We start from the raw sequence: 243,104 nt of genomic DNA on the forward strand, positions 1-243,104 counted from the left end.
CCCATGTGTATGCATATATGTGGCCATATGACTAAGTTCTGGCCAGTGACATGGAATTATAAGTGTTGAGTGATAGATGCTTCTGGAAAGTTTCCTTAAATTTTAAGACATAAAGGGAAGTGGGCCAATTCATCTTCTCTTTCTTCCTGCTGGAACATGGATGTGGTGGCTAGAGCTTCAGCAGGCTTTTGGGACTAGAAAGTAACCTTGGAAATAGAAGCCACGAGTGGCAAAGCAACAAGATAGAAGATTGGATCTTGATATGCTGCCCTGGACTGCCAAGAATAAAGAAGGTTAATAATAGAACCCTTTCTTTTTCTCCATGGTAGAATGACTTCAAGTTTAACTTTTGGCACTGTTTTCCCTGGAAATCTACAAGATGAAATAATAGAATGTCAACTGTGATGTCAGGCAATATTGCTTATGATTAAAAATGACCCCTTATTGGGGCGCCTGGGTGGCGCAGTCGGTTAAGCGTCCGACTTCAGCCAGGTCACGATCTCGCGGTCCGTGAGTTCGAGCCCCGCGTCAGGCTCTGGGCTGATGGCTCGGAGCCTGGAGCCTGTTTCCGATTCTGTGTCTCCCTGTCTCTCTGCCCCTCCCCCGTTCATGCTCTGTCTCTCTCTGTCCCAAAAATAAATAAAAAACGTTGAAAAAAAAAAATTAAAAAAAAAAAAATGACCCCTTATTGGTAAATGGTATCTAGACCAGGAAGACTATATGACAACTGTAAATACCCGTCGGAAAATATGGACTGGGCCTCCTGAAGCACTGTTTCTTTTTCTTTTTTTCTTTTCTTTTCTTTCTTTCTTAAATCTTTCTTTCTTTCTTTCTTTTCTTTCTTTTCTTTCTTTCTTTCTTTCAAAAATAGGCTCCATGCCCAATGTGGGGCTTGAATTCACAACCCTGAGATCAAGAGTCATGTCCTTTACTGACTGAGCTAGCCAGGTGCTTCAAGAAGCACTGTGGTTCCTATTACAAAGATCCCTGGAAGCTACATTCATGGCTGTTTCAAGAGATACTGGTTCTTGGGGAGCCTGAAGTTTCTAAGCCAGCATGGCTTTTGCACCCACCCAGATGATCTTGTTCCCTTACACCTGATCTGACACTTGGGTGCCAGAGTAAAGCCTCCTGTTGAAACAAACCTCATGCTGTTGTGCTGTTTCCAATGAAGTGAAGTGAGCCTGGTGCCGGGTTCAGTCCCAGAAGACCTGTTGGGTCCTGAGTGTGAACGTCATTCCTAACCTGTGACTGCTGCTGTTCAGGCAGGGAAGGCACTGCAGCTACCTACCTCCGGCCTTTTGTGTGAGGGAGAAATACCTTTCCTCTTGTTTAAGTCATGCTGTAATAGCCACATGTAATCCTATTTAATACATTATGCGTTTAGAAAACTGGAGAAAAGGGTAAGGAAGTAGAATGGAAAATTCTTGAGACCTGTAAGCTTGCAAAGAAACTCATCTAATGTGTGATGTAGTTCTACCTTAAGTTGAAGAGGATAATAAAGTCTTATATTCTGAAAACATAACGTGTTTTTAGTTCCTTGCCTGTAAATGAGGATATGAGGATAAATGTTGGGAATTTAGTAAAATGAATCTTATTTTTCAATTACGAAATGTTTTGTCAGACTAGAACTTCACAAATTAATTTCTCCACCATTGGTCTGTCTTACTGATTTAACTGCTATCACTTACAAACGAATCTTGGAACTACAGTCTCTTTGTAGCTGTCACAATACTGCTTCTGACACTGAATGCGATAGGTGGCTTTTGCTTAACAAATAATGATATTCTATTTAAAATGGCTTTGTTTGTTTGTTTGTTTTGATTTGTTTTTGAGAGAGACAGTGCTAGTGGGGGCAGGCAGAGAGAGGGAGAGAGAATCCCAAGCAGGCTCCAACTGTCAGGACAGAACCTGATGTGGGGCTCGAACCCATGAAATCATGAGATCATGGCCTGAGCTGAAACCAAGAGTCAGGCGTCTAACTGACTGAGCCACCCAGGTGCCCCAAGGATATTCTATTTAATAGGATTTTATATGGCTAAGGTTCATCATGGGGAATTACTCGTTAAGGCCATTATAGAAATGTTAGGAAATCCACACATTTGTTCATTATGTACTGTATAGTTGATCATAACAAATTTGACAGAGTCAGCTGAAATTATTGATATTATGTGGTTAGCTATTTAGCAGCAGCTAATAATTTTCCAGAATCTACTGTTTTCATTTTTTTGTTGTTCCTATGTGAAACTGAAAAAACTTCCTAATGTGTTAGGCTTGCATCCAGTTCTCTCCAGAAATGTCATTGATTCTAGAAATGGACTTGCTGTCTCTCTTTTATGACTTCCACCATTCTTTCTTTTTTTTTTTTTAAGTTTTTATTTTGAGAGAGAGTGCATGCACAAGCAGGGGAGGGGCAGAGAGAGAGGGAGGGGGAGAGAGAGAGAGAGAGAGAGAGAGAGAGAAAGAATCCCAAGCAGGATCCACACTGTCAGCACGGAGCCCGATGCTGGGGCTCGAACTCATCAACTGCAAGATCATGACCTGAGCTGAAACCAAGAGTTGGAGGCTCAGTTGACTGAGCCACTCAGGTGACCCCACCGTTCTTTCCTTATGGAATAAGAGAATCCTGTTTATAAAATTGTCTAGAGGTACATTTTATTGATTCAATACAGAGTAAATATATGCCTTTGTTAATGACAATATGTAGTTTCTAGATACTGGTATATATTTTTTTTCTTTAAAAATTTTTTTCTTTGGGTGTGTGTGTGGGGGGGACAACTGGTACTTTGTTTTGGGTTTAACGTTGCCATACTTAACGTATGAATAAGGATGTCAAGATAGCAAAGGTCCTACTTTTTTTTCAGATCCCAAGTAAGATTTCCTTCACTATCGTGTCTTCACAAACTCTTGTATTCTCTTCATATCCCATGCTTTCATTTGGTGATTGTATTAGGTTGCTACTGCTGCTGTAACAAAATACCACAATTTTAGTGGCTTAAAACACGATTAAATTTATTATCTTATAGTTCTGGAGGTTAAATTCCAAGAATAAGTCTTACGGGGATAAAATCAAGATGTTGATAGGGCTGCATTCCTTCTGAACATACCACGGGAGAATCCATTTTCTTATCTTTTTCAGCTGCTAGAGGCTGCCTGCATTCCTTGGCCTGAGGCCCCTTCCTCCATATTCAAAATAAGTAATGTAACATCTTTAAATCTCTCTCTCCTGCTTCTGTCATCACATTTTCTCTGATTCTTACACTCCTGTGTCCCTCTTAAAAGGTCCCTTGTAATTAGATTCGTCTCATACAGAAAATCCAGGATAACCTTCCTATCTAAAGATCCTGAGGGGTGGCTGGGTGGCTCAGTCTATTAAGCATCAGACTTCGGCTCAAGTCACAATCTCATGGTTCGTTAGTTCAAGCCTCATGTCGGGCTCTGTGCTGACAGCTCAGAGCCTGGAGCCTACTTTGGATTCTGCGTCTCCCTCTCTCTGCCCCTTCCCTGCTCACTCTCTGTCTCTGTCTCTCTCTAAAATAAACATTAAAAGATACTACAAAAAAAAAAAAAAAAAAAAAAAGATCCTGAACTGAATCATGTCTGCAAAAGCCCCTTTACATAGAACATTCCCAGGTTCTGGGGAGTAGGACCTGAGCATTTTAGAGAGAACTTGTTCTGTCTTCCACACTGTCATTCTACACTTTGGTGCATAACTTGTCAGGAAACAAGTGAGGTAGCCTCATGATTTCCCTAGAATACTGCCTAGAGAGAATTACCAGGTTACAGTGTAAGGAGGAGGAGTCCAGGTGGAATTCAGTCAGCTTTCTGAGTTGAGGAGATGGGACTGGAAGCCCAAGAAGATCAAGAGAGCTGGAATTTGCACAGCAGAATATCAGAAAGGGGAGAGTACAGAGAGAGAAAATTTCAATGATCTATATAGAATCCTCCCGGAGTCTTCAGTGGAATACTGATCACATATGTGCCAGAAAAATAGTGGAGGCAGGGAAAAGAGCTGTCTGAACAATCCCTGCAGCGTGCAGTTCTCAGCCAGAGTAGAAAATCTCATATTTCATGGAGCATGGATAGAGTACTCCGAAGGGTTTTGCCTTAGTGCATAATTAGCCTAAATAAGGCTCTTGCCACACCTAGCAAAACTGAAAAGGAAGACCTGAAAGGATCAGATGGTTTCCAAGTAGCTGCATCTCAGAACAACACTGTAGAATAACATATCCAGCACCCAGCAAAGTAAAATTCACAATGTCTGGCACTCAAAATACTATCAAAGACACTTCTGGTTTCTGGTCTGATGCTGAGAAGGTGGAAATTGCCACTCCATTGTAACAATAAAAAGCTGAACTGAAAAGACATATCAATAACTCTTCACTTTAGACAAGTGAAGTCACAGGACAAACCACAGACAGATGAATACAGAGGATCAGAACTTAATGGAGCAGAAGCCTATGAGCACAAACCTCTATGAGAACCAGTTATGGGATAGGAAAAATTGAACTGTAATCGATAAATTGCTAGCAGTTCAATGTGGATAACTTTGAATGTTAAAAACTCCAGGAAGACCCAGTTATCAGAAGTCCTCATTCACTTTTCAATTTTGCCTCCAAGAGCTCAACTAGGTTCTCACAGTGAGTGTTGGAGAAAAATCTCCTCGTGCTTCCACAAAGGAGAAGACAAAAGGAATGGTTTTGAAATACCTCAGAGCATTCTGTCTTCTTAACAAGGTCTACCCTCAGGAGAAATTATGTAACCAGAGCCTAACCTGCTGGGGTTTTATCAGAGGGTAACTGACCTGAGGAAAAGAGATACCCAACTCCAGTCCACTCTAGTCATTCTGTCCCACCAAACAGAAGAAAAACTGAGAGTCACATAGAAGACTGAGACCAACTCATGGGATTATAGAACATTTTCCCTTCCCCACGCCTTACCACCACATTACTAAAGGCCTATTTACAGCAGTACCTTTTGCCCAGCACATTATGTCCAGCTACCAAAAATACTGCAAGACATACTAAAAGGCAAAAAGCACAGTTTGAAGAGGCAGAGTAAGCATCAGAACCATACTCAGGTATGGCAGGGATGTTGGAATTGTCAGAATGGGAATTTAAAGCTACGATTAAGGTGCTAAGGGCTTTCATGGATAAAGTAGACAGCATGCAAGTCTAGATGGGCAATGTAAGCAGAGTCTAAGAAAGAACCAAGAACAAATGCTAGAAACCAAAAACATAACAGGAATGGAGAATGTCTTTGATAGGTTTATTAGTAGACTGGACATGGCTGAGCAAAGAATCTCTGAACTTCAGGATATTTCAATAGGAACTGCCAAAATGGAAATGGAAAAGGAGAAAAAAGGCTGAAAGAAAAAAAAAATATCAGGAAATATAGCACAACTACAAAAGATGTAACATACATGTAGTGGAAATTCAAGAAGTGAAAAAAGGGAGAAAGAAACAAGTAATATTTGAAACAATAATGACTGAGAATTTCCCCAAATTAATATCAGGCATTAAACCACAGAGAACACCAAGTGGATAAATGCCAAAAAAACCCTAAATCTAGGGATATCATTTTATTTATTTATTTAGAGAGACAGAGAACATCCAAGTTGGGGAGGGGCACAGGGAGAGAGAGAATGCCAAGTAGGCTCAGTGCAGAGCCTGACACGGGGCTCAAACTCAAGAACTGTGAGACCATGACCTGAGCCGAAATCAAGAATCCATTGCTGGATTAACCGGCTGAGCCACCCTGGCACTCCAGGATATCATTTTCATACTACATAAAATCAACAATTAATTTAAAATCCTGAAAGGAACCAGAGCAGGGAAAATCACCATACCTATAGAGGAGCAAAGATAAAAATTACATCTAATTTCTCTTCAATAACTGTGCAGGCAAGAAGACAGATGGAATGAACTATTATAATTTTTAAGTTTATTTTGAGGGAGAGAGAGAGAGCAAGTGCATGAGTGGGGGAGGGGAAGAGAGAGAGAGGGAGAAGAGACAATCCCAAGCAGGCTCCACACTGTCAGCCCAGAGCCCAACGAGGGTCTTGAACTCACAAACTCTGAGATCATTACCTGAGCGGAAATCAAGAGTTGGATGCTTAACTGACTGAGCCAGCCAGGTGCCCCAGAATGTAATATTTAAAATGTGGAAAGAAAAAACACACTAAAGTAGAGTTCAGTATCTTGCAAAATTATCCCTTAAAAGTGAGAAAGAAAGACTTTCAAAAAGATAAAGACAAACACAAATTGAGGGAATTTGTTGCCAGTAGACCTGCCTTGCAAGAAATGTTAGAAGTTCTTTAGAGAGAAGTAAAATGATATGAGTCAGAAACTCAAATCTGCATAAAGAGAGGATGATCATCAGAAAAGGAATATGTGAAGGTAAAATAAAAACTTCTACTTTTACTTTTTTAACTTTATTTTGAGAGAGAGAGAGAGAGAGCATAAAGAGGGGGAGTGAGAGAGAGACAGACAGACAGACAGACAGAGAGAGAAAATCCCAAGCAGGCTCTGCACTGCAGGCACAGAGCCCAACATGGGGCTCAAACTCATGAACTGTTAGATCATGACCCGAGCTGAAATCAAGAGTTGGACACTTAACCAACTGAGACATCCAGGCGCCCTATTTTTATTTTTAATTGATCTACCAGAAAAATTTGTTCAAATAATGACAATAATATATTTGATTATGTATGCCTTTGTATATATGGATTGCTATAGACAGAATGTGTCCTTCTCAAATTCATGTGTGGAAATCCTAACCCCTCAATGTGATGGTATTACAAGGTAGGGCCTTTGGGAGGTGATTAGGTCATGAGGGTAGAGGCCTCCTGAATGGTATTAGTACCCTTATAAAAGAGACCCTAGAGTGTTCCTTTGTTCCTTGTTCCACGTGATGACACAGTGAAAAGATGCTGTCTACGAATCAGGAAATGGGCCTTCATCAGACAGCATATCTGCTGATGCCTTGATCTTAGACTTTAAAGCTTCTGGAACTGTGGGAAATACATTTCTGTTGTTTATAAGCCACCCAGTATATGGTATTCTGGTATATAGCCCCTTGAATGGACTAAGACATATGTGCTTATGTATAAGTGAAATTAATGACAGAAATGATACAAGGGACTGGCAGAAGAAATTAGGAGTTTTTTTTTGTACTTGTACACCCCATGAAGTAGTATATTGTTATTTGAAAATGGATGTGGATTAATTGTAAATGTATATTGCAAACTCTAGGGAAACCACTAAAAAGTGTTTATAAAGAAGTGTGCAGGGGTGCCTGAGTGGCTCAGTTGGTTGTTTCTGACTCTTGGTCTTGGCTCAGGTCATGATCTCATGGTTTGTGGGATCAAGCCCTGCATTATACTCCACGTTGACAGCAAGGAGCCTGCTTGGGATTCTCTCTCTCCCTCTCTCTCTCTCAAAATAAATAAACTTAAAGGAAAAAAGTGCATGGGCTCCTGGCTGGCTCAGTTGGTAGAGCATGTGACTCTTAATCTCAGGGTTGTACGTTTGAGCATAGGTTGGGTGCAGAGGTTACTTTAAAATCTTAAAGATTTTAACCAACTAAACTAAGAAAAGAGAGAAAATGGAATCATAGAAAATGGTTAATTAAAATCACAAAATACAGGGGCACCTGGGTGGCTCAGTCAGTAGAGCGTGTGTGGGGAATAAGGTTAGGAATTCTCTGAATTTGCACCGATGGGTTAACAAGACATAAAGAAATAGAAAGCCACGGGATGAACACATCCAAGACTAGGCAAACAAGATTAGGTAAACAGGGCAAAGGCCCCCAGTATAGGACAAAGGTATAGGAATAGGAAATCTCAGGATGAAAACATCCAAGATTAGGTAAAACAAGATTAGGTAAACAGGGCAAAGGCCCCCAGTATAGGACAAAGGTATAGGAATAGGAAATCTCAGGATGAAAACATCCAAGATTAGTAAACAAGATTAGGTATTCAGGGCAGAAACACCCCCCAATTAAGTACAATAGCAGAAAGCTTCTTTCACTGGAAGGCAGGACAAAAACAGGTAAACAGGGCTATAGACTGCAGCAGGAGGAAGTTGCCTGGAGAGGAGCTAATTAGCAAAAGAAAGGTGTCTTGTTGACCCTGAGGTAGCATACTCTGTCTTTCTTGTCCCCTAGACCAGTTTAGGTAAACAGAGGTGGTGCCTCATGTCTGCTGTAAACAACCTTCTGCCCAGGATTTAGTTTTGTATTGACCCAAACCCCTAACACCGCGTATCTTCAAAACCCCCTTTCCCTCACACCCACAAGTTAATGTTCATGGTTTCATTGTCTCTTTGTGCACGTCCATCATGCTTGTAAGCCTTCTGATCCTAATAAAAATGGAGCAAGGACTCTTACTTGGGACTCTTGTCTCCTCTTGGACATTATCGTCTCTTGCATTTCAATCTTGCATCCGCTCCCTTGCTGGACAAGAGAGAACTCCAGACCCAGAGACTATGACAAGCATGCAACTCTTGATCTTGGGATTGTAAATTCAAGTCCCACCTTGGGTATAGAGATTACTTAGAAATAAAATCTTAAGGCGCGCCTGGGTGGCTCAGTTGGTTAAGCATCCAATTTCAGCTCAGGTCATGATCTCACGTTCATGAGTTTGAGCCCTGCATCAGGTCTTGTGCTGACAGCCCAGAGCCTAGAGGCTGCTTCGGATTCTGTGTCTTCCTCTCTCTCTGCCCCTCCCCTGCTTGTGCTCTGTCTGTCTGTCTCTCAAAAATAAACATTAAAATAAAATCTTTAAAAAACAGACCCACAAAAGGCAGAAAAATAATAGAAGACAAAAATAGGAACAAAGAACAAGGGCAACAAATAGAAAACAGTAATATATATGGTAGATATGAATCCAACTATATAAACAATAATTTTGAATGTCAATGCTCTACATGCACCAATTAAAACAGAGACTGTCAGACTGGATCAAGAAACAAGACCCAACTAAATGTTGTCTACCTGGAACCTACTCTATATATAAGGACACATAAAGATTAAAAGTAAATGGATGGAGAAATACATCATTCTAACATTAATCAAAACAACATAGGAGTAGCTATATTAATTCATACAGAGCCAACTTCAGACCAAGGAAATTTATCAGGGATAAAGAGGAGCATTACATATTGATAAGGTATGTCAATTCTAGAGAATTGACCTAGAAGACATACTAATCATTAACATGTATGTGTCTAACAACAGAGCACCAAAATACATGAGGCAAAAACTGACAGAACCTCAAGGAGAAATAGATGAATCCACTATCATAGTTGGAGACTTCAATATCTCTCTATCAGAAATGGAGCGATCAAGCAGGTAGAAAATCAGTAAGGACGTGGTTGAACTCAACAATCCCATCAGTCAACTGGACATAAGGGACATCTATAAACTACTTCATATAACAACAGAACATACATTCTTCTCAAGCTCACATGGAACATTCATCAAGAGAGACCACATTTGGGGACAAAAAACACTTTATCAAATTTAAAAGAATAGAAATCATACAATGTCTGCTCTCAGACCACAATGAAACTAGAAACCATTAGCCAGACAGTTAGAAAATTCCAAAATACTCAGAGATTAAAGAATACCCTTCTTCTTCTTCTTTTTTTTTTTTTTTTAATTTTTGGTGTTTATTTCTGAGAGAGAGAGAGAGAGGGTGCACAAGTGGGGGAGAGACAGAGAGAGAGGGAACACAGAATCCAAAACAGGCTCCAGGCTCTAAGCTGTCAGCACAGAACCCGACACAGGTCTCAAACCCATGAACCATGAGATCATGACCTGAGCCGAAGTCAGACACTGAACCAAGTGAGCCACCCAGGTGCCCCTAAAAAACACCCTTCTAAATATCACACAGGGCAAGTAAAACTCTCAAAAGAAATTTAAAAATATTTTGAACTAAATGAAAACACAATTTGTCAAAAGTTGTGGGATACAGTGAAAGCAGTGCTTAGAGGGAAATTTATAGCATGGAATGCATATGTTAGAAAATAAGAAAGATTTAAAATCAATCATCTAAGTTTCCATGCTAGGAAACTAGAAAAAAAGAGCTAATTAAATTCAAAGTAGGCAGAAAAAAAGAAATAATACAAATTAGAACAAAAAAGCCAATGAAATTGAGAATAGGAAATCAATTGAGAAAATTAATGAAACCAAAAGCTGGTTCTTTGAAAAGATCAATGAAATTGATAAGCCTCAAGCCTGGCTAACTAATTAAAAAGAGAGGAGACAGATTATTAATATCAGGAATGAAAGAGGGGAGCTTCCTCAACTTGATAAAGACTATCTACAAAAATTCTACTGTTAACATCTTGTTTATGGTGAGAAACTTAAGCTTTCTCCCTAAGATCAGAAAAAAGGCAAGAATGTCCCCCTTCACCACAGCTTTTTAACATTACACTGGAAGTCCTAGCTAATGCAAATAAAGAAGAAAGGGAAATAAAACTGTTTGTTCTCAGATAACATGATCATCTATGTGGAAAATAGCATGTACAAACAAACAAACAAAAACTCCTGGAACTAATTAGCAATTATAGCAGGGATGCAGGGTAAAAGTTAATGCACAAAAAGCAATTGCTTTCCTATATACCAGTAATGAACAAATAGGATTTGAAATTTAAAACACAATACTATTAATATTTTATTTTTTATTTGTTTTTTATACCATTACTATTTTATTTTATTTTATTTTATTTTTTAATTTTTTTTTTCAACGTTTTTTATTTATTTTTGGACAGAGAGAGACAGAGCATGAACGGGGGAGGGGCAGAGAGAGAGGGAGACACAGAATCGGAAACAGGCTCCAGGCTCCGAGCCGTCAGCCCAGAGCCTGACGCGGGGCTCGAACTCACGGACCGCGAGATCGTGACCTGGCTGAAGTCGGACGCTTAACCGACTGCGCCACCCAGGCGCCCCTATACCATTACTATTTTAAATAATTCAAGCTTTATTTTTTCTTTTTAAATTTTTATTCAAATTCTAGTTAGTTAACATACAGTGCAATATTGGTTTCAGGAGTAGAATTCAGTGATTCATCACTTATATACAACACCCAGTGCTCATTATAACAAAGCACAATACTATTTATATTAGCATTCCCAAAATGAAAAGTTTAGGTATTAATGTAACAAAACACATACAAGATCTATGTGAGGAAAACTACAAAAACTCTGATGAAAGAAATCAAAGAAGAACTAAATGGAAAGATGTTCCATATTCATGGAAAGGAAGACTCAACATTGTCTAGATATCAGTTCTTTCCAGCTTGCTCTATAGATTCAATGCAATATCAATCAAAATCCTAGCTATTGTGTGGATATTGGCAAACTGATTCTAAAGTTTATATGGAGGAGCTTTTGGTGGCAGGGTCTGGGGAAGGGGTGTCAGGTGCCATGTCTGACCATGAAGGTGGCAAGAAGGAGCCCCTGAAGCAGCCCATGAAGCAGGCCAAGGACACAGATGAGGAAGATAAGGCACTCAAGCAGAAACAGAAAGAGGAGCAGAAGAAACTCAAGGAGCTAAAAGCAAAGGCTATGGCGATGGGCCTCCTGGCCACAGGTGGAATTAAGAAATCTGACAAAAAGTAAGCTGTTTTTTTATGCCTGAGACAATGTGATCCTTTTTTTTTTTTTTTTTTTTTTTTAACGTTTATTTTTGAGACAGAGACAGAGCATGAACGGGGAGGGTCAGAGAGAGGGAGACACAGAATCTGAAACAGGCTCCAGGCTCTGAGCTGTCAGCACAGAGCCCGACGCGGGGCTCAAACTCACGGACCGCGAGATCATGACCTGAGCCAAAGTTAGCTACTTAACCAACTGAGCCACCCAGGCGCCCTGAGACAATGTGATCCTTAATTCCATTCCTGTTCAAACATTTGGATTCCTTGTCATAGTATCTTTTGCCACCTATAGCTAGAATCAAGTGTTGTCTTAGGTCCGTTTGTACATTTAAGAATAAACTTTTGTAAAAAAGAATCATAACAAAAATAAAGTTTATATGGAGTGGCAGAAGGCCTAGAATGGCTAACACAATATTGAAAAACAAAGTAGGAAGACTGACACTACCCAACTTCAAGACTTGTTATAAAGCTACTATAATGGAGATAGGGAGAATTGGCAAAAGAATAGATAATACCTAATAGAATACAGAGCCCAGAAATAAATCCACGTAAATATAGTCAACTGATTTAAGACCAAGGAGCAAAGGCAATAAAATGGAGCAAAGATAATCTTTAAAAAAAAATTAATTAATTAATTTTGAGAGAGAGAGAGAGAGTTTGCACGTGCACATGCAGGGAAGGGCAGAGATAGAGGGAGAGAGAATCCTAAGCAGGATCCATGCTGATGTGGGGCTCCAACCCACAAACCATGAGACCACCATCTGAGCTGAAGTTGAGTCCCATTGCTTAACCCACTGAGCTACCCAGGCACCCCAAAGATAATCTATTCAACAAATGATGCTGGGACAACTGGATATCCATATACAAAAGAATGAAGTTGGATCTCCTATCTTATACGATATACAAAGATTAATTCAAAATGGGCCAAAGGCCTAAATGTTGGAGCTGAAATTATAAAACTCTTTGAAGAAAAGAAGGTGTAGGGTAATGGTCTGGCGTGGCCAGAGGAAGTCAGCAAATCAGTGTGATGGCAGAGGCCAGGCCACAGACGTTGCTGCCCCTAGGCACCCCAAGCCAGCTCTTGAAGAGCTTGGGATTTCTTACCACCAAGTTTGTGTCAATTCTGTAGGAGGCAAAAGAGGGCATGGCATGCTTGACCTCAAGCTTAGGTAGCTGACAGCCTGTGTGTTACCACACAGGAAAATGGGTTGTGACTACTATTGGGTTGATAGGGTGGGTGTTTCCTTTTGGGGTGATAAAGATGTTCTGATATTAGATGTGGTGATAGTTGCACCTTTGTGAATATACTAAAAACCAGTGAAATGTACACTTTACAGGGGTAAAATTTATGGCATATGAATTATATAGCAATTTAAAAATTGGGGCTATAAATGAAGATCCATAGTGTTAACTTTCAATGCACACCTTTTATGTGTCGGGCACTGCAGTATTTATAAATTCTGCCTCACTGAGCTTACAGTTCGGTCAATAGTGCATATTTCACATTGATTTCACTCACTGTGTGAGTACCTACCATGTGAACCTTTCTGACATTCTGGGAGATTCCCAGAAGAATAACATCTGGTCCCTGAATACCTTATTCCAGGTATACACACAGGCGCGTCCATCAAGCTGCTATAGACGATGTTACCTAAAGTGTTAATTTCCGGCTAAAAGCCAAGGCAAAAATCTGTTACCAAGGGAAAGGGGCGCAATTTCATTAAAGGGAGAAGGGGGGAAAAAAAAAAGCCAGGCATCCATGATGGGGCGGTCCCAGGAAGTGACGCCACGCTCAAGTTCCGGTTCCGCCTGTTCCGGGCCACTGGCGTATCTCGCGTAACCGCGCTGTGCACGTGTGTTCTCCGGGTTCGTGTTGCGGTAGCCATGGACGCTTTGGATCGAGTTGTGTAAGTGCGCTGGGTCCCTTTTCTGGGGGACGTTGGGGAGTGGGACTCGTGTGGTGGGGACGAGTGAAAAAACCTCCTCTCTGCCTGGGCTACTCCTCTCGTTCCTCCCGCTGTTTGGCTTGTGGTGGGTCGATCCATCCGCTAGCCTAGGTCTCTAGTAGTGCAGCTCGCTGGGCGATGAAGTGCCGGGAAGCCCGCTGGTGGGAGCTGCCAGGCGGTAGTACGGAGGTGTTCGCCGCTTTTATTCTAGCCAGTTAGAAAAGTCCTGGTTTCCCGAGAAGCGTGAGGAAGGTGGTCGAATGAATGGTTACGAGCACAAGGCCTCGGAATCTGACAGATGTAGGTGACAGTCCGGGCGCGTTCACAAAACTTTGTGACTTTAGGCCATTTAATCCCCCTGAACCTCTGTTTACTTTGTATAATAGCGTTCGTAATAATCGTACTTCATTGAACTGTGAAGATTACTGGCGAGAATGTATGTACGTAAAGCCTTTGCTACAGCACGTAGAAATGTTCGTTAGTTTTTTTGTTCCCTTGAGTTGATGTTTGTTTTAAATGCGTTCAGAAAATATTTATTGGTCTTCTGAATAGTCCTGCTGTTATTTCTTGGGATTTGCCTGGATTAACATCTAATCAAAACAAATTCGTCTTTTAGTCATTCAGAGAATTTTGTGCATCTGCTATGTATTCCTCTAGGTATGGGGACTGCAAAGATGAGTAAGACTATGATCTGATGGGGGAACAAACAGCTGATCAACATAGAAGATGTTATTTGCATTAGTTGGTTAGTGAGAAGTAATAAACCACATGAAATGTAGAGCACTGTTTTTTGCCATAAGACATACTAAGTATTTTTTTATTTAATAAATAATGTGTATCTTTATCAAACAGTAAGTGATTGGAAGCTTTATTTATATTGCTTAACACTTTGCAGGAGAATTTTTAAACTCTGCTTGATAAATGAAGTGTGTGTATATTCACTTCAAATATACTCAAAAGTGTATACTCAAATATGCTCAAAGTGTCCACAGGACTGAAAGGAGGATGGTGGGTCGTAGTTATTTAAGAGAGGAGGAATTCTTTCAGTAGATGGCCAAGAACTGTTGGAAAAGCAAGGTATAGTGGAAGCAGAACAGAATTTCTCTGAACAGAATTGTATAAAACCATTCTACTCCTGCTGTCACATCATAAAGTCAGAATAATGAATTTGTTTTCCCTTCATATTTTGCACAGTGGTCGAGATGAGTTTTTAAATTTTGCTCATTTTGAAGATTGGCTTACTTGCAAGTTGTGTGACCTTGGCCAAATTACCTCTCTGGCTTCAGTTGCCTCATCCGTAAAATGAAGATAATAATTTTACCTGTGTGGTAGGGTCTTGGTGAAGATAAGCCTTAGTAAGGTAACTCTATAAAAGTGTCAGTCATTATTATTCCCCGTTGGCGGCAATAATGTTTGACTTTTTCAGCTGTGATGTTGGAGTGGGATAGTGTATACTTCCCGGTAGGTCTACGACCTATAGGAAAGATAGACAATGAGTAGCCTCCCTGTGTTTGGTAACTGCCCACAGATTGATCACTAGTTGGTGTGCAGTGCTTTGTGTTAGGGTAAGAGTGCTGTTTGCTCTAAGGCTGAAGGAAAAATGATGGAATAAAAATAGCTACAGTCTTCATTGAGTCTTTTTTTTTTTTTATGAAAGGTTTAGAGAAAAAACAGTAATAAAGGAATGTTGGTGATATTAAAAAAATGAAAGCCTTTAAAAAAAATCAAAAGCTAATAAAGTTAACACTTACTTAATAGTAATAGCTGAATACCTTTTGTTAATATCTCCCTAAAAAGTGAGATTTTTGTTTAGTGGTGGAATCCTAACTGATAAATGTTATGTAATTGTTGATTTTTAAGAATTTGCATGTTAGTAAAGTCATGATTTTGTACTATGAGGAAAATGTTTTAAGTTGTTACAAATTGTGATTTTCCAAACAGAAAGCCAAAAACGAAACGAGCCAAGAGATTCCTTGAGAAGAGAGAACCGAAACTTAGTGAAAATGTTAAAAATGCTATGCTGATTAAAGGGGGAAATGCAAATTTACTGGTGACACAAGTACTTAGAGATGTGGTATGTATATAATAATTTTTTTATTTTTATTTTTGAAAGATTTTATTTTTTAAGTAATCTCTACACCCATTGTGGGGCTCGAACTTACAACCCTGAGATCAGGAGTAGCACACTTTACTGACTGAGCTAGTCAGATGTCCCTATACACTTATTTTTTAAATGGTATTGGAATCATTTTAGGAAATTTTCAGCATACGAGTTTGGGCTGCTGGATACGTGGATAAGTTTGCCTTGCCCTAGAAAAAAGCTCAAGTTGGAGATAATTTGCCATGGCAAGACACTATCCACTGGTTTTCCTTAAAGCAACTACTGTTGTTCCTTTTGTAAATTTGAACTGATTTCAATGACTGGACTTTGGTTTACCCACATTTAAGGAACATCTCTAGTTTGTAAAGTGAAATAACTGCATATCACTATCTGTTTATTCCGTCAGCAATGCCAAGCACTGCGCTAGGTGCTGAGGATTAAGAGTTACATAAGACACGTCTGTCCCTTCAGTGAGCTTAATGAGGGAGACAGGCAAATAAGAAATTATAACACTGAATTAACTGCTGTGCTGGAGGCATGTAGAGGCTAGGATAGGAGGCAGTTAAAATCCCATAGGGGTAGCCATACACAGAATGGGCTTCCCAGAGGAGACACTTCATTTTGAAGGAGGAGTCAGAACAAGGAGGAGGAGAGGAGGAGAAGCAGAAAGTCTTCCAAGGTTGAGGAAAAAACTTGTGCAAAAGGGAACGTGAAGGAGCATATGATGTGTTTGGGGAACTGCAAATAATTGGGGATGGCTAAAGGAAAGTGGGCTTGATGGAGCTAGAAGAACATGCAGGGATCAGGTAGCAACACGGAGTTTGATTGAGCTTTGTTGTAAAAGATCTGAGGAACCGCTGAAAGATTGGAGGTGGCAGGTATGATCAGTCCTTTTAATCAGTTTGACCAGGGAAAACTGAGAGCAAATGTAGCAACTGATTCAGCCATTGTTTTCAGCCGGGTAATGAGTATCTGGAATGTGGTGGTGCCAGTGAAAATGAGAGATCATCAGAGAGACTAGATGATGAGGGTAGAAGAGTTTGGGCATGAGTAAGAAGTATGAACTTCCCAGGTTTCTGGGTTGGGTTCTTGATAAGTGATAATGGCAAGTAGAGAATATATCATGTGGAGCAGGTTTGAAGAGAAAAGTAGTATGTTCAGTTCAGGGCCTATAATATAATTGATGAAGTTAAAAGCTTTATGTTTTTCCTACCTCTGTAGCCTCATGTCTAGCCCTTTGTGTGACACACAGTAGTTGCTCAGTAAATATTTAATCAGTGAATGAAAGGCATAGTCCATGGAGATACCTAGTAGGTGGCTGATTATTTAGGCCTTGGATACAGCAGATAGATTCTTTGAGTTAAATCAACTAAATAATTGATTTTTAAACTTGACTAAACTGTTGACGTTTGTTAAACACAATAGTTCAGATAACTGAATAATCTAATACATGCTCATCCTTCTCAGTGTCATTGTGTTGATAGGATTCTGGCCCTGTATTTAAGTAAGTTCCAAGAATAACACAATGTTACAGGTTATTACAGTAGTTAACATTCATATTGATGATTCTTGAGTTGTCACTGTGCTAGTGTGCATCACACCAAGGCAGGGAAATATTTGGTCAAGAATTACCAAAAAATTTTCCTACTGAAGGGGTGCCTGGCAGGCTCGGTCAGAAGAACATGTGACTCTTGATCTTAGGGTCATGAATTCAAGCCCCAGTGTGGGTGTAGAGATTACTAAAACAAATAAATAAACTTAAAAAAAGAAAAAAAAAGTTTTAGTACTTAAAAGATAGGTTTTACTGCTGGATTTCCTTTATCTATCAGCTCTGATAGTCAGTCATTTTCCTTTTCATTGTTTCCCTCATTTACTCCTTTCCCTAATGTAAGGTAATGCCTTAGATCTTTGTTATTCCTTATAGTAGAGCAGAACTGATCATACTGGTAACAACTGATTATTAGTGGATGAATGGAAAGAAATAAGAAAAAAATGAAAAGAGGGCTGAACGACAGGAACTTAAAAAATTTTTTTCTTAATGTTTATGTTTGAGAGAGAGGTACAGCGTGAGCGAGGGAGGGGCAGCGAGGGAGGCACAGAATCTGACACAGGCTTCAGGCTTCGAGCTGTCAGCACAGAGCCCGACACGGGGCTCGAACTCGCCAACTGTGAGATCATAACCTGAGCTGAAGTTGGACACTCAACCAACTGAGCCACCAAGTGCCTTGACAGGAATTTTTTCAAGGGCTGAATTTAAAAACTCTAGTTCTTATTGCCCTCATTGTAACTGTTTCTCAGCTCTCTCATCTCCAGATAACATTATTTCAATTTTGTCAGCTTTTCTTGATAGGTTTTATTTATTTATTAAAAAAATGTCTTTAATGTTTATTTATTTTTGAGAGAGAGAGAGAGACAGAACTCGAGCAGGGGAGGGGCAGAGAGAGAGGGAGGCACAGAATCCGAAGCAGGCTCCAGGCTCTGAGCTGTCAGCACAAAGCCTGACATGGGGCTGGCTCAAACCCACGAACCATGAGATCATGACCTGAGCCAAAGTCAGACGCTTAACTGACTGAGCCATCTAGGTGCCCCAATAGGATTTGTTTTTATCTGCTTTCTTTTGCTTTTCTTTCTACTCTCAAATTGTTTTCCTGGAAAGAATAGAATAGGTAGAATTTAAAGAAATGAAAGAAATCATTTAAGTTGGATGGATTTTTGAAAGGGCATAGAAACTTTTTTTTTTTTTTTTTGAGAGACAGGGCACAAGTGAATGAAGGGCAGGGGGGTAGAGAGAGAGAGAGAATCTGGGGGGTGGGCAGAGAGACGGAAAGAGAGAGAGAGAAGTGGGGCTCATGTTTTTACCTGAAGTGGGGCTTGTGTTCACATCAAGTGGGGGCTTGAGCTCACCTGATGTGGGACTGGAACTCCTGAACTGTGAGATCATGACCTGAGTCAAAGTCAGATGCTTAATCGACTGAGCCACCCAGGTGCTCAGGGCATAGAAACTTTTAATTGGGAAAGTGTAGTCTAAGTCAGAATATTAAGCTTATGTTACAGGTTTAGATAAGTGATCAAAAGAGAGCCAAGCAGAAGACCTCAGAATAGGATTCAGGGACCAGGTAATCTTGTATAATGACTGATATAATACAATTTAATTTTTATCTCTGCTTTTCAGAATGTAATTTATTTTGAAAACTAAATTATGTTTTACAGTATGCATTGAAAAAACCATATGGCGTTCTGTATAAAAAGTAAGTAATGATTTATTTTAACTCCTATTATTCTGTTATAAAGGTAATAATTACTTTATGGGAGATTTAGAAAAATACTTTGTTTAAGAAATATGACAGGGGCGCCTGGGTGGCTCATTTGTTTAAGCAACCAACTCTTGGTTTCAGCTCAGGCCATGATCTCACGGTTTGAGCTTGCTTGGGATATTCTCTCTCTCTCTCTCTCTCTCTTTCTCTCTCTCTCTCCCCCCCCCTCCCCCCTCTCTCTCCCCCTCACCTCTCCCCCCCTCCTTCCTCCTCTCTCTCTCCCCCCCCTTCTTCTCTCTCTCTATCTCTCTTTGCCCCTCCCTGCTCATGGGCACTGTCTCCCTCTCTGTCTCAAAACGAATAAACATTAAAAAAAAAAAAAAGAAAATGACAGTTCCTTAAATACAGCTATTAACATTATTTATTTATTTTATCTATTTATGTTTTTATTTAAATTTTTGAACATTTATTATTTGAGAGAGAGCGCATGCATGTGCACGCATGCATGTGAGCAGGGGACGGGCAGAGAGAGGAAGAGAGAGAGAGCGTGCATCCCAAGCAGGCTCCTCAGTATCAGCATGGCCTGACTTGGGGCTTGAACTAACGAATTGTGAGATCATGACCTGAGCCAAAATCAAGAATTGGATACCTAATTGAGCCACCCTGGAGCCCCTATTTTTTTATTTTTTATCATTAGTATTTTTAAAACATTTCTTTCTAGTTTGTGTTTTCATTTGTATTGAATATTCTTACATGGTTGTAATCTTATCATATGTATATTATTTTGAGTGATTATAGATTTGAAGAAAAGTTGCAGAAATAGTAGAGTTCTCATATACCCTTCATCCAGCTTCTCTTAGTGTTATGTTTTATGTAACCATAGTACAATTATCAACAGTAAGAAATGAACATTGGTACAATAATGTTTTAACTGCACTATAGACTTGACTTGTTTCACCAGTTTTTCCAATAATATCCTTTTTCTCTTCCAGGATCCTATATTGCATTTAGTTGTCATGTCTCCTTACTCTCCCATTTGTGACAGTTCCTCAGTCCTTCTCTTTTTGATGACTTGGACGTTTTTGATGAGTACTTGTTAATTATTTTGTAAAAATATACCTCAGTTTGTATTTGTTTTACATTTCTCATGAATAGATTGAGCCTTATGTGTTTTTGGCAAGGGTACCACAAAAGTGATGTGCTTTTCTCAATAAATGATACCAGGGAGTACAGGATGTCTTATGTTGGTAGCATTATCCTCGGTTAAAGTGATGTCTGCTTGGTTTCTCCACTATAAATTTATTATTTTTCCCTTTGTAACTAGTGAATGTTTGGAGGAAATATTTGGAGACTGTGCAAACACTGTGCAAATAATCCTCCTTCTCCTCACACTTTTGCTTATTAATTTTAGCATCCATCAGTGACTGTTGTCTACATAGGGGATTACTCTTGGTGTTATAATGGTGGTTTTCTGTCTCATTCCTTCTACATTTATTAATTGGAATTTTATAAGGAAAATCTCTCCCTTCTCTGTTGAATTACTCATTTATATTAGTGTGGACTTACAGATACTTATATTCTTTGAGTTATAATCCAATGCTGTCACTATTTTGTTGCTCAAATTATTATACCTTTTGCCATTAAGATCTCTTTCAGGGTGGCTCCTATGTTCTTTCAACATGCCCCTTGTGTTTAAGTCCTCCTTTTTGGTGCCACACGATGCTCCAAGCTCATCTTGTATTTTTCCTTGCAAAAGCTCTGGAATCAATCCCTTCTCTGTGGAGCCCTGTTTCCATATATTGGGGGCTGGTAATTTAGAAAACAGAGATCTGGGCACAAAGTATGCTTAGTTGCTACGGAAGTGTCATTGTCTCTAGATCCTCTTAGCAGACAGAGCTTGAAAATAAGTATTATGCATGTTAACCCGTGCATACATGCACATCTAATTTAATTTTATGTATTTAAAAAACTCTGAGTTCATACTGATACTTCCTAAAAAAATCATGAGTCTTAATACTACTCCCAATTCCAGTCCAGTGCCACAGACTTCATTCCAGCCTTTCTTCTTTTCTTATTTGTAACTGTGCTTCTTCTGACAGTAAGAAACCTGGCTTTCATGATTGATAATATGTTTATTGATTTGTAGGTTTCTAGTACGTGCATACTTTCAGAATGTCTAACCCTGTAAGAAAATAACTAAAGTATAGAATGTGTGTACAGTTCTTTGTCTTTAGCCTTAGGGTGTCCAGTTCAAATACTGTTTTCAGATGTAACTTAGGTTGGGTTTTTTTCTGCCTATTTAATGTGATTGTGTTATTACTTTATTTATTTATTAAAAAAAATTTTTTTTAATGTTTTATTTATTTTTGAGACAGGGAGAGACAGAGCATGAACAGGGGAGGGTCAGAGAGAGGGAGACACAGAATCTGAAACAGGCTCCAGGCTCTGAGCTGTCAGCACAGAGCCCAATGCGGGGCTCGAACTCACGGACCGCAAGATCATGACCTGAGCCGAAGTCGGCCGCTTAACCAACTGAGCCACCCAGGCGCCCCGATTGTGTTATTACTTTAAACTACAGTTAGGGTCGTTTATTAGATTGTATTCTACTCTGAGTTTTTCTCCACTTTTCTCCCGGTTGTTGTTTGAATTTAAGTATGTAAAATTTACTCTTTGTGGTGTACAGTTTTATGAGTTTTTAAAAATGCATTAGGCTATGTCTGCCACATGTTATGGAAACAGTCATGATACAGAAACCGTATCATCATCCTAAAAATTTCTTTGTGCAGTGCTCTTGAGGGCCACCCTTTCCCCTCCCCCCTGTAACCAGTGAACTGTTTCTTATCCTTATAGTTTTTCCTTTTTTAGAATGTTACATAAATGGAATCATACAACACATAGCCTCAGAGTCTATCTTCTTTCTTTAGCAAAATAATAAAATATTATTTGTGTTTTTGCCATACATTACATTTAAAAAAAAATTTTTTTTTAAACGTTTATTTAGTATTGAGAGACAGACACAGAGCATGAGCAGGGGAGGGGCTGAGAGATGGAGAGACACAGAATCTGAAGCAGGCTCCAGGCTCTGAGCTGTCAGCACAGAGCCCAGCGTGGGGCTTGAACCCACAAACCACGAGATCATGACCTGAGCCAAAGTCAGACGCTTAACCGACTAGCCACCCAGGTGCCCCAACATACATTAAATTTTATATCAAGCCTTTTTCATTTATATTATAAACACTTTTCTTAAAAAAAAAAATTTTTTTTAATGTTTATGTGATTTTGAGAGAGATGGAGAGAGAGTGTGAGCAGGGGAGGGGCAGAGAGAGATGGAGACACAGACTATGACGACAGGCTCCAGGCTCTGAGCTGTCAACACAGAGCCCAACATGGGTCTTGAACTCACAAACCGTGAGATCATGTCCTGAGCAGAAGTCGGATGCTTAACTCACTGAGCCACCCAGGCGCCCCTAAAATTTTTCTGTTAGTAAGTGATCCTTTAGGTATTCTTTTCTTTTTTTTTTTTTAATATTTATATTTGAGAGAGATAGAGAGCGTGCGCAAAAATGGGGGAGGGACAGAGAGAGAGAAAGAAGGAGACAGAGGATTCATAGCAGGTTCTGTGCTGGCAGCTCAGAGCCTGATGTTAGGGCTTGAACTCATGAACCCTAAGATCATAACCTGAGCCAAAGTTGGACACTTAACGGACTGAGCCACTCAGGTGCCCTAGGTATTATTTTCATTGCCAATATAATATCTATTAAATGGTTATACTAAAATTTATAACTTACCTTAATTTTATGGTTTTTATTTTTTGCTATTCTTATAAATTTTAGCAATTTTATTGCTAAAAATGTAGGTTTTTCTTTTTTGCTATTCTTATAAATTATGCTAAAATGGCCATTTTTAGACAAATGAATTATCCTTTTGAATTAATTCCTATGTGAGATTTCTAGACATGAGATTACTTCATGCCCAATAGAGCATATTAATTACCGCTTTTTGGAAAGGTTGTCCTTTTAGCAGAGTGCAATATACAAGTTTCATAGACCATTACCCACTTTTTGTTTATGTTTTTAAGCTAAGAAGTCAAAATCATACTTTGTTTAACTTGCATTTTCCATGTTTTCAACAGGTCATATTTGCTTATTTGTGATTTATAGTTAGCTGATGGTTGTTAATCATAAATGCTGCAGTAGTTTTTCTTAGTTTGTTTGCCTTGCATCTTTAAAAATAATACTCTTTTTGGGGCGCCTGGGTGGCTCAGTCAGTTGAGCGTCCAACTTCGGCTCAGGTCATGATATCGCGGTTTGTGAGTTCGAGCCTGCATCGGGCTCTGTGCTGACAGCTCAGAGCCTGGAGCCTGCTTCCAATTCTGTGTCTCCCTCTCTCTCTGCCCCTCTGCCACTCACACTCTGTCTCTCTCTCCTTCAAAAATAAATAAACATTAAAAAAAAAAATACTCTTTTTACTGATTATAAAAGTAATACATGCTACTCTTAGATAATTGGGATAATAGAATAATCACCCATAGCACTATGTACATTCTGACATGTTTTCCCTGTGTATATACATATTTTAATTGGTTTTATTTGAGTATGGTTGACACACAATGTTACATTAGTTTCAGGTGTAAAACACTGATTTGACAAGTGTCTCCATTATGCTGTGCTCATCATAGGTGTAGCTACCATCTGTCATTATTATGTTATTGGCTATATTCTTTATGCTGTGTCTTTTATTCCCATGACTTATTGATTCCATTACTGGAAGCCTGTATCTCCCACTCCCTTCACCCATTTTCACATGTGTACAGATATTTTCATGTCTGTATGTTTATTTTATTCTTTGAACAAAATTAAGATCATGTACATTGATTTTGCTTCATAAAAATTATGAACTATTTTATGGAAACTTCATTTACATGATGAGAAATCAGAGATTATAAGTGAAAATATATAGTTTCTTATATGTTTTACCAGATTTTATGCATATTTAAGCAAAGAAAAATATACGTATTTCTCTCCCTTTTGCATGAAAGATAGCATGTTCTACTCCAGCTCCCCTACTAGTGTTCCTGGTCCAATACACCATTTATTTCTTTCTCTCCTGGATTACTGTGATAGCTTCTTGCTAATTCTTTTCTCTCTTGCCATAACTACATTCCCTTTCCACATAGTGGACAGAATAGTCCTTTAAAAAGAAAATTTGAGGGCTGCCTGAGTGGCTCAGTCAGTTGAGCATCCAACTCTTGATTTTGGCTCAGGTCATGATCCCAGGGTTGTGGGATTGAGCCCTGCATCAGGCCCTGTGCTGAGCGGGGAGCCTGGTAGAGATTCTCTAAAATAAAAAAAATTTAAAAACGATTATGATTTTTAAAAAGTAGTAAAAAGAAAATTTGAGTTCAGTCATGTCACTCTCCTGCCTGAAACTCTTTAGTGCTTCCTGTTACTGTATTAATATCTACATTCCTTACCTTGACCAACAAGGCCTTACCTTGACCAACATAATCTGGGCCATGCCTACATCTTTGACCTCATGCCGACCATTTTCCCTTTGCATGCTAAGCTTCGGTGATACTTGCCTGCTTTCCATTTCTTGAATAGTCTAAGCTTGTTTCCATCTCAGAATCTTTGCTTATTGTGTTCCTTCTTCCTAGAATACCCTTAGCCTCAAAACTTTTTTTAAAAAAATGTTTATTTATTTTGAGAGAGAGAGTGTGAGTGTGAGTAGGGGAGGGGCAGAAAGAGAAAGAGAGAAAGAGAGAGAATCCCAAGCAGGCTCTATGCTGAGTGGGGCTCAAACCCACAAACCATGAGATTATGACCCGAGCCAAAATCAAGACTCAGACGCTTAACTGACTGAGCCACCCAGGCACCTCAGCCTCAAAACTTTTCAATGGCTTATTCCTTATCTATCACATCTCAGCTCAAATAGTCATTTTCCACTGTTCATAACTAACACAATACCCTATTTTATTTTTGTCACTACAGTTAATTTTTGAAATTTTTATTTTTCCACTAGAATGTAGGCTGTATGATAGCAAAGATCTTGTTTGTTTTCTAGTATCCTTAGCTCATACAACAGTGAGTGACAGACAATAGGCACTAAATACATATTTGAATGAATGAATATCCCTCTAACTTTATTTTTGATCATCTACTACAAAATTATCTTTTTTTAATATATTACTTAATTGTTATGGGTGAATTGCTAATTAAGATTATTAAAATTAAGGTAATCTTTTAAAAATATTTTTAGGAAAAACATTACAAGACCATTTGAGGATCAGACATCATTGGTGAGTACAAGAAACTCTGATTTAAGACAGCGTATACATGATTGGACTAATTACTGTTCCTTTAGTAATTTGTGATTTTTTGAATTCAAAATCATCCTATATGAGGGAATTTTGTTGTAAAGTGAAAGTGAAGTAAGATTTATTAATTTTTAAAGTTTATTTATTTTGGCGGGCAGGGTGGAAGGGCAGAGTGAGCAGGAGAGCGAGAGAGTCCCAAGCAGGCTCCCCACTGTCAGCACAGAGCCCAATGCAGGGCTGGAACTCCTGAATCAGGAGGTCATGACTTGAGCCAAAGTCAGATGCTTAACCAACTGAGTCATCCAGGTACCCCTGTTTGTTTATTTTTGAAGTAAGACTTTCATACTTTTAAAACTATGACTAAAGTTTAAAGTTTATTTTGAGAGAGAGGAGAGAGCATGTGCATGTGTGCACGAGCAGGGGAGGGGCAGAGAGAGAGGGAGAGAGAAAATGCCAAGCAGGCTCCTTCACTGTCAGCGCTGAGCTGGATGTGGGGCTCAGTCCTATGAACTGAGATCATGACCTGAGCCAAAAGCAAGAGTTGGACATTTAACCAACTGAGCCACCCAGGTGCCCCCAGAATACAGTTCGTAAAGTTCTTATATTTATGCATTAATTGGGATTTCTTTGGTTTTATAGGAATTCTTTTCAAAGAAGTCAGATTGCTCTTTATTCATGTTTGGCTCCCATAATAAGAAGAGGCCAAATAATCTAGTAATAGGTAAATATAATTTACTTTCTAATGTTTGTGTTTACAGTAAGTTTTGTGACTCAGATTAATTGATGGTGTTGAGATTTCAGGAGTAACAAGTAAGCTCTAAGCTAGTTTTTAAAAATTTTTCTTGTGCCTTTGAATGAAATTTTTAATCTATCAGACTGCAGGTAGAGAATAGGCATGTAAAAATACTACTTTACCAAAAGTTGCCGATATTTTTCTAAAATATATGTATCTTAAATCAGTGTTAGAGAAAAAAAACAGTAGCATACCTACCCACATAAATTAACCCTTCACCAGTAAGAATTGACGTTTAATTTGGTATTGTCATTGGCTTAGGCAACCCCTTTTACTTCTTTTGGGCCATTATTTACTCTTCTATAAAATAAGGGAGTTTGGTTAAATGATTTCCAAGATCCTCTCAGGGCCAAGATTGCAACACTGTATTCTAGGTAGAGTTGAAAGTTTAAGAAAGAAGGGGACATGTTTGGTGGGGTATAAGGAGAAAAAAAAAAGGGAGATAATAACATTTTGGACATGCAAATTAGTGGGTACATATAAGGTGTCTCTTTGGGAAAAATAAATGTTTAAAAGAAAATGTATTTTCCTTCTAGGTCGTATGTATGACTACCACGTGCTCGATATGATCGAATTAGGTATTGAGAAGTTTGTCTCTCTAAAAGACATCAAGGTACGATACTAATCATAAAAATAAAAGCATTTTGTAATGTTGTTCTTGGGCAATAGTGACATCTTGTGGTGAAGAGTACTATCACAGTTTGTAGCTTAACTTTGTTTTTATTCTAGTGTGCTCTGAGATCAAAGTAAATTTCATTTTATTTATGTTTTTGAGTGTCACTACTTTATTTTGGTGTAAAGACAGGTAGCTGGAAAATACACCATATTTAAAATTTTTTGTTCCTTTTCATGCTGTGGAAACTCCCTCATTTTATTTTTACTTTAAAAAGAGATATAAACATATAACACATATTTGGATCTTCTGGCAGTTAGATTCAGAGTGGTTTTTAACTCTAGTCTAGGCTCATAGTTTAAATGCTATCTTCTCCCTCAATTGTCACAGCACCTATTTTATGGAACCTCAGAAATACTGGAGTTTTCTGGGGCATCTGGGTGGCTTAGTCAGTTAAGTGTCTGACTTTGGCTGAGGTCATGGTCTCGCAGTCCATGGGTTCGAGCCCCACCTCAGGCTCTGTGCTGACAGCTCGGAACCTGGAGCTGGCTTCAGGTTCTGTCTTCCTCTCTCTCTGCTCCTCCCCCACTGGTACTCTGTCTCTTTCTCAAAAATAATAAACATTGCAAAAATTTTTTTAAATAAATACCAGAGTTTGAAAGCGAGCCTTGTTCTAAACCTACGATACTTTGGCTGGTCCTACAGTATTTTGGCTGCTGGCCACCAAAATGCTAGTTCAGTCTTTCCCTTCAGGACTTACATCTTTGTGTCTCCTTTGTTTGCATGGATTATTAAATAGAAAGTAGTAAATAGGCAAGAAAACTATCCTAATTTAGCTCCTGGGTCCAAACTGGGCTTCTGTTCCCTCAGAACTCTACTTTAGCAGAATCTGTTCCATCAAATGTTCCATCAAGTAATTATTTTATTTAGATTTCATTGCTACCCTGTGTAAGGCTAAAATTACTTTTCCTATTGGATAAAGTTGGAGATTGAGGCCCAGGGGAATTCCATTGGTGATCTGGAGTCATACATATAGAACTTAGAAAGAAAGGATATTGAAGTTTGCAGTGGAAAGTTACATAATTGTTCTTGTTTATGGGTCTTTGAAGGTCATGGTATAGTTGAAAGAATTGTAAAATGTGTCATGACTCCTTTTCCTAGTCTCCCCTAAAAAGAGGATATGCTTTCCAAGTTTGTTGTGTGTTTGCAAACAGGCTCTTCCCAGATGTTACTTAGCTACATCAGCTTCTTCAGGTACAGGGTAGAACAGTGGCCCGAGATTGGATTTCAAGACAGAACAATTGGATTGAAGGCCTGTGTTGGCCATTTAGATGACTTTTATGACCTGATACATTACTTGCCTGACCTTCAGATTGCAATCAAGTATTAAATAGGTATAATAATATCAAATGAGATAATATATGTGAAAATGTTTATCAGTGAATATAATGTTTTGGAAGGTGTTTGGTAAAGTATGTAAACTGTGATGCCTTGTTATGGTGGAGGCTATCATTTTATTACAGTTTGTCTTTAGGGCAGTGTATGAATCCTTGGAGAGGAGCAGCATATCTGGCTTGGTCACCAGGTAGTGGGTGTGAGCACTGGTTGATGCACGCATGCTAGTCCTCGGTGCTTTCCATTTTACTTCCAAAGCAAAGAAGTACTTGCGTTATTGTGTAGCTTCTATAACCACCAGGTCACAAGACCATTATCGTTTGTCAGGTCTCACGCTTAACAAGCACCATTTAAATTGAATACTAAATTTTCACTCATGGAGCATATCCATAACTATAATAATCACTAATTGATGACCATATGCTTACATTGGCAGTCCCTACCTACACTGTTAGCCAGAGCTTCACTTTTACCTCGTTATTCCATTACAACTTGTTTTTAGTTTGTTTTGGAATTGCATGTCTGTTATATTTTCTCTTCATATTTATTTCTTTTCTGCGTCTACCTCCTTATTTTTAAGACCTCTTCGCCAGATGTTTCTTTTCTCACTTGCCTACTTTTATTGCCAAGCCAAGCCTCATCCTCCTGTTTACTCTTAAGTGAGAAGTGATTCAGTTCTACCAGGAAATCGAATGATTATTCTGGGAGCTTATTTTCTAAGATGTGGCCAGACTTTTAGGGATGGTTGTTTTACATAAAATAAGCCTTAATGGATGAAATGATTAAAATTTAAGGCCAATGTTGTTGTTTTTTAAATTTTTATTTACTTTTTCCAATGGTTTTATTTTAGATAGGAAAAGATACACTGCAGGTGCCTTGGAGTATTTTATTTGGAAAGTTTGTTTATAATTTATAAGACATTTCTGGGGTGTCTGGGTGGCTCAGTTGGTTAAGCGTCTGCCTTTGGCTCAGGTCATGACCTCACGGTTCATGAGTTTGAGCCCCACATCGGGCTCTCTGTGGTCAGCACAGAGCCTGCTTCACATCCTCTGTCCCTCACTTTCTTTGCCCCTCCCCCCACTCCCTCTTTCTCTCTCTCTCAGAAATAAATACACTTAAAGAAAAGAATTATTTCCTTTCTTTCCCTTTGTTTTAAAAAAAACTTAATTCAGAAATTTAGTTCAAGGACATTACATAATTATAAAGTTTTTAGTATACTGTATGACAGTACTTATGTAATATTTTGAATTTTTAGTGCCTTTTAGATAATTCAAATAAAGCTCATCTGTTGTAGTTTCTTCTAGTTCTGGCTTTACACATTGTGAAAAATATCAGTGACCTACGTGTTAAGTACTGTTTCATGTAACTTGTTCAGTTACATATATATATATTTAAAAAAAAATTTTGTTTAATGTTTATTTATTTTTGACAGAGAGAGAAGAGACAGAGCATGAGCAGGGGAGGGGCAGAGAGAGAGGGAGACACAGAATCGGAAGCAGGCTCCAGACTCTGAGCTGTCAGCACAGAGCCTGATGCGGGGCTCGAACTCACAGACCGCGAGATCATGACCTGAGCCGAAGTCAGATGCTCAACTGACTGAGCCCCATTGTTCATTTATATTTTTATGATGTGTGTACTGGGTCATGACATAACATGCTATTTTTTATTATGCATTGTGGTCAGGATGTTGCTTCACTTTCTCTTACCTTCTGTGTACTTTCTTTTTTTAAAATATTTATTTTTTTTTGAGAGAGGGAGAGACAGTGTTAGCAGGGGAGGGGCAGAGAGAGAGAGAGAAAAGGAAACACAGAATCTGAAGCAGGCTCCAGCTTCTGAGCTGTCCGCACAGAGCCTGATGTGGGGCTTGAATCCACAAACCATTAGATCATGACCTGAACTGAAGTCTGGCGCTTAACCAACTGAGCCACCCAGTGCCCCATTACTTTCTGTATACTTAAATAGCCTCCATAGACCTAGGGGTAGCAGCAGCAGGGTCAGGGAGGCACAGATGGAACATGGAAGAGTCATTGGGTCTGGAAGGTCCATTCAGGCCCTAGAGGACACAGATCTTAGGTACACCTCCTAAGTAGAGACAGTTAAGGTTCAGAGTTAGGAAGCAGAGACTGTCAACAAGAGTGAACAGGAAGAGGCAACAGGTGACCTCTGGTCCTAGGGCAGAGGATATTTGTTTTCTTGTCCTGTTTTCTGTTTGTTTGTTTGTTTCTAGATGTGTACAGTCCTTGATTGATACCAAAATAGAGGTGCTAGAATCAATGGGAAGCTCAGACTAACACTTGTTCACTGTCATAAATTAATCATTCAGTTAAAGAGTTTATTAGATTTTTTCCTTTTATTTTGGTGGCTTTTAAAGGTTATTATTATTCACATCACATTCTTCTTTGTACGGAAAATCCAGAACTGGACAAAATACTTTTTTTAGTGAGAGCCTCAACCATGCTGAGTAAGGATTGCCCATACTTTCTATAGCTTGTATAAAATTCTCTTGTTTCTCGTGTTACTGTGGAGTTGGTAGTTTAATCTAGCTTTCATTTAAATAATGTTTATGTGACACAGTAGGAAAGGCACAGTGGTAGTAAATGATTTAAAGAAATTAAATTTGTTTATACTCTGGGATGTTGGTTGTTAAAAGGCTGTGTATGTTTTGCAGCAATTTTAGCTTTTTATTCTTTGTACAGAATAACTTTAAAAAATAGCTTACATCATTCTTTGACCACTTATTAATTTGGTGATATGAAGGGAGTGGAACAAAAAATAATTTTTTAGTTTAAAAGTTGCAGCTGTAGTTTTAAATCTTTAGATTTTAATCAGTATTCATAAATATAGTTTTAGGACAGTTAAAATATGAAAACTAATCACTGTGTAAGAATTGACTACTTTAAAATCAACTTATAAATAGTTTAGAATTGATAATTTTATAATTATAATTTTTTTTCTGTTTCATAGAATAGTAAATGTCCTGAGGGAACAAAACCCATGTTAATATTTGCTGGTGATGATTTTGATGTAACAGAAGACTACAGAAGGCTAAAAAATCTTCTTATTGGTAAGTATTTTAATACTTCTCCACACGTTTGCTCAAGTAGGCAATCTAAGACTGTCATTGGTGGCACTTTGCCACTTCACTGTATATATACATCTTTTTCTTTTTGATCTCTTTCCTTTCTTCCCCCCTTTTCATTTTCTTTTTAAAAAAAATTTTTTTTTTTAATTTTTTTTTGAGGTGGGGGTGGGGACAGAGAGAGAGGGAGACAGAATCCGAAGTAGGCTCCAGACTCTGAGCTGTCAGCATAGAGCCCAACGTATGTCTTGAACTCACGGACCACGAGATCATGACCTGAGCCGAAGTTGGATGTTTAACCAACTGAGTCACCCAGGCACCCTTTCATTATTTTCTTTATTCCCCACTAGCAGTAAGGGAGAGTTAATGGATGTTATAATGCATTGATCATTTTTATTTTTTGATGCTCTAGTAACTTCATTGTCAACCTATATATGAAACATTTTACACTTTATAAAATGCTTCCACCCATTTTATGTAATTATTGGCATCATTAAATTTAGAAAATTGAGAACTTAAATTTTCAAGATTGTTGTACATCATCCACTTCCAACTCAAAAACCTCTATTTTTCTTAGTCTTGATAGGGAAGGTTTTTTTAGACTCTAACCCCTTATAACTTTTTTTTTTTTTTTTTAATCTCTCCCAATTTCCTTCCTCTTTTTTCCATTTAAAGTGGCTTATTAAAAATACATTGTACACATTCCTATTGTCTTTTTTGATTTTTGTTCTCGTTTACCTAGTTTCTCCCATTCTTGCAAGTTTCAGATCAAGTTTCTTTCCCAGAAAACTTTCAGTGACTTCCCAACTCCTTTTTTTTATTATCCTTAATGATCGATCCTAAATGCCAAGCATATACTACGTGCTTTATATGTATTGTTTTATTCTCACAACCTTGTAAGGTTGTCTTATAGATGAGTTATTCTTGGTGAACTACACTAGTTCCTAAGGACTTATGTAATGACTACATCCTTTCCTATGTGTTCATAAGTCTCCTTCATTTTTTTTCATTTTTTTTTTAATGTTTAATTTTGAGGGGGGCGCAAGGGGCAGGGAGAGAGGGAGACACAGAATTCGGAGGCAGGCTCCAGGCTCTGAGCTGTCATAACAGAGCCTGATGCGGGGCCCAAACTCATGAACCACAATATCATGACTTGAGCCGAAGTCGGATGTTTAAGCAAGCCACCCAGGTGCCCCTATTAATTAATTAATTATCTATCTATCTGTTTATCATCCAAGTTAGTTAGCATATGAATGCAACAATGATTTCAGGAGTAGATTCCTTAATGCCTCTTATCCATTTAGCCCATCCCCCCTCTCCCAGCCCCTCCAGTAACCCTGTTTGTTGTCCATATTTAGGAGTCTCTTATCTTTTGTTCCTCTCCATGTTTTTATATTATTTTTGCTTCCCTTACGTTCATCTGTTTTGTGTCTTAAAGTCCTCATATAAGTGAAGTCATATCGTGTTTGTCTTTCTCTGACTAATTTCGCTTCACATAATACCCTCTAGTTCCATCCACATAGTTGCAAATGGCAAGATTTCATTCTTTTTGATTGCCGAGTAATACTCCATTGTATATATATATAGACCACATCTTTTTTATCCATTCATCAGTCCATGGACATTTGGGCTCTTTCCATACTTTGGCTATTGTCCATAGTGCTGCTATAAACATTGGGGTGCATGTGCCTCTTCGAAGCAGCATACCTGTATCCCTTGCATAAATACCTAGTAGTGCCATTGCTGGGTCGTAGGGTAGTTCTATTTTTAATTTTTTGAGGAACCTTCATACTGTTTTCCAGAGTGGCTGCACCAGCTTGCATACCCACCAGCAGTGCAAAAGGATCCTCTTTCTTTGCCTTCTTTCCAACATCTGTTGTTGCCTGAGTTGTTAATGTTAGCCATTCTGACAGGTGTGAGGTGGTATCTCATTGTGGTTTTGATTTGTATTTCCCTGATGATGAGTGATGTTGAGCATTTTTTTATGTGTCGGTTGGCCATCTGGATGTCTTCCTTGGAGAAGTGTCTGTTCAATTGGCTTATTGGAATCTTTGCTATAGGTTCTTACCTGAATTTTTGATGAGTTAAAAAAAGAAAATCATACATGAAAGACAATGACCAACATTTCCTTTTTTCAAAATTACATACCCCAAAATATCAAGGATGGTTTTTAGCTAAGATTACTTGTACTCCATTGGCCCAGATTTTCTGCCTTTTTCCCTCCAGTTCCGTAATAATTGTTAATTGTCAGTATATATTTGTTATAACAGAAGGCTTTCATTTGCTTTTGTATAATTGGTTTTTATAAAAACTGTATTATTTTGTGCTTCCACTAGAGGGCAAGAATAACCACATAATGCAGTGGTGACGGAGAGGGAGTGAAAACCAAAAAAGGAATCTGGGGAAAGAAGGAAGGTAGAGGAGTGAAGTGAGATTGTCAGGTCCCAAGGGCAGTTGTGTTTTTAATGTAAATATGAAGTAAGCCAGCTGCAGACTCCTTGGTGTATGTTTTGTGTTCATATGAAGTAAAGTAGAGCAGTGGGGAAAGAGAATGTTATCAAGGGCTTCCATCCTTTTAGGAAGTTCTCTTTTTTTGGTAATTGGCCAGAAAGAAAAGTGAAGTTATTAACTTCAGTGTTTTTTTTTTTTTTTTAATGTTTATTTATTTTTGAGACAGAGAGAGACAGAGCATGAACGGGGGAGGGGCAGAGAGAGAGAGGGAGACATAGAATCGGAAACAGGCTCCAGGCTCTGAGCCATCAGCCCAGAGCCTGACGCGGGGCTCGAACTCACGGACCGCGAGATCGTGACCTGAGCCAAAGTCGGACGCTTAACCGACTGAGCCACCCAGGCGCCCTTAACTTCAGTGTTTTTATGCCAGGTGTGCATTTAGTTCACGCTGAACTAAATTTTTTTTGCTTCTGTTTTGCTTTCTTAAATACTATCTAGATTTCTATTTAATCTTAGTGGTATTGCTTTTCCTTATAGAAAATCAGTATATCTGTTTTTAGATTTAGTGCATCTTTTTTTTTTTTTAAATTTTGAGAGAGAGGAGTAGGGAGAGAGGGGGAAAGAGAATCCCAAGCAGGCTCCTTGATGTCAGAGCAGAGCCCGACATGGGGCTCGATCCCAAAACTGTGGGATCATGTAGGTCAGGTAATTTATTATGTTTGACTCTTTCTATAGCTTTACAAAGGCAATCATGTTAGTCTGCTTGGGCTGCTGTAAAAAATACCATGTGCTGGGTGGCTTAAAAAACAAACAGTTCTGGTGGCTGAAAGTGCAAAGTCACAATTTTTGATGAGGATTCTTGCCAGCTCTTGCTTTGTGCTCCTGGCTTTTCCTTCAGGGAGGAAGGAAGGGAAGGGAAGAGAGGTGGAGGTGGGGGGGGGGGCGGTCAGCTTTCTAGGGTCTCTTCTTATAAGGACACTAATTCTATGGGACCAGGGCCCCACCCTTATGGCATGCCTCATTTAATCTTAATTTCTTCCTCAGAGGCCCATCTCCAAATTCAAACACATTAAGGGTTAGGACTTTTAACATATGAATTTAGAGTGGCAAGGGGGTAGGGGCAAACATTCAGTATATTATAATATTAGTCCCATATTGTGGATGAAGAAGTTGAGGCCAATTGAAGAGCTAGTAAGTGGCAGAATCAGGATCTGCTGTGTTCTCTAACTGTGGATCCCCTGGTCTTTCCTGTCAACACATGGTAACCTTCTGTCCCCTTTCTCGATGTGTTTACTCGTGGACATAGCCACACGTGAGATCTTATTTTTACTTGGAATTGATCCGCTGAAAAAAAGATCCAAGTTGGGGCTTTCCTTCTGACAGTAACCAATTTATCTTCCTCTTCTCCACCCCCTTACTTGTATTTAACCAGGTTTTTATGTTTATCATTACTCATTAGTATCTCTCTTGTTACCTTAGCCGTCATTCCTGCCCAGTTTCGGGTCAGCTTTTTTGGCAGTGTTCTGAGTTTCCACACATTTTAATTCATTGCCCCTTTGAGGTGAGGTTTCCATGTTTCAGACTCCTCTTACACATTCATTGCTCCAGTCCTGCAACTAGCTGTTTTCTCTAAGCAGCCCTGAACTTTTATTTTTTAATGTTTATTTATTTATTTAGAGAGACAGTGTACACATGTGCAGAGGAGCAGAAAGAGAGGGAAAAGGGAATCCCAAGCAGGCTCTGGGCTGTCAGTGCAGAGCCCGATGTGGGGCTCAAACTCACAAACTGTGAGATCATGACCTGAGCCAAAGTCAAAGAGTCAGACGCTTAACTGACTGTGCCGCCCAGGTGCCCCAACCCTGAATGAACATTTTTAAAATGAGAAATTATTTTAGAAACCACAGTTTGGGTGCCAGGGATTGTTTTGTGGTTGGTCACTGTAGGCTTTTTTAGAGAATGGAACTGTGAATTAAGATTTGTTTGTTAAGATAAAATGTATCTGAGTTCATACTGAAACTTCTAACTCAAATTTCGGACAAAAGGATCTTAACTTCATTGACTTCACATGCGTACCTTCTTTCGTCCATGAAAAAAATCCAGGTTCTCAATGATCCAACACAAGTATGCATTTCTTTTATACTGTACTACCTACCATACAGTGTTACTACTGATGATGTGAATATTGAGTGCAGTTGAAGGTTTTGTTGTGTTGTTTTTGGGGTTTTTTGCAGTTCTTTTTGTCTATAAAATACATCCTGCTAAGAATATATGGTCAAATCACTGTTTTGAAGTCACTTGAAATAGTTCTTTTCTGTATGATTATGCCTTCAGCTCAGTATGCAGGTTCATTTGTTTTCAGTTTTTAGGGATTACTTTAAATTTTTTAATTTTAAATTATATAACTTTTGAGATCTGCTTTACATAAAAGCAAGTCTGCATATTTAAAGATTTAAAATTTGATGGTTTTTGACATCTGTAATACACCTGTGAAAACACCACTTCTGTCAAGGTATAGAACCTGTTACACCCCAAAATTAGCCTGTGTCCCTGTGCGATCTATCCTATTTCTGTATTGTAAGCAAACATTAATCTGCTTTCTGTGATTATGGATTAGTTTGCATTTTATAGAGCGTTAGGTGAATAGAATCACAGTATGTACACTACAGTATGTACTTTTTTTGGTCTGGCTTCTTTCACTCAGCTTGTTTTGAGATTTGTTGGATCTATCAGTAGTTCATTTCTTTTTATTGCCGAACTGTATTCCATTTATAGCTGTTTCACAATTTGTTTATTTTGTCATCTGTCAATGGACACTTAGGTTGATTCCAGCTTTTGATTAGATCAAAATTTTGGTGAGTAGAGCTGCTATGAACACTTATATTCAGGGGGCACCTGAGTGGCTCAGTCTTAGGTTAACTGTGTGACTTTGGCTCAGGTTATAATTTCATGGTTCGTGAATTCGAGCCCTGAGTCAGGCTCTGTACTGACAGTTCAGAGCCTGGAGCCTGCTTCCCATTCTGTGTCTCCCTCTGTCTCTCTGCCCCTCTCCCTCGCATGCTGTGTCTCTCTGTCTCTCAAAAATAAATAAACATTAAAAAATTAAAACATCTATATACAAATTTTTTGTGAGGGCATATGATTTCATTTCTTGGGGCGCCTGGATGGCTCCATCGATTAAGCATTCAACTCTTGATTTCAGCTCAAGTCATGATCCCAGGGTTGTGAGATTGAGCCCTAACGTTGGGTTCTGGGCTGGGCATGGAGCCTGCTTGAGATTCTCTCTCTCCTCTCCCCCTCCCTTGCTTGTGCTCGCTTTCAAGAAAATTTTTTTTGATCAGTAGAGCTGCTGTGAGCATTTATATACAGATTTTTGTGAAGGCATATGTTTTCATTTCTTTTGGGTAAATACCTAGCTGGGAATGGAATGGAATGGAATGGTAGGGTCATTTAAATAGCGTATGTTTAACGTTTTAAGAAACTGTTCTCCAATACGGCTGTCCCATTTTACATTCCTACCAATGGTGTATGAAAAGCTCCAGTTCCACTGCCTTGCCAATACTTGGTAGACCATTCTTTTTAATTTTAGTTATTCTAACGAATATTGTATGCTGATAGTATGTGTTTCTAAATAATTTCTATAAAATTTCTTAAAAATTTATATAAAATAAAGTAGTGCTATTGTTGAAGTTGTAATTTGCATTTTCTGATTAATGATGTTGAACATCTTTTTGTGTGCTTATTGGCCATTCATATATTTTTGGTGAAGTGTCTATTCAAATCTTTGCCTTATTATTTTTTTTTGGAGGTTATTTGTCTTCTTGAGTAATAAGGTAGGGGTGTTTGTGTAATAAGGTGTGGGGGGGGGGGGAGCAGAGAGGGAGAGGGAAGTCCTTTGTCTCTTTGTCTGATACATAGTCTTTGAATGTTTCCTCCCAATCTGTGGCTTGCCTTTTTTTTTCAGTGACGTCTTTCAAAGAACAGAAGGTTTTTGTTTTGTTTTGTTTTGTTTTAAAAGAAGCTTTCCCTGTTTTATTTTTAACGTTTATTTAATTTTGAGAGAGAGAGAGAATATGTGAGTGGGGGGGGGGGGGGGGGACGACACAGAGGATCCAAAGCAGACTCTGTGCTGACAGCAGACAACCCAACGTGGGGCTCGAACTCACAAACCGTGAGATCATGACCTGAGCTGAAGTCAGACATTTAAGTGATTGTGCCACCCAGGTGTCCTGAGCAGAAGTTTTTGTTTTTTGTGACATCTGTTTTACATTTTTTTTCTGTAATGGTATGTTCTTCCTGTATTTTAAGAAGCCTTTGCTTACCTCAGCAGCATCACAAAGACTTTTTCTAGTATTTTCTTGTTGAAATCTTAAGAGTTTTAGGTTTTGCATTTAGTTATGATCATGAGTTAATTTTTGTGTATGGTGTGAGGAAAGGGCCAGTGATTTTAAAACTTTCCACTTCAGGGCCCCTGGGTGACTCAGTCAGTTAAACATCCAACTTCAGCTCAGGTCATGATCTTGCGCTTCATGGTTTCGAGCCCCACATCAGACTCTGTGCTGACAGCTCTCAGAGACTGGAGCCTGCTTCGGATTCTGTGTCTCCCTCTTTCTTTGCCCCTCCCTTGCTCACACTCTGTTTCTCTCTCTCAAAAATAAGCATTAAAAAAAAAAAAAATTTCTACCATCATTTTTTTCCTTTGCATTCTTAAAAGCTTATGGAAGAAACACATATTCCTGCTGTATGATTTGCATTACAAAAGCTGCTTCAGGGAAACTGAAATGTACATATCTTGTTCCCCAGAAAGATTGACTTCACTAGTGCTTCCAACACAATGAGGGGGACTTTATTAACTTGGCCACTGAAGGAGAGTTAGATTTTGACAAAATAATGGGAGCCCTGTTTATTGATTATGATGCAAATTTAGATCAGTTTACTTTGAAAAAGTATATACCTGGTTTATAAAAATATCCTTGAGGGATTTTTGTTGGGGGAGTAGGGAAGGGTGGTGTATACATGTGCATACACACTTGTTCCTCTTTTATACACGTTAGTGATTTTCTTTTAGTTAGCCATGAGAAAGAAAAAAGCAAACAACAAAGGATGTGTATGTCCATGCACTGGAGATGTTTCTCATCTGAGCTAATCGGAAGTGAGAAGGACAATGCTGGGTGGCTACAAATTGGGACCCAATGAGCTTTTCTGTTTACTACATCACTTGCCTTGGGGCATTTCTTCCTAATTAAGTTGGATAAACTTTTATGTATAACTTTTCCTTATCTAAATATTATTTGTGTATTTGTTTAGCCTTCTTGGGGTTCAGTCTTCTTGGCTGTAAAATCAGGGGACCAAACTTGTTTTTCAGACTTCTTTCATTCTTGTGCTACCTTCATACCTTTAGCCAAGTCCACATAGTATTATGGTGGTGTTCTCCGAAGAGGTTTCTTTACACTGACTCCTCTTTTTACAAGGAAACTTTATGTCTCTACCGTGAATGGCAAATGGTATCTGATAAAAAGATAAATAATACATAGTAAATTATTCTGCCTATGTATCATTCAAGATCACTTCATGTGCCACCCGTGGGGAAACAGCCTATTCATGGATCTCAGTGGTTCTTTTCTGGCTTTAACAATTTAGTTTGTTATCTTTGCTCATTTAATTGAGATTTCCTGTTAGAATTTTCTTGTGTCTTGGCTTCTACCATAAAACAGAGGCCAGTTTGATTTAACAGTCAAAGTTTGAACAGCTGTTTTTATAGGAATTTGCCATCTTAACCTACCTGTCTCATAGATAAAAAAATTTATGCTTTGATTTACATTTGTAAAAAAGTGAACATGCATGATAAATGTGATGGACTCTTATGCTGAGCATTGGCTTAGAAGGAGAACTTCACAACTGAAAAATTACATGGTTTAGTGAGCTAAACACGGAAAAATAGTCATGAGCTTAAATGGTAAAGTGATAAGAGTCTCAGACATTGTTCGGGGACCAGTTTTTGTGCCACCTTTTTATCTTTTTTTGTGAGCAGTGGTACGAAATGGAGCATCGACAGTCCAGCTCTCTGTAACTGAATTTAAAAACATGTCAGTTTTTTGTTTTTTTAACAACCTAAAATTTGTTTTTAGATTTCTTCAGAGGCCCCACAGTATCAAATATCCGCCTGGCTGGTTTAGAGTATGTTCTGCACTTCACTGCACTGAATGGGAAGATTTACTTTCGAAGCTACAAGTGAGTGCATTTGTTAGTATACTCTTGAATCCAGGGCTACAGCACTTTAGTGTGACTTTTATAGAGTTCGAACTTAGAATTGGCATTTGGTCCAAAGTTTGTCTGGAGAGTGGGCAGACAAGCAGTGGCAGGCACAGCAGCTCTGTGCTGATCCTCAGATGTGTCATCCCCCTGCTCACGTCTGCCTCTGAAACCCTGCTTTTCCAGGGCCCCAGAGCATCTGGTGCTGCAGTCCTCCGAGCTTAGAACACTAATTCATTGTGTAATATCTCCTTCTTTTTTTTGACTGGATTTAGAACACCGAGTCACAAGTCTTAGACCAGCCAAAGCAAATCTCAAAACTCTGAGTCTTCTGAGCCTAAAAACTGGAGTCTGAATGGAACGAGCACATTCAGTGGCTATTTTACCTTCTTCAGCCTAGCCCTTCTACCCCTACCACAATATAAATATGAATCCTAATGCTCTGATTTTGTTTTCATTAAAAAGCTTAATGACATGCTACAATTGTGTCTTTTGAGATAAGCATGATTTTTTTTTTCTTATTTATAACAAAGTGTTGGCCCTGGCTGATCAAGCCCACACTTGCCTAGAGAATATATTGACTTCCACAAGCTGCCTTCCTTTGTACATGAAAGTCAGACCGATGCCCGTTTTTGAGCTATGGTGTGGAAATGCAGCCTGAGAGCCACTGACAGTTCAGTGTTGACAGTGACTTGTGTGCATTTGTGCTATACATGCAGCCACTTGGGGACTTCAGCATTTCATCCATGGTTTAATTTTTTTTTTTTTTTTTTTAAGTAAACTGTACCCACAACGTGGGGCTTGAACTCATGACCCTGAAAGCAAGAGTCATATGCTCTACTGATGAGCCAGCCAGGCACCCCTCATTTTGGTTTTTTTCCTTCATCATGAAATACCTGGTTGACTAGCTTCTATCAATGAACGTCCGAATGAAAGTAAATATTCACCTTTTTTGTTAATAATTTACATCTTTGTTTCAATTGTATTGAGTCAGAGATAACTCCATTCTTCTCACTATATGTTTGGTGTCATCATTTCTGTTTTTCTATTTTCCTTTTGTTTAGATAATAATAATAGGGAAAATGCAGTAAAATATCCACATGATTGCAAAATGTAGTTAGGGATTTTATAATGATTTTTAGCTGGTTGAGATTGAAAGCCCCTTAAATGTGTTGGAATTTCCCAACTTACTTTGGGGCTATGAAGAATATAAAGTAGATGGCTCCAATTTATAGAACAAGAAAGATGAAAAATCACTAAATAAAAAGAATCTTTTTGGAAACTTGTGTTAAGCAGGCCCTAGGGACATAAAGGAGCTAAAAATATAAAGATCAAAATCTTTGAGGATGAAAAATGGGTAACAGTAATCTAAAACTCTTTCATTGTAAATAGTTTCAAAGAAAGTATTCACTTATATCAGAACTTATATTTAGTGAAAAGAAAGATTAATTTGTAAAGAAAGAAATGCAGAGATAATAAAATGGTCAGAAAATTAGTAAATCAGACTTCGAAACATGGATAAATTAGCAGTGTAACTACACATATCTACCCATCCACTTACTTTAAGAAGAATTAACTGGAATCACTGTTAGATTAGCATGGCATAACCATTTCCATCCCTTAGTGGAAAAAAAAAAAAGGTTTGAATTTTTCAGATCAGAGACCCTAGAGTAAACTTTTAACCCCAGGTATTTTGTGTAGGCCCTGTAATACCTGTTAGCTGTTGATTTAAAATAGAAAATAGACTGTGGGTGCCTGCCTGGCTGAGTCAGTGGAGCATACAGCTCTTGATCTCGGAGTTGTGAGTTCGAGTCCCATGTTGGGTGTAGAGATTGCTTAAAAATAAGATCTTAAAAAAAAAAAAAAAAGTATTGTGTGATTGAGAGCAAGATGCTAGTGGAGAAAAAAATCACTAGATTAGTTTAGCCTGCAGGGGCTGTGCCCCACTTGGGAGAGGAAGAAAGAAGTGGTCTGAGGAATGAACATCACCTCTGAGCCTACTGACTTGGCTCAGGGCCAGGCATTAGCCACATGACTTAGGCAGAGCACTTCTCCGGGCCTTTCCTTTGCAAAATGTAGCGATGCTATTTCGGTAATTCTGCAGCCCCTCTGTGATCAACATTAATTCCTTTATAAGAGGGAAAGAGTTGCAGGTAGAGGTGGGAATATGCCAGAGAAGTGTGCCTGACTTCGTGTGGTTCCTTAGGCATTCTTGCAAGCTACACTTCTGTGTCCTGCCTTTGCTTTTACCTGGAACAGTTGGTACAAGGTAATAGTTAACATTACCACACATTACTTGTGAAGATTAATAAGGTTAATTTTATAAAATGGCTTAGAGTTTCTTGAATGAAAGGAAGTGTAAACATGAAATTGTGTTAATATAACCTTTGATCTGACCTTTTGGGGGAATAAATCATATTGTTACTGGCCTCTTCCTGTATATTGTATAGTAATTAATTCCTCATATGCGAGTGATCATTTGTATTTCTTGGAGAATTTTATTCACTTAGAAAGTTAAAGTTCTGAATATAAAAATTTTTAGTAACTGCCACATTTGCCTTTACGATGGCATTTGTAAGGTTTTATGGGGAGAAACATGCAAAACGAAGTGTTAGCATACCTTAAAAAGCAAACAACATTATAGGCAAGAAAACAATATCAGCAGAAGAGAGGGATATGGAAGGGAGAAAAGTAAAGAAATTAAACTTGAACAAAAGTGGTAATGGCAGTCTTTCTCAAGAAATAGGCAAACAGTGTTTTAAAATATACAGAAATTACCCATCAACATATCTTATAGCTTGAGCCCATCTGAAAACAAAGGAGCTGGGTTGTCTTTGTGTCTTATAGTATATAACCTTGCGGAATTGAATATCACTTTTGATTACAGGGAGCCAAAACAAAACAAAGCTTGAGGTTAGGATCTGAGATGGAGTTAATAGGCATATTGGTATAACACTTCTTGGCGTAGGTATTTGGCTGGAGACATGATGGCCTAGAATTGAAATGTCTATCTTTAAAAAAATAAAAAAAGTGTGAGATGAATAATAGAACGGGGGTGAAGGAAAAGGGTTTCAATTGTGTTTTTAATGGGTCAGTGTCAGTCTCTTCTTTTTGCTTAGTGTGATTATAAAAATCATTTATAAATTCTCTGTTAATACATTTCCTCAATCATTTTAGATTCTAGATTTCATTGTTAAAAGTTTAATCGAGTTGGGACGCCAGGGTGGCTCAGTCAAATAAGCGTCTGACTTCAGCTCACGTCCTGATCTCGTGGTTTGTGAGTTCAGGCCCCACATTGGGCTCCATGCTGCGTGGAGCCTGCTTGAGATTCTCTCTCTCTCATGCCCTCTCTCTCAAAACAAACTATAAAAAATATTAAAAAATAAAAAGTTTAACAAAGAGAAAGGATTAAAGGTCTATCACCAGCAACCATATGTAGAAAACTGATATCTGGAGAAAGTTTTCTTCTATTTCTGTCCGTTTGATGTGCCAGTAAACCTGCTCAGTGAAGTAATTCAGATAAGATCATCTATACAGACAGTATGGCCCTGTAACTTAATTCTTTGGTAAATGGCAACACATGTAGTTATATATATACATGTAGTTATGTAGAAAATCTTAATTATATACACCACTCAAAAGGTTACTCTGTTAGGAGGACACTTTCATAAATTAAAAGGTACTTGGGTAACGTGAATCCGTCAGGCATGCCAGGAGCTGTTCTAGATCTACAACACTTCCATTTAGCTGAAACTCAGCATTTTAAGTGGTAGAAACATTTTTAGTTTGACATTTTTAGATATACAATGTCCCTGATGTCTTAAATAGTCTGCTGAACACAAGACATTAATCAAGATATTTTAATGGGAGTTCAGCTTTAAATATCCTTTATTGGAGGTACTGAAAGTGTGGATGCAAAAGCAGAAGTATGTGTGTTAGAACTGAGTCAAATGGTCACTGCCACCATATGCTTTGAATTAGCTTTTATGGAAGATGCCCTGATATCACCATTTAGTTTCTAAAAGTATTTTCCCCACAGTGGGCCTGAGGCAGGCATTCTCTCAACTCTCTCCTACTGGAACCAGTATGCAGAGAGTGGCCTGAAGGCTCCTGTTTTGGCTTTTTTCTCTCTGCTTGCTCCCTTCAAGTCCCATAAAATATTCATGTTACCTTGTACTGTTATTGGAGCTTTTTTGTTTGTTTGCTTGTTTGTTTGTTTTTAACACTTCTGCTTTTGACATATCCTAGGCTGGTGTTCGTTTTGTTTTCTTTTTGTCTTGTTCAATTGGGTATAAATAACTATCTGATACAGCATATCTATCGTTATGACTCTTCTTGCAGCTAGTGGATGTACCTCCCATGGGTGGACTGTTTGCATGTGACGCGTTTAGGGCCCAAAGGGCTGTTTATGAGCTTATTATGCACATTCACTTCTGCTTCCTGATGTTTTCTTGCTCTTGGGTATTCCTTACTGTGCTCTACTCTTACGTTCTTTCTCTTCTCTCATGTCATTTGTTGTCTCTCTCTCATTCCACCTTTGGTGTGAAAAGTTTGACCTTTTATAAATGTTGTTTTCATTCAATTCTTTTAGTCCATGTGGAGATCTGGCCACTATAACAAATTGAGTCAGCTCAAACAATCGCCGGGTCTTTGAGCTGTTCTTGACTGTTCTGTGACTCACAAAAAGAATTTGTTAGTCTCCCTTCCTCCGGTTTCCACATTCCTCATCTGTTTCCACATCCATAGCTATTTGGACATATGTTATCTAGAAAGTTGTGGTTTTGTTATATTAAGCTTTTAAAATTCATTCCAGTCTATGGAGATCAGTAAATGTCTGTACTATGGACAAAAGTGGATTCTGAATGGATCTTTAAAGAAATAAGAATTTTTGGGGCACCTGGGTGGCTCATTCGGTTGAGCGTCTGACTTTAGCTCAGATCATGATCTCACAGTTTGTAGGTTCGAGCCCCACATCAGGCTGTGTGCTGTCAGCTCAGAGCCTGGAGCCTGCTTTGGATTCTGTGTCTCCATCTCTCTCAGCCTCTCCCCCGCTTATGCCCTGTCTCTCTCTCTGTCTCAAAAATAAACATTAAAGAAATAAGAATTGTTAATCATGTAAGCATAACATTTCAAAGGGCCAACTGAAAATGTTTTTGTAATTATGTAAATCTGTAAGTAAGATGAAGAAGTCAAATCAAAGGATTCCATTTCTTAAAACAGTTGTCTGTCTCACTTGCTGTTTCTCAACAGTATTGTATACTTTTGTGTTTGATTTTTAAAAACCAGCAAGCCAAAGAATATACTTGGCCTAAATGTGTAAAGCATTTAAGAAGTTTAGGCTCCTAGAGGCACCTGAGTGTCTCAGTTGGTTGGGCATCTGACTTTGGCTCAGGTCATGGTCTCACACTCCGTGGGTTCGAGGCCTGCATCGAGCTCTGTGCTGACAGTTCAGACCCTGGAGCTTGCTTCCGATTCTGTGTCTCCCTCTCTCTCTGCCCCTCCCCTGCTCATGCTCTGCCTCTCTCTGTCTTAAAAATAAATAAAAACATTTTAAAAAAGAAGTTTAGCCTCCTAAAGATGGTGTCATTTTATGGAACTGTAGTTCTCTTGAACAAAAATATTTGAGGGGATAAGGATTCCATCAAAGTCAAAGCAACATTTTTCTTTCTTTCTTTCTTTCTTTCTTTTTTTTTTTCTATTTCACAAAGGTTGCTGTTGAAGAAGTCTGGTTGTAAGACACCAAGGATTGAATTGGAAGAGATGGGGCCCTCATTGGATCTGGTTCTGAGGAGGACACATCTGGCGTCAGATGATCTTTACAAATTATCTATGAAAATGCCAAAAGCCCTCAAGGTTTATAACTTGCAGATTGGTGCCATATTTATTTGTATATTCCACTCTTCTTTCCAAAAGAGATTAGCAGCATAGTACATTAAAGAACATACAGAAAGAGATCGATAAAATAGATAAAATTAGACTCTCAGAACAAAGAAAAGGAGGAAGAAGCACATAAGCCAACCATAAAGGATAATAAAAGAGCTGTAGAAACCATGCATCAACTATAGCTGAGAGCTTTCTGGTAGCCAAGACTGCCAGTTTTCAGCAAGAAAGAATTGTGTGGGGCGTTGTGGAGATGGAGGATTTAGAGCACAGGATGTGTAACTCATATTGTTTAAAATGTGTTTTGACTTTCGAATGGTTTTGAAAAACAAGTAGAAATGGCTTCTCTGGAATGCCAATAAAGATTGACTAGATAGTCACAATTCCTTAAGCTAAACACAGGAAATTCTCTCACTGGATGACAATGGTTAGTGTAGTCTATAGTATTGCTTTTCAAATGTTGTCTGACAGTTTACCTGGGAGTTGTTAGAAATGCTGAGTCTCAGGTCCCTAGGCCTTTTGAATTATAATATGCATTTTAACAAGATCCTTAAGTGATTTATATGTACTTAAGTTTGGGAAGAAAAGTCTGTAGGCTTATAGACTATATTATTGAGTAGGAGCTCACGAATGGAAATTGTTAGTAAGACCTTTGTTGTACACTAGATTTTTACCAGTTTATGGTAGTAGAGACCATTACCTATATATATATATGTATATATGTATATATATATATATATATATATATATATATATATATATATATATGTATATTCTTGTTTCATAGCCAAAGAAGAAGAAAAATGTCTCCCATGACACTTTTGGCACAACTTATGGAAGGATTCATATGCAGAAGCAAGACCTAAGCAAACTACAAACCAGGAAAATGAAGGGGTTGAAGAAGCGACCTGCAGAAAGGATAACAGAAGACCAGGAGAAAAAATCAAAGAGAATTAAAAAAAATTGATGGAACTAGCCAATAACTGCAGTGTTATTGTAGTCTGTTTACCTAATAGAGTTATCAAGCATCAGTCATTTCAGAGTTTCTTACAAGATTTTATTGTATATTTTTATAACATGGTAATTTACCTAAACTATATATAAATTTACCTAAACTTAAAAATATGAATTAGGTTGAAAGTAAGCCTCTCTCTCTCTCTCTCTCTATATATATATACGTATATATATATATACGTATATATATGTATATATATATACGTATATATATATATACGTATATATATATATATATATATAAATACTTTAAATTTTTTAAAATTTATTTTGAAAGAGCACAAGTGGAGAAGGGGCAGAGAGAGAGAGGAAGAGAGAGAGAATTCCAAGCAGGCTGTGCACTGTCAGTGCGGAGCCTGATGCAGGGCTCGAACCCACAAACTGTGAGATCATGACCTGATCCGAAATCAAGAGGTGCTCAACCAACTGAGCCACCCAGCTGCCCCCTTTTAAATATTTTTTTTTTTAATTTTTTTTTCAACGTTTTTTATTTATTTTTGGGACAGAGAGAGACAGAGCATGAACGGGGGAGGGGCAGAGAGAGAGGGAGACACAGAATCGGAAACAGGCTCCAGGCTCTGAGCCATCAGCTCAGAGCCTGATGCGGGGCTCGAACTCACGGACCGCGAGATCGTGACCTGGCTGAAGTCGGACGCTTAACCGACTGCGCCACCCAGGCGCCCCTAAATATTTTTTTTTTTTTTAATATTTTTTTTTTTTTTTTAATTTTTTTATTTTTGGGACAGAGAGAGGCAGAGCATGAACGGGAGAGGGGCAGAGAGAGAGGGAGACACAGAATCGGAAACAGGCTCCAGGCTCCGAGCCATCAGCCCAGAGCCTGACGCGGGGCTCGAACTCACGGACCGCGAGATCGTGACCTGGCTGAAGTCGGACGCTTAACCGACTGCGCCACCCAGGCGCCCCTAAATATTTTTTTTAATGTTCGTTTAGTTTTGAGAGGGAGAGAGAAAGCATGTGCGTGGGGGAGGGGCATAAAGGGCGGGAAGAACAATCCCAAGCAGGCCCTGCACTGCCAACACAGAACCCCATGTGGTGCTCAAACCCATGAACTGCAAGATCACGACCCAAACTGAAATAAGAATCAGATGCGCAACCAACTGAGCCACCCAAGCATCCCAAGCCTCTTCCTTGAGACTTATCCTAGTGGGCCATTTTCTTTGAATGTTATGGTATTCCCTTTGCCCTCTACCCACCCCCCCTCCTGCAAAGTCTCCTATCTCATTGGATTGGTGGGTGAGGAGGGATCTCCAGAACAACGATTGGTATTTTAAAGAATTTCTGGATTAAGCTTTCAATAAAGGGAGGAAGCCATGGAAAGTAGAATTGGCCCAAAGGAACTGTATACACGCTCAGTATGAACTACCTGGAAAGTTAACCCCATCTTCCAGCACAGACCTACAGTCTGTCTTTTGTTTTTTTACCTTTCTGTTATTTTATTTTGTCTGTTTGAGATTCATTTGAGATTTTTAACTTTGTGTCTTAAAACATTTCTCTAAGAGCATGTCCGGTACCTGATCATTGACATATTACCATACTATTGGGTTTTTTTGTTTCAAGTTTTTATTTAAATTCCAGTTCATTTACATACATACAGTATAATACTAATTTTAGGTTGTACTATTGGTTATCTGAAGAGATTCTGCCACTAAGCCCTATCCCCACTCCTGTGAAAGAAAGGCAGTGTTAGTAGGGCTAGAAGTGAGAGAGGAGAGAATGGGTAAGTTTTGAGACAGAGAGCACTTTAGGTACTGAGTAGCCCTGGGTAGCTAAAGGTCACATAAAGGCCCTGGGTGTTTGCCCAGCAAGTGGGAATAAGCCAAAGCCAAACAGCTTGTTTTGAAATTTTCTTCAAGATGGGCCTTGTGCCCAGGAAATGGGAAGAAACTGTCCACTTCCTCCTCCTAGTGTTGCATACTTGTTTTCCTTAAATGTCGAATTTAGGTTCCTGGTAAAGAAGCTCCATGCAAGTGCAAACCTACCATGTTGTAAAAACACAAACCTCTATAAACTATCATTGTTCTAGGAAGTGGAAATGTTTTGTTTTTGATTCCATGTCAGGGGCCTGTGTGTACATTTATGGGAGTTTGCTGATACTAAGCCAAAGCTAGAGCCTCAGTTTTACCTTCCATATATTTTCCCTTGTAAACCTATTCCTTGGCCTTCCCTCTCCCCTTCCCTTTCCAGATGGCTAATACCTCTCATAAGAAAGGAGCTGTTATTATTCATTTACACTTATTGCTTGATTATACATTTAACCAAAGACCATAGAGTTTTAGATCTGAAGCAGATGTTTACATTTTATATTTTATGTCTGAATGGGGAGAAAAAGTTAATTCATATCCAGCCATCTATAAGTAAATGGATAATAGGTGGGGAGAAGGGGAGTCATGAAAGGGGCATCAGAAATAGTGAATGCAGAGTTCTTCCCCAGTGCCTGACCCCCGACTTCCAGCTACTGACACTTTGGGTAATAGTGATGCAGCAAAGCAATGGGTCACATTAGCCACCTACAGGAAGGATCCTGTCATAAGTTGACCTCTATCCCAGCAATTCAACTGATTTTAATGTACAGATGGCCACATTTTTGGTATGTGGGTCATTATCTTGGAGTGTTTGAAAAATTTTCGAGATTTGGTAATGCATCCTTTTGTTTCCTATGTAATTTTTTTTTAATGTTTTATTTTTGAGAGCGTGAGCAGGGGAAGGACAGAGAGAGGGGGAGTCACAGAATATGAAGCAGGCTCCAGGCTCTGAGCTGTCAGCACAGAGCCCAGTGCGGGGCTTGAACCCATGGACTGCAAGATCATGACCTGAGCAAAAGATGGATGCTTAATGACTTAGCCATCCAGGTGCCTCTCTTATGTAATTTTTATCTCAGATTATAGAGTGTCTAGTAAGTATTTGCATCCTGTTCAGTAAGAGAAGTATATAGTATTACTGAAATGTAGTTGGAAGCCTTTTTTTCTCTTTCTCTTTTTTTTTTAGGAATCTTTGTCGTAGTTGTTGAGCCATCTGGAACCCTTGATCCACCATTTATATCACCATTTCTGTGGAAAGTACACTTTAATTTCCACTTGTCCTTGAACGTAGGACACAGCATACATAAATTGGAGAGGTGGTAAACTGCCTGTCTTACTTCGTTTTTACTTAACCAAGTTTTACTTAACACTTTGGATTTTGGTAGATGAAGAATTTTTTTTTTAATACCAAATTCTTTTTTCTAGGTTGTTAATACTGATACCAAGCTATATATAATTTCATGAAATTTGGTTCCTTTTTATAACCTAAATGCTACTATTTGTTTTCTTGGTATTGAACATAATCCAAAGTAGAGATGTTATTACTCAGGAAAGGAAGAAAATAATTCACCCCAAGTCAGTTTTCAGTTATCTGATTACCTAGCTTCTTCTGAACCCCCATGTGGGGCCGGGAGAAAAGCTTTATTTATAATGGAAGAAGTTGAAACTATTGCTAACATTTGACCAAGGAAAGGCTTGTTTTTAAACCGAATTTCAGGGGCACCTGGGTGGCTCATTCGGTTGAATGTCAGACTTAGGCTCAGGTCATGATCATGTGGTTCATGGATCGAGCTCTGCGTCGGGCTCTGTGCTGACGGCTCAGAGCCTGGATGGAGCCTGCTTTGGATTGCGCGTGTGTCTCTCCCTCTGCCCCTCCCCTGCTTGCTCTCTGTCTCTCTGAAAAATAAACATTAAAAATTCCTAAAAATAATAATAAACTGAATTTCAGTTATTGGTGCTTTGTCCATCATAAAATTCAGCGCCTGCAAATAAATATACAGGGTCTTCATTATATCAACAGTATTTTTAAGATCGTCAACATGGTCAAAATATCCCCAAGCCGCATTAAAGGCAAATGTATCCTACCATATATTCTACACAATTGAATAATGTTTTACACAATTTCATTATGTATATAATGAAATATATATGAATAATACTCTACACATTCATTGAAATAAGTTACTATGGACCAGGAGGTAAAATGGGCTCACTGGCTTGAGGTTTATACTAGCTGTGACAAAGTCAACTTGCTTTTAAATGTATATTGTTTTTCTCTTAAACCAACAACTTGAATTCAAGTTTAAAAATAGCAAAACTGTCACTATGTTTCCTGTATCACCCAGAGTGGCCCATGTTAGGATTTAACTGTGCTTAGGTTGAATTGGAGCCATTTGCACTTTTTCCATTTGAAAGCTCTTTGGGAAAGAGTTTTAAAATAAGGGGAAAATATAAGGTAAGCCTTTCTTTTTAGATAACATATGCATTTTAAGTCAATTTTTGTTCTTTTAAACAACTTTCCCTCCTCCCTCCCCAAATCCATTTCCCGCCCACCTCCACCTTCACACCCACTCTAGGGCATCAGAAAATGGGTTCCAAATACGGGAGAAATGGCTGGCACCACAAGCTCCTGCTGAGCAGGGTTGGGGCTTGTTTGAAAGATGGCAGATCATGGGGAAATGACAAAGCTTGTAGAACTCAGCAGTTAGCATTTTTGCCGAGCAAAGATGAAAGCCCCTGAACTTTACTGGGTTTGGATTGGTTCTTCAAACTGAAAGCCAGGGTTCTGAGGGCTGAGCAAGAAGCAGAGTGGCGGGTGTTGGCTCTGGGAGGCACACCCTCCCATTCAGCTGCAGAGGCACCACGTCTGGATGCCTGATCAGGGTAAGGGGCTTGAAGCCAGGCCTTGTTCAGGTAACCCCTCTGTCCATCTCAGAATGCTGGAAGTGAGCGCAGGGGTTCTTGGAAGCAAAGTGCAAACTAGTAGGTGCATTTGAAATAGATTGGAAGATTCACATTCATCAACTTGAGGAATTTACTACCTCAGTCCTTTAGCTAGTTCCCCAGAGTCCTCTGACAGAGCAGATGGCAAGGGGACCTAACAGACCTCACTTTAGATGACAACCTGTGACAGCATGTCTGGTTCAGCCTCTCAGAGGCAGCTTTCAGGTTTATGACCCTGGAGGAAAGAGCATGAGAATTCATTGTCCCCATTAGGCCCCATTTCCATCCATTTAGCTCATCACTTAAAGCTAGCCCAGGTCACAAATGTGTTTTGAGTTTTACCCCCAGCACCTTTCTCCATATAAGGGGACCTTAGGGAAGGATTAGATGGAATCTTGAAAAATCAATAAAGCCCAAATGGCATGGGAGCTCCTTAAAAGAATTCTGACTAGAATACATGGGAGGGAGGCAGTGCAGTGTGGGGTTTGGAGAAAGTTGTGGCATTAAAAGAAACTGACTCCTGATGCTGAGAGCTCAGCTGAGATTTAAAAGGTCAGGAATCTGGGGTGCCTGGGTGCCTCAGTCAAGCGTCTGACTCTTGATTTCTGTTCAGGTCACAACCTCATGGTTTGTGAGTTTGAGCCCTGTGTTGGGCTCTGTGCTGACAATGCAGAGCCTGCTTGGTATTCTCACTCTCCTCTCTCTGCCCTTTCCCTGCTCGTTCTCTCTCTTGCTCCCAAAATAAATAAACTTTAAAAAATGAAAAGGACAAGGATCCAGTTAAAGAGAGCATAAAATGATGGGCAGCACCATTTAGTAGTATGGTTTTCTAAGAGTAATGTTGGAGTGGTTAGTTCCCAGCATTTTCCCCAGAAATACAAAGGAAACAAATGAGGTTTTGTTTTGTTGTGGTGGTAGTATGAAAGAATTTTTAAGTGCCTAATAAGGCAGGTGGTATGATACTAGCTGACAGAGTTCTTACGTTATTTCCATGCTTGAATATGAGAGGAGTAAAGCCATCATGGTTGAGAGGCAGAGTTCCAGAGAGTAATCCTTGTGACATCAAGGGGGTTAAGCATGGGTATGGAAAGCTCTTGGCTGATTGAAATGATTTGGAATCTCAATCCCAGACAGGGACAATCAGTTAATCTCAGAGGAATTGTGGGGAGTTGTGGCATTGGGTAGAGGTAGTTATCTTCTAGAACTGGCCTTGGTAACATTTGGGGAAGAATCATGTAGGTGGCTTATGAGCTCTTATGCAGAAATGGAGATAGTCAATGCTGGAGCCAGCCTGGGTTCCGTGGGGACTAAGAGTGTCAACCGTTCTCCCCAACCTTTTTAAAAAATGTTTATTTATTTTTGAGAGTGCAAGCAGGGGAGGGGCAGAGAGAGGGAGACAGAGGATCTTGAAGCGGGATCTGTACTGACAGCAACGAGCCCAACGTGGGACTCAAAGTCACCAAATGCAAGATTATGACCTGAGCTGAAGTCAGAAACTCAACCGACTGAGCCACCCTGGGGCCCAATCCCCTTTATTTTTGGAAAAGAGTTGACTCTTGAACAACACAGGGGTTAGGGGAATCCCCCTCCTGTGCAGTAAGAAATCCATGTCTAATATTTGAGCTCCCCAAACCTTAGCTACTGATAGCTACTGTTGACCAGAAGGCTTACTGGTAACAGTCAATTAACACATATTTTGTATGTTATATGTATTAAATGCCATGTTCTTATAATAAAGTAAAGGAAAAAGAAAACATTATTAAGAAAATCATAAGAGAAAATACATTTATAACACTGTCCTGTGTTTATAAAAAAAAAAATCCATGTGTGGGGCGCCTGGATGGCTCAGTCGGTTGAGCGTCCGACTTTGGCCCAGGTCGTGATCTCACAGTTTGTGAGTTTGAGCCCCGCGTCAAGCTCTGTGCTGACAGCTGGGAGCCAGGAGCCTGCTTCAGATTCTGTGTCTCCCTCTCTCTACCCCTTCCCTGCTCATGCTCTGTCTCTCTCTGTCTCTCAAAGATGAATAAACGTTAAAAATTTTTTTAAAAAAATCCATGCATAAGTGGACCTGAGCAGTTCAGAACTGTGATGTTCAAGGGTCAACTGACCTTGCATGGTAGATAGGGGAGCAATCATTCACTCCACATGTACCAAGTATGATTATTTTGCAGCTGCCTTCATTATATATAGTTAGAATTTAAAAAGCATTTTTCTTAAAATACAGGTTTGATTTTTTTCCCTAATTATAAAAAAGAAAAACCAAGTCATTTTTCTAATTACCAAAGAGAAAGCTGTCTTCTAATTTGTAGTCTAGTGGATCCTCAACAAAACATTTAAATCTCTCCAAGTATTCTTGTGAATCAAATGGTGAAATGTGATATAACTAACACATTTAGGCTGCTTCATAGCAATTTGAAGGGCTACTGTACACAAAAAATATTGATGAATGATGAATAAATCTGTGGCATCTGCAAAGGAAATCTTTATTGGCAAGCCACAGGGCTCTGTCCTTGGCCTTTGTCTCCTAAACAGTTTTACTTTCCATTTGAATGATGACAAAGTGACACACTTACTAAATTTGTGGATGACATAAAGCAAGGAGAATATTAGATGACATAATTGCAAAGTATCTTGGGCTAGAAAATATATTGGCTAAAAAATATATTTTGACTGAAGCCAAAAGGAGAAATTTAGTAAGATAAGTGAGAAATTCCATACCAAGGGGGGAAAATATAAATATAGTTAGGATAGGGGTGCCTGGCTGGCTTGGTTGGTAGAGCATACAACTTTTTTTTTAACTTTTAAAAATGTTTTCTTTATTTGTTTTTGAGAGAGAGAGGGCCTGTGCCAGCAAGGGAGGGGCAAAGAGAGAAAGAATCCTAAGTGCAGAGCCCAACTGATGTGGGGCTAGAACTCATGAACTGCGAGAGATCATGATCTGAGTGGAAGTTGGACACTTAACTGACTGAGCCATCCAGGGTCCCCATCAACTCCTGATCTTGGGGTCATGAGTTCCAATCCCATGTTGGGCATAGAGATTACTTAAGTTAAAAAAAAAATAAATGAGGGGCGCCTGGGTGGCTCAGTCGGTTAAGCGTCCGACTTCGGCTCAGGTCATGATCTCGCAGCCCGTGAGTTCGAGCCCCGCGTCGGGCTCTGTGCTGACCGCTCAGAGCCTGGAGCCTGTTTCAGATTCTGTGTCTCCCTCTCTCTCTGACCCTCCCCCGTTCATGCTCTGTCTCTCTCTGTCTCAAAAATAAATAAACGTTAAAAAAAAATTTTTTTTTTAAAATGAAAAAACATAAGGGAGATGTGGTTCTATAGTTGAGAAACAACCCAGGAAACAAACCCATTGTCAGTCATCAGTGTTAAGTAGACTTCCAGAAAGTTCCACAAAAATGTAAGTTGCATTGACAGAAGTAGAGCATTCAGGCTGACTGAAATAGTATACATGAGATAGAAAAGCAAGTCTGAAAATAGCACTGGCCGATATGAATATATAGTAAAAAGGTAGAGGCAACAGAGACCCAGTGTCTCTAATTTGCCCAAACCACATCTACAGTATTGGTTCCAGTTCTGGGGACCACCTTTGGAGGAACTTGAGCTACCTGGAGTGTGTTCAGAAGATGATGATGAGGGCAATGAGAATCTCCAAACCTTGCCAGATGAGGCCGAAATAATTTCCCAGGGGAAAAAGGCATTCACTGAACAAAATTTGTTTTTATCAGCTTAGTTGGAATATAATTTATTTATAAAAGGGTACATCCATTTATTTTTTTAAATTTATTTTGAGGGGCAGAGAGGGAGAGAGAGAGAATTCCAAGCAGGTTCCATGCTGTCAGTGCAGGGCCTGATGCAGGACTTGAACCCATGAACCATGAGATCATGACCTGAGCTGAAACCAGGAGTCAGACACTCAACCAACTGAGCCACCCAGGCACCCCTGTATAATAAAGTGCATCCATTTAAAGTATATAATTTGGTGAGTTTTGATGTTTGTATATATCCACGAAAGCACTGGCACGTTAAAGACGGGAACATTTTCATTACCCCAGAAAGATTTTTCACCCTTCTTTGTAGTCCATTATCCCTTTATCCCAAGGCCAGGCAATCACTGATCTACTTCCTGTCACTACAGATTAATGAAGATATTCTAGAATTGCATATAGTAAATGGAATAGAAAAGGACATCTCCTGTGACTGGCTTCTTTAACTCAGCATGAAGATTTTGAGGTTCACACATCTCGCTGCATCTATCAGTAGTTCATTGTTGAGTAGCATTCCCTTGTATGGATGTACCACCTGATTTGCTTCTCATTCATCTGTTTGGGAACATGTAGGTTTCCAGTTTGGGGCTATTATGAAAAAAGCTGCTATGAACACAGATGTTACAAGTTTCTGTTGATAGATGTTTTCATTTCTTTTGGTTAAATACCTAGGAGTGAGATGGTTGGGTTATTTTGCACATACAGTTCCATTAGAAACTGAGTGAATGACAGAGAAGCTCCAAGATGCCATGAAGCTCACATTCTAGTTGAGGGAAGGAGACAGTAAAACACATGAACAAATAGGATAAGTTTAGAAAATGGTAAGTGATAAAAGGACAATAATGCAAAATAGGTGAAGAATGACTAAGAAGGGTCTACTTTAACTAGAATGACAAGGAAAGATCTCTCTGTAAAGGTGACACAGGAGTTGAACTGAGTTCTGAGTTGAGAAGGAAGCAGTGTATGGAGATTTGGGGGTGCGCATTCCAGGAACTGGGAACTTCTGGTGCAAAGTGTTTGTGAAATGAAAGATGGATGAATTAGGGGTGTAATAGTTATCTCCAGGTACCTGAAAAGTAATCAGGAAGAAAAGGGATTACACTTGTTCTGGGAAATGTCAGAGTCATAAATATGACCTTTGAGTTTGGAAGTTAGATGGAGACAAGTTTTGGTTTAGTCCAACCTTTTAATAGTGGGACATGCAGGGATAGGAAAATGACCAAGTTCTAAGTTCTTTTTTTGTTGCTATTGAGGTTTTGCTTTCTCTCTTTTTTCTGTTTTATTTTTAAAAAATTTTTTGAAGTTTATTCATTTTTGAGAGACTGAGAGAGACAGAGCATAAGTGGGGAAGGGGCGGACAGAGAGGGAGACACAGAATCCAAAGCAGGCTCCAGGCTCTGAGCTGTCTGCACAGAGCCCGATGTGGGGCTCAAACTCACTGACCACGAGATCATAACCTGAGCTGAAGTCGGACACTTAACCAACTAAGCCATCCAGGCGCCTCAGTTTTTTTCTTTTTTAAAAACCACATTTCCTACTAATGTGAATAACAACTACGACTAGAAGGACCTGAAACTAAACTTGTGACTTTGGTCCCTCAACGTGAATTATAGAGCAAATAGAAATCTAGCTTATAAACCAACTGCAGTAATTTGCACTACTTCGTAAGGCCACTGATAGAAGAAATACTTCTTTTTCTTACTAAGTCTGGGTTTAACAATAGACCGTTAGAAAACATTCAAGTGTGCCCTGAAAGCCTGGGAAAGGAAGGATGTGTTGTCTTCCTTCAGTCAAATGACATCTTCTGTGGTTGGTGTATAGGAAGTGTGAGCACATGTTAATAATAAACATGAGGGGGATTCTTTAGCATTTAACTACATCTGTCCATTTATTTTTAACTTTTTTAACGTTGATTTATTTTTGAGAGATGGAGAGAGACAGAGCACAAGTTGGGGAGGGGCAGAGAGAGAGGCAACACAGAATCCAAAGCAGGCTCCAGGCTCTGAGCTGTCAACACAGAGCCCAACATGGGGCTCGAACTCGCAAACCGCAAGTTCATGACCTGAGCCAAAGTCAGACACTCAACCAACTGAGCCACCCAGGTGTCCCTATATCTGTCCATTAAAAGTAATAATATATCTGTCCATTAAAAAATGTTGCACCTGGGTGGTTCAGTTTGTTGAGCATCCAACTCTTGATTTTGGCTCAGGTCATGATCTCACAGTTCAAAGTTGAGCCCTGTGTGGGGCTCTGTGTTGACATTGAGAAGCCTGTTTGGGACTCTCTCTCCCTGTCTCTCTGCCCCTCCCTCACTCTCTCTCATTCTCAAAATAAGTAAATAAACTTTCAAAAAAATAAATAAAAGTAAAAATAATGATTTCAAATGATGTCTACCGAGGTTTTAACCCAGACAAAAGATGTAATTATAAAATTGGAAAATGTATTAGAGGACAAAGTTATATAATTATTATTGTGCGAACTTAAGAACAATAAAGGAACAGAAGAAGGGAGCGGAGGAGGAGGAAATGGAAGAGGAGAGAGAGAGAGAGAAGGAAAAGGGGAAAATAGCCCTGTCAAGAAAACGCTGCTTTTGGGGCGCCTGGGTGGCGCAGTTGGTTAAGCGCCCGACTTCAGCCAGGTCACGATCTCGCGGTCTGTGAGTTCGAGCCCCGCGTCAGGCTCTGGGCTGATGGCTCGGAGCCTGGAGCCTGTTTCCGATTCTGTGTCTCCCTCTCTCTGCCCCTCCCCCGTTCATGCTCTGTCTCTCTCTGTCCCAAAAATAAACAAAAAACGTTGAAAAAAAAAAATTTAAAAAAAAGAAAACGCTGCTTTCATTCTTCTGTGATCTCCTTCAGTCCTTGCCTATATGCTTCTGGAATCGTCAGGAAAGAGTGCAGGCATAATTTTAGGACTATATTACTTTGTGGAATTTTAATTCAATAAGGTAGATCATTAATTATCAATTTCTTATATAGAAGAACAGTATATTTAGAGTCTTTTGCCAGAGAAACTTATTGGTAGTTTCTCTGGATGGGAGGGGTGCATAATGGATAGGAGTAAGATACAACTCCCCAAGCGGGGCTCCTCAAGCTATGGTCTGTGGCTCCTTGTCACCTCCAGAGAATGTGATAAGGGCTACTTTCTAGCCCTAGTCATCCTCAGGGTCCTCAGTTTGTACAGAAAGATCATTTACTAGTGGCAGAGAATGGCTGTTCTCCATGAACTTATCAGGGAGTATAATCTTTATTGAGATGTCATTCATATACCATAAAATTCACCCTTTCAAGGTATACAATTGATGGTTTTAGTATATTCACAGAGTTGTGAAACTATCACCACCATCTGGTTCCAGAACAATTGAATTACCCAAGAAGAAATCCCATACTCATCAACAGTCACTGCTCATTCTCTATTTCTTGGACTAATCTACTCCTGTCTCTATGGATTTGCTTATTTGGGAAATTTCACATATGTGGAGTGATACAGTATGTGGTCTTTGGTGTTTGGTCTTTCACTTAGCATAATGTTTTCAAGGTTCATCCGTGTTGTAGCATGTGTCAGTACTTTACTCCTTTTTTTTTTTTTTTTTTTTTTTTTTTTTTTCTTTCCCCAAGTAGGTTTCACAGCCTGCACAGAACCCAGCGTGGGGGGTTGAACTCACCACTGTGAGATCAAGACCTGAGCTGAGGGCTGCTTGGGTGGATCAGTCAGTTAAATGTCTGACTCTTGGTTTTGGCTCAGGTCATGATCTCATGGTTCATGTGCTGACAGCACAGAGCCTGCTTGGTATTTTCTCTAGGCTTCTTTCTCTCTCTCTCTCTCTCTCTCTCTCTCTCTGTCCCTCCCCCACTTCGGCTTTCTGTCTCCCTGAAAATAAATGAAAAAACATTAGGGTAGCATGGGTGGCTCGATCAGTTAAATGTCTGACTTCAGCTTAGGTCATGATCTTGTGGGTTTGTGAGTTTGAGTCCCGCATCGGGCTCTGTGCTAACAGCTCAGACCCTGGAACCTGCTTCAGATTCGGTGTCTCCCTCTCTCTCTCTCTGCTCCTCCCCTGCTCATGTTCTGTCTGTCTGTCTCTCTCTCTCTCAAAAATAAATAAACATTAAAAAAAAACATTAAAAAAAAAAGACCTGAGCTGAAATCAAGAGTCGGGCACCTAACTGACTGAGCCACCCATGTGCCCCAATACTTTACTCCTCTTTATGGCTGAATAATATTCCATTGTATGGATATACCAGTGAGTGTAATCTTGAACTCACTGTCACTCTGTATTTAGCAAAGATAAGCCAGGCCCTTGGAAAATGGACATAATTCTCAAATATATTTGTAAAAACAACATTGTTTATGGAATTGTACTGCAAAGGTCAAACAATGAAATGAAGGCTATCCAACCAGGCAATTAAACAAATATAGTCATAAAATCACACATTTCTTAAAAGTTTGATTCACTCACACTTGCAAAAACAATATAAATTGTGTACATTTTCTTTTTTTTTTTTTAATTTTTTTTAACGTTTATTTATTTTATTTTTGGGACAGAGAGAGACAGAGCATACACTGGGGAGGGGCAGAGAGAGAGGGAGACACAGAATCGGAAGCAGGCTCCAGGCTCTGAGCCATCAGCCCAGAGACTGACACGGGGCTCGAACTCATGGACCGTGAGATCGTGACCTGAGCTGAAGTCGGACGCTTAACCGACTGAGCCACCCAGGCGCCCCTAAATTGTGTACATTTTCATAAATTTTAGTTTTATTTTTCCAGATAGAATCCAAATCAAACCTTCTCCTCCCTACCCCAAACACTATTCACTATGTAATATTGATTCTTGTTTTAAATGGATTTCTTTTCAACAACTTTTTTCTGTAATTTTTCTTTTAATGTTTATTTATTTTTGAAAGAGACAGAGACAGAGCATGAGCAGGTGGAAGGCAGAGAGAGGGAGATACAGAATCTGAAGCAGGCTCCAGGCTCTGAGCTGTCAGCACAGAGCTGGACGTGGGGCTTGAACTCGTGAACCACAATATCATGGCCTGAGCCGAAGTCGGATGCTTAACCGACTGAGCCGCCCAGGCACCCCTCAACAACTTTTTTCCAATACTACTTATCTCCAACTTCAAGGATCAGAATGCTAACAGTGATCATTACTAGGTGATGAGATTATGGGTGATTTTCATTTCCTTCCCTCAACAAGCATGCTTTATATTTGTAAATAAGAGGAGGAGGAAAGAAAAAGAAATAGGCTGAGAGAAACAGTTACGGAAGTTCTGTAAAATGTGCAGTCTGTCCATTTCCCTAGAGTCCAGAGTGCATTCTTTGTTGAAGCCAGAGGTGGGTTGCATTTACTTTGGTGCCCTAACCTGTGTTAAAGAGTATTCTACGAATATCTTCATTTCAGTTGTTGCTGCATTTATTGAAGGATATCCACGGGACTGTCTTACTACATTTCACAGGATCCTCTTTATAAACATCTGTAGAAGAAACATCTCTTTGACCTCAGTACCGGGAATAGTATTAGCATTTCCCCCAAGGAAGTAGTTTGCTTTGTTGTTGTTTTTTAAGTGTTACTGTTCATTTTTTAAGTAGCTTTATTGAGATCTAACTCATATACCATACAATTCACACATTTAAAATGTATCATTCAGTGGCTTTTGGAATATTCACAGAGTTGTGTAACTATAACTACAATCAATTTTATAACGTTTTTATTATCCCAAAAGAAAGCACCTCCCCTGAGCCACCATCCTTCGGTTTCTCCTTCGCCAGTTCAAGACAACTACTAATCAATTTGCTCTCTGTGAATTTGCCTAAGCTGATATTTCATATAACAGAGTGATACAATGTGATCCTTTGTGACTGCCTCTTTCACTTAGCATGTTCGCTTGTTTGTTTTTAATTTAAATTCAAGTTGGTCAACATACAGTGTAGTGTTGGTTCCAGGAGGAGAACCCAGTGATTCATCACGTACACACAACACCCAGTGCTCATCCCAACAAGTGCCCTTCCTAATACCCACCACTCACCTCACCCATCCCCCCACCCCTCTCCTTTCCAGCAAACTCCAGTCCATTCTCTGTATTTAAGAGTCTCTAATGGTTTGCCTCCTTCTTTGATTTTATCTTATTCTTCCTTCCCTTCCCATATGTTTATCTGTTGTGGTTCTTAAATTCCACATGAGTGAAATAACATATTTGTTCTTCTCTGCCTGACTTATTTCGCTTAGCATAATGCACTCTAGTTCCATCCACATTGTTACAAATGGCAAGAATTCATACTTTTTTCAAAAAAATTTTTTTAATGTTTATCTATTTTTGAGAGACAGCATGAGGAGGGGAGGGGCAGAGAGAGAGGGGGACACAGAATTCGAAGCAGGCTCCAGGCTCTGCGCTGTCAGCACTGAGCCTGACGCAGGGCTCTAACTCATGAGCTGTGAGATCATGACCTGAGCTGAAGTTGGACACTTAAGCAACTGAGCCACCCAGGCACTGCAAGATTTCATACTTTTTGATTGCCGAGTAGTATTCCATCACACACACACACACACACACACACACACACACACACACCCCACATTTTCTTTATCCATTCATCAGTCAATGGACATTTGGGCTCTTTCCATAATTTGGCTATTGTTGACAGTGCTGCTATAAACATTGGGGTGCATGTGCCCCTTCAAATCAGCATTTTTGTATCCTTTGGATAAATACCTGGTAGTGCAATTGCTGGATCATAGGGTAGTTCTAGTTTTAATTTTTTGAGGAAACTCCATACTGTTTTCCAGAGTGGCTGCACCAGTTGCATTCCCACTGACAGTGCAGTGCGGTTCCCCTTTATCCGCATCCTTGCCAACATCTGTTGTTTCCTGTGTTGTTAATTTTAGTCATTCTGACAGGTGTGAGGTGGTATCTCATTGTGTTTTGATTTGTATTTCTCTTTTGATGAGTGATGTTGAGCATCTTTTCATGTGTCTGTTAGCCATCTGGATGTCTTCTTTGGAAAAGTGTCTATTCAGTCTTCTGCCCATTTCATCGTTGGATTATTTGTTTTTTGGATGTTGAGTTTAGTAAGTTCTTTATAGATTTTGGATACTAACCCATTATCTGATACGTCATTTGCAGATGTCTTCTCCCATTCCATCGGTTGCCTTTTAGATTTGTTGTTTCCTTCACTGTGCAGATGATTTTTATCTTGATGTCTCATAGTTCATTTTTGCTTTTATTTCCTTTGCCTCCTGAGACAAGTCTAGTAAGAAGTTGCTGCGGCTGAGGTCAAAGAGATTGCTGCCTGTGTTTTCCTTAGGATTTTGATCGTTTTCTGTCTTACATTTAGGTCTTCCATCCATTTTTAACTTAGTTGTTTTTTCTTTAATTTTTTTTTTAACATTTATTTAGGTTTGAGAGATAGAGACAGAGTGAAAGCAGGGAAGATGCAGAGAGAGAGTGAGATAAGAATCCAAAGCAGGCTCCAGTCTCTGAGCTGTCAGCACAGAGCCCACTGAGGGGCTTTAACCCACGAACTGTGAGATCATAACCTGGGCTGAAGTTGGATGTTCAACTGACTGAGTCCCCCAGGCACCCCTTGAACTTAGTTTTGTAAAAATATGGAATGCTTCATGAATTTGTATGCCATCCTTGCACAGGGGCCCTAGCATAATGTTTTTGAAGTTCATCTATTCTGTACAATGTATCAGCACTTCATTAATGTTTATTGCCAAATAATATTCCATTGTATGGATTTACCCCATTTTACTTACCTATTCATCTGTTGATGAACATTTGAATTGTTTTCACCACTCAGCTATTGGGAACAATGTGGCTATGAATATTCATGTACGTGTATTTGTTTGAATACCTGTTTTTAATTCTTCTGAGTATATAACTAGGAGTGGGACCAATGAATCCTTGATCGTGTGGTTAATTCTCTGTTTAACTTTTTGAGACATCTCCGCACTATTGCCACAGCCATTGTACTATTTTATTTTACATTCTCACCAGCAATGTACCAGGGTTTCAATTTCCCACCTTCTCACCAACACTTGTTGTCTTACTTTTTTGTTATAGCCATCCTAACAGATGTGAAATGCTGTTTCATTGTGTGTTTTCTGGATGCCTTTTATTTCATCTGCCAACTAAAAGGGATACTTCTTTGTCAGTAAATAACAGGTTGTCATATGCTGTTTTCAGGCAGATTTGCTTGTCATTGTTGTTCTGATTAGCATTTCCCTGATGACCAGTGATGTTAAGCATCTTTTCATGCACATATTGGCAATTTGTATATCTTCCTTAGAGAAATGTCTATTGTGTGGGGGTTTTTTGGATGCTTTTTATTTTATACACTTTAAATTGGGTTATTTGTCTTTTTTTACTGAGTTGTAAAGTTTTTAAAAATATATCCTAGATACACAAGTTCTTTATGAGATATATGACTTGCAAATATTTTCTCATATTCTGTGAGTTGTCTTTTCAGTTTCTTGATGATATCCTTTGAAGTACGAAAAATTTACATTTTGATGAAGTCCAATTTATCAGTTTTTTCTTTTGCTGTGTTTTGGTGTCAAATCTAAGAGACCGTTGCCTATTCCAATGTCACAAAGACCTACTCCTATGTTTTCTTTGAAGACTTGTAGAGTTTTAACTCTTACATTTAGGTCTTTGATCCATTTGAGTTAATTTTTGTATGGTGTGAGGTAGGGGGTCCAACTTCATTCTTTTGCATATGGATATCCAGTATCCCAGCATCATTTGTAGAAAAGATTATTCCTTTCCAATTGAATGGTCTTTCACCCTAGTAAAAAATCAATTGGCAGTTAGTATGAGGGTTTATCTCTAGACTCTTGATTCTATTCCATTGGCCTCTATGTCTTTCCTTATGCCAGTACCACAAATGTCTTGACTACTATAGCTTTGTAGTAAGTTTTGAAATGGAGAAATGTGAGTCTTCCAACCTTGTTCTTCTTCAGGATTATTTTGGTTATTCTGGGTCTTTTGAATTTTTACATGAATTTTAGTAGCTTGCCAATTTCTGCAAAGAACTCAACTGTGATTTTGATAGGGTCTGTGCTGAATCTGTAGATGAGTTTGAGGTGTATTTCCATCTTAACAATTTTAAGGGTTTTTTGTCTGCCTGTTTGTTTCTCCAAGATTTGGTTTAAGTTCCAGGTAGTTAACATACAGTGTAATATTAGTTCAGATGCAGAATTTAGTGATTCAATACTTACATACAACACCGGACGCTTATCACAATAAGTGCCCTCCTTAATCCTCATCACCTATTTAACACTGTCCTCCCCCCAACCCCACCTTTTGTCTGGTAACCATCACTTTGTTTTCTATAGTTAAGAGTCTGTTTCCTGGGGAATCCTGGGTGGCTCAGTTAGTTAAGCATTCAACTCTTGATTTCAGCTCACAGTTGTGAGACTGCATCAGGCTTCGTGCTGGGCATGGAGCCTACTTAAGATTCTCTCTCCCTCTTTCTCTGCCCCTCTCTGCCTCAAAAAAATAAAAATAAAATAAAGTTAAAAAAAAGTCTGTGTCTTGGTTTTCCTCTCTTTTTTGTCCCCCTATGTTCATTTATTTTGTTTCTTAAAGTCCACGTGAGTGAAATCATATGGTATTTTGTTTTTTTCTGACTGACTTATTTTCCTTAGCAAGATTTCAACAATTTTAAGTTTTAAATTCATGAACATATGATGTCTCTCCATTTATGTAGGTCTTCTTTTTTAAAAACTAAAAAATTTATTTTTATTTTATTTGTTTATTTAATATTTGTTTATTTTTGAGAGAAAGAGAGACAGAATGAGAGCAGGGGAGTGGCAGAGAGAGAGGGAGACACAGAATCTGAAGCAGGCTCTAGGCTCTGAGCTCTCAGTGCAGAGCCTGTCACAGGGCTCGAACCCACGAACCATGAGATCATGACCTGAGCCTAAGTTAGATGCTCAACAGACTGAGCCATCCAGGCACTGCATTATAAGTAGAATTCTTTATTTCATTTTTTTGGTTGTTCATTGTAACTATTGTGTAGAAATACAATTTATATTTGTATATTAATCTTGTATTCTGCAAACTTGCTGAACCTGATTATTAGTTCTAGTAGGTTTTTCGTGGCTTCCTTTTTTTTTTTAATGTTTATTTATTTTGAGAGAGAGAGAGAGAGCATGGGTGTGTGAGCAGGGGAGGGGCAGAGAGAGGGAGAGAGAGAATCCCAAGCAGGCTCCATGCTGTCAGCACAGAGTCTGATGCGGGGCTTGAAATCGCAAACTGTGATATCATGACCTGAGCCAAAATCAAGAGTTGGAAGTTTAACCAACTAAGCAACCCAGGTGCCCCTTCCTTAGGATTTCTTTTTTTTTTTTTTTTTTCGTTTTTAGGATTTCTTTATGCAAAATCACATCATCAGTTAATAGGATAGTTTTACTTCTTCCTTTTTAATCTGAATGCCTTCTTGTCTTATTCTAGTCTGCTTGCCTTGGCTATAATGTCCTGCACAATGTCGAATAGAAGTGGAGTCTAGTTCCTCATCTTAGGGGAAAGGCAACCAATCTATCACTTTAAGTATGATGTTAGCTGTGGGTTTTTTGTAGATGTCCTCTATCTGGTTGAGTAATTTTCCTTCTATTCCTAGTTTGTTGAGTGTTTTCATCATGAAGGGGTCTTGAATTTTGTCATGTGCTATTCTGCATCTACTAAAGGATCCTGTGGGGTTTTGACCTTTATTCTATTAATGTGATGTATTTTGGATGTTTTGTGTTAAGCCAATCTTGCATTCATGGGATAAATACTATTCCTACAAGACAAATCTGAGCCTCTAAATTCTGCTTTTCAAAGATGGAAGAATTAAAAAGTGAGTATTTTCATTACAAACTTAGTCAACATTAATATTAATATTTCAAGCAAAATTCACTATAAGGATCTCTAAAAGAGTTGGCATCTTTAGGTATTACATGATTCTGTTTCCAAAAATATTATTTGCACATAACCTTCCAGGAGCACAATGGTCCTTTCAAATAAGGTACACCTATGGTTATAAAATGAGAAAAATGGGAAAACTAATATTTGGATTTCTTTTAGAGGTAAAACCCTGATCTAATTATTGACGATTGACCAACTCTGTCCATATTTTATTCATTGCATAAACATGCAAAAGTAATATTTTTGTTTCTCTCAAACATGTTCTGAGTCCCAGAAACCTTTGGGCCAGAAACTATAAACACCTTTTGAAATAAATTTTATTAATGGAACTCCAGTGACTTTTATTAGATCCTTATTTTTGGTTAGTTAGTCCTTTTGCTTTTTGCACCAAACTGAGGTGTTTTGAAATAATATTGCATTGTCCCAACAATCTGGCAGGCATGGAGTTTTCAGACAAGAAGATATTTATGGTCAGCTGAGGCAGGGCAATCACTGTTCTAAATCTTGAGGTTTCAAGTTAGATGTAGAGACTATAACAGACTCTTTTTACTCCTGTCTCATTGCTAGAGACTTGGAGCAGATTCCAGTTTCCACTGGTAGTCTTTGTTGAACAGTTCAACCTTTGTAATATGTGATGGTTGGAATAATCTTCCCTTCTACAAAACTTAAAATAGCTTGGGTTTTGTTTTTTGTTGCTAGATTGTTGCAAAGGGAGCACATAAGGGTTTGAATATATATATATATATATATATATATATATATATATATATATTTAATGTTTATTTATTTTTGAGAGAGAGAGAGAGAGAGAGCACAAGTGGGGGAGGGGCAAAGAAAGAGAGGGAGACACAGAATCAGTCTCCAGGCTCTGAGCTGTCAGTCAGCACAGAGCCCGATATGGGGTTTTAACTCAAGAACTGCAAGATCATGACCTGAGCTGAAGTCAGATGCTTAACTGACTGAGCCACTCAGGCATCCCAGGGCCTGAATGTATTTGGAAGCATTCATTTAATGAGTTAGGTAGAGTTTAGAGAAGAGTTGGAGGAGAATTTGCTACAGTTCATGAAATTCGGACCAATTTTAAGTCATACAATTACTTCCAAACTTCTCCTTCACCAAGCTGTTACTAGTATCACTAAGCAACACTTTTGGAAGATCAGCTTCACCCCATGCCAATGAAGTCAGTAAAAAGCATTAAATGGCTCAAAGGAAGCAGGAGGCAGGAGAGTGTTATCCCCCAAACCCCAAGGGCATATCTGTGGGTGGTGATTATATCCAACTGCTACCCATCTTCCATTTAGAAAGGCCAGCCTGGCTCTTCCTCTTCTCATTCAGACGTAGTTAAAAATAAATTTAACCAACAGGAAATATCAGATAACATACACCCTGTTCACTCTTTCAGAAATTACTTATTGGAGGTATAGGATGGGCTAGGCCACAGGGACACATCTATGAACTAGACCTGTTCCTGCCCTGATAGAGTTTGAGGTATTTTACTGGAAAAAAAATAAAAGACACGATGACAAAAGTAAACAAATGAAGTTATTACAAATCACAGTAATCTTTCATAAGATCTATGAAGAAAGAAATATACCATGGTCTGGGATAGAGAATATCAACGAACCATCTTCATTAGACAAGGTGGTCAAGGAGGCATCTCTGAGGAAGTGATATGTTAGCTGAAATCTGTGGGACAAGGAGTTAGTCACTTAAAAAGCAGGGTGAACAGAGTCCTAGAGAAAAGGAATAGTACATGCAAAGGCTCAGAGCCTGGAACAAGTCTCACCTGTTCTGGTAACTAGAGAAGGCCAGCCTGGTTGGAAGGCAGCAAGCAAGGGAGAATGGCATCAGAGGGAGCCCAAGGTTAGTGGGAATCCAGGCTATACTCAGCTCTTTTAAGCAACTGTATTAGTTTGCTAGGGCTATAGGATATATGTTTTGTTCCCCACACACTAAGCAATTAACCCCGTTCTGACACTATTTATCTGGTGGCAGCATCAGATCCTACAGGTTAAGGGCTTGGTCTTAAAAGACTGCCCCATCCCTTCACCCTCCAGATGCCAATGGCCAATTCCAAGTTGCCACCTGTGCTCTGACCAACTTGTCTATAGATTGGAGGTTCCAACAACCCTTTCCTTAGGTTTGATTAACTTAGAGTGCCTCATAGAACTCAGAGAAACATTTTACTTGCTAGATCACTGATTTTCTATAAAAGAATACAACCCAGGAAGAGCCATATGGAAGAGATGCATAGGGAAGTTATGGGGAAAGGGCACGGAGATCCCATGCTGTCTGGATGCACCACTCTTCCCAAATCTCCACGTGTTCAATGACCTGGAAGCTCTCTGAACCTGGTCCCTTTGAGGCTTTATGTAGGCTTCATTACTTTGGCATGATTGATGGAATCCCTGGCCACTGGCACCATTTTCACTTAATGACCTCTTTAAAGGGCCATCTCCAAATACAGTTACATTCTGAAATATTGGGGTCTTAAAACCAAGACACAGGCCCCAAATGGAATTGCTGGTGCCAAGCTTCCCATCACCAAACTAAGACTTAAGACAGTTTCATTTCTCCCAGAAATGGAAACTTACACCAATTGGGAATCGCCTGATCAGTGCTAGTTAGGTGATCTGTCCGATAGGCCCCCCCCCATCCCCTAAAAGAAAGTAATCTTATAACAAACAACTGCCTTTTTGCTTAGTAGAACTTCCTTGTTCCTGTTCCCTTCTGGCTATGAAAGTCTTTGATTTTGTACAGCTCCTTAGAGTCCCTTTCTGTCTGCTAGATTGGGTGTTGCCCAATTGGAGTTGACTTTTGCTTAAATAAACCCTTAAAAATTTGAATATACCTCAGTTTATCTTTTCACAGGGGGATAGGGCTTCCACATATGAATTTTCAGGGGCATAATTCAGTCCATAACAGCATAACTTTAAGGATTTCAGATTTGCTCTTAAGAGTGGTGGAAAACCATTGAAGAGTTTGAGGAAGGGGTATGAGGAAGAGTATGTTGAAGGAGATGTAGCAAATGCTTTTAGATATTAATTTTTTGCCAACCAAACCTTGTTTCTTGCTCAAGGCATTGATGTGTTCAGCCAAAAATGCAAATAGACTGGTTCTTTTGGCACAAGAGGTGGTCATGTGACAGTGTTACAAGTGCCTAATGGATACAATTTGGAGGTCTACTGAGTGGAATTCAGTAGTCTCAGGAAAGGCTTGTTTTACTGATGTAAAGGCATGCATGTCCCTTTGGCCTTCACTGTTCCTTCTTTTTCCTACCTGGGTAAAGCTTACAATGCCTGGAGACACAGCAGCCATCTTGCACCCGTCAAGATGAAGGTTTTATGCCAGGGATATAGAGCTGGCACATAAAAGGAGCTTGGTTTTCAGATGACACCTTTGTGCAGCTATATAAGCTCTGGTTAGCTTACACCCACACTTTGCTCCTTACTTGTTTAAGCCACTGAAGCAGGGATTCCTGTTACAGCTGAACACATTCCTAACTGATACAGAGGTCTGGACCAGAAGAAGGCATGCCAGTTCGGAGGCCTTTGCCAAAGTCCAGACCAGAGATAATAAGGGCCTGGATTAGAATGGCAGTAATGGAGTTGGAGCAGAGTGGACGAATTCCAGAAACAAGGTACATTGCCTGAGCAGCACCCATGTGAACACCAAGAATTTTCCCTTACTTATCCAGGACCATTGAGCCCAAACTTGATTTATTTGGCCTTTTCTTAAAGTCTTGTAGCATGTACAGCCTCAATAAACATTTTGGTATACCTACTTTGTGCTAGCTCTTGTAGTTTTGAGGAATTCTTCCCTGGCTACTCAAAGGTACAGTGATCATTTCTTCCTGTGAAGTCAGTTGTTTTCACTTTATTCTATAATCCACAGTAATAAATATATTTTGTATCATGGCCAGAACACATGTAACTGAAAAAAAAGATATATACAGCTATAGATAGATAGATAGACAGTTAGATAGATAGATAGATAGATAGATAGATAGATAGAGGCAGATATATAGATATATACACACATATACATACATACAGATATATAGCTGAAAAAGAAGTATTACAAAGCAGTAATCAAAATATGTGCTACACATTCTGTTCTACTCCATTAACTGAAAAGATTCTGGTCACATACACCACCCAGTAAATTTGCTTTCATGATCCAGTGAGGAATTAAGAACCATAGTTTGAAAATTTGATCTAAATTATTGTTTTGGGGCACCAGGGTGGCTTAGTTGGTTAAGCGTCCGACTTTGGCTCAGGTCACGATCTTACAGTTCATGAGTTCAAGCCCTTCATCAAGCTCTCTGCTGTCAGCTCATAGCCCGCTTCCAATCCTCCATCACCCTCTCTCTCTGTCCCTCCCTGCTCTCACTCACTCGCTCTCTCTCTCTTTCAGAAAAATAAACGTTTAAAAAAATAAGTTATTGGGAATGCAAGCTGGTGCAGCCACTCTGGAAAACAGTATGGAGGTTCCTCAAAAAACTAAAAATAGAACTACCCTACGACCCATCAATTGCACTACTAGGCATTTATCCAAGGGATACAGGCGTGCTGTTTCAAAGGGACACATGCACCCCCGTGTTTATAGCAGTACTTTCAACAATAGCCAAAGTATGGAAAGAGGCCAAATGTCCATCGATGGATGAATGGATAAAGAAGATGTGGTATACACACACACACACACACACACACACACACACACACACACACACACACACACACTGGAGTATTACTCGGCAATCAAAAAGAATGAAATCTTGCCATTTGCAACTATGTGGATGGAACTGGAGGGTATTATGCTAAGTGAAATTAGTCAGTCAGAGGAAGACAAAAATCATATGACTTCACTCATATGAGGACTTTAAGAGACAAAACAGATGAACATAAGGGAAGGGAAACAAAAATAATATAAGAACAGGGAGGGGGACAAACCAGAAGAGACTCATAAATATGGAGAACAAATTGAGCGTTACTGGAGGGGTTGTGGGAGGCGGGATGGGCTAAATGGGTAAGGGGCACTAAGGAACCTAATCCTGAAATCATTGTTGCACCATATGCTAACTGATTTGGATGCAAATTAAACAAAATAAAAAATTAAGTAAAAAAATAAAAAAATAAGTAATTGTTTTGACACTTATTTTTACCACCCAGTGGTATCTCTTGCACTGATACTTGACTTTTCATGACAATGTCTTGTCTTACCATCTGGACCATGATCTTCTCCTTACCTTGTTTTTGTATCTGTCCATAATGCCTAGCACAGTGCTTGGCATATAGTGGATTATATACTCTTTGAGATCAAGAGCCATGTAATATGGAATTTTGGGTCTCCTTGTTACTGTAAACATGATAAACCATTCTTTCCATTTGTCTGTGGTTGGGTAGGTCATAGAAGTTCAGGAAAATAGGAACAGCTGCTTCAGGCTGCCGTCCACTTCTCTTAAGTAATGTCTTTCTTTTTAGGACTCGATATTATTATTATTATTATTATTATTATTATTATTTTGGTTTTTAGCCTTTTTAAAATTTTCTTAACTTACGACCAAATTAGTTAGCATATAGTGCAACAATGATTTCAGGAGTAGATTCCTTAATTCCCCTTACCCATTAAGCCCATCCTCCCTCCCACAACCCCTCCAGTAACCCTCTGTTTGTTCTCTATATTTAAGATTCTCTTATGTTTTGTACCTGTCTCTGTTTTTATATTATTTTTGCTTCCATTCCCTTATGTTCATCTATTTTGTATCTTAAAGTCCTCGTATGAGTGAAGTCATAAGATATTTGTCTTTCTCTGACTAATTTCACTTAACATAATACCCTCTAGTTCCATTCATATCGTTGGAAATGGCAAGATTTCATTCTTTTTGATTGCCGAGTAATACTCCATTGTATATGTATACCACATCTTCTTTATCCATTCATCCATCGATGGACATTTGGGCTCTTTCCATACTTTGGCTATTGTTGATAGTGCTGCTATAAACATTGGGGTGCATGTATCCCTTCGAAACAGTATACCTGTATCCCTTGGATAAATGCCTAGTAGTGCAATTATTGGGTCATACGGTAGTTCTATTATTAATTTTTTGAGGAATCTCCATACTGTTTTCCAGGGTGGCTGCACCAGCTTGCATTCCTGCCAGCAATGCAAAAGAGATCCTCTTTTTCTGCAACCTCGCCAACATCTGTTGTTGTATGAGTTGTTAATATTAGCCATTCTGACGGGTGTGAGGTGATATCTCATTGGGGTTTTGATTTGTATTTCCCTGATGATGAATGATGTTGAGCATTTTTTCATGTGTTGGTTGGCCATCTGGATGTCTTCTTCTTTTTTTTAATATGAAATTTATTGTCAAATTGGTTTCCATACAACACCCAGTGCTCATCCCAACAGGTGCCCTCCTCAATGCCCATCACCCACTTTCCCCTCCCACCCGCCCCCTATCAACCCTCAGTTTATTCTCAGTTTTTAATAGTCTCTTCTGGTTTGCCCCCTTCCCTCTCTGTAACGTTTTACCCCCCTTTTCCCTCCCCCATGGTCTTCTGTTAAGTTTCTCAGGATACACAAAAGAGTGAAAACATATGGTATCTGTCTTTTTCTGCCTGAATTATTTCACTTAGCATAATACCCTCCAGTTCCATCCACATTGCTAGAAGAGGCCAGGTTTCATTCTTTCTCATTGCCAAGTAGTATTCCATTATATATATAAACCACAATTTATTTATCCATTCATCAATTGATGGACATTTTGGCTCTTTCCATAATTTGGCTATTGTTGAAAGCGCTGCTACAAACATTGGGGTATAAGTGACCCTATGCATCAGCACTCCTGTATCCCTTGGGTAAATTCCTAGCAGTGCTATTGCTGGGTCATAGGGTAGATCTATTTTTAATTTTTCGAGGAACCTCCACACTATTTTCCAGAGTGGCTGCTCCAGTTTGCATTCCCACCAACAGTGCAAGAGGGTTCCCGTTTCTCCACATCCTCTCCAGCATCTATAGTCTCCTGATTTGTTCATTTTGGCCACTCTGACTGGCGTGAGGTGATATCTCAGTGTGGTTTTGATTTGTATTTCCCTGATGAGGAGCGACGTTGAGCATCTTTTCATGTGCCTGTTGGCCATCTGGATGTCTTCTTTAGAGAAGTGTCTATTCATGTTTTCTGCCCATTTCTTCACTGGATTATTTGTTTTTCGGGTGTGGAGTTTGGTGAGCTCTTTATAGATTTTGGATACTAGCCCTTTGTCTGATATGTCATTTGCAAATATCTTTTCCCATTCCATTGGTTGCCTTTTAGTTTTGTTGATTTTTCCTTTGCAATGCAGAAGCTTTTTATCTTCATGAGGTCCCAATAGTTCATTTTTGCTTTTAATTCTCTTGCCTTTGGAGATGTGTCAAGTAAGAAATTGCCGTGGCTGAGGTCAAGAGGTTTTTTTCCTGCTTTCTCCTCTAGGGTTTTGATGGTTTCCTGTCTCACATTAAGGTCCTTCATCCATTTTGAGTTTGTTTTTGTGAATGGTATAACCAAGTGGTCTAGTTTCATTCTTCTGCATGTTGCTGTCCAGTTCTCCCAACACCATTTGTTAAAGAGACTGTCTTTTTTCCATTGGATGTTCTTTCCTGCTTTGTCAAAGATTAGTTGGCCATACATTTATGGGTCCAATTCTGGAGTCTGTATTCCATTGGTCTATGTGTCTGTTTTTGTGCCAATACCATGCTGTCTTAATGATTACAGCTTTGTAGTAGAGGCTAAAGTCTGGGATTGTGATGCCTCCCACTTTGGTCTTCTTCTTCAATATTACTTTAGCTATTCAGGGTCTTTTGTGGTTCCATACAAATTTTAGGATTGCTTGTTCTAGCTTTGAGAAGAATGCTAGTGCAATTTTGATTGGGATTGCATTGAATGTGTAGATTGCTTTGGGTAATATTGACATCTTAACAATATGTATTCTTCCAATCCATGAGCATGGAATGTTTTTCCATTTCTTTATATCTTCTTCAATTTCCTTCATAAGCTTTCTATAGTTTTCAGCATACATATCTTTTACACCTTTGGTTAGGTTTATTCCTAGGTATTTTATGCTTCTTGGTGCATTGTGAATGGGATCAGTTTCTTTATTTGTCTTGATGTTGCTTCATTATTAGTGTATACGAATGCAACTGATTTCTGTACATTGATTTTGTATCCTGCAACTTTGCTGAATTCACGTATCAGTTCTAGCAGACCTTTGGTGGAGTCTGTGGGGTTTTCCATATATAGTATCATGTCATCTGCAAAAAGTGAAAGCTTGACTTCATCTTTGCCAATTTTGATGCCTTTGATTTCCTTTTGTTGTCTGATTGCTGATGCTAGAACTTCCAACACTATGTTAAACAACAGCGGTGAGAGTGGACATCCCTGTCATGTCCCTGATCTCAGGGGGAAAGCTCTCGGTTTTTTCCCATTGAGGATGATATTAGCTGTGGGCTTTTCATAAATGGCTTTTATGATTGGATGTCTTCTTTGGAGAAGTGTTTATTCATGTCTTTTGCCCATTTCTTCACTGGATTATTTTTGGGGGGTGTGTTGAATTTGATAAGTTCTTTATAGATTTTGGATACTAACCCTTTATCTGATATGTTGTTTGCAAATATCTTCTCCCATTCCGTCACTTGCCTTTTACTTTTGCTGATTGTTTCCTTCACTGTGCTGATTGTTTCCTTCGCTTTTTATTTTGATGAGGTCCCAGTAGTTCATTTTTACTTTTGTTTCCCTTGCCTCCAGAGACGTGTTGAGTAAGAAGTTACCGCAGGCAAGATCAAAGAGGTTTTTCCCTGCTTTCTCCTGGAGGATTTTGATGGCTTCCTGTCTTACATTTAGGTCTTTCATCCATTTTGAGTTTATTTATGTGTATGGTGTAAGAAAGTGGTCCAGGTTCATTTTTCTGCATGTCACTGTCCAGTTTTCCCAGCACCACTTGCTGAAGAGACTGTCTTTATTCCATTGGACACTCTTTCTTGCTTTGTCAAAGATTAGTTGGCCATATGTTTGTGGGTCCATTCCTGGGTTCTCTATTCTGTTCCATTGATCTGAGTGTCTGTTTTTGTGCCATTGATATTGTTTGTTTATTTATTTATTTATTTTTTATTTATTTTTATTTTTTTAATTTTTTTAAATTTTTTAATATATGAAATTTACTGTCAAATTGGTTTCCATACAACACCCAGTGCTCATCCCAAAAGGTGCCCTCCTCAATACCCATCACCCACCCTGCCCTCCCTCCCACCCCCCATCAACCCTCAGTTTGTTCTCAGTTTTTAACAGTCTCTTATGCTTTGGCTCTCTCCCACTCTAACCTCTTTTTTTTTTTTTTTTTCCTTCCCCTCCCCCATGGGTTTCTGTTACGTTTCTCAGGATCCACATAAGAGTGAAACCATATGGTATCTGTCTTTCTCTGTATGTGTGCCATTGATATTGTTATTATTATTATTATTATTATTATAACAAACCTTAGATTTTTGTTGTCTTTCTGAGTATTTAATGCGTAGACTAGTTGATTTGGTAGGGTAATAACACACCCTAAAATGCTAGCAGGATAAAGCTAGGAGAGAAGGCTGTTCCTCTAACTGGGAGATTTCAAGAAAACTAAGAGAAAAGAGCCACGGTAAGGAGATGGGGGGACGTTTGTGGGCCAGGTTATCACACCAGTCTTGGAGCAGCCCATCTGTGTTTGAAGCATTGGAGAGGTTGAAGGCTGGGGAGGTCTGGGGAGGTTTCCTGGAACATGTGTACTTGCACAAGCTAGTGAATGGGAGACAGAAAACAACCTTATTTCTTGAGCAAAGTTCACTCTTCCTGTCTTGTTTTCTCTGTATTTGCTGTCTTCATTTATTAACAGGAGACACTACTGTCTCCTTGGCTTCTGAGTGCCACCACTCTGTGGGTGGGAAATGGAAATCTCAGACTTGACATTCCTGGCTCACATGAGCAAACCTGGCAGGCAGACTCCTGTCACTTGGGCTCAAGGGAGGGTCTGGTGGCTCTTGGGAGAGCCACCATTTGTTGCCGGCTAAGAAATTGCTTTTTGAATGAAAAGAAGAAGGCAGCTTTAATTTGGCAATCTGGAATAGGCTCCAAGATACACTGAGAAGTGAAAAAACTAAGTGTAGACAGTGTGTATGTGAGCTACCCTCAGAGGGAGAAGCTAGAAGGATATTTATTTGTAAATGCATATTTGTGCATATGTAGAATATCTCTGGAAGAACACACAACAGACTAGAACTGTTACTATGTTTGAGGACGACTGGGTGGCTGGGAGATAGGGATGGGAGAGAGACTTATTTTTCACGTGTATCCTTTCTGCATTTTGAATATTTTACCACGTACATGTTTTAACCCTGTTGAAATAAATTTTTTTTTTTTTTTTTTAAAGCCCTGCTCTGTTTTTTTTTTTTTTAATTTTTTTTTTTTTTTTTTTTTTTTTTTTAACGTTTATTTATTTTTTGAGACAGAGAGAGACAGAGCATGAACGGGGGAGGGTCAGAGAGAGAGAGGGAGACACAGAATCCGAAACAGGCTCCAGGCTCTGAGCTGTCAGCACAGAGCCTGACGCGGGGCTCGAACTCACGGACCGCGAGATCATGACCTGAGCCGAAGTCGGCCGCTTAACCGACTGAGCCACCCAGGCGCCCCTGAAATAAATTATTATTTCCAATCAAAGCAATCTATGCAGCCCCTAAAAGTGATATTTATGAAATATGTATGAGAACACAGCTTAAAATATTATTTTAAATGAACCATTATAGTATATATAATACAAACAAAAATAACAATAAGCAAAATCCCTGTGTATGTAGAAAAAGACTTTGAAAGTGATACACCATAAGTTCAAAAGGTGGTTTCTGAAAGTAGAGGCATTCTTTTTTTCATTATTTCCAAATTTTCTTTTACTGTATCTTATTTAATCATGGTGAAAAAATAAACAAATCTTATAACCGAGAAGATAAACTGCTTTTCCTTCCCAGGTTGCAGCAACCAAGCTGTCACCGGGCTGACCTGTCCACATGGTCTTGATTCCGCTTGTGGCAAGTGGGTTAGATTGCGACTAGAGAGGAGGGTGAGGTGAGAGGCAGCGTCAAACAAAGGAAAAGACAGGAAGATTTCAGCTGCCTTCCACCTGAGGAATTTTCTTCACCTTCACCACGGATGTTTGCCAAATGTGGGAGAGTCAGGTGTTCCGGGCTAGATATATCTACTCATTAAAGCTCTCGCCATCTGCTAGGCTTTCACCCCTTGGATCACCGGTTCTTCTGAGTTCCTTGTGATTTAAATGTTTATTTATTTTTGAGAGATAAAGCATGAGTGGGGGGGGGGGAGTGCAGTGAGAGAGAGGGAGGGAAAGAGTGTCTGAAGCAGGCTCCAGGCTCCATGCTGACAGCAGCAGACCCAATGTAGGGGCTCAAACTCATGAACTGTGAGATCATGACCTGAACCAAAGTAGGATGCTCAACTGACTGAGCCAGCCAGGTGGCCCTCACAGTCTCATATTATTAACTGCCTCCAAGATATCTTCTCCTGGAGAACATCTAGCTCATTCAGTAGGTATGAAGGGCATGTGTGGCTCCCTCTGACAAACCTGCTGCCTGCCATATAACCTCTTTGTCTGTTAATAGCACTCTCATCCCCCCCAGGGGTCTCCTGGCTCACCAGCCGTTAAGTCCCCCAGCCTTTAGTCCAAGCCATCATTTAATTATTAATTTTTAAGTAAGCTGTATGCCCAGAATGGGGCTTGAACTCACAACCCCTAGATCAAGAGTTGCATGTTCTACCCACTGAGACAGCCAGGCATCCCACCTAACCTGTCATTTTATTTTTATTTCTTTATTTAAATTGTAGTTAGCCAAAATACAGTGCAAGATTGGTTTTAGGAGGAGAATTCAGTGATTTATCACTTACATACAATACCCAGTGCTCATCACAAGTGCCCTCCTTAATACTCATCACCCATCTAGCTCATCCCTTACCCACCGACCTCCATCAACTCTCAGCTTGTTCTCCACGGTTAAGAGTCTCTTGTCACTTGTTTCCCTCTCTCCTCTCCATCGTCCCTTCCCGTATGTTCATCTGTTTTGTTTCTTAAATTCCACATGAGTGAAATCATACGATATTTGTCTTTCTGTGTTTGACTTACCTTGCTTAGCATAATACACTCTAGCTCCATCCACGTCATTGCAAATAGCAAGATTTCATTCTTTTCGATGGCTGAGTAACATTCCATCGTATATGTGTACCACATCTTCTTTATCCATTCATCAGTTGATGGACATTTGGGTTCTCTCCATAGTTTGGCTATTGTCAATAGTGCTACTATAAACATTGGTATGCATGTACCTCTTCAAATCTGTATTTTTGCATTCTTTGAGGAATCACCTAATAGTGCAATGGCTGGATTGTCAGGTAGTTCTATTTCTAGTTTTTTGAGAAACCTCCACACTGTTCTCCAGAGTGGCTACACCAGTTTGCATTCCCACCAACAGTGGAAGGGTATTTCCCTGTCTCCACATCCTTGCCAACACCTGTTGTTTTGGGGTTGTTCATTTTAGGCATTCTGACAGGTGTGGGATGGCATCTCATTGCGGTTTTGATTTCTCTTTCCCTGATGATGAGTGATGTTGAGCATTTTTTCATGTGTCTGTTAGCCATCTGGATATCTTCCGTGAAAAAGTGTCTAATCATGTCTTCTGCTCATTTCTTCACTGGGTTATTTGTTTTTTCAGTGTTGAGTTTGGTAAGTTCTTTATAGATTTTGGATACTAGCCCTTTATCGGATATGCCATTTGCAAATATCTTCTACCATTCCGTTGGCTGCCTTTTAGTTTTGTTGACTGTTTGCTTCACTGTGCAGAAGATTTTTTTCTTGATGAGGTCCCAGTAGTTTCTATTTGCTTTTGTTTCCCTTGCCTCTGGAGATGTGTCTAGTAAGAAGTCGCTGCAGCCAAGCTCAGAGAGGTTGCTGCCTGTGTTCTCTTCTAGGATTTTTTTTTTTTAATTTTTTTTTTCAACATTTTTAAATTTATTTTTGGGACAGAGAGAGACAGAGCATGAACGGGGGAGAGGCAGAGAGAGAGGGAGACACAGAATCGGAAACAGGCTCCAGGCTCCGAGCCATCAGCCCAGAGCCTGACGCGGGGCTCGAACTCACGGACCGCGAGATCGTGACCTGGCTGAAGTCGGAGGCTTAACCGACTGCGCCACCCAGGCGCCCCTCTTCTAGGATTTTGATGGTTTCCTGTCTCACATTTATCTCTTTCATACATTTTGATTTTATTTTGTGTATGGTGTAAGACAGTGGTTCAGTTTCATTCTCCTGCGTGTTGCTGTCCAGTTTTCCATTTGTTGAAGAGGTTTTTTTTTCCATTGGATATTCCTTCCTGCTTTGTTGAATGTTAGTTGCCCATGTAGTTGTGCGTCCATTTCTGGGTTTTCTATTCTACTCCACTGACCTATGTGTCTGTTTTTGTGCCAGTACCATTCTGTCTTGATGATTACAGCTTTGCAGTATGGCTTGAAATCTGGAATCGTGATGCCTCCAGTTTTGTTTTACTTTTTCAGGATTGCTTTGGCTATTCGGGGTCTTTTGTGGTTCCATACAAATTTTAGGATTGTTTATTCTAGCTTTGAGAGAAATGCTGGTGGCATTTTGATAGGGATTGCATTAAATGTGTAGATTGCTTTGGGTAGTATAGACATTTTACAATGTTTGTTCTTCTGATCCATGAGCATGGGATGCTTGTCCATTTATTTGTGACCTCTTCAATTTCTTTCATAAGTGTTCTGTGGTTTTCAGAATACAGATCTCTTAGTTAGGTTTATTTTTAGGTATCTCATTGCTTTTGGTCAATCTATCATTTTAAAATGAAATTCTCACCAAGCAGCTTTCCTACTTAAATACTCTCAGCAGAATTCCATTCACATAAAATCCACATTTCTTGTGTAGTAGAATGGGTTCTTCACAGGATGTTCCTAGCTTGCCTCTCTGGCCACATCCCCTACCATTGCCTTCAGCTTCTTCTTCTTCTTTTTTTTTTTTTTTTAATGTTTATTTATTTTTAGACAGAGTGCAAGTCAGGGAGCGGCAGAGGGAGAGGGAGACACAGAATCCGAAATAGTCTCCAGGCTCCCAGCTGTCAGCACAGAGCCCGATGTGGGGCTCAAACCCATGAACCGTGAGATCATGACTTGAGCCGAAGTTGGAAGCTTAACCGCCTGAGCCACCCAGGCGCCCCTGCCTTCAGCTTCTTAATGTTCCTTGAACAAAATACATTCTCCATAACTCTGTACTTTAGTATATGCTGTTTCTAATTTAGCTAATCTCCTACTCATCCTCACAGAATTGCCTGAATTATCACCTTCTCCCTGAAGCCTTCCCAACTTCCCTAAGCGGTACCGGCAACTCCCTTTTTGTGTGTGTTGTCTAGGCCTTAATCCCTAATCCTTGCCACTACACAAGACCAAGGATTGTTATATCCCCTGAGTCTTCTTTGCACAATGCCTAGCACACAGTAGGTGCTCAAAACCTTGAATGAATTAATCAAAGGTTTGCATTTCTTCTGTGTTTCTATGATGTTATTCTGGCCCTCAAAAATTGTGAATTCCCCTTGGCATCGGACTGCAAGTGGAGCAAAAGAACTATATTACGGTGAAGAATCATCTGAGCAAACAGAGGAAAGGGGTGCACGAAAATTGAAAATTGCACTGGAAGGGAGATGCCTATCAGGCTTTTGGAAGAGAGCTGCCCACCCCCGTCCTCTGGCTTTGATCTCCAGGGCTCCACTAGAACAAGGTATTAGCTTTAACCAGCTCTTTGTTTCTGTGCCAGGAATGGATGCCAAGGGGTCCTACTTAGAAGCAATAAAGAGTAACAACAACAAATTGCTGTCAGAGTCAGACATATAATAACCTTAGGAGATGGGCCCTTATCTAGCAGAAATATAAGCAGAAGAAACCTTAGCTGTGATCTAGAAACAGGGGAGGAGGTAATTTCCAAGCTTCCCCTGAGCCACAGCCCCTGCTGACCAGGAGACCCAGGACTTTTTTTTTTTTTTTTTTAATTTATTTATTTTTGAGAGAGAGAGAAAGAGAGGGCGCAAGCATGAGCAATGGAGGTGCATAGAGAGGGAGAGAGAGAATCCCAAGCAGGCTTTGCACCATCAACGCAGAGCCTGATGGGGGGCTCGAACCCATGAACCCTGAGATCATGACCTGAACTGAAATCAAAAGTCATACACTTAACCCACTGAGCTACCCAGGCGCCCCTGGCACAGAACTTCTTAAAGGCAGCCACTATCACCACTCCTCCAGAGGGAGACCACCACGTAGGTAGAGTGGGGACAGTGGGGGTGGGAGCCACCATCTCAGAAGAGAACAACACCAATGTACCAAAGGGCACTGTCTCTCATCACTCCCTGTGTCCTCGATCTCTACCTGCTGACAACACGGTCACTAGCATGCACTCTTTGAGTCTCCTTCTAATTGTGTTTCATCATCTGTGACTGACTCAAGTACAAGGTTGTATAGACTGGGACTATGATGCAGAGATGTGGTCCGGTTTAACATATATTCTATATCTATGCATATGTATGGGGTGGGAGAGAAAAATGAGAGCAATACTAATTTTTCTTAGCCCAAGATAACCCTTTAGCAGACAAACCACACCAATGTCTGAAGAACATATCTTTTCTAGCCCAGGAAGCTACTTGAGCTTCCTCTTTCATTCCTGAACATCTGCCAACTTCATCCCTTCTAACCACTTCCATTTCCTCGTCACAAACTTCCTCATCCCTTTGCAGTGCGGCCCCCTCCTCCACTTCTTTCCCGAGGTGACACCAAGACTCCTGAATCTTCTCAGACCATATCCTGTTTTTCTCTGGGAGAAGAGTAGTGCTATTCACAGAACAAGATCAGGGGAAAGTGGTATCTCATTTATTGGCTGTGAAACCTTGGTCACCTTTGCCCCTTTTGTGCACATCCTGTCCCCCTCCCCTGCTCATCATCTAAGGAGTTGCCAAGGTCACCGAGTTCACTTCTGCAGGATCTCTCTAGCACCTACCAATCCTCTTCATCCTCACTGCCATGACAGAGTGCAAGAGTGGGAGTGGGGATGCTGATATCTGTCAATTCCAACTTTCACACCATGACCTTCTTCCCGTCTGTATTAATGTCCTAGAGTTGCTATAGCAAATAGCACAGACTGAGTGCCTTAAAACAACAGAAATTTATTGTCTCATAGTTCGGACGGCTAGAAGTCCAAAATCAAGGTGTGGGCAGGGTAGTTGCCTTCTAGAGTCTCTTCAGGAGGGTCTGTTTCATGTTGTTCTCCTAGCTTCTGGGAGTTGCCAGCAATCCTGGGCATTCCTTGGTTTGTGGATGCAACACTCCAGTCTCCGCCTCTGTTTTTCTAGGGCATTCTCCTCTGTGTGTGTGTATAGCTCTGTGTTTCTGTTTTCTCATAAAGACAACAGTTACTGGACTTAGGACCCACCTTCATGTTAACTAATTACATCTGCAAAGATTGTATTTCCAAATAAGGTCACGTTCTGAGGTTCTAGTGGACATGGACTTTTGGAAGACGCTGTTCAACCCCGGACACAGTTTTTCCAACTCTCAGAATCTCCCGACACCAACCTTTCTCTTTCTCCTCATAGGGTCCTCCAGTTTCATGGTCTCCCTACTTTGTCCCAGTGTGTCTGTCTTCTGTTGACGTCTGATTTTCTATCCAGATTGGACCACATAGTTAATGACTTGCCCCTTCTTCCAACTTTCTGTTGCTCCCTCTGTAGGCTGCCTACTTGGGGACACACAGGCTTTTCTCATTTGTTAAAGGAAACTGTGCACCTGTGAGGACTATGGTCGCAGGGAAATCTCTGTCTCCAGCTGCAGCTGGGCCTTCCAGGCCAATTAGCAGTCTTCAGTGACTCTTGCCTCACCTCTCTCCCCAAGCCCCACCTGACCGACCCTCCTTTAGTCTCAGGAATTAACTCTACTTCACTGAGAAAATTGAGCCACGAAGCTTCCAGGACCTAAACAGCCCGTCCCTTCTCTGTTTTACCAACATTTACAACTAATCTCCTCTCCTCTCCTCTCCTCTCCTCATGTCACAAGGTAAGCTGCCCTCTCTGCTCAGGCCAGTCCAAGCCCCTCACAGCCCTCTGGGAGCTTGCTCCTTCAGCCATCCTGGCTCTCTCCCTCAGCCTACACCCATGCTCAAGCCATGTGGGTCTAGAACACACTCCCTCAGGGCACCTGGTGGCTCAACTGGTTGGGTGTCCTGACTCTTGATTTTGGCTCAGGTCCTGATCTCACAGTTTGTGAGATCCAGCCCATGTCGGGCTCTGTGCTAACAGTGGCTGAGGCTACTTTGGGATTCTCTCTCCCTCTCTCTGCCCCTCTCTCCCTTGAGCTCTCTCTCTCTCTCTCTCTCTCTCACAAAATAAACATTAAAAAAAAAGAACACACACCTTGCCTCTCTCTGATCTTCTCTCTTCCTAGTTAATGACTTCTCTCTCTTCTCTGTATACCTTCCCCCACACCCTGGGGCTTCTCTCTCTCTCTCTCTCTCTTCTTCTCTCTCTCTCATTAGCTAAGGTACTTGAATAATTGTCTCTGTGATCTACACACACCCTCCCTTTCCATTCCCACAGAAGCCATTTGTTTCATGGAGCATCCCAGGCCCCTCAGTGGGATGTGGTCCCTCCTCCCTTCCTCCTTCCTCTAAACCCCAAAGTTCTGTTTGTGCCTGTCCTGTTTGGTATCATCCTGTCTTCCAGATTCAGAGCAGGGTGAATGTTACAGGCATCATGTAACTCTATAAGGTACATGTAAAGGCTATGAAGGCAGCTGGTTCTGGGCCACATTGTATTTGTTTTCCTCCTTGTGGCTGGATGAATGGAGTGGGCCTCATGGGCTGAGGGAGACAGAAACTTAACAGAACATGTAAACAGTTTCTGTTTCCCAAGGTCTCTTCCCTGTGGCTGCTGCTGCTGCTGCCTTCCGTGAACAGTGGTGACTTGGGCAAGGAAAGAGGGAAGGGGACTGAGAAGGCAGCCCTCCCATTGGTGCCAATACCCTGCTTATCTCTCTTCTGACCTGAGTTTACATGTGCACAAGGTGGCCTAGGAGGCATGCATTTCCCATCATGTGTGGCTTTGTGGGCCCAGTCCTTGCCAGCCCATCACACGGTACAGCCATGGGACAACCTCTCCTCTCCACATCCAGGTCTCTGCTATATTCTCCAAGGCAATATTAGTCACCGATTATTAAACATGCACATGTGAGGCTCTGAGGTAGGTGTTTCCTATACCATTTTACCACTTCCTCTAGTCCTTACTGCAATCCAGTGAGGTAGGTACTATTGTTTCCCATTTTCCAGGTGAGAAATAAAGACGTAAAGAGGTTAAGTAACTTGCATAGAGTCCTGCTATTAGTGGCAGACCACTCCCCAAGCCCTGGCCTGGATGATGCAGAGTTCATGCTTGTGGCAACTCCACCAGCCTGTCTTCTTTTCTCCAAAGGCCAACCTTGATCTCAATTTTCACCTGATCTCAGGCCTAATGTTTCGGTGGTGCATTTACAAGGTGTGAGCTGCCTGAGGGACACAATTCTCCCTCTTCCCCTGTGGCTTGTCCAGGAGCCCTGTTCTGTTACCCATCATGGAAATGCATGAGGGGTGTAGGTGGACAGGGGAGCAGTGAAAAGGAGGGCAACAGACCTGAGCTCTTACTAGATCCTCTCCTTCTTAGGACAGGATCTGGCTTACGTTTCCCCCCTTGCATATCTTTAGTGCCCATAAGTATGTGCTGAGTGAGGAAATAAACATTTGCTCCTGATCAAAATCTACAAGCAGATGTATTTGCCCTGGTGGTGAAAGTTATTGCAGAAGCAGATCCTCATCTGGACTCTCTTCCCCTGCCTTATTGGAATATCATGCCAACAAGGCATAGCCCAGTAGGTACTCCAGGATGGGGAAGTCTTAGAAAGCTGTTGTCAAAGAATGGCAGTGGTTTTGACATAAAGCAAGTTTTCATGAAGATTTAATGTGATAATTTGGATAAAACCTGGCACAATCTTTATTAAAAAGGGAAGTGTTTAGTAAAGTAACAAAACATATTGACATAGCCAATCCTCTAAAGTGGCATCCAAATAAATGAGGCAAAGGGATAGTCAAAAACTTCTGTGCCCCTTTGGATGGCCATTTTACCTTAAAGGTCTTGCCACTGAATGTGGTACAAATAAAAACACCTCACAACCTGCCACTTCTCTTCTCTTATGGCTCTCCATCGTACTCAGAATAAAACTGAGCTGCCTCCTCTGACTTCAGGCCCTTCTTCATCTGCCTCCATTATAGATCTTGTCTCGTACCCTCTCCTTTCCTGGTCTCTGGCTGGGGGAACAGGCCAGAACCTTTTGCATGTGCTTCAGGGATGAACTGAAGTGTCATTTCTTTCCCTGACCACCCAGAAGGGTCCTCATTTGTCTGTTGTTTTGTTTTGTTTTGTTTTAAACACTATGTCCCTAAGACTGCTTGACAAATAGATGTTCAATAGATTGTTGTTGAAAAAGTGCACAAAGGAACTGGACCGTTGCTACTTTGTTTTTTGATTATTTTTAATTTTTATTTATTTTTAAAATTTCCAGTATAATTAACACAGTGTTATATTAGTGTCCGGTATACCATATAGTGATTCAATAATTCCATACATCACCCAGTGCTCATTCCCTTAAGTGTACTCTTAATCTCCTTCAAGTATTTCACCCATCCCCCACCCACCTCCCCTCTGGTAACCATCAGTTTGTTCTCTATAGTGGAGAGTCTTTTTCTTCCTCTTTTTTTCTTTATTTGTTTTGGTTTTTAAATTCCACATATGAATGAAATATATATTTGTCTTTGTTTGACTGACTTATTTCACTTAGCATTATATGCTCTAGATCCATCCATGTTGTTGCAAATGCCAAGATATCATTCTTTTTTATGGCTGAATAATACTCCATTGAATATATATATATATATATATATATATATATATACACACACACACACACACACACACACACACATACATACATATGTGTATATATATATGCAGCTAGGCACCTGGCCTGGCTGCAAGCCTGCCCCCCCAATATATATGTATATATCACATCTTTATCCAGTCATCTATCGATGAACACTTGGGTTGCTTTCATAACTTGCCTATTGTAAATAATACTGCAATAAACATAGGGGTACACATACGTTTTCAAATTAGTGTTTTTGTATTCTCTGGGTAAATTCCCAGTAGTGGAATTACTAAGTCATATGGTAATTCTATTTTTAATTTTTTGAGGAACCTCCATATTGTTTTCCATGGTGGCTGCACCAGTTTCCCAACAATAGTTGGAAGATGCATGAAGGTTCCTTTTTCTCCACATCCTCGTCAACACTTACTGTTTCTTGTGTTGTGGATTTTAGCCATTCTGACAAGTGTGAGGTGGTTATTTCATTATAGTTTTGATTTGCATTTCCCTGATGATGAGTGTGTTGAGCATCTTTTCATATGTCTGTTAGCCATCTGGATGTCTTCTTTGGAGAAATGCCTATTCATGTATTCTGCCCATTTTTTTCTTAAATGTTTATTCATTTATTTTGAGAGAGAGAGAGAACTGGGGAGGGGCAGAGAGAGAGAGAGAGGAATAGAGAGAATCCTAAGCTTGCTCTGTGCTGCCAGTGCAGAGCCCGACGTGGGGCTCAATCCCATGAACAGTGAGATAATGACCCCAGCCAAAATCAAGAGTCAGATGTTCAACCGACTAAACCATCCAGGTGCCCCTCTTCTGCTCATTTTTAAAACTGGATTGTTTGTAGCACTGCTAGGAATTTACCCAAGGGATACAGGAGTACTGATGCATAGGGGCACTTGTACCCCAATGTTTATAGCAGCACTCTCAACAATAGCCAAATTGCGGAAAAAGCCTAAATGTCCATCAACTGATGAATGGATAAAGAAATTGTGGTTTATATACACAATGGAGTACTACGTGGCAATGAGAAAGAATGAAATATGACCCTTTGTAGCAACATGGATGGAACTGGAGAGTGTTATGCTAAGTGAAATAAGCCATACAGAGGAAGACAGATACCATATGTTTTCACTTTTATGTGGATCCTGAGATACTTAACAGAAACCCATGGGAGAGGGGAAGGAAAAAAAAAAAAAAGAGGTTAGAGTGGAAGAGAGCCAAAGCATAAGAGACTCTTAAAAACAGAACAAACTGAGGGTTGATGGGGGGTGGGAGGGAGGGGAGGGTGGGTGATGGGTATTGAGGAGGGCACCTTTTGGGATGAGCACTGGGTGTTGTATGGAAACCAATTTGACAATAAAGTTCATATATTGAAAAAAAAGAAAAAAAGAAAAATTGGGTTGTTTGGTTTTATTGGTGTGAGTTGTAAAAGTTCTGCATATATTTTGGATATTAACCCTTTATTGGAAATGTCATTTGCAAATATCTTCTCCCCATTCACTAGGTTTTTTTTTTCCTGTTGTTGTTTTCTTTCCTGTGCATAAACTTTTCTTTTGATGTAGTTCTAATAGTTTATTTTTGCTTTTATTTCCCTTGCCTCAGGAAACATATCTAGAGAAATGTTGCTACAGCTGATGTCAGAGAAATTACTGCCTGTGCTCTCTTCTAAGATTTTTACTGTTTCAGGCCTCACATTTAGATCTTTAATCCATTTTGAGTTTATTTTGTATAAGGTATAAGAAAGTGGTCCAATTTCATTATTTTGTATGTAGCTGTCCAGTTTTCCCAGCACCATTTGTTGAAGAGACTGTCCTTTTCTCATTGCATAGTCTTGCCTCCTTTGCTGAAGATTAATTGACCATATGATCAAGGATTTATTTCTGGGCTCTCTATTCTGTTCTATTGGTCTATATGTCTATTTTTGTGCTAGTACCATATTGTCTTGATTACTATAGCTTTGTAGTATGTCTGGAAAAATGGCATTGTGAGACCTCCAGGTTTTTCTTAAAATCTTTGTTTGTTTTAAGTAAACTCTATGCCCAACATGGGGGCAGAACTCACAACCCCAAGATCAAGAGTTGCATGATCTACCGACTGAGCTAGCCAGATGCCTCTGTGATACCTCCAGTTTTTACCTTCTTTTTCTTTTCTTTTTTTTTTTTTTAAATTTTTTTTTTCAACGTTTTTATTTTATTTGGGGACAGAGAGAGACAGAGCATGAACGGGGGAGGGGCAGAGAGAGAGGGAGACACAGAATCGGAAACAGGCTCCAGGCTCCGAGCCATCAGCCCAGAGCCTGACGCGGGGCTCGAACTCACGGACCGCGAGATCGTGACCTGGCTGAAGTCGGACGCTTAACCGACTGCGCCACCAGGCGCCCCTTTACCTTCTTTTTCAAGATTGCTTTGGCTATGTGGAGTCTTGTGTTCCATTCAAATTTTAGGATTATTTGTTCCAGTTCTGTGAAAGAACACTGTTGGTATTTTGATTGGGATTGCATTAAATCTGTAGATTGCTTTGAGTAGTATGGGCATTTTAACAATATTTGTTCTTCCAGTCCATGAGCATGGAATATCTTTCCATTTGTTTGTGTCATCTTCAATTTCTTTCACCAGAGTTTTATAGTTTTTCAGAGTGCAGTCTTTCATCTCTTTGATTAAATATATTCCTGGGTATCTTATTATTTTTGGTGAAACTGTAAATTGGATTTTTTTTTTCAATTTCTCTTTCTGCACTTTAATTATTAGTATATAGAAATGCAATAGATTTCTGTAAATTGATTTTGCAACTTTACTGAATTCATTTATCAGTTCCAGTAGTTTTTTGGTGGAGTCTTTAGGGTTTTCTATATAGAGTATCATATCATCTACATATAATGAAAATTTTACTTCTTTTACCAGTTTGGATGCCTTTTATTTCTTTTTCTTGTCTGATTGCTATAGCTAGGACTTCCAGTAGTATGCTGAATAAAAGTGGTAAGAGTGGATGTCCTTGTCTTATTCCTGATCTTATGGCAAAAGCTCTCAGTTTGTCACCATTGAGTATGATGTTAGCTGTGGGTTTTTCATATGTGGCCTTTATTATGTTGAGATATGTTCTGTCTAAAACTACTATGTTGAGGGAGTTTTATTATGAATACATGTTGTACTTTGTCAAATGCTTTTCCTGCATCTATTGAATGATCATATGGTTTTTATCCTTTCTCTTACTAAATTAAGAAATTTTTTTTTAAAGTTTATTTATTGTAGGAGTGACCAAGAGAGTGTAAGCTGGGGAGGGGCACAGAGAGAGGGAGAATCCCAAGCAGGCTCCATGCCATCAGCACAGAGCCCTATGAAGGGCTCAAACCCATGAACTATGAGACCATGACCTGAGTTGAAATCAAGAATTGGACTTTCAATTGACTGAGCCACTCAAGTGCCCCTGTCCTTTCTCTTTTTGATATGATGTATCATGTTGATCGATTTGTGAATATTGAACCACCCTTGGGTCCCAGAAATAAATATATCTCACTTGATCATAGTGGATGATTTTTAATGTATTCTTGGATTTGGTTTGCTAATACTTCAGTGAGGATTTTTTAATTATGTTCATCAGAGATATTGGCCTGTAGTTGTCTTTTTTTGGTAGTATCTTTATCTGGTTTTGGTATCAGGGTAATGCTTGTCTCATAGAATGAACTTGGAAGGTTTCCTTCCTCTTCTATTTTTTGGAATAGTTTAAGAAGAATACATATTAATTCTATGTTTTATTTTTGTTGTCATTTTTTCACACTGTACAGCTCCCTTCAGTGCTCACAGCCCACTGGTGAGAAGGCTGGGCAATGGTTTGCATGCATCTCTGGCACTGGCACACTATGAAAGGCCCACAGAGAAGGGCTGTCATCAGTCCATCACCGTGCACTTAATTATTCTGTAAATGTTTGGTAGAGTTCACCAAATGGTGAAGCCATCTGATCCCAGACTCTTGTTTGTTGGGAGTTTTTTTGATCACTGCTTCAATTTCATTGCTTATAATTGATATGTTAAAATTTTCTATTTCTTTCTGATTCAGTTTTGGGAGTTTTCATGTTTCTAGGGATTTATCCATTTCTTCTAGGTTGTCCAATTTGTTGGCATATAATTTTTTCATATATTCTCTTTTAATCCTTTGTATTTCTGTGGTGTTGGTTGTTATTTCTCCTCTTTCATTTTTTATTTTGTTTATTTGAGTCCTCTCTCTCTCTCTTTTTATGAGTCTGGCTAAAGGTTTATCAATTTTGTAGATCTTTTCAAAGAACCAGCCCTTGGTTTCATTGATCTGTTCTATTGTTTTTTTGTTGATGTTGTTTTTTGATTTCTATTTAATTTATTTTTACTCTAATCTTTATTATTTCCTTCTTTCTACTGTTCTCGGGTTTTGTTTGTTCTTCTTTTTCTAACTCCTTTAGGTGTAAGTTTAGGTTATTTATTTGAGATTTTTCTTGCTTCTTGGGGTAGGCTTGTATTGTCGTAAACTTCCCTCTTAGAGCAGCTTTTGCTGCATCCTAATGATTTTGAAACATTGTGTTTTCATTTTCATTTTTCTCCATGTATTTTTTGATTTTCACTTTGATTTCTTGGCTGACCCATCTATTGTTTAGTAACATGTTATTTAACCTCCATATATTTGTGTTATTTGCAGATTTTTTCTTGTGGTTGATTTCTAGTTTCATAGTATTGTGGTTAGACATGATAGATGCTATGAATTCAATCTTTTTGAATATGTTGAAACTTTTTTGTGGCCTAACGTGTGATGTATCCTGGAGAATATTCCATGTGCACTCGAAAGAATGTGTATTCTGCTGTTTTAGGATGGAACGTTCTGAAATACATATTTATTGGATCCAATGTGTCATTATTAGGTCCAATGTGTCATTCAAAACCACTGTTTCCTTATTGATTTTCTGTTTGGATGATCTATCCACTGATGTAAGTGGGGTGTTAAAGTCCCCTGCTATTATTGTATTACTATCAGTTACTTTCTTTACGTTTGTTATTAGTTGCTTTAAGTATTTTGGTGCTTTCATGTTGGGTGCATAAATATTTATAATTGTTATATATTCTTGTTAGGTTGTTCCCTTTATGATTATAATAGTGTCTTTATTTGTCTCTTTTTATCAGTGTTTGTTTTAAATTCTATTTTGTCCAAGGGGTGCCTGGGTCTCTCAGTTGGTTGAGTGTCTGACTCTTGATTTTGACCTAGGTCACGATCCCAGGACTGTGGGATTGAGTCCTGTGTTGGGCTCTGTGCTGAGTGTGGAGCCTGTGTAAGATTCTCTCTCTGCCCCTCTCCCCCATTCACTCTCTCTATTTCTCTGAAATTAAAAAAAAATCCTATCTAAATAGAACAAAGTCTATTTTGTCTGATATTAGTATTGTTACCCCATCTTTCTTTTTATTGCCATTTGTATAAATGCCTTTCCATCCCTTCATCTTCAATCTGCATGTGTCTTTAGGTTTGAAATGAGTCTCTTGTAGGCAACAAATAGATAGGTTTTGTTTTTTATTCATTCCATCCCCCTATGTCTTTTGATTCGAGTGCTTAGTCCATTTACATCCAAAGTAATTACTGACAGGTCTGTACTTATTGCCATTTTGTCATTTGTTTTATGGTTGTTTTTGTAGTTCCTCTATATTCCTATCTTCTCTTGCTCTCTTTTCTCACAGTTTGTTGGCTTTCTTTAATAATATACATGGATTCCTTTCTCTGTCTCTCTCTCTCTCTTTTTGCATTTCTGGTTTTTTTTATTTGTGGTCACCATTAGATTTATATTTATCGTCTTATGCATATATATCATAACAGTGTATCTTAAGTTGATGGTTGCTTAAGTGTGAACTCATTCTAAAAACACTAAATTTTTACTCCTCTCCCCCCATGTTTAAGTATATGGTGTCATATTTTATATCTTTCAATTTGTGAGTCCCTTGACTGATTTTTATAGATATACTTAATTTTACTGCTTTTGTGCTTCTTACTTTTCTTACTCTTGCTTTTAGTCTTTCCTTTCTGCTCAAAGAATCCCCTTTAACATTTCTTGTAGATCTGATTTAGTGATGATGAATTCCTTTAACTTTAGTTTGTCTGGGAAACTATCTCTTTTCTATTCTGAATGTCAGAGTATTCTTGCTGGATAGAGTATTCTTGGTTGCAGAGATTTTTTCCTTCAGCAGTTTTTATATATCATTCCCCTCCCTTGTGGCCTGCAAAGTTTCTGCTGAAAAATAAGCTGATGACCTTAAGGGGTTTCCCTTGTATGTAACTGTTTTATTCTCTCTTAATGCTTTAAAAATCCTCTTTATCACTACTTTTTGTCATTTCAGTTACTATGTGTCTTGGTGTGGACCTCCTTGGATTGATTTTGTTGGGAACTCTCTGTGCTTCCTGTATCTGGATATCTGTTTTCTTCCCCAGATTCAGGAAGCTTTCAGCTACTATTTCTTCAAATAAATTTTCAGCTCCCCTTTCTTTCTCTTCTCCTTCTAGGATCCTTATATGCAAATATTATCACTCTCTTTTTTTTTAATGTTTATTTATTTATTTTGAGAGAAAGAGAGTGCAGAGTGGAGGAGGGGGCAGAGAAAGAGAGAGAGAGAGAGGGAGAGAGAGAATCCCAAGCAGGCTTTGCACTGTGAGTGAAGAGCCTGATGTGGGACTCAAACTCACAAACTGTGAGATCATGACTTGAACCAAGATCAAGAGTTGGACGCTGAACCAACTAAGCTACCCAGATGCCTCACAAATGTTATTACTCTAGATGGTGTCACTGAGTTTTCTTTGTCTATTTTCATTTTTTATTATTCTTTTTTCTCTCTCTTATTCAACCTGATTACTTTCCATTAATGTATCCTCCAGGTTGCTGATCCATTCTTCTGCTTCCTCTAGTCTACTATTTATTCCCACTAGTGTATTTTTTTTTTTTTGATGGGTAGGGGGAGGAGAGGCAGAGAGAGAGAGAAAGAGAATCCCAAGTAGGCTCCATGCTTAGTGAGGAGCCTGATGTGGGGCTCGATCCCACAAGCCTGGGATCATGACAAAAACTGAAATCAAGAGTTGGAAGTTCAACCAACTGAGCCACCCAGGTGCACCCTCCCTCTAGTGTATTTTTAACTTCGGTTATTGAGTTCTTCATCTTTGATTGTTTCTTTTTTTATTTTTTCTATCTCTTTGTTCAGAATCTCACTGAGGTCCTCCACTCTTTTCTGAAGTTCCATGGCTAAGTTTATGACCATTGGTATCTTACATATCTTCTTTTCCTTTAGCTCTCTTTCTGTGATTTTGCCCTGTTCTTTCATTTGGGACATGTTTCTCTGCCTCCTCATTTTGTTTAACTTTCTGTGTCTGTTTCTCTGTTTTAGGAAAGTCAGCTCTGCCTTCTGCTCTTGAATGTAGTTGCCTATGAAGAAGAGGTCTTATAGTGCTCTGCATGTCCCCTGTTAACCAGAACCTGGTGCTTCAGGAGAGTCTTCTATGTGTGTAGTGTGCATCCTATTATTGTGGCTGAGCTGCATTTGCTTTCAGTCCAGTCACCTGCAACGGCTCTCTTTGCCTATTGTGGTCAGGGTTTGGTCCCTGTGTTGTTAGTGTGCCAGTCTGGGGCCACCTTGTGCTTGAGTTGGGTCAGATAAGGCTTTTGCCAGAACTGTGGCAGCACTGAACCATAGGGTGCTCTCTCTGTTTTGTCTCCTGAGAAGCTATTATTGGTTGCTGAGGTCTGCGGTCAGACCAGTTGTCTGTCCCCAGCCCGCTGCTGGGACCACAGTTAAACTGGTATGTGTGGTTCTCTTCCTCTCTCCCTGGGTAGGAGGAGTCAATCTGGGGTGATGCTGATCCCTGTTGGGGCTGCTTGCTGACAGCTGTGGTGCAAACTTTGGATGGACTCCTACCAAGGGTGTATTGGAGGGAACAAGTCCACAAGAGAATGCAGGGGCGAGACTGCAGTGTTAGCAAAGTTTTCATGTCTGCTATAGGAGGAGGTTGGCTGGAGGGAGCCAGTCCTCTTCCAGGGGGTGGGGCATACTGTTAGGAAGCTACGTGGAAAGTGTTGGCACTGTGATCGGTTGATTCTCACAGGTGTCCGCGTATGTAAGCTGGATGTGAGGAGGGAAATGATGCCTGCCAACTCTTGTGTTCTTGGAGAAGTCTCCCAAAGATCCCTGCCCCTTCCCCACAGGCCTCTAGATTAGGAAATAAATCTCCCTCCCATACACCCGAGGAATCTTTCAAACTGCTGCTTCTGTGCTGTATCTCAGCAGAGCTGTTTGTTGTCCTGTCTCTTTAAGGGTGGGGACTTGGTTTCCTGTTGCCCTCTGGCTCTCCCAGAGCTGAGCCCACTGATTTTTAAATTTCCAAGTGTTAAGCCTCACTAATTGTAAGAATTCATGAAGTTAGGCCTCTCTGGTTTTCAAAGCCAAATGTTATGGCAATTTGTCTTCCCAGTGTGGGTGCCCCCTGCTTGGGATGGGTTCTACTCTCCCCTCTCCATGACCAGTGGATCCCTCCCTCCTGTGGACAGTCCTGTGGGTCTGTTTGGCTCCTGACCATGTCTTCCCCCTTCCTACCCTCTTCAGTGTGACCTTTTCTCTCCATTTAGCTGTGGAGACTGTGTTCTTCCAGTCTGTGAGCCATTTTATGGGTTATTTACACTGATGTGGGTGTTATCTAGGTGAATCCATGGGACGAGGTGAGCCTTGGATCCTCCTACTCTGCCATCTTCCCTGGAAGTTGACCATTGCCACTTTAGATGGGAAAGGTGCACTTGGTTTTCTTGGGGTCTTACCTGTATTCAGGGCTTTTTTCAAGATGATGCCCTGAGAAGTTTTTAAAAGTTGGGGTGATCTGGAAAGTATGTCAAAAACATAGGGAAAAAAAGGCTCTCTATTAGTGAGACTAGTAGATAATTGCTTGAAGTCTTTTTAGCAATCCCTGGGCACAATCCACTTCCTGATTCTGTCTGTTGACCTCACCCTGAGCACTAACTGCACATCAGCTTAGCTTGTGGTTTCTACCATTGCTTTCTTTTTCTTTCTTTCTTTCTTTCTTTCTTTCTTTCTTTCTTTCTTTCTTTCTTTCTTTCTTTCTTTCTTTCTATTTGTTCATTTTGGGAGAGATAGAGGCAGCACAGGTAGGGAAGAGGCAGAGAGAGAGGGAAAGAGAGAATCCCAAGCAGGCTCCACATTGTCAGCACAGAACCCAATGTGGGGCTCGAAGTCACAAACCATGAGATCATGACCTGCACCCAAATCAAGAGCCAGGTGCTCAACTGACTGAGCCACCCAGGCACCCCCACCATTGCTTTCTAGGTTTCTTGACTTGTTGCTTTCCAGGTTTCTAAATCTTATAAGGAAAATCTAGTTACACAGGTTTTTATCCCAATTAAAATAATTCTACAGTAGGAAGACAAGTGACAAGAATTTGTATTATAAGCCAATTGCCAAACTCTTTATACAAGTTGGTCAATTTTAAAAACAAACTAGAAGGTGCTTAGGTGGCACAGTCAGTTAAGTGTCTGACTCCTGATTTTGGCTCAGCTCATGATCTCACGGTTCATGAGTTCAAGCCCCCCATCGGGCTCTACACTGACAGTGCTGAGCCTGCTTAGGATTCTCTCTCTCTCCCTCTCTCTGCTCCTCCCCTGCTCATGCTTTCTCTCTCTCTCAAAATAAATAAAGTTTAAAAAAAAAAAACAGGCTAGAGGGGCATCTGGGTGGCTCAGTTGGTTGAGCTTCCGACTTGTCTCAGGTCATGATCTCGAGGTTTGTGGGTTTGAGCTTCATACTGGGCTCACTGCTGTCAGCACAGAACCCGTTTTGGATTCTCTGTCCCCTTCTCTCTGCCCCTCCCCTGCTTGCTCTCACTCTTGAAAATAAATAAACATTAAAAAATTTTAAAAATAAAATAAAAGAAAAATAAATTTATTTTTTATTTTAAATAAAATAAAAACAGACTAGAGTGGGCGTCCTCTCACCCAGAGATATATAGCAGCTAATGGCAAGGGTCCTGGCCAAGGGACAAAGGTAGGAGTTTTAGGGACTTCTGGGGACCTGGGGTTTGCCTCTGAGCATGATTAGGAGGTGTTGTTCTACAGGAGAGAAAGAAATGGATAGGAAAGAAGAAGCTTTTCCAAAGGAAGAAAGATTAAGGAGAAAAGTTAATGTTTGCCCATCCTATGAAAACAAAAAATGTTATAGGCCAGAGATATGAGGACTTCTATATTCAGTCACTCCTTCATTGTCTCCTGCATTTATTCATCTATTCAGTGAATGTTCGGTGCATTGTGCAGGCAGTGAACTAAGTCCCAGATGATACAAGGATGAATGAGTCTTGGTTCTTGACTTTGGATAGGTCAAATTACATGACCAAATGTTATGGTGTTTGTGAAAGTGTCTTGTAAACAGCACAACACTATAATGTGTTGGTTATCCTATCAGTGCTTAATACAGTGACTGGTATGGAGCAGGTGCTCAAAATGGCTGTTGACTGAAGGAATAAGGTGAGGGGCTGAAACAACAAGCTGTGATATGTGAGAACCGGAGACTGTTGTGGTTGGAACCTAAAACGGGAATTGCGTGATTCAATAAAACACGAAACAGGTCTCCTTGATTATTCCGGAGACTGGGAACTCAATGTTCTTTTTTTTTTTTTTTTAAATGTTTATTTATTTTTGAAGGAGAGAGAGACAGAGCATGAGAGGGGAGGGGCAGAGAGAGAGGGAGACACAGAATCCGAAGCAGGCTCCAGGCTTCGAGCTGTCAGCACACAGCCCGATGTGGGGCTCGAACTCACAAGCTGTGAGATCATGACCTGAGCTGAAGTTGGACACTTAACCAACTGAGCCACCCAGGCGCCCCGGGAACTCAATGTTCTAATCCCTCCTCTTCTCATAACTATGTGACCTTGGGTGACTTAATCTTTCTGGGGTTGAGTCAAGGAGTACAATCAAATTTCGGACTACCACCTTTGATGTGCTTTATTTGTGAATTGAGCTCCATCCTGAAGTTTGTTGAAGAAAGTAGCTGGAGTTAGAATAATACGTTACTGATTCTCAGTTGTAAATCCCTTCAAATCCCATGGAAGAAAACAGATAAAGCTGTTGAACAAACATTTCCTTTTCTGTGTAGGAATGTGGTCATCTCAAACGGGAGCCACTGGTTAAATTATAACCTTATGCTGATGCTTACGTTAGCTTCTGTCTTTCACCTGTTGACCTTCAGGAAGCTGCAATGAGGATTTAGTATCTAATTTGGAAATTAATTAGCTGGGCAAGTTTTGAGAGATTTATAATTTGTGCCAAATTAATTGCCTCAATTTTTTATATCATTAAATGACCATTAGCACATATAAATATAATAAATAGAAAGCTTTCAAAGGCTGTTTGACCATCAAAGCCTGTATCATTCTTCATTTGTGCCAGGTTAGAGAAGAATGCCCAGAGTGAAATGTGGCCAGAAACCACAGTGCAGAGAAATTTAACAGTTCTCCGAGTTCCAGAATGAGTCAGAGAGGAGCCAAAATTTAATCTTACAATCTCATAAGTGCTTTATGACTACAATTATTACTTGAAGCTATCAGGTGGCATAGACACGCACTAACTACTATTGTGGAAATTGAGTAGTACTTCTAAGTTTTCCAACAGAGATCATTTTGACAGTAGGTTTATCATAAGTGGTAAGGATCTATTTTCTATTAAAACATTATGATGTATTTCATTATATGATTAATAAATGTTCATTACTGAAAAGTTAGAAAATGTGGATAAACAAAACAGAGGGGGAAACCCTCAAATTCCTATCCTGAAGGGAAAAACACACACATACTTTAAAAAAAAATGTTTATTTTTAAGAGAGAGGGAGGGAGAGGGAGAGCGCAAGGGGGGAGGGGCAAAGAGAAGGGGAGACAGAGAATCCCAACCAAGCTACCTGCTGTCAGTGCAGAGCATGATGTGGGGCTCAAACCCATGAACTGTGAGATCATGACCTGAGCGGAAACCAAGAGGCAGACGCTTAACCTACTGAGCCAGCCAGGCACCCTCACACATACTTCTTGAAATAAAAAAAATTGGATTATACTATTTGTAACTGGAAAAATACTCAGAACCTAAGATCAAAAGTCTACACTCATATTTCTGTACTAGGAGAAGCAGCACCTGGAAAGGAGTGAAGGTGGAGGCTGACTTAAAAAAAATAAATTGTAGATACAAAGGAAAATGAAAACTTCGGGGAAAAAACACTAATCTTGAGGCATGTTTAATATATTGCTTCATATTATATTTGTATGGTATTACTTGAGGTCAGAGAACTTGAGTTCCTGATTTCCTGTGCTTTGTCCTAATAAGTGTTTTTTGAGTTGTTTGCTGAGTAGTAATGTTCAAGTGTTCCACTTACTCTATTAGGTTATAGTAGTCTTTATTATAATCAAGAACCAAGTTTGCTGGGAGTCAGCCTGGCACAGTGCTTTGCAGTACTCAGCGTGCTCAATGAATATTTGTGTGTTTTTTTTTAATGTTTTTTATTTATTTCTGAGACAGAGACAGAGCATGAGTGGGGGAAGGGGCAGAGAGAGAGGGAGACACAGAATTCGAAGCAGGCTCCAGGCTCTGAGCTGTCAGCACAGAGTCCGATGCGGGGCTTGAACTCACGAACTGCGAGATCATGACCTGAGCCGAAGTCGGATGCTCAACTGACTCAGCCGCCCAGGCGTCCCTCAGTGAATATTTGTTAAAGTGAATGTATGTGTTTAAATAATAGTTTCAGTCACTGTTTGAGAGGACAAGTCTAGGATGCTGAACTCACATGGAATTCATAGGTTTCACCTTTTTCTTTTTTAAAACATTTTTTAATGTTTATTTATTTTTGAGAGACAGAGCGCAAGAAGGGGAAGGGCAGAGAGAAAGGGAGACACAGAATCGGAAGCAGGCTCCGGGCTTTCAGCTGTCAGCACAGAGCCCAACATGGGGCTCAAACCCATGAACTGGGAGATCATGACCTGAGCTGAAGTTGGACGCTTAACCAACTGAGCCACCCAGGTGCCCCTCACAGGTCTTATCTTAACAAACTTCAGAATATTGATTTAAGAGACTTAATTGACACACACAATGTACAGATTGACACTATGGCAGAGACTAAGTGCCACACTTCATAAAGTGTGCTAGAGTTTGTCTAGAATCCCAGACCATTTGATTACTAAGAGAAAAATTTGCTTTATGGCGACAATGAATGAACTGATAACTTTTAGGAAAGATTTATGTCCCTTTACACAATGAAGAAAAAAAAAATAGGCCAAGAATACTAATTTGACAATTCCCCAGAAGAGAATGATAGTTTATTTCATAGGCAAGGGGAATTCCAGAGAAAAGGGAGTGACTTTTCATAGAGTCATTGAGCTAGCTAATGGTAGAGGTAGGACTAGAACCTGGGACCCCTGAATCCTGATTCATTGCATTTTCCACTACCATGCTCCCTAATAGCATATGTCACTGGATCAGTGACCTTAATTTGGAATACTTTCATATAATATTTTTAACTAAGAAATGCAAATGCTTACCACCCTTATGGTAGACGGAATAATGGCCTTCCAAGGAGTCCACATCCTGATCTTAAGAACCTTGGGGATATGTTACCTTACATGGTAGAAAGGCTTTTGCAAATGTGATTAAGTATTTTGAGATGGGAGATTAGATTATCCTAAATTATCTGGAAGATCCAAAGTAATCACAAGAGTCCTTACAAGAGGAGTCAGGAATATCAGTGTTAGAAAAGGAGATATGATCACAGAAGCCAAGGATTAGAGTGATGTCACCATGAGCCAAGGAATGCAGGCATCTTCTAGAAGTTGGAAGAAGAAAGGGACAGATTTTTTCCTGGAGGCTCCAGAAGGAGCCAGCCCTGATATCTTGATTTTAGGTCAGTAAGATTCATTTCAGACTTCTGATCTCCAAAGCTGTGAGAGAATCAATTTGTTTAAATCACTAGTATTTTAAGCCACCAAATTTGTGATAATTTGTTGTAGTAGTAAGAGAAACGAATACAGTCTTCATTTCACAATAGTTGTATTATTTTTTATCATATTCTTGAAGAGCTGGAGGGTGGATAGGTAGCAGTGGAAGAAATCCTTTTGGCTCTGTGGGGTGGTTAAGTATTTTTCACTTCAGGGTTTCAAAAGGTAGTGTTTTGTATTATATTTATCTGTTTTTGTCCTTCCCTTTATCATATTTTTCTACTGCTATCTAAACAAACTTATTAGGTCACTTACCGAGTCAGGGAGAGTCAAAATTGAAGCTTCTATTTGTGTCTTTTATCACAGACCTCTTACAAACATCTCATTCTTTCACCCCATCCCAATTCTTTCTTTTTTTTTTTCCTCACAATCCTCTTTTCCTCATGCACTTTCTTTTCTGTCCCCCTATTCCATTTAATTGAAGTTAAATTGCTTACTCCTCCCCCTTCTTCCTCTCGGTTTCTCTGGAGCCTTCTGTCACCGTCATATTCCTTTTTTTTTTTTTTTTTTAAAGCCCGATGTGTGTCTCAAACTCATGACCCTGAGATCAAGAGTTGCATGCTGTATTGACTGAGCCAGCCAGGCACCCCTCACTGTATTATATGCTTGAGTTTCTACCTGATTTTGCTCAAAATAGTCTAGACACTCCCTACTTTACCTGTGCTTTCCAGAATTTCTCACCCATAGGCTGAAAACCAATCAGAGGAGTCAGAGATTCTCAGAGTTTAAGGAGGTTTCAAAGATCATCAATTCCAACTACCCACTTATGTTTGAATTCATACCTTCTCCCTGATGTGCATGACAAATAACTTCCTTTCTTCCATCATTTTTTTTTTTTTAATATCTGTGTGGCAGGCATATGCTCAACCTTTGCTTGAACACCCCCAGGATGGAGAGCTCACTCCTCTATGAGGCAGTCCATTCTGTCTTTGGGATGGACTGACAGGGAAGCTCTGACATGGAAGAAGTTTCTCCTTCTGTTGAGCCAGAATCTTTTCTCCTCTAACTCTGACCCATGGGTTTAATTCTATTCCTCAAGTCATGGAACAATATTAATTTTTTTATATGACAGTCCTTCAATATTTAAAGATAATCTTCACATTTACAGTGGGTTTTCCTCTTGTCAGACTAAACTTCTCTGTTTCTTTGAATTCCTTGCCAAATGATGTCTTTTAGCTTTGTGGTTATGTTCTGGTTTTTTCTTTTCCCTCTTTGTCTTTGTTTGATTTGAAAAGGAATGCCCAGGACTGACTGAAATAATCAGAGAGGAACGGTACTATCACCTTGCTCATTAGATCAGTGCTGCCCAGAAGTTTCTGTTATGATGGAAAAAATGTTCTATTTCTGTGCTGTCCAATATGGTAGTCACTAGCCACATGTAGTTATTGGGCATCTGAACTGTGATTAATGAGCATGAGGAACTGAATTTTAAATTTTATTTAGCTTTAATTATTTAAAGTTTAAATGGCTCTTAAAATAGAGGAAATTTGTCTCTATACATAAGACAGGAGAAGTAATAGGAAGTTCTGAGGGAAGGCCGTGATGAGAATCACAAGGGCTGAGTCTTGTCACTATCATGACTTTGATGTATGTGTGTTCATGGAATAGTCAAAACACAGTCATTTTCCTTTTTCCTAGCATCAGTTTTTCACTTGTAAGGTGAGAGCATTGGATTGGATCAGTGTTTTTCAAACCTCAAATCTGAATTCATTGGTAGGTTTTAAAATCAATTTAGAATTTTCACTGGCAGATTGTGAAAATTAATAAAGGGAAACCTTATTTAAAATGGAATCAGGAGGGGTGCCTGGGTGGCTCAGTTGGTTGAGCGTCTGACTGCGGCTCTGGTCATGATCTCGCAGTTTGTGAGTTTGAGCCCAATGTCGGGCTCTGTGCTGACAGCTTGGAGCCTGGAACCTGCTTCAGATTCTCTCTCTCTCTCTCTCTCTCTCTCTCTCTCTCTCTCTCTCTCTCTCAAAAATAAATAAACATTAAAAAATATTTTAAATAATAAAAATAAATAAATAAAATGGAGTCAGGAGACCAGCAGGAGAAGTTCTCCCACCCTACCACTCCTCCTCAGCTCCTTGCAGACCCAAGAAGAAGAAACCTATACTTAACTACCCCAGCAGGTGGGAAGCAGTTTTTCCCTTGCCCAACCAATGAGAGATTGCCTCACCTCAGCCAGTGAAAAGCCACCACACTTCAAAATCCCAGTTTACTCCAATGGACTCTTTGTTTATAATAGCCCCTCCCAACTCCCCCCTTTCCTCTATAAAAGTGTCTCTCTTCTTTGTTCCCTGGATTTGCCAATGGTTTTGCCATAGCTTGTATGTCCCAAATTGCATATTCTCTCCTATCCCTGAGTAAGGCCATTTGCTGGTAAAATAACTGGCTGTTTTATTTTTAAGATTAGCAAAGCTTTTTAAAAGATGAAATAAAAGAGATCAGAATGTGCTGTTGTACTTTGTAAAGTAAATATTGTTTTGTTAAACTTTTGTTCCAATTTGTGTGTGTGTGTGTGTGTGTGTGTGTGTGTGTGTGTGTGTGTTTACTGGGTTATTACATTAAATGTGTTTCTAACTGTGGATCACAGTAAAAAATGTTTTAAAAACATAGGAATTCATGACTGCTGAGGTTCCTTTAGCCTGGTATTTTTGGTTTCTCTGTGTCTGCAAAAAGTATTCCTTGGGGCTTTACCTTCATGGTGAGGTCGGAGAATACGTTTCCATGATGTCATCCCACACCCTCAACCCAAGCAAGCAAGTCTCTGTACTGAGACTGTGACAGACACAGGCAACTCAGAAGGTGAGAAGAGGCTGAGGTATAACTGGGAGCCATATTGTTAAACAATGCTGATTCCATGACATCTTGAGGGTTTTAATTGAATTTCTTGCATATTGTAGCCCCTTTGGTTTCACTATAATGCTTAGAAGAGATTGTTTCTTGGGGTGCGTGGATGGTTCAGTTGGTTAGGCTTCTGACTCTTGTTTTTGGCTCAGGTCACGATCTCACAGTTCATGAGTTTGAGCCCCACTTCAGGCTCTGCTCTGACAGAGCAGAGCCTGCTTGGGATTCTCTGTCTCCCTCTCTCTCTCTGCCCCTTCTCTGCTCTCTCTCTCTCTCTCTCTCTCTCTCTCTCTCTCAATAAATAAATAAATAAAACATTAAAAAAAGATATTCTTGCTTTAAGCAGGAAGTTGTACAAAATAATAGGATCCCCTCTCTAGAGGTAATATTGTATGATTCCATGAATACAAAATTTCAATAAATACTCATAACTAAGGACACTCTTCTAATATCAATGACATCAGTCCCTGTGCAATGAGGCATAGGTCACAGAGCTTATTATCCCACTCCATCTCAACAGTCCTGGGGTCTTAGGTTGGCAGCTTTTGAGAGGGCAAGCCTGGGCTTGAATTCAAATCTCTTTCCTCCAAAACTGTCTAGAATTCTACTGTACCACATGCAGAGGGATTATTGTTATCAAATTTAAGTGATCAAATATGTTTTTTCTTCTCATGTCACTAAATGTAATTCTACTGAGTACAATTCAACAAACATTAGCAGGGCCTGTGCTAAAGGTGGGATGCTGCACTCAAGAGATTTTTGTTGAGCACCCATACTTTGGGGACACTTGGTATAGATGAACTAGGCATGGGGAGCACAGGCCACCGCTAGGGCACACTCCTAAATTTAGGAAAGAAGGAAAGAAGAAAAGAAAGAAGGAAAGAAAGAAAGAAAGAAAGAAAGAAAGAAAGAAAGAGAGAGAGAGAGAGAGAGAGAGAGAAAGAAAGAAAGAAAGAAAGAAAGAAAGAAAGAAAGAAAGAAAGAAAGAAAGAAAGAAGAAAGAAAGAGTAAAAGGAAGGAAGGAAGGAAGGAAGGAAGGAAGGAAGGAAGGAAGGAAGGAAGGAAGGAAAAGGGGGGGAAGAATGGGTTTCCCCAATCATCTTTTATGATACTAAAATATACCTATGATAAGCTGTAGCATGACTGAGGTAATGCTGTCGCATGACTGAGGTAATGCTGTCGCATGACTGAGGTAATGCTGTCATACTGGAAGGATGGAGTATGTTGGGTGAGTGAATTGGGTTAGATGCTGAGGAATTGTATTTGGGTCTCCAGCACTGACCTGCAGATAAGCTCTTGAAAGCAGATGACCAGAACAAGGTCATTCAGATGGTGAAGTGACAGAAGCTCATTTTCTAATTCCAAGTGTTCTTGCTATGATAGCTTGTGTGTTCTGTAGTGGAGTTAGGGGGCATAAGGGTAGCATAGGCTTGAACATTTTCTCTGAAGATTATTCAACCTTCTTAACCTGGGGTAGGATCTCCTAACAGCCTTTGGGTAGTAATAGGTTTTGTCATGCAGATTTTTCCCTCTGGGAAAACAAGACACTGTACAAAACCATTAGAATATCCAAGTTGCCCTGAAAGTATATGAAATTACATTTAAAAACTATATCCTAGGTTCTTAATTAGTTTTATTGTGGATTTAGTTTGACTGACTCACTCTCTAAAAGACAAATGACCCCAGTGAGGGGAAATAATTGAATTCTGGAACACAGAGTTGAAGACCAGACTCTGGACCTACATTGCACCCCCAAGGTGCAGGTGTTCAGACTCTAGCCTGAGCAGTGTCCAGTGAACCCCAGGCCAATCTCTGTCCTGTCCTATAGAACACTATAGCACAGAGTTTGAGAAGGCTGTTGGAACAGTTAACAGTATAAATATTGATGCAAAATATTTTGCTTTATAAAATATATATAAAAACCAAAAATATCTGGAGACAAATCATGGTGTTAAAAGTTGTTACATTAGGGACATCTGGGTGGCTCAGTCGGTTGAGCAGCCTACTCTTGGTTTTGGCTCAGGTTATCATCTCATGGTTTGTGGGATCGAGCCCCTCGTGGGGCTCCACACTTACAGCATGGAGCCTGCTTGGGATTCTCTCTGTCTCCCTCCCTCTCTCTCTCTGCCCCTCCCCCACTCATACTCACTAACTCTCTCTCAATAAACAAACACACAAACAAACAGGAGTGTCTGGGTGGCTCAGTCGGTTAAGCATTCCACTTCGGCTCAGGTCATGATCTCACAATTTGTGGGTTTGAGCCCCGCATTGGGTTCTGTGCTGACAGCTCAGAGCCTGGAGCCTGCTTTGGATTCTGTGACTCCCTTTCTCTCTGCCCCTCCCCAGCTTGCACTCTGTCTCTCTCTTTCAAAAATAAATAAACATTAAAAACATTTTTTTAAATCTTTAATAACTAAACAAAAAAGATGTATTAGAAAAAAAAATGTTAAAGTTATTTTCAATTAGAAATGTAAAATGGGTAAATGAAAACCACAGTTAAAACTTATCCACTTTAAGCAAATGGTTCTCTATCAGAAAAAAAAACAAAAAACTTATCCACTTAAGTTGCAGAATTAGGATCACAAGGGCTGGAGTCTTGTCACTATCATGGCTTTGATGTATGTGTGTTCATGGAATAGTCAAAACACAGTCATTTTCCTTTTTCCTAGCATCAGTTTTTCACTTGTAAGATGAGGGGCCATAGGACGGCAGGCATGGAGCTGTTTATACCTGTTCTTGAAATAAGGAGCAGGTCTTAAGCCTGGAGAGTAGAAATTGGGCAGAGATAGGGTAGAGGATGAATTGGTGGAGGCAGAGATTTTTGGCAACAAGACTAATTAGAAGGTCACTGTGATGGTCCACGTGAAATGAGAAGGAATCATTAGGGAACCAGCAGCTAGATGGAAGGCAGGGGGCCAGTCAGAAGACCTTCTGGAGTTGGAATTGGCTGGATTATATTTGAGGGAACTAGGTGTTCTTCCAGCTGGAGTAAGAATTCAATTTACATGAGATTTATTAATAGGGGGAAAAAAAGCTAAGTTTTATTATGTGCACATGGAGGCCCAGTAATGAAAATGAGACCCAAAGAAATGACCGGGTCAGGTAGTTTTTTTTTTTTTTTTTTTTTTTTTTTTTTGTGAGGAATTTACAGGATAAAGAAAACAGATGTTTGGGATCTTTAATTAGTAAGGAATTCTAAGTGGAATTTGGGCTGAGGCAGTGGATTAGTAACAAGGTTTGCTTCTCTGGCTTCTGAACTTTAAAGTACCTGTCTCTGGTGATAAGGATTTTTTTTGTTGTTGTTTTTTACTTCTTAGTATAGGGAGGGGATTTTTCTTTTTTTAAGTTTTTTTATTAAAATTTTTTTTAATGCTTATTTATTTTTGCAAGAGAGACAGAGCGTGAGTGGGGGAGGGACAAAGAGAATAGGAAATGCAGAATCCAAAGAAGGCTCCAGGCTCTGACCTGTCAGCACAGAGCTGGTTGCAGGGCTCGAACCCATTAACTGAGAGATCATGACCTGAGCGGAAGTCGGACGCTTAACCGACTGAGCCACCCAGGTGCCCCAGGGAGAGTATTTTTCATATGGGAGATTTATTTCCTGCTTTCAGAGAGAGAGAGAGAGAGAGAGAGAGAGAGAGAGAGAGAGAGAGAGAGAGAGAGAGATTGAGAGAGAAAGGGAGAGGAGGGTCTGAGTGTTCTTACTCCGGCTATTTCCCAAGTAGTTCCAATTCAAAATAATCAATATGTCACAGGGGTACATTTGGGGACAGCCTGCCCTGGGCCCCTACCTAGGGAAAAGGGATATAAAGGAAGAGCCCCAGCTTATTAGCCTCATTTGGAGAAGATTAGGGGGATTCTAGGGGAAGAGCAGATTGAAGGGATTTTTAAAAGAGGTGAGGAAGTGGAAGTCAGAGAGTTAATCCAGTGTCACTTATAAAGTGCAGTTTTAAGCATCAAAATCCTCATTTATCACTTGTGCAAGTCAATATTGAAGAATCTCTATGCATATGTTTTTAATCAAAACATTCACAATAAAATGTCTAGGTTGTGTGTGTGTGTGTGTGTGTGTGTGTGTGTGTGTGTTTAAATTTGATTTTATTGTAGCAGTTCACTAATACTCCATCTTCTCCCAAATAATCACCATGATAGTACTATTCCTATTTTGTGATTTGGAGAATAGACACTTAGAAAGATTAGGCATTAGAATTTGTCCATAGCCACAAAAGCAGTAGAAAGCTACTGTTGGCCACTAGATTTAAAACAGTAATTAAAATGGTATCAAAGCAGGTATTATGTACTGGATTACATAGCACATAGCTGGAAATCCATGACCGCATAACTTAGTAATTTAGTATTTAGTATATTTAGTTCAACTCAGATGTTTAAAGAGTAGTTATGCTGAACTGGACTAGATGGAGAACATTTCTTGGAGAGTGGAAAGTGTTAATGTTTAGCTAAAAAATGAGACTCTTCTAAATAGGAAAGAATGGCATCTCAGGATACAGTGAGGAGTCAAGTAAGGATACTTTAATAAGTAGTTAGTTTATAAATAATAGGTTTGGGGTGCCTGGGTGGCTCAGCCGGTTGAGCGTCCGACCAGGTCATGATCTCGAGGCCTGTGAGTTTGAGCCCCGCGTCGGGCTCTGTGCTGACAACTCAGAGCCTGGGGAGCCCGCTTCGGATTCTGTGTCTCCCTCTCTCTCTGCCCCTCCCCTGCTCATGCTCTGTCTCTCTCTCTGTCTCTGTCAGAAATAAATGAAAATTAAAAAAGTTTTTATAAATAATAGGTTTAATACAAACTACAGGTGAAAAGGCCTTACTGTGAAGTTACTGCTGGCATTTAGAGTTAAAGAACATATTGTTCTTTATATGTTGTTCAAATATATTTTATCAGTTATATATATATATTTTACTGAGAGAGAGTGTGTGAGCAGGGGAGTGAAGCAGGGGGAGAGAGAAAGAATCTTAAGCAGGCTCCACACTCAGCACAGAGCCTGACACGGGGCTCTATCCTATGACTCTGGGATCAAGACATGAGCCAAAATCAACAGTCAGATGTTCAACCAACTGAGCCACCAGGTACCCTGTGTTTTATGTTTATAAATCCTTCTATCTCATGATCACAAAGTGCTTAATAAATAGGAACCCATTAAGGAATATACCATTATTATGAGGTAGTTATATATAAACAGTTTCATATTTTCAGATGGAGAAGGTGAGGCAAGAAGTCAACGTATACAATGTAAGTTAGTGGCAGGTTTGGATGTAGAAATAGAATATATTTCTCTTCACACCCAAAACTTTGCTTCAGTAGGTGGCTTATTGGCATTTATAAGTTAAAAGCTTTCTTGTAAAAAACATTCAAATAAGAAAATCTGATTTAAGTTTCCCCCTTTGATACAGCAAAACAAAATGCTAAACACAAACTTGCCTGATTTAATACGATTTCAGCCCAGAACCCAATTTGGGGTCTAGAATATCTTTTCCAAAGAGCATGGAAACCTAAAATAACTCTTGATTCTTAATGTTTAAGGCACCTTATTATTTTTAAAGTGTTTTATTTTTTCATTTCACATCATGACATCTTTTCTTTCACCAACTTAGAAATTTGAGAAAGGCAAAGGAAAGCCGTGAAGGTGAAGGCAAAGCCAACTTGTGGCTTAACTAGAATGGAACTTCTGTTTTTATTGGTAAACTTCAGTATATGCCCTTCACTCAGACCATAGTCTAGAAGAATACTTTGCTCTGAGTAAATGAACCAATTGTTCCAAACAGATCTAGTTAGTAATGGGAGAGAGAGATTTTGTATCAGATTATTATTTAAAAAAATTTTTTTAAATGTTTATTTTTGAAAGGGAGAGAGACAGAGTGTGAGCAGGGAAGGGGCAGAGAGAGAGGGAGACACAATCTGAAGCAGGCTTCAGACTCTGAGCTGTCAGCACCGAACCTGATGTGGGGCTCGAACTCACGAACCATATCCTGACCTGCGCCGAAGTTGGACACTTATCCAACTGAGTCACCCAGGCACCCCATATCAGATTATTATTATTATTTTTATATTAAAAAATTTTTTAATGTTTTTATTTATTTTTGAGACAGAGAGAGACAGAGCATGAGCAGGGAAGGGGCAGAGAGAGAGGGAGACACAGAATCGGAAACAGGCTCCAGGCTCTGAGCCGTCAGCCCAGAGCCCGACGCGGGGCTTGAACTCACAGACTGCGAGATCATGCCCTGAGCCGAAGTCGGATGCTCAACTGACTGAGCCACCCAGGCGCCCCTTGATTATTTTTTTAATTGAAGTATAATTGACATAATATATCCTATTGGTTCCAGGTGTGCATCATAATGATTCAATATTATTATACATTATGAATGACCTACACCATAAGTCTTGTTACCATCTGTCACCATGCAGTTATTATAATATTACTATCTTCCCTATGCTATACATTACATCATCATGACTTATTTGTATTATAACTGGAAGTTTGTACCTCTTAATTCCCTTCACCTATTTCTGCCATTCTTCAACCCCCAACTGCTCCCCACCCTGATAATAACAATTTGTTTCTCCCATCTACGAGTGTGTTTCTGTTTTGTTTTGTTTGTTCACTTATTTTTAGGTTTCACATATACGTGAAATAATATAGTATTTTTATTTCTCTGTATGGCTTATTTCACCTAGCATAATACCCTCTAGGTCCATTTATGTTGTTGCAAATGGTAAGATTCATTTTTTTCATGGCTGAGTAATATTCTATTACATCGATATATTACAACTTTTTTACCCATTCAGCTATTGATGGACCTTTAGGTTGCTTCCATATCTTGGTTTTGTAAGTAATGCTTCATCACATAGGGATGCATATATCTTTTTGAATCGATGTTTTTGTTTTTTTTGGATAAATATTTAGAAGTGGAGTTGCTAGATTGTATGGTAGTTCTATTTTTAATTTTTTGAGGAATCTCCATACTGTTTTCCATAGTGGCTGTACCAATTTACATTCTAACCAACAGTGTATGACGATTCCCTTTTCTCCACATCATTGCCAATACTTATTGTCTTTTTGATAATAGACAGTCTGATAGATGTGAGGTGATATCTCATTGTGGTTTTGATTTGCATTTCCTTGATTAGTGATTAGTGATGTTGACCATCTTTTCATGTGTCTGTTGGCCACCTGTGTATCTTCACTGGAAAAATGTATATTCAAGTCCTCTGCCCATTTTTAAATTGGGTTATGTGGTTTTTTTTTTGGTATTAACTTGTACAAATTCTTTATATATTTTGGATATTAACTCCTTAGTGGATGTATGATTTACAAATATCTTGTCCCACTCAGCAGGTTCCCTTTTCATTTTGTTGATGGTTTACTTCATTGTGCAAAAGGTTTTCAGTTTGATGTAACAATTTTATCTTTCTTTTTCTTTTTCATTTTAGAGAGAGAGAGAGAAAGAGTGTGGGAGAGGGGTAGAAGGAGAGAGAGAGAGAGACAGAGAGACAGAGAGACAGAGAGAATCTTAAGCAGGCTCTATGCTCAGTGCAGAGCCCCACATGGGTCTTGATCCCGTGACTCTGGGATCATGACCTGAGCTGAAATCAAGAGTTGGATGCTCAACTGACTAAGCCACACAGTTGCCCCAGTTTGAGGTAATTCTATTTGTTTATTTTAGCTTTCGTTGCCCTGCCTGAGGAGATGGGTCCAAAATATATTGCTAAACTAGTGTCAAAGAACTTATTGCCTACATTTTCTTCTAGGACTTTTATGATTTCAGGTCCTATACTTAGATCTTTAATCCACACTGAACTTATTTTTGTATATGGTGTAAGATAGGGTCCAGTTTTTTTCTTTTGTATGTAACTGTTCAGTTTTCCTAACACCATTTATTGAAGAGACAGTTTTTTCCCTATTGTATATTCTTGCCTCATTTGTCATAGATTAATTGAACTTTATGTGACTTTTCTGGGCTTTCTATTCTATTCTATTCTATTAATCTATGTGTCTGTTTTTGTGCCAGTATCCTACTGTTTTGATTACTATAGCTTTGTAGTATAGTTTGAAATTAGAGAGCTTTGTGCTTCTTTCTCATGATTGCTTTGGCTATTCAGCATGTTTTTAGTTCCATACAAATCTTAGGAGTATTTGTTCTAGTTCTATGAAAAATGCCATTGGTATTTTGATGGAGATTGCATTGAATCCGTAGATTGTTTTGGGTAGTATGTACATTTTAACAATATTCTTTCATTCTACGAGCATGGAATATCTTCCCATTTATTTGTGTTGTAGACTTTGTATTGGGTTTTGTAAGGGGTGCATTTTGTGAGTTAGGGAAACAGTGAGTGGTGGAAAATAAATTTCTCTTTAAGGACTAGACAACATAATAGTTGAGGACAGGGATGTCTAAGCTCCTAAATTCAAATATTTTCATATTTTAATTTCCTAACCTGATATATTTGTGATTAAATAAAGGTTGTGTTTATAAAAATGTAAACATCCATTTAAATCGCTTGATTCCGAGTCCCTAGACAGAAACAATGATGTCATCAATAGTAATAAGAATGGTAGTAACTGCTAACATTTCCTAAGAACTTGCTGTGCACCAGTCACCATGCTAAGTGGTCTGTGGGCATTAACTTTTTAATCCCTTAAGTCAGAGCTATTCCTAAATCAATCTGCATGAAAAATGTCAAACTTTAATCTGAAAATAAAATACACTATATAATGCTTAGAAATAATGTTATATATATGGTATATGTAGCAATTATATATAAAGTAAAACTTAAACTGTATCATATTTAATACATTGCTATGTACTCATGTATGTATTTTTACAAGAATGGGTTCATGATACATAAACTTTTAAAAAACTTTAGGGGTGCCTGGCTGGCTCAGCCGGTATAGCATATGGCTCTTTTTTTTTTCTTAATGTTTATTTATTTACTTTTGAGACAGAGAGAGACAGAGCATGAATGGGGGAGAGTCAGAGAGAGAGGGAGACACAGAATCCGAAGCAGGCTCCAGGCCCTGAGCTGTCAGCACAGAGCCCGACGTGGGGCTCGAACTCACAGACCATGCGATCATGACCTGAGCTGAAGTTGGACGCTTAACCGACTGAGCCACCCAGGCGCTCCTTTCTTTTCTTTCTTTCTTTCTTTCTTTCTTTTCTTTCTTTCTTTCTTTCTTTCTTTCTTTCTTTCTTTCTTTCTTTCTTTCTTTCTTTTTAGCATATGACTCTTGATCTCAGGGTCATGAATTCAAGCTCCACACTGAGCCTAGAGCTTAAAGATTTTTTTAAAAATACATTTTATATTTAGAAGTGTTTTAGATTTATAGAAATATTGCAAAGATAGTACAGAGTTCCCATCCCTTTTCACCCTCTTCACCCATTTTCTCCTATTATTAACATCTTAATTCACATTCCACACTCATTACAATTAATAAGCCAATATTAATAATTAACTGAAGTCTGTATTTTATTCAGATTTCCTTATTTATTTATTTATTTATTTATTTATTTATTTATTTATTTATTTAGAGGGAGAGAGAACAAGGGTGCCTGAGTGGGGTAGGGGCAGAGGGAGAGGGAGAGAGAGAATCCCAAGCAGACTCTATGTGCAGCATGGAGCCAGATGTGGGGTGCAATCTCATGAATTGTGAGATCGTGACCTGAGGTGAAATCAAGAGTTGGACACTCAACCAACTGAGCCATCCTTCCCCTAGATTTCCTTAGTTTTTTCCTAATGTCCTTTTTCTGTTCCAGGATCCCATCTAGGATGCCACATTACATTTAGTTATTCAGCTGCCTTCAGTTCCTCTTGGATGTGACAGTTTCACAGACTTTCCTTGTTTTTCATGACCTTAACAGTATTGACAAGTACTTGTCAGTTGTTTTATAGAATGTCCCTCAGTTGGGATTTGTTTAGTATTTTTAAAATTTTTTTTTAAAGTTTATTTATTTATTTTGAGAGAGACAGAGAGAGTGAGTGGGGGAGGGGCAGAGAGAGAAGATGGGGCAGAGGATCTGAAGTAGGTTTTGCGCTGACAGCAGAGACCCAGGGTCTCAATTCAGGAATCATGACCTGAGCCACAGTCAGACTCTTCACTGACTGAGCCATCGAGGCACCGCTGTCTGGTTTTTTTTTGTTTTTTTTTTTTTTAATGATTAGACTGGGATTATGGGTCTTGAGAGGAAGACTTAATATACTTAATCATTTGCTTATATCGATATTGACTCATGGATGTTTACTTTATATTTTGCGTTCTAATCCATGCCTTTTTAAAAATGTACTTTCATGGCTAAGTAAAATGTGGATAGCTTTCGAAGTCAACAGAGGTGAACAACATTTAGAGGTTATGCAGTATGTATTTAATCAACCCGCCACTTTTTCCTTATTTCCAACAATGCTGAAATAACATCCTTGTGCGTTCATTTTTGTGCACTCGTGTGACTATTTTTAGTATATTATTCTAACCCCATCTCTAAGACACATTCATTATACCTGAGCTATGTTCCCTTTCTTCAACTATACACTGCGTTCTGTAGCTTAGGCGGTTTTCTCTACCAAGAATGCTCTTCTGCTATCTTTGCCCACTCAATTTCCCTATTTGATTCAGGGCTCAGCTCCAAGGCATCTTGCTGTAGAAGCTCTTCTGTAGTGTTTTGAAGAGAATTTTATGGTTCCATCCTACTTCTCTTTGTTGTGTATGTATTATAATACTCACCATCTGAGCCTCCTGTTTTATCCCAGGACTTTTTCCTGGGTAGTTTATTAATGGGCAGAAGAAGAAGTGAGACCAATCACACTCATCTGTGTCCTCCATTGCAGTGATGAGCCCATAAAATAACTAGTATATTTTGACTTTGAAGCGAAGAACCCGAGTAACTGACACATTTAACTGGGCTCAATTTCATGGCTATTCTTCCTTTCTTTCACATATATTGTTGTTGCTACATGCTTCAGGGAGTTGAATATAGGTGCTAGTTTTTGTTTAAAGTGCAAATAACTGTGCTGTAGTTTAAATGTAATGTTTTCCAGCTGTCTGTCAAAAATGTTACTGGAAGGCTTTGGTATTACAGTGTCTTACAAAATGGGCATTTTAATGTGCCAAGTATTTATAGGAAATTGTATATGAAAGCAGGAGAAATGAAACGATTACATAAGTCCCCTTATACTTCTGACTTTCTTTTAAGTAAGCAGGGGGCGTTATGTACCCCAAATATTATGGTTAGTAATAAGAGGTGCATGTCAAAAAGCAAAACAGAAACAAAGCAAAGAGACAATGTTAGTTTGGTTGTGACGCTGTCAGCTGAGGCTAAAGATCTCATACCGCTTTGTGATGACACACCCAGACTGTACTTAGGAAGATTCGCGCCCCTTCCTTTAATACTTGGAGACGAGGTAACCCACACATCCGTGACCCCCCAACTAGGTTGGAGGAGGCCTTGCCGCAGGCGCGCGCGCACAGACCGCCACCCGCGGACACCTGGCTCCGGGCTCAGCCAGGCGGGGGGCCCCGCCTCCGATCTACCGAAGCCCAATCATCTGGAGAGTCTGGGGTACGTCCCGCGCCGGCCACGCCCCCAGCCTGCGGGGCGGGGGGCGTCTTTAAGAGCCGGCCGGCCGGCCCCCGACGCAGTAGGGGGTGCGGGGCTGTGGGCTGGAGGCTTGAGTGCTGTCCTCTGGGGTGCCGGCTCGCCTCCGCCTTCCTCCTCGGCGGCAGCCTCCGTGCCCTGCGCCGCCGTCCCACCGGGGGCTCCACCGCCCTCTCCTCGGCCTCACCAGCCCGCCGGCCGGGCGCTCGGCGGCTCCTCCGTGAGCCCGCCAGGAACTCGCACCCCTCGCGCTCCCCTGGCTCCCGAGGGGGCCGCCTCGGGCCATGGTGCCCTTCCCCGAGGAGCCCGCCGCCGCGCGGGGGACGAGCGAGGCGCAGCCGCCGGGCCCCGCGCCCACCGGGGCAGCTCCGCGGCCGGGCCCGAGACCCTCGGACGGCCCCGAGGCGCTCGTCGAGAAGGTGGAGGTAGAGCTGGCGGGACCGGCGGGCGCTGAGCCCCCTCAGCCTCCCGAGGGCGGCTGGGGCTGGCTGGTGATGCTGGCGGCCATGTGGTGCAACGGGTCGGTGTTCGGCATCCAGAACGCCTGCGGGGTGCTCTTCGTGTCCATGCTGAAGACCTTTGGGTCCACGGACGATGACAAGATGGTCTTCAAGACAGGTGAGGCGCGGAGCCGGCCGGGGCCAGCCCGGGGTAGGGGGAGAACGGGCATGGGGCCCCTGAGCACATCCCGCGTGCGGAGTGTGCCCGCGCCGGCTTGTGCGCCTCGGTGGGTCCCTGTGTGTGGGAGAGCGTGAGAGAGGTGGGTCTGTCCCATCGCAAATGCAGCCTGTCGCTCCAGGGGCCTCGGTGTGCCTGGCTTTGTAGTGAATACAGATTTGGGCACAGTGTGTTTGGAAACAAGCCGCAGAACTTATTTCCCAATAAGCAAGAGTAGGGTTTAAGAGTCTATGTATACTTTCCTCTTAATTGTCGAGAGCAAACAACCTTCCAAACCCAACGACACCGCACTGTGATTTTTGCAGTCTCTTATGAGACCGTGACCGTTGGGTTTTCGTTCATGTGCCTCCGGGGCTGCAGAGGGGCGTGTGTACTGAGGGGAGGCAGGGTTGGCGAGATTAAAGAGATTTATTCCAAGGTCAAGGGGAGTTCCCCAAGGGAGCTCTGCCAGGAGCCCTGGTTTCGTGGTTTGTTTGTTTGTTTGCTTGTTTTGGGGGGGGGGGGGGCACTGTGTGCTAAATATAGGAAGCATAGGAGGCAGCCAGATCAGGGACCGGGAGGAGGAAGGTGAAGGGTTGCCCTTTCCTGTTGTGTTGTCATATTTAACCATATACTAGACTAGATGAGAAAGTGCAGACTCAACATTTTTTTTCCCTGTAGAGACTTATAATGTGATCTCTTGACAGGCAAAAAACAAGTCCAAGACCTTTTAAGACTCTTTAAAAGAGTATATAACTCTTTTACATGCATTATTGTACTTCAACCTGCAAGGCAGGTGTTATCAGCCTTATTTAGGAGAGAAAACTGAAGCTTGGTAAAATAGTGTCTTCGTGAGTAGCAGAATGGAGATAGAACACACATCTTATGACTTAAAGGGCTAAGGGATTTCCATGACTAAATAAGGCTCCTCCCTGCCATTTGAGGAACTTTATATGATTAATAGTCTTTTTTTAAACCTTAATTTTCTATTTTTAGAGTGACTGTTCCTTAGGACTTTAGTGTGCATGCAAAGAACATGCAAGAGACTGTTCTAACAAATTCTCAGGCAGAGGTAATGTTGGGAGTTTTAAAATCTTTTATAAATACTATTATACTGTATGTATCATTCTGGAGTGTGCTTTTCTTCTACTCTGCATTGTTTGCAATTTATCCACATAATATCTCAACTTGAACTGGTAGCTTAAATTCTTTACATTTTAGCTCCAGGTTTTCCATTGTATGAATATATTATACTTTACTAATGCATTCTCCCTTTAATAAACGTTTAGATTACTTCCAAACTTAATATAAACAATGCTGCAATGAATATTCTCTTTGCATATGTGATAATGTACCATATTTAATCTGGAATTTCTGTTCCTTAAACAGTAGCTCTTGAACTACTGTGTTACGCAGGTCACAGGGCTAGTAATAGGCTAATGTAATATCCTATACTTATTTTTATGGAAGGCAACTGTTGAAAGTCTAGCAGGATTGATATGCATGTGCAATATTGAACAAATTTTTTTTTTTTTATATGAGCGTGGGTATCTGGTAGGGAGAAGCTCAAGGAGGCAGATGGAATTGGTAGAGTCAACATTTTAAGACTGGTTCCTTTAGCATTTAGCATATTCTTGACTAGGATTACAGATTTTTAATGCAGTCAAGATAGCAAGACAACAGTCTTTTGTTTACCAGTGTTTCTGCCAACTCAGGTGAGTAGGTCCTTTCTATCTGTGGATTTTTTCTCCTTCATTTTATGAGAGTGAGAGTGTGTGAGTGAGCAACTATGGGGGAAAAACCATAGGAGGGCCAGAGTTTTACTGTGTCGCAGCCTTGACCTATCTTCCATCCCCAAAGTTCCTGTTGGCTACGATGTTCCAACACAGGCCACCTGAGGGGGGACGGAGGGGACAGGAACCTGCTCTCTTGAGCTTTTTGAAGCTATTTTCAGTTTTGATGAATATCCTTCTCCATTTACTCAGTTGAATCCTTGACGATTTTCAGTCATGTTTGTGTATATGTGGGTGTATATTGTATAAATAGTTATCCAAATATGCCAGCTAAATACTGAAAATCTTTTTACTTCTGCACATGACTCCCATGTATGGTTGTGCCCTTGCACAAAGGTGCCCAACTCAGGGTAAGTGGTGCCTGAAAACCAGCCTGTGCTCTGGGTGCCCGCCTATATACTTGTAATGGCCCTGTATGACATAGCAGCTACATTGAATCTTTACTTGGATACTATGTGATACAGAGCTGATAACTGATACAATTTAAGGTCTAAGGAAGAACAAAGATTTAACCTCATCTGTGAAAAAATGGTAACAAGATACTCTTTAAGCTGGTTACTACTGAGACCTACCCACCCCCTGTGCCAGCCCAACACACATACACACACACGCAGGTGTTTCATAGTCCATCCTTCACAGCAGGTATTAAAGTATTTGAGAATACCTGAAGTTTGACTGTTCAGGCTTCTTTATTTTGATATTCTAATGCTGAGTCATCTGTGATCAAACAGATGCAAGCTTCAAGTACAATACAAAAAATATCTGAATTGTTTAAGGCTTTTATTTTTCAAACTTTTGGTCCAATTTTTATTACTGTTATTCATGATTGATAATCTCAGCATTAGAGAGCATTTAATTCTGTCTCCATGTTTTCATTGGTTTCTTCATAGTGATGAGCCCTAGGGCACATAGGGAGGTAGTGATGGAATGCAAATTGAGGTTTCTAAATGATAGTTCACTTTTCTTGAGAACTACCTATGTGCCAGGCCCAGTGCCTGCATTCCTATTTAAACATTACAACAAGTCCAGGATATTGGCTTAAACATCTTTCTTTTCAGATGTGGAAACTCAGGCTTACAGAGTTTAAGTAAGCAGTGGAGCCAGGATTCAGCCTCAGGCTTGTCTCTAGAAATGGGGTTTTTAATGATTGATCATATTGCATTGAGTAGATAACTTTTGCTAATTCAGTGTTCTTAAAATTTTTTAAACATTTATTTATTTATTTATTAAAAGATTTTTTTTAAACATTTACTCATTTTTGAGAGTGAGAGAGACAGAGCATGGGGGGGGGGAGGGACAGAGAGAGGGGAGACACAGAATCTGAAGGAGGCTCCAGGCTTTGAGCCATCAGCACAGGGCCCGATGCGGGCTTGAACTCACAGAGTGCCAGATCGTGACCTGAGTCGAAGTTGGATGCTTAACTTACTGAGCCACCCAGGCACCCCAACGTTTATTTATTTTTGAGAGAGAGAGAGAGAGAGAATGCAAGCAAGGGAGGGGCAGAGAGAGAGAGAGAGAGAGAGAGGGAGACACAAGATCTGAATGAAGCAGGCTCTGAGCTGTCAGCACAGAGCCCGATTCAGGGCTTGAAGTTGTGAACCATGAGATTATGATCTGAGCAGAAGTCAGACGCTTAACTGACTGAGCCACCCAGGCGCCCCTGCTAATTCAGTATTCTTTATGTTGTATATCAATTCAAGCATTAATTGAGCACTATTCCAGGCATTCTAGGGTTGGAAAAGAAGTCTGAAAGGTCATGATCTCACAGTTTGTGAGTTGGAGCCCCAAGTCAGGCTCCTTGCTGACAGCACAGGGCCTGCTTGGGATTCTGTCTGTCTCTACCCCTCTCCTGTGTGTGCACTGGAGCAATTTCTCACTCTCTGTCTCTTTCAAAATAAAGAAAAGGCTTAAGAAGTCTGAAAGATTAGGGTGCCTGTTTCTTGATCTTACTTTGCTATCAATAAACGATTGCCAATTGTTAATGTCTCATTGAAATAGATTTTTGTAGAGGGACTTCTATGGAGAAACAAGATAATTTCATATGGCATTTAAGCAAAAATCTGGGGTTTCCTTTGAAGAACCATGTTCCTTTAGATTGATCCACGGTAGGATGATGTTTCCAGACAGAACTGAAAAGGAGCCTTTCTCAGGCTTACTTCTTTTCAGGCTATCTTAACTCTTCCTATGCAAAACAAAAACAAAACAAAAAAACCCACCAACAACAAAAAAACCAGCCAAAAAACCTCTTCCTATACAACTGATGATCCACCCAAAATTTCTCAGGAAAGGCCCTGAAGAAATTCATTCACACGAAGATATAGGTTAGTTTATACATCTTCATGTTACTCCTTATTCATTCTTCAACTGTTTACCAAGTTTCTGACACTCTGTGCTGGGCACTAGAGATGGTAATTGAGAGAAACAAGGTCAGCTGTTCCCAAGGATTTTTTGATCTTCTGTGGGATACAAATGAGTAAACAGAATACTTCCCTGAGGCATTTGCAATATATCCGTGCTCAATCTTATTTTAAAAAGCTGAAATTCTAAGGGAATTCCAGTGAATGGTGAGGGCTGAGAAAGGCATTTGATGGCCTCTTTCTCTATGGTAATAAATCTTACTTTATTAATTTGAGACTTTGGAAAGGGCAAGCAAGCTGAACTGCAAGTTAGGCAGTAGAACTAATGGAAAGTGTTGAGTGTATCCCGGCCCCACTGTGTTACCCTGGCTGCTGATGACTTGGTACTCAGAGGTCTGCCTCACACCTCCTGCTGCATCAGAGGAAACAAGCTGGGCTCGAGTGGTCTCTTTTCAGTTGAACTTTTACCGGTTCACATGTGCACAGGCAAATCTGATGCTTTTGGGAACACGAAAATAATTACTACCACTAACTGGAACATTATTTTCCCTTAGAAATCACTACTTGGCTGGATATTGGAAAACCCATTTTTGGTTCCTTCACGGAATTGATGAAGAGTCAAGGGTACTTTTCAGACGCAGTGCTGTGGACACTCTGGGATCTTACGAGGGTATTAATCTAGTTTACTTCCCTGCTTTCTTCCTGGAGAAAGAAATATTTTAATGGCATATTCACTTTTTAAATATATTTATTTAAAACAAGTATGTTTTCAGAATCAGTATTCAGAGTAGTTAATGATATTCTTTTGGAGATAGGATATCTTTGTGGTCCAGAGGCTTGGTCAAGTAAATTCCGAAGGCTTCTTTGGGAATTCCAGAGGCTTCTTTCAGTAATTCCCAAAATGTGTTCTTTAATAACCTTCTTCAAAGTGGAGGTCTGTGCTTAAACAAGTTTGGGAAACACGGCGCATTATCCTCCTTTCTTGGATATTTAAAGTAGAAATCAAGGTATTAAAAATTCAGTAGTTTTAAAGAGAAATAGATTATTAAAAAGGTTCCAAAAGGGAGGCTCTTTGTCTACAATCTTTAATGCAACTCTGCCTTCTCTGTGTGGAGGTAGATCACTCTTTAGACAGTTAAAAATCACAAAGTAGGATTTTCAATAGCACTTAAGGAGCAATACATCTTGTTAGATCTTTCAGTATAATCCTACTAGCACCTCTCAAACTTCAAGTCAGTTCATGTTCCTGAAGGTTTAAAAAAAAAAAAAGTTTTCCAGGCACCCGGGTGGCTCAGTCAGTTAAGCGACTGACTTCAGGTCAGGTCATGATATCTCAGGGTTTGTGAGTTTGAGCCACCCCCCCCCCCCCCGCCCCATCCCCGCCACGCCCACCGTCCCCCCCCCCAACTTGTGCGCACACTCTCTCTTTCTCTCTCAAAATAAGTAAACTTAAAAAAAAAAATAACTGCTCAAAGAACAAAATCAATCAAAAATAAATGGATACCAGAATTATGTCAGGAGGGGTTTTGAGATATCTTTTTGAATAAATTATACTCTGTGCTCCTGATGTGATTTGCTATATCTTTTGGATGGGTTCCTGTTGAATCTGTGTTGCAGTTCCTTGAGGCTTCATCCTAGGCCATGTACTTCACTTTTCCTACCTTCCTGTGTGTCTCATACACCCTATGGCTCCAGGCACTATCTTGGGGTTGTTATTTCCAAATTTCTTTAATGTGTTCCTGACCCGTATTCATTATATTGGGACAGTTCCATGTGGATACACAGGTATATCATACTCAACTAAAATGAACTCATTTTTTAGCCACCCCATATTATATATATATATATATATATCTATATCTCCACCAAAAAGAATAGCCCACTTGCAAATAGACATATCCTTCCTTCTGAATTCTCCGTGCATGACGCCTCTGGTTGCTTGAGTCAGAAACCTGGAATTCATCTTAATTTCTTATTTCTGCCTTTTCCTTTCCTATTTTGTTAAATCAGACACAGTCCTTTTGCACTGACCTCCTTAATGTCTCATAAATCAATCCCCTTCTTTTCCTTTAGTACTGTCTTAATTCATGCCTTCATTAATTTTGGCCTCAATTATTGTCATAATGCTTTAACTGGTCCACCTGTCCTCAGTTATACACTTGAGTGACTTCTCTAAAACTTAGGGCCATATCATTTTTCTGTTTAAAACCCTGCAGTGAAACTTATTACTTCTAGGAAAACGTTGAGCTCCATACACCAAAGGACTTCAAGTTCTGGCCCTTGCCTGACCCGTTAGCCTTGTCTCTCACCTCTCTTCCTTCTTGTTCTTTGTGTTTTGGCCAAGCGGAAAGCCTTGTGTTTTTCCAAATTTATCCTGCTATCTTTTGCCTCTATGCCTTTATGTGTGCCTCTCCTCTCTTCAATGTAGTTGTTAGTCCTTGTAAGATTCTGATGAAATGGTTAGCCATTTTATTCCTTTTGTCACAACCATGGGAGAAAACAATGATTTTATGCAAGTGTTGTTACATTTTTGATGCAATTGGAATGTTTTGGGAGTAACATGAATTCAAATGAGTTAGGAATTAAATTTAAAGTGGAAGACAGAGCAGGTGCCTGGCTGGCTCAGTCAGTAGAGTATGGGAAGGGAAGGGGAGGGGGAGGAGGATCTCTGGGTGGTGAGTTTGAGCCCCATGTTGAGGATAGAGATTATTCTTAAAAAAGACTTAAAGTGGAAGACCGAGAATGTAATTGCAGTCTATTCTAATATAGCATTCTGTGAATGGTATTTTAAAAAGAGAATCCATATTTAAGTGATAATTTGCACAGTCCTTTATCATAAATAAAGAGCTTTCATACACATTAACATTATTTTTTTAGAGTAGCCTTGTAGCGTGCTGTTACCTCCATTCACAGATAAGAAAGTTTTAACTTGCACAGTTTTGGGTTGGGGCACATGATATCAGTGTTTATATTTTTCAAGTTGAATTTAAGAGCATCTTTTCAGCTGTGTAAAAATTTGTGCTTATGTTAAAGTTGTCCTGAAATGTAGAACCTTGCCTATTTTCTTCCTTGAAACTATTTTCTGCTTATTTCCCTATATATTCTCTAGAACTTTAATAGTGTGTTGTACCCAAGATATCAGAAATCCTGGGAAGTTGCTTTTGGAATAGAATTCTATTTAGAGTTATTACAATCCAATTAGAGATCTGATCTCATATTCAGATTAAACAAACAAACCTTGACAAAAACAAACCAAACCCCAAACACTACTTGAAAAGTTGGCTCACCATGGCTCTGAGCATTAGCCTAGCCTGGTGCCACCCATGAACCATGGTGTTTTTATTGGCAGTGATTCAGAATGAGCAACTCCAGCACTCCTGGGAGCTATACAAACCCACCACACCATAGCCAGTTCTTCTGAGACTTTAGTTATGGAGGAAAGCAGTGCTTTCAGATGTACATGTACATGTACCAAATGCTAAAGTAATGCTAAGGTATCTTCATTAACAGCAGAAATAATTCCCTACCTTGAATATAGGAACCAGAGCTAAAAGAACTAAGACAATGACATGCCTTATTTCCAAGTTGCAAGTATTTTTTCATTTCAATAATTTTTAATTATGGGGATACATATGAAATACAGATGTGAAATAATGTATATGGACCAAAGCAGTGTTTCTGCTTAAGTTAATTCCGGAAAGATATATGAGTCTGAGAAGGCAGCCCAGATCCACACCCCCCCCCCCACCACCACGAGGAGCATATCAGAAGTTCCAGAGAAGCACATTTAATTTACAAAAGGATAGTCAAGATTATAATTCTGTATGCGAAAAACAAAAGAATCTAATTATTTCCATAATACAACCAAAAGTGACAAAATCTTAGCTGGTGGATAAATACAGAAGCATGGCTTTATCTTTTGAATATTATGGCTACTCATTCAAAAGGTAAACTACCCTTAGAGGTGTGCATCAAGGATTATGAGACTTCTGTGTTTATCAAGAGGGAACAAAGTTGGCCAGAAACACTGCTCCCCCATAAGGAAGAGAATCACTGACTAGAGTTTATGCATTGGTATGCTGTTCAGCTATTACTTTTTTTTTTCCTTTGCTAAAGTAAATTGCATCAGCAGTGTTCTGTGTGTATTCAGAAAGTCAAAATTTATTCTTGTGACAAACTTAGACTGGATTCAAAACCAATTCTCTGATATGCTTTATAAAAGCAGTAAACCACTATTCATTAAATGGAGGTATTTCTTGACTCTTCTGGGTAGATCGGTATTAATGCCAAGTCGAGTGGGTTAGTCTGGTGGCCTTTTAATAGTAAAAACCTTTTCATCTTGCTTAATTATCCTTTTTATTAGTTTTGACTTCATGTTCCATTTTTTCAAATGGCAGCATCTCAAAGGATTCACATTTGTCAATAGTTGTTTAAACGACATTCCACAAAGTTAATTGATGTTTTAGTGCAGTCGGGGGCAGAAAGTTGCCATTGTTGCTCTATACTAATGCAACACTCAAACTTTGGCAGCAATATCCTTAACTTCATACTTCTCCCTCAGTGCCAGGATTTTGGATTTCTTACCTTCTATTAGTTTATCTGTGGCCTCTAAGTTTTCCATGTTGAATAAGTATTACTTTTATAATAATAAAAATATTAATATTAAAAATAATTCACCATTAGCATTAGAAATACTAACTTTCATGACTATAGTAGTAAACTTGCCCTAAGAATAAGATGTTCTATAGGAATAAATGATAGATGTATGAGGGTTTCTTTTTTAATTTTTGATTTTTTAAAATGTTTTTATTTAGTTTTGAGAGAGAGAGAACATGAGCAGGGGAGGGACAGAGAGAGAGGGGGAGACACAGAATCTGAAGCAGGCTCCAGGATCTGAGCTGTCAGCACAGAGCCTAATGTGGGGCTCAAACTCATGAACCACGAAATCATGGCCTTGACCAAAGCTGGACACTCAACGACTGAGCTACCCAGGTGTCCCTGTTTTTTTTTTTTTTTTTTTTAAGCTTATTTATTCATTTTGAGAGTGAGTGAGAGAGTAAGCAGGGGAGGGGCAGAGAGAGAGGGAGTAGAGGGAATCCTAAGCAGGCTCTGTACTGCCAGTGAGGAGCCCCACAAGAGGCTTGAACTCACAAACTGTGAGATAATGACCTGAGCCAAAACCAAGAGCCTGCTGCTTAACCAGCCGAGCCACCCAGGCGCCCCTATATGTGTGGAGTTTTAGTTTTAGGTGTTATGTTTTGTCTCCTACTCAAGAGAAAAATGTTAATTATGGAATAGTCTGGAAATGGAAAGCCAATGAATACTAAACTTTATTCAAATTTATAATGGATGCATATATACCAGTGTTCTTACATGTGTATAGATGTCATTAGTATGGAGCCACAATCCCTACAGGGGGGTTTGAGGCAGGGCCCCATAGTCAGATACCTTGATAGTTCTGCAGCAAAATCTATGAGTATTCAGAGCAAATGGGACAAATAAAGGCCATAGTTTCATGTCAGTTCAGTTTTTTTTTTAACTTTTCTTTTAGTGTTTATTTATTTTTGAGACAGAGAGAGACAGAGCATGAACGGCGGAGGGGCAGAGAGAGAGGGAGACAACAGAATCCAAAGCAGGATCCAGGCTCTGAGCTGTCAGCACAGAACCTGATGTGGGGCTTGAACTCACGAACTGCGAGATCATGACCTAGATGAATCGGACGCTTAACCAACTGAGCCACCCAGGCACCCCCCAGGTTATATTTTGCTTCCAAGTGAGTGTTGATATCATCATACAAAAAACTTTGGGTTTGGGATTTCAGAATTGCCAATACGGAATTGTAGATTTACATGTAAATATTTACTTTTGTTGGGGCACCTGGGTGGCTCAGTCGGTTGGGTGATCGACTTCTGCTTTGGTCATGATCTCACGGTTTGTGAGTTCAAGTCCCCTGTCCAGCTCTGTGCTGACAGCTCAGAGCCTGGAACCTGCTTTGGATTCTGTGTCTGCCTCTCTCTCTGCCTGTCTCTCTTGCTCATGCTCTGTGTCTCTCTCTCTCAAAATTAAATAAACATTAAAAATTATTTACTTCTGTTTTTGGTTTCTCAGTAAACATTCTTTTTAAGGTACATTTTTCTGTATCACATAGTGTACCTACTTAAGGTTTTCAGTAAGCGTGTTCTTCTGCTGTACTGGCCTATCCTAGATTACTAACCAGCCCCTTTGACTGGATGTTTGAATTGTAGGCAGTGCTATGCAGTATAAGTATCATATCTATATACATCTTTGAACAAATTGTTTTTTCTCCTGTGGATTGCTTCCTTAGGGTATATGTAAAAGTAAGATTACTGGTTCAAAGGGTATGAACAACTTTATAACACTTGTTACACATTGCCAGGTTGTTCTTTAGAGAACTTGAGCCAGGTTACTGTGTACTAGCAATATATTGGTTACCTGAAAATCCTACCAGTGTTTTATTTTTATTAATATTTGCTAATTCGATAAGTGCCAATGCTATTTTTAAAAAGCAGCTTTAGATTATATTTCATTGCTTTTAGGGCTATGTGTTTTCCCAGTTTTTGAGCTCTTTAGAAGCAGCAACATGGTTTGGCAGTTATATGTAATATCTGGAAATACAAGGGGGCATATAGCAGTAAATATCTTAGAGTAAAACTTTGTTACCACGGGTGGGAATGCTAGGAAGTCCTGAGATTATTCTCGTTTTTATTCTCACCTGACACACCTTGCTAGGTGGGGCACACCCTTGTTCCCATTCATCTTTTCTCAGCACAGGTGTTGATCAGGGCCTTCTTTGGGATTAGAAGTGGGGATAGAAACTAACCATCTGGAGACTTGGCCAGAAGTACTTCCTGACTCTTCCAGGTGACACCTAATCCTTCAGAGAATCAAGTCTGCATGAGCAGCCCTGTCTCCTTCTCTGTGCTATCGTCTTGCCTCAACCTTCTCCAGACCCAGCCAGTTTGGTTAAAAATAGCTTTAATTAATTAATTTGGGTGTATGTGTGTTACAGTTGTTGTTGTTGTTGTTTTGCTTTTAGTTTTAAAAAGATCTAGAAATCCTTTATTGAATACAAACCATGTACTAGGGGTCATGCAAGAAACAAACAAATTTGACTTCTTGAAGCAAAATGCCATGTACATAAATAACTCTAATGCAATATGCTACACTTATTTGAGTGCAGTATACATAAGATCTAGGATTTTAAAGGAAGGCAAAATGTTTTCTAACTGAGCTGATCAGGGAAGGCTTCATGGCGATAGCTTTTGAGTTAGGCTTTAAAGTATTGGTAGGCTTTTCCTCAGCAGATATAGCAGAAAAAGGTGTTTCAGGTGGAGTGCAAGGCCTAGGCAAGGGTTAGGAGGCAGCCTAATAAGGGATTTTTTTTGTGCTTTAGTCTATATTTTATCTTGTTTTATCTATCCAGTAATCATATGATATAACTATTATGATTGTCCTGCTTTAGATGGGCAGCTAAGGCTAGTGAGCAGTGGGGCTGCATTTGAACTTAAGTCTCTTGCATTAGGACCCAGGCTCTTTATACCTGAGTACACACTGGACTTATTAAGTGAATGCAAGGTGTTTGGTTTGCCTAGGGCCAGGGTATATATGTAAGGAAAGTCGCAGAAGATAAGGCTGGAAAAGAATGAGGGAGCTGGGGAACAGAATGTTTGAATGCCAGGTTAAGAAGTTTGGATAATAAGCAATGGGGAGATATTGAAGGTGTCTGAAGTGTGCCTTAAAAAGATGTGACTGGGTTGCAGAGGGAAATACTTAGGAGGAACACCAATTACAAAATTGTTGGCTGAGAGCTGGGTGAGATTTGAGGCCACAGTTGTTGAAATGGGAAGGAAGGGACCGATGAGAAACATTTTAAAGGATAGACTGAGGGAACTTTAGCAAATGATGGGTGTAGACTGTGACATGGAAGCAGAGATGATGCCTATGTCTGGAGTCTATGTCTTAATACTTTATATATATATATATATATATATATATATATATATATATATATATATAATATGAGTATGTATATATTTTGGCAATGTAATTTATTGTCAAATTGGTTTCCATACAATACCTAGTGTTCATCACAACAAGTGCCCTCCTCAATGCCCATCACCCACTTTCCCCTCTCTCCCACCCCTCATCATCAACTCTCAGTTTGTTCTCAGTATTTAAGAGTGTCTGATGGTTTGCCTCCCTCCCTCTCTGTAACTTTTTCCCCCCCTTCCCCTCCCCTGTGGTCTTCCGTTAAGTTTCTCAGGATCCACATATGAGTGAAAATATACAGTATCTTTTTCTGCCTGACTTATTTCACTTAGCATAATACCTTTCAATTCCATCCACGTTGCTGCAAATGGCCAGATTTCATTCTTTCTCATTGCCAAGTAGTACTCCATTGTATATATAAACCACATCTTCTTTATCCATTTGTCAGTTGATGGACATTTAGGCTCTTTCCATAATTTGGCTATTGTTGAAAGTGCTGTTATAAACATTGGGGTACATGAGCCCCTAGGCATCAGCACTCCTGTATCCCTTGGGTAGATTCCTAGCAGTGCTGTTGCTGGGTAGGTCTATTTTTAATTTTTTGAGGAACCTCCACACTGTTTTCCAGAGCGGCTGCATCAGTTTGCATTCCCACCAACAGTGCAAGAGGGTTCCCGTTTCTCCACATCCTCGCCAGCATCTATAGTCTCCTGATTTGTTCATTTTAGCCACTCTGACCGGCGTGAGGTGGTATCTCAGTGTGGTTTTGATTTGTATTTCCCTGATGAGGAGTGTTGTTGAGCATCTTTTCATGTGTCTGTTGGCCACCTGGATGTCTTTAGAGAAGTGTCTGTTCATGTCTTCTGCCCAATTCTTCACTGGATTATTTGTTTTTTGGGTGTGGAGTTTGGTGAGTTCTTTATAGATTTTGGATACTATCTGATATGTCATTTGCAAATATCTTTTCCCATTCTGTTGGTTGCCTTTTAGTTTTGTTGATTGTTTCCTTTGCAGTACAGAAGCTTTTTATCTTGATGAGATCGCAGTAGTTCATTTTTGCTTTTAATTTCCTTGCCCTTGGGGATGTGTCAAGTAAGAAACTGCTGCGACTGAGGTCAGAGAGGTTTTTTCCTGCTTTCTCCTCCAGGGTTTTGATGGTTTCCTGTCTCATTCCTTCATCCATTTTGAGTCTATTTTTGTGAATGGTGTAAGAAAGTGGTCTAGTTTCATTCTTTTGCATGTTGCTGTCCAGTTCTCCCAGCACCATTTGTTAAAGAGTATGTCTTAGTACTTTTTAAACTGGGAGCCCCACATTTTCATTCTGTACCAGTGCTACATATTATGTAGACAGTTCTGGATGGTGCCATTGTCAGGACTTGAGGAGGAGGAGTTGACAGGGAAAGATTGACTCAGATGTTAGACATTTGAATGTTAAATGCCAGCAGGACATCAGGGGATGGCTATCAGATAACTGGAAATGTAAACCTGGAGCCTCAGAATGAAGCTGAAGCTAGAGGTAGAGCTTTGGAAAGACCATGTGTCTCTAAGAGGAACATGATGTTGATGATAGAAACCCAGAAATTCTGTCTCAAGCAGACCTGGGGGCTTCTCCTAGGTAGTTTAGTTAGTGTCCCTTGAAATCGTCTTATTTAAAATTAACAAAACTTCATTCCTTAAAGTCTTTCTAGCATTTAGATTTCTCTAATTCAGATCTGCAACTTCCCAAAGGTCAGAATTGTTTTTTTTACTATCATTGTCTTAAGTATTTCCAAAACGTAGTCCTGAGAATTATTTTTTCCCTGTAGTTTAGCATAATCTCTAAGGCTATTGACATTTACTCTTTCTTTCAAGCATGATGTAATTAAGCCAGTCTGTAAGTCTTATTTTCAAGATGTTTAGTTTTAATTCATTTATGTATTTCAAATTGAAATGTAAAGTATTGACAGTGGTGGAAAACCCGTTCAACAGGCAAATGTTATCTTGTAGATCAGTTTTCAGGGTGTAGTAACTGAGTCAGCTACTTCATTTACAATTCATAATGAAAATAGCTAACTCTTTAGTGTAGGCTGACTTTTTAAAAAATTATCTAGGATGGGGCGCCTGGGTGGCGCAGTCGGTTAAGCGTCCGACTTCAGCCAGGTCACGATCTCGCGGTCCGTGAGTTCGAGCCCCGCGTCAGGCTCTGGGCTGATGGCTCGGAGCCTGGAGCCTGTTTCCGATTCTGTGTCTCCCTCTCTCTCTGCCCCTCCCCCGTTCGTGCTCTGTCTCTCTCTGTCCCAAAAATAAATAAAAAACGTTGGAAAAAAAATTTTTTTAAAAAAAAAATAAAAAATTATCTAGGAAAACTAGGAAATCAGAATAAATGAATTTAAGTTCTCTGACTAGCACTAGGGTGGAATATTGCACATTTGTTTAAGAAACATGATTGACTTTTCCAAGTTCGTCACACTAGATATCTGAGGTCTGGCAGGGGGAGGAGGAGGTGTCCTCATGTGTGCTTGCTGACTGGGAATGGAGTTGGTTGTAATTCAGATAATAACTGGACGTCTGGCTATGCTCAGGTATATTTTGCCTTAGTTTCCTGTCACATAGTGTAACAGTGAGACTCAAGCAAGATAATAGAATGTCAAAGTGCTTTTGGATGCGTAAAACAGCACAGATATGTCAAACAATGTTGTTATTGAGCAGCTTGGCATAGTGCCTATATGCGGGGGGTGTGTGTTGACTCACATGCTGTGCGGTAATCTTTTAGAACTCAGGTCCTGAATTGCTCTCTTGTGATCGAAGCCCGGTTGAAGGTGTTGGAAGTGCAGTGACCCTGGAGGAAGAACCTGTAAAAGCAGGGGGTGGATGAAAGGGAATTGATAGTTGTGTAAGAAGAGGGTATCTGCCTTTTTTTTTTTTTTTTTGTAAGATACTCTTATCTTTGCAGTAACTGTTTTATCTTTTCATATCATTTGGCTTCATTTACAAGTTGTGTATTAAAGCACATGTCAGGATTTAAGGCAGTATTTTTTGACCATGCTTGTCTCCTGTTGTGCTTGCTGGGATGAATTGAAGTCCTGGCTTGCTGACAAGTAAATTTGATATCTGACAGTTACGGAGAGAGGAGGAAAAGGGAAGTCCAACTGAAGCATTTTTTCCTCAGAGTTTGATAAACAGAAGCCATGTAATCTTTTAAATCCCATGCCAACATTACAGGCAGAAAAAGACTTGCTAATAGCAAAGGTCAGGAATCACAAAAGAGCACTGTAAGTTTTTGGTATTGACTTCAAAACACACTGTTTTCTATAGTTTAATGTTCATTTGTTATATGTATGCCGTTACAGTTTTGTGTGTATGTGGTAGTTGTTTTTTTAACTTTGATTAGGAAACAAATCATGAGCCACTTAAAAGGCAGACTATTACTCTTTTTGGGAAAAAATCTAGTAAAAGTAATGCTTAATCCAATTAATCTGTCTTCTTCCTCTGATTCATTGCGATGACTTCAGGTGTCTGGGAGCAACTGAGAATGGGTTATGGAAAAATGTCAAGGCAATGTAATCCTCATTATTTATGGTCACTTAAGAGGATAAATTAATCACTGGTCACTAATCTTTGGATAATTACTCTATTTAACTGGAAATATCCTTAGTTTTTTGGAAAGCAAGTCAGTGAGTTAGTAGAACTGTCAAAATTAATCAGCTTTTCTAAGTCTAATAATAAGTGAATAGAAACTAGTTGCCTGCAACCCTTTCTCCCCTGTATTGTAGCATGATCCTTCTATAACTCTGGACATTGTATATGGACCAACAGGGAGAATATATTAATATACTACCTTGTGGTTTTCAGGTGGGCCTTCAAAGCCTGTTAGTTCAGGATTAACAAAGTTGCCATAACAGGTAAAGGCTTGTGACCTGTGTATATGGTTTTGGTTTTTAGAATTAGGCAAGTTAATTACGTTATAAAATTGGCTTGACTATAGGTTGTTAAGAAGTAAGTCTTTTGGGGACAGCAATTCCATTTACTTCTGCATTAAATAAATATTTTGAAGGAGTCAACATTGTTTAGGTACTGTACTTACTAGATGCTAGGGATGGGGATAGGAATAAAGAAAGGTATACATTTCAATTCCGAAAGAATAAAAAAGGAGGAAGTCCTAGCCTTGTGTTTTCAGCATGGGTACAGTGTCTCAAATGCAGACTAGTATTCACTTTTGGAGTTTGAGGTCATCATTCATGAGGTTCTCAATGAATCTTTATATTTAAGAGTAAATGAGATTGTTATGTAGGTGGAATCAGAGATATATTGCTTATTTATCACAATCAAAGTAATGCCATTTTGATAATAAAATTCACTTGCGTATGTTACAAATTATTGCTTTTCTAAGGTTTCTGGAAACAAAGCAGAATTCTGCTGAGTATTGTTTCCAATCAATAGAGAAAGATTTGTGTCATTATGAGAAACCTAATACTGTATATGGGACTGACTTTAGAACTAAAATATAAATTTGGACCTTAGAAAACAGTTGAAGGTTTAGAAATCTTAACTAGGACACATTTTAGAAAGCTCAATTTAATTTTTAAAATCCAACTCTATTAAGAGATAATTTCATACAAAATTCACCAATTTTAAGTCTACAATTTGATGAATTCTGACAAATGCACAGTCTTAAACCACCATCACAATCATGATAGAGCCTTTCCATCACCCCAAGATGTTCTTGTGTCTCTTTGCAGTTAATCTTTGCCTAGACCCTGGCCCCTGGCAACCATTGATCAGCATTGTCCCTATAGTTTGGCTTGCTCTAAAACTTTGTATAAATGGAATCATACAGTATTTTTCTCTTGTTTCTAGCTTTCACTCAGCTTGATCATTTTGAAGATTCACCCATGTTTCATATATTAGTAGTTCATTCCTTTTTATTGCTGAATAGTATTCCATTATTGCCTATGCTACAATTTTTTATCCATTTACACGTTGATGGACATTTGAGTTGTTTCTAGTTTTTGCCTGTTATGAATTGTGCTGCTTTGAACATTTGTGTGTAGTTACCTGTGTTTTCATGTCTGCTGTGCACCTTATTTTAATGTGAATTTTATTCTATATGCTTATCTATATTTTTAAATTACATAAGAAGATGATACTATGCATTTTTTTGTTAAGTAGGTTTCATGCCCAGTGTGGAGCCCAGTACAGGGCTTGAACTTACGACCCTGAGATCAAGACGTAAGGTGAGATTAAGAGTAGTCGGATGCTTCACCGACTGAGGCACCCAGGTGCCCCTGTATTTTTTTTTTTTAATTAAAAGAAATTGTGGCTGAATGAGGAGGTGAAATAGTAAGTGGAGGACTGATAGATTTTTCACTTGGGTGATTGGGTGAATGGTACTCCCGATCAAGAGAGTCAAATATGGCTGAGTCAAATATTTCCTATTTTTAAAAAAGACTGAAGAGGGTCCATTGGAATGAGTCCGTGGGAAGTCACCTCACTGGTGTGGGTGGAGGTAAGTGGGGCCTGATTAGTTTGTGGAGCAGTGAATGGGGAGTAGAGATGGGGGTGTAGGCTGAGAAGTGAAGAAGTGACAAGAGGAGAAATATGGTGGTAGCTAGAGGAGGATCAGCACCAAGGGAGAGTAATCATTAATTTTCTAAAAGATGGGAGTAGCTTGAGGAGAGGGAGCCTGTAGCGAGGAAGAAGGTGAAGTCAGCAAGTGGCTAATTAATAGATAAGGTTCATGAGCAAGTCAGATAAGGAATCCAGAGCACTGCTGGTGGCAGGGGCGGGGTGAGGGGAGTTTGCCAGGGGTGGCATCTATTCAGGATCTGGAGAGAAGAAAGAACAGGAGCAAGGGGAGGTGGGATTGCTGAGGATCAGGAAGCGGAGGGGGCCTTTGTTTTGTCTGGGAAGGTATTTGTTAAGTGTACTGTATTGGGGTGGAGTAGTAGATATGAAGAGAGTGGCAGAGGTTTGGGGGCTGAGTAGTGAGCAGGAGAAGGATTGATAACAGCTCTGAGAACTCCACCAAGGTTGGAAAATGTGAATTTGTGGTGAAATCAGTCTCCAAGATTGTGCCCCCCCCCACCCCCCGCCTCCAACTTACTGTCCTCTGCAGCCTGATAAGTAAGTGAACAGGGAAGGTGAACTGAACAATTGATATAAGGTTGGAAGAGAATTGAAGCAAAATGATTTTACATTTTTTGTCTCTTTTCAGCTCTATGCTGTGTGGCTTCCTCTTCTCTTCACCTTTTATACACCTCATCTTTTTGGTAAAGTTGATTAAACATCTGACAACCAAATGCAGTTTTTTACGTTTTTTTAAATTGTGATAAAATCTGTATAATATAAAATTTACCATTTTAACCACTATTAAGTGTACACTTGAGTGGCATTAAGTACATTTACAATGTTGTGCACCCATCACTATCCTACAATTTTAATTTGAGGCATGACTCGGTCATCTCTTTTCTCCCTTTCTGTTACTCCTGACCTATAAATTCAACATAGTCCTTTACTGGGTACACGATTGGTATTTTTGAAATTGAGATATTAACAACAGTAGGTACTGAGCTTAATTTTGGCAGGTGCTGTGCAAGGCCCAAATTGTGGCATTAACTTTCTTGATATTTAGTTGTAATTATTTGTTAATGTCTATCTGCCTTACTAGGCTTGTAAGGTCTGTGACTGCAGAGGCTATCTATGTCTGTCTCGTTCACAATGATATCTGTACTGTCTGGCATAGTGTTTGACACATAGTAGGCATTCAGTGAAGTTTTTTTTTGTTTTCATTTTTTCAATGTTTGTTTATTTTTGAGAGACAGAGCATGAGTGGGGGAGGGGCAGAGCGAAAGGAAGACACAGAATCTGAAGCGGGCTCCAGACTCTGAGCTGTCAGCACAGAGCCTGACGTGGGGCTCAAACCCACGAACTGAGAGATCATGACCTGAGCCAAAGTGGGATGCTTAACCGACTGAGCCACCCAGGCGCCCCATCAGTGAAGTTTTTAAACACTTGGAAGTCCTTTGCTGAAAGAATTTACTTTAGTTTAATAAGTTCTTTCTACATGCTTCCTATAAAGTAAGTAAAACTTGTATTCACATTAATACAGATTATAGGGCATGCCACATTCCAATGTCTAGTTAATTAGTAGAAATCAAAAAGGGTTTATATTTGCAGTTTCACCTTGGAAGTATTAGAGTAGATTGTGCATTAAACAAATGGTTGTACAGAATTGGCAGCAATAATCCCAAAGCTTGGAGGCTGTAGGTTAATTAGGATAACTTGACAGAAAGTGAGTTAATCAAATTTGAGAGTTGAAAGAATGTTCCAATAATTTATGTTCACACACACTTCAAATTTATCAGCAGGTTACAGGAACTTTAGTGGCAGAATACTCCAAAACGGCAAAATACCAGTGTGGATTTTATGGCTTATAGTAATGTTTTGGAGAAAGAAAAACCAATAAAATTATTTGGGGCTATTTGGTACTATTACTTTGTATTAAATAAAATACACTAGGGTTTAAAATAATTCCCTTTGTTAAAGATAAAAATATATAGTTAATGTATTAATAAATTAGGAATTGTATTTTTTTACAGTTCCATTTATTAATGGATTCAGTAAAACTTTAAGAAATACGCACAAATATAGACATTTCTGTGTTAACTGGTATTAAAGTCTTTTTTTCCAACTGGCTTATGTTTAAGTGTATATAAAGGGGCAAAATACACATATAAGAATTAATTAGCAATATAATGACATCCCTATAAGAATAATCACAGTATGTCCTCTGATTCCAAAAGGTAAGGGTTCTCTGTGTGTGTAGAAAAACCCACTGAGGCCCTTTTAAAAAAACAAAATCTGCCTCCAGCAAGATATTTTTTGGATCATAATGAAGGAGAATAGAAAAGCTATTAGGAGCTATAGTTCTAGAATTTTTTTACCCTTTTTAAACTCTCAGTGAGCTAAACTGGAGTTTGGTTTTAGAGACAATAATGGAAATTTTCTTATATATCATCTGCGAAATCTAGTCCTGAGTGATTACTATGGCTTTTTATTGTGGTATGTGTGCATGCAGATAGACAAGAGACCTAGGTCTTTGAAATGGATTTCCACCACTGAAGTAATAGAAAGGGCAGGAGTGATGGAGGGGTGGGTGGGGAAGGAGGAGCAGAATCAGAGGAAACAAAGACTGAGGCTCCAGGTTTGGTCGTGTAAATGTCTTCATCACTGAGGCCTGCCCCATCCTATTCTGGTGTTCTGCCCGCTTTGTGGGAGCGAGCGAAGTCTGCTGTGTGAAGGCGGGATCTGGGGTCTTAGTGCCTGCTAGGCTGACATAAGCAGGTTGCATCTCCGGCTGGGCTCTGGGGTAGCAACGGCACAAATTTCCAGGAAACAAACTTTCCTGTCATCATTTTTATTTCTGAATCATCATGTTTAGTTATTCAGATGTCTAGTATTGCCAGTTACTTAGGAATGAAGCAGGCAGCTTCTTCTGTTGCTCGCCTTTCCTTCCTTTTTTTATTTCTATCTTGTCTGCTACTCCTTTAATTTAGTCAAGCACAGGCATTTAAACATAGCGCTTCCCATTTCCACTAGCAAGCATAGGACTTCCTCCTTACCTGATTGACTCCTACTCCTGTGGTGTGCAATGGTGACCTAAGACATTTAAAGATGTTGCATCATGTAGTAACATTGGGAAATCTCCAGAAGATAGTACTGAGTGAAAATATGAAGTTGTAGAGTGTTTAATGTGATACAGTTTACATTTCATTTGAAAACATGTAAAACAATACATTTCCTAGAATCTAAAACGCTATTGATGCTAAGATGCACCATTATTTTACATACGCTGAATTTATTGTAAGATGCATCCCAGTTTATAGATTTTTTTTTAATTTTTTTTACATTTATTTATTTTTTTGAGAGAACATAGAGTGTGAGCGGGGGAGGGGCAAAGAGAGATAGAGACACAGAATCCGAAGCAGACTCCAGGCTCCAAGCCGTCAGCACAGAGCCCGATGCGGGGCTCAAACTCACAAACCACGATATCATGACCTGAGCCGAAGTCGGACGCTTAACTGACTGAGCCACCCAGGTGCCCCCAGTTTATAGATGGTTTCTTTTAAAAAAATTTTTTTTTAATGTTTATTCATTTCTGAATGACAGAAAGAGAGCACAAGCAGGAGAGGGGCAGAGAGAGAGGGGAGACACAGAATCTGAAGCAGGCTCCAGGCTCCAGGCTGTCAGCACAGAGCCCAACGAGGGGCTCACACTAATGAACCACAAGATCATGACCTGAGCCGAAGTCGGACGCTTAACTGACTGAGCCACCCAGTTGCCCCTTTATAGATGTTTTAATATGAAAAAAAAGCATCTTAGAATTGAAGAAGTAAGATAGATACACCTTATTGAAATGTATTTATATAATAAAAATATAAAAACATGCATAGAAATGATATATATAGCCAATTCAGGATCTCTAGTTTATCTCTATGAAGGGAGGGAGGAATGTAGAGGACAGGGTCACATAAGGGGCTTCAATGCTATAATTTCTTTAAAAAAATTTTTTTTTTTAATGTTTATTTATTTTTGAGACAGAGAGAGACAGAGCATGAACGGGGGAAGGTCAGACAGAGAGGGAGACACAGAATCTGAAGCAGGCTCCAGGCTCTGGGCTGTCAGCACAGAGCCTGACGCGGGGCTCGAACTCACGGACCGTGAGATCATGACTTGAGCGAAGTCGGACGCCTAACCGACTGAGCCACCCAGGTGCCCCTTAAAAATTTTTAAAAAAATATTTATTTATTTTTGAGAGAGAGACACACACACACACACAAGAGATAGAGTGCGAGTGAGGAAGGGGCAGAGAGAAAAGGAGACACAGAATCCGAAGCAGGCTCCAGGCTCTGAGCTGTCAGCACAGAGCCCAACGTGGGGCTCAAACTCACAAACCTGAGTATCATGACCTGAGCTGAAGTTGGATGCAACCGACTGAGCCACCCAGGTGTCCCAATAATTTATTTTTAAAAATCCAAATCGAATATTGCAAAAAGTTAAGATTAGACAAAGCTGGTTGGTGAATTTCTGTAATTTTCTGTATGCTATAAATATTTCATAATGAAAAATATGTACTTAAAAGCTACAAAAAAGCAAGTTGCAAAATTCTACATATAGTGGATCCTATTTTACCTTCTAGCAGTATTTGATTTTGTGTTTTTTCAGACTTTTTCCTACGTCTGTCACACCATAGCAGGTTTTGTTGTTGTTGCTGCTGTTGTGGGAAGGCTGGGCCTTTCTGCATTTTCATTTTTCTGTATGAATTAAAAGACATACCATGTATTGCCTAATAATGATAAAAAAGGGCAAAATTTTAAAGATGTCACAGAATGAATAGACTTGGCTGGCATTATTTCTTGGTTTTAATAAGGAGCAAGAAAATGTTTCCATTTTTCATTTCTTTGAAACCATTTTTCTGGTTGCTCCCTTGTTCTTTGTTTGCGGTAAGGTGTCTGTCGAGGTCAGGTCCTAAGAATGAGAATTGTACAAGTTGAACAAAAGTTAGTACTCTCAGGGCATTTGGCTGAGTCAGTCTGTGGAGTGTGCCACTCTTGATCTTGGGGTTGTGAGTTCCAGCCCCACGTTGGATGTAGAGCTTACTTAACAAAAAAAATACTATCACGCCTAGAAATCTGATAAAGAGACTTTTAAAATAGGGCCTTGAAACTCATGAACTCTTTATAATCCTTTTACTGAAACCTAAGAAGTATTTCGGTTTTGCCCTGCTGCCACCAGCTGAAAGGGCTGCAGTAGGGTGTTTGATTATTTTCCCAGTGGTGAGGAGAGTAGGGCCGAAAGGGGCATTGTGTTATCACACTACCCTTCGGGGTCCTTAGCCTTCTACCTCCGTGAAGGACTGTTTTTCATATCCCATAATATTATTTTACTATCACACTTAGGTATTTAGTAGTCCTTACTGTTTGATTAAAATAAAATTTGGCAAAATCTATAAAAAAGTGCCAAATACCCAGAATCTCATTCCCTAAAATCTTGCCTAATGACTCACAAGAAAGAAAAAACTATATGCAGAAGCTTTCCTCTCTACCATGAGTGTAAAAAAGTGAAACTTCGGAGTCCATTTAAATGTCCCCAATTCTTGGGGCGCCTGGATGGCGCAGTCGGTTAAGCGTCCGACTTCAGCCAGGTCACGATCTCGCGGTCCGTGAGTTCGAGCCCCGCGTCAGGCTCTGGGCTGATGGCTCGGAGCCTGGAGCCTGTTTCCGATTCTGTGTCTCCCTCTCTTTCTGCCCCTCCCCCGTTCATGCTCTGGCTTTCTCTGTCCCAAAATAAATAAAACGTTGAAAAAAAAAAAAAAAATTTAAAAAAAAAAAAAAAAAAAAAATGTCCCCAATTCTAGAAATGGTAAATAAATGATGACAATCTTGTTTGATGGATTATATTGCAACCGTAAATGATAATGAGTGCTATGTAGCAACATAGAAAATGTTCGATGGTGAAAAGAGCAGATGTATCATGATGTGACTCTAGAAACGTATGTGAATGTGAACAAAGATGAAGGGAATATGGAAAAAGCAACAACGACAAAATAGTTGTATTAAAATGGTAGAATTTTGAGTGGATTTCTTCTCTCACCATTTGTAAAAATATTTGTACTTCTTTTTTGTGTGTGTGGGTCAGATCCTTTAAAGAAAAATTTAAATTTCTCTTTAAGAAAACAGCAGATGGTAGGTTTGAGGATACTAGGAAACTAAAAGTAGCAGCCCTTTTGAAGATAAAACTAAAACATTTTAAACCAGGTTTGCTTTCGCAAATATTGATTATTTAATTTTGTCTTTTCGAAGTAAGTTGGCCTAGTACAATTGTGTGGAAATCAGAATATTGCAGAAGATTGGCAAAAAGAAGTGGGAGGATCAAAGCCAATGTGACTAGCTTATTCTTTTGCACTACCAAATAAATTTTTGGACTGTGTCTGCTTTAGTCATTGTTTGGTTATTTGCTTTGAAGCTATTTGCTTGCAATAATGCCGTTAGCATCCTCACAAGAGCCATAGTCTGACCCTGAGATGGTAGAATCTTTTTTTTTTTTTAACATTTATTTATTTTTGAGACAGAGAGAGACAGAGCATGAACGGGGGAGGGGCAGAGACAGAGGGAGACACAGAATCGGAAGCAGGCAGGCTCCAGGCTCTGAGCCATCAGCCCAGAGCCCGACGCGGGGCTCGAACTCACGGACCGCGAGATCGTGACCTGAGCTGAAGTCGGACGCTTAACCGACTGAGCCACCCAGGCACCCCTGAGATGGTAGAATCTTAACTAATTTTATCATTTATATAGAAACTGAATCTTTTGAGGACACGATGGATCATTTCTTTTCTTTGTACTTCTTGTTTTTGATTTTTACATAACCACAGATTTATAGTTACCAAAAAAAGTCCCATGATTAATGCATGGTTAAACCATCTTGCCATCATAGGTAGATTGGGGCTGTGGGACTGATGAAAGGATAGAATAGTACTAATAGACCGAAACAGTTTTAGACCTTTAGTGCCTTGTTAAGCAATTAATCCAACATCCTCATTTACAGTTAAGTGAGTACCAGGGAATCGTCAGTGAACCTATAGGTCTTAGGACTTCATATCTATCTAGTACCCTTTCTATTATCCAAGGAGGGAAAGGGAGAGCAGAGCCAAATTATTGACATTTTAGGGGCTACTTTTTCAGGAAGGAAAGAACATTGGACCTGATGTCATTATCATTTTAGTTATAGTTTTTACAAAAACACCCCAAAACAAAAATGGGTAAAAGACATGACTAGACAATTCATCAAAGAAGGAGTATAATAAAAATGAAAAAACATGCAGCCATAATTAAAAAGTGCAAATGATAAATGCATATTGCTACCTCAAGGTAAAAAATTTACATACAAAAGTTATTATTAAGATCATTGGCAGGGTGCCTGGATGGCTCAGCGGGTTAAGCATCTGACTCTTGATTTCAGCTTGGGTCATGTCTCACAGTCTTGAGGTTGAGCCCTGCATCACATGGACTCTGCATTGAGCATGGAGCTGGCTTGGGATTCTCTCTCTTTCCCTCTCCCTCTGCCCCTGCCCCACTTGCACTCTTGTGCTTTCTCTCTCTCAAATGAAAAAAAAGACCATTGGACTTACAGGGCTTTTTGTTGACAATCTACTCTAATTTTAGGAAATAAATGGAAGAAAATGCAGTGCAAGTGGTAAAAGATGAAGACAACCTGGTCAATGAATTTCATGAAAAGTTGTGGTAGCTTTAAATTTCTTTTTACTCATTCATTCGATCCTATCTGGCATCTGTAGATGAATTACTCAGGTGGTGTTTGCAGACCATGAACCACTAGGAAGAAAGCTGTGAAGGGCTCAAAACAGTTGAGACTAGGTACCCGTACCTAATTTTCCTTTCCTTCCATGCCCTATACAAATAGAGAAGCTGGCGCATATCTGACTAAATGGATGTCCTCATCCCTCCTCAGAAAATTACTGCAGAGCCCCAGGAAGACAAAGCCAAGGAAAGAGAATCATCAAAATAGGAAAGGGACCAAAGTCTAGTTATTGGAGGATGTCATACTGAAGACAGGGGTTGGACTGTGTTGTAACTCTGAAGCCAAGTGTGGTTTTCTGAAGCCAAGTAAGGGGGCTGAGTGGGTTATCTGTCCTTGGCAATCATGTGCCACATCTCTGAACAGACCTTATCATCTGGGCTAAACCAGCCCAGGAGTTCTGATAAGAGGATTGAACTTAATATTTTAATATTACTGACACAAAAATAGCTCCCCTCAAATCCCATTTGGAAGTGAGCAGGGTAAAAATAACATTCAGTGTTGCTTTTTAAGTAAATTATATATTTTAGAGGTGGGCCCAATCAGACCATATAGAAATGCCTCATCCTTTTTCATTCTGTAGCAAGAGTGGGCAAATGATCTCTGTAAAGGACCGTATGATACATATTTTAGTGTAGGCCAAACAGTCTCTTTCACAGCTACTCAACTGTGCTCCTGTTGTCGCACAAAAGCAGCCATACACAGCAGGTAAATGAATGGGTATGACTGTGTTTCGGTAAAGCATTGTTGGATACTGACGTTTGAGTTTTATATAATAATTTGTTATGACATAGTCTTCTTTTCACTTTTTCCAACCATTTGAATATGTAAAAACCATTTTTAGCTTTGGGGCTGTGTAAAAACAGGCAACCGGCCAAATCTGGCCCCCAGGCAGTGGTTTGTTTACCGCTGCCCTGTAGCAGCCCTGCCAGTGGAAATAGAACACAAGCCGTATATGTAAATCAAGATCTTCTAGTAGCCGTATTTTAAAAGGTAGCAACAGGGAAAATTAATATTATATTTTAACATAGCTCAATGCTATTATTTCAATATGTAATCAACGTTAAAATTAGTGAGATATTTAGCATTCTTCTTTTCCATAATAAGCCTTTGAAATCCTTTGTGTTCTTTACATTTATAGCACGTTCCAACTTGGATGCTTGATACTGATTTTGTATTTAGGTTTCTTAAAATGTACAGTTGGGAGAAACAGATTTGCATACATAATTTGTTCCAAACATACTTAAAAGTTTTCCAGTAACTGAATTGAATATTAGGTTTAAGGGCTCAGTGGCTCCTTCTGTATGCTTCTCTGCAACGTTCCATTGTATGGATGTCCCATAATTAACTGATTCCCACTGATGGACCATAGGTGGCTTTCAGTCTTTTGCTTTTACAAACAATGTTATAATGAATATTTTTATACATACAAAGTATTAACCTATGTTAGTACATTTGTAGATACATTCCTAAAAGTGAAAGCTCTGGGTCAAAGTATGTGTGCAGTTTTTCACTTTTAAAAACTTTTTATTTAGCAATAAAATTACAAGAATAAGAATAGTATCAAAATCCCTGTAAACCCCTTATTACCTCCTAATATTTTATTCCATTTGCTTTATCATTTGTGTATACCTGTACACTTTCTCTTTCTGGTGTTGTGTTTGTGTATGTGTACGCACATACATCCACATATATTTGAGAAAAAAATTTTTTTCTGAACCATTTAAGAATGAGCTGAAAAAAATAAGTCAAATATCTTATGGTCTTTTCCTTCTAAATGCTTAAGTGTATATTTCCTCAAAATAAGGATACTCTCTTATATAACTACAATAAGTTATCAACTGCAGTAAGTTGAACATAGATACAATACATTTCTTCAAAATATATAACCCATATTCCAATTTTGTCATTTGACCCAATAATGTCCTTTTTGGTCTGTACTTCTAATTTTAATAACAATTACCAGATTGTCTCCATATTGCCACTTTACTTTCCTTAAAGTAATACATGAGAATGTGCCATGTACCCTCAACTTCACCAACACAATTATTTTAATGCATTTGGACTGTTAGGGAAAGAACAGTACTACATCACAACTTGCATTTCTCTTATATAATGAGTAAAGTTGAGGATCTTCTCTTGTGTAAAAAGTGTTACTTATTTGTATTTCTTTTTTGTGAACTGTTACATCTTTTGTTTATTTTTCTACTGGGATGTTGGCTTTCTTTTATAGATGAGTAGGAATTTCTGATTTGTTCAGAACCTCAGCCATTTGTCGGTGATATGCGTTGCAAGTACTCTTCCCAGTTTGTCATTTGTTTTTTGTTTTTGTTTATGGTATTCGTTATTGTTCCTGATTGTTTGTATTTGGGGTATTTTGAAAGCGTGATGTACTAGTGGGATGACCTGTGACTATTTTGTATTATATTTAGATTTCATACTCAAATCCACAAGTGTGTTTAGGGTATTGGGAAAGCAGTATAGGAAAGGAAGAGGCAGGTTTTCACCTCAGGATAAGGAGTGAGTAAACCAAATAAAATGGGACACATTTATTTCATCCTTAAATAATTGTTACTAACCTCACTGTGCCATGGCTGTTAACTCTGGCTCTCAAAAAAAAAAAAAAAAAAACCCCACTAAAGTCAGTAATGGTGACAAAAGTCAGTAATGGAAAGAAAGAAATGGGTGCCTGGGTGGCTCAGTCAGTTAAGCGTCCGACTTCACCTCAGATCATGATCTCGCAGTTTGTGAGTTCGAGCCCCGCGTCGAGCTCTGTGCGGACAGCTCAGAGACTGCAGCCTGCTTCTGATTCTGTGTCTGCCTCACTCTCTGCCCCTCTCCTGCTGGGTGCTATCTCTCTCTCTCTCTCTCTCTCTCTCTCTCTCTCTCTCTCTACCTCTACCTCTCTCAAAAATGAATAAAAACATTAAAAAAATTTTTTTAAATAAAAACAAAGAAAATAACATATAATATGGCACACATGCTTCCCACCCCCTGTTGGAGGATTTGAGGCAGCATGGTTACCCCATAGATCTGGATTAGTTTAGTTCTTTGACACCAGCATTATCAAGATTTCATCGTATTTGGAAGAACATAGTTTTTAGAGAAATTCCATGTTATTCTATTTCCATTTAAAGCATAATTTCAAGAAGCTTTCCATTTGTAGAAAGCTACAGACTAACCTCCTTTACCTTTGATTTTCATGTTATAGTAGAGAACCAGGCAAGCAAGCCTCAGCTTCCTGGGCAGATCGCGTATGCAGTTGTACAGGGCTTTGTGCTCAGAAGGATCCCATGTTTGGTTTAATGCTTTGCTGTCAGCATCTTGTTGTATTTGATCTTGTTTGGTACATGAAGTCCGATGGGACAATGGAGCCTGTGCTGGGGGTTTGGGACCTTGGCTCTACAGTTTTGCCTTTCTACCTCCCCAGACCCTGTTATGCTTCCCCTTCCCAGCCACTGCCCCATGTCTGCCTCCGCTCTTCATCTGGGGTGGTAAGTGGGTCGTGTTAGGGAGGAGGAGGCTGATGTTCTGCTGTTACTCTCCGGCTTCTGCTTGGCCTGGGTGCAGGCTTAGGGATGGTTGGGGTTGGTTACCTATATCTCATAGTGTTGTGGGGAGTGGTGGTGGCCAGCCCTGCCCCTGGCTGGCAGCACACTGGCGCGTTTAGTGGGTCAGTGTTTAGCTTACCCCCAGTCTAGGTATCGAGTATGTCCGGGTGCAGAGGTTTAAAAACCCGTGGGCATCACTTGCCATGGATTCTGGTGGCTGGCCAGTAGGGGAAATGCCTGGCTCTCCTTCCCCTCAGTCTAGTGGGTGGTCAGAAGAGAAAACCCAACAGCCATCAGGCCTAAGCATATACTTGCAGTCCCCCTCCCCCCTTAAAGGTTTGTACTTTTCCCTTCAATATTTTTATGCTCGAAGGAGTGCTCCTTTGGGTAGCCTGAGGCACCCTTTCTTCAGCCTTCCAACCTTTTTTTTTTTTTTAATTTTTTTTTTTAACGTTTATTTATTTTTGAGACAGAGAGAGACAGAGCATGAACGGGGGAGGATCAGAGAGAGAGGGAGACACAGAATCTGAAACAGGCTCGAGGCTCTGAGCTGTCAGCACAGAGCCCGACGCGGGGCTCGAACTCACGGACCGCGAGATCATGACCTGAGCCGAAGTCGGCTGCTTAACTGACTGAGCCACCCAGACGCCCCCTCCTTCCAACCTTCTTGAGTCTGGCTTGAATTTGTCTCTTTTGCCTGGCTTGAGGTACCCTCTGGGAACAAGCCATGAAATATAAATTTTGGAATTTCAGTGATTCTGCATATGAGCTAAATGCTCTTGTATTTATACTTAAGACCAGCACTGCACGGTATAAAAATGATGATGAAATTCATGCTAATAATGGCACATTTTTATTTTTCTTTACTGTGACTGCACAGCATCAGTGGCCTCTCTTAAAATGTTTCAGATAGAAAGATAAGCCCTCTTCAAGTTGGATTATACAAACATATATGAAATCTGATGTGTGATAAACTGGACCCGTGAGGCTTTTTGGTCAGAAGAGTAATCCTACTCAATTTACTGTATTTTTACTATATATGGTATGTTCTGACAGAACACATCTTTCATTAAGCATGTGGTTTTTATGTGAGCATGTAATGCCAAGGATGATTTCTGCTCTGAACTGAGTTTCTTTCCTGTCCCTGTGCCTGTCAGCTTCCTAGTTTCTGACTTTGGGAGCCCGTGGGTTTTTTGACTATGGCTTGGCCTTATTTTTGCCTGTGAGTCCCCTGGCCTTGAAGATATGGCCCTTCGTTCATTCCTTCCCCTCACTGACAGCCTCCTGTGTCTTGCTTTTTTGTGTCCTGAACTTGGACCTGACTCTGCCCTTTGGCTTTAGTCTAGTTTGCTTCTCAGCATGCCCTAGAAACTCACTTTGGCTGCATAGACAAAGAGATGCTTTGGGATTTTATTTTATTTATTTTTTATTTATTTATTTTTTTAACATTTATTTATTTTTGAGACAGGGAGAGACAGAGCATGAACTGGGGAGGGTCAGAGAGAGGGAGACACAGAATCCGAAACAGGCTCCAGGCTCTGAGCTGTCAGCACAGAGCCCGATGCGGGGCTCGAACTCACGGACCGTGAGATCATGAGCTGAGCCGAAGTCGGACGCTTAACCGGCTGAGCCACCCAGGCGCCCCGAGATTTTAAACATGGAACCCAATATGCTATCACAAAGGAGTTCAGATTCTGGCAGCACTGGGTCACTGATTTTCCAGGCAAGAGAAGCTTTAATTCTTGAACTGCCTACCATCGAGAACTTCTTCCTCCACAGGGGGCTGGCTAGGGAGGAAGTCCGGCATTTTTCTCACTGTTTTCTTGAAAGTGTCCAAGGCACGATTGAGATCAGTCATTTAGGCGCAGCTTTTCCATGCAGACTTAGCACCTGGTTTAGGCAAGGGCTCTTGTTACCCAGCTTTTATCAAGGTTCTTAGCACACTGAGTACGGCTCCTGCTTCCTGCTTCCCCAGAGAGAACTGGTGGGTTCTGCTTCAGGCTGTTCTGTGTGGCTGGAGTTCACCCTCAGTTGCCGGCTGTCACCCATCTCCTGGGAGAGGGGCGCTGAGTGTGATCACTAGATACTGCTGTTGGTATTTTATTTACTGCCAGTTCATCATTACTGACAATCATTCCATTTGGAAGATAAACATTGCCTCACCTGTTCATGGCATAATATTTTTACACTTGCTTTTCACTCACATGTTGCATATTAACTTTCCTTCTGAGAAGATCAGCGTGATCTTGGAGCCTGGTGTGATCTGGATCTTATTACTCCTCGTGTATGTTTTTATCATCAGGTGCTTCTTTGGACTCTAGCCCATACCTCTTACTTGTCATCATCCTGTCAGGCTGATTCTGCCTGGTTCCTTAGTAACTTTGCTTTTGGGGTTTTATCTCTTCATCCTACCTACTCTTACCTTCCCTGTCAAATACAATTCTCTCATGAGCAACTGTGCCTGATAATCCTGGTGTAAAGGCCACAGCCCAGGATGTTTTAATGCTTGCAAGGAAGTCTCTTCAGATTACTACAGCGTAAAAGAATCCTTTCCATTTCAGCCTCTCATAGCTTACTGGATCAATTATTTATTTACTTGTGTAATTCATGTCCATGCTCAGGTATGTGTTAGTGTAGCTCCGAGACTGTGACTCCCTCTGGAGAAGGATCAGTGCCTGATATTAGCCTCCTCCTCAGTGTCTAATTTAGTGCCTAAATAGGGAGACCTGTTGGCTGAGATGCACTGCTCCCTCAGTTAAATAGGGTTCCCTGTCTGAGCCCTAGAGCCAGGGAGTAATCGTTGTCTGATTCTGTTGTGTTCCACTAGACTAATAACTAGTAAAAGATCCAGAATATTCTGATATAGGTCTAAGGGGCAAATACAAGTCTGAATTGGAGCCCCTCATCAGAGATAGTTTCCCAGAGGGCCTGGATTTGAGTCTTTGTCCTTCATACTAACTTTTGTGACCCTCACTCAGCTCAAGGGGCCTTTTCTTACCTAAATGCCCTCCTGAAGTAGCACTGATATTCCTCAGTCAAAGGACAGTAGGGTTTACGTTATGTTACCATTAGGGAGACACTGGCTTAAATCCCGCCTTCTCCCCATTTTTTCCCGTTCAAATCTCCAGGAAGTCCCAGAACTGGGGGGTCAGGACTGGATCAGAAGAAGCAGGAAAGTAGGCCACTCAGAGGTGGGAAGAGGCCACAGGCTCCAGTATCTACTCCAGGGTGTGTTCAGAGGCTGCATTAAGAGCAAACCAAACACTCTGAGGTCCTAAGAGAAAATTGCCCTGAATCCAAGATAATTTCATTCTAAGACATAAGATGGAGGGGTTCTTTTCTTTTTCTTTTTTTATGTTTATTTTTTAGAGAGAGGGAGAGAGAGAGACAGAGCGTGAGGGGGGGAGGGGCAGAGAGAGAGAGAGGGAGATGCAGAATCTAAAGCAGGCTCCGGGCTCTGAGCTGTCAGCACAGAGCCCAAAATAGGGCTCGAACTCACCAACCTGAGATCATGACCTGAGCTGAAGTCAGATGCTTAACTGACTGAGCCACCTAGGGGCCCCAAGATGAAGGGGTTCTTGATTAGCAGTGGGCTTTTTAGTTGCCACAAAGTAAGTAAACTCTGGGTGATGAGATTGGCCATAGAATAAAAACGACCCTATGCTTTCAACTCTTCTTAAGTTAGGGCCTTTTATCTGCTCATTCTGAACCTAATTATTTGGGTTTGGTTGATGGCTAAGAAGTGGACTTTTATTTTGTACTTACAGTTTGAAAAATATATTTTTTTAAGTTTATGTATTTATTTTGAGACAGAGACAGAGAGAGAGAGTGAGCACGGGTAGGGGAGGGACACAGAGAGGGAGAGAGAGAATCCCAGGCAGGCTCTGCCTTGTCAGCACAGAGCCTGGCGCGGGACTCGATCTCACAGACCGTGAGATCATGACCTGAGCCAAAATCAAGAGGCAGATGCTTAACTGATGGAGCCACCTAGCTGCCCCTGAAAAAATATTTTTAAGTGTTTTGTTTTCTCCAACAGAGTGCTTTTCCTTCACTGAATCCCTAAAATTTAATTCTGGCTTAGGTTATTGAGTGGGAATGCAAGAGTATAATAATTTTTAGTGTGATCTTTAGTATGATGTAAAAATAAATCTCTGGAAACATGAAGTAGAAAATGTTCTTTATAGACTCTCTATAGGAAAAACAAATGTTTATAAACTCTGCTTATCAACTGTTTGTTTTTCCTACCTCTGTAATTTTATCCACTAATGACTGTCAGAGTTCAAATTCAGTTCATTGCACAGTATATGGAAATTTTCCTCACTGTTAATTAGTAAGACTTTGAATCCTAAGTCCTGATGGCTAAATGGCACAATTCATTAAAGGTAGTCATCCTTTAACCTTAGTACTGTTATACTGGAAGGATAAATACAATTAGAAAAATATTTTATGAAAGTATCTTAAGTTTTGTTAGTAAATCTAATTTTACCCTTGGTTTCATTTGTGTTTCTAAATTCCTCAAGTAGATCGTGAAATCTGCAGACTTATTTTAGTTCAAGGATCTTTTTGCTTCTATAATTAACCACACTAAAGATCACATTATCGGCATTAAAAACAGTGTTATTAAATTAGAGATAATTTATTAGATCATCTTCAGGGCTAATGGGAGCAGTTTGGGGCAAATCTTTCTAGAAATGGTAGTATATTTTGATAAATATATATGGGCATGGAGTGGTTATCACTTACCTCCCAAGAAATTTCTGGGAAACTGGGACACATTTACAGTAAGATGTTACGATTAAGACTTATTGAAAAACCATCTGACTTGAGTTCTCCAAAAACTACTCTTTCCATATCTCATCAAACTGTCCTTGAAATCCCTTTGCCTCTGTTAAGTTTTTCTAGACAGTCTGAACAAGAGAATGTAATTTCTTGGATATTTCTGTGGTCAAATTAATATTTCCTACAACTCTCTTTAACATGAATATCAGTAAAACTTTATATGTATACTGCATATATTTGCTATTAGAATTGCAGTCAATTGCCGTATAACAAATGCAAATCTGTTTTACTGCTTTACACTTTCTAATATATTTTTACAAAAATAACATCCCTTATCCTAACATGACCAACATGTAGGATGGTGGTATTATTATTATCCTCATGGTTACAGATAAGGAAACTGAGGCTCAGGTTAACTAGCTCAAACAGGAGGTGTCTGAAACCTGGATCTCTCGACTCCAAACTCCGTGTTCCTTCTACTGTTCTATACTGGATACCGTTGTACACTGATTTACATTATAAATTCTTAGTGAAGACAGTCACGGAAATTAGTAACTTAAATCAATAGTGGCTTTGTTCAGACACAGGCACATGCATATTTTATGGTAGGTGTTTATATGTATGTAATATTTGTCATAAATGTCAGAATTATAATCAATAGTGCCTTATTTTTAGATTTATAGTTGAGAACCACTTACTATTTTAGTGGGAATTATGTGAAATCCTTAGAATAAAAGGTATTAAGATTTTGGAGACTGTTCAAAGCAGTGTTCCAAATTGGGTGTTATCTCTTTTTTTTTTTTTTTTTTTTCGTGTGATGAATGAGGAGCTGGTGTGTTGGTGTTTGGTTATAAAGATAAGTATTTTCTTGGTATTTGTATGTCCTCTTTCTGATGCCAGTCTTTTGGTTAGCTTCTTCCCGTATTTCATATTTATGCAGTTGCAGCTGAAGGATAAGTAGACAGAACATGAATCGACTTATATTAAAATATATGTAGGGGCACCTGGTGGCTCCGTCTGTTAAGCGTCTGACTCTTAATTTTGGCTCAGGTCATGATATCAAGGTGTCTCCCTCTCTGTCTGCCCCTCCCCCGCTTGTGTGTCCTTTCTCTCTCTCTCTCTCTCGAAATAAATAAACCTTTAAAAAAGGTTAACCTTTTAAAAAAAGGTTAAAAAATATATCTAGAAGTGTCAGATTCACGCTACTACTGCCAGCTGCACCAGAGATGAAGTGTGAGATTAAAGAATTTTATTGCTTACTCATTTTTTTTTTGACCTAGTTAGATTCATGTTAGGCAGTCTGCGATTATTTTAAGATACTGTAATACATTGCATAGCACTTTATATACTTTTTAACCTGTTTTTATATATTTACTCCTCACAATAAATTTGAGTCAAGTGAGATGACATGGTTATTATCATATTACAAATGAAGAAATAGGACTTAAAGATAGTATAGCACCATGGTTAGGAGTATATATTTTTTATATATTCTTTTATGAATCAGACCAGAACCCTGGCTCTGCCAATTACTACCTGCATGACCTTGTAGCACGTTACTCTTTCTAAGCCTTGGTTTTCTAATCTGTAAAATGGAGGACCTTGTGAGCTTGCTGGAGGGTTTAAAAGAGATAATGGGTAGACACTATTTAGAATCAATAAATATTAGGTAGCATTATCATCTTCAGAGGTTATTATTTATTTAACTCAACAAAAATTGAGAGTCCCTTTTCTGTGCCAATCGCTGGGCTAGGCATCAGGTACATGATGGTGAACTAGACAAATATAGTCCTTACTCCAATAGAATTTATGTTTTAGTAGTAGAAACGGTAAATGAGTCAATGAGAACTTCATGATGTGACACGAACTTTGAGGAAAGTAAAATGGACAATGCTTGAGAGGGCATTCTTAGTTGGACGGTCTTGTTGGAGAAAGTGGCATTTGATCTGAGACCCAAGTGGCCATAGCTGTGTGCAGATCCAGGGAAATAGCTTTCTAGGAGGAGAAAAACAGTGCAAACAGAGGCAGGGTAAGGGCATTACAGAACAGAGAGACATTGTCCAGCGTGGAGAGGTGGAGCGCTGGATTGTATAGGGTTTGTATGCCAGGGAAAAGAGCTTGGGTTTCTTCTAAGTGTTGGGTTTTTGAGCAGGGGAGGGATATGTTCAATTTTGAGCAAGCAGTAGGGGGTGCCAAGAAATAGAGGTATAGATGAAACACTGTTATTGTCCTTTAGAGTCTTCTGTGTCATAAAACTAGCACATGGCAGATTAGCAGTTAGAGCAGCACACACCCAGTGTTCCTGCTGGTGTCTCCTAATCTGATAATGGATGCTATTTATTATCATGTGTTCTCACAGCAGTCACCTCTCAGGTGACATTATGGTTTGTGTAATCTGTCGGTGAATCTGTTTCTCTAAGTCTGAAGGGCATGCGGGGGGGGGGTTGCGACAAAGTGGGGGGAAATGATAAAAAGACTATTTCTGAACAATGGATATGAAATAGAGATTAGGAAGTAGGGGAGTGAAGGAAAAAGCATGGAGGTGAGGGATGCTGTTTAACCTGTGGCTTCCTGAGGTAGCATGTGTGAGTCTGTACGGGCTGGGCCATGTCTCTCCCAGGTTCATCATGAATCCAGGCAGGGCAGCCCAGATGCTGCTGCTTTGATTCTCTAGCCTGAGATTGTTAGTAGTTTTCCTCATCTCCACTGAGGCCAAAAGGTGCAGTGATACCCTTGTGTTTTCTTCTTACAACAAGGTACTCTTCCCTTGGGAGTTTATTTCTTTGAGTCATTCCATCAGTTTAGCTATGATAATCGATCAATTAACATAATGGTCATATGTAATTATTATATTGGCTAACATTTAGCCACTATACTTACTAAGTACTTACTTAGGCTCTTTTACCTACATTATTCTGCTAATCCTGAAACCCTCTGAGGTAGGTGCTACTAACCTTCCATTGTTACTGATGAGGAAAATGAAGCACAGAGAGGTTAATTATCTATGTGTGGTCCCAGAGCAGGTAATTGAAGCCCAGGGTTCAAACCTATGCTTAATTTTAGAGTAGACATGATACTCTTAGTTGCTTCTGCACACTGTTACATATTTAATAGTTACTTATTGATTATTAATGGTCTGAAAAGAGGGGGGGTGATGTTCTTCTACTGGAAAATGTAGTCTACTTAATGAAGACAATACCAGTTGGTTTTAAGAAATATGGAAGTTAATTCCGTGGCACCATACTATAAGCCTTTCTATTCTGAAGAATTTCACCTGTATACCACCCACATGAAATGACAAGCATTTAGGAAGGCTGCTTATTGAGGAGAGAACTGGTACCTGTGTTTCTTCAAAAGAGGATGTATTGTCCCTTAAAGAAGGGGCTTACCAGTGACAGATTGTGATTATTACCTCTTTAATGGCTTTTAATTGCACAAACAATATAATAAAAAATAATTTGTAAATCAAGAAAAATCTTTACCTCAACAGATTAACTGTTTTTACCTTTTCACATGCACTTCTAGTTCTTGTTTATTTGTATATAATTTGTACACAGTTCTAGAATACTTTTCATTTAATTTTATATTATAATGTGTTATTAAGTTAGGCCGTAAGTCTCTCCAGTAAAAAGGAAAAGATTGGAACAGGAAAGGCTGCAAGGCATTAATGATCGATTGGGGTCATGCCTACCAAGCCAGCAACGTCAGTTTTGGAGCTGGCCTTGGAAGGAGCAACTGTGTGTGGGACCTTGGAAAGTCTTCATCTTTCCATGTAGTCTGTCAGGCTTCCAAGAAAGCCAGTCGGGGGGGATGGAAAAATACAGTGATTTGGAGCCCATGTGAAAGTAACAAGCTGATTGAGTTCCGTGTTGGGAAAGAGGAAAAACAGTCCTTACCTGATACGGTACTTTAAATGACAGCCAAACCTTAGTGGATAGGGAATGCGTCATCATTCGTCAAAATTATCAATATTTTGCTCTTTGCAGGGGCTTTAATAGTTACTTATTGGTCACACATCTAGTTTCATCAGAGTGGAAGAACAGAGTTCTTGATAAATGCTATTTTAGTGATAAAGCTGTTATTCTGTAAATTCAGTTTAATTCAAAGTGGTTTTCAACTTTCAAATTTGTGTTAACTGTAGACCAGCTACATGCATTCAGAAGCCTCCATGTTCAAGCTCCAGATGTCCTGAAGGATGAAATCCCATATTCAGGATCTTTCCTGAAAGTTTCCTTATCCAAATTGGCCTTTTTCTCTTGTGCCTCCTGGATGTGACAAGAGGTAACTTGAGTGAAAGGCAATGGGACAAAGTAGAAATCCTGTTAAACCTGTTCGGACAAGGCCTGAGACAATTGGTAGAGATACTTGTTTCCGCTTTTCTCCTTTATAAAACAAGTAAAATTTGAAGTATCATTATGATTTTTGGGCTTTGGCACATTTCGTTTGATCTGATTGAAGTCACCTCACACAGCAAATCCCTGGGAAAAAAATTTATACAAACGAGAATTCCCAAGTCAGGTTTTATGTTAAATTCATGCCATTACAATGTAAGGATGCCTGTATTTGAGTTATGAACTGGAGTATTTAATTATGGGACACATCATTATATCAGAATATATAGTTTGCTTTGAAACATTTCTTTGTATATTCTCTAGGACATCTCTCCCTTTCTGTCATAACAAGAATTTGAGGTAAGTGTGGGCACTGGAGCACTATATAGGTTGTGGGGGGGGGCGCGGTGAGGAATGCGTTCTAAAGAAAATGCCACTACAGTGGAGTCAGCACAGTTTAATTTCTGGGGGAACGGGTCTTTCTGTTAAATTCACATAAAGGCTTTCTTCTCTACTACAGAAACTTATTTATGCGACAGTCTTCAGTGAACCTGTTCACTGGCATATGGCCATTTCCTTTGTGTTTACATTTAAAAGGTGTCTAGAAAAAAGCATCTTTTCATGAGCTGTTCTTTTTTGTTGTCTCTACCTGTTTTTGAGTGCTCTAGTTGAATGACCACTATTGTACTCTCAGCACCGGACATCCTGTTGTGTGGTTGTGTGTAGAGCTGCATTTTGGCTTGGTAAACATTACATCTGCCCTCAGGGAGGCTGCAGCCTTCCCAGGCAGAAAGGCCTCTCACGTTTTGCTGTTGCCATTTGCCAGGTACCTCTGTGTCTGTGAGTGCACACACTACCCGCTCCCTCCCTGGGCCCCAGACTTGGGTTCCATTTGGCCATCATCCATGCTCCCACCTGCCCATCTCTGCTCTGATGGAATTCATTAGGATAATAAAATAGCTTTTTCCTATAAGAATAACCTGGTTTTTTTTAATAGGCAGAAATGTGTAGTAGTTAAGAGCACGATCCAAACTGTATTTGAATCCTGTCTGGGTTACTTACTAGCTATGTAATCTCAAATAAGTTACTTGGTTTCCTTAGGTAAAAAGGGTATACTAATAATGCTCTGCTCATGGGGTTGTTATGAGGATTAAATGAGTTAATATTTATAAAACAAGACTGTGTCTAGCATATGGTAAACATTATATGAACATAAAGTAAAAGAAATACTTTTTTTTTTTTAATGTTTGTTTATTCTTGAGAGAGAGGGAGACAGAGCGAGCGGGGGAGTGTCAGAGAGAGGGAGACACAGAATTCGAAGCAGGCTCCAGGCTCTGAGCTGCCAGCACAGAGCCTGACAAAGGGCTCAAACTGATGAACTGTGAGATCATGACCTGAGCTAAAGTCAGACGCTTAACTGACTGAGCCATCCAGGTGCCCCAATACTTTTTTTTTTTTTTTTAGGTTTATTTGAGAGAGAGCACATGAGTGTGCAAGGGTTTGGGGAGAGGCGGAGAGAGAGAATCCCAAGCAGCTCAGAGCTGGACTCGGGGCCTGATCTCATGAACTGTGCGATCATGACACGAGCTGAAGTCAAGAGTTGGGAGCCTAAGTGACTGAACCACCCAGGCACCCCTATACTTTGTTTTCTAATTATAAAACTTGGAGAATTTTTTATTACTTAGTAAGAGTGGGAATAATAAATAAATGGGATAGTCAGGATGGCAGGAGTGTATTTCAGGCAGGGAAGTGTAGATCTGGTCTTTGAACTCCTAGACCGGTTGTCTTATTCATCATGATGGTGTTCGTGTTTCTCTCATTTCTAGATCTTTCTTCCACCTTTGATGAATTAATAAATTTGGTATATTTGATGAATGAATTTTCAGCAAAATGGCCTTGAGCCCATGCCTTACTAACTAGTTATATGACCTTTGGAGAATTACTTAATCTTTGTAAGCCTCAACTTTCCTATCAGTGAAATGGAGTCAGTACTCCCTGTCTGGCAGAGTTACTGCAAGGATTAAATAACATGAGTATGTAAAGCCCTTGGCCTTATGCCTGGCCTACCAGAGTACCATTTGGATGTTGTTTTCTCTTGATTCCTTCCCAGCTCTTCTGACCATATTGGAGGTGATGCATATTGAAAGTCCCTAGTTGCCTGAGGGAGCAAGGATCCTGGAGAGTTTTATGGCTTGACTCAGATCCTCCAAAAGCTGAATTCATATAAGAACAAAGAGAGCAAACTGACTCCACTTCACCCATACTTTATACCAAGTTGGTTGGAAGATTCATAGCATCTATCAGAGTCACATATAGTGACCTTCTGGGATGCTTTTTCCTGTTCCTTTTTCTCTTCCTTTCACTGTGAAATATAACCTATATATAGAATGGTGTAAAACATACCTATAAACGATAATTATGAACACCCTTATAAAGAAACAGAATATTACCAGCCCAGCCTGCTTCTAAAGTGCAAATGGAATCCTATATACCTTATGTCTAAAAACTGTTAAAATATTCTCTGTATCTTGAAAAATAAACCCTCCTAGTAAAAGATTTAAGAGATATTTTAAGTTATGGTTTTTTAAAGTTTATTTATTTTATTTTATTTTTTTAACATTTATTTATTTTTGAGACAGAGAGAGACAGAGCATGAATGGGGGAGGGTCAGAGAGAGGGGGACACAGAATCTGAAACAGGCTCCAGGCTCTGAGCTGTCAGCACAGAGCCTGACGCGGGGCTCGAACCCACGGACCGCGAGATCGTGACCTGAGCCGAAGTTGGCCGCTTAACCGACTGAGCCACCCAGGCGCCCCTGAAGTTTATTTTTGAGAGGGAGAAAGTGCGCACGTGAGCGGGGGAGACACGGGGGTGGTGGGCAGAGGCTCTGAAGCGGGCTCTGCACTGAACTCAAAAACTGTGAGATCATGACCTGAGCCGAAATTGGTTGCTTAACCAGCTGAACCACCCAGGTGCTCCTCTAAAGTTATGGTTTTAATTGAATGTTAGCAAAATACCAAAGATGGCTGAATTCCATTATTATTTCATATATTTTGTATACTTTGCTAGGCCTGTAATGTTTGGTTCAGTAATAAAACTAATAAAGTAAAATATATTCACAAATTACTATAATTCTATAAAATAACTTACCTTTTATTTCAGCAAAATTGCATGCTAGTATAATCAAGATATTTTGGTGTATTGGCAGCAAGATGTAGTCACAGTGATGATTTAAGGATTAAAAAATAAGGTGATTGTATTTGAACCACAATATTTGAATACTTTTCAACAAAGGTGTAAATTAAAGCAAATGTAAAAGTAAGAAACAAAATACATACTGTATTATTCCATTTATGGAAAAGTCTAGAAAATGCAAACTAATCTATAGTGACAGAAAATGAATCAGCAGTTGTTTGGGAAGGGGCAGGACTGAGGAATTACACTGGGGAATGAGGAAACTTTTGAAGGAATAGAAATATTCATTGTCTTAATTGTAGCAGTCATGGGTACAGCTGCCAAAGCTTCCCATTGAGCACTTTATGTGCAGTACATTGCATAACAATTCATCTGTAAAATTATAAAAAATGAAAATTTTGTTTTGAAAATGTTATTCATCTTCTCCTGCATAGTAAAAACTATTGAGATAAAAAAGCAAGCCAAGACGGAATAGTCTTTTTGACTAAAGATGTTGGGACAACTAGATAACTACATGAGGAAGAATGAAGTTGCATCTTTATCTCACATCCTATACAAAAATTAATTAAAAATGGATCAAAGACCTAAATGTAAGAGCTAAAATTGTAAAACTGTCAGAAAAAAGCATAGGCATACATCTTCATGACCTCAGATTAGGTAGTGGTTTTTTAGATATGACATCAGAAACACAAACAGCAAAAAGAAGAAATAGATACATTGAGTTTCATCAGAATTAAAAACTTCTGTTTTGAAGGACACCATCAAGACAGTAAAAGAAAGAACCCACAGAATGGGAGGAAGTGTTCTGCAAATCATATGTTAAAGGACTAGTGTCCAGAATATATCAAGAACTCTTACAAGTCAACGATGAAAAGGCAAGGAACACAATTTAATTTTTTTTTTAATGTTTACTATTTTTGAGCGAGAGAGAGAGAGCAAGCAGGGAAGGGGCAGAGAGAGGGAGACACAGAATCGGAAGCAGGCTCCAGGTTCTGAGCTGTCAGCACAGAGCCCGATGCGGGGCTCGAACTCACAGACCATGAGATCATCACCTGAGCCTTAGTTGGCCGCCCAACTGACTGAGACACCCAGGCACCCCTGAGGAATACAATTTAAAAATGGGCAATGGGGGCACCTGGATAGTTCAGCTGGTTAAATGTCTGACTCTTGATTTTGGCTCAGGTCATGATCTCACGGTTCGTGGGACTGAGCCCTGCATTGGGCTCTGTGCTGACAGTGTGGAGCCTGCTTGGGATTTTCTCTCTCTCTCTCTCTCTCTCTCTCTCTCTCTCTCTCTCTCTCTCTCTGTCTTTCTGCCCCTCCCCTGCTCATGTGCGCTCTCTCTCTCTCTTTCTCTCTCTGTCTCTCTTTGTCAAAATCAATAAATAAACATTAAAAAAATAATAAAAGTGAGCAACAGATTTGAATGGGCATTTCTCCAGAGAAGATCTATAGATGGCCAATGAGCATATGAAAAGACACTCAATATCACTAATAATTAGGGACATGCAAATAGAAATCACAGTGAAATACTATTTCATTCGCATTAGGCTATCATAAAAAAAGATGAATAATAACAAATGTTGGGAAGGATGTGGAAAAATTAGAACCTTCACTTATTACTGGTAAGAATGTAAAATGGTGCAGCTACCTAGGCAAACAGTCTGGCAGTTCCTTAAAAAGTTACTATATGGCACAGCCATTCTACCCAGGAGAATTGAAAAGCTATGCGAATGCAGAACTTTGTGTAGAAACATTCAGCATAGCTTTATTCATAATAAGCAAAAAGTGGAAACGACCCAAATGTCCATCAGTGAATGAATGGGTAAACAAAATGTGGTTTATCCATAAGTGGAATATGACTTAAACACAAAAAGGAACAAAGTACTAATGCATGCTACAAGGATGAGCTTTGAAAACATTATACTAAATGAAAGAAGCTGGACACAAAATGGAAGTGTATTTTGTACTTCCATTATACAAAATATTCAGAATAGGCAATTCCATGAAGATGGGCTGAGTAGAGGAAAGAATAGAAGTGACTGCTAATGGGTACAGAGTTTCTTTTTAGGGTGAGGAAAATGTTCTGTAATAAGATAATGATGACTGCACAACTTTTTGAACATACTAAACACCACTGAGTTGTATATTTTAAAAGGACAAGTTTTATGGTATGTGAATTGTATCTCATTAAAATAGTTACATGAGAAAAATCAAGACAAAATACAGAATATAAATCAAGTTTTAATTTTCTTTTCATGTTTGTTTATTTTTGAGAGAGAGCATGAGTGGGAGAGGTGGCAGAGAGAGAGGAAACAGAGGGTCCAAAATGGGCTCTGTGCTGACAGCAGAGAGCCTGACATGGGGCTTGAACTCACGAGCTGTGAGATCACGACCTGAGCTGAAGTCAGACGCGCAACCAACTGAGCCACCTTGGCACCCGCGAGTTTTAATTTTGAATACAAAGTATTTATAGTTGAATTTGATTTATTTTTGAAATTTAATAAAGTCTTACTAAATAGTTTTGTAAAATCAAAATTGTTCTAACATTTAGTGTCTATTAATTCCCAATATAAATAATCAGGGTCATGTTTCACTCATATTAGATCCACTAACATATGTATGTATTTAGGAGTAATAGGAATTGTTTAATGCTGCAAAATGTTTCTCTCCACGTGTAATAGCTGTGAATTTAGTGCTAATTAGTGAGTACCACCAGAACCATGAATTGGAATAGGAAGAAAAGCAAGAAAATGAACAGCTAGCTCTAACTTGGAAGTGAAACTTTATTATGCAAGAATTCATTGCATTCATGTCCTCTTAGAAGATTTGATAAGTTAATTTGTTTTTCTCTTATCTAAGTGCTTTTGCAGTGGCACGGCTTCAACTTCATGGCATTTAGATGAGGTCCCCTTTGTTATGTGGGCATAGGACAACAGATATAGAGATGTGCTTCTCTGAGGCCTGGACAAGAGCACATGTTTAGAGTTACAAGTCTCACTGTGTCAAGATTGAGCATCTGTGTATTCTTTAATGAGATTTGTATGCACACAGGAGTGTGTGATCTGCAGGGGTCTAGGGCAGGGGTCCCTCTTGTGGGGCTCTAAGGGACTGCTTCTGATCTTATCATACCCCTCTTTAGGCCTTACTTGATCATGAGTCTGCTTTTTCACTGTTAATACTTTCAGCAGATGCTTATTATTTAAATTTGATTTTAAGATTAAACAGAATGGCAGAGATAATTTAGACTTGGCTAAGACTAATCTTTCCTTTTATGTTATGGCAAGATCAAGATTTCTAAACATAGTAGAATAGAGCAAAGGCTGAATGGTTTTGGTATCCTTCTAAGCTATTTTTTTTTCTCAATCATTTATCAATTCAACGTGTCTTTATAAATCCTTTATATAAAAGACGATCTAAGTCCTAAATCCAGTCAGGGAGGAATGTGAGAGTCTTGGCTTGCAACCCAGCGTCTATATGCAGTTTGTGGTTTATCTTGTCGGTTTAAGTTCTCTCTTAATTTCCTGCTCTTCAGTAGTAAATAACTCCCTGGCAGGATTACTTGTGGCTAGGAAGGCTCTTATCAGAGCATCTTTGTTTAGTTGGTACTTAGGGCAGGGCAAGGAGGCATTTGATTCACCAAGACAGAAATCTATCTGTTAGGTACAAACTTACTTGTGTGGGTTGATGCTTTCTTAGAATATCAAGGCTTGTTTGTACATGACAGTTGTAGGAGGTGCTTCCCTGTGTTTTCAAAAGGTTTGTTATAGCTCTTTTTGGATTCTTAGTGAGTACTGTGGGGTGGCTAAGAACATGGCATCCAGACTGTCTGGGTTCCCTTCCTCCACTCTCTGTCTTTGTGGCCTTGGGCAAGTTTTTTAACCATTCTTTGCCTCAGTTTCCTCTATTATACAGGGATAGTATGACCTCAGTCAGTGTTGTTGTAAGGATAAAGCATGTACAAGTTCTTGGCACAGAGCAAGCACTTAATAAATGTTACTTAGTGCCAAACTCCATAGGAAATGTATACAAAGTTCTGGGCCACTGAAGTGGTGATGATGTGACATTAACTGGAAATTTTACCTTGGAGTTTGTCCTAGACTTACCTAAACTACTTGTACTCAGATAAACCCCTTTGAAAGGAGTAAACAGGTCTTTCTTCCCTCTTGCAGGGAATGGAGATACTGTAGCTGTCTAGAATGACCTTTGTTACTCAGCTCTGTGAGGTATAATATTCCCTTTTACCTTTTAAAACAACACATGCTGCTATTAAGTATTAAATAGCAAAATAAAGCTTTATGATTTCAGATTCTCCCAAATCTCACAAGGGACTTTTTTTTTTCTTTTTTTAAATAATTGTCTCTACTATTACCTTCCTTTGAAGAATTGACGTTTCCGGGCAAGGCAGCCTATTCATAGTCAGGACTCTTCTCTGGTTTGCTTTGTGGCAATCACTTTCACCCTCCATTTCCCTTTCACACGACAAATATTCTTGTTGTTAAAGGAAGGATGGTTGACTTTATGCTTTCCAGGATTAGATGTTCTAGCAAGTTAGTGACTGAACTGGGTTTTTAGCTCAGATAAAACTAGTTACAAGCATAAGACAATTTCTTGTTACCCCTTCAACCTCCAATCGGGACAAGCTGTGTTTTGACTGGGCTTAGAGAATCTACCTTTATCTTTGGTATCTGACCCACAGATTTCATCTCTCCTTTGGAATTTGTCTTAGAGTTCTCAAATCGTGAGCCAGGCCACACCGCCATTATGACCCTCCTATTCCCAGTGGTATCTTCTCAGCTTAGGCTGTTTGCGGGGTAGTTTTGTGAAGTTATTCCATCATAATGGGGTCATACGATTTTTAAAAGCAGGCTAGATATATGCCCTGATTAATTCTAACAAAGTTTAGTATCAGTTTTCTAAAATTAATTTTTATGATCAGGCATATATGTATATAGTATAAAAGACTTCTGTGAGTCTTATAATAGAAGGTAGCATTCCCCTGTCCCACTCCCCCTTATCCTGAATACCCTGTTCCAAAGGCATTGCTTTAAAAAAATTTTTTTTAAATGTTTATTTTTGAGAGAGAGAGAGACAGAGTGCGAGCTGGGGAGGGGCAGACAGAGAGGGAGACACAGGATCTGAAGCAGGCTCCATGCTCTGAGCTGTCAGCACAGAGCCTGATGCAGGGCTCGGACCCACAAACTGTGAGATTATGACCTGAGCTGAAGTTGGACACTTAACCGACTGAGCCACCCAGGCGCCCCCAAAGGCATTGCTTTTAACTTGCTTAGCAGTGTCTTATGGTTATCTTCATATTTCTAAACAAAATGCCTACATGGTTATATTTTGAATTTTCAAACTTACCTGCAGACTTCTTTCTGTGGAGGCTGAAGATACGACTCTTTTATACTACCCCTTTTTCTTATCCTCTTAATATTATGAATTTTGGTTAAATCATTTCAGAGGCAATATAGCATAGTGACTAAGAATGAGGGCTTTGGGCTCAAATTCTAGCCTTTCCACCTACTCGATTTATGTGATTTTTTTTTTAATTTTTTTTTTTCAACGTTTTTTTAAATTTATTTTTGGGACAGAGAGAGACAGAACATGAACGGGGGAGGGGCAGAGAGAGAGGGAGACACAGAATCAGAAACAGGCTCCAGGCTCCGAGCCATCAGCCCAGAGCCTGACGCGGGGCTCGAACTCACGGACCGCGAGATCGTGACCTGGCTGAAGTCGGACGCTTAACCGACTGCGCCACCCAGGCGCCCCTAGATTTATGTGATTTTTAACAAGTTTTTAAATCTCGGTGTCTCAGCTTTCTCAGGAATAACCTACCTCATGGGTTTGCTGTGGATATTAAATGACTTAATATATGTGAAGCATGTAGAGTGTCTGGCACATGGTGAATTTGAAGTAAATTCTAGTTGTCATCCTCATCAGTATTATTATGATCTATGGCCACCTAATATCTCCCCCTGCATTTAAAGAACAGGGCTGGCATTGTAGTTACAGGTCAGCTGTAAATCTTTCCTACAGGATTTGCCCTGTAAGCTCCGATCATGGATGATCAGAGAATTTGGACCTCTTGAGGACAGGCCAGGACTGAGGACTGAACCCCAGAAGGGGCTGGCTGAGCATGCTCAGTTCCTCCCACTAAAGGCACCAAGCAAACAGTCCTCTTCCCCAGGAGAAGTTGCCGAGGAGGTGGAGACAGGCCTTGAGTTGTCTCCACTGGGAAGTCCCTGAATGGAAACAAGAGGCCAGGGAATGCGGAAGGTTTCCTGTGGCAAGTCTCTACTGGAGCTTTATTAGGACAGATGTTTTGTCCTGTGGGTGCATATTTGTGATCTCTACAACATAACTGCTTACTCACTATGTTGCTTTTGGAAATTTGTAACATCCAAACATGCAAGTGTGAAGTATGCTCCCAGGAAAATATATAAATGTGTGTGAATTTTTTTTATTCCTTTTTTTTTTTTTTAAAGAGAGAGAATGTGAGTGGGGGAGAGGGACAGAGGAAGAGAGAGAGAGAGAGAGAGAGAGAGAGAGAGAGAGAGAGAGAGAGAGAATGAATCTCAAGCAGGCTCCATGCTTAGTGTGGAGCTCAGTTCAGATCCCACGACCTTGGGATCATGACCTGAGCTGAAATCAAGAGTCAGATGCTCAGCTGAGCCACCCAGGTACCCCTTTTTTATTTTTTAACCAGTTCTGTCCATCAGGTGACTCGTAGTAGTATCTAAAACCAACAACAGTAGGTAGTTGAGGTAGTTCAAGGCTTATTTGTAATTTCCCTAACAATAATTTGTTCAAAATAGAAATTGAGAAAGTGCCCCATGATACGGAAACTCCTGAAAGAATTTAGTATAAAGCAATTATTGCTTTAACATAAGGCGATTATTTCAGTTATTTCCAAGGAACAGTTTTGGAAGAAGAAACTTGCATATTGAGTTAGTTGCTGGCATTTTCAAACAAACTGCTCTTCTCCTTTCCCTGCTCCCCAAACCTGTTCATTTTCCTTATTCTTAGACTCTGCCTCTGTTTCCCCTTCATTTTGTCGCCTAGCCAGATCTCTTAAGAGCAGACCTTACTGCTACTCCCTTCATTTCTTTATAACTAATGAATCATAAGTTCTGTTGATTCTACCACTCACATCTCTGATCTGTCCCTGTGGCTACCTTTGCCACTTCTGAGTTCAGACCATTGTCATTTGCTACTTGTAGCAGTGTTCAGCTGCCTCCCTCCCAATCTCCCCCATCAATAGTCCACTCTGTTCACAGAGTGGAGTGTCTAAAATATCATCTGATCATGTAATTCCCAGGTTAAAACCTAACAATGACTCCTTAACATCTAATGGATGGAGTCTGCATTTCTTAGAATGGCAAAGCCGTACACTGATTCTGGCTGTACCTTTAGACAACCACTTATAGATACTAATTTTGTATATGCCGTTCCTTCTGCATGGAGTGTTCCTGCCTCTTTTCCCCAATCCTTGTCTGGTTAAGACCTGTTCATCCTGTAAGACACTTCGGGTGTTACCCTGAGGAAAGAGTGCCTGACAGCTCCTTCCCTCCTGGTGTGGGTACCTCTCTTACGTGGTCCCATAATACATGGTTCATACCTTGGCCCGTTATCACACTGCACACTGCTCAATCTTTGTCTGTCTGTCTCTCCTGATTATGAGCTTCTGGAGATTGGAACTTGAGGTCTCCAGGGCCTAGTATAAAGCTGTATATCCTCTTCCCATTCGTATTTGTCCATTTAATTTCCTGGACTCTACATGTAAAGTACTATATATTTTTTCTCTATTAAACTTGATTTTGTTGCTTTTGGTCTTCTCTTTATATTGATTTCAAGTCCTCGTTTTGCCAACCAGTATATCAACCATTCTCCCTAGCTTTTTATCCCCCCAGTGGAAGAGCGGGTCTGAGGACAGGGGTTTGTTTTGATCATTGCTCTATCTCCTCAGCACCTAAAACAGCAGCAGTATATATATGTTATAGGCATTCAATAAATAATGAATGAATGTGTCACTTACAAATCTGATTAATGGAACTTATGTTTCCTTTCATGTCTTGGCCCTTACCTCGATTATGTTCTTTTTAACATTTTTATTAGAGATAACTCAAAAAAAATTCTTTCACTATTATGTAGGACTTAGTTTTGTGAATCTTACAGCAGAACAGACTTTTTCAAGAAAAGTGTTAAAGAATCAGGACTGTTTCATCGTGGGAGAAGTAAAGTAGTATAGAAATTGTTGATACTAGGCTGTAAGTAGTTTCAGCTATACTTGTAAGAACTCTTTTCTGACTTTTCAGCATTCTGCTGCAGTAAGGGAGGAACATCTTACTCTGGACAAAGGAGGTAGATTTGGATCCAGCCCTCTTTGAGATAACTAACATTGCATATCTAGCAATAACTTCCTTCTCAACGATTGAATGTTCCCATTCACTTCTTTGATAACTATTTGATTGCCTACTATCATATGGAGAATGGAAGGGGAAAGCATATGTAAGGCATGGTGGTGGCTTTTTTTTAATGTTTATTTTCATTTTTGAGAGAGAGACAGAGGGCAAGCGGGGCAGGGGCAGAAAGAGAGGGAGACACAGAATCCGAAGCAAGCTCCAGGCTCTGCGCTGTCAGCACAGAGCCTGATGTGGGGCTCAAACCCATGAACCATGAGATCATGACCTGAGCTGAAGTTGGATGCTTAACTGACTAAGCCACTCAGCACCTCTGGTGGTGGCATTTAAGGAATTGAGACTTGGAGAGACGTGTGTGTGTGTGTGTGTGTGTGTGTGTGTGTGTGTGTGTAGACAATGCACAGACAAGGTAAAGAACCTTGGGTCAGTGACAGTGAGTGGCACCAACTAGAAGTTGCTGCAGAAGAGCAGAGGAGGGAAAGAACACCAAAGGCCAATTGAAAGAGCTAGGTTCTGACCTATTCCTCCACAGAAGCATGCTAAGTAGCTTTTTTGGGTCCTTATCATCCTGTTGAAGGTTTCTAACTTGTTCTCCCACCTTAAAAATGTTCCCTGGCTTAGGTGCACTGACAAGAGTTTATAAAAGCAGTGTGGTTCTTTATAAGGGGTGAAAGAATGGACAGAGCAGAGCTTTAAACCAGGCAGTATGGGGTATAAATCTAGAGGCTTCCACTTAAAGAGCTGAGCACCCTTAGGCAAATCACTTAATCTCTGTGCTTTGGGCTATTTCAGACACTCTAATACAGGGATATTGTCCAAATCGTGGGGTTGCCTCAAAGATTGAATAAAGTGGTGTATATAAAGTGCCCCACATATTGTCTGCCACATGGTAGTGCTCACTGAATGTTAGTTTTCCTTTCTCCTTACAAAGATAAGATGCTTGTCCTGAGTAATTTTTTAGTGTTCCTACTGACAGTTATTAGGTATGATTATGATTTAATAGCTATGATCTATATGGTTCTTGCAGCTAAAAAAAGAGAAAAGTTCGCCATGGTGGGGAAGAGGAACACAGAAGTGGGTATAGAAAGAATGGATGTTTGAAGGGGATCTAATTAGAAAATTATTTTTCTTGATGGCCTAGAATTTAAAATTACATCATAGAGTCTTATAAGAAAATGATATTCAGGGAAAGAATAGTTGTTTGTTTTCTTTTGGAGAATATTTTTCAATATCTTCTATAAGAATGTTGTAAAAAATTCTCTTTAAGTTGCCCACTATAGGCCATTAACCCTGTCATTACTGTAGAGTTTAAACAACTATAGTAACAATAGGATTAAATGTGTATTAACTTATGTTACCTCATTCCACAAAGGATTTGAGGGGGTTTTCAGAAGCATGGAATACTACACAAATAAAATGGTAAGATAGGAGCAGAAAATAAGAAATCAGAACATTAAAAAAATATGGTATGTGGTTAATAGTATGGGAAAATAGTACCTAATTAATACATAAACCATTAAGGGTCTGTATTGTTATAATACAATAACATAAATGACTCTAAGCTTCCTGGAAACCAATGTGAAAAGGGAGGCATGATGGAGTTGGTTAAAGAGGAAATTTACTTATTACTCTAGGAAGTAAAGTGTAAAGTAAAGTGTTTCCTAACCCTTAGCTTCTTGTAGGGAGCACTGAGGAATGAATGAATGAATGAATGGATGTTAGCATTACCCTTATGGTAGATGTAATAATAGATTTCATTAGACAGTTTCTGTAAGTGTCTCTTGATGACAGTTGAGTTTATGACATCGAGAGACAACTCTGAAAGCAGTTCTATCAGGGGCCAGTGTGATCTGACCAAGTTTACAGGTTCCAAGTCTGTAGCCTAATCCAAGGGTAATGTGGAGACTGTAATACACAATTTCCCCATTTTTAGGTATCATTGCTTTCAACAGGGAGTTTGATAAGGGCTGCCCAGGAGTTAGGACTTGTATTGTGGGTATTTTATTGTAGAATCACACTGGATTTATCTCCCTTAGAGATCAAACTAGCAGACTGTCAGATTGGCATCTTCTCATGGAAATTGAGAGGCCTTAGCAGACTCACATTTAGTGTATGAGTAGCACACTGCATTATGGATGTGGGCTGGGGGATTTTATCTTCTACTTTGAACAATGGCAAGATTAGAAAATGTTCATTACTCTTAGTGTGAGTTTCAATAAATTGGGGTGAGGAACTTTGCATTAGAGACAGGAACTGTGAATCTATGTTTAGGAGTAAAAAAAAAAAAAATCACACAAACTCAGAACTACCTATATGCTACTTTGGATTTCTGAGAGCTATAAATTAAAGATGAACCCTGAAGACCCCAGCAATTGGTATGGGTATGATGTATTGTGAATTTTTAAACCTTGGACTTTGTTAATTTTCATATTTTTGGAATAGTATGTGATACATGATTCCAGAAATCTCTGTAGTTGTTAGGCTCCAGAAATCTCTGTAGCTGTTACTTCACTTTAGTGCTTCCCAAGTGAGGTGAATGGTTACAGGTGAGCATAAGTGTTGATCACCTCCTGAGTCCCAAGTTTCTGAGCCATTGTCTGCAGCCGTGAGCAACCTTGCCCATTTTACCTTAGTGAGCTGTACAAGTGTTAATATTTTCTATGTATGCCAGGACCTGGAGATACCGGGAAGTGAAGCTTTAGTTCACTTTACATTTGCATGAACTTAGTGTTGCTTTAAAGTTCTTTCTTTACATGGGCGCCTGGGTGGCTTGGTCAGTTAAGCATCTAACTTCAGCTCAGGTCATGATCTTGTGGTTCATGGGTTCAAGCCCCATGTTGGGCTCTGTGCAGATAGCTCAGAGGCTGGAGCCTGCTTCAGATTCTGTGTCTCCTCTCTTTCTGTCTCTGCCCCTCCCCTGCTCATGCTCTGTCTTTCTCTCAAAAATAAGATAACAAATGCATGGTTTATATAACTACCATATAATTTACTACTATAACTACTATATATAAGTTACTGTATAACTACTACTCAGTACTCAGATTCTAAGATTTTCTTTCTAAAACACGGAATATTAGAGAATGCAGAGAAAGGGGAAGAACTCTTTTTCACTGCTGGTAGGAATGTAAAGTGGTGCAGCCACACTGGAAAGCAGCATGGAGGTTCCTCAAAAAATTAAAAATAGAACCACCCTATGATCCAGCAATTGCATTACTAGATATTTATCCAAAGGATACAGGAATGCTGATTCGAAGGGGCACATGCACCCCAATGTTTATAGCAACACTATCAACAATAGCCGAAATGTGGAAAGAGCTCAAATGTCCATCAACTAATGAATGGGTAAAGAAGATGTGGCATATATATATATATATAATGGAATGTTACTCAGCCATCAAAAAGAATGAAATCTTGCCATTTGCAACACTGTGGATGGAACTAGAGTATATTATGTTAAGCAAAATAAGTCAGAGAAAGACAAATATCATATGATTTCACTCATATGTGGAATTTAAGATACAAAACAGATGATCATAAGGGAAAGGAAGCAAAAATAATATAAAAACAGGGAGAAAAACTGTAAGAGACTCTGAAATACTGAGAACAAAATGAGGATTGCTGGTGGGGTGTTGGGTGGGTGAGGGGCGTTAAGGAGTGCACTTGTTGGGATGAGCATGGGGTGTTATATGGAATTGATGAATCACTAAATTATATTCCTGAAATTATTATTATACTATATGTTAGCTAACTTGAATTTCAATTAAAAATAAATAAATAAATAAAACGCAAAACATTAGACTCAGTTGTAGTCACCTGTGTCCCCTTCTTCATCCATGTCTTCCTAGAGGTAATAACTATGCCTTACTGGCTTTTGTTATTCCCATCATGTTTTATTTTATTTTATTATTTTTTATATATAATTTATTGTATGATTGGTTTCCATACAACACCCAGTGTTCATCCCAACAGGTGCCCTCCTCAATGCCTGTCACCCTCTTTCCTCTTTCCACCGCCCCCATCAACCCTCAGTTTGTTAGCAGTATTTAAGAGTCTCCAATGGTTTGCCTCCCTCCCTCTCTGTAACTTTTTCCCCCCTTCGCCTCCCCCATGGTCTTCTGTTAAGTTTCTCAGGATCCACATATGAGTCCCATCATGTTTTATACTATTACTACAGATGTGTGAATCCATATTCCATTGGATGTCAATACCAACATTTCTTTTCAAATGCTGATGGATATTTAGGTTGTTGCTTTTTTTTTTTTTTTTTTTTTTTTTTTTTACCACTATTACAAACAATGTGTCAGTAAACATTCTTACTCATGTGTTCTTTTGCATAAAATTTCTCTGGAGTACATAACTGGGAGTGGAATTGCAAGAATATGGAGTATGCGCATCCTTGGCTTTCCTAGATGTTGCCAAATGGCTACTCACAATGGTTATTTCTATTTATGCTGGTATGCGTAGGAATTCCCATTTTCCCATTGTCTCACTAAAACTCAGACTTCTTATTTGTTGCCAAATTATGGTCATTTATTATTCTTTTAATTTGCATTTTTCTACTAATGAGCATCTGAGCCAAATGTCACTTGGCCACTGGGTTTTCTTTTCTGTGTATTTCCTCTGAACTCTTTTGTCCATTTTTCGGTTGGGTTGTCTTCTTTGTCCTGTTGATTTATAGCCTATCTTTACAAATGCAAGATGATAATAATTTACTTTTTATGTGCCCTGCAGTGATCTCCCATTCTGTGGCTTGTCTCTTTTTGCTTTGGTTCTAGTGTCTTTTTTTGCCTAGGAATTGTAAATTTTATCCATGTTTTTCTTCATGGTTTGTGCTTATGTCTGGAAATACTTTTCTTTCCAACGTTTTTTTTTTTTTTTTTTTTTTATTTATTTTTGGGACAGAGAGAGACAGAGCATGAACGGGGGAGGGGCAGAGAGAGAGGGAGACACAGAATCGGAAACAGGCTCCAGGCTCCGAGCCATCGGCCCAGAGCCCGACGCGGGGCTCGAACTCACAGACCGCGAGATCGTGACCTGGCTGAAGTCGGACGCTTAACCGACTGCGCCACCCAGGCGCCCCTGGAAATACTTTTCTATCATGAGTTCAAGATATTCTTTTTTTAAGATGTGTAATTTTTTTTTATATTTTAGGTTTGTATTCTGGGGATAAAAAGTTTTCTCTATTGAATTTTTTTTTATCTCAGTGACAATTTTTAATATCCAGGATTTCTAATTAATACTCTTTTTTAAACACACTTGCCCTTGTTTTATTTTTGCTTGTTTCATAGGTTTTTTTTTTAAATGAAAATAATTCTTTCATTTTATTTCTTTGAAAGTTCTAAATATACTCATTTTGGAGTGGTAGTTACACTGGTCTACAGAATTAATTTCATCTGGAGTGACTATCTTTGCTAATTGGTGATTTGTTAGCTGTCTTTGTTAGCATTGGACTGACTTCAATTTTTTGGAATTTGAGTTTACAGAATCATTCTTAGTGGGAGGTATATTGTTTTGTTTTCTCCTTCTTCACCTTCCCTCCCTAACGGGTCTTCTGTTAGGCTCCCTGAATTCCCAGTTTCAGAATAAGGTATTTTAAGCTTCTTGTTCCACAGTAGCACTAAAAATCTCACAGGCCAGCCAGAGAGCCAGTGAGGACCTTATTTCAGGCCTAGTCATGAGGCTGAGTCTGTATTCTCCTTCCCCTAGAAGTTTGTAGAATTCTGAATCTTTAATCTGGATAGAAATCACTAAAATACCTTAATAACTAGAATTTAAATAAAAATTTAAAAAGGAAACATTACTAAAATCCCATCTAGCTCACTCTTGCCTTCTCCAGTCTCCTTTTGCAGGTGTATGGGGGGGAGTTCCAGCTCTGGGCTCAGTCAGTGAGCTTGGCTTTTTTCTGTTTCACAGGGAGTACTTTTAGTCCTCTTAACAATGCCTAGTATCTGCTTACGGACCTGGACTCCATTAGACAGGCCCAACTTAGTCCGTTCCTTTTTGCAGGTAGTCTGTAGCCCATGACCAGGTTTTTTTGGTATCTTTTGAAAAATCTATATGTATATTCTAATTCTATCATTATTTTGTGTTTGGAACAGAGGATGATACATGGAACTTGAATTCACTGTGCACCTTGATTGGGATTTGGATTTTGTCTTAATTTACCTAGATTGTGAGCTTCTCCAGGAAGGGATAACTTTTTAAATTACATTTTTTTTTCTTTTTCTTTTTCTTTTCTTTCTTTTCTTTTCTTTTTTCTTTTCTTTTTCTTTTTTCTTTTTTTTTTTTTTTTTAGAGAGAGAGAGTGTGTGAATGCCCATGGTGGGGAGGGACAGAGGAGAAGAGAGAGAATCCTAAGCAGGCCTCAAGCCCAGTGCAGAGCCCCACGTGGAGCCCAGTCTCACAACTGTGAGATCATGACCTAAGTTGAAATCATGATGACATCCAACTGACTGAGCCACCCAGGCACCCCAGGAAGGGCAAACTTTTTATCAACAACATCAAACATGGCGCCTAGCTGTGGGTGCCCAGTGTCTGTTTTTTAATGAAGGACTCTTGGACATGTCTTCTTATTCCTGTTTCCACCCTGGATATTTAGTTCGAATCCCACCAATGTTGCATAACCTTGGCAAGTTACCTAGGACCTCTAATCTCTTCTTCCCCATCTTTAAAATGAAGATAATTCCTCACAAGATTGCCTGAGGAGCTAATGACAATTCTGTGCAGGTCCTTTCCAAGGATTAGGAGACATTCCAGAAATGTTCTCTTTCCCGTCTGTCCCCACCCCACCCTCACCAGTGATTAACATTTTTCCTGGCAGAGCAGACAATTCTTTGCAGTCATTGTTGGATATAGTGTTCTGTAAATGTCATTAGGTTAAGATGGTTTATAGTGTCATCCAAACTTTTATATTTTAATGCTTTTTTTGGTCTTTTCATTTCTATTAATTACTGAGACAGATGTGCTAAATATACGGCTATGATTGTGAATTTGTCTAGTTTTGTTAGTTTTGTGTATTTGTTTTTTAGGACATCTATTTTTTGTTGTTGTTGTTGAAATCTTCCATATAAGTTCATTTCTTAATCAGTGTTATTGAGGTGTAATCGACATGTAATAAGCTGCATGTTTAAAGTATGTAATTTGATGAATTTTGTCACATGTATATGCCAATGAAGCCACTACTACAGTCAAACTAATGAACATAACCATCACCCTCAAAGGTTTCTTTGTCCCTTGGTAATCCCTCTTTCCAGCTCCTTCCCACCTTCTAGGTAAACACTGATGTGCCTCCTGTCACTGTAGATTAATTTGTATTTTTTTTTAATTTTAAAGCGAGAGTGTGTGACTGGGGTGGCGGCGGGGGGAGAGAAAAAGAGAAAGAGAATATCTTAAGCAGCCTCCACATCAGAACAGAGTCTGATGTGGGGCTCGATCCCTTGACCCTGGGATCATGACCTGAGCCAAAATCAAGAGTCTGATGTTCAACTGACTGAGCCACCCAGGTGCCCCTAATTTGTATTTTTTTTATAAATGGAATCATGCTTTATGTGCTCTGTTGATCTTTCACTGAGTATAATTATTTTGCTATTCATCCATGTTATATTTATCAGGAGTTCACTCCTGTATATATGGCTGGGTTGTATTCCATTATATAAATACACCTTAATTTGTTTCTATAGTCACTTATTTCTGGACACTTAGATTCTTTTTAGTTTTTGACTATTAGAAATAAAGCAGCTATAAGTAGCTGTTTACAAGTTTTTGTATGGACATATACTTGTTTCTCTTAGGTAAATACCTAGGAGTGGAATGGCTAGGTCATATGGTAGGGGTATGTTTAACTTAAAAAAAAAAAAAGTTCCTAAACTGTTTTCCAAAGTGGTTGAACAATTTTATATTCCCTGTAGCAGCGTGTGATGGTTCCAATTGCTCTATGACCTCATTAGCACTTATATGATTAGTCCTTTTCCTTTTAGCCTTTCTAATAGATGTGTGGTTTTTTAATTATTTTAATTTACATTTCCCTTATGACTAATGATGTTGAGCATCTTTTCATATGCACATTTTCCATTTGCATATCTTTTTTTGTGAAGTGATTTTTCAAATATTTTGCCTGGTTTCTAATTGGGTTGCATGGTTTTCATGGAGTTTTAAGAATTCTTTATATAATCTGGGTACAGGTTTTTTATTAGATACATCATTTGCAAATCTTTCTGCCTAGTGTGTGACTTTCTTTTTATCCTCTTAACGGTGTCTTTTATTTTTTGTTGTTGTTGTTGTTGTTTTTTAAGTGGGCTCCATACTGGACTTGAACTCATGCCCCTGAGAACAAGACCTGAGCTGAGATCAAGAGTCGGATGCTTATGGGTGGATTTGAAATGTTTGGGTGGGTTAAGTGGGCATTTTAACAACATGGCTTCTCCTTTGGCATGTTTAATTGTGATGTTTAATGGACATCCTTGAAGATGACACTTTTAAAATGAAATTCCCTCCTAATGATGACTACTTCCCTGCCACTCTATGGGACAATCAGCAGAATCTGTAGGTTCTTATTTAGAATGGACATTCTCTTGTAATTTTGTTCCTGTTTATTTTAAAATTTTCCTTTTGTTTCACTGGAAAGGAAAGATGATGCTTAGTTTCAAATGTTAAAAGTGTCCAAGTTGCTTTGTTACAATAAAACTAAGTGTGTAAAAAAAAAAAAAAAAAAAAAAAACTTGGATGCTTAACTCCCTGAGACACCCAGGTGCCCCTTAACAGTGTCTTTCAAGGAGAAATTCTTAGTTTTGGGGCGCCTGGGTGGCGCAGTCGGTTAAGCGTCCGACTTCAGCCAGGTCACGATCTCGCGGTCCGTGAGTTTGAGCCCCGCGTCAGGCTCTGGGCTGATGGCTCGGAGCCTGGAGCCTGTTTCCGATTCTGTGTCTCCCTCTCTCTCTGCCCCTCCCCCGTTCATGCTCTGTCTCTCTCTGTCCCAAAAATAAAAAAAAATAAAAAAAAAATAAAAAAAAATAAAAAACGTTGAAAAAAAAAAAAAAAACAAACAACTTGGATGCTTAACTCCCTGAGACACCCAGGTGCCCCTTAACAGTGTCTTTCAAGGAGAAATTCTTAGTTTTGTGAGGTTTACTTTATAGATTGCTTTTAGTATTGTATTTGAGAAATCTTTGCCTAATTTAAGGTTGTAAAGATTTCTCTAGTGTTCTCTTCCAGAAGTTTTAAAAGTTTTCAGTTTCACATTTAAGTTTTATGATCCTTTTTGAGGTAATTTTTAAAGATGGTGTAAGTAGGGATCAAATTTTAATGTTTCCTGTATCTGTGAAGCTCTGTTATGAAATGTGTATAAAGTTATCATTGTTATATCTTCCTGATGCATCGATACTTTTATCATTATAAAATATCCCTCTGTGTTTCTAGTAATACTTTTTGTCTTCAGCCTGTTTTGTCTAAACTGAGTAGAGCCACTCCATTCTTCTTAGGGTTATTTATATGGCATATCTTTTTCCATCTTTTTATTTTCAACTTGTGTATTTGTATTTAAAGTGCATCTTTTTAAACAGGATATAATTGGTTCTTGATTTTTTTAATCTAGTCAGAAAATCTTTCTCATTTGATTAGAGTCTTTAGTCTACTTTTATTTAATGTAATTACTGATATGGTCATATTCAGGTCTGACATTTTGCTATTTGTTTTCTATTTGTCTCATCCATTTTTTGTTCTTCTGTTCCTCTCTTCTGCCTTCCTTTGCACTAGTCAAAGAATTTTAGTAATCAATTCTAGTTTCTCTGTTGACTTTTAATCTCTATCTCTTTGCATTATTTTTTAATGCTTTCTCTAGGGTTTATAATATGCATCTTTAAGTTGTCCAAATGCATCTTAAATTAATATAGGATTGCCACAGGTGAAATATAGGAAACTTGCAATAGTATGTAACATCTATCTCCATTTTTAGTTTTTTTGTTATTATATATTACACCTATATAACAGTGTTATAATTTGCTTTAAATGGTCATATAAGTTCTTGAAAAGAAATTATAAAGAAAAAAGCATGTGTATGTGTATTTCAGTCCTCCTTTGCACCCATGTTGCCAGCTGGTATCATTTCCCTTTAGCCTGAAACACTTTCTTTAATATTTCTTGTAGTGGAAATCTCCCAGTGACAAATTCTCTGTTTTTATTATCTAAAAATGTTTTTATTTTGCCTTAATTTTTTGAAGGGTAGTTTAGCTGGATATAGAATCCACAGAGACAGTTTTTTCCTCTTTCAGCCCATTAAATAACACTGGTCCAGTGTTTTCTATCCTTCATTATTTCTTATGAGCAGCCAACTGATAATGATATCATTGTTTTCCTTGTATATAATAGGTTATCCTATTTTCTCTACTTTCAAATTTTTCTCTTTATCTTTGACATTCTGAAGTTTATGGTGTGTTTAGGAGTGGTTTGCTTAAGGAGGTTCTTTGAGCTTCTTAGATCTGTAAGTTAGTTTTTCACATAATATGTGATTTTGGGGTTTCATTATTTCTTCATATATATTTTCTGCCCCTGTTTTTCCTTTCTAGGACTTCAGTCCTACACATGTTGGTCCTTTGGATTTTTGTCTCACAGACCTTTAACACTTTGTACCTTTTTAAAAAATATTTTTCTCTCTGTTCTTGAGGTTGGGTATTTCCTGTCTTCAAATTTCCATATACTTTTTTATCTTTTGTTATCAGTCTAGTGAGCCTATGAATGCATTCTTCAGTTATTGTACTTTTCATCACTATAGAGTTTCCATTTTTTTGTAGTTTGCATTTCACTGTTGAGATTCCCTGTCTGCACACTGAGTAAGATTATATTTACATTTAATTATTTCAAATGGTATCCTCTAATACTTCTAACATTTATAACAGGTTTTTGAAATCTTTGCTAAATGCAATATCTGAGCACATTCAGAGTCCATTAATATTATTATTTCTTTGAATGTCTGATAATCTTAGGTTGAAACATGGATATTATAGATACTATTTTGAAGTAACTCTGACTCTATTGTATTCTTCCAAGGTTATTGAGTTTTTGTTCCTAGTAGGCAGTTAGCTTGCCTGGACTCCTGCAAACTGTCACTCTGTGATGTACAGCAGCTGATAATCTCTGCTCAGTTCTTACAGCCTTCAGCTGCTGCTTTTCTTTTTTCTCTAGCTGTTACTTGTCTTTAGTCTGGCCCCTAACTAGTCTATCCAGCACTTGTATTGTGTCTTGATCCTCAAAAAATCCCACAGACTTACAGTTTTTAGTTTCAGTTTCAGCTTTTCAAGGGTAAACTCTCCTCCACCTTCTATCTGCTTTAGACATTTTCCAGTGTGTTTAAATACTTTTTTTTTTTTCCAGTGCACACATGCCATAATTGTTCTCTGCAGGAGGGTTTGCTTGACCATTTCACTCTGATGCTATTAACAGAAGTTGATAGCAAGTAATTAAAAAAAAACCCTCGTTAGTGGAAGTATAACTCCGAAATAACATTTAGGGTGGCAAGGAAATGGTCAAGTACAGTCTACTCATTCTTGAATTTTTGTGTAGTTGCCAGATAGCTCTATGCCCCAAGAGTCATGGGAACTTTATTGAATGATATTTTGCATTCTAATCTCAGTTTTGTATTATTTCATTTTATTTGAAGCTATTAAAACAATGTTGAGATATTAGAAAGCAAAGATGTCTTGAAAAGAGGCCAAGATCAAGTGAAAATGAGGGTTGGAACTACCAAAAAAGGGTAAAAGAATATCAACCTTAAACTAACCACAGTAGTTCTCTCTTTGAGTATTTTCATTTGTAAACACTTTGCCTTTGCAATCATTTATGTCTGCATTATTATTAACACCTTTATTTTATTTAATATGCAGGAAAATCTTATATATTAAAAACCTAACCACTTCCTTTCAGTGATTTGCATTCTCCTTTGGCCATATACTGAAAGCTGAGGATTTGTTCTCCATATGGAGGAGGAAACAAAGGATCTGGATGGGGAAATTGGAAAGCTACTTAGTATTTTTTGACAAAGATTCCCCAGCATGGCCTTTCTTGTATGTCTCTTTCTATAATATCACATACACATACATATATTCAAATAAGAGTATACAAACACATTTTAAAGAGTTTATTTATTATACATTTAAAAAAATGTTTATTTTTGACAGAGAGAGAGAGAGACAGAGACAGAGCATGAGCGGGGGAGGGGCAGAGAGAGGGAGACACAGAATCAGAAACAGGCTCCAGGCTCTGAGCTGTCAGCACAGAGCCTGATGTGGGGCTCGAACTCACAGACCGCGAGATCATGACCTGAGCCGAAGTTGGATGCTCAACCGACTGAGCCACCAAGGCGTCCCTATTATGCATTTTTTGACATCTATATCTCTTAAGGCATTTATCACCTTCTATGTGGTGGTCTTGTTGGACCTCTATTTGCATATATGTTACTAGACTGAAAATTATTGAAAGGTAGAGAAATCTCTTAGTTGTTTTTGTATTCTCAGTAGCCTAGGATAGTGCCTAGAACATATAGGCACTTTTAAGTGGAAGGGAGAAAAATCTCCTTACCTTCCTTGTCCCAGCTTCCCTCTTTCCCATGCCTACTTTAGAGAATATGGCAGCTAGGGAAGTGGAGAAGAGGTCATGGAAAAGAGACAAAGCTGGAGCTGGAGAAAAAGATTTGATAACCAAGTGAAGATTGGTTTGTTACCAAAAGCGAACTTAGGCCTTTCTGTTATTTAACATTGGCTAGAAGAATTATATGGACCTGCTGAAGTGGTCATCCAGTTGCAAGGTAACATTTTTCCCCCACATAAGTTTTAAGAGGATAGTTGGGACAAAAATAAAGTTGTATTTGATTATATCCTGCAGTTAGTGCTTGTTCAATGGACATCAAAATCTGTAAAATTTTTCATGTTTGGTATAGCATCCAAATCTAAACAATAATGCATTTTTTTTTAAATGAGTAAAGACTTGAATTTTTTTTTTAAGTTTATTTATTTATTTTAAGTGAGAGAGTATGAGCAGGGGAGAGAGAATCTCAAGCAGGATCCATGCTGTCAGTGTGGAGCCACAGTGGAGCTCGATCTCATGAACTATGAGATCATGACCTAAGCCAAAATCAAGACACTTAACTGACTGAGCTACCCAGGTGCTCTAAGACTCGTTTTTATTCTTAAAAACACTTTGATTTATATGAACATTACACACAATGTAAGTGTATGCTTTTGGATTTTTTAATGTGGGATCCTATTTAGTGTTGACATTTTACTTTGTTGTAAAAGTGCCTTTATCCAAAAATAAATGTCAGGATGTTATTCTTCTATTTTGCCTAGATTGTTTAGATTATTTCATGAAAAAAACATGATAGATGACTGAATTTTTTAAGTTAGATTGAATTATTATTAATCAGTGACATTTTTATATAAGATAGTAGATTAAAAAATTCTTAATTCTCCTGAAGTAGACCCATACTGAACAGCTCTGCCCACCTGGGCTGGGGTTGCACTAACTCTTTTTCCATAATTTTATCTTCTCATTCACCTATTATCTTCTAATCCACCTAGAGACCTAATCTGGCCAGTCTCTTCCTTGTACTCTCCACTTCTGAATCCCCCACTACCAACATCTAAGTCAAGATTGCATTATTTGAGATGGAAGCAACCCCAGTGTCCATCCGTAGATGAATGGATAGAGAAGATGTAGGTTATATGTGTAAACATATATACACATACATGTATACATACATATACAACATGTATACACACACAATGGAATATTAGCCCTAAAAAAGAATAAGATCTTGCCATTTGCAACAACACAAATGGAACTAGAGGGTATTATGCTAAGTGAAATAAGTCTGATAGAGAAAGACAAATACCATATGATTTCACTAATGTGTGGAATTTAAGAAAAAAAAAACAACAACAAATGAACAGATAGACCAAAACCCAGACTCTTAAATACAGAAAACAGAGTGGTAGTTGCCAGAAAGGAGGTGGGTGGAGGGATGGGTGAAATAAAGGGCATTAAGAATACACTTATCATCTTTCTGGAGGAAGATGGCAGCGTAGGAGGATGCTGGGCTCACCGTGTCCTGCTGAGCACTTAGATTCCACCCACATCTGCCTACATAACCCAGAAAACCACAAGAAGACTAGCAGAACGGACACTCCAGAGCCAAGCATAGACGAGGGACCCATGGAAGAGGGTAGGAAAGGCAGAGAGGTGGTGCGTGCTACACGGATTGGCGGAAGGGAGCTGGGGTGGTGGAGGGGCAGCCTGCCCATCAAGGCAGAGCCCCCCGAGTCTGGCTTGCAAAAGCAGAGGGGCCGGATGGAGTGTGTTCTGACAGTCAGTGGGACTTAACATCTGGAATGTTATAAGTCAACAGCTCTGCTCTGAGAGCGGGAGGGCTAGAGGACAACAGGAGGGAGAGTAGTTGAGCCCCGGAGGACAGAGTTCAGCTTGGTGGGGAACAAAGGTGCTCGCCAGCGCCATCTCCCTCGCCCATCCCCCAGCCAAAATCCCAAAGGGAACCAGTTCCCATCAGGGAACTTGCTTGCACCACACAAACACCCAACGCTATGATTCTGCGTATCCATCCCTCCGATGGGTCTGCCTCCCTCCCAGTGCCACAGGGCCCCTCCCGAAGTGGACCACCAAAGACAAAGCGAGCTGAGTCTGCCCCTCCCGCCCCTGTGCACCTTGCGGATCCACCCCGGCTAATACACCAGATCCCATCGAAGTAGCACCACAAGCCTGGCAGTGTGCAAGTAGCCCAAACAGGGCCCACACCACTCCACAGTGAGTCCTGTCCCTGGGAGAGGGGACGATGAGGTACACACCAGTCTGACTGTGGCCCCAGAGGTGGGCTGAGGGTAGACATCAGGTCTGACTGCACCCCACCCACCAATGCAAGTTACTCCAGACAGCACAGGGGAAGTGCCCTGCAGTTCCGCGCCACTCCAGGGACTATCCAAAATGATGAAACGGAAGAATTCTCCTCAAAAGAAACTCCAGGAAGTAGCGACAGCTAACGAACTGATCAAAAACGATTTAAGCAATGTAACAGAAAATGAATTTAAAATAATAGTTATAAAATTAATCATTGGGCTTGAAAAAAGTATAGAGGACAGCAGAGAATCTATTGCTACAGAGATCAAGGGACTAAGAAACAGTCAGGAGGAGCTAAAAAATGCTATAAATGAGCTGCAAAATAAAATGGAGGTGACCACAGCTCGGATTGAAGAGGCAGAGGAGAAAATAGGTGAATTAGGAGATAAAATTATGGAAAAAGAGGAAGCTGAGAAAAAGATAAAAAAATCCAGGAGTATGAGGGGAGAATTAGAGAACTAAGTGACACAATTAAACGTAATAACATATGCATAATTGGGATCCAGAGGAGGAAGAGAGAGGGAAAGGTGCTGAAGGTGTACTTGAAGAAATCATAGCTGAGAACTTCCCTGATCTGGGGAAGGAAAAAGGCATTGAAATCCAAGAGGCACAGAGAACTGCCTTCAGATGTAACTTGAATCGATCTTCACAACATATCATAGTCAAACTGGCAATACTCTCAAAATACAAGGATAAAGAGAAAATTCTGAAAGCAGCTAGGGATGAACATGCTCTAACATATAAAGGGAGACTGATAAGACTAGTGACGGATTTATCTACTGAGACTTGGCAGGCTAGAAAGGAATGGCAGGATATCGTCAATGTGGTAAACAGAAAAAATATGCAGCCGAGAATCCTTTATCCAGCAAGTCTGTCATTTAGAATAGAAGGAGAGATAAAGGTCTTCCCAAACAAACAAAAACTGAAGGAATTCACCACCACTAAACCAGCCCTACAAGAGATCCTAAGGGGGATCCTGTGAGACAAAGTACCAGAGACATCGCTACAAGCATAAAACATACAGACATCACAATGACTCTAAACCCATATCTTTCTATAATAACACTGAAAGTAAATGGATTAAATGCGCCAACCAAAGACATAGGGTATCAGAATGGATAAAAAAACAGGCCCCATCTATTTGCTGTCTACAGGAGACTCATTTTAGACCTGAGGACACCTTCAGATTGAAAGTGAGGGGATGGAGAACTATCCATCATGCTACTGGAAGTCAAAAGAAAGCTGGAGTAGCCATACTTATATCAGACAAACTAGACTTTAAATTAAAATCTGTAACAAGAGATGAAGAAGGACATTATATAATAATTACAGGGTCTATCCATCAGGAAGAGCCAACAATTATAAATGTCTATGCGCCAAATACGGGAGCCCCCAAATATATAAAACAATTACTCACAAACATAAGCAGCCTTATTGATAAGAATGTGGTAATTGCAGGGGACTTTAATACTCCACTTAAAACAATGGATAGATCATCTAGACACGCGGTCAATAAAGAAACAAGGGCCCTGAATGATACACTGGATCAGATGGACTTGACAGATATATTTATTTTTTATTTTTTTATTTTTTCCAACGTTTTTTATTTATTTTTGGGACAGAGAGAGACAGAGCATGAACGGGGGAGGGGCAGAGAGAGAGGGAGACACAGAATCGGAAACAGGCTCCAGGCTCCGAGCCATCGGCCCAGAGCCCGACGCGGGGCTCGAACTCACGGACCGCGAGATCGTGACCTGGCTGAAGTCGGATGCTTAACCGACTGCGCCACCCAGGCGCCCCTTGACAGATATATTTAGAACTCTGCGTCCCAAAGCAACAGAATATACTTTCTTCTCCAGTGCACGTGGAACATTCTCCAAGATAGGTCACATACTGGGTCACGAAACAGCCCTTCATAAGTATATAAGAATTGAGATCATACCATGCATACTTTCAGACCACAATGCTATGAAGCTTGAAATCAACCACAGGAAAAAGTCTGGAAAACCTCCAAAAACATGGAGGTTAAAGAACACCCTACTAAAGAATGAATGGGTCAACCAGGCAATTAGAGAAGAAATTAAAAAATATATGGAAACAAACAAAAATGAAAATACAACAATCCAAACACTTTTGGATGCAGCGAAGGCAGTCCTGAGAGGAAAATACATTGCAATCCAGGTACCTATCTCAAGAAACAAGAAAAATCCAAATACAAAATCTAACAGCACACCTAAAGGAAATAGAAGCAGAACAGCAAAGACACCCCAAGCCCAGCAGAAGAGAAATAATAAAGATCAGAGCAGAAATAAACAATATAGAATCTAAAAAAAACTGTAGAGCAGATCAATGAAACCAAGAGTTGGTTTTTTGAAGAATTAAACAAAATTGATAAACCTCTAGCCAGGCTTCTCAAAAAGAAAAGGGAGATGACCCAAATAGATAAAATCATGAGTGAAAATGGAATTATTACAATGAATCCTTCAGAAATACAAGCAATTATCAGGGAATACTATGAAAAATTATATGCCAACAAACTGGACAACCTGGAAGAAATGGACAAATTCCTAAACACCCACACACTCCCAAAACTCAAACAGGAAGAAATAGAAAGCTTGAACAGACCCATAACCAACTAAGAAATTGAGTCAGTTATCAAAAATCTCCCAACAAATAAGAGTCCAGGACCAGATGGCTTCCCAGGAGAATTCTACCAGACATTTAAAGAAGAAATAATCCCTATCCTTCTTAAGCTATTCCAAAAATTTGAAAGGGAAGGAAAACTTCCAGACTCATTCTGTGAAGTCAGCATTACTTTGATTCCTAAACCAGACAGAGACCCAGTAAAAAAAGAGAACTACAGGCCAATATCCCTGATGAATATGGATGCAAACATTCTCAATAAGATACTAGCTAATCGAATTCAACAGCATATAAAAAGAATTATTCACCATGATCAAGTGGGATTCATTCCTGGGCTGCAGGGCTGGTTCAACATTCGTAAATCAATCAATGTGATACATCACATTAATAAATAAAATAAAATAAAATAAAATAGCCACATGATCCTGTCAATCGACGCAGAAAAAGCATTTGACAAAATTCAGCATCCTTTCTTAATTAAAACCCTCGAGAAAGTCGGGATAGAAGGAATATACTTAAACATCATAAAAGCCATTTATGAAAAGCCCACAGCTAATATCATCCTCAATGGGGAAAAACTGAGAGCTTTCTCCCTGAGATCAGGAACACGACAGGGATGTCCACTCTCACCGCTGTTGTTTAACATAGTGTTGGAAGTTCTAGCATCAGCAATCAGACAACAAAAGGAAATCAAAGGCATCAAAATTGGCAAAGATGAAGTCAAGCTTTCACTTTTTGCAGATGACATGATATTATATATGGAAAATCCGATAGACTCCACCAAAAGTCTGCTAGGACTGATACATGAATTCAGCAAAGTTGCAGGCTACAGAAATCAGTTGCATTCTTATACACTAATAATGAAGCAACAGAAAGACAAATAAAGAAACTGATCCCATTCACAATTGTACCAAGAAGCATAAAATACCTAGGAATAAACCTAACCAAAGATGTAAAAGATCTGTGTGCTGAAAACTATAGAAATCTTATGAAGGAAATTGAAGAAGATATAAAGAAATGGAAAAACATTCCATGCTCATGGATTGGAAGAATAAATGTTGTAAAAATGTCAATACTACCCAAAGCTATCTGCACATTCAATGCAATCCCAATCAAAATTGCACCAGCATTCTTCTCGAAGCTAGAACAAACAATCCTAAAATTCATATGGAATCCAAAATTCATATGAATCCTAAAATTCATATGGAATCCTAAAATTCATATGGAATAGCCAAAGTAATTTTGAAGAAGACCAAAGCAGGAGGCATCACAATCCCAGATTTTAGCCTCTACTACAAAGCTGTAATCATCAAGACAACATGGTATTGGCACAAAAACAGACACATAGACCAATGGAATAGAATAGAAACCCCAGAACTAGACCCACAATAGTATGGCCAACTAATCTTTGACAAAACAGGAAAGAATATCCAATGGAAAAAAAGACAGTCTCTTTAACAAATGGTGTTGGGAGAACTGGACAGCAACATGCAGAAGAATGAAACTAGACCACTTGGTTATACCATTCACAAAAACAAACTCAAAATGGATGAAGGACCTTAATGTGAGACAGGAAACCATCAAAACCCTAGAGGAGAAAGCAGGAAAAAACCTCTCTGACCTCAGTCGCAGTAGTTTCTTACTTGACACATCCCCAAGGGCAAGGGAATTAAAAGCAAAAATTAACTATTGGGACCTCATGAAGATAAAAAGCTTCTGCACAGCAAAGGAAACAATCAGCAAAACTAAAAGGCAACCAACAGAACGGGAAAAGATATTTGCAAATGACATATCAGACAAAGGGCTAGTATCCAAAATCTATAAAGAGCTCACCAAACTCCACACCCGAAAAACAAATAATCCAGTGAAGAAATGGGCAGAAAACATGAATAGACACTTCTCTAAAGAAGACATCCAGATGGCCAACAGGCACATGAAAAGATGCTCAATGTCGCTCCTCATCAGGGAAATACAAATCAAACCACACTCAGATATCACCTCACGCCAGTCAGAGTGGCTAAAATGAACAAATCAGGAGACTATAGATGCTGGAGAGGATGTGGAGAAACAGGAACCCTCTTGCACTGTTGGTGGGAATGCAAACTGGTGCGGCTGCTCTGGAAAACAGTGTGGAGGTTCCTCAAAAAATTAAAAATAGACCTACCCTATGACCCAGCAATAGCACTGCTAGGAATTTACCCAAGGGATATAGGAGTACTGATGCATAGGGGCACTTGTACCCCAATGTTTATAGCAGCACTCTGAACAATAGCCAAATTATGGAAAGAGCCTAAATGTCCATCAACTGACAAATGGATAAAGAAATTGTGGTTTATATACACATGGAATACTATGTGGCACTGAGAAAGAATGAAATATGGCCCTTTGTAGCAATGTGGATGGAACTGGAGAGTGTTAAGTGAAATAATTCAGGCAGAAAAAGACAGATACCATACGTTTTCACTCTTATGTGGATCCTGAGAAACTTAACAGAAGTCTATGGGGGAGGAGAATTAAAAAAAAAAAAAAAAAAAAAGAGGTTAGAGAGGGAGAGTGCCAAAGCATAAGAGACTCTTAAAATCTGAGAACAAACTGAGGGTTGATGGGGGGTGGGAGCAAGGGGGCGTGGGTGATGGGTATTGAGGAGGGCACCTTTTGGGATGAGCACTGGGTGTTGTATGGAAACCAATTTGACAATAAATTTCATATTAAAAAAAAAGAATACACTTATCAAAAAAAAAGAATACACTTACCATGATGAATCCTGAGTAATGTATAAAATTATTGAATCATTATGTTGTACACCTGAAATTAATAGAACACTGTATGTTAATTATTCTTAAATTTAAAAAAATACTGCTTTGTACAGTCTCTTCGTTGTGTTTTAAGAACATAGTCTCCTTTCTGGTAAGGTTAGGAAGATCAAAATATGGCTGATTAAAATATGAATAATTTAAAATGTAAGAAGGCAAAGCATTAAATTGTTAGCCTGATAAATTCTTCTTTTTGTACCCCATTATTAAGAAGTGATCATTTGCATAGGGTCTGGACTTACTTCCTTTGCTGAGGAAATATACTAACTAGTAAGCTTTCAGTTTAGAGGAGGGAGCTTTAGAGATCATCTGTTCCAATGTATAAGACAGACAGTTTGTTGTTGTTAAAACTCTAAATCATTAAGGTCTTCTGTGCTAGATATTGAGGTTTAGATACATTTTCCCTAATTCTTAATGATTCTGGAAAGGTATGTGTTAGATCCCCTTTTGAGATAAGAAAACAGACTAAGCAGAAGTGACTTGCCTAAGGATGTATTGTAGTTATAGGGCCAAGGGATTTGGACCCAAATCTGTCTGTTTTTTAGCCCATGCACTTAGGTCCCATTAGTTTATTATACTTTTTAATTAGAATTTATAGACTTAGTATCTTGTGAGATCACTTGTTTCTTTGGCACAAAATTATAATTTATATTCAGTATTTCTCTGTTATTGGTTCCCTTTTGTTTTGGCTTTTACAGAATCAGAACAGGAAATTATGACTTTTGATTCAAAATGTTTTATGTTTATTTATTTTGAGAGAGTGTGCACATGCAAGTGGGAGAAGGACAGAGGGAGAGAGAATCACAAGCAGGTTGCACACCATCAATGATGAGCCCTATGCAGGGCTCAAACCCACAAACCGCGAGATCACGACCTGAGCCAAAATCAAAAGTCAGATGCCTAACTGACCGAACCATTCAGGTGCCCCGTGACTTCTGATTCTTAAGTTTTGTTTTTATTTTTAATTGTGAAAGATAACATACTTTCGGGAAAGAAGATAAAATGTGTGTGTGGTTTCATCAATAAAGGGATACCCAGTAACTATTATCCAGGTCAACAGATAGTCTACCTGTGTATGACTTGATTGCCTTAGCACAAGAACTAAGCCCAGACTCCAGGCAGATATTCAGTTCTTAACTATTGGTTCCAAATGATTATAATTCTGTTTCCTCCCCCTAAGCGTTAACCACTATCCTGACTTCCAGTGGTCATCATTTCTTCGCAGTTTGACCACCTAAGCATGCATTAGTAAATGTATCTAATTTTTTTTTAATGACTTTCTTTCCATAGACTAGAAGTTGCTTAAAACCATGGATACCAGGTTAGAGATTAATAGAGTTTGGGTCATAGAAGAGTGTTTGATTTGATTACGGAAACAAACTAAGAATTCAGTTAAACACAAATAATTGCTGTGCCAGTTATAATTAGTATTGGCCAGTCCTTTGGGCTGTGATTCAGATCTGTTTCTAATTTATTCCAATTTCTTCCCATTCCAAAAAAGTAGTAACTTTTTTGCACTAATGTTATTCTAAATTTATATTATATATCCTATGGGATAACTACAGATGCAGTTTGCCATAACATAATGTCCCTTTTGTCCCTCTTTTACAGCGTGGGTAAGTTCTCTGTCCATGGGGATGATTTTCTTTTGCTGCCCAATAGCCAGCGTCTTCACAGACACGTTTGGTTGTCAGAAGACAGCTGTCGTGGGTGCTGCTGTTGGATTCATTGGACTCCTGTCCAGTTCTTTTGTAAGGTAAGGACTTGGTTCTTCATGCTGCTTTTGAAGAACTGTTAGATACCATAAAGTTGTGCTTTCAGAAACTTTGCTGTTTACGAGGAAAAAATCCTCTTTTCATTGCGTAAGCTTTAAGCACTATGACTTACACAGTGTTATCCATGGCAGCAAGTCAGAGCTTCATAATTTGAATGCTTTTGTTTGTACCTCTCTCATATTTTTTATTCAGTTGCGTTTTTTTTTAACCCACTGATCAAAAGCTATCAAGCTTTAAGGGGAGCGAGGGGTCACGTGGTATAAATTCCAGGTGTCGAACAGTGGACTCACTTTCCTATAGTTCAAGTTCAGCTTTCTTAGGAAAGCCTTCTCTGGCAACTCCAGGTCACAGCACATCCCTTCTCGGGATCCTCTTTACACACATGGTTGATATTTACTGATGTACACTGCACTTTTCCAGTTGTCAAACTTCAGCGATTTGAACCAGCTGTTACTGAGGTGAAAATTTAGAAGTGAAAGATGCCGAGCAGCATTGAAAATGCCATCATTTGTGCTTATGCGCTTTACTCTGTAGGAGACATACAAAGCTTAATATATCACGCAGCACTTAGTATTTAAAATAGTGCCCAAGAGAATGTTTCCAGTTTATATCCATGGCTCTCAGGTTTTCCAACTGACAGATTTACAGTACTGTGACATATTGTATAGATATAGGTGTCCATGATTGTACTGTGTTGTCAATACTGTTTTTAATATATGCTTTGAAAAAGGCAGAGAAATGTACAGTGGATTTAGATTTTTCCTTTAAAATTGTTAAATAAAAATAGCACCTTAAGAAGTAAGTTGCGGTTACTTGAAAACTACTTATGTGGAAAAACTGAGGCACTGAGGCAGAATGAATGAAGTATTTTGTTCTATATTGTTCGGGTAGATGTCTTGTTTCACAAAGATTATGAATAGGGTGTTTTTTACATGTTTAATATTTTTTTCATCAAGTACCTGGAACCTATGGGTGCTGAATATATGTTTATGGAATAGAGTGGAGATTGAGTAGAGGGTGATCAGAGTGAAGTAAAATTAACCTGGGGAAACCTAGGAGTGACTCTTGAGCCTCATTTGGCGATTGTGCTTGCTGTGGACTAATAATGGGGGAAGGGCATCTCAGAGAAGATTGCCAACATGCCTTGATTTTATCAGATGCTAGAGTTCCTTATGATTACCTTAGCATATTGCTAGACTGGTGTTATTGTTCAAATTTTAATTATTAACCAACTTTGTCTTAGTTTCTAATAAATAATTTGCCTTTGCTACTGAGATACAGCCTTTTGAATTGGGCTTTTCAAAAAGAAAAAAAATTAGTATTCTTTTACTCCTTACCTTAATTGTTTCAAAGAATGTAATAATATCCTTGATGTTCCTAAGAGATATGTAATTAAGTTATTTGGTTAAACTATACAATTCTTAATCCTTTATTATTGTTTTGAGGCATACGTGGCCTTAAAACTTACAAGGTGGGATCACTAATAACACACTTCCCCTCGTCTTCCGGCAGTCAGAACATGGTCTTTTGCTGTCTTGCACAATGCTGAGAGCCGTGCAGTACAGGGGCGAAGGTTGGTCCACAGCCGTTAGGCCAGCAGAAATGAGATACAACTGCTTCTCTGTGCAAATGTTTCTGAAATAACCTTGGGGAGAAAATATCAAATGCAGCTTTTCCCTTGAATAGATTGCTTAGTAAGTGTCTGGGAAGTCTCAATAAAATAATGAGTTTTTGTAGTAAAATTATAATTTTCAAAAGCTTTTATCAAGACTAGGTTTTTTTGTTCGTTAGTTTAATCACTGTCATTTTACTGAAGCCCTTCCTGGCACTGTCCTTTCTGAGTTGTGGAGAGCACAACAGTTCTGACTGAGTGCTGCACGGTTCACCTAAAATCCATGAAAAGAGGAAGAGGAACAAAATCACTGATGGCCTTAATGGTCATTTTTCACATAGTTGAGGCATTTTATTATCCATTCAGATGACGTGAAAATATTTTTAGTGTCATATTCTTAGCTTGTTGAGTTTTTCACCTCTTTCTGTTAAATTTTTATCTGTGTAAAATCGGTTGAAGAGCTAAAACCCACTCTTACTAGAAGGTTTTATTCTACCAAGCACTTGATAAAAATAATGAAAGCTGCTTTCTCTCTATTTCATCTCCCCACAGCTCCATCGAGCCTCTGTACCTTACCTATGGAATCATATTTGCTTGTGGCTGCTCCTTTGCATACCAGCCTTCGCTGGTCATTTTGGGACACTATTTCAAGAAGCGCCTTGGACTGGTGAATGGCATTGTCACCGCCGGCAGCAGCATCTTCACAATTTTGCTGCCTTTCCTTTTAAGGGTTCTGACCGACACCGTGGGCCTCTTCCACACACTGAGGGTCCTCTGCATCTTCATGTTTGTTCTCTTTCTGGCTAGCTTTACATACCGACCTCTTGCTCCAAGTGCCAAAGATAAAGAGGGTGGAACCAAAGGAGGCAACAACAGATTCTCCCTCTTTTCCAGGAGGAAGTTTAGTCCTCCAAAAAAATTTTTCAATTTTGCCCTCTTCAAGGTGACAGCCTATGCGGTTTGGGCAGTTGGAATACCGCTTGCACTTTTTGGATACTTTGTGCCTTATGTTCACTTGGTGAGTATGCTTCTCCGGCTTTGCTGGTAACGGGTGTTGTTATTTCATACAGGAAAATTTCTTAGAAGAGCAAGACAGATCACGTTGAGGTTGGTCTTAAACATTATCCTGGTTGTAATTCAGGGACTCTTGAAATTCAAGGTCCCTTAAGACAAGGTCAACACATCCATCAGATCATTAAATAGAGGATAGGTTTCGTGGTGTGCTTTTGGAATTTAAAAAATTGCCAAACCGTAAAAAATGGAAAAAAAAACTTAAAAAAAAAAAAAAAAAAAAAGGGAAGGCTAAAATACCGGAACAAATGCCATCAATACAAAAAACTTAGTTGGTCACTTTTTCTTTAAGTAGCTTACAAATCATAATCAGGGACAAAGATGGGGCAATGATTTTGCCCACATCAATAAATTATTTTTTGACAGAATGGTACAGAAATTAGGTAGGCTGTAAAAGCCAAATGGTCTTGACACGAAGAAGCATTACACCTACTTGTGGGATACTTCTGGGAAAGTGGGGATTTTATTCAGAGGATTATTTGAGAAATGTTAGTTAGCAATTTCAAATGAGGGGAGGGCAAGGATTTCATAGGAGATTTAGAATTCAAGTACTCAAGCAATTTATTTTATTTCTATCACAAGGGCAAATTTCAGCCTCTTTATACTGAAACAAGAATAGGCAGTGTCTAAAGTATCTGCCCCTGGCAAAATTTGCTCTAAAGTGCTTATTATGTCCCTTCCTTTTTTCTTGCTATTGTGGCTAAAAATGTATTTATAGTTCAACATAGTTGATAAGTGACAAGCAAAATGATGCAAAGGTACATTCTTCTGTGGTATGTATACTGTGTAAGAACTTGGATCTTTTCTAGCTCTTAGTCTACTTTTGGATATTTGTGTAACTTTTCATTAAAGTTTTGGTAGAAGTTGGTAACACAGCTCACGGATTTTTGGGCTCAAGCGGTCAGCTTGTAAACTATGACATCAGTCCTTTGTGGGTTCCTATGCTTAGTCCAGAAAAGAATTAAGTCAAGGAAACAGGAAGAGAAATGGTAAGCAGTCCTGGATCTAGAACTAATTTTGATTTCTCTATTCTCCTAATTCCTGTTTTGCCAGAGGTGTTGAAGAAGCACTGGGGTAACCAATGGGAGGCAGGGAAAAGGACTGGTTTTTAGTACTCTGAGTCACTGGGCATTTTGCGGAGACTGAGGTAGTAGATAAAATGACCTCGTATGTGACACCTGTCACATATGTAGTGTGTGACTACATCTTTTTTTTTTTTTTTTAAGTATGTGGCTACATTCTGACTTCACAGTCCATTTTTACCCTTTTAGGAAGGCATATCTGAACCATCTGAAGCCTTTTTGTTGTTGTTGGAATATAGATCTGTTGTGGGAGGATCTACTTTACCAACTATCTCTTCTATAGCTTCTAGAGTTAAAACATTTGTGGTGTCCTTTTCAAAGATGAATAGATTTTTTTAAAGAAATTCTCTTAGGGGGGGTGCCTGGGTGGCTCAGTCAGTTAAGCATCCGACTTCAGCTCAGGTCATGACCTCATGGTTCATGAGTTCGAGCCCTGTGTCGGGCTCTGTGCTGACTTCTCAGAGCCTGGAGCCTGCTTTGGATTCTGTGTCTCCTTCTCTCTCTGCCTCTCCCCTGCTCACGCTCTTTCTCTCTCTCTCAAATAAATAAACATTAAAAAAAACTTAAAAATTCTCTTAGGTACTACAAAGTGAGCGCACACAGAGAAATCAGTATCTCAGTTTTTTTTTTAAAGGTTTTCTGCAACTTATGACTGATTTTTAAAAAAAAATTTTTTTAACGTTTATTTATTTTTGAGACAGAGAGAGACAGAGCATGAACAGGGGAGGGGCAGAGAGAGAGGGAGACACAGAATCTGAAACAGGTTCCAGGCTCTGAGCTGTCAGCACAGAGCCCGACGCGGGGCTTGAACTCACAGACCATGAGATCATGACCTGAGCCGAAGTCGGACGCTTAACCGACCAAGCCACCCAGGCGCCCCTGACTGATTTTTTTTTTTTTTTTAATGTTTATTTTTGAGAGAGAGAGGAAGAGCGTGGGCAGGCAAGGGGCAGAGAAAGAGGGAGACACAGAATCTGAAGCAGGCTCCAGGCTCTGTGCTGTCAGCACAGAGCCTGATGCAGGGCTCCAACCCATGAGCTGTGAGATCATGACCTGAGCTGAAGTCAGACGTTTAACCAACTGAGCCACCCAGGCGCCCCTGTTTTGTTAATACCAGACATTTACCAAAGGACAAGTGGTGGGTGACTGTCTAGTTATTCTTGTAACATTTATAATTTGTAAATTAATTTTACATATGTTATTTCATCTGACCTTTACAAAAAACCTGTGACATAGGTAAAATAATATTAGTCCTTACTGTGTAGGTTGGAAAACAGATCCATCATTAGCAAAGATGTTAAGTGACTTCTTCATATTCAAAGATGTTAAGTGAAGTGAGTATGCCTAAGGAAACTTAATAAATATGTTATTGGTCTTTTTCTCTTTTTTTTATATGAAATTTATTGTCAAATTGGTTTCCATACAACACCCAGTGCTCATCCCAACAGGTGCCCTCCTCAGAACCCATCACCTACCCTCCTTGCCCTCCCACCCCCCCACCAACTCTCAGTTTATTCTCAGTTTTTAAGAGTCTCTTATGTTTTAGCTCCCTCCCTCTCTAACCTTAAAGTAAATCAAATTTCATAGTGAGTGATGAGTTAGATGGTATTCTAGATATTATTGTCATCAGGAGGCTGTAAATCAGATAGTACACAAAACAATAGGGTCTCTGTTAACTCCAATAACAAACCAGGTCTTTTTTCTGCTCTCCTTCCTCCCAGGCATGTTTTCTTAGAAAATGTATTGATATTTTTCATTTGTGATTTTTCGCATTGTCGAACAGTTATAACACTAAAAGCTATGTTGGAGAGGAAACACCAGACAGTTGCGGGCTGTTGCCATGCAGCCTGTTGAAGTCTCGTGTTTAACGGGTGCACCAAGTTGCTTGCTCGTGTTGTAAATTAAGGTTTGGATTGTGGATACTTGCTTAATCCAGGCTTCATGGATCCAGCCTTCCCCTTAGAGGAGGAAAAGGTGTCTTACATCTTTCCAAATACAAGTAGATGATATTCAATTCACATTAAACCCTTTGTTGTGTATTGAAGGGAATACACAGGAGGTATAAGAACCTGTCGAAGGAGGATAAAATCTAGTAAATATAATAATAAGAACTGTTATATAGTTTACAACTTTTACATATATTATCTTATTTCATCTTCACAACAGGGAGTACTTGTGATGCAACATCTTCATTTCACTGATAAAAAGACTGAGGCACCAAGAGATTTAAAAACTTGTCTAGGGTCACAGAAATAGTTACTGGTAATTACTGGTGTGGCATTTCTATTCCAGAAGCAGTAGTGTATATTGGGTCAAGGTAAGGGCTCTGCAGTAAGACAGATCTGGGTTTTGTCCCTAACTAGTTGCATGACCTTGAGTAATTCCTGTGAGCATCAGTTTCTTCATCTATAAAATAGGGATAAACCCAATTGTGTAGAGTTGTAAGGATTAGAAAAAAATGTATGTAAAGCATCTATCCAGTCCTGGTATAAAAATGATAATTAATTTAAAGACAATGTGATTGCTGATTGAGTGGCTTTAAGTGAGGGCTATAGAAGAGTCAAAGGAGAGAGATGATACCCATTTGGAAAAGGGCTTAGTAAAAGCTTCCCAGGATTGGAGTTGGCCCTTGAGCTTGAGGTTGGTGTTAAATTCAGATCCCTAATCAAGCAGGGAATTAATTTATCTAGGTCTTCTTTGAAGATCCAGAAGTACAATGAAGTGGTTAGGTTAAAAACTCTTAAGATTTTTACCTGCTAGGCTGTACACGAGACTTGAGAGAAAATATGAATGCTCTGTGTCAGTCTTGCTCTTGAAGCAGGGTTGGAGGTTTTCTCTTTTAGTAGTTGACTTTTATTTCTTTATTTTTTTAATGTTTATTTTTGACAGAGACAGAGCACAAGCGGGGGAGGGGCAGAGAGAGAGGGAGACACAGAATCTGAAACAGGCTCCAGGCTCCCAGCTGTCAGCACAGAGCCCGATGCAGGGCTTGAACTCACAGACAGCGAGATCGTGACCCTCTGAGCTGAAGCCAGACGCCCAACCGACTGAGCCACCCAGGTGCCCCAGTAGTTGACTTTTAAAGATGAGGAATCCTATTGTTTCCTGAAAGCTGTCAAATGATTTCTCTTTTAGGCCTACCCACTTACAGTCTCCACTGTGAGGGTACAAATCTTCTAGATCAGTTTAAGTGAGGCCTAACTTTCTAAATAAACATTCCTATTGGCAGCTGCTTCAGTTTTTATTATTTGTCCCTTTTGCCTGAGAGTTGTTTTATGTTATTTTCTGGGCTACATATTTATGGTTTCTCCTTATCCAGTTCTTAGTTAGCTTCCAAAAGTATAACACTCTTAGTTTTCATCCTACTTCTCCATCACTCTTTAGTTTCTTTGCTGGTTCCTTTTCCACCCTGACTCTTCATATCAGTGTGTTCCAGGGCCTGTCCCTGATCTTTTTATCTACTCATTCCATTGGTGGTTTCTTCCAGTCTCCAGAGTTCAAACATCTTATCTATGCTGGGGACTCTAAATTTGTATTTCTCACCCAGACCTCTTTCCTGAATACTCTGCCAGGCTTTGAGAACCAACTGCCTACTTAGTATCTCCACTTGAATGACTGCTACCTGTTTGAGATTTAATATGTCCAACCCTAAAGTCCTGATCTTACCCCCTCACAAAACTTCTCTGCCCCCCAGCAGTCTCCATCTCAGGAGATGGCAATTTCATCTTTCTAAGTGATTGGGCCCCAAACCTTGGAGTCATCCTTGGCTCTTCTTTCTTTCATATTACACTCCTGATCCGGTCTGGAAATGCTGGTGGTTCTCCTTTCAAAATATATCCAGGATCTGGCCACCTTTCATTATCCTCACTACTACACCTTAGACCAGGCCAACATCCCCAGCCTGGATTACTGCGGTTGCCTCACAACTGGTTTCCCTGCTACCTTCCCTGCCTGCTGCAGTCTGTTCTGTACACAGAAGCCACCGGGGTTCCTTCAATACATAATTCACTCTGCTCAGAATCCTTCAATGGCTCTCCATTTCTTTGAGAGTAAAAACTAATGTCCTTATAGTGGCCTACAAGGTACTCCATGATCTGGCCCCTCCTGCCTCTCTGATCTCATCTTGTATCTTTGCCCCCCTTGCTCACTCTGCTCCTGCCACACTGTCCTTTTCGTTATTTACCCTTTTTTTTTTTTAAGATTTTATTTTTAAATAATTTCTATACCCATCATGGGGCTCGAACCCACAACCCTGAGATCAAGAGTCGCGCGTTCCTCCAACTGAGCCAGCCAGCATCCCGCTCTTCACCTTTTAATGAGACATACCCTGACCACCTGGTTACAACTCCCTCCTTCCTTCTCCCCTCCACAGCATTTCCAAACACCCTCACACTGCTTTTCCTTTTTTCATAGCACCCAATACCTTCTAACATATTACATAATTTAATTATTATGATTATTTTTGGCTATCTGTATATATGTATCTGCTAGAATATAAACCTCATGAAGCCAAGGGTCTTTTTTGTTTTGTTCAGCGATAGATCCTAGACACCTAGCACAAAGCACATTGGGTGCTTAAGTATTTGTCCAGTGACTGAATATATAAGTCTAAAGCGACATTATATAAGCAATTCATTTTCTCACCATTTTGATCTTTAAAATTCCCTATTTGATGCCATAATGATTTTTCACATACGTTTATATATTTTTCTCATTTTATAGGACATGATAGTATTCATATTCATTAAACAGTTAATAACTCAAACTCAGCAAACTTCAGAATAATTAACACTCATGCCATCTTTTTTTATTTATTTGAGAGAGAAAAAGAGAGAGAAAACAAGTGGGGGGAGGGGCAGAGAGAAGGGGAGAGACAGAATCTCAAGCAGGCTCTGCACTGTCAGCGCAGAGCCGAAAGCGGGGCTTGAACTTACAAACCATGAGATCATGACCTGAGCCAAAATCAAGATTTGGACACTCAACTGACTGAGCCACTCAGGTACCCCAGTGCCATCTTTAATTTGGTTCAAAAAAATTTTTTTTGTAATGTTTTTTATTTATTTTTGAGAGAGAGACAGAATGCTAGAGGGGGAGGAGCAGAGAGAGAGGGAAAGAGACCCAGAATCGGAGGCAGGCTCCAGGCTCTGAGCTGTCAACACAGGGCCCGACACGGGGCTCGAACTCACGAACTGCGAGATCATGACCTGAGCCGAAATTGGATGCCCAACCGACTGAGCCACCCAGGCACCACTCCAAGTGTCATATTTTAACAGAGAAAGTAATTTATGTGTTTTGCCCTGACCCACATCTTTATATGCATTATGTTGAAATTATAACTTGATAAATAGGAGGAATTTCTGTGTCTTTGTCACTACTGTAAGTATGTGGAAGGAGAGAATAGGAACGCTTGGTAGCCATCCCCATTAACTAGGAAAGCTAGACAGTTGGTGTCTGCCCTACTGTGTAGTGACCGAAAATCTTAAAGAGCCTTGGGTGGTGCGTGTTGGAACAGGGTTGCATGCAGGAGCCATAGTCTGACCACAGGTCTACGTAACTTTGGCAAGACACAGGGCCACGTCAGTCAGATGACTGATAAATGCCTAAGAATGACAATGATAATGTAACTTTTCTAGGTAACATGAAGTGCTCCATCCTCAATACGAGGATCATGATTTAGTTTTAATTACTTTCACATCTCTCCACCACTACTCATCTTGAAAAGCAGATATTTAGTACCTGTGTTCTTTGACTCTAGAACACGGTAGTGGGGTTGAGTTTTAGTGTTTAAGCTTTCGACCCACATAGTTCTCTATCAGGGAGAAGATGACTGACTCGTGTCGTAATCTGCAATATATGTGTGGATTAGCCTGTTTTCAAAACTTTATGATAAGATAGGAATGTGTCAGTTTTGTGTCAGAAAGTAATTGTTCTCAAAAGAAGCTTTGATCTGTAGAAAGACCCGTGTATCTGATACTGTGATCAAAGACACGGTCATTTGCATGCTGACAGGACAATTAAGTGGACACCAAGTCCAGTGGTAATTGGGGACAAACAATTTATATTTTTAAACTAGGAGTGAAATTTTGAGACCAATATGCCAATAAACAGGGCATATAGTACCTCAAGAGACATTTTATAGCTTTGATTAATGCCAGATGTTCTCATGGGCCAATACAGAAATGTCACTGTTAGACCTCACTGGCCAGGGCCCTTCTCTTCATATTGTGAAAACAGGAATTCTGTAAACCAGACCTCAGGGTGCTGAGCCATGCAAACAAGAACAGCATACATGCTTTCATCAGTTTGAGGCTTCCTCAGAGGGAGATTCAGGGAGAATCCATAATGTATCAGGCATTTTCACAAAATCTCACATAACCATCACAAGGATGAGTGTATCAAGTGTAATAATTAATTACAAAGTTAGGGCTAAGGAAATGACTGTGCTGAGTTCAACGTCACTCACTGAGTTATGCTCAGAGCTGGGATTTGAACCCAAGTGTTGGAGTCTAAGTCTCATGTTCTTTTTATGAAAGAGTCTGCTGTCCCTTCATCAAGTCACCCTACAGATGGAGTGCTGCCTGTTATCAGGCCAAGTTTCCTTTGCCTTGGAAGTTTCCCTTCCATTCTCAGAACTAAGAACAGAGGCATTGCTGGGCCAGTGCAGCTCTCAGAGCCTGCTGTGCAGCCATGGACAGGACTGTGGAGGAAACAGGCTTCTGTTCTGATGTGATGTAGAGGGTGTCATGTAACCGTATTTCCAGCTGTACGTCAACTCTTCTCATCTCTACTACATTGTCAGTATGAGAAAACTGAATCGCTTTTCACAACCTGTGACAAGCAGAATAGGGAATATACACAGTTTTGCATTAGGTTTTGAGTTCTACAATAAACATTAAGCATAGCAGAAGAAAAAAATGGACAAATGTAAAAATTTACAAGATCCGGCCTCTTTTGGTTAACATAAGTACTATTACAGGAAAATGGAAAAAAAGTAAATTGCTTATATTTTAGAGTTATAAAGTATCCGCCCATCACTGATCATTAGTGTCCTGAGAAGGCCCTAAAGAGTCCTGGTGTTGGAAAGCTGTTCCCTCTCTCTTGTTAATGTCTAGTGTCACCAGGGTTTTTGTTTAGTTTTTAAGTATCTCAGATTTTATTTGTTAAAATATACTTTTGAATAATTTCAAAATTTAACCATTATGTGGATATTTGCTTATCCCTCAATTGGTTGGATTAGTATCAAATTAAAGTTTGTTGAAGTTTGAAGGACCTAAATTAGCTGGTGAGCGTCCTATTGTGGTTTTTATATCAATTAGAAGATGAATAGAAATAAAAATATTATTTGAAGAATCTTCCCTTTGTGAGGCTATACTTGGACATTGGCTTTACCCCATATTTACTGGGTGATTCTGGCAGGTGGACAGAGTTGTCTGATCCATTGAGAGTACATTTCTGCTAATTTATCCTTATCTCCAAATTCTGGAGCATCTCTTTTGGAGAAGCCATTGTAGACACTAACTCCAGGATTACAGAGCAGAATAGGCCTTAGTTATATATTTGTCCTGAAGGGAAGAGTCTTTAGTGCCCAAAGAAAGTTTGAGGGATGCACATCTCTTATGTATTAGTCCCCGGACTGCCCATGCCACTGTCCATTTCCCCTTTGCTTTTCCTGCTTTTTGTCCCCGTTATCTGTATCTAGTTTTTTACAGCTCACTCATAATCAGGAAGTTTATATTCCTTTGTAACAAACTGGAGAAAAGCCCATTTACTGGTAGGCAGTGCCTGCCATGTGGAGGCAGAACTGCAAACATGGACAGCTGGTGTGCAGGTCCACAGGCCAGCTGTGTCTGCACCCATGTCTAATTGAACGGATTCATTCTTGGAGTAACATGGCAGGAACAGCTGCTGCGTCCAGAGCTCCTGAGCGTGTGGTTTAGGATTCAGCGTGTCCAGTCCTCACGGCCATGGAAGGATTTGCTTAAAACCATCAGTTTCTTAAACAAATGCAACATTTACTGATTTCCCACATTTTTATTGACGTTTGACATACAAGAAGTTCCCACAAACGTTATCTTTCACTGGAGTCTCAGGGCCACACTGTGAGATAGGCAATCATGCAAGGCTGGTAGCTGGTATGGCCAGGGCTTGAGCCTGGCTCCTCTGAAGAGTGTGACTTTTAAATAAGATATTTATGTACCCGCAAAGATATAACAGTCATTTACGAGTTGAAAGGCATCGTATGGGTGACTTAGTTGCACTTTTTTAATGAGACTGGTAAAGGAACTAAAGCACAGAAAGGTTAAGTTGCTTGCCAAAAGTCACATCGTTATAAAGCTGCAGAACCACTGTAATAACATCCAGGAGTATCCATAGAAAATAAGTGGATGCCTATTATAGCCTAAAATATAAATGTGTATATAGTAGAAATAGAATTTTTATTTATTTATTTTTATTTATTAAAAATTTTTTTTAAATTTTTTTTTTTAACGTTTATTTATTTTTGAGAGAGGGAGACAGAGTGTAAGCGGCGGGAGAGAGAGAGAGGGAGACACAGAATTGGAAGCAGGCTCCAGGCTCTGAGCTTTCAGCACAGAGCCCGATGCAGGGCTCAAACTCGCAGACCGTGAGATCATGACCTGAGCCAAAGTAAGACGCTTAACTGACTGAGCCACCCAGGCGCCCCAGAAACAGAATTTTTAGAGGAATGACATAGTTTTCTCACGAAATGTAACCCTAGTCAACTCATAGGATTCATTTCCTAGTCCAGGGTTCCTTTGCCATTTTGACACATTTCAGTTCTTCAAAGTTGCCAATGGCAGTTATCCTGGTTTTGTTTTATTTTTTCTTTTGCTGATCTGTTTGGAGCTCAGGGTCGAGGTTTTTGAGCCCAGAGAGTGCAGAGAATGCAGACTTCACAGTAGGATCCTTATAAACCAAAGGTTATTGTGCTTTGGGCCAGGACTGGGCTGCTGAGCTGATCTCTCCTGCTGCACTGATCACTGATCATGGTAAGGTTCTGACAGGAGAAAAGCCTTGGGGGTCATTACAGCCATGTGGGTGACGGTTGCTGTGCTTTGGAAACATTTTAAAACTGATTTACGATGGAATTGTATAATCTGAAGAGTTTCCCTGTCAGTCTTGCTTGCACTATAATCAGATTGCTGATATGGAGTTAATATTTGAATTTTGTTTTTAGTCTAGAGGCTAAAACAATAGAGACTAAATACTATGGGCTAACATTTTAATTTTCTTCCTTCTTTTATTCTTGGTTTTGGTTTATTCTAATTATCTTTATGTTGATTGTTACTTTGACATTTATTAGCTATGCAGAATGTTTTGGTACTTTGCAGAATAAAAAGTAATCACATTGTTTTTCCACCAAATTTTCCTTAAAAAAATTTTTTTTTAATGTTTATTTTTTGTGAGAGAGAGCACACGCATGAGCATGGGGGTTGGGTGGGGGGAGGTGGCAGAGAGGGAGACACAGAATCAGAAGCAGGCTGCAGGCTCTGAGCTGTCGGCACAGAGCCCGATGTGGGGTTTGAACTCACTGACCACAAGATAATGACCTGAGCCGAAGTTGGACACTTAACTGACTGAGCCACCCAGGCAACCCCAAGTTTTCTAATTTAAGTACAGCTGACACTTGACCAATGCAGGGGTTAGGGGTACTGGACCCCCATGCGGTCAGAAATCTGCAGATAACTTTTGGCTTCTCCAAAACTTTGCTACTAATAGCTCACCATTGACAGGAAGCTTTACTGATAATAAGCAGCCAGTTAAGACATATTATATGTTACATGTGTTATATAATGTATTCTTACAATAAAATAAGCTAGAGAAAATATTAAGAAAATTGTCAAGAGAAGGGCCACATAACAGACCACATAACAAAAAAACTCACAAGAAATGTAAAGAGATATTCTTGTGTCAAATTTATAAGCCTGTTATAAAATGAAAAATAAAACAAAAATTACATTTGACCCTTGAACAACATGGGTTTGAACTGTGTGGGTCCATTTATACACAGATGTTTTTCAATAAATAGAGTATAGTACTGTAAATGTATTTTCTCTTAAGAGGCTTTTTTAAAATTTCCATTTATTAAGCAATCTCTACAACCCAACATGGGGCTTGAACTCATGACCCTGAGATCAAGAGTCATAAGCTCTACCAACTGAGCCAGCCAGGTGCCCCACAAACATACGCTTTTTGATTCATTTCTCACAGCAACCTTTTGGGAGGAAAGCAGTACTGATGTTGAATAGATTAAGAACCTTGAGGATCAGAGGTTTTATTTGCTCAAGGTAGCACAGTAGTGGAAGGGGTGTTACTAGAATTAGAATGGGTTATTCCCAGTATTCTGCCAGTTTTTTGTTTTTTTTTTTTTCCCCTTGCATGTGAGTGGCTTCCTCTAATTACAGCTCAGTTGAACAGATTCAAGCATTCATTCATTTGACAAATACTGGGTACCTGCTGGGTGCCATTAGCATTCTAGGTGTGGGGATGCAGTGGTGAGAACAGCTTGATAGATAAGTACACACATAAACACATAAACAAGGTAGTTTTCAAATAGTGATGTTTTCTTTGAGGAAAATAAAAAGAGATGAAAGGTAATGGTGGAAGGTCACTTCAGCGACAACTCTGAGGTGACAGTAAATGCCTTCTATGGATGAGGGACGGTATTAGCTATGTAGAGAATAAATATAAAAGCAAGATTGCTTCCTATTGCCCTTGGGAAGCCTAGGACATAGAATCCCTCTAGTTTCTATCTTTAAGGCCAGCCAATGATTGATGATTTTTTTTAGCCAACTTTTTATCCGGTGTATTATATTGAAATCTGCATGTTGAAAATTTTAAAATCTTGCATAGGGCCCAACGATTGCTTTTTCTTCAGATACTTTACTCACTATGTATATTTTCTAAAACTACACTGCTCTTCCTCAGTCCTTGTAGTTATTACATTAATGATGAGACATCTTCTCTCCTTCACTTTATCTCCTCTTCTTCCAGATTTTTTCCAATGGTGCCTCTGCTTTTCTTGCCCTTCTAACCTTGCACTTATTTCCCTGCAGATCTCAACATCTGCTGCAATTTGACCACTCAGGTTAGTGAAAATTTGCTCACTTATCAGTTTTGTGCCTTAGGCAGTATTCACCCGTATTCTCCTACTGAAGATGAATAAGGATCTTTACTTCGGGCGCTTCTACTTCATTAATGGCAGAAGTTAAAGAACTACAGAACACTCTCATCAAAACAAGCTAGTTGGGTTTGGTTTGTTTGTCTGCTTTTTAGTTTCTTTTGTTTTGTGTGTGTGTGTTTTTTTTCTCTTCCAAACTGTAATATGCTAACATAGGAACTTGACAGGACAGAATACTGATCATTTACAAAGAAGTAAACTAAGGTAGAGCTGCTGCTTTTAGTAAGACAATAAGTTATCATGTATTCCAAATTATATTTAGACAAAGACAAGTGTGTATAGGTAATTCAATTAGTTTTTAGGAGTGATGCATAATTTATATTCAGTACGAAAATTATCCCTAGAATGTAGGTTCCAAACTTCTAAGAGCTTTTGAAATTGTGGGGGAGAAAAAAAAATCCACAGACATTTAAAAAAAAATTTTTTTTTTTAACATTTATTTATTTTTGAGACAGAGAGAGACAGAGCATGAACAGGGGAGGGGCAGAGAGAGAGAGAGAGACACAGAATCTGAAACAGGCTCCAGGCTCTGAGCTGTCAGCACAGAGCCCGACGCGGGGCTCGAACCCACGGACCGTGAGATCATGACCTGAGCCGAAGTCGGACGCTTAACCGACCAAGCCAGCCAGGCGCCCCTCCACAGACATTTTTAAATACCTAGTTTTAACTTTAACTGAAAACCAGCAATAGTGTATTTTTGTCAAGCCCTTATACTATACAACATATTTGATTTTATTGATGAAAACTGAGTTTTTCTACAAAATACACTGGGGAGTTCTGTGTGGGAATTGTCTTGATACCTCAGGAAATGGCAAAGAATAAATGGGTAAAGTAGACTGGATACTTCAAAGGGTAGGGACAGAGCCCCCTCTTTGCCGCTCCATCCCCAGCACCTAGCCTGTGCCTGGCACTCAAAATATTTTTTGACCATTTCCACCCTGAGCTTATAGATTGGTTGAATTGCTAAAGTATGAGTTCTACTAATTTGTCTACTTATGCTTACTTCTTATTCTAATAGCACTTTATGTTCTTTAAGTTCTTTCTTTGTTTTGGTCTTCACTATATAAACCTTGAAGGTGACAACAGTTTTATCTCCTTCTTACATGGAAAGGCATTAGCTGGTTTAGAGACTTTCTCTGATCACGCACATATAGTGACAGGGTGAGGTTTATATAATAGAAAAGTACCCTTATCTAGTTTCAATGTGGAGTAATGGGAAGATCTGGAAATGGGTGGTAAGAAGTACATAGTTAACCGTGTTGAGGCGAGACGTTACCTCCTATGCCTTGTACCTTCTCCTAGCTGCTTCCAGAAGATTGGGATCACTGAGGGTAACCACAGCCCAGAAAGTAGGCTAACAGATGGCCGTGCCACTCTTGACCCCACATACATCTGTGGAGTTTAAAATATCACCATATATTGATTATTGAATTTATGAGGCATTTTAATAGCCTCAACATAAATCGGGTGTTCCTGTCCCTACTTAACTGTATCTCTACTTACGTGAACACGTGGTTTTTTCCTTTTATATTTCTTACTCAGGAGCTGCCGTAGGGATTTTTCACAGTTCTTGCCACATGTCTCTTGCTCATGCTCTTCAGCTTGCAGGACATTCTCAATCCTGGGATCAGGATTACTCTGTCCCTGTCCCACCTCTTCCTCGTGAGGTGCTTTCTAAGCTCGATATCACGTTTACCTTCACAACAACCCTGTCACATATCTAGAGTAATATGTCAGACCCAGGACCTCCTTTTGTCTTCTGAAATAAAATATCTAGTTCATAAAAACTACCCATACACATAATTTAAAAAAATAATACCTTACTTTTAACATAAAAAAAAATAAAGGAAGTAATTTTTTTAAAAAATCATATGTATTTTAAAAGTTAATGTGGGGTGCTCCAATTGGATGGGGGGGCACCAAATGTGGGGCATCCCAATTGGGTGGGGGGTCAGTGGCGCAGGCAGTGAAAGAATTTATCCAAGGCAGAACAAAAAAGATAGGAGTTTACTGAATACCCCACAAGGGAGCAGCAGGCAGGACAGCAAAGGGAGAGACTGTCCGTGATGAGGTGGTGGTGAGGGGCCACAGTTCTAGGGCAGAGTGAGGAAGTATGGGGACTTCTGGATTTTTCCCTTTTTTGGTAATCTTAGGAGCTGTGCCTGGTTATTATTGGTCAGTTAGGGCCTATGGCTATTTCAGGGTTGGTTGCTTAATGAACCTGTTTGCATTCAGCTTGGTGGTCGCTGTGGGTCTTTTTGCCTTGCTCAATTTCCATTGCTCAAGCCTATTGCCTACTAGGAGCCTCTATTGTTAATGCTTGGGACACATGCTACAACATGGATGAAACCTGAAGACGTTATGCTAAGTGAAATAAGCCATAGAAGGTCAAACACTGTATGATTCCACCTCGATGAGGACCTAAAGTAGTCACATCCATAGAAACAAAGTAGAATGGTGGTTGCCAGGGCTTTAGCAAAATGGGAAATTAGTGTTTAATGGGTATAGTGTGTCAGCCTGGGGAAATGAGGAAGTTCTGGAAATGGATGGTGGTGATGGCTGCAGAGAGAGTGAATGTATTTAATGCCACTCAAGTGTATACTTAAAAATAGTAAAAATGGTACTGTTGTTCAACACAGTCCTGGAAGTCCTAGCCTTAGCAATCAGACAACATAAAGAAATAAAAGGCATACAAATTGGCAAGGAAGAAGTCAAATTTCACATGACATGATGTTCTACGTAGAAAACTCAAAAGACTCCACCAAAAAACTGCTAGAACTGATCCATGAATTCAGCAAAGTCACAGGATATAAAATCAATGTACAGAAATTGGTTGCATTTCTATACACCAATAATGAAGCAACAGAAAGAGAAATCAAGGAATCAGTCCCATTTACAACTGCACCAAAAACCATAAGATACTATGAATAAACCTAACCAAAGAGGTAAAAGATCTGTACGCTGAAAACTATAGACAGCTTATGAAAGAAATTGAAGAAGACACAAAGAAAAATGGAAAAGCATTCCATGCTTATGGATTGGAAGAACAAATATTGTTAAAATGTCTATACTACCCAAAGCAATCTACATATTCAGTGCAATCCCTACCAAAGTAACACTAGCATTCTTCACAGAGCTACAATAAGCAATTCTAAAATTTGTATAGAACCAGAAAAGACCCCGAGTAGCCAAAGCAGTCCTGAAAAAGAAAACCAAAGCTGGAGGCATCACAATTGGACTTCGAGCTGTATTACAAAGCTGTAATCATCACAGCAGGATGGTACTGGCACAAAAACAGACACATCGATCAATGGAACAGAATAGAGAACGCAGAAATGGACCTATAAATGAATGGCCAACTAATCTTTGACAAAGCAGGAAAAAATATCCAATGGAAAAAAAGTCTCTTCAGCAAATGGTGTTGGGAAAACTGGACAGTGACATGCAGTGGAATGAACCTGGGCCACTTTCTTACACCATACACAAAAATAAACTCAAAATGAATGCAAGACCTAAATGTGAGACAGGAATCCATCAAAATCCTACAGGAGAAAACAGGCAGCAGCTTCTTTGACCTCAGCCTCAGCAACTTCTTACTAAACATGTCTCTGGAGGCAAGGGAAACAAATGCAAAAATGAACTATTGGGACCTCATCAAGATAAAAAGCCTCTGCACAGCAAAGGAAACAATCAGCAAAACTAAAAGGCAACCGACGGAATGGGAGAAGATATTTGCAAATGACATATCAGATAAAGGGTTAGTATCCAAAATCTGTAAAGAACTTCTCAAACTCAACACCCGAAAAACAAATAATTCAGTGAAGAAATGGGCAGAAGACATGAACAGACAGTTTTCCAAAGAAGACATCCAGATGGCTAACAGACACATGAAAAGATGCTGTGAGCCAATGTGCAGTATTTGTTTCAGATCAGGAAACTGATGCCAAGATCTTAAAATCAGTAAGGAGTAGTGCTCATAATTCAACTCAGCCTTCCAATTCTCAGTCACACAAGTTTCTCACTGCTATGCTGGCATCCTTAATCCAGACCACTCAGGGCCTCCATTTTCTTACCTATCCTCCTAAAGGGGTGTGCTTTTTTTTCTTCCTGAAACCTTTAAAATCACAAGACAGAGCTGAACATGTTTAAAATACTGTTAATCGCACACCCCCTCCACCTACCCCAAAACTCTGAAATAGGCTTATTTCTTAAGAAAATTGAAAAAAAAAATGGGGGTAGACAATCTCAGAAATATGTATATGGAAATGACAACAGCGGGAAGAAAATTGACCTAGGCTCAATCCTAACAATTCAGATACATTTTTTTTTTTTTACTTTGATGTGATACTAGGGAGAAGGTTAGCAATTAGGTAACTCTTAGAATTGACAGAAGACTCGTCCCTGTATGCCTTACAAAGACTGAAGGGGAGGAGACATATCCCCTTTTCTAAAGAAATACAAACATGGAAACATGATGCCCCAAAAAAGAGCACTCATCACAAACAGGATCCACATCTGCAAATCTTTTGTGGCCACAATGTATTTTCAGAGTGCTCTTTCAAGTATTGGTTATGCATGCAGACTGTGGACAGTGGCTAAGCCCTCTGGAACCATCTTACCAGAAGGGAGGGAGGTGGTAGTCTAACTCCTTCAAAGACAGATACTGTCTAAATTCACAGTTCATGGTGTTCATCCAAACTAGCCAGGAACCAAGGATCTGAGAGAGTGCTGAATCTATGCCAAGAATGAGACTCCAAGAAGGAAACTGTTCAGAATCAAATTTGGATTTAGGTAGAATGAATAAAAATTAAAATAAACCAACAGATTAAACATCTTTCATTGTTCAGGAAAGACTAGAACAATTTTTGGTAATTTGTGAAATATCTGGCATAGAAATTGTCAGGGTCACTAAATTTCAAGTTACCTCAAAATCCTAGAGATTTTTTTAAACAATTTTTTTTAAGTTTACTTATTTTTGAGAGAGAAACAGAGACACAGCATGAGTGGGAGAGGGACAGAGAGAGCAGGAGACACAGAATCTGAAGCAGGCTCCAGGGTCCGGGCTGTCAGCATGGAGCCCAACATGGGGCTTGAACCCATGAACCGCAAGATCATGACCTGAGTTGAAGTCCAACGCTTGACTGACTGAGCCATCCAAGTGCCCTTATTTTCTATTTTAAGTTGAAGTCCATTTTCTAAAATGCAGGATTATATGAACTGTCATCTAAATCCAAATTGGTTTTGATAATTCCAATAGAACATTTTGCCAAATCTAGATCTGATCTAAATAATGCTATGTCAAGGGCGCCTGGGTAGCTCAGTTGGTTAAGCATCCAACTCTTTTAAAAAAAAATTTATGTTTAGTTTTGAGAGAGACACACGAGTGCGAGCAGGGAAGGGGCAAAGAGAGAGGGAGACACAGAATCGGAAACAGGCTCTAGGATCTGAGCTGTCAGCACAGAGCCCAACACAGGGCTCAAACCCATGAACTGTGAGATCATGACCTGAGCTGAAGTTCAATGCCTAACCGACTGAGCCACCCAGGCTCCCCAAGCATTCAACTCTTAATTTCAGCTCAGGTCATGGTCTCACAGTTCGTGAGATGGAGCCCCGTGTTGAGCTCTGTACCGATAGCTCAGAGCCTGCCTGGGATTCACTCTCTCCCTCTCTCGCTGCCCCTTCCCTGTCTCAAAATAAATAAAATTAAAAAAAAATTTTTTAATTAAAAAAAATAATGCTATGTCAAGAATGGACTTTTGTTTTGCCTTTTTTTTTTTTTAACCTAAGGGGAAAAAAATTTTTTTTAATGTTTATTTTTGAGAGAGAGAGAGAGACAGAGTATGAGCAGGAGAGGGGCAGGGAGAGGAGACACAGAATCCTAAGCAGGCTCCAGGCTCTGAGCTGTCAGCACAGAGCCCAACACTGGCCTCAAGAACTATGAGATCTCAAGAACTATGAGATCATGACCTGAGCCAAAGTTGGACGCTCACCTGACTGAACCACCCGGGCACCCCTAATGGAAATTTTTGAAAAAATGTTTATTTTTAAGAGAGAGAGAGAGAGCGATAGAGGCTTGAACTTATCAACTGTGGGATCATGCCCTGAGTCAAAATCAAGAGCCAGAGGATGCTCAACGAACTGAGCCACCCAGGTGCCCCAAGGGAAATCATTAAAAACAAACAAACAAAAAAACAGAAAAATAACAAATTTTTTAAAGAAATCTTAGAAAATGTTTTTAAAATTAGACCAGGGTTTTTTGAGCCATCAGCCATCTTTCATCCTTCTGAACTTTTCTTTTTCTGTCCCTTAGTGGCCTTTAAGTAATCTTTACTCTGGAAACCCTTCCCTCTTTTTTCTGAGTCCCCACCTTTACGTGTCTTAACAGTGCCATGTGTGATTACCGACAACGTGGAAGCCCATCTTCATGAAATGGAAAGACTGGCCATTTAAGAAACCATGCAGAGCCAGCTCCTTGTACCTCTAATGGCCCTGTTAGGTCAAAGGTCTGCCCTGCTTTCTACCTGGTCAGCTGCTGGAGGCAGGGGGGCACCTGCTCCACAAGTTTAGTCATGATGGAGACATCTTATTAGTAGGTAGACACTGGGCTGCCTTAAGATGTTCTTAAAAATGTTAGTGGGCAAAGAATTTTATGTTTTCATTTCAAGCACATCTTAGAGCTTTATTCTGAAAGCACAGTTGATCAGATTTAACAAGCTAAAATGGCATTTGAGGCTGACCTAATCAAGGAATATCTATCTTAATAGCCATAAAGTCCTATTTCAATATTATATGGTGTAAAGGGCTTAATTTTTATGTACCCAAATCTAGGAGTTTAGTTTTCTTCCACATTTGATCGCCTCACTGGGTTTGCTGGTGTACAATGTACTTGTGAAAAAACTTTCTAAGTGAATGCCCCACTTGTTTTACTTTTTTTTCTTAGCAAAAACAGAGGTAGAGAAAACACACTTGTTTAAAAAAGACAGGAAAAAAAAAAAAAAGGACCCAGACCAAACCCTCATTCCATTCAGAGTTCTGTTCATCTTACTTTGAAGTCAAAGGGTAGTGTAAAGTTTTGATTTGCAACAAATTCTAAGATTATCCATTAACTACTCTAGCAAGCTTTCTATTTCCTTTCAAATGTGCATCTAATTTTTAAAGGGGCCAGGCTCTTTTCTTTGAGTTTATCTTTTAAAAAATGTATTTTAATAAGAATGATCTTTTAGAGTTGATGGAATAGCTTTTCAAATGTTGAATGGATGTATCAGAAACCTACTCTAACCTGCAGGTGAATCAGAGGCAACAGGTTGAAGCTGCTAATGATCTTTGGAGTGAATAGCAAGTGAGTGAAACTGCTCTGAACTCCATATCCCTGCTGGAAAGTAGGGAGCTGCAGAAATCATTCTTTATTACAAAACCACTGAAAATACCGTGTCGCATTTGTTACTCCGTTTTTGGATATAGCATGTAAACGTAACAGTTACAGGTCCCCTGACCTGCCCAGCAGAGTTTATTCTTCTAGCGACAAAATGGGTGCTGATGTTTACCTGGTGTCCAGCTTGACGATGTGTATCTGAAGAGGAAGGGCAGGAGATCAGGAAATCAAAATCTTCACAGGCAAGGACAGTTGATGACTGCATTACGGGAATCTGTTTATCTCTCAGTGGGCACAGTAACTGCAACAGCCGTGGATGATAACTGTTGTTGATTTTTGCCTGCTCAGTTCTGCAAAGGTAGTTGAAGTTCTACCAGTTCCAGAGCCTGCAATGCTCTGGTGAAGCTGTTTTTGTCTTGCTTTCCTGGCCTCCCGAAGTTACTGCCTTTTTTTTTTTTTTTTTAAGCACTCCATAGTGGAGTCAGCAGCTGTTACTTCAAGTCCACATCTTTAAGTAGCCTGGAGTCCCTCTTGTTTAATTAATTATTCCCCAAAGATATATAGTTTAACTTCTATGTACAAAAGTTTTATCATATTCTTTATGTAATAAATTATATACATGTTACATAAAAGACACTAAGCTCAAACCACCCATCCCCTTAAAATGCTGGAGGCAAGGGCAGTTGAGGCTGAAGACCATCATAGTAATGGCTAATACCGCAATTTTATAAAATACTGTGGATCATTATTGGACCTCTTTTGGCCAGTGACCTCCTTGCTTTGCTGGTGTGTACCACCATTGGGTTTTAAGGGTTTCTTCTGTAAGTAAAGTGATGTAGGGTTCCCTTCTGCTGGGTATTATATCGTGCAACTATTTGTCAAGGAGAAACTTGAGTTTCTGCTGCACTTACATCAGTTTTATAGGAGCTGTTTTTATTCTGTGGTCACCCATTTAATTTTCTTCATGGTTGACTAAAAGCCAGAGGACTTGGGCTGGGTTCTCCATGGAAAAACACTGTCTGATGTCTCCCTGTGTCTGGCACTGTCACTCCTCTGAAGAGGAAGAGGTAGAGAGGGAAGAAGCCAACCCAGCAAGATGACTTTTTCTCTTTTTTAATGTTTGTTTTTGAGAGAGAGAGAGAGAGAGAGAGCAGGGAAGGGGCAGAGAGAGAGGGAAAAAGAAAGACTCCCAAGCGGGCTCTGTGCTGTCAGCACAGAGTCCAATGTGAGTCTTGAACCCATGAGCCATAAGGTCATGACCTGAGCTGGAACCAAGAGTTGGATGCTTAGGACGCTTAACTGACTGAGCCACCCAGGCGTCCCACAAGATGACTTTGTCAGGCTCCTACCTCAGCCTCTCAAAAGGGAATCCGCATCTAGGCTCTAGTGAGGGGAGAGGAAACTCTCCCTTTGGCTGGTCAGAAACATGTCATCCATAGATGAATGAACGGTTGAACCGCCGTTTACTTGGAAGTGGGGATGGTTGGGAGGAAGGGGAAACTGTGAACTGTTCTTTTTTTTGTCTTTCTTTCATGCATGATGTAGAATGAACAGATATTTTTGGATGACAAAACAATAAAAGGGTTTCACACAACCCACAAATGGCTTCTATGGGTAGCAAATGTTGCTTGAATGATAAAAAATGTTTTAGGAGCAGGCAGCATTCAAGTTGTCAGCAAGGTTTTGGTAATCCCTGACAGGTGTGCAGCCCTGGAGTAAACCAATGTTTGAGGACCTAAATAAAGGACTAATTCCTACCCTGAAAATACATTCAGATAAAGTCAACTTGAAACAACTGCTCTACAAAATGATGTTATTTTTTATGTAGATAGTGGCCTCTGTTGTAAGCTCCGTGTTCGTTTATAAAGTTAGGTTAAATAGGGAAACATCTACCCAACATTTTCACGTCCTTATCCATGTAACGCTTTTTGAGAGATACGAATTTGGCCTAATAGTCATGCTTTCCGCTAAATTAAAGTGCATGGCAGTCTCCAGAGGATGAGACATTGGCAGAGATTCATCAAATAGCCTGCAGCAATCATGGGAGACCAGGCTGAAGTAGAACCTGTATTTTGAGAACAAATACAGTCTTCTGTATTTTGCACTTCGAGCACCAGATCTCCAGGGAACTGCTACCTCAATTAAGGAAGGATCTCTAGGACCCAGAGACTAGCATCCCTAGACTCTGTTCTCCGACCCCCCCACCCCCTAGATTCCCATACTTACCGACTGTTTTTGAGCTTGCAGATTTGGGCCGAGGGTGAGGAGGTGTATTGGAAGCTGAAGTTCTTGTTTTATTTCAACAGAACAACAGCAACACATTTCAATGAAATAACACCCCTCATAGTTGAAGAACTAAGTTTCCACTTAAGCATAATTTGGACTTAACAAACTCACCCACTTTCAAAAGGCCCAAAACAATTCTATTTTTTGGATACTTTATTATCCAAAATGGATACTTTATTATCCATTTTAAGGATCTTAAAGTAGAGCAGGGGGAAAACTAAACTAAACCACTAATGAAAATAGCAGTTTGGCAGGCAAGTGTTCTTAGTTTCATCAAAAGAATGACTGGTAAGTTTAGTTTTTTTTGTTTTGTTTTGTTTTTAATACTGAACAATATCTTTTAAAAAGTTAGATCCTTTGGGTACTTACTGAAGTAGATTAATACATTAAGTCTGGATTCAAATTCTAAATAAGTTGATGAATACACATAATTATATTCTACGTGCCTTAAATCAGGTTATTCATTTTCTTCGGAATTGAGCTGGAATCCATCTTTCCACTTTGTCTAATTTCACTTACCAACAGTGATAAAGGCCTGGAGGAATAAGCCAGTTTGAGGTCACCTCTATCAACAGCTACCTTATCTTTGCAGCCACAAATGGATTTCTTAGACCAGCACTGTTCAATAGAAATGTAATGTAAGCCATATAATTTATAATGTTCTACTTTCCATAGTTAAAAAAAAATTTTTTTATGTCCATTTATTTTTGAGAGAGACAGAGTGTGAGTGGGGAGAGGGGCAGAGAGAGAGGGAGACACAGTATCCAAAGCAGGGCTTCCAGGCTCCGAGCTGTCAGCACAGAGCCCGATGCGGGCCTCAAACCCACCAACCGCGAGGTCATGACCTGAGCCGAAGTCGAACACCCAACCTACTGAGTCACGCAGGCGTCCCTCTACTTCCCATATTTAAAAGAATTAAAAACAGGGGCGTCCGGGCAGCTCATTCGGTTAAGCATTGACTTCAGCTCAGGTCATGATCTCACAGCTCGTGAGCTCAAGCCCTACGTCGGGCTCTGTGCTGACAGCTCAGAGCCTGGAGCCTGCTTCAAATTCTGGGTCTCTGCCTCTCTCTGCCCATACCCTGCTCATGCTGTTTCTCTCTCTCTCTCTCTCAAAACTAAATAAACATGAAAAAAATTAACAACAAATGAAACTAGTTTCATGATATATACAATATATTTTATTTAATGTAGCCAAAATATTATTTCAACATGGAATCAATTTTTAAATTATTGAGATATTTTGCATGTTTTTCCACCAAGTCTTCTAAATTTTCTGTATTTTGCACTTCGAGCACATCTCAATTTGAAGTAGCTACTTTTTAAGTGCTCAGTAGCCTCTGTGTGGCTAGCAGCTACCACATTGAACAGCACAGTGTTAACAGCGTGTGTGTAAGGAGGCAGCTGGAAGTGAGGCTGCAGTAGCAAAGCTTTTCTCTCTTAAAGCAGGAGCGGGAGCTTTATCCTGAAGGCTGTGGGAACCGTCAAAGGATCTCAGAGAAGTGTTTTTCGGTTTGAACTTAATCTGGTGGTCTCAGAGAATTTAAAGATGCAGGAGTGGGGGGCTCAAGCCAGAAGCATGCTAGGAGGCTGTTGTTGTCTGAGTGAGTGGTGGGAGCCTGAACTGAAACACAGAGAACACAGACCAAAAGAAGTGTGTCTGAGAGGGGGAGGAGGTAAAATCACCAGAATTTGGCGGTGACTCCTGCATCTGCAATCTAGGATGCTTTTCAGGTTTCTCCCTTGGAGAGTTGGGCCAAAAGCAGTAGTGGAGGGAAGGCAGATTGTGAGGGGGAGAGGAGTTCAGCATGAGTCATATTCACTTTGAGGTGTCTTTGGAACAGACGGGTAGATAGGCCTAGGGTGACATGCAAGAGTTTATACAACAGAATGTGTAGCCTCAGAAGCTAGAAAGGCTGGGTAGGAACATGCAATACTTAAGGTGCCAATGAAAACTTTAGGCAATAACAAGAATGGGATATAAGGTGGAGGTCATCAAGGACGGCTTTATAGAAAAGGTGGGATTTGAGCAGAGTCTTAAAGAATGGGTAGGATTCAGAAAGTCAAAGAAGAGACAGCAGAAATGTAGAGAGGTAAGAAAGTATGAGATGTGTTTAAGCAACACTATTTGAATAAACCTGTCCTGCTGGGCCAGATGGGATTAGGGCTGAGATCAAAGCCAGCCTAATGCAGTTTGCAGACTGGCATGGGGTTGGATCCTGCCGTGTTGTAAATTTAAGGTAGGTGCCAACATTTCCACAAAAAATTTCTGACTTCCCTTTAAAATAAAAGGGGGCTTGGAGTATGTGTTCCCTCTCTCCAGGAAGTCTCTTTCAGTCCTTCATGCTACTTGCCTGAGTCCTGTAGATATTTGAGTTTTCTGCTTTTGAGTCAAGGATCAATAGGTAATAAAGGCACAAAGACGACTGGTGACAGGTTATGAAGGGCTTTTAATACCAAACCGAATATAAATGTCAGTGGTGGGTAACTAATGGATGAGGGATTGATCAGATTAAAGTCCTATTTAGAAGAATTATTCCGGAGCAGTGTGGAAATAGAGAAGTTAGGGAGGAGAGTTACCAGTTTGGGAAGGGAAAAGACAGAGTGCTGGTGTTGGCATATCCAAGTGGGCCTAAAAATGTGAAATGGAAGTCTCTTAAGAAGACGTCATCCCTACAGGCTACTAGGAACACTTGGGAATCAATGGGCCATTGAGTTTGCTGGGTAATTTGCTTTGCAGGCTTCTAGAATTCAGGCCAAAGTTTGGTATAGGGAACAGCAAGTCTGATTGTTTGAAACAACTGTTTGGGTTAGTTAAAACATCTCTGCGATTGCAGAGAAAACAGTGGGAGTAGAGACATGCTTTTTTTTCCTTGTGAGCACAGATAGATGATCATTGAGAAAAGGGAAGTGCTAAGATAGGGATGAAACTTGGGGGCTGTGGGAGCAAAGTTTATGTTAGTGGGTGCTGAGTTGCTGTGTATTTTTCTTTCACCCAGTATAACAACTGCCTGGCCACACTTCCTTTTAAAACATAGTCAGGTTGTTGTTTTACAGTCATTAAGTACACTGCAAATAGAGGGAAAAGGTCCTTGAAAAAAGATAGGCTAAAATTCGGTGCCTGGTGCCTGGGTGGCTCAGTCATCTAACCAACTGATTCTTTTTTTTTTTTTTTTTTTTTTTAATGTTTATTTATTTTTGAGAGAGACAGAGACAGAAAGAGGGAGACACAGAATCCAAAGCAGGCTCCAGGCTCTGAGCTGACAGCACAGAGCCTGATGCGGGGCTTGCACTCACGAACCATGAGATCATGACCTGAGCTGAAGTCGGACACTTAAACTGAGCCACTCAGGTCAGGTGCCCCAACCAACTGATTCTTGATTTCAGCCCAGGTCATGATCACATGGTCGGTTGGTTGGTCATGACATCAAGCCCTGCTTCGAGTTCTGCATTGAGTGTGGAGCCTGCCTGGAATTGTCTCTCTCCCTCCCTCACTGCCCCTCCCCTGCTCGCATGTACACTCTCTCAAAATAAACAAACTTTAAAAGAAGGCTAAAATTAAAATTTTCAGTTATAAATAAGGTCTGAGGATCTAATTACATGGTTGATTATAGTTGGCAACAGTGTATTGTATAACTGAAATTTGCAAGAGAATAGAAAGTGTTCTCACCCCCCTCCCCCAAAAAAGGTAAATATGTTAGGTGATAGATGTATTAACTAATTTGATGGGGGGGGGGATCTTTTTACAATGGATATGTGTATCAGTGATAGGTCGTATATTTTAAATACTTGAGGTACTATTGCTATCTCCGTTTTACAGACAAGGCAACTGAGGACCTAAAGGTTAAGAAATTACTCAAGGTCACAAGGCTGATAAGGGATGGAACCAAGACTTGAACCCATGCAGTCTAAGAGGCTTTTCTCTTAACCGCTGTGTTAAACTGTGTATCTGTCTGTTCTGATGTCACACAGATAGGCAAATTCACAGGTAGGGAACCTTACTTCTGCTTTATCCTGGAAGCTCCACTCCAGCTGTTTCAGGGGTGTCAGTTTGGTTCAGGTCCTCCTACAAGAGATAAAACTGCCTTAAATAGCCTGTAAGGAGAACAGATAATTGGGTCCTGGGGTGACCTTGAGAGGAGAAGGCTGTATGGTGTGTTCAAAGTATGTTCTCTTCCTTTAGCTAATGGCTCAAGGTTAACTTATAAAATGTACATTCGTCATTTTTTTGAAATAGGACCTCTCCTAACAATTCTTCTTTTGTGCAAGCTAAATCATGTTAGCTTTGTCTTCGTATGTTCTGATGAACAATTATCACAGAAGAAATTGTATAAATATTTGGAATTGTATAAATATTTGGAACTGGAAAGGGGTGAGAATCCATAACATTGTGCAGACACAAAGGCATTTTGTGTCAAAACTTGTCAGTTTTTCCTACCGTATTTAGTGTTGCTTCTTTCTTGATGGTCCACAGATGAAATATGTGAATGAAAGGTTTCAAGATGGAAAAAATAAAGAGGTGGTTCTCATGTGCATTGGCATCACTTCAGGAGTCGGACGGCTGCTCTTTGGCCGGATCGCAGATTATATGCCTGGTGTGAAGAAGGTTTATCTTCAGGTACTTTCTTAAGCTGCTTTTCCCCCAGCAGAATTATCTTTGTCACCTCATGTCTCATTATATGTATGTATGTGTTTTCTTAAATTCTTCTGTAAAAATTACAAATGTTTTCTAGAACCTAACTTCTACCAGCAGTTTTTCAAGGCCAAACTCAGTTATGAATTTTGGGTTTTCAACATGAGAAATTGGCGATCACACAACAAGCTTACTTGTTTTGTCATGGCACTCCACCAAATCAAGATGGTTTTTGCCCACTGCTTTTTCTAAGAAGAATGTTTTATTTCTGGCACAGTTCTCTTAGTCATGTGCCTTTTGCACCACCTTGTGAAATTCAGGGGCCGGTTTCTTTTGAACTTTTTTACTGCAGATTGCCTCCTGGGTGTTGAGGGCTGTGCACTACGCAAATGCTAATTCCAAGCTCACACGGACACTCACTTGACAAGCACTTAAATGACTCCTCCATGCCAGACACTGTGCTAAATGCTGCGAATGAAGCATGAAACATGGTCTGTGCCCTCAGTTAGTCGCTAATGGTCTCATGGGGAGACAGTGTTGCAGCAAAGTGGAATAATGACTATGCTAGACGGGTGCTAGAAACATAGGCACCAACTATCTGAATCACTAGTGAGGCTCTGAGCAGGCTTCCTGGGCTGGTGTGGTATTAATAGGTGAGTGGCAGTCAGAAAGAGAAGGAAGATAGAGAAGTGTGTTCCAAGCAGAGGAAACCACATGGGCAAAGAGGTGGAGGTGTGACATAGTATATTATGTCTGTGAAACTGAGTGTTTGAATGGAATAAAGGGAGAGCGATAAACTGACTGGCTGGGGGGCGGGGGGTGGGGGGAGGGAGGTGGGGAGAGGCAGGAGCCGGGTTAGGAGAAGGATAACACTATCCTGAAATCTACCAGGAGCCACTAGAGGGTTTTAACTGAGGGAGTGACATGACAGTTGTATTTTATTAAGCTTAATGCAGTGGCTGTGAAGGGTGGATGACGTGGGAGGGCAACAGCTCAGGCAGTCACAAAAGGCTACATGTTGTGCAGCTCTGTTTTGGTGGAGTGGCCAGAATAGGCAGTGCCACAGAGACAGAGTGGATTCCTGGTGGCCCGGGGCGGGCGGGGGCGGGGGGGGGGGGGCTGTGGGGAGTAACTGCTACAGGCTATGGGGGTTCTTCCTGGGGTGATATATTCCAAAGTTAGGCAGTAGTGATAGTTGTACAACTTTGTAAATTCAGTAAAACGTACTGAATTATTTACTTTAAATGGGTGAATTTTATGGTATGTGAATTTATCTCTATCAAGCTGTTATTAAAAACAACAACAACAACAACAACAGAGTGGAAGCAGGGGTACTAGCTGGAGACCATTGAAGCAGTCTAGGCAGGAGGAACCAAGGCAGAAACACTGGCATCAAACAGTAAAATAGGGATATGGGAGTAAGAGTTTGACGGAGCCACCAAAGCTGGGTCTGAGATTTGTGGCTCCGGTAACAGAATGGATGGTTGTGCTACTGCGTTTAAGATGAGTCATTTCAGTAAATCGGAGTAAGATGTGGAGTTCACTTTTGCCATGTTAAATTTTTGGTGCTCATGGGAGAGCCATGTTGCGTCTGGAGCTCCTGAGAGATCCCGAGGGACCTGTGGGACTTTGGCATTCGTGGGCTGTATGGGTAAGCGGAGGACGAGGGATGTGCATGAAGACTGAAGGGAGTGGCCAGCTTAGTGGGAAAGAAGCAGGGCACAGAGTGTTTCAGGGACAGCAGTGGTCAGCAGTGTCGGTAGCTAGTGACAGGGCAAGCACGTTAAAGGCTAAAAGGTTTTCATTGCATTTAGCAACAGAGTTTCAGTGGCATGGCAGGTGCTAAAGACTGATCATGATTAGCTGAAAAAATGGAAACGTAGACTACTTTGCCTAACAGCTTGGCTGTGGGAGGACAGTGAAGGGGAGCCCGGGGAAGAGGGCAATTTGGGATTGGGGAATTGAGCGTGCCAGCTCACTGTATAGATGGGAGGCAGTATTTGAGCTGGGCTTTGAAGTAGAGCTGGGATTTAGGTGCAGGAAAATGATTGGAAAAGGCATTCATTACAGATAAAGAAGCTTCCATTAGATGATTTGAAATAACCCAGCCGCCATTTATTGAGTACTTCCATGTGCCAGACAATGAACTAAGTGCCCCACATGCAATCTCCCTTGTTCCTTGCACCAGCCCTAAGAGGAAAGTATCGTTGTTATTTCCACTCAGAGGTACGAACCCTAAGGAACAGAGGCTGGCTCACTGTGGGTGTCTGTGTGGAGGTCCCGGCAGCCAGCTGCAGAAAGGAGTCTGGTCACATAGCAGAAGGGAGAGTAGACAGCTGGTAGAGTGCTACTTTTACAAGTATTTACTGTATTATGATCGTTCCCCCCTTTTTTAGGACCTAACTGTGGGTATTCTTGTGGAACATTTGGTTTTGTTCTCAAGTGTCAAGAGAACCCTCTAATGGACATTCGATGCATTACAGACTTAAAAATACTTATTTTGAGAAAGAGAGCACACAAGCAGGGAGGGGAGGGGCAAAGAGAGAGAGGGAGAGAGAGAGAATCCTAAGTAGGCTCTACGCTGTCAGTGCAGAGCCTGACATGGGGCTTGAACTCACACACTGTGAAATCATGACCTGAGCCGAAATCAAGAGTCAGACACTTAACTGACTGAGCCACCCAGGCGCCCCTGTATTACAGACTTTCAGCTTCCTTTCATTCATGCAAAGGATTGTGTCTACTGTGTTCCAGCCTAGACCTTGGTGGGATGATACAAACAAGACACACGTGGTCCCGGAGTTCCTGGAGCAATACTGGAGGCAGGAAAAATGAAGAACTCAGGAAGACAGGGAGAGTGACAAGGGAAGAGGTTGGAAAGCTAGGAGGGGCCAGATTATACAGGGCCTTGAAAGTCAAATTGAAGAGATTTTGCTTTAAGTGTTGTGGGTCTTTGTTGGAGAATGAAGTGGTCTGATTTCGCATTTTAAGTCACTGTGGTGGTTCTGTCTCTGGAGGATAGGTTACTGGGGTGGAAGCAGTAATCCATGCTCCACAGCAGCATATGCTGAGTCACGAGTGACATGACTGCATTTCAGAGAGCCTGTGAAGGAGAAAAAAGGCCTTCAGTGTGTCCTGTGTGTCCTGTGGCTGCTGGGAGTGTGCTCCTCCTGTGAACACAGTGGCACAGGAGCCAACACAGGCCTTGCCCGTGTGGCTACCGGACTCACTCCTTTGTATCACTCCCCTCCTCTGTCTCTCCTTTTTCCTGGCTTCCCTGCCCACCTGCCAACCATTCGGTGTGGCTTTTGATTCTTGGCTGTTCTCTGCTGTTGCCAGCTCCAGCTCTGTTTGCTTCCTCTTCTTTCTCTTTCCCTCAATGGCTGGCTGCCTTTTGGCCTAGCCTTTAAAAGTTGGAATGCTCCCACTCCTTACCTTGCTGTCGCTGGTGGTGCAGACATGCCCACTGCCTGCTTTTGTCTGTTATAGCCCAACTCCTCCCTGTCTCCTAGCAGCTGGGCACAGATCACACCTCACAGCCTCCCACACGGTCTAATTTCTGGTCACAGGCATCTTGGGTTTGGGAGGCTGCGCAGCAGAAAAGCACACAGGCTCTGGAGACACGAGTTCAGCCCAGTCCTTGCACCAGCCGTGTTCAGAACTGGCAGAGGGCTGTGGTAAGGATTCATGGTGACAGCTTATGTAAAGTGCCAGCCCAGAGTGGAGGATTAATGCATCCTTCCTTTTATTGTGTGGTTGGCGAGGGGCAGACAGGGGGAGAATCCCAAGCAGGCTCCAAGCTGCCAGCACAGAGCCCAACGCAGGGCTCGAACTCACGAAACCGTGAGATCATGACCTGAGCCAAAATCAAGAGTCAGATGCTTAACCAACTAAGCAACCCAGGCGTCCCCTTTTTATTTCATCAAATACTGAAGCAAATCCTGATTTGGAACAGATCTTAAGAAAGAAGACTTTGGTTATCCTGAACTAGAGATCTTTGCTTATAGATCACTTAGCTTATAGATCACTTACATTTTGCTTAAGAGTTCTGAATTTAAACTCTATCAAGGTCCTGGTTTCCAGGTATTTTCAGCTAACATTTTGTTTTTTATTATTTCTTTTGAGAGAGAGAGGGACAGAGAGAGAGCACAAGGCGGGGGGGGGAGGAACAGAGAGAGAGGGAGAGAGAGAGAATCCACACTGTCAGCACAGAGCCCAATGTGGGGCTCAGACTCATGAACTGTGAGATCATGACCTGAGCTGAAATCAAGAGTCAGACACTTAACTGAGCCACCCAGGCGCCCCCAGCCTAACAGTTTTAAATGCTGAAGAGATGACTGAATTGCATTATATGGAATTATAATGGTGAAAGTCTTTCTGCTCTGGGTTCCTAGCCAGAGGCCCTGAAAGTCTGGAAACTTTATATTGAATAAATTTGTAGGAGCAACACTTGAACCTAACTGTGGCCAGCTTTATGTCTGCCTCTGAAAATGCCTCCTGCTTATTCAGGTGCAGCTCATTTTTCCTCTTGAGCTATACTTAGATTCCTGAGCAGAACTTAAACTGACATTTCTCCAAGAATGTTCTCTTTGTGATAGAAATAGGGAAGGGTAATATAAAAAAAAACAATTTTTTTTTGTTCTTAAAGTATGTAAACTAACTCAAGCAAGGGGTTATTCTTCTAAAGCCTATAATATTGTGACAGAAGATATTTCCTTGGATGGTTTTAAGAAAACAAAAGCAAGAAATACATCTCGACTGTCAATGCCTTATTAAATTAAATGTCATTGCCAGAGATTAGAGGAGAATTAGGAGCCTCTGAATACCTTATTTAAATCTAACCAGAGTTGCTGTGTTTGAGGAGAGGAAAACAGACTGTAGTAATACCAAATTTATTCATCTTTCAAAATGGGGCATCTACAAATCAATATTTGATGTATGGATCAATATATTTTTTAATAGGTTTAATTTATTTAGCAATCTCTACACCTAACATGGGGCTCAAACTCACGACCCTGAGATCAAGAGTTGCACGCTCTTCTGACTGGGCCAGGCAGGTACCCGTGGATCAGTACTTATTTGGGGAAGTGATGAAGTATGGAACCTCTCATATGAACAGTTTGCAAGCTATTTTCTGAGAAATGCTAAAGAATAAATGTGTAAATTCCTGTGAACTCCATTCTTAAAGAAAAACCAAGAAATTTTACTTTTAAATAAAAATTTCTATTTAAGTTATTAAAATTTAACAGTTTCAAATAATAACTAACAATTACTGCCAAGTAATTAAAAAAGAATATAGTTTGGATTGAGGAGAACTTGTAGTCAGGTAAAGTATTAAGAAATGATATGGTTCAAATATATAGTAATAAATTCAAAACTCTTAAGTGAATGATTTTTTACAAAACTAACCAAAGAACAAAAATTGCAAGGGGCCAACGATGTATAGAAAAATCAGGATAACCACCAAAAGTAAAGCACCTGGGTCTCATGTTACATAAGTTTGTTCAAGAAAAACATTCATTTATTGAGCACAGTTGACTTTGTGCCAAGTAGTATGCTAGGATTTCACTAATTCACTCTGGTTCTCTTATCTTGGAAGAGATTTGTACTAAACAAAATAGTAAAAGAACAGGAAACATTCAAAGAAAAGAATATTCTTGAAAGCTAACACATAGCATAGTTACAGTGGCATGGTTGTGAATGTTTGGTCTGGGCAATGTGGCCCCACAGTGTCCTGAAGTTTTATTGTAGATCCTCTGGAGTTTGTGATAATAGAGATAAGTTTCTAAGATTCAAATGACTTTCCATGTTTATCTCCTTTTATGTTTTGCAGGTAGAGTTAAAAAATGTATATACAATTAAGACTATTTTATGGTTATTTTATCAATAACTCCTGAAATCTTTACCTACTTATGAATTTCAACCCACTTTCTACATTTTGATTTATTTTTAGATCTGTTTGTATAGATGGGAAGCATCAGGAAGCCTTTTTACTGGCTCAAGGTCACAGAATGCTGGAACCTGGTCTTGTTCCTCTGGGCCTTTAGTTCTTTCCAACCTATCAGGCCGCAAGCCCAATAATATCCATGCAAGAAATTCTGTATGTGGTTTCATTGAAGTTGGGGTAGAGACGAAGATGTTTAAGTAGAAAATAAAAAATCAGGAGAATGGGAGATTGTGTTCTTTGGAAAATGTGAGTGCCAGGCTTATTTTTCAACAACCAACTCGGAGTCTTAAACTAATCATTATACCATAAAGCCATGTTTTAACCATGAAGAAAAATTTTCAGTTGCATGGTGTGATGGTGTCGAAAAGAGATCTAACCTGGAGTTTGAAACTTTTTTCAAGAGCATGTTTCTTATTGTGGGGTCAGTGGACCACTTGTGTTAAAGTCATCTGGAGAGCTTGGCCAGACTGCTATTCCTGTATCCCTTCACTCAGTCTGCAGCTTCAGGAACTCCTCAGGTAATCCTGATGTGTACTAGGTTGTGAGGGGCTGCCCTGAGGTGAGCTACCGAGCTTGGTACGCTGTAGGTGTGCCTAGTGGGTCCTAGGAAAAACAGAATAGGCAAAGATGGTGATCCAGATGGCTGCTTCATGGTCTTTCCCTTCCCCCCCACCCCCCTGTCACTGAAGGGTATCCTCTAGGAACAGTAGTTCCTTCTGCTCTCTACTACTACCTGTGTAGACCAAGGGCTCCAGGATGGGCACGTTTGGGCGCATTACTACCCCTCTTCCAGAATCACTATCTGCATCTGTAAAATGGGCACAATATTAGTATCCACTTCATAAAGTTGTTAGGAGATTATTAAAGTGCTTAGAACAGTGCCTGGCATTTAATAAACAAGAAATGATAGCTGCTATTATATGCATATTTTTCAGAAGCTTGATGCATTTTGAAACATTTCTTCTGCTGCCTAGTGAATTGTCCAGTTTTAATTCGTTCTTTGCCTAAAGAAAGTTATTGAATTGTTTGCTTCTTTTTTTGTATTCACCATACTTAGAATATACAACTATGGCAACATCTAGAACACTTGATGTGCACTTGTTTCACGTGTTCATCTCCCCACAGCCCAAGGGTAGGGACCAGGTATTATTCACATAGCACACAGCACAGAGCTACCAAATGGCAGGCAAAATTAAGTGTTCGGTTCTATTAACTACTCTAACGTTAAAATGAAAGTATTCCGTGGCTCAAAATATTTCCAAACCTTAACTCTGGAGGCTTAAATAGGATATACCTATGCTGTATCACCAGAAAACAGTGTTTGAAAGTATCATTTAATAATCATATTGATTTACACTATCAAGTAAAATAGGATTAGAAAATTTAGTTCTTCAGTGTTATAGCAGAATAATTTGTTTTTCATTGCATATTATACATATTTCCTATGACCGTCAGAATTTAATTAGAATTTGAATAATCAAAATTCAGTACATATTTGTATAATACCTATCAAATCATAGTTACTTATTTTAATCTCTCACTTGGTCTGAATATCTGGAATATGTCTGGAATATTGGCAGGCAATATATTCTAAATTATTTAAATATCTAAACCTTACATCATTGCATTCCCCGAATTGGAAGCTTTGTGATCTTGATCTGATCTTGCTGGCATATTTTCCGTTTGCAAAGGACTAACACCAGTAGAGTATAATTTCAAAGTCAGATGTTTGATGAATGAATTTGAGCCAATACTCAAAGAACAGATATTTATTGAGCGCTGACCAGGTGCAAGATTCTTAAACCTTAGAATATCTAGTCCAAAGAGGACTTGTACAGATTCTGACCTCAAAGAACTTACAGGCTGGAGGGGAACGTAAATATGTAAAAATACTTACTTTATTCTTAATGGAAATTTTAAGAAAGTGCTAGGGGAACTTAGGGGAGATGATTATGGGGATTGATTACATAAAATCAAGGTGAATTGGGCCAGGGAGGCAACTCTTCCAGGGAGGAGTCAGTTAATATTCCTAGGCATGCATGTTGCTCAGTAATCGCAACATCTACTTTTCCTGAGAGCAGAGTTGACATTGTGGTGGTGTCTTATTCTAGGTACTCTCCTTTTTCTTCATTGGTCTGATGTCCATGATGATTCCCCTGTGTGGTGTCTTTGGGGCCCTCATTGCTGTCTGTCTCATCATGGGTCTCTTCGATGGATGCTTCATTTCCATTATGGCTCCCATTGCCTTTGAGTTAGTTGGTGCCCAGGATGTTTCTCAAGCAATTGGATTTCTACTTGGATTCATGTCTATACCCATGACTGTGGGCCCACCTATTGCAGGTAAATGTAATGGTTCTCCAGTAATTATATGTAAAATATATTATGATTTATTGGTTGCTGGTCTTTTGCTTTTGTATGTGCCTTATTGATAACATTTTTAATAAGACCAGCTGTAGATGGCATGTTGAAAAAGTTTGCTGAGGAGTCTCTCTTATCCTTATTGATAATCTGACACACTCAGTAAAATGTGTAATTGCAATCTTCTGGGCTTTAAGCTTTTACAATTCCTGTATTTCACTTAGTATGTGTTTTGGAGAAATGGGAACATAGTTTCTTTAAAAAAAGAGGTGAAGATTCTAAAAGATTTCTAAATATGTATGCTTTGGGCAAGAGGCAAGAGATCGTATCCCCCCTAGAAATAATTAATGAAAAACACCATTTAGTGGAAACAACTCAAATGTCCATCAGTGGATGAATGGACAAACAAAATGTGGTGCAGCCATAACGGGATATTATTCGGCCATACAAAGGAATGAAGTATTGTACCAATACATGCTACCAGGTGATGAACCTTGAGAACATTATGCTAAGTGAAAGAAGCACAAATACAAAAGGTCACATACTGTATGATTTTATTGATATGAAATATCCAGAATAGGTAAATCCACAGAGGCAGAGAGCAGATTGGTGGTCTCCAGGGGCTGGAGGGAAGGGGGAGTAGGGAATAACTGCTTAACGGGTATGGCATTTCCTTCTGGTGTGATAAAAATATCTGGGGACTAGATAGAGGTGGCGGTTATACAACACTGTGAATGTGGTAAGTGCCACAGAAATGGTTAATTTATGTTATGATGCATTTCACCTTTAGAAATCTTCTCAATAGCATAAAATTGTCTCATGTTCAATATCACTGGGGTGCCAGTGAATTATTAGATTAGAATCTGATAACATTAGGATAAAATTCAAATGTATTTATTATCGTTGGTGTTTGGCATGTAAGGGGCTCAGAGAAAGTTCATTCTCGTGTCCAGAATCGCACATATCTAGCAACTTTTCCCACTGGGAACCTAGTCACGAATCAAGCACACAGAGTCACTAAAGGTCACAGTCTCCCTGTAGCAGGAGAACCCTCCAGCCCTTCTTCCCCTGCCTGCAGGTAATAGACTATTCACACTATTTTTACACCTTACAAACGTAGATTTCTAGGGTTTCCAAGTCAAAAGCAGATAATAAGCAGCACTTTGGTAGGAATGGTGTTTGCAACTAGAAATAACTGATAACAGACCAAGAATAAGGAGATAACTGGAAACTTCCTAAGTTGGCAGAACAGCACCCAGCAACTGGCAGCAGAAAGCTCTTGACTCCTCAGGAGCTTCTGACGGATCATAGTATTACAGTCCAAACATGATGACTGGTGTTCATAAGGAAGGAAAGGGTCAGTATATAAGGAATATTTTGACTCAGAAGATAAGAAAATTGTAGATTTAGATATATTGTGTATTTTATGTTTCTGTCGAGAATAAATGCACACTTCATGTGTCGGTACTTGACAGATTCTCAGCTGTTTATTTAGAAAAGTCAGATACGCCATACAGTTTGTTCCCTGGACATTTCTGATAACTTAGGTCTTATGGTAAAAGTTACAAAAGTTTAAAAACACTAAGATAGGGGCACCTGGGTGACTCATTTGCTTAAGTGTCTGGCTCTTGGTTTTCGCTTGGGTCATGGTCTCGCGGTTTGTGGGTTCAAGCCCCACTGGGTTCTGCACTGACACTGAGGAGCCTGCTTGGGATTCTCTCTCTCTGCCTCTCCCCTGCGCACGTGTGCGCGCTCTATCTCTCTCGAAAATAAATAAATAAACATTAAAAAAAAAACCACTAGGATAACTTTTAAAATCTGGATTTTGTGGGGTGTCTGGCTGGCTCAGTTGGTAGAGTATGTGACTCTTGATCTTGGGGTTATAAGTTCGAGCCCCATGTTGGGTGTAAAGGTTACTTAAAAAATAAAATCTTAAAAAAATTTTTTTTAAATGTTTTTATTTATTTTTGACAGAGAGAGACAGAGCACATGTGGGGGAGCAGCAGAGAGAGAGGGAGACGCAGAATCTGAAGCAGGCTCCAGGCTCTAAGCTGTCAGCACAGAGCCCGACGGGGGGCTGGAACTAATGAACTACGAGATCATGACCTGAGCTGAAGTCAGACATTTTGCCAACTAAGCCACCCAGGCACCCCAAGAATAAAATCTTTTTTAAAAAACCTGGATTTTGTTAGAGAAATTAGAAATAAGGAGTATTCAAAATAACAGTTTTTAGAAGCAGAGCCCAAGGATCTCTGTTTTATGTTTTAAGCAAAAAACATAAGAATATATGTTTTACTCCCAAGTGCTAATAAATGTATGTAACAGTCTTTTTCATCCTCTTAGATCTATAATTTTTGTTACGATTTCGGATCATAATTTTAAATATAGTTTCATGTTATTTCATAAACAAATAGGCCTAAGAAAGATGTGAAATGTAGACGTTGTAAGGACCATTACACCAAAGGTCAGAATACCCCAAATGGCCTTTGAATGGTTTTGAGAAAGCCAAAGCTTGGTTGCAAATATTTTTTCCATGTAATAACTTGGTGTGAAAACCCATAGGCTTGTAGTCTGTGACGAGATTAAAGATCTAAGATCTTTTCCTTCCTCCTATCAGGAAAGGTTTATACCTCAGACCCATTTCCTAGGCAATGTCTGATATTTGAAGATGGTTGAACTAGTCCTGCTGAGATGAAGTTGTTAGCTTAGGAGGAGGCCATCAGTGTGATTGATCTGAGACCCCTAAAAGCCACACTTGGTTCTCTCTTGGTGACAGTTTTTTCCCTTCCCAGGGTTACTTCGTGACAAGCTGGGCTCCTACGATGTGGCATTCTACCTCGCTGGAATCCCTCCCCTTATTGGAGGTGCTGTCCTTTGTTTTATCCCATGGATCCACAGTAAGAAGCAAAGAGAGATTGGTAAAACCACTGGAGGAGAAAAGATGGAGAAAATGTTGGAGAACCAGAACTCTCTGCTGTCAAGCTCACCTGGAATCTTTAAGAAAGAATCTGACTCTGTTATTTAATGTCTTATATACCTCCAACCAGACTGGACTTGCTTTCGGAAGTTTAAGCAAGTTTCCCTTTTATATGAATTGCAAATTTCCTATTTTTTTAATTACATCTTAAGAATAGCACAATAATTGGGAAATAGAACCCTTATTACTACAAGAACCATTTCTGCCACTGAATAGCTAGCTGTTTGATATTTCCATGAGTTTGGGGGCAGAGACTATGGTATATGAAAACATGTCTGAAAGTCAAATATTAAGAGAATTGAAGCTATTCCAAAGCAACTTTGGAAACTGTGAATGCTAATAAGCTTATACAAATATTTAAAAATACCTCGGGGCGCCTGGGTGGCTCAGTTGGTTGAGCATCCGACTTCGTTCGGCTCAGGTCGTGTTCTTGCTGTTTGTGGGTTCAAGCCCCGCATCAGGCTCTGTGCTGACAGCTCGGAGCCTGGAGCCTGCTTCGGATTCTGTGTCTCCCTCTCTCTGCCCCTCCCCTGCTTGCACTCTGTCTCTCTCTCTCTCTGTCAAAAATAAATGTTTTAAAAAAAATTAAAAAAAAATACCTCACGCTATACTGAAAGGGTTGCAATTTGGTTAGGACTGGAAATAACGTTTATCGTCTCACATGGTGTTTTTAGTTCTGGTATCTCCGTTTTAATTTCTTCTGCTATTTGGAAACTTTTTACCTTTAAGCCTGGATTCTAGATAATGTCAGACCTACCTAAACCTCAAGTCTATGTTAAAGCTGCTTGCCTGCTGTTAAGTAAGATACGAAATTAAGTTATCCTGACTTGCTTCGGTGTCAGGGGAACTTCTTGGTGCTGATGGTAACACTGTGTTCAGATTCAGTACATGTGAGATGAAAAGGATCCTGTTCATTAGGGCAGAGCAATTTGGAAATCAGGCGCTTCTTCCACTTACTTTTTGTTCTCTTTTGGTTTGCAGTATGTTTTACTCAGGTAGCCAGAAACACCCCAAATTTCTGAAATTGTTTCAATGTTAACAATAAAGTAAAATAGAATGAATGAAAGAGATTCTGGCAGTTTTAACATAGAATTTTTCTGACCTCTGACTTTGTTGGCACTAGACTTGACATTTCAGCAGAGTCTTACCGAGCATGTTATCAAGTTGCAGTTTCAGGTGCAAATGGCGAAAAAAAATCTTTTAATCATGCAGAAGGTATTTCTGGTGGAAATAATTGCTCAAATTGGTTTATAAAATTAATGGGTCTTGAAAGGTTAAAAGCACTTATAAAGAGAAATAACTTCTGTATTTCTCAAACTTTCTGGCAAAAATTTGCACTCATCATTATTTATCCTAGCATGCTCCCCATTAACATTCCCAATATTTTTTCTATTTATACAAAAACACTTGTATGAAAGCTATTAAAGTTTTAAGGACCTAAACATTAAAACCGAAGTCATGCCATGACCTATACTCGTCTACAAAAAACTAAGAACAATTTCCTCATCCTGAAACTATACTTTAGTACCACATGTTTCTTATTTATGTCTTTGAAAATTAATAATATGCCAAGTATATTTAATTCCTAAGTATAAATGTGTATTAGAGCTTCCTCAAACGTAGCTTGTTCACTTGGGAAGAATGCTGTCTTTTTCTAAAGCACCTTCAGGATCCATAGGTTTCTAACTTCTCTGGATGGACAGAAACTTAATCTATTATCTCCCTGCTTTTCTTTTCAGCTTCTATTGTTTCTTTGCCTCTAGCTGAGGATATAGGTACCTGAAGAGCATATGAATTTGTAGTTGTTGACGGGGGTGGGGCAGGGCACACAGGGGGCTGGAGGGAAGCGAGGCAGTTAATTAAACAGCTAGAAAAACCCCAAAGTTCAAAGTAGGAACGCTGAATGCGGAATTTATTTTTAATAGGATTTTAAGTGATTTTTTTATTGTGAAGACATCACTTAGCCATTTACTACATACACATGGTTGCAACTTCCAGTACTTCTATATTTCATATTTAGGAAACTTGGGGAATTTGTTTTTTGGAAGGTTCTGTTGCTTAAAAGAACAACTATATTTTGACCATACTGCCCTTTCATATTCTTATTTTAAAGCTTTTAGAAAATGACTTAGAAATGATAATGTAAGATATTATTGGATTCATTTATTCACACTCAGTTACATAAAACATTATTTCCTGATTATTATCAGTACTTTTGAGAACATACAACTAAGATCAATCATCAAACTTGCCATTAGAAACATTTTTTTTTGATAGTTTTAGCATAGACTCCTAAGACTGCCTCACCCCCTTTTTACAGAAAGAATTCTAAAAGAGAAAATTTGCTCTGTAAAGACCTCCAAAATGTTTTCCCTTTCAAAATTTGGCTGATTTTAGAAAGAAAAAAAAGTAACAATCTGACTTGCTCTTGCTTGGTTAGTTTCCATAATAAAAGAGCAAAGTGACTGAAGTATTAATAGTATTTAGTATAGTATTTAGATCTCAGAATATTTTGTGTACAGTATTACACATATGCAGCTTTCAGTCTAATGGAATGAATTAAATGGGATCTATGATACTGAAAGAGCTCCACTATAATAGACTGTTATGGGGAGGTCTGTGCTGTAATAATATAAAGTTAAAAAGTACAAACGATGCTGAATTCTATAAAATGCATATTTCATAACATATGTTTGGTACAAAAAGTTCTAGAAGTCTGAAGTTTAAAGATAAAATGAAAAATACTAATATTCATAAGGATTTGTGTTTTAGACAAGAAATAGTACCATAATGTTTCAAAGTAAATCCTTTGTAATCTCTGAACAGAGTGTTACTATTGCAATAAAGTGACTCGATGGGCCTAAATTTTTTGGTTCAATCCAGACACTTTTTTGAGAGGAAAAGAATAGAGTCAGAACTCTGCTTTCTATCTCATCATCCTAATTCTGATAAAACTCAGCAAATTCTCAAATTCAAAGGTTCTGGTATTTGAGGCCAACAACATAAAGGGAGCAACTGTTTGCTCCCTTTACAGAGACTCTGGATCAGGTACTACTGCCTATGGATCTTCCAGAAACATTGCAGTTAAATTTTACTGTGGTAGACGTTATTAGGATCCATCCATTTCAGTAGTAATAAACCACCCAGATCGATACTTTATTCAAAATTTATAAATTTCTTTGATCCCAGTTAAAATCCTTAGTCTACAGTCCTACGACAAGACTTGTAATATCCACTGGAAGTTGCATCATGCTTGCATTAAGCTTCAAATTCTATCCGTAAATAGAAACAAGACTTCATTTGTACTTCCTGATCCATTGTATCTGTTTATACATGTTTGCAGAAGATCCCCTCCTAAGTATGAAGAAAACCTTAACTCTGTTGGCTTCAACTTTCCACACTTTTAAAGTAAATGTACACCTAATTGTAAATAAACATAGGTTTGTCTTTACTTATGGTAATTCTAATCCTTTCCACTGCATTTAAGAATATTTTAATTTGTACCATTGTTATTTACAAACCACTTTATGTCCAAATGACTTTTGTGCTTAAGTGAATAGAAAACTGAATAGAAAATGCGATTAGGGGTAGGCAACCTCCAGCATGGGTAGCATAAGGGAAGTTCCTGGCCATGCACTTTTCCACCTTTTTTTTTTTTTTTTAAATATTTATCCATTTTTGAGGTGGGGGGGGGGGAGACAGAGAATCTGAAGTGAGCTCCCTGCTGACAAGCAGAGAGCCTGATGTGGGGGTGGGGCTTGAACCCACAGACCTCAAGATCATGACCTGACTGAAGTCGGATGCTTAACCAACTGAGCCGCCAAGGCACCCCCCTACCCTTTCTTAGGCCTCATTTGTTTCCTCTTCCTATTATCTTTATCCTTATCATTCTTTCCCCCTTTACTTCCCCCTGTCTTTCAAAAACCTGCTCAAGAGTCCATTGACATCCTTGCTTAGTTCCACTGGCTGTTTAGTTGCACTACTTACTGGTCCCTATGGCTTCACAGGATGAAATCGCATCCAGTTTCACATCACCTGTCACCTGGTAGAATAGCTTGCTCTCAGGGGCGCCTGGGTGGCGCAGTCGGTTAAGCGTCCGACTTCAACCAGGTCACGATCTCGCGGTCCGTGAGTTCGAGCCCCGCGTCAGGCTCTGGGCTGATGGCTCGGAGCCTGGAGCCTGTTTCCGATTCTGTGTCTCCCTCTCTCTCTGCCCCTCCCCCGTTCATGCTCTGTCTCTCTCTGTCCCAAAAATAAATAAAAAACATTGGAAAAAAAAAATTAAAAAAAAAAAAAAAAGAATAGCTTGCTCTCAGCCTTCAACTTAGAGTTCTATTGGTCTCCATTGAAAAAATTGTTTAATTGTGTGATTAAAATTTGGGGAGGAAGTGATAGGTGTTATATATTTGGCATCTTTTGTGCTAATATATAAAACTTTATTTAAATGTTTAATGCTTTCAGAGAAAAGATCAAGTTCTCAAATATTTTCAGAGAGCATAATTTTTTACTTTGATTTTCATATTCCATTGAGAGCACATCATGGAGGATGCTGTGGAATGTAGTGGCCTCTCAGAGACGGCTCCTAATGAAATCTGCTGCAGGCTGATACTTTATGGTAAAGGGTGTTAAATTCCCAGAGTCTAGAGGTACAAGTGGAAAGGATAAGTTAATTAGCTCTAGTTTAAAAAATAGGTAAAAAGGGATGCCTTGTAAACAGGGTGGTTCAGTCAGTTAATCCGCCTCTTGGTTTCAGCTCAGGTCATGATCTTGCAGTTCATAGGACTGAGCCCAGCATCAGGTTCTGTGCTGACAGTGCAGAGCCTGCTTGGGATTCTCTCTCTCTCCCTCTGCCTGCCCCCCACCTCTTTCTCAAAATAAATAAAATAAACTTTAAAAAAAAATGTAAACAATCAGGGGCGCCTGGGTGGCTCAGTTGGTTGAGCGTCCAACTTCAGCTCAGATCACGATCTCACAATTTGTGAGTTCGAGCTCTGTGCTGACAGCTCAGAGCCTGGAGCCTGCTTTGGATTCTGTGTCTCCCTCTCTCTGTTCCTCCCCCACTCACAATCTGTCTTTCTCTCTCTCTCAAAATAAAAACATTAAAACAAATTTTTTTAAATATGTAAACAATTTAAGTTTTAGACTCCTTAGGAAATTTCTAATTGAAAACTTCATCATTGCTGGCATAAACATTAAAGAGCATTTTTTGCATTAGGCTAAAAATTGTTGCTTTTTCCCATGTGTGAAAAGGAGAAGGAAGTGAAACATTATTTTACATTTATATTCTTTAAAAAAATTTTTTTTTAAGTTTTTATTTATTTGAGAAAGAGAACACAAGCAGGGGAGGGGCCAGAGAGAGGTGAGAGAGAGAGAATCCCAAGCAGGCTCTGCACTGTCAGCACAGAGCCCCACATGGGGCTCGAACCCATGAACTGTGAGATCATGAACTGAGCCAAAATCAGGAGTTGGACACTTAAACGACTGAGCCACCCAGGCACCCGTACATTTATATTCTTTAATTTGAAAGATAAGTGGTATCTTGGCTAAGAGAAAAATGTATCATCCATCATAATTTAATTAACTCTTAAAAACAAAACTGTGCCTTGTTATTAAAACAGAAGAACAAGTTGGCCATTTGTTAACGGTGATGTGGTAATGTGAAATAAGGACACAGGAGACAAGGAAGGCTGACAATCATTAATTCTGCTCATATTACAGTAACTGAGTTTTGTTGGTACTTTGGTGTAAAGGAACTAAAAAGACCATCTAGAGCTGAGTTTGAGACTGGTTCACGGGGCAAAGAAGAACGAGGAGAGCAACAGAGAGCTCCTGGGCTCACTATAATCTTATAGTCACAGCCATTTTTATCAGTTGATTTGTTGGCAAACACTAACGCTTTGTTTTATAAATACACTATAGAGTGATAGGTTACAGTGTCAAAGATAAAGGGCCAAATGCCCATAGCTAAATGTGAAAACCGCATACAACTTAGAACCACAGTTACTGAACTTACATAAATGTGGACTTGATCAGATGACTTTAGATGACTCCTGAGACAATAAAGACCCAGAAAACAATTTACGTCACATCTCTGAATCACTCAAAGAAACCTTGAAACTTGGGACATAGTTTACTTAGCGTGTCCTTTTTAAAATTGTCAGTTTTGAAAGAGTAAACATTAATCATCTTGACATCTATACACTCAAGGAAATCCTCATGGTTTCTTGACAGGATACAATATAGGAGGCTACCTCATTTACAAAACAGATGACTTCAAATTTTTGTTAGTATGTTAGAAAGACATTGGGAATGAAATAAAACCTTTCTAAGTACTTGATCCTGATGGTCCACCTACCTCAGCTTTCAGTGTCCAACTAAAAGCCCCGCTTAATCAATTCTTGCTTAATCAGAAGGGAGCTAGTGGTGATTCTGAGATCGAAAGGCAAGGGAGGCCAAGTAGTAAAGGGGGCCACGATATCAGTAAAATTTCCTAAGTGCTTTGTTCTGACAAGTGGCTATAAGAAGAACAAAAAAAGGAATATTAACTAATGTGCCCTGTGGATAATCTGAAACAGAAAAACTGGAGAAATTTATAATTGCTATATAATAACACTTACTAAAATGCTTCACTAGTGGCTTTTCAAATTATACTGGCAGCTTGACGATGAACTCTTGTTTTCATTTGTGTTTTCTTTGGCAGGAAAATGGATGATCACTGACAACAGATTATATGCTTGTGCCTTACTTAACCTTATAGCTTACATGTTAAACTCCTGTCAGAGGCACCCCTTTCCTAGTGGAACAGGGACCACTGGAGTTTTTTAAAATGCTGTCGTTGAGTGTGGCAACAGTGAAGGAGTTAACTCCCAAGTTCCTAATCTAATTAAAGATGTTTCTAGCCTTTCAGTATGCATGTTGTAAGAAAAGGATTTTGGAGTTGAATGTCACTAACCATGCATATTGCAGGAACTATCGATATAAATTAACATTTGTAAATCTAACTAAGTCTGTGATAATATTTTGTGATAATATTTTGGAGCCTCTGATGTATAACTTTTATTCTCTACCAGATAATACTTTTCAGTATCTGTCCATATTAGAAGAGTCATTCCGTTAAATATCTTAAATGTGGGTAAGCACAAAAACATTTTCTGTTATGATATTCTCTAAATGTAGTCTTCTGTAGTATGTTCTAATATGCTAGAAAGTTAATGGGTCAAAGTATCTTTCATAGTTCAGTCTATATTGGAAGAGTATGTCAGGGACTGAGAGTTTCATGAGTGCTGTTTTTGGATCCCGTACAATGAGCACGCTATATATTTGGTGCCTTTTTTTCCTACCAAAGAAAGATTAGGTCAAAACTGGTGCTAAATTTCATGTTCCTTTCAAAATTATTTTTTCTTTTTAAATATAACACAATAGGAGAGGTGTAGATCCAGCAGTATTATGCATGTTGTATTTTGTATATACATGTAAGGAAAAAAAACCTCACCTAAAAACCAGTATCTACTTAGAGGTATATGATTTTTGTTAACACATAAGGCTTCCAAGTGTAAAACTGGTACGAAAATAATCACGAAATGAAAACTTAGTAATGAACATAGCCCCCCAAGGTAATAACTTTAAGGAAGAGGTCCCGTACAATGCTATATGTCAATTATATCTCAGTTAAAAAATACAGAAGTCCCTTATCGATGTTGCTAGCACAAAGTTAGCTATTCAAAGTATCCTGTAACTCTGAGAGGGTACAGAGAAAATTTTATGTATGTTTCATCGTGTATCTATATTTACATATGTACAAAATAGCTTTCTAATAAGCTTAATTTAAGTAGATATTTTAAGCTATTTTTCAGGCTAAAATTCGAGTTTGGGGAGTCATCAATCTCAAAACTTGGACAATGAGTTACATTAAAAAAAATTCTCACTGAAAGTATCATCGTTCGTCTTTCAGATTTAACAAAGAATTGAGTAAGGACCACATCTGGGTGTCAGCAAACCTCAGATCTATGATTTATTAAGGGTTCTCAGCATGTCATGGTTGTAGCCAATTGTATGACACCCACCTAAAATTCCACATGGATCTCTGAGTTTTAATGTCTTGTAAGTAGGATTCAGATGAAGTGAGGAAAACAGGTTTTTATTTAATCCTGCTGACTTTTGTAGACTGCCTTAACTATGAGGATTTTATAAATGTAAATTAGGAAAATGGTGCACTATAGAAAATTAGGAAGACCATACTAGAGTATACTGGATTCTCTGCTAACTAATGATAACTCCTTTCTACTGTTAACATGAGTTAAATGTGGAGGGGAGAATGGGGACTTGTTCATCAGAAGTCACTGTACAGTGAGATTAAGTATCCCTTTAGTAACTTCTGATGTAACTTAATTTATTGTGATTGGAGAACTGTACGTTTTGCAAAGGCACTGCACAATGCTTGATAAATTTGCATTTTGTCAGTTCGTTCTCCGATCGGTTTATTTTAGCCTGAAAGTTGGAGCCACAATAAACAGAACCCTACAGTTTTAAGAGACAGCTTGGATATTTTAAGTATCTCCTCATATAATGTGACATTTTTCATGTCACCTTATTTTAATGTTTATCTCAAAAAGTAATTTTTAAATTATGTGCATGTTTTCAAAGTTAGAAAAACATGCTGTATCTTAGACCTCAAAACCAAATTATTCCAAGTGCACACTGTGCACCAGAGCGTGGCTCTGCTTCTCTACCTACACAGGATGCCATTTTTGGCACAGTTGTTTTAAGTGTAGATCACTATGTGAAATGATTATGCTGGATTTGATCAGTATGCAGTATTTTAGCATTTGCCTTTAAAAACTGTTTTTTTCTTTTTAAGGAGTATAATTTATAATTGATTTTTTTTTATAATGTGCAATTTCATATAGATAAGCAAATCCTTTTTAATGAAAAGAGCTTTGTAATCATTTGGAGAAGAAAATCATTTACTGTGGAACAATGTGATATTCTCAGTAAATACAATAAAAAAATTCTAGCAAATTTCTTTAAGGCTTTGTGATTATACTTACAGAGTTCCCCGGGGAGATGAGGGAAGGAAAAATTACTGAGGTGAAGGAAACTGTCTGTGTTGAATAAAAGAAAAATAAGCTGTGTGCTTTTTAAGCTGCATACACGTATTCCAAGTGTGTTTGGGTATTGTTATTCCTCCTTGGTAAGCGACACGGATAGAAATAATCCCAAAGCACTGGCTAGTCCCAAAAGTAGTTCTCTTTGACACTCTTTTTTTGTAGTTTGAATTACATTACTGTTTTACTTAAACTGATGAAACGTATTACATTCAGCTGGTACTTGAGACCCCTGCCTCGCTGACACTTTCAAGGGATGATCCAGAACAGGCTGGCATTTTGGTGGAGACCCACTTAGAGAAAAACTGACTCTGTAGTCAAGGGTTATGTATTGTTTGATGTGCCCTAACTACAAAGCCAATCATTATTTACATTTAATGGTGCTAAAGAGAATGTATACATTAAACTCGAGAATATGGGATCTGTGATGTATCACTTACTCCAAAATTATTTACATGCCTGCACATAGGTGCCAGAATGTGCAGGCCATCGGAAGCCTTTTGAGAGAACCGTGAGGGACTAGGTATGACAGATTGTTACTGATCTTTTTTTTTTTTTTTTTTTTTTTTTTAATTTTTTTTCAACGTTTTTTATTTATTTTTGGGACAGAGAGAGACAGAGCATGAACGGGGAAGGGGCAGAGAGAGAGGGAGACACACAGAATTGGAAACAGGCTCCAGGCTCCGAGCCATCAGCCCAGAGCCTGACGCGGGGCTCGAACTCACAGACCGCGAGATCGTGACCTGGCTGAAGTCGGACGCTTAACCGACTGCGCCACCCAGGCGCCCCTGTTACTGATCTTAAGTAGGATAAAATTCACTCTCCCGGGAAAATAATTTTTACAGAAAACAATTTCTAATGTATATAGAAAACTTCATTTTTCTAGAGGCATAGCTCAAATCAAATAATTACTGTATCCGACTTAGGCTAGAAAGTTCTCAAATCTCCTGCTAATGAACCGAAATCTTTAGATTGAAGAGTTCTTTTTTTAAACTCTGAGTCACCGGTGTCTTCTTGAACCCTTCCAGGGATAGGAAGCTCACTACCCCCACCCCAAATGGTGGTCTCTTCTGTAGCTGGGCCTTTTGCTTCCCACAGTCACCCCATTTAGCTTAACCACCTGTCCTTGTCCCCTTGTCCCAGCTTAACCACCTCCCTCGCCACTCTTGGACTTCTGTCAGTTACTGATTCCAGCAAATGGCCAGTATTTATGGGGAGCAACTTTATTTCCACTCACACCCAAAAGCAACACTTGAAACCTTGTCATCTCTGGAAGTGACTTCATCTATGAAGTCTTTTTTTGTTTGTTTTTAATGTTTATTTATTTTTGACAGAGAGAGAGAACAAGTAGGGAAGGGGCAGAGAGAGAAGGAGATACAGAATCCGGAGCAGGCTCCGTGCTGACAGCAGAGAGCCCGACGCGGAGCCTGAACTCACGAAACGTGAGATAATGACCTGAGTCAGATGCTTAACCAACTAAGCCACCCAGATGCCTCAAGTCTTTCTTTTTTTTTAAGTTTATTTATTTATTTTGGGAGACAGAGACGGAGGGGAGAGAGAGAGAGAATCCCAATCAGTCTCCATACTGTCAGCATGGAGCCCAACGTGGGGCTTGAACTCATGAACTTCGAGATCATGACCTGAGCCGAAATCAAGAGTCGGATGCTCAACCGAGCTACCCAGGCGCCCTTCATCTTTGAAATCTCAAATATCAACATCCCTCTCTCTTATCATGACTTAGTGTCACGTTAATGGAACCCTTTCTCGCTTCCACTTGACCTGCTCTTCAACTCTGAGCTCATCTTCCCGTTGACTCCATTCTCTCCCAATCCCCACTCACTCTCAATTTCCCAGATCTGTTCCCTCTGTCTATTCCCTACCCTTACTCCGGGGATCTAAAAACCGCCAAACAGCTCTCCGAATATTCAGCTCACTAGTTCCCCCTACACCCCTCACTCCTCACATTAAACACTTCTAGCTTCCTCAACTGTCCTGTGTCAATTTTTCCCCCTCTACTGGATCATTTCCATCATCATTATATACATGCTATTATTTCTCCCATCTTGAGGGAAAAAAGACTTCTTTTAAACTCGCATGCCCCCTGCAGCTACTATCTCATTTCTTTCCATCCATTTAGAAAAGGCCAAAAAAAAAAAAAAAAAGGCCAAAAACAAAACTTTGAAAAAATTTCTACTCACCCTCTTCGATTTTATCTCCTATTCGCTTTTAAGTCCTCTCCGTTAGGATTTTACCCCCCCACCACTCTGCTGAAACTGCCCTTCTCAAGGGTACCATTGGCCACCACGTCACTAAATGAAATCGTCATTTTTCAGTCCTCATTTTATTTGAATGACCAGCAGCACTCAGCACAGGATTCAATCCCTGATCCCTGAATCAGGCTCCCGGTGCCACACACATACCTGGTGTTCCTCCATTCTTTCTAGCCACTCCTTCCCAGTCCCCCACCCCTAAACACCGGGAGCACATTGTAGCTTAGTTTTGGAACCCCTTCTCTATTCTACCTACATGCTCTCCCTAGGTGGCCACCCTGGCTCACAACTCGAGTTGTTACCTAGAGGCTGTTGGAGCACATACCTCATCACCCTTGAACTTCAGACCTTAGATTCAACTGCCAACCTAACACCTCTAACTGGATGATCTCTTCTGTTCTTTGTTCCCAGAGGTGCTTCTCCTCTGTCTCTTCTCTATAGAACAGCCAGCATGACCCAGTCAAAATGTGTCAGGTGAAGTCAGTCCTCTGTTCAGAAGCCTCCCGTGGCTCCCTCTCTCTCTCAGAAAAAGCCGAAGTCCTTGCCATCACCGGCAAAGCTCCACGTGTTCTGGCACCTGTTATGTCTCTGACTGCATCTCCTGCTCTCTCCTCCTGAACCACCTGCCTCCTTCCACTTCCATCCTTACATTGCTGCCCCTTGCCCAGGCTGCTCTTCCTCTGGCTGGACTGTTCCTTCCACCTGCATTGTTCTGTCATGTCCTTTAGGGCTTTACTGAAAAGTCTTCTCGGTGAGGCCTTCCCTAACTATTTAAAATTTAATTCCCCCCACCCCCAGGGCACCTGGATGGCTCAGGTCATGATGTTGAGGTTTGTGAGTTCGGCCTGGCCTCAGGCCCTGTGCTGACAGCTTGGAGCCTGTTTCAGATTCTGTCTCTCCCTCTCTGCCCCTCCCCTGCTCGTGCTCTGTCTCTGTCTCTCTCTAAAGTAAATGAACATTAAACAAAAAATTTTTTTTAATTTAATTCCCCCTCCCCGACACTTCCTTATCCTGCTTCCCAAGTTAATTTTTTTCTCCTTAGCTAGCAGTTATCATTAGTCATTTATGTTTTATTTATCTTCTTTATTGTCTGGCTTTTACACTAGACTGTAAGTTCCACAAGGCTAAGGTTGTTGTCTATTGTTTTATCTCTAGCACTTAGAAAAATGCCTGGCAGGGGTGACTGGCTCAGTCAGCTGAGTGTCCAACTCTTGATTTTGGCTTAGGTCATGACCCCAGGGTTGTGGGATCAAGCCCATGTCAGGTTCTGTACTGAGTGTGGAGCCTGCTTGGGATTCTCTCTCTTTCTTCCTCCCTCTGCCCCTCTCCCCTGCTCTAAAATAAAAATAATAAAAAATAAAAATAAGATAAAAATAAAATCTTTAAAAAATTAAGACAATGAAAGAAAAACGCCTGGCATAGAGAAGGTGCTCAATAATTATTTGTTGACTACATGGTTTCCAAACTTGTCAACACTATAATATTGACTTTCTCCATCTTGGGAACATTCCCCTAGAGAACTCAGCCAGTGCAGCTGGAGTGAGTTGGCAAGATCAGGATCAGGACTGAGGATAGCTTGGCTGGCATGGCTGCCCTAAGGCCAAGGAGAGGGCCTACACAGTCAGGAGATTAATGCCATATATCGGGCTTGAACAGATAAGTGAATAGATTGAGGTTTCCACGATTGGAGAAGGGAGGCTTCCAACATGGTGCTGTGGTGATGGACTGGAACTGAAAAATGTGGTATGAATATGTGTGTTATGTGTGCACTTGTGCTGGGGGCAGGGATACACATGTGCTCATATGTCTACTTCCTACCTCTGCCCCTCCAGGCCCCTCTAGAGGGCCTAGAAGCAATGATATTCCAGGAGCCATGAGTATACCTCCATATTCGACCTTGTAACAGCAGGGACTCAGAAGGCAGATACTCAGCTAAATAGACGTCCTTGTATTTAATGTAAAATGCAATGCTAGCATAATGGAGCTGAACGGGACACTCATGGAAATCTTACAGTACTTCCTAATTTTATAGGAAGAGAAAAGCTTGTTTTCAGACATTAAAGAAGAAGAAAATAAATACCCCAATCCGTCATCCAGAGATAATTAATTGCCTTTATAATTACAGAATGTATCCCTTAAGACTATATCTACGGAAATGTTTCGCAAAAGTGAAGAAATACTAAACATGCAATTTTTTGCAAAATGTTTTTTTCACTTGGTATTTGTAAATATCTTCTCATGTTCTTGTTTTTGGTGACAAAAAATGAAAACTGCTTCAAGCAAAAGAATGAAAAGTTCAGGTATCATCTGACATCAGATATGGCAGAATCTAGGGTCGAATCATGCCATTGCTGAGTTTGAGCCCCACCTGTGGCATGGAGTTTACTTAAAAGAACAAACAACAAAAACCAGAATGCTGCTGTGACCACTTTAATGTAAATTTTCTTCTACATTCCTGATAATTTTCTTAAACTGGGTTTCCCAGAATGGGATTACTAAGGTAAGATGAATGAATACTTACATTTTTTTATGCATATGTGGTTCCTGAGGTTTTCAATCTAAACTTTTTGTTTTAAATGTTTATTTTTGAGAGACAGAGCATGAGTGGGGAAGGGGCAGAGAGAGAGGGAGACACAGAATCCGAAGCAGGCTCCAGGCTCTGCACTGTCGGCACAGAGCCTGACGTGGGGCTCCAACCCACGAGCCGTGAGATCATGACCTGAGCTGAAGTTGGATGCTTAACTGACTGAGCCACCCAGGAGCCCCTGAGGTATTCAATCTAAATAATGGATACTAAACATGATGCAAATGCGTGCATTCTCATCACATGATAAAAAAACAAAAACAAAAACAAAAAACTTTAGTGGATTTAAATATTTTTATATTTTAACTTACAGCTTCACTGATAAACCCAAGGGTAGGTGGACACAGAAGGCTTCAGGGGTCGGCTTGCTGGCAGGCTGGTGTGGCCTGGGGGTAGACGAGGTCTATGTCAGGAGGGCAGCAGAAAACAATCTTCCGGGGACCAAATGAGCCGAGGCTGGCAGGTAGATGTGCAAACAGAGGTCGCAAGCTACTGCTAGCCTGAGGCCTGGGGTCTGCTTCTGGGAAGACCGGGAGAAGGTGGTCGGTCACTGGGCCCAGGCCGGGTCTGTGCCACTGCCGTAGCCAAGGGACTATGCACAGTGGCGGCAGAGCACCACTTGCGGGGCTACCCCCCAATCTCATGCTCACGGCTGTTAGACTGTGCAACAAGGGCAAGAGAAAGCAAAATGCAACAAAGAGGAACCAGGAGAAGACGCCCGCCCCCTTCCTCCTACAATGTCCCTCCAGCGCCCCCTCCAGAGAGGTTTAACAGTGCGCTTCACAGTAAAAGAGAAATGCCTGAGTCTAGTCTGTTAGTGCAGGGCAGGTCCTTGAGGGTGAATGTGGAGCTCAGAGGCAATCAGTTGATAACTAGTTGACATGATGCTAAAAGCTACCAATAACTGCTCATTTCAGCCTTTTGACCTACAGGAGAATTAGTTTCCTTTTATGATTAAATATTGAGAAACTCAGAGGGTCAGTACATGCTGTGGGATACCCTTGATCTGACAGCCACAAATGTAACCCATTCTGAGAATTTGTGGACCAAGTCAGAAAATCTCACCACTAAAGTGGAAGGGGGGGGGGGAATTTATATTTTGAAACTAAAAAGAATCGACCTTAAATGGATAGGGGTAGCTATCTGCGGAAATCTTCTGTGAAAATAACATACCAGAGTAAGGATTTATAAAGATGCTGCTGATAAAAGTAGGGTACAATCTAAATCTCAGACAGGTCCAGGTCATCTCCCTGAAAGGAAAGATGGAAATCTAGAATCCTAACCATCAGGGCTAAACTGATAGGAAGGCTCATAACTCAGAAGTCAAGGATATTGTTAAAAA

At 39.7% G+C, this 243,104-nt stretch overlaps 3 protein-coding genes, 2 long non-coding RNA genes and 1 other non-coding gene across 7 annotated transcripts; 3 read left to right on the top strand and 3 right to left on the bottom strand.

Annotated features, from left to right (window-relative positions):
- Positions 1-11,263: 11,263 nt before the first annotated feature.
- Positions 11,264-11,624, top strand: LOC131513491 (translation machinery-associated protein 7-like). The gene has a single exon (XM_058732620.1). It carries the CDS (start codon positions 11,382-11,384, stop codon positions 11,622-11,624), a length of 243 nt encoding a protein of 80 aa, XP_058588603.1. The 5' UTR covers positions 11,264-11,381.
- A 1,817-nt stretch (positions 11,625-13,441) lies between these two features.
- Positions 13,442-46,764, top strand: RPF2 (ribosome production factor 2 homolog). 2 transcript variants are annotated; one of them, XM_058734990.1, is made up of 10 exons: positions 13,442-13,563; positions 15,544-15,676; positions 18,914-18,951; positions 25,216-25,255; positions 25,913-25,994; positions 26,603-26,679; positions 31,039-31,138; positions 39,730-39,832; positions 45,562-45,706; positions 46,521-46,764. In XM_058734990.1, exons 1-10 carry the CDS (start codon positions 13,541-13,543, stop codon positions 46,698-46,700), a joined length of 921 nt encoding a protein of 306 aa, XP_058590973.1. In that variant the 5' UTR covers positions 13,442-13,540; the 3' UTR covers positions 46,701-46,764. The 2 variants fall into 2 exon arrangements, with proteins under 2 accessions (XP_058590973.1, XP_058590974.1); XM_058734991.1 differs by lacking the exon at positions 13,442-13,563 and adding an exon at positions 13,797-13,902.
- A 43,247-nt stretch (positions 46,765-90,011) lies between these two features.
- Positions 90,012-90,141, bottom strand: LOC131515618 (small nucleolar RNA SNORA42/SNORA80 family). Its single transcript, XR_009263672.1, has one exon. It is a non-coding gene; the product is annotated as a small nucleolar RNA SNORA42/SNORA80 family (small nucleolar RNA).
- A 24,714-nt stretch (positions 90,142-114,855) lies between these two features.
- On the top strand, positions 114,856-231,255 carry SLC16A10 (solute carrier family 16 member 10). Its single transcript, XM_058734989.1, has 6 exons — positions 114,856-115,316; positions 187,107-187,251; positions 189,435-189,900; positions 216,367-216,510; positions 224,581-224,809; positions 227,620-231,255. Exons 1-6 carry the CDS (start codon positions 114,983-114,985, stop codon positions 227,850-227,852), a joined length of 1,551 nt encoding a protein of 516 aa, XP_058590972.1. The 5' UTR covers positions 114,856-114,982; the 3' UTR covers positions 227,853-231,255.
- On the bottom strand, positions 209,402-211,990 carry LOC131514701 (uncharacterized). Its single transcript, XR_009263217.1, has 3 exons — positions 211,834-211,990; positions 210,519-210,660; positions 209,402-209,957 (listed from the first exon to the last, which is right to left on the bottom strand). It is a non-coding gene; the product is annotated as an uncharacterized LOC131514701 (long non-coding RNA).
- Positions 212,487-216,443, bottom strand: LOC131514700 (uncharacterized). The gene is made up of 3 exons (XR_009263216.1): positions 216,331-216,443; positions 215,895-215,958; positions 212,487-212,511 (listed from the first exon to the last, which is right to left on the bottom strand). It is a non-coding gene; the product is annotated as an uncharacterized LOC131514700 (long non-coding RNA).
- Positions 231,256-243,104: the final 11,849 nt, after the last annotated feature.

Source organism: Neofelis nebulosa, chromosome 6 (assembly GCF_028018385.1).
Source record: "Neofelis nebulosa isolate mNeoNeb1 chromosome 6, mNeoNeb1.pri, whole genome shotgun sequence".
Classification (NCBI taxonomy): domain Eukaryota; kingdom Metazoa; phylum Chordata; class Mammalia; order Carnivora; family Felidae; genus Neofelis; species Neofelis nebulosa.

Excerpts from the sequence above, each read along its gene's own strand:
- RPF2 (XM_058734990.1), top strand. The coding sequence starts at position 13,541 with ATGGACGCTTTGGATCGAGTTGT. Across the intron at positions 18,952-25,215 it reads TATGGCGTTCTGTATAAAAA|GAAAAACATTACAAGACCAT; the intron begins GTAAGTAATGAT and ends AAATATTTTTAG. Across the intron at positions 25,995-26,602 it reads GCCAAATAATCTAGTAATAG|GTCGTATGTATGACTACCAC; the intron begins GTAAATATAATT and ends TTTTCCTTCTAG.
- SLC16A10 (XM_058734989.1), top strand. The coding sequence starts at position 114,983 with ATGGTGCCCTTCCCCGAGGAGCCCGCCGCCGCGCGGGGGACGAGCGAG. Across the intron at positions 115,317-187,106 it reads CAAGATGGTCTTCAAGACAG|CGTGGGTAAGTTCTCTGTCC; the intron begins GTGAGGCGCGGA and ends CCTCTTTTACAG. Across the intron at positions 224,810-227,619 it reads TGTGGGCCCACCTATTGCAG|GGTTACTTCGTGACAAGCTG; the intron begins GTAAATGTAATG and ends TTCCCTTCCCAG.
- LOC131513491 (XM_058732620.1), top strand. The coding sequence starts at position 11,382 with ATGGAGGAGCTTTTGGTGGCAGGGTCTGGGGAAGGGGTGTCAGGTGCC.